Below are 266,918 nucleotides of genomic sequence, written 5' to 3'. Positions count from 1 at the left end.
TACAATTTAACGCAGCACGGTGGTCTTTACTGTTTGAGATTTCAGCGGCCGCAGCCTATTGGCTGAAATGGCTTAACCGTTAAAACGTTACCGCCCCTTAACGGTTAGACATTTAAACATTTAATCTAAAATTATTTTTATTCTTAATCTAATTATTATTATCATTATTATTATTATTATTATTATTATTATTATTATTATTATTTTGACATAGGAAATTGACTTTCTCCCTGCACGCAGGAAATCACTCAGCAGGGATTTGAGCGTCTATGGTTTGAACATGGCATTCTCTCAGTGAGGTCTTAAGTTCATTCACCCTGAAGTGAAGAACACTGTAAAAACAAAACAGCTGCAGTTAAAGAGCATTCATAACCTACAGAAGTCGTAATCATCTATTATAAGCCCCCTGGATACTTAGATCATAACCCAGGTCTTTTATCAAGAAGTTTCCTTGTACCCAAATGCAACCCCTGTTGGTGAAATTTGATTGCACTGATTTTGTTTCTCATTGGAGATAAAGAACAAAACAAAGAGTTAGTTGTTAAGAGGATAGAGCCACACATTTACCGCACACTACATTTATTCTGCTCCTCTGGCTCATTGGCAATAATTTGGACAGTTCAGTGCAGTTTCCATGGTAATACCCACATAGTGTTGTTTCAGAGAAAGCAGTGCACAGTGGCACCTCCCAGTCCCATAGAATACTGATGCTATTTCTGTTCCATGTCAGGGGTGGGGAGGGGAAGCTTCTGGCTGATGTGTGATGATTAGAGATAGACAAATGTTTGAACTGAGGCTATGGTCTATTTCTCCACTGTTTATTTAAGGAGGGACAAGAATGCACTATGCAAATGATGACACACACCAAAGCTTTAGAGTCATCTAACTGCAAATTAAGTCATTAAGGACCTTAAAAATAAATTTTACTAACAATAACATGAAAATGAAACACAAAACCTCAGAACTCATTAAGGATAAGCAGACTAAACAATAGGAAATGAGCCAAACTATAACACAACCAAACACTGTGGTGAAAAGAAACATATAAACAAAACCTGTTTCAAAAATTGTTTCAGATTTGATCGAGCTCACATGTTGATCTCCAAAATTTAAAAAGTTTAGTGTCCAAATGAGGATTTCCACGAGGGACACAGACAAGTCTTGAGAAATGTGCATTATGTTCACTTAAACTGCAATCACAACAAAATCAGGTTAAAACTTGTACAACATACTTTTATACATAGATACTGTACATAGAAAAACACATATCATTCTAATAAATTCCACATATTCATGCAGGGTTATTTTGATTGATACAATCATTATACATTCACAATAAAAGTAAATAAAGTGCATGAATTGATTAACAATGTGAAGATTATCTCAAAGACTGCGGAGATTTTTATCTGGAGCATGCATTTAGATTTTCAACACTACGTTAAGCAGTGTAAAACCCGATTCCTTATATTCAAATGTGGAATTTTATTTACAAATAAGGAGATTGGAACACGGAAAAACAGACTTTTTTGTAGATAAATATAAAGATAAATATAACCAGTTTAATTTAAAGTAAGCTGGGGCGAATGTTACAAATACTTTATATTCCCATTAACACTCAGTATTATGAGCACTTTATTAACTTAGAAGCGCTTCTGTGTCTGTCATCATGAGGAAAGCAGATATAAAACAATTATCACATATTTAATGCATGTTAACACAAACAAAGCTACATGCCTGAACTATGCAAACAGAAATAAAGTTAAAAAAGTAAATCAGGTGATTTTTGGTAATAGATTTAATAGCCTTTATCTATATTTAGAATAGATCAGTGTCATGTCCTGATGGTAATGTAACTATAATGTCATGAGGTCAAATCTAACAGCACTGTCTTAATTAAAACCAGCATACCCTCATGTCCTTTTTTGCACCTTTGTACGTATTTTTGCAATGTTAATACTGTATTTTATTTTTCTACTATATTTTTCTGCAATGATCTATTTAATATTTTTTATCAGCCTCTTATTTTTTCTTCTTCTTCTATATTATCTGTTTGTGCCAAAGCCAACTCAAATTCACTGTATGTGAAAATGTACTTGTCAATAAAAATTGATTTTAATTGTCAGTGATGCCAGATGTTTGCCTTAACAGCCTTCAATAACATCCAGACATGGACCATGAAAAATCAAAGACGTCCCCCTCTGGCTGCTTTTGTCACCAGAAATATAGTTACGTGTTTCTTTCTTTTTTTTTTTTTTTTTAATTAAAGGCACAGAGACATTTTTGGAAGTATCTACACATCATAAGACAGTATACAGAAGCATCAAAGTGTTACAAAATGTGTCCACTGTTAAATAACAATAAAGTTTTTTTTTTTTTTTTTTAAATTAAAGGTTCTCTTTAACAATGGGGGATATATAGGGGAAGCCAGAGGCAAATGTATCAAAAATAATATAATTAAAAGATAAAATCACCCCTGTAAGACTTAATGCTATTGGTTAAAACAGACTGCAGCACAGAGTACATCCATGTCTTTATGGGAATGCCAAATGGTCTTCCTATTATGGAAAAGATTGTAGAGTTGATCATGTCAACATCCCAACTTTAGGATAAAACTACTGTGAACTGTGAATATTAATAACTGGCTTGATAAAATCTGCTCATTTATTTCTATGATGTTAGAAAGAAACAAAAACCTATGCACTGACAATTTGAAAAGAAGAAATTTTGGCCTTAATTGAAGGTAAAAAGATCCTTGGAAAACTGAACTCGAAAAATGGAGTCATGGGACACTTCTAACCAAAATACACTGCAAGAAAACAACTGATTTTGTCAGTATGGTCTGTGTCTGTAATTATGTTTTTCATGTATTGATGAGGCCATATTCATTATTGTATCAAGTGTTGTTATACTATAATGTCTGCTATGTTTCCTGCTTGTTTTGTCTTTCTATATCCCTATAAACGATGATACCTGAGGACGGAGGCCATTCTTGGGAATGTGACATCTAAGAATGCTTTGATAAACTCTCTCCAAATTTTACACGAATGTCCACTCTGACACAAGGATAAGATTTTAAGGGTAAAAGGTCAAAGTCATCAGGCCTCATGCTCACCCCTTGTTTATCTGACGTCTATAAATAACACTGCCACAAAAACCACCCGAGTCCTTCTTCTTGACCAACCACTGAGCTTTCACTGTCTGGCAGTTGTATACCTGGCAGAGGCTTATAGGTGGTAGTTCTAGTTTGGTAGAGAAAAAAATGCCAGAACACAAGGTAAAGCCAGAAGATGATTGAACTGTAAATGGATTCAGATCTATGCTAGGGCCTGGGGCAATGTGGTGTGCATTGCAGCCTTATCAACTGAAAATGAATGGAAAAGCTGTACAGCAGACTCCAGTGTCATCATGTGACTGATACAGAGTGCACTACTGTGATTTATTCTTACACATATATAATGTTTACTCGTATAATGACAGAAAAATGGACTTTGCTGTCTTGAAATACTATAAGTTACAAGACATATGCTTTCATAGATTATGCTGATTATGCTGTTAAAACCATTTAAAGATAAAAAAGCAAAACTTTTAAAGTTAGAGCGAATAATGCACACTTTAATAGTTCATAAAATGATGAAAAACTGACATGAAGCTCTTTATTTCAGAGGAATTAGTTTTTAGTTTCTACACATGAAACTGTTACCTCCTGTTAAGAGATCCTCTGAATTCCCAAGAAAATATAAGAGCTAAATGTTTATATTTCTGCTTTTAAACAGCATAAGTTCAAGAGGAAAAGTTGTGCATCCTCAAACTGTATACAATGACTGACTGACCTTCCATTGATTTGCAAAAGCTTATGTAATGTAGTAGCTACTGGGATAAAACCCTCATCTCTCCTTTACAGGATCTAACTTCATAACATCTTTGAGAAACACAAACATGGAAATTCTCATCTTTTCCCTTAACCGGTTTTAATAGATCAGTGAACAGAGAGACGAAAAGAACAGGCCGCTCCTGTCCCTGAGGAAACTTACTCATGAGAGTCAAAGGTGGACTACATGTCCTCGCTTCACCTTCAGTTTACTGTGACTGCTGAAGGATGAGGATACAGCGACATCTAGTGGTGTGAGAGACAGACTACAACCTGCATACATTTTAACTGTTTCTACTTTTTGAACAATTAGTAAGGACTGCAACTGACAAGGAACAGATCAAAATCTAAAGACTCTTAGATCCAATGTGCAAAGAGACACTGACCCTACTTTCTTAAGAAGTTTTCCTGTTTATTTATGCCTCCATAAGAGTCTGAAAGTTCTGGGTATAAGAATTGTAGAGATAGATGTAGATGTAATTTTAGATATCAAAATTTGAATTGAATGCTACAATTTGAGCTCATATTAACAAAAGACTTGTAAAGGGGAAAATTTTTACAACATATTTTGTGTTAGAAAGCCACCATAGTAGAAAACTCAGACTTAAACATGGGAGTGTTATTTGCATTCAGCAATAAAGGTTGTAGAAACAAAAGGTTGTTGGGCTTATTTATTACATAAATTTGGTATTGTCTTAGTTTTTCTCAATACTGTTCTTAATGCTCTGTTCTTTGACTTTATGGAGAACCTTGGGCTACTTTATGTAGAGTTGGTGCTCCATGGACAAACTCAGAACAAAGCACAATTAAATTAACAAAAACTCTTTGGTGCTCGATCAAAAAAGACAAACAAGAACCAAAACAGTCACCACAAACTGGGCTTTTTATGTGTCTTAACCTGAGCAAAGCATACAGAACATCAACATGTTTGAGCAAAGTTTTAATGGTTTTTATTATGGTTTACAGAAAACATTTCATAAAGCTGAGTAAACAGTCTGCTTACAGGTAAAAAGTCTGTCCTCAAAACACTGTTACAAGTTGGACATAGCTATGGCTAAAGCTAATAAAGCTGTGTTAGCAGCATAGATACTAAGCAAACATAGGTAACAATCTAAAGCTAACAGAGCTAAGCTATGTAGATAACGTTGCCACATAGCTTAGATTAAGGCTAACAAAGCTAAGTTAGCTATGTAAACTACGTAGCTAAAAAAGCCAGAGCGACACACCATTTACATAACTACTTCTTAAACAGGAGAATGCATCATTTAACCAGGGATTTAACATCTAACCATTTTCTCTGTTTTATTTATGCAAGGTTGCTCAGGCTGCAATGTATGTAATGGGATTATTTCATGAATGTTATTGGTAGACTTTGTATAGAATAAAGTTGAATAAGAAAAAACTTCTAAATCTTACCTGCAAATTACATCCCTCCCATTTTAACAGAGGCAGTGTCTCACAGTAGTGGTCTGCAAGAGGGGGTGTCTGAGATATGCAGTCTGCAGCCAGACCCCTCTTAGTTTGCTTGTTTAGTTTTTTTTTTTTTGTGAAAATGTTTTTACTTGTTTGTGTTTGTTTTAGTATTGGTTTCTTTTTTTTTTCAGCTATATGGGATACAAGTCAGGGGCGAAACCCCAAAGGGCCAGAAAAAGTAAACCTCATTCAATTTTTAAAATGCACTGACAACAGGCTTGTCTTTACTTTTTAATTCATACAATTTTAATATTTGAATACAATTCCAGAGTTGAAATAACCATTGTGTGAAGGCTTGACTCATCAAATCAGGCCATTTCACAATCCCCATAATTGGGTGGTCAAACACATTAACTTCAGTGCTAAAGTGGGATCAATTACTGGAGCAAGGCTTTCAAAACTGTAAATACATACTACTCTAAGTGTTACTATTTGAACTCTCTTAGACACCCACGGCAAAGACAGCTGTCTGAAAATCAGTACACTGCCCTTTACTGCAGACTAGAGGTGGGAAGTGACAAACTCAGTTGACAACTTCACTCACGATGCAGAGGTTTCCAACACCTAAAACAACAATGACACAGTGATAACTGTATAACAGGCAAAACACTCTGCCCAGGGTCATGATGGGAAGACTCAACTCCCATTTGAATTGAGAGTGGGAAGAGTTTGAATCAGTTGACTCTCTACAGAGTTAGACTGAAACTGATGATTAACACTGTCAACACCATAAGCCATCTAACTCAGAATGGAGTTAAAAAGACACTTTTGGGGTTAAAATTATTTAAGACAAGCTGAGACTTCAGCTCTCTAGTTTCTGCTGTATAGTGAGTATGCTTTTGTCAAAGACTCAAATGAAGGATGTTTTGTCTATTACCTAGTTTTTCTTAGGCACTCAATATAGTTTCAGTTCTTTTTGTTAAGCCCTGTTTTTATTTTAGTTTCATTTAACTACATTGGTTTTCAGTTAGTTTTAGTTTTATTGTTAGTTTAACTGACAAGCAATATACAAATACTAATCACAATAACCTTGAGGGTTATAGACAAGGAGCAGATTTTTTTTTTTTGGTAAACATCAATGAGGTGCTATTTTACAAGAAAACGTATTCACAAAAGAAAGTGAATAAAAAAAAAACATATGCCTTAATATAGCTGTATTTATAATATGCTGTCTGTTGTCTATTTTTTTATATGCAATAAAACATTTTTTGTGCTGACTGTTCAGTTGTTCTGGAAATTAACTTGACATACCAAATGCATGTAATAAGATTGGTTTCAAAACATTTAATATGTTTGCAAATTCTCAACAAAACTAAAAATGACTCCACACACTAGTTAATAACAAATATGTAATTATTTTTCTGATAATTGCTGATAATTTATGATTTAAAGATGTTTATTTCAAATTGTGAATTTGATGGAGATGACTGAAACAAAAACACTAATTTCCCCACATATTCCAACAGAAGCACTACTTGTTATATAACACAAAGGCTGATAAATTATCATTTAACCAATCTGTTAGAAGGTAAAATGATAAGAAAAATATTTTCACCCTTATATTGTGCCACCCTTGGTAGAAGTGACCACTAGAGGGCCCTAAAATCACACAAATATAACAAGTACAATTAACCCCAGCCCTCTGTATGCTTGGTTTTATAAATGATATAACTCTTATCCTTAATAAAGGTATTTAAAGATACTAATCTCACCTCCTCTGACTTCCAATGAACTTTCTCTCTCTGCTCATTTATCTCCTGTAAAAGTAAGTTCAGGATTTTTAAACTAGGCCAAAACCAACTAAAAAGAATCATATTTCTACGCAAGATGACATTTATAACCGGTGACCTCGTCTGCCTCCTCCCACTCACGCTCCGAGCTGATTTTTCCTTCAAAATAGTGCTATTAGTAGCAGAGAATGTGGGCTCATGGTTTCCTCCTCTCCAAAGTGTCTTTTATGTCGGCTCCCTCTGGTGTCTTTTTCTTCAGTAAGCTGGAGTCAGTCAGTAAAAGACACTGCTGGGAACACAGAGAGAGGGAGAGAAAATTCCCCATGCTGCCTCTCACAGAAAATAGTCCCAAATCGCTGCCGATGGCCGGCATGGATTATCATGAATCATGTGTAGGTGTTGTCAAAGAAAGGAGGAGGTCAGAGGAGAGAAGTGAGGAGAGTGCAGGTGGGAAAGAAAGGGTGAGGGAGGGGTGAGATGGATGAATCAGTGCAGTGTAGTCCAACTGGCAGGGTATACAAACAGACTGAATTGCTTTCAGTGGCCGTGCTTTGCACAGTGATGCCTCTATGAGGTTATAGACACACATCTGTATGGATGGGATGTTGTCGGACTTTCAGCCAAACTAAAACTGCATGAATGTGAATCCTGGATGTTGTTTCAGAGGGCCAGGTAGACCATGTTCACAAGGAGCTAAAAACAATTGCTGCCTTCATGTGGGGCTTTGAAGGGATAAGCAAGCTGTGTGAACCACACAAAAAATTCGAGAGACAGTAAAAGTTTAATCCCATTTCACTTGGGCCAAATATCCAGCTGTGCTGCTCAAATATGTAAAGCTAAAGGCTTCCATGCTTCTGTTTCTGTCAGACCCTCTAATCCAGCTTATGCACACGGAGCCACAGTGTTGAAGGGTGCCGCATGCAGGGATGGGTTAAGGGCACCCTATCTGTTAATGCTTTTCAACTCTAAAGGAAGAACAACCTCTAAACCCTAAAAACTACACTATCTGCCTCCTTTTAGCAGTGGGATAGTACAGTATGAACCTGAAAAATGCATTTGCAGTAAACTTTTTTTGTTCTGCCCTTTCTGTGTGATCCCATCCTGATAAGAACTAAAGCTGTTTACCAGTTTTAGAGAGGGAAAGACAGGGAGAGAATAGGAAAAAAAAGCTGTAAGAGGGAGAGGCAGAAAAACTGAGGGTGAGAGGATTAAAAAAGAAAGATGGAAGGAGCAACAGATATTCCCGTCCCTGAACCGGTAGCGCAGAACAACTTAATCCCGGATTTTTATGGCTGTTGTTTTTCCTGAAAAGCTTTGGGATTATGAGTGGCTGTTGTATTATAACGCCTGTATCTCATTGTGTTCAGAAGATTACAAACACAACCCCTGTGGCCCTGCTGCTGCTCAGATGAGCAGAGCTGAGAGGTCAAGGCACCAGGAAAGAGTGTTTCCCTTTTCTTTATTCCTCTCCTCCTTACGCAGACACTTTTTCTACTGCTCTTACTTGAACACAGAAACTGTAAAAAAAAAAAAAAAAACCTTTTAGAAATAGAGTTGGTATTAAGACTGGCCTTGTGAGTCTGTGCCATCATCTTCACAACTTGACCACTGAATATTTTAAAAAGCCATGGAAACAAGTCTGCCTCTCTGGTTGCACTGGGAGAGCTTGCCAGCTGGTGTGTATATCATCAGTCTTGTTTGTCAGGACTGGGTCTCATCACACATGGATATTTGATCAATTTGAGTTTCATCCCTCAGGGTCTGACTCTTATTCTTTTCCTCGACCAAAATGCATTTTGTGTCTAAACGGCACATACAGCATTTTGTTGCCGGTTCGGCTAAGTTACTGCCATCATTACAAAAGGAAATCAAGATTTACAATGGTAAAATAGTCTTGTGGGAAGATCTCATGAGCTCAAGGCTTTGACTTGTGTGCAAACAAGGGCTCAGTCAGGAACTCTCTTGTCATACATTTTACTATTTTATTGCAAAATGGATGTATAATTTTACTTGGTGGAGAAGGCTCTGCTCAAAAGATGCATGCTTTGACTTTCCAGGGAGTGCATGGCTGGAAACCCCAATATGGATAGATACATTTATGACAATGAAAACAATTAAATTAGTTCAAACGCAATGAATCCATAGTAGCATGAATCTGAATATGACAAGCTTTATGCTATAAAGGAGAAGGCTGGGGTGGAGGAGGTCAAGCTTTGCCAGCAGCAGCGTGGTGCATCAGCATTAATGCAAGCAGGGATGAATGAGAAATATGTGATGTTTGAATACACCGCTGTGTTGAGAGAAAGAGCTGTGATTGGCTGTGGGAGCTGGGAGGCGGGCTGGAAAGCAATGTTAATTTTGGTGCCTATTTTAGTCTTAGTCTTTCAAAGAAATGCATTTCAGTTTTAGTCACATTTTAGTCATTTCTATCTGTTTTAGTTTTAGTCTAGTTTTAGGCAACGAAAACTCAAAACATTTTAGTCTAGTTTTAGTCCAGAAAAAGTCCTCACATTTTAGTCTTTGCTTTTAGTCCAAGCATTTATTTTCTTGCCTAAATCTGGTGCCAAATCATCGTAGTGTATTCTATCACCCTGCCAAACCTGGGGTCTCTTTCTACAGCTGAGAGACAAAATAGCTACAGCTGCATTGTTTATTTGACAGATTTACCCACAGTGGAGAAATATCATGGATTTTGAATGTCTGACAAAAACTGTATTACATTTTAGTCTAGTTTTTGTCATTACAGTTAGTTTTAGTTTAGTTTATGTCATGGAAATAAAGGCTGTCACGAATAGTTTTGGTCATAGTATTAGTCGACAAAATTAATGCTGCTGGGAAGCGATAATAAATCACAGATGGGCGTATGACGACTGTGTCAGGCATGAATTAATGTTAGGCTTCATTTAAGCCTATTAACACCATCCATCCATTTTCTATTCCATTTATCCCGTTCGAGGATGGAGGGGGGGGCTGAAGCCTATCCCAGCTGTCATTGGGCGAGAGGCTGGGTACACCCTTGACTAGTCGCCAGTCAATCGCAGGGCACCTATTAACACCTGTAACTTAAATATCAGCACATTTAGACCCTAAAAAATATAACAAGGTGACATTTTGTCTCTTGTCAGCTATTGCTGTGGCTGGAGGCAATGTGATTTCTGATTTTCATTGATTATTTGGGCCATTTCGTGAATGAAATATCCATGGTATGCTAAAGAGAGTCTTCTCCAAGTGTTACATAAAAGTTCACTGTGAATCAAGGATGAACTCACCACATGTTGGAGTTCATACAAATGCCAATCCCTAAAAAAATGTGAAAATGTGTGAAAAAATATAGAATTTTGCAAATCATAATACAGAGGTGCATTACAAAACAGAATATCATGAAAGTTTGTTTTTTTTTACAGTAATTTAACTGAAGAAGTGAGGATGAATGTTGTTGATTATGACTTACAGCTCAAAAAAATATCTAAAATTATCTATCTCAAAATTTTAGAATATCACAAACATTAGTCAAAAAATAGATTTATAACACAAAAATGTCTACCCTCTGGAAAATTCTGCTCATTTATGCATCCAGCAATGGGCTGGAGCTCCTTTTGCACAAATTACTGCATCATTCCAGCATGGCAATGGGTCAGTGGCACTGCTAGGGTGTTATGAAGTGCCGGTTGCTTTCATTTCAGCTTTCAGCTCATCTGTGTTGTTGAGTCTGGTGTCTCTTATATTCCTCTTGACAATTCCCCTGAAATTCTTCATGGGGTTTGGTTTAGGCAAGTTGGTTGGCCAATCAAACAGTAATATCATGGTCAGCAAACCAGTTTCTGCTAGTTTTGGCTTCACTGTGGCCAGGTGCCAAGACCTGCTGGAACAGGAAATCAGTATTTCCATAAAGCCTCTCAACAGATGGAAGCATGAAGTGCTCTAAAATCTCCAGACATATGTCTGACAGTGACTCTGGACTTGACAAAACACAGTGGAAAAACACCAGAAGATGATATTGCACCTTACACCATCACCAACTGTGGAAACTGAAAACACTGGACTTTAAGCACCTTGGATACTGTGCCTCTCTGATCTTCCTCCAGACTCTGAGATCTTGATTTCCAAACTAATTCAAAATTGACTTTCATCCGAAAACAGGACGTTATACCACTGAGCAACGGTCCACTTCTTTTTCTCCTTAGCCCAGGAGAGACGCTGATGACATCTGTGGTTCAGAAGTGGCTTGACACTAGGAACACAACACTTACAGCCCATTTCCTGGACCCACCTATTTGGTGGCTCTTGATCCACTGACTCCAGCCTCAGTCCACTCCTTGTGAAACTCCCCTAAATTCTTTGTTTGACATTCCTCTGAAGTCTGAGCTCATCATTTTTGCTTGTTACCACAACCTCTCTGACTCAAGGGTAAAGTTGTTAGATTTTGGAGGTCACCGGTCAATGGTCAAGGTCATTGAGCCTTATATTCATCCCTTGCTTTTGAACACAATATCTCCAGATAGTTTTGATGGATTTTCTTAAAACTTAATGAAAAAAACATCCACTTTTAACCATTTTAACCTAGTATGAAATTATTAGATCTTGGAGGTTAAGGTCTAAGGCCTCATGTTCATCCCCTTAATTATAAGATTTCTACAAATCACTCCAACACAGCCCCCCCAGTTCTTTCTTCCTCACCCACCCACCACCACTGTGGGCTGGCGACTATGTGGCGGTTGTAGACCTCGCTGAGGCATATTACTGCCGGGTGATAGTGAGTATTTTCTCTTCATTTCCTCATTGTTGTGTTCATGCCCTGCACTCCTGAGCTTGTCCAAACATTATTGCTGCATGAGAGAATGAAAGCTGAACCTGACATCAGTCTGACTTGACCCTGAAAGCCCCCCAGTACAAGGGCTTTGTAATGTCTTATTGAAGCAATCTGTGAAAGTAGGAAGCAATAATCTGACATTGTTGTCACAGCGTAGGAGAAATCAGCAAAGGTCTGCTGGACGTGGGTAGGCTAAATGTCTTCAAGTCTCAGAGGTGTGAGCCTTGCACCGTACAGCCTACATCTGGATGAGGATTTAGAGGCTGCTGCCGCTATGTAAGTAGTAATAAAACAGGATCAGCTTTGTTGGACATATATGTTAGGAAAAATGCCACAAATAGGTATCATGGCAAATTTTCGCCTGACGAAAGTGCCTTTCAGCTCTTTTAGCCCTTTCAGACACACTGTTATGTCTTAATAATCTGCAGCTGTTTGCAAAGAAATACCCTGCAAACTCACTCTACACTACCTGACCAGAATCACACAGTAAGCATCTACAGAGTCAGAGGTCAAACAGAGCTATAAAGAGAGTAAATATTGGACTTGGATTTTTCAGAGGGCGAAAACAAGACTCAATATGAATGCTAATACTACTATGTCTTTGCTGGATGCATAAACAGTAGGTATAGCGGGCCATTACAGCTTCACAGAGAGAGGAGGAAAGGTAGAAGAGAGGAAGGAATGAGTTATTTTATTTATGAAACAGCAACTGTGGTCATTCTTTCACCTAGTTTCTATCAGCTGCTTCAGTTGTCAGTTAATATTTTTAAGTGCAGTTAGAAAATACTGATAATTGTCTTTAGCCTAACTAAAAATAGGATTTTAAAATGTATGTAGACATGTAAGTCTTACTAAAATTTTACTCAATATGATTTCTTGAGGTCGGACTGACAAACCTGGATAACACGGTTTCAAAACGGGTTAACAGAGGCACAAAATAATAATATAAAATAATATAAAAATAAAAATAATAAATTGCACAAAATGAAGTTACTCATAAAGTTACTCACTACTTGAGTAGTCTTGTAATAAGGTACTTTTTTACTCTTACTCAAGTACTTATTTTATGAGTATTTTTACTTCTACTTGAGTAATTATTGTTAAGTAATAGTACTTTTACTACAGTATTATAACTGTGTGCTCTACCCACCGCTGGCTAGCCCCAATGCTACTGATCCAACGCACATGCATTGATATCATCAAGAAATCACAACTGGGGAGGGCCCATTCCCATTCCTTGGCTGGGACTTAGGGACCCAGCCAATACTGTGGACAGCCCTGTGCAGGAGAAACATTGACAATGTCTATGAGCGGAGCTCAACATTGAGGACCAGCTAATCTTTGGTTACATATTCTACACAGATATGTGGAATCTATGAATATCGTTGACAAATCCCCAAACTATACAAACAAATTCCTTGAAAACGTTTGAAAATTTCAAAGCCCCCCCTTTGATGAACCTGGCTCTCATGAGGACATACCCGGGAAAGGAAGACCAAGATTTACCTCTGCTACAGAGGAGTTCATAAGAGTTACCTGCCTCCAAAACTGTAAATCAACAGTCTCTCAGATCAGCCCACATAAATGCATCACAGAGTTCAAGTAAACACATCACAACATCAACTGTTCAGAGGAGACAGCGCGAATCAGGCGTTCATGGTCAAATTGCTGCAAAAAAACCATTACTGAGGAGGAACAAGAAGAAGAAGAGAATTGCTTGGGCAAAAAACGGAAACAACAAACAAACAAGGAATGGACATTAAACCAGTGGAAATCTGTACTTTGGTCTGATGAGTCCAAATTTGAGATTTTTGGTTCGTATGTCTTTGTGAGGCACAGAAAAGGTGAGCGGATGGTTTGTACATGTGTTGTTCCCACTGTGAAGCATGGGGGAGGAGCTGTGATGGTGTGGGGTTGCTTTACTGGCGACCCTGTTGGTGATTCACTCAAAACTCAAAGCACACTTAACCAGCATGGTTACCAAAGCATTCTGCAGCGACATGCTAGGGCTGAACGATTAGGAAAATAATCTAATTGCGATTTTCTTTCCCAATATTGTGATTGCAATTTGAAACGCAATTATTCCTTAAGTTACTCATGTATTTTCCAGCAACAAACTTTTAGATTAAACAAGGGCTGACCTATTTTGAAAAAATACCTTACTGTGATGATTATGGCTCGTATTGCAAACTGAATATGAATTGTTGTATTGAAGGGAGTGGTCATTTTTATGTCATTCTCATAAAATTCTCATAAGAAAATAGCAAAAAAGGAAGAAAATAGGATTTTTTTTGTAGACTATTTCAAAACAATGGCACTTGAATGATTGCATGGTTATGTAATGCATAATATCTCTGCTGCAAAAAAAAAGTTTTAGAGTGGTATTTCGAAACAAATTTCTGGATAAAGAAATATTGCACCTTTTGTGATGTAAAAATTGCAGCAGGCAATATTGTGATTTAATCTTATTTGCGATTAATTGCCCAACCCTACGACACGTCATCGCATCTGGTTTCCACTTAGTGGGATCATCATTTGTTTTTTAACAGGACAATGACCCCAAACATGCATCCAAACTATGTAAGGGCTATTTGATCAAGAAAGAGAATGATAGGGTGCTGTATCAGATGAATTGGCCTCCACAAACTCAACTGAGATGGTTTGGGATCAGTTGGGCCACAAACTGAAGGCGCTGAACAAGTGCTCAGCATCTCTGGGAACTCCTTCAAGACTGTTGGACAACCATTCCAGATGACTACCTCATGAGCCTGATTGATAGAGTGGCAGAAGTGTGCCAAGCAGTCATCAGAGCAAAAGGCTAACTTTCATTTTACTTTTCAGGATCTAACATAAAACATATCCTGGTTTATTTAAAATTTTTGTTCACAACAAATTTCCATAGGCTACATGTTCTTTTATTGTTTTGATGTCTTCAAAATTAATCTACATTGTAGAAAATAATAAAAATAAAGAAAAACTTTTGAATAATGAGGTGTGTCCAAACTTTTGACATACTGTATAAGGTATGTTATACTCATGTCTTTATCTCATCTTACTACTATAATTGGAGAGCTGTCTCCATGTATGTCTGTGTCGACTTGCAAACCTCCCCTGCTCAACTTGCCATTCACAACTCTCAGAGGAATTCTTGGGTAAACTGGTTCGAAACTGCAACCATGAAAAAATCATAAATATGTCTATATTTTGTATAAAACTCCAAAATTGCTGTATTTCTGCTTCAGTTTGTGCCCCCCTCACGTCCCCATCCACCAATACGGCTAACCTTGGGGTCATATTGAGACAAAAGCACTAATTCTAGTGACCAAAACAGAAAGATCTTTTGAAAAGAAGTAAAAGGAATTTCAGTCACTGAAGGTAACTGAGGCATTTTTTTGCTGTAAATACTAAGACAGTCTGTGCAAGAATAGGTTTTAGGCAACCCATTCACTTCTCGGTTTTATAGCTTCTTTTTGGAGAATATGTTTCCTGTAGAAACAATAAGTATCTATTCTGTATATTTTCCTATTAATAAGCTGCTGTAGTCCTCTAATGTTCCAAGTCATTAGATTAACCATTATCAGATGGAGCTTTAGATTTACCAACGACTCACAGAACTAAAACACACAAAGACAACCATGAAACTTTTACATTCACTTAAACATGCTCCTACCCCTCCACCTCAAACCCATGCTTTGAGAGAAAAACCTCATTATTTGGTGGTTGAGACTGATGCACAACACCAAAGACTTCCATCAGTTCCCTCTAGATTACTGCAAGGAACTGAGTTATAACTTTGGTTCTAACGAAAAAAAAATGAATATTTGTTAGGGGAGCCTAACAAATATACTTTTTTAAACTCATGATTTTGAAATTTACCTCACATTTTGACCTTTTCAACTTCTTACTCTGACCTTTGATCCCAGATTTTGTTCTTTAAAACTCATGATTTTTAATTTTATCTGACCTTTGATCTCAAGACTTCAAATTGTATCTAATATTTTGACCTTTTTAACTCAAGACTTCAAATTGTATCTAATATTTTGACCTTTTTAACTCAAGACTTCAAATTGTATCTAATATTTTGACCTTTTTAACTTAAAGCTGATCTCATATTTGACTATTACAACTCATGAGTTTGAATTTTTATCTCAGATTTTCAGCCTTTAAACTTATCATTTTGACTTTTTAAATCTCAAAATTGTTTATCATCATCATTGGTGAAAATGAGGTTGACAATTCATGGTTAAATGCTGACCCTGTAAGGCTCTCAGGTTAGACCTAAGATCAGAATCTGGCCCCTGTTGTGACTGAATTTGAAACCTCTGGCCTAAAGCTTGACTTTGCCATGCACCTTTATGTGCTGAGTCACTTTAGCTTGGGTTGTGGTTTGCCACTGTGCACACAAAGACAATGAGGAGATCTGGAGGTATCTTTCACAAATAAAATATATTTAATAACTGGATTAGACTTACATTGGTATAATTCGGTTCACTTCATGTACTGTAGCGTTTAAAGTGACAAAATTAGACGGAAAGGAAACGTGTGTAAGGTGTATCTGGGATATCTGTAATGTTGTTTTAATGGAGCTAACTGTAGTGTAGATACACTAACGAGACTCTCAAGCAAGGCTCATCAGGCTTTCATGCTGCAATGCGAGGCCATCAATTAGCAATGAGGGCCCAAAACCGGTCTTTCAAGCTCATCCAGCTTTGAAGGAATTAGTCCGTTTGAACACTCACATGTGAGTGAGAGAAAAGGAAGAAGCAGACAAGAGTAGAGAGAGAGAGCAGAGTTGGTGGGTTGCTCCCTGCTGCGATGTGAGATAAAATGTTCTTTGCTGAGGGCAGATCTGTCTTTCAAGTCAACTTACAGCCTGTGATAAGTCGTCTTCTGTAACTTCTTTAACAATGTAGCTTGCATTTTCCAACGAGGCACTTTTCAAGTTAAAACTGCCTTCTTCAGCACCTTTATAAATGAAGGAAACAATTTGTAGACACAGGGAAGTTTAAATGCATGTTTATACCTCTTCTGTCAAAGCTGTGTCCACTTTCTGTACATAAATGCATTTTATGTCACTGAAATTCCCACAAGGATGTGATTAGTTATACATAGAGTCCCACAAAACATGACTGACAGTCAGAAGGAGACGCACCAGAGGAAACGCATGAGCGCAAAGGCAAGGGTTAGCAACAACACAGGAGCTGCCATCCAAACGGATAACACAACACGCAACAAGCAACAACCATGGTGACAGCTACACCTTCCAGCTGCTGTCTTTCATATGCTAATGCTCGTATTACTGCCTGCCAACGCAGCACAGAAGACAATGAGTGTGTTTGTGTGTTTGTTTGTGTCTATTTGAAATGAAGCATCGCACTCAGCACTCTGTGCCACATGGTATCCGTAACAAGAGTCATCTGGCAACACATGTGCGCACATAATTCTGTGTAAAAGCTTTCATCTTCACTTTGATGTTTTAACATGAAATATAAATGTTGAACAGCATTGTTCAGGGCAGGTGTTGTGATGCCAGTTTGAATTTTCTGAGACAGTTGGTGGCCGAGGGAAATTATAATCCATATATTTTCCTCTACTGGGAAAGGTTCCCATGAAAAGCCTGTGTGACACAGTGTAGCTTATTCTATTGTTTAAATGTTCCTTCATTGCAATTAACATGGGCACTGATTTATTTTGAGTCTATCCCACATGCACCATTCTGCTGCTGTGAATACGTAAACACTTAATCCATTCCTCTACAAAACCCCCATACATCAATGTTTGAGGGAGGTTTCCTTAACAAATTACATAATATTTGGTGTTTATTTCTTTACAGTGGACCATTGTTTTTTTTTTTTGTTTGTTTGTTTGTTTGTTTTTTTGTTTTTTTTTCCAAAAATTGTTCGGCCTGATCGCAAATAGTCCCAATATTGAATCTCTTTAACCTCTGCTTTTGGTCTCTACCAGCTCCTTTAAAATATCAACTTTAAAATGAATAAAATGTTTTATTTGTTCTAATCAATATCTGAACCTGACTGATGTTTGGTGCTGGACCAGAGTGCTTGCTGGGTATTTGGAGCTTTTCAATGAAAATGGCTCAATAGGATATAGGGAAAGCTGTACTAAGGGTGTGGCTAGCTAAACCAGTCGGCCACCAGTCAGAGCTGATTCTTGTTATAAAACTTTTAAAGCTTAAAGAAGAGTGTCAGGTGGTGCAATGTAACACTTTACTGTAATATTACATTTGTCTGTAATGTGATGATGCGACAAGCTACAGTTGCTGACTTAACTCATCACGTAACAGCTGATCAAACAGTTATATCTTGTCGGTACACAAACAGCTTAAAGCAAAATCTGAGTTAACACTAAAAAGTCATAACTGGCTTCATGGTGCCCATCATCTTTTAGTCTGAAGGCTTTGTCGAGCAAACTTGTTCAAAGAAAGCCCGGGTATGTTTAGCTAGCTTCATTGTATACTCCAAGGATCCACAAAAGAGACTAATAGGCTTAAAGCAGCAAACATTGTGAGGGTAAAATGTTTCCAGTAAAATTTTTAATCATGATTTTATTTTGTTACATTTAAAACTTTTTTACACATAATCTAAAGTGCTGTTTGAGCTCTTGATCATGTCTTTACTGTTGCCTTTCATGTTTAATAGTCTAAAAGAGAGCCCTTGTGTGTGCCCTCTGTATAAGAATAAGGATTTGTGCTGGTTTGGGTAAGGTTCAACTTTATTTATTTAAGTGGATATAAACTGACAGCATACAGTGCAGTGAAAAAGTATTTGCCCCCTTTCTGATTCCTGATTTTTGCAGATTTGTCCCACTTAAATATTTCAGATCATCAAACCAGTTTTTATATTTCACAGAGACAACCCAAGTAAATACAAAACACAGTGTCTGAATGATTATTTAATTTCTTAAGGGGCGAAAAAAAATCCAAACCCATCCGGCCCTGTGTGAAAAAGTAATTTCCCCCTGAACCTAAGAACTGGTTGTGCCACCCTTGGCAGCAATAACTAAAATCAAGCATTTGCAGTAACTGGTGATGAGTCTTTTGCATCGCTGTAGAGGAATTTTGGCTCACTCTTGTTCACAGAATTGATTAACTCAGCCATATTGGAGGGTTGTGAGCATGAACTGCTTGTTTAAGGTCACACCAAAGCATCCCAATGGGATTTAAGTCCAGACTTTGACTTGGCTGCTCCAAACCCTTAATTTGTTTTTTTTTTTTTAGCCATTCAGAGGTGGACTTGCTGGTATATTTCTGGTCTTTGTCCTGCTGCATAACCCAAGAGTGCTTGAGCTTGAGGGCACACACTGATGGCCGGATGTCCACCTTTAGGATTTTCTGGTAGACCGCAGAATTCATTGTTCCATCAATCACAGCAAGTGGTCCAGGTCTTGAAGCAGCAAAGCAGCCCCAGACCATCACACTGACACCACCATGTTTGACTGTTGGCATGATGTTCTTTTTATCAAATGCTGTGTTATTTTTACGTCAGATGTAACAGGCCGCACACCTTCCAAAAAGTTCAACCTTTGTCTCGTCAGTCCACAGAATATTTCTCCAAAGGTCTTGGGGATCATCAAGATGTTTGTTGGCAAATGTGAGATGAGCCTTTGTGTTCTTTTTTGCCAGCAGTGGTTTAGGCCTTGGAACTCTCCCATGGATGCCATTTCTGCCCAGTGTCCTTCTTATGGTTGAGTCATGAACTCTGACCGTAACTGAGGCCAGTGAAGCCTGCAGTCCTTTGGATGTGGTTCTGGGTTCTTTTGTGACCTCCTGGATGAGTTGTCGCTGCAGTCTTGGAGTCATTTTGGTTGGCTGACCACTCCAGGGAAGGTTCACCACTGTTCCCAGTTTTCTCCATTTGTGGACAATGGCTCTGACCGTGGTTCGCTAGAGTCACAAAACCTTGGAAATGGCTGTGCAACAACTTTTATGAAATAAAGATTTCTTAATCTTAAAAGGCAATCCAAAGATTACAATCATTAGAATGTACATAGAAAAAAAATGCTGCAGTTATTCACCACAAAGTCAGTGGAGAAACCCAAATTAAATAATTACATTCATATTCAACATTGTTGTCAAATATTAAAGGTTCTCTGAGATACTTTTAGATTATGTGAATTTTTACATCTCCTCAGGAAAAGTGGAATTTGGCGATTTTGTTCTGTACATGTGGAAGTAGCTATCTTTAAACAGTCATATTCAGCCATCAACAAGTGTCTTTAATGTGAAAAATGTCACCAAAGTCTGTTTCAGTACCATGCAGTTGATTGCTTCATCTGACACCTACTCCAGGGATTTAAAATATCTAAGAATAATAAACCTCAAATTTCAGTTTGTTTTTATACGCAGCTATGAAGTGTCATAACATGTCACAACTTTTTGATGAGATTTGTGGAAAAAATAAGTCTTTATTTGCAGTGGCTTTCTTTAAGTCTTAAAATACACAATTTTCTCAATTAGATTTTGCATTAGAAGCTACCACAGAGTAACTGTCTTCACTAGTAGCTGTGATTATTATGAATATATGCAGAACCATGTGGAGACTCCTTGTAGTTTTATGGATTATCTCAAGGTCTTTCAGTCTGTCTGGATTTCTTTATTTTAGCTGATTTACCATTCCCATCAGTGATTGAAGGAAATGTGAAACTAATTAATGTGATTAGACTATTTCCAGCTGCTCTAATACACACTTGTGTGACTGCGCTTACGTATGTACTAACATTTATACACAACATGCCTCTCTGAGGCTGTCATGTGGTCTGCAAAGCCTCTCTCTCTAAGGGAATTGACTATCTATTCTCTGACAGAGATGCACAAATGTCTCTGATTGGCACATGCTCAGTCCCTCACTGTCATTGGGAGGCCACCAACTGGAGAGTGTGAGGGGGTAAGGATGTATGTGTGCAAATGTCACAGATCCCAGAGGAATTAGGTTGATTTTTGAGGCCTTACAAGCAGCTCTGAGATCTTGCATGCATGTGTGTCTCTGTTTGTTATCTTGCAGTCCACATGCTGAGTGTAACTGTGCTGCCAGAGAACGAACGAAGCAGAAGACAAATCCCATCGCTAGGTTACCCATGATTCACCGGGGTTGCTTTAGAAAGCAGTAGTAGAAACAAAGGAAGAGGGGGAGAATAGAGTGGGTTATTTAGAAGATGTTGTAAGGAGGAAAAAAAAGACAAAGGGTTAGAAAAGTTGCCTAAAGAAAAAGAGTGAAGGGAAAGAGTTTGTAAAGGAAAGAAGCGAGCTGTAATCTGAACTGTTTGTCAGTGTTACAGATTAGCTCACTGGGTGAAATGATATATGAGTGGCACTGGGCCTCCTCTCATGCACACGCACACAATCAAACCCCGACTATGGATCAATTACCCTGTCATCCATGTGTGCAACCATACATCATCACCTTGATTACATCACACACAAACTTTGGCACTTGTAGGACGACTTCAATATACACAAACACTGCTTGAACTTCAGCTGCACTTTCTTTTACTGATGTTAGTGTGTCTCATGTTTTACTACCAAGTTTCTGACATCTGTGGCCTTAAAACCTATTACTGTCTCTCTGTTTCTCCTGCAGCCAGGGGATGCACACACGCACAGATGCACATGTACAGTCACACACAGTTGCACCCCAGAGCCACTGAGACTGCCTCCTCAAATGAACTGCACCAGTCAGAGTGAGTGAGGCTGGACAAAGTCATTTGTTGTGAGTAAACTTCTTTGGGCAGCTCAGGTCATTTCAGGCAGTGGGAGACACTGAGACCACACACACATAAAGGCACACATGCAGGTCAGCTTGGTGGTGGTGTCGTGTCGATCAGTCCTCCACTCCTGTTGGTGTGGTCCGCTGGGAAATGCCCGTAGCTCAGCTAAAGTGGGTTCAATTTAATTTGAACTTCAGTGAAAGAGAGAGAGAGAGAGAGTGAGAGAGAGAAGGGGGTGGGGTGATCCAATATTGTTTTGTCCTTCTTGAAATGACACTAACATTTCAGACTTTGTTCAGCATCCAGCCCCCCGAGAGCCCTTGCTGATGCATCTGAAGTGTGCAGAAACACAAGTCCACACAATAAAAGGGTGATGATATTACAGAGTTAAACATTTAATAATTGATTTTATCTCTGAAAGTGTAATTTTTTCTATTCTGAGTTAAACAGTCTTCAGTGTTGGAGTTGTTTGATGGTAATCTACAAGTGTTGGTTCAACTCTGAGTCAATTAGTCTAAGCTCCGCCCTCTGTCATTACAAATCTGGGGGATATGTTGGCTGTGTTTTCATGTGTTTAGAAGTGTTCTGATGCTGCCTGTTACATCCCTGCTGGGATTCCTTTGCTCATGTTTCTGTTGGATTGTTGTTTTTGATGTGAGACACATTTGCACCATGAGTGAAGGTATCCACTAAGTTAGTAAGTTCCCACCTGTGAAAACAGATCGGCCTAGAGCAAAGGTGGTATGCATTCTTCATCAGAGTGTAGTTGCAGCTTTGAGGTTGTCTCTGTTAGTAATGGGAATTCAAACTCTTTCCAGTGATCTGGATCATGTGGCTTGGTTGAGCAAGAAGAGCCAGCTCTGGCGGGTCAGATGAAATCTGCTCACTGACTGGGCTGTATGACACACCTGATATAAAACATTAGTGACACCATCAAGCACAAGTCCTTAATGTATGGATTGCCTGTGCCTTGGGTAGCGTGGAGATAAGGTCATCCCTATTAATCAATCATATAACACACAGACACACAACCAATAGAGTGCATTCCAAAAGTATTCAGATCCCCTTCACCTTGCAGCCTGATACACTTAGTGTATCAGGCTGCAAGGTGCAATCATGACAAAGTAGTTTCTCCCAGTTTTTGCTGAGTCTACCTGTGATTCCACCTGATTTGGAAGGGGACACACTCTATAAAAAGCCATAGCTGACAATGCACATTGGAGCAAAAACCAAGCCATGGGGTCAAAGGAACTGCCCGCATGGCTCAGAGACAGGATTAGGGAAGCCTGCAAAAAAATCTGTAGCACTGAAGGTTCCCAAGAGCACGGTAGCCTCCATAATCCTCAAATGGAATGAGTTTTGCATGACCAGGACTCTACCGAGTGCTGGTTGCCCAGCCAAACTGAGCAGTCAGGGCCTTGATTGATAGGGTAGCCTCTCCTCAGAAAGGCTTTTTTTTTTTTTTTGAAGAGTGCAAGTTTTATTTTTTATACATTTACAAAAATGTCTAAAATTTTGTTTTCACTTTGTCATGATGGGGTTCTGAGTGTGGATTAATGAAAAAAAATGGGATTTTTTTTACTGTAGTATCTTGAAAAAAGTGACTGGGGTCTGAATGTTTTACAAATATACTATTTAAAAATATAAATATTAGTAGTAATAATGATACAAAAAATCTCTCAGACAGGATCTTATCATTCACATTAAAAATCCGCTCTTTGAAGCACCTTATTCACAAACCCATCCCTGCTTCATTCTTGCTAAAGAACATCCCGCCTTGCACAGGTGTTAAATGTGAGGTGGCAAACTCAAAGGATTCCCATAAATGATTAATACAGTAAATATTTAAAAATAACACCCAAAGTGACAGGAAGCAACACAGTGTTGTGAAAAAAAGTAAACTCCAATGTGTAAAAAACAAAACAAAACTGCGAGTGTTAAAATGTTATTTTTCTGTAGTATTAATGCCAGAAACACTTATGTTACACAGTGAAATGCTGGATGGTGCAAATGTTTACCACTACACACTAGTGGGGAGAAAAATGGAACATTTACCAGTCTTGGCTTGTGAGATGGTGCAGCACTGTCGTAGTGTTTAATTTGAAACACTGTCAAAAGTGTAGTTTCAAACTTTATGTATTGTGGAGTAATATAGACACTGTTCAATTGTTGAATCTATATGAGTTCAGTTAAACGGTCAGTTTTACTGTGCATGCCCCCCTCTGTTTGTCTAGCAACCAATACAGAGATGAGTCAACAAGTAGGCTATCAAATATCCAACACCCCATGTGTCCCCCTTCACATTACTGTACAGCGTCATTTGAGTTTATTGCATGCACCCCCAGAGTCAGGTGTTTCCTACTTACGCCGCTAGGGTGCGCTGCTCCACTTCCCAGCAGACCGCCAGGCAGCGCTTTCCATCTTCCAGGCAGGCAGACACAAGCGCAACAACAGTCTGCGTGACTCCCCGACCGCATCGCACCTCTGTCCCGCCACGCAGGGCTACTTTCTCTTCGCCCCCTGTAAAAGAGGATAAAAAGGGGGATCCTTTGCGCTGAACTAAATGCTGCATGGGCAGGTTTAAGTTGGATGTTTCTTTTGTGTTTTTATGGCTTAATAACTAAGTTTCCTGCCTCATCCGCTGCTCACAGGAGGAGGAAAGGAGCGGAACTTTCAGGGGACCCTTTTTTTTCTTGCTCCGGAGTAACCACAGGGGTTAACGCGCAGGCTTTAACCTAGGAGGTCACGCCTGCCACCGGCTCCGGATCTTCCCAAAGCTCGGCTGTGGAGGCGGATGGTATGGTATAACTTTTCCGCTGCAGAGAGAGAACCTGAGAGGAGCCGTTTTATGGTGTCGTGGAGAGGGGATGCGAGCCTCTCCTCCGTGTCGGATAGCGGAGCGGCTATGAGGAGAGAGGTTCACCTGCTGGGCTAACAGAACAAGAGCACACTGCACCAACAGGTAGGCTACGGATCTCTGTGTTAGGCTTTCACCTGTCCAGAGCAGCCTGGAGCACCCGGCTGTTTTAATGCGCTTTGTGTTAACTCTTAAAAGTGTGCGTAATGAAAAGTGGATTAATGGCACAGCTCTGACGCATCAACACGTCTGTTTGACAGTCCAGTGATTGTGTCATGTTTTTAATTTACGCACAGAACGGGTGACAATTCATCTTTAGAGAATAGGCAGTAATTTAGTTTCATGACTGTTACGCGCAAAGATTGCGTTTGGTAATGTCCCATCATGCTGTCTGCTCTGGTTTGGCTTCAGTTTCATTATCACCTTTGGGATTTTACAGCAAGACAAATGATTGCGGTTGTTTCAGGTGTTGCACAGCCTTTATCGGCCTGTCTCTCTCTCTTTCCCTCTAACACCCACGCACGTACATAGAGGGGCACGCAGGTCTTAGCAGTGCGTAAATGGGCATATGGCGCCGGGTAAGATGCGCTATATATCGCTGAGTTTGTATCAAATCTTAGTACATAGTGGGTGTATCTCTTGTTGTTTTATTGCATGAGTCTGCCATGTCCACAGGTGCAACATGATGAGTAAATGGTCACGCTGTTTTACGGAGATAAAACATCTTTTTGCGCATGTTACTTTCCATAGGCTCAACAATAATTGCATTCAGCTCTTAAAAATATGAAAATGTGTCTGGAGCATGTAGGGAAACCTCCTTGAAATCTGTCTTCTGCAGATCACCAAGGATCATCTGATAGAAAGCAGATGTTTATTCATAAGATGACCTTTTATTGGTGACAACACTGTGCATCAGTGTGGCATCAGAGTGGAGGCCTAAGCAGTTGAAGGTGTCACAGAGGTTGCATTTAGCACTTAAAATGTTAACACAGTTAGAAGTAACGAGGTGGCATCTGGGTCCCCAGCAATATTTAACTGCTGTTTTGAAGCTTTTTTTTCAAATCTTTGTGTGCATACAAGCTGGATTGATGTAAACAAAGATGGGTAACCCATATTTTTAAGTGCTTCTTCATTTCTCTCTCTGCATCTGAGAAGAAAACATAAGAGAGAAGGCAGAGAAGTGGAAGAAGGAAGATGGCAGGAAGAGCGCTGAGTGAGATATGATTGACAGGAGAGGAAGGTGCAGGAAGCACCTAGCAGAGAGGGAGATGGGATTGTTTCAGGGTTTATGGAGAGACAGAGGAAAACATAGACAGAAACAAGTGCACAGTGTCTGATTAGTTCTTGGAGTTTGTTGGGAAAAGCGGTCTTAATATGGCCATGGGCGTTTGCATAAAAACTCATAAAATGTTCACCATTATTCAGTATGCACTCTGCTCACATACGGGGAATGAAATTACTGTTGAGGTTCATTCCCTTTTAAGCATTAAATGCAAGATTATTACAATTTGTACTGTAGTGTCAGGTACGGATCACATTTATAAATCACTTTTGTATCATCTAAAACAAAGTGAAAAAAATACTGAAAGAACTGCACAGTAGAGGGCAAAGCTGTTGATTTTTGGCAATTTCCATCTTAATGTTTAGATTATAAAAACATTTCTGGGTGTAAAAGGGATATGTTCTAGTAAGAGTATAATAGGTTAAGTCTAAGCTAAAGGCTTCATTTTTTAAAATTCTTTCTGTTATGAATCATGCTATAAAATAGATAAAGCAGTAATGACAATGCATTAATAAGATTGGATTAAACATTGTGATGTTTGAAAATAAGTACTAACTGATATCAGCTGTATTAACAAATTTGCTCCACAACCAAATAATGTGGCATGCACTGATGTGATGGGAGTCTGTTGTGCTGCATCGATTTGCGACAAGCTAGCACACCTGATGGCTGATTCATTGAGGTTTTTATCAGGTTGAGAACCTGTTGTACCTGTTAGACAAACGATGATATGTTTCATGATCAAATGTGAAGGAAACTGTTGCCAGTTTGGTAGTGCTACAATTGCTTAAAGAGATATCAGCGACCTGCAGTTTGTAAGACGTGTTCTAGTTACATTTCAAGAGGAGGGGCCACAAAATTATAATATATCATGTTAACAGTCTCAAGAAGTCATTAGAAGTACTGCAAGAGCAAGTAATGAACAAAACTAAGTATTAGAAATTGGCATCAGTGAAACTGGCTCTATTGTTTCTTTAAAATTGGTATCCATTTGTGGCCTGATTTTCACAGTCGCTGCATCTTTATTAGTGATGTAGAAGTAAATCCTGGACAAGTAGCATTATTGCTAGCTAAAAGTTCATTTGAAGCTGGAAAGTGTGTCAAGCTATTATTTTGTTCTAATGTTAAAATTACTTATTCCTGTAATTTTAGGCCCTTTTCACCACTGTCTCCACACATTTTTATGTCATGTTGGACCAACATTTACACCCATTAGCCATTTTTTTTGCCACTTTTAAGCTATTTCTGTTACTTTTTAACTCCATTTCAAAACTTTATTCACCCTTTATGCCACTTTTCACCCATTTTGACACTTTTTGTCCCGATTAAACACCTTAAACCCAACTTTGCCACTTTTTAACCATTTTTTCACCATGTTGTGCCCATTTGTACCCTTTCTTGCCTTTCTTAATTAACTTTTGCCACTTTTATCCACTTTCGATTATTTAAGCCTATTTTACCCACTATAAAAGCATTTTTTCCTACTCTGTTACCACTGCTACATCTTTTTTCTATAAACTTTATTGTCTCTTTTTGCAATTACGAAATCATTTTCCCCTTAAAGTTATTTCAGGGCCTCTGACATATTAATGTTTGTCCACATCCTGGCCAATATGAAACCTGACATTGCTTTCCAAATGGTATCAAATGTTTACCTTGTAAACATTACCAGAAAAAAGGATGTTCTGTTTAAAGAAATGAGGTTTACATTTTCTAAAAGGCTATATTGTACTTCAGCACAAATAAATACAACAATTTTCTTTGATGAGAGTGGTTATCATTCAGGTTATTCAGTTTTCCCCTTTCTCCCCCTTTAACAGTTAGATTAAAACTCCCAAAACACTGCACTGCATTATCCCAGATCACCAACCTTCCAACCTAAATCCTCACAGAGGTTGACATAAATCAGATTATCTGAAAAAGTCTAATCACTAATTTCAGAGAAGAAATGTGTCAGGGATGCAACACAGTCCCACCGCTGGAATTGGTACTTTTTATTACAGGTCAAGAAAGATACTTAACCCCAGTGCAAAAGACACCGCCTGTGTTTAATATGAATGTGTTTTTGCTTTATTTGCCTTTGCCTTTATTACACAGTGATTATTAGAGAGAGGACAGGAAATTAAGCAGAGTGATGATGATGTAATAAAGGTCATGGTTAGCATCTTAATCCCTCTGCCACATGGATGCCTCAGTGTGTGTGGAAAATTAATGGCAGCAATCTAGTTTCATACCCTGCCTTACAATGAGGAGTCCGCTCAAATTACACTTTTGCAATTTGCTCCGAGTTTCTTGTCATTCCCTACCTAATTTTAAAGTCACTGTGACACACATACACACACACACACACACACACACAGATACATGCAGTGCAACCTGGCTACTTATTGAATAATTGAGTACACTGCAGAACAACGCCTTTTTTATTAAAGCTCTTGTGAGGAACCTGAATTTTGAGTTGATTTTGGTGCCCTCTTGTGGACAAAATGGTACGGCTTATCTCTTTGATAATTGATTTTGTCCTGTACACACTTAAAAAGTTACAAAACCCTCAGACCACTTTTTAAACTGGAAATTAATGTACATGGGTCTTACATAGTACTGTCCATCAGTTGGGGTTTAGATCTCCACATTTTTGCATAAAATATTTGAATTCTAGATTTTGTTACAAACATGCATAGTGGCTTGACAGGTTGAAACTTCAACTGACTATTTTTGAAAAATTTCTTTTAGCTGATCTGATGCTAACTCACGTATGTAGTTCCATCTGTTTCAACCAAAGAGCTCAACAATTACTGCCCACTTTTTATATGACTGTTAACTTTACTTGTAGCAACCCATGGCTGAATTTTTTTGACTCCATCAATCAGATGTTGCTCTTATAATCTAGGACTGGCATGTAGTGCTGTTGCTTGAGATCACAAGTAAATCATGTTTTTCTTTGAACTGAGTGGATAAAATATGAACTTATGTCTTCTACATGATTATTTACGTTCATTATCGCATTTAAACTGAAAACCGTTGAACTATTTTTGTCACTCACCCTGATGCAGCACTTTTTTAGGCATTACCAATAACGTTTTAAGGAATCAGGGACTGCAAGGTTTGCAGGAGTTGCATCGGGCAGATCTCTCCAGTCTTTAGCTCTAAATGGAGGCCGAAGAAGTGGTGAGTGTGGACCTTCATGTAAGCTGTGATCCACCAACTGTTGAGGAGAGTCAACAGGTGGTGAACGAGATGAAGGCCTGGAAGCCCCGGGTGTATGTGTGATCCAGGCTGAGATGCTCAAGGCAAGTGGTAACACCCCAGTGATGTCCAGATCACTGATCTCGACTTTGCTTATGATGCTGTGATCCTTGCGGAGACTGTGAATGTCCTTGTGGGGATTGGATTGAGTGAGGAGGCTGAAGCAATGCATGCCTCCTGGGTCAAAACATAGATCCAGACATTTGGGGATGCCTTGGATGCTGCCATCGAATCCGTGTCTGTGAATGGTAAGAGCGGAAAAGTTATGGAGTAGTTCACCCACCTTAGCAGCATAATCCATTGATAAATGCTAAATGCGAGGCTGAGATCAACCGCAGACTTCGACTTGGACATGGGGCAATGGGTTCGCTGAGCAAGACACTGTGGCATTACCGGCATCTGAGCATGTGGACGAAAATCAGAATCTTTCAGTCCTTGGTTCTCCCTGTCTTACTATACTCTTCTGATGCCAGGAAGTTGACTGATGGATGGATGCATTTTTGGTTATTGATGCCAGGACCAGGTGTCTTATGCTGACGTGCTCAGACAAGCTGGGATGGGAAGTGTCAGCTACTTGATATGAGATCCGCAGCTGCGCTTTTATGGGGACTTGGTGAGCTTTCCCGGCCTGATCCACCTCACCGTATACTGGGTGCTCAGGATACAGTGGGCTGGTCCAGATGTCGAGGGCGACCCCACACGTCTTGGAGGGGGCAGGTGGGAGAGATGGGATATGGGCCTGGAGGATGGTCATCAGGAGGCCAGAGGAGTGCAGGACCAAGGGACTTGCAGTTCAGTGAAGTGCAAAACCAGCATAAGCTCCCATACCTGACCCTGACCTGAGTGACATTATAAAAATGAGTAGTTTTGCTGCCAGTGGTCTCATTTACTTTCCTGTGTCACATTGAAACATCTGTTTATTTGTATTCTGTTTCATAGATAGTCAAAAGTTTTAATTGGATGATTTTAATCTGTTTCCTCTTGAAACATTAGCAAAATCAAACACACATTTATAAGGTTTCACACGTTCCTCTTCCAAAACTTTGAAATGTCTCTATACATGTACCTTTAACAAGCTTTTCCTGCATTTCTCTCACTCACTCCCTTTATCCTTCTCTTCTACCCATAAGCCCTCTGGGCTCTGGGAATAATGTCAAAGCTCCTGTCCACAGAGACGGAGAGAGAGACAGGAAAAGAAAGACAGAGCGAGAGAGTAAGACAAAGAGAGTAGCCAGGAAGAAATGAAAAATACAGTATGTGTCCTATTAAAGGTGATCTTTTTTTCATTTGTCGCCTTTCTCTCGCTGTGCATGATGAGCAGAGAGAAGGTGGGAATGAAAAAAGAAAGAACAAGAATGAGAAACTGTAACGAGACAGACAGAGAGAGAGAGAGAGAGGGACAGAGAGTGGAGGGAGGGAAAGCTACAGGGGATAAATAGAAATAAATAAAAAGCATGTGTCCTATAAAAGGTGTTGTGTATTTCATTGGCCATCTCCAGTAGCTGTGTGTGGTGAGCTGAGGCCCAGGGGGGATGAGTAGCCACTCTAAATGTGTGTAACCCACATAAAGAAATTGTTTCTGGGAGATCGGGCCCCGTAAATTCATTCCTAGCCGCCAGCCCTGTTCTTATCCCACCTCCCAAAGGTGAGCTACAACACCCAACACATATATTTTTTAGATTCTTTCTCTTTTTCCACACAAACACTTGGCATGCGCACACAACACCTACCCCACCCCCTGGAACAGACACACATCCTTTAACACAACCTCAATTTCTCTGTATAGGACTTTATTCTCTCACTTACTTTTTATTTTGACACACTTTTTCTGCAGAAGGTACACAACCACACAGGCATACACTCAGTGCTTTGCTTCCCAAATGGCTTGTGTGGGACAGTAACGGTGACAGCTACAACAACATCAGTCCCCGCTGTGGAACAGAACAGCGTCACACAGAAACAGCAGCAGATGCTGCGCTCACAGCTCTAGGATTACCTTAGCCTGAACAAACTCCATTACTGCCTCTATTACCCAGGTATACACAGGCTGGGAAAAAAGCACTTTGCAGAACCACTGTTTACCCAGCACCTCGGTGCCCTGCGTACTGTTTCCCTTTACTATGGAGCAAGGATGGGGTGAGGGCCAGAGGGAGAGGAGTGAGCAGGAGAGAAGAAGGGGAAAAGAAGAAGAAGCGGATCCATCAGTGACTGCATTTGTCACAGCCAGGGCAGTGTGTAGAGATGAAACATGTAGTGTGTCATATTGTGATAACCAGCATTCTCAAAACCCATTGGCTATCGTCTAATGACAAAACAGCCTGTGTGAATATTGTTTACAGGCTACAATCTTTACAGTCAGACTAGGAAAGTGAGAATGTTGTGGTCTAAGAGTGAACATTGCAAATATCAGTTTGAAGATAGGCTGTTAACTAAAGCTAATTCAAGGTTACCTGACCACAGATGGGATTTCAGGTGCATTACAGTTGATTGCATTCCCCTACTTTTGTTTTACATGTGAAATGCTTTTTGTGTCCTGCTGAAACACGTGGGATGATTCTACCTGGATACAAATAGAGGTCACAGAACTAACTTCACCAAAATCAAGCCAGATTCTGTATTTTAATGCAGCATTGTTATAAAGAGAGAAAAGAACAGCAGGTAAAAGACAAGCACTAATGACTGGATTCAATTATCAGTTATGCAAAGACTTTAGATACTAAAGGATTATTTGGAATCAAGACAGGATCCTTATTCAGGTGCATACATAAGGGATACATTTTTTATTTTTTCCTGGTGGCTATAGAGCTACATTTAACATTTAAGTAGATCAAAATGGTGTACAGTGCAGATTTAAGGTCCCTTATGAAGACAAAGCTTCTCTAATATAAGGATTTGGAGTTGTCTAAACATCCCTACACCCTGACCTATCGCTAAGTCATGCCCCCTCAGCTCACTCAGATAGACAGTCAACACAAAGCCAGAGTTAACGTTAATGGGTAACCTTTGGTTACACTAAACACTGATGTGAGATTGTCAAAGAACAAAAGTATTAAATTTAAAAGATGACATATTCGATACATTATTTTGGTGTCACCTCTACCCCTTGATCATTTCTCTAAGAAGTTATAATTAGATAAATGTAATATAAAAAACAAAAAAATCCACATTTCTAGTTCCTTTCCATGGGGTTCCATGTGCCAGATGTCTGGGTGTATATGTGGCTTCAAGAACTGTGACTGGTTTGTGGTGTTGGAGGGCGCTGCTTAGTGATAGGTGAATTGAACATCTGTATGTTCTGGATCATTAGGTAGATTTAAAAAGTAGTTTCAAACAGATGGTTTGTCATTGATAGCCACCAGCTTTGTATCAGTGGTACAGTTGGTTTTCTCCATCACATGGTTGGGGGTTCGATCCCCAGTTCTTGCAGCCACGGGTCAATATGACATTGGGTAAGACACTTAACCCCTAATTGCTCTGCCTGCAGAGTGGCGTGTGAAGACTGCTTCAACTGCTTCATTTGTGGTGTGTTTTGGGTATGACGGAACACAGACAGTTCTCAATTAAAACTTTTGCCATCAGTGTGTGAATGGGTGTCACCTGTGGTGTAAAAGCGCTTCAGGTGGTCAGACAACTGTAACATGCTCTACAAGCTTGAGGCCATTCAACCAGTTTTGAATATCCAGAAATCTGATTTATGATAGATGTTATTTTGGACTATAATAATGTTATTACAGCAACTATGAAAAAATAAATTGCAAACAAAACCACATAACACTATGGTAACAGCTTCTTAAATATAATAATTTCTTTATGTGGTTACAAATGTTGTATTGTGGGTTGAGGATTATTTGTTGGTGAAAGCAAGACTAAATGATGAAATCAGGCATCTAAAAATGTTAAGAGAAGCTGCATGTAATGAAGTCATCAAAAAATCAACTAACAATAAAAAATAATTAAAGCTGCAAGCAGCGATAACGGGCAATCCGTCGCATGTCGCGATGTGTCGCGACCGCGGATGTGTTGCAACCGTTGGGTGCCAGCCACAAGGTGCGCTGCTCCCATGGGATATGTGGGTTTTGCAACATTCACACTTTCACAGAAACAGAGGAGGATCCCCCTCATTAATTTCCAGAGTTTGCCATTACTTTGGCAGTAAAACCAAATGAGCAGGAGGTATGAGCCCTAAAAAATTGTAATACTTTCCAAAGAAATGGACAAATCACTGGATTGTCAGCTTCACAGCTCCTCTTTTTGCTCTGCTTGGCTCAGTTGCTCTCTCTCTCTCTTTCTCTTTTGCATTCATGCAGCCTCACTCCCTGTCTCTCTTGTTCACGCTCACTCCACAGGAGAAAAATTACTCAGTGGCTAAAAGCATTAACTGATTGTCTTCAGATCGTTGCAGTCATCAGTGTGGAAGTTAGAGGAGAAAATGCAGAGATACAGATGTGTACAGTTTTGTTTCAATATTTTATTCAGTGCTTTGATATCTCCCCCCTGTTATTTTATCTTATATTCATGGAGAAATCGACAGATGGAAACAGTACTTTACTGCAAACCAGGCACCCTCAGTATTTTATTTTCATGTCTGCGATACAAAACACCTCTCAAAGAAAGCCGAGACTCCTCAGATTCCAGCAGTTTCCTTTTTGTCACTCTAGGATCAAAACTCACAGAGTAAACAGCAGACAAACAGGCCAAGCAAAAATCCCATTTGCCAAGGAGAACAATAAATTTCATCCTAACTTTGCAATTTTTTTTATTGTTGTTTGTTTTTTTTTGTTTTTTTTAGGTAGTCCCAGTCAAATAAATCCACTTTTAAGTGATACTCAAATGTCTTCCCATCATTTTGAGCCTATCCAAGTCTATGTGCCTCCATTGTCACAGCATCAGGCACAGGTACAAAAATGTGGTCTTTGCTGCCATCTAGTGGTTCACTGAGTGTTTTGACCTGTATTTGAACCAGCCTGTAGCTGTCCAGAGAGGGGTTGGATTGACATGATGAACTGATTAAAACACGGGATGCAGAAGTGTCTCTGTATACATGGAACTCTTGATCACAGTCTAAAAGCTTCATGAGTACAAATACTTTATTATAGACCTAATTGGTTTACATCCAGGCTATTCCTCTCTCTAAATCATTATATATTTTTGCCATTCTTTTAGTTACCCCCACCTTGTTTATTTTTCATGACTTTAAATGTTTTGCCATGGTGACAGATGTGTAAAATAAACAGATATAGATACATAAAATACAGAGATACAGATTTTTACATGTTTGTGTCATTATTTTCTTCAGTGCTTTTATATCTCATCTAATTTTGTCGATTTACCTTGTATTCATGGATAAATAGACAGATATGAACTTTGTAATGTGTTGGTTGCTGTTTGGACCCTGTCCTTAATTGTGTTGCAATACTGTGTATCATCACAAGATGGCAGCATTGCCTTCATTTTGGTTCCATTAAAAGAGGACAAATTTTTGACATTCCAACATGGCATTTTTTTGCATCCTGAAATGACTCATCTGCCCACACATGCTTGAAATCTGAGGTTAAACCTTCATGGGGGGGGGGGGGGGGCTGAATTTTGGAAATGTTGTAGGGGGTGCCATTGAGCCAATAGGCCACACCCACCTACAAAATGAATATCAACCATCTCAGAATGCCAATGAGATTTTTTTTTTTGGTCAAGTTTCATTGCTCTACATGTCTTCTAACCATTTTAAATATCTACTTCCAGTTTCATGGCAAACAAAAAAAAATCACCATTGCCACGCCTTTTATATAGCATTTGACCATTGTATATGTGTAAGGCCAACTCCTTGGGAACTGCCTGAGTGAATTTCAGAACTATTTGACCCACCATGTAGGTACCACAATGTCAAATTCAGGAGTAATGACTTTCTGTTGCCAGAGGGTGGTGCTGTACAGTTTTTCGAAATTTCAAGTATAGATGTGTTCTGGCCTGGACTGTCAAGCTTGTAATTTGTTTCAGTTAAGACAATGTATACTAGAGTTATGACTGTTTAAACATTTTTTGCAAGATAAAATGGTAACTTTTGACTTTGTCGCCCCGCCGAGTCCACATCCTCTTTTTTTTTTTTTTTTTTTTTTTTGCACAAATCAAAATCCACTTCTTCTGTCCTTCATGACACAAATTTGAAGTGGATATCTCGGTTGGTCTTCAAACTGTAGCTTGCACCATAAACCTTAACATTTCCTGTTACCACTAGGTGGCGTTTTGATTTGTAAAGAATTTGACCATGTGAATGGGTGCAGGCCATGACCAGCAATATACCTGAGCAATATGAGTCCAATTGGACAATGGACAGCTGAGTTATAAACCACCTCCTGTTTACCAAAGAAATATGTAAATTTGAGGGCTCGCCATGGCCACACCTTTCGACTAATGAGAATACCCTGAATAACTTTACACCTGCCATGTCTCATCTAGCTCTGTGCCAAAGTACATGTCGATCATATGAAATCCCTCAAAGGAGTTTGTTCAGATATGACCCCTGGAAAAGGCTAAAAACAGCTCCCTTTTTTTTGCATATTTATTCAAAATGGCAGATATCCTGTTGGAAATAGAGTGTAGGCCTAAGAAGCTTTTTTCTAGATCTCCCCAAGCCGCACCGGCACACAAAATTTCTTGAATCTATGACAAAGTCAAAGGAGGGGGCTTTAACTTTGAAAACTGTTAGGGGGCGCTATTTTTGCATTTCTGAAAGATTGCACAGGAAACCCCTAAAATATCAAAATTTACATGAGAGCAGATGTACCTGCAAAGTTTCCCGCTAATTCAGAAATGTTAAGGGCCTCTCTATGCAATGACGGCAAATGATAATAAAAATAATCCTAGCGAATACAATCAGGTCCTCACACCACTTGGTACTCGGGCCCTAATGAGCAGCTGTAGCTTTAAATAAATCATCAATAATAAAGAAGAAACACCAAGCTTTACCAATTACAGCCTTGTTGTCAATATTAAAGAAATGTTTCTACAGTTGTCTGATTATGAGTATTTTCATCAGTGCTTACGTTTATCATGCTAAAAGATTGATCAATGTTCTGATAATTGGTGATAAATATTAGATAATGGTAATCATTTGTAGCAAAGAGACAGAGCTGACAGCAGAGTAAAGTGATGTTCTCTTTCTCTGACTAATGAGGCTCTGTGATAGGAGAGAGGCTCTGTGTGAATGTTTGTGTATACAAGACTGTCAAGGCTACACTGCAGCGCCAGCAACACAACACTGAAAGCACGTGGTAGCAATGTAAGTGGAAGGTCAATAAAGGAGAGAAAGGAGGAGTGCGTGAGTGATAATGTGATTGTGTTTGTGAAAATGCATCTGTAGTGCACTTGTGTGTGTTTATGTGTGAAGTGAGTGATGAACTGCCTCATATTTCAGTGGATCTCCATCCATCAGCCTCGTCAGTGACTCTGAGGTCCTGTCATTACATTTTTCCCTTCATTTAAACTGTTAATGACCAGTTCTGCTGTGCTTTTTCACTGTCCGTCTCCTAAAGAGCAAACTTTCAGTTTGTTTTTTAAGCATTATTTAGCCTTCATGGACAGGACAGCTGAAGAAAACAGGGAATATGGGGAGGAGAGAGAGGGATAGACATGCATCAAAGGCCTCAAGGCTGGGAGTTGTACCTGCGAAAGCTCCTTTTATTGATTTTTTTTCACGTCCAGTACCCTCAAATTTTCATTTTTTAAAGACTGACTGACACTGCAAACTTCTTTTTCACACATTGGCAAATTTGCTCACTACCTCTTAGGTACAATAGACACTTTCTTTTATTTAAGATTTATTTTTGGGCCTTTTCATGCCTTTATTTGATAGAGGAAGGACAGTGGATAGACTTGGAAACAGGGAAGAGAGTGGGGAGAGACATGCGGTAAAGGGCCTCAGGCCGGATTTGAACCCGGGCCACCCGCGCACATGGGTAGCACCTTAAACCACTCGACCATCTGTGCTCCTCAATAGACACTTTCTAACAAAATTTCAGTAATCCAGCATTTTGCTTAAATCCACAGTTTGCCAGAGGGCCCTCATCAAAACAATAACAAAGGTGTGGAAATGCACTGATAAGTCCTACCCCCTATGCAGCTTTCTTTAATTGAGGACTCTGTTAAATAAAACATGCACTTTATTATTTTTACATACCTGCAAACCACTGGACAAATTTCCCATAAGGGAGAAAAACAGTGAAAAAGTGAACTCCCTGGTTCAGGGATTACATGCGAAGCAAACCTGGAAGGCTGTTTTTAACAACCTTTGAAAAAAAAACTCTCCTCAATTTAAAACAAGAATTAAACAGCAGGATCAGGCAGATCTGAGCAGCTTGTTTCCACTTCACTTGGAAATATCTAGTGGGGCAACATCATGACAGGGGTTAAGGACATGTTTGTGGACACTTGGCCACAGAAAGTGCAACCAATGGCAGAAAATAATTGTGGTCCATCACAAATAGGCAGTAAGAACATGAATGTTAGAGCAGCAGAAAAGCAGCTTCCTGTAGCCTTTCCTTTAACATGTGGCATAGTCACAGCAATGCTAAATATACTGAATGTTTTCATGGTGGGTGCCTTGACAAGTTGAGAATTTTCTGGCTTAGAAAAGGGTTGGAAATATTTGAGGTAATGTACGTCCTGACTTAAGATATATGAACTGTAGAGGCTATCAGCATTAATACATTAATCGTATCACTGAGAAAAACACATCTGGGCAAACGTAAATGCAACTTTTTTAATCACTGATATCAACTGTAAAAATACAAGTTTCTCTATTTACATAAATACACCCCATTTTGAAGTCAATTTATTTTGACACTGACATTGTGATTTTTTTCCCTCTAACAAGAATAATTTATGTTATGTAGGCCATCCTCATCCCCCTGTGGTGCATTGTGGGTAATTCCACATGGCAATGAAGAACTTTTCAAACAAATATTCAGTATCTATCCAGGAAGAGCTGAACTGTTGACTGAGGACAGGGCAGTGATGGTTGATAAGATAGGTGGATTTCAAATTGATATGTAGGTAGAATTTTCCCCATGATGCCCTTGGGCAGAGTGTTTAAAAGTGTTCAGATGAGTTTAGATGTTGCCTGTTGTACAGAGATCCCTGCTGGGTTTCCGATGTCCATGGTGTTGACAGATTATTTTTGTTGTTAATCTGATGCTCTCAGTTAGCAGCAATGGAGTTTAAATGCTAAAGGCTCAATTACCTCATTTTACTTCATCATTTTAGTATAAAATACTCTTAATTCATGTGTAACATTTAACAACTTCTCAGAAAAGCATGCACATTCTTTTCAGTGTATAAAATAAAAGAAGAGCTCAGTCAGCCCCACAAAGTCCCTTAATAAAGACACGACACTGAGAGCTGAAAAACTTTATAATACTGAGTTGCTTTAAAATCTGCCTCCCTGTGTCTCTGTCTGGATCTGAGAGGAATCCCTCTGCTGCCTTAAAGTTTTTTTTTTTTTTTTTTTTTTTTTTTGAGGGTTTCCTCTCTCTGAATCAGGGCTCTAAAGATAGAGTGTCGCGTGTGCTGGATAAAGGCCCCTGAGGCAGATTGTGAGTTGTGACTTTGGGCTATATAAATAAAGAATGACTCGACCTGGCTTCACTGTCTCCTCAGGATCAGAGATATTTGTACACACTACTCATACTCCCTCCCAGAGTTATGCTGGCTAGATGTGAATGTGTTCTTTTTGACTCATTCCTCTTTCAAACACTTGTGCTTTTCTTCCTTAATGAGTCTCAGAATAATTGAAATCTACTGCTAAACTTGAAGGAAACGCTGTGTCTTTTTTTGGTTTACAGCAGAGAAAAGAATGTGCCTTAAAGCAGCTGCTTGATTGACATCAGAAGTTTGCAACCTGCAGGCTCATTCTGGTACTAATGGCATTATTATTCCCATCAGATTGCATTAGATGCTGCTGTAATCTTTTGGTTATTTGTGGAGGTTTACAACAACTATAGATGCAGCTAACCTTCTGTGCCACCTTCCAGCCTATTAAGAAAGCAGTTTGATTTGTTGAACTTGGTTTGGCTATAGCTTCTGCTAATGAGTCTGTGGTGACAGGACTGTCCACTAGTGTGTGGGCTGAGATGTGGTTTCACTTTCAGCCAGGGTTATAAATGCGCCAACTTACACTGCAGCCTTGGCGGGCTTACTCATTATGGGTGATAGCAGAGAGGAGCTGTTTCACCCGTAGTCAGACCTACAACTTACATACAGCCCTGCAGCTCCACAGGTTTTGTCATCATCAACAACAAGACAGCGATGACGGTGGTCATTAGGGTGGCATAATTAGGCCTGACCTTGTGTTTAAGCGTCTGCTCTACTGAGGCATGTTTATGTGAGTCTCACCTTGGTCATTCTGTTGGTGATAGTGGGAAAAAAAACATGGTTAGCAACATGTGGGCTATTGAGATGCTCATATCCGCTGTTGAGCTGAGCTTCTGTTGACAGAGTATAATGGCAGGCGCTGGTCTTTTCTTCTCTTTAATAACTTCTTCTGTGCTACAAAGTGTTGCTCTGCCTGCCTGTGTTTGTCTGTGTGTGCTCTTTTATCTTGCAGTCTTTGATTATGTTGTGCAAGTGTACCAGCTTTATGGCTGCCTCATTAGGTTGTCAGGCAAGCCCTGAGCACATGCAATTATATCTAATTATGCAATTATGAATTCAGTATGAAGATTATATACAGTGGATGGGTATGTTTAAGCTCCAACACAAACACAGCTGTAATTAGTGCAGTTTTGCAGGTGGTTTGTATATGAACGCCACTTATTTAGCAAGGCTATTTTGTTTTTCTCTTTTCAACCTACAGAAGAGAAGCTTTAGAGGAAAAAATAAACACTGAACTTGAGAAAAATAAAAGTCTTAATTCAGCATTCATCACCAACACCAGAAAATAAATGTTCTCCCAAGCTGTTCTTCTCTTGCAGACTGAAAACAATAGTCATCCAAGATTTTCCTATATTCTGCCCCATTCATTCTACCCTCTACCTTTGCAAGCCTTCCAGGGCCAGCTGCAAGAAGCATCCCCACAGCATAATGCTGCCATCGCTGTGCTTCACAGTGGTGATGGTGTGTTTGTGGTGTCCACTAAACACAGCATCCTGTCTGATGGACAAAAATCACTGTTTTGGTCTCCTCAGACCAAAGAACTTTCTTCCACTTGACCATGGAGTCTCCCACATGCCTTTTGCTGAACTCAAGTCAAGATTTAATATCTTCAACAGTGGCTTTCTCTTTGCTACTCTCCCATAAAGCTCTGACTGGTGAAGAAAGCTGGCAAAAGTTGTATGCAGAGCCTCTCCCATCTCAGCTGCTAAAGCTTGTAACTTCTTCGGAGTAGTCACAGGTGTCTTGGTGGCCTCGCTTACTAGTCTTCTTTTGCGGTCACTCAGTTTGTGAAGACGGCCTGATCTAAATATACACATGTGCCATATTCCATATTCCTCCCATTTCTGTTGGATGGATTTAACTCCACTCCAGGAGATGTTCAGTGCCTTGATTTTTTTGTATCCATCCCCCAACTTCTACTTTTCAGTAACATTTTCTCTGAGTTGCTTCAAGTGTTCTTTTGTCTTCATGGTGTAATGGTAGATAGGAATACTGATAAACTAGTGACTGGACCTTCCAGACACAGGTGTCTTTATACTACAGTCAATTGAGACAGGAGGTCCCCGTGGGGACTTGACCAATGTCCTTTGGACATTTGGACTTTGAGCGTCCAACAAAAAATGAATTACATTAAAGTCTCGTTGAAGACAAAATAACATTTATTTTGTCTATGGATTGTGCTGTATTAGTGTGTCAGAACAATCCGTCATTGGTTTGAAAATTAATGAATTAATCAAACAGAGCACAGTGCATGCAGGCTAAAGATTTTACTTTTAAATATCTTGAAACTAAAAATGGCATGCCTCAGGTTTCAGTATTGAGACCATTGTTATTTACACTTTATATTAACAGTATTGGTCTAAATCTACTCAGCACAAATTTTCATTTAAATACGGATGATATTGTCATTTATTGCTCCACTCTAATGCACTCACTCTTTAAAAGAAGCCTTTCTCCTGCTGTAGGACACTTTATGTCTTGGGGAGCTGGTCTCACTGTGGGCTAAAGACACTGGAAGGAGATGCATCAAGTTTTTCTGTGTTTTGACTAATAACTTTCTGCTCTTTGACCCAGGATCGGCTGATCTGTGTTTGTAATAGTTGCATGTCTGTCACTCTTTTCATTGTACTGCTGCCTGTTTTGGCCAGGACACTCTTGTAAATGAGATTCTTGGTCCCAATGTGGTTTTTCTGGTTAAATAAATGTAAATACATAAATGAATGAATAACCCTGCATCAAATGCATAGATACAGACTTACTGTTCCAATTAAAGTGTAGGTGAGCATATTGGTAAGTAGTTTATTTCTGAAACCAATTAGCAAAACTGCCGCAGAGAGAGGGTGAGACAAGGAGGATTCAGGATACTTTGTTGATATTTAGGGGACACTCAATCTCCCACACTTTGAAAAACCCTGATCTAGAGGATGCTGCTATAGCATTGAACAGAGGGCATCACAAAGATTACATAAGCTCGTCCATAACTTCTGACTGGAAAACTTTGCTTAAAGCCCTGTCATAATATTAGAAAAATGCTGACAATGTGCCACATTTAAGCCCTGCATTTTACTGAAAAATATAAGTCGTACTCTTAAGTCAATGAGAAGTTTGTCACTTTGGCTTCAAATGACAAAGTCTGTCCAACTGGAGGAAACTGGTCCTCTAAATTCATAGACTTCAACCCTCCAACACAGCCTGAACATTTCTGTTTTTCAACAAGACACGCTTCACACCAGCACTTCAATAGATGAGATTTTAAAAAACAGAGTGAAAGAAGGGAATGAGCTACGGTAGGTGGTGTGCTTCAGTGTGTCATGTCTCTCTACAGATCCTATTGAGGGAGGCAGGCGAGGCTGCAAGGCTCACAGTGTGTGTGCGAGACATGGCTGACAGTAATACAAGCAGCATGCTGCACCCCCTCGCAGGGATCACATCCTTAAGACGGTTTCTCTTACTAATCCGCTCCTAATATGACTAATATTGTGACACTGCCATTAGCCACAGCACAGTGAGGGCACACACAGGGAGAAGGCTGGGGCCATGAACAAGCGAGTACCAATGGCAGTTTGGTAGCTTTTAGCATCTGCAGTGTTTTCACAGAAATAAATAGCTGTTTTGGTGCTTGTGTATGAATGGCATTTATCCAGCTATCACATTTGCTGTTAGTCATCTTAAGCATCCAAAGATGATTTGTATATTTCAGGAGAAAAATATAAAGATGCTCCTGATATTCTTCTGAACTGACACTGTTTATCACTGCAGGAATGTGTTGCTTAGCCCCCAAGGCCGATGAGACAAAGATGTGTCAATGCCTCCAGAAAATACGACTTAATCAACAAATGTTGTGAGGTAAAAGCAACCCAGATGGAGGCGATCTCAAATGCAGCAAATATAGACATCAATGTCACAGACAGAAATAAGCACTTTGCTTATCATACAGCAACTCAAGGTTAATTTTACAATTGAAGAAGTAATACTTTTGTCTGATTAAAGTGCAAACAAATGAGTCCCTGCTCTGTCTTGTTGGTAGATAACACAACATTCCTTCAGTCAGAGTCAGGATGAGACTCAGGCTGTGTGGGAGAGACACTGACAAGCTCTGAATGCAGAACAAGAATTCTAATTTTAAAGCAATGAATTACCAAAAGACTGCTTTCAATTTGATTGAATCCAACTTTATTAGCATTCCGCCTGCCTTTATGTGATGAGGCTGAGCTGAGCCGGCCCTGTGTCCTCTCCCCCGAGGTGCAGCTGTGGCAGAGAGGCACACAAAGAGGAGCTTCATTTATGATGCACATGGCTTTAGGAGGTTTTGGTCACAATGAATCACATTGTCAATTATTTTTGTCAATATGTCCTCTGCGTGTGTTTTCTTTTTATCTCGTGTATTCATTAGCTTTCGCCTATTCAGAATGTCTGCACTATTATGTCAAAATAAGAGAGCAGCAAAGGTAAATTTATGCAGTGCTAGTATGGCTCAATAGAAGGCAACAGTGGTTCAACACTAAGGCAACAACTGGAATAACTTCTATGATATGCAACTTTTAGAGTTGATGCCTTGTAGACGTTGCACTTTCAAATCAGTCTCTGCACCAAAACAAAGTGCACCATTTCCTCTCCCTCTGTGCCCTACAAGTGTAGACAATCATTGGATTGTCACAAGTGATTGTAGTAAACCAGGAAGGTTTGCCACGTTTTAACAGTTTTTCTCTTTCCATGTGTGGAATTCCTCCATAAAACTACTGGTACCTTATGGAGGGCAGTTTTTTTTTTTAAATTAGACTCCTTAATTTAAAAAAAAGCATGTAATGAGTGAGATGGGTGGAGCACTTTTCATCCATCACTTCATAGCTTGTATCACTGGAGCTGCACCATCATTCCTCCAACACTGTTATCAGACAATAATGTCTATTCTGTGCATCAACAATATGACTATCAGCTTAGCTGTTCTAGGATAGCTGTTAGACTCAAGTCCCACCAGTTAGCTCCAAATGCATGTTCACACCTCTGCCCTCTCAAACAACACAGCTGTCACCTTCTTCAAACAACAAACCATGCAAAAGTTTTGTAAGACCTGCATGCAAAGTGCAAGAGTTTGCATAAATGATAAAGGAATATGATGCGTTCAGAAAAGGCCCTACACAAAAACCTTCGTCATCTTAAACCCAAATATTATTAACATTCAGCTACAAACAGGACAAACAATCAGATCATTCCACTTACTGACTGGGCCATTCGATCATAACTTGATATTGATACTGATATTGATAGCAAGAAAACAAAGAAAGAAAGAACAAAGGTTCATTTACCACATGAAAGCGAAAATGTGATGACGTTACTCCTTAGACAGTTCTCAATGAATTTCAAAGGAAGTTTGAACAGCTAACCTGGACTGAGATCTTTTCCTCAGATGATCTGGAGTCTGCTTCCAAATATTTTATGTCCAAGATCATTAAAGTTAAAGGTGAATTTAGTAAAAACATTACGAATTCTTGGAAGAAACAGAACTTGCCTTGGTTAACTGAACAACTGTGGAAACAGCACTTAAATCAGGATTAGCAAATGACAGAGGGTTTCTCCAGTGTCCTAGTAATAAACAATAAATAAACAAAGGAAGGTGAAAGATACACATTTATTGATATTAGATATGGAGCAAACAGGAGTAGATAGCAAAACTGGAAAATATTAAAGAGTGCCGAAGAAGGACAAACACAAATGATCTGAAGGACTTGAATTAGAAGTTTAAGGATTTCAACTAAGAGCAAAGGAAAAATACATATGTTCTGTGTTGAATAATTATTTTATAGATTAAGTCCAAGATTTAGCACAAATGGATGTTTTACTCTTTCATTGGTTTTATAAATCAATCATCGTCAAAATGAATTACCTTTTTGACAATTCACAGACTCAACTCAACAGAGGTCCAGTCAGTTGGTGCTAGTAGTCTCATAATTAGTGAAACGGGGACCTCCTGTCTCAATTGACTGTAGTATAAAGACACCTGTGTCTGGAAGGTCCAGTCACTAGTTCATCAGTATTCCTGGCTACCATTACATCATGAAGACAGAAGAACAGCCCAGGCAACTCAGAGAAAATGTTATTGAAAACATAAGTCAGGGGATGGATACAAAAAAAAATCCAAGACACTGAACATCTCCGGAGTTCAGTCAAATCCTTCATCAAGAAATGGGAGGAATATGGCACATGTGTACATCTTTCCGATCAGGCCGTCCTCACAAACCCTGTGACTGAACAAGAAGGAGACTAGTGAGAGAGGCTACCAAGACACCTACGACTAATCTGAAGGAGTTACAAGCTTTAGTGGTTAAGATGGGAGAGACTCTGCAAACAACGACTGTTGACTGGACCTCAGACCCATTTAGTTTGACTTGAATATTAAAGACCTGCCCCCAAGGTCTACATTCAGATGTATGCAGATGACACTATTATTTACACCCATGCTAAAAAAAGAAGGCAAGCTGCTTCCAAGCTCCTGCAGTATTAAAGAGTATCAGATCAGTACACTTATGAACATGGGCTAGACTGCAGGCATGTTTTTTTCCCCATCAAGAGAAATAATACCCATCAACCTGACATGACAGTTAAAGGAGAAGAAATTCATTTTTGCACATTTTAGGTTGATTCTAATTTTAACTTCAAGAACCAGGAAAAAAGATATCTGCAGAATAGCCTGATATATTTTGAACCTATTAGGCAACAGTACACTTTTGGCACTGCTGGACTCTTTATGTACTCAATCACTTTTCTTGCTTGTCCTATTGTGTCACGAGCTGGTCCTAGGCAGGACAAACAAACAATCTGTGAAAATTCTTGTTAAAAATCCAAGGAGCCACTACAAGTCTAACATCATTCAGAAGAATAATTTAGCAACTTCAACAGTTTTCTTTGTTTGGACATAAGTCTAATGTAGAAATTAGTTTATGATCAGGCAACATCACCACTTTAACAATGTGTGTCCCATAATGAAAGACAGACTAAGGCATCAGCAAGAGGAGACTGATCAGCTACATTTAAGAAAACTGCTTACAACAAGCATTTTCAGTCAGAGCTGATGAAACTTTTGTATTCACCTTAGAGAGATTATAATAGGATCTGAAATATGCTGTTTTATGTGATGTTCTGTTAGTGAAGTTTGTATTGAGTGTAGTCATGTACAAAATGTTTTTGATTGTTTATATTGTCTGTTTTAGATTTTCCTACTTAGGGACCACGGACGTAAAGCAGCGTTACAAGCTAATTCTGACTCAATAATTGTGTTTTAACAAAACTAAATAAAACTTCGCATTTATGATTACATTGAATATTAATTCTAAAGACAATGTGTTCTGCTTATGAAACATCCAGTGCCACTATAAGATTGAAACATTAGGTTTAAGTAAAAGGCTGCAACAGTTATTGGACAGGTGAAAAATAGTGTTCACATCGACAGCCTCAGATGTACTTGTCAAGCACCAACTTATTATATTGTACATTCTCCCACTGTCAGCTGATCTGCCTGACCTTATGTATCCTCTAACAGCATGGTTGCATGGTTGCAAGATCTTTGTCTTTGAAGAGGGGATTTCTAAGAAACCCTTTTGATGTAAATTTCCCTTATTTGACTTTGAATATTTATAAATATAAATCAGTAGATAAGCTAGAAAGCATCAATGGAAGGCATCAAAATGTGCTGATTTTTTCACTATCTTTTCTACCGTGACTTTACAGTATAAACTTTAATCTTTTCAGACTTTCATTAATCTTTCCTGAATTTTCTTCAGTGGAAAGGTTAATGAAGAAGGTAATAGTTTCCTTAAAAGGTGAGACATCCGAAAAGATCTCACTATTGATCTTGTGCGCTACAGAAATTAGTCTCAGGCTGAACTCTGAAAATTCAGCTGAATATTGCAGCCTTTATAACCCTGACTACACTAATGAGGTCCCTGAAGGCTCTAGAAGCTCTTTTTGAAAACTGCTGTCCTGTGTCACCCAGACTGCACCTTATACAGCAGGGAGCTGTCCGTGGTGCTGCCAGTGCAGCAGGATTTAAAAAGGGGAGCTGTCCGTGGTGCTAGCCACACATGCTGAAGACAGCGCTGCCCTTTTGTTGGCCGTCTGAAGCAGAGGAGTGTGTTTGTGTATTACGGACTTCACAGTATGATGAGGTGGGGGTCTTAAGGATCTCCTTGACACAGCCTTGTCCTTCATACCTTAAGAGTTGTTTGGAAAAGAGGGGATACAGTAATGCCATGAGGCATGGTGGGGAGAAAATCCATCTGACGAGGAGGTGTTTGCTCAAGGGGAGAAAGAGGAGGGGGGGGGCTACTGAACAAACAGAATCAGAAGCTTTGAAAGTTAGCACATCACAGGAATGATATGATAAAAATTTGTGAGAAAAAGCATTAAATACATTCCTTTTAATTACCTGTGGTTTGCTTTGGTTTTGAAGCACTTTTTTAAGTGCATCCTTGTGCCATTTTCATTCAATTTCAACTTTAAAGCATCCTGTTTAAATATTAAACAACGCCTGTTCAACTCTCTCTCTATTTGCTTGCTGGTGCAAGTAAGTGCATATGTGCATACATCCGCATGCATGTGTGAACCTGCAAAGCATGAATAGATGATAACCCTGGCTGGACTGAGCTGTGCTAATGCACTTGTAGTCCATCCTTTTTTCCTGTCTGTCCATGTCCATCTCTTGCAACTGTGATGGACTTGAAAAACTGTGAAGACTGAAATGGGAGTTGGGGATAGAGTTGATATGAGGATTCTGTGTGGGTAGTGTATGCGTGCAGGGTAAGCCAAGGGGTAAGCTTTTAGAGGTCTGAGCAGAAGGGTGTGAGTGAGAAGGAGAGGACAGATTTGAGCAGTTATCTCTCCCTGCAGACCTCCTGTCCCGCCTGCCCACACATCCACAAACGCACACACATTTATACACAAACAAACATGCGCACAGATACACTACACCCCTCTGTAATCATGTTTAGCATGGCTCTCTCCAGTCCAGTTTGAATGGACTTTGACTCTCTGTATGCCTGTGCTGCCTGGGTATGTTTTTGTTGTGCAGCTGCAGCAGAATCTCTTCACTGTATCTCCTATTGCTCACCAGAAACAAGTCCTGAGCTGCAGACAGGTTGTGAGGTTGATGCTATTTTTACAGCCAATGTAATGAGGGGTGTGCATATAAAAAATGAAAAGCTCTTCTCTCTCTCCCTCCTGGATACTTTAATTAGACTTCTTTGCTGTCTCACCTGTCTCTTTGTTCGCCCAAATGATTGCATATCAGGTAAACGGATAAATGGATAGATAAATTGTGTGAGAATACAATTTGCTCTTGTTTTGTTTCACACAAAGGCAAATTTGCAAAGGAAAATGCTCTTCCAGGGAGTCAGCTACTGTGTATGCATGGTTGGATGTGTATGTGAGTGGGACCGTTGCAGTCGGAGGGGAAATCAATGCAGAGAATATAGTGGCAATTACTACAGCAGCCTGCAAGTGAACCTAGTGGAACAAACTAACTAATACATGAATAAATAAGCACAGTGAAATGGAGATGTGTATGCACGGGCGTGAGTGTGGCAGCAGACTGGTCTGTAGATCTTGGACGCTTCTTTGCAGTGCCAGCCAATTAACGAAGTGTGTAAACCGAGCTCATTAAAGAAACAGCACTGGCCACACACTAACAAACACACACACAAAGTCTGAGTATCAAGCGTGACTCTTATTTCAAGCTTACCATGCAGAGGAAGTGCCAAACTTTCTTTTCCTTTCATAACAAAGGTCTACTGTAGTGCGTGTTATTATCTGCCTGTTTGCTTCCATGTGTGCGTCTCTTTTTGTGTGAGTCTGTTGGACAAGCTTGATTAAAGTTTGTTGCTTTGAAGCGGCTGCCAAGAGCTGCCTCACTTACTCTTCGTGTTCAGAAAAACTAAAGCTCTTCAAGGTCCCCACCTACTATCCATCCTCTCTCTCCCTCTTTCTCTCTATCAGCCTCTTGGCTTCTTTCTTTGTTTCATCTGTCTCAGTCTGCTTTCTCCATTTCTCCGGCTCTGCCCTTCTGTTTTTCGAGTGGCGGATGAGTGCAGCACAAATATAAGCCCTTCATTTGCAGAGCTGTGTTGTAATGTTGAGTCATATTTTGTTGGTATAGTGAGCAAGTGTCTGCTGTGTATGTGCGCAGCTCTTAAATTTCTCTCTGCTCAATGAGACTGTGAAAAACAAGCAGCCAGGAGACTTAGGTGTGAATTTCTCTCTCTTGATCTGCTTAATAACCATGATTCATGGAAGTGTATGGACTATTATTAGTCACCCAAATAAGGAAACTGAGTAGAGTGGGCAAACACAAGTGTGAGCAGATCCAAATGTGCAGTTTTTTTAATTCATTCTTGATTTGAATGTAAAGCCTAAATGTAAAGAGGACTGGCCTTAATTTCAAAGAAGACTTTTTCTCACAGCCCTAGAATTAGACTACATGTAAAGATATTTAACGACTATCATAGTTCTATTTAGAACAAAGCTTTTTTCCTAATATAAAGTTGGAACCAAAGTTCACAGACACTGAATTAAAAAACACATAACCTTTTTTCTCTTTCCGACATTAAATCAGACTACACATTTCCTGTTTTAGTTCAGTTAGGATTTCCAAAATTATTTCTATTTGCCAAATGCCAGAATAATGAGAGAGATCTTTTTTTTATTAATTTATTCAGTCAGAAGTGTACATACATTTCTTTAGTATTTGGTAGCATTGCCTTTAAACTTTATGACTTGGGTTAAATGTTTTGGGTATCCTTCCTCAAGCTTCTCACAAGAGTTTGCTGGAATTTTGGCCCCTTCCGCCAAAAAGAACTGGTGTAACTGAGACAGGTTTGTAGGCCGCCTTGCTTGCACACGCCTCTTCAGTTCTGCCCACAAATTTTCTATAAGACTAAGATCAGGGCCACTTCAAACACTGACTGTGTTGTCCTTCAGCCACTTTGTAACTACTCAGGTGGAATTCTCAGGTTCATTTTCCATATGAAGACAGATTTGCACCCAAGCTTTAACTTCTAACTATTGCTTGAATATTACTACATAATATTCTTTCCTCATGATGCCATCTATTTTGTGAAGTTCACCAGTCCCTCCTGCAGCAAAACATCCCCACAACATGATGCTGCCACCCCCGTACTGCACAGTTGGAACGGTGTTCTCAGGCTTGCAAGCTTCCCCTTTTTCCTCCAAAGTTAATGATGTCATTATGGCCAAACAGTTCAATTCTTTCTTCATCAGACCACAGGATATATCTTCACTAATTAAGGTCTTAGTATCTGTGTGCATTTGCCAAATGTAATCTGGCTTTTATATGTTGGTTTCGAGAAATGGCTTCTTCCCCACTGAGTGGCCTTTCAGCCCATGTTGATACAGGACTCATTTCACTGTGGCTAATGACCGTCTCTTAACCAGCTTCAGCCAGCATCTTCACAAGGTACTTTAGCTTTTGTTCTCGGGTTGATACGCACATTTTGCACAGTTCCATTTTTTAAAAATTGATGTCATATTCTTATGGCATCATATCCTTTAACGTTAGAAATATTCTGTTTTTTATTTTTTAAAGCACTTTGTATTGCTTCGTGTTTGAATGATGCTCTATAAATAAACCTCTCTTGCCTTTACTCATTAAACATGTCTCCAAGGTATTGTTAGGTTGATGAGGCATAATTAAGCCTATGCTGACTTAAGTCTCACATACATGTAAATCCCATGTCCACTCCTTTAAAAGGAAGACATAGTTAAAGGACCTCAAGCCCTTTTCACATGCACACAGAACTAATTAGCATTTTCCCAACATTGTCTGATTCTGGATTAAAACGATGAATCAGTTCACCCTGACTTTACAGTGAGAGCACTTTGAGTTGCGAGGGCAAACTCTGATGATACACTGATGATACCCAGCTACGGGATGCATATTGCAAAGGAAATTGCTGAAAATATCAGGAACTGAGTGTCCTGTAACTGTCTAAAATATGCATGTTTTTTCACTCATGTTACCAACATTATGCCTGGTCTAAGGTAACCTATGTAAGTAGCTCTACTTAAAGACATACTTACTGTGACCCAGGACACAATCTTTTTTCCTACAATGTGACTGGTCAGTTCTGGGTCTCAGCCTAATTAAACAGTTAAGCTTTTCTTCTTCTCCTATGTGCACTTTGCATTGGCACTGTTACCTTGGAACTGTCATGAAATTTTAACACACTAGCAGGTTTAAATTACATGGTGGTTCTGGTCCTTTCACGTTTTACTGTAGGACTAGTTTATGTAGAGGACTGAAAGGATATTTCAGTTACACACTGATGTGTCTCTGTGCACTTCTTTGCTTTATTTCTGTGTACAAAAGCTGGTAACATGCTGAGTTAAAGATTTGGAGGAAAGGAAATTGAAGCTGCTGTGTCCACATTTTGTCACAGACTCTTGTTAGTTATGTAATCCTGAGCAGACAGTTTTACCTTTTGATATAAAGTATGATCCTTTTATTATTCTTCAAAGCTGGAAAAAAGCATATCCTTTTTCTTTTTATCTGCCTATATGGAGCTTAACCATAAATGTTTGACCTCATTCTACTCTTGAGAGACATAAAAACACTTTTGCAGCACACATTTTCAACAAGGAAGTGGCCAGCCAAGCCAAAATGCTAAGTCCTCCACATGCAACAGATGGGAGATTTAACTGCAAGCTGCATGCGTTATTGCTGAAGGGAAATCTTTGAATTGTGCCATTTTGAAAAGCCTTACTACAAACTGGTAATCAAAGACCCACAAGCAAATCCTCCCCTGAGGCAAGCGTTCGTGTATTCACATACTCTTATGCAGCAGTGTAGCCTGCGGGTCGCCCATCGCTCTGACTGTATCCGGCACACAGCAGGACTGATGAGGGAATACAGTCAGTGAGGTTTTTCAGCTGTTTCCTTCAAGAGGTGGAGGTTCAAAAATGAAAAATGCATTTCCAGCTGCAAATATGCCCACAGAACCATCTGTGGATTTCAAGTGGAGTTCCTGTTGAACCCTCTTCAACATGGCAGTACGAGTAGCCAGATTGGAGGGCTTCAGGGCTTGGTGCGGTGCCATTAGAGCCAGGTGGTGGGAATCTGTTTGAGATTAAACTGCTTGGTGACCAGCTATCCAGCTCACCCTGGCTGGATCAGGCATGGCACCCCTGGCTGACTGACCTGTGTAGCAGGTGTCAGGGGTATAGGTGGCAGGTCAAAGCCAGGGATCAACTCCCTTCTCCTCATGTAAGCGGGAGGCCATTTGGTTTAACAGAACAGTGAATATCCTTTCCTTAATGCAACATCACAACAACTTAACCAGACTAAATTATTAGTGCAATCCTATTTCTAGACAGAGAGATTGTGGACAGTTTGGAATAATCCTGGATTAGATTCAATAATGGGATTTTAACTCGGTGTGCCATCATTTTTGCTTTATCTATTTCTACAGTTTTCATGTGTGGCAACAAGACGATGGTTGAAAGGAAGATCGGAAACAAGCTTATAAGCTTTCAAGTGTAGGTTAGATGAGAAAATTAAAACTACTCTCATATTTCTGTGGACAAAGCAGAAGGTTAGAAACCTGACATGCCAGATATACTGTTTCATAAATGCACTGCATGGATTTATTTCTTGGAAGGTCATTGGACAAATGTTTTTGTGACTAGATGAAATGAGGTAATAGGCATGCTTAGCTCTGGTTGTAACCTGAGCTTGACGGGCTGGTGCTGCCATAGTTTATGAAATGTGAAGCTTGTTGGTAGATATAAGTCATGCCGAGGCCATTCTGGAAAAGTGCGGAAGCACCTTTTCTGTCATGAAAAGCTTTCAGTGCTGTTTTTTTCTCTTTATTCTTTATAAGAAATGTGGCCCAGGTCTAATAAAACTGCCGCTACACTATAGCTTTATCTTAGTTAAACACTACACCGGTGGCAGCTATTGCTATAATACATCAAAACCTCACCTGTAGCTACTGCCTTGTTCTCCTCAAATGGTGCTAATTTGATTAGGTTCATTTTCAGACCTGGCACAATCTTTTCAGACCAAAGCTGTGCAAGCTGGAATTGCCTGATTACAGACATGGAATCTGGACAATCTATCTGCTTTACAAGGTTAAAGGGTTAGCTTAACTGACTTTAAAATGGTAAGCAAAGCATTATCCAGGCTAAAATGAAGTTAAAAGCTGTAATTGACTCGGTTTCTTGTCTCCGTGCAGTGGCTACAGAGTCTCAGCTGTTTTTTACAACTGCATAGCAACAGCTAGGATCAAGGATTACACTGAGCTGCTGAGATTTACCTTCATATTTAATGGACTGGCATGGTAGTGATTTTCAAATTCTTCTGGTTACCAGTCTCATTATTACACCTCACTGCAAGACAGAAAGAAAAAAGCTGATATTTCCTGCTCTTTCACACATCTGTCACATTTGATCCATTTTTATGCTGTTTAAATATTTCTTAAGCTCAATTTATTATAAATATTTACAGTTTCAGTGCCATCTTAGTGTAGTTATATGGTTGTATTGCTCTTAAGTGTATTGGCAATAAGCTTTGAATTGTATTCATATCTGTATTCTTTTTTCTTTTAAGATAGTGTTCTATCTTAAAATCTTCTGTACTACAGAACCTTAACAGACATTCCTCCATACATTCATGACTCAGTTTTCCTGTGATAATGGGTAATGCCCCATTGTTTTTCAAGATCTGACTTTTCTAGTATCCCCAGAGTTACAAAAGAACAAAACTAAACAGAAATAGTTACCTCATTAGTATCATTTTCATTGTGACTGGTAAATTGTTTTTTTTTCTAGATTGCTAAAAATTTTTTCCCATTATCAGGAGAAAACGTGCTTGTTATCTGAAAACACCAGAACAAAGTTGAGATATCAAGAAAACAGTGAAAGATAACTTGTAAATTGTGTTTTTATCTCAAGATCTCAAGATAAATAAGCCAACGTTTTTGAGAAATATGGAAAAACTTTACATGAATGGAACTTATGAAATGAGGTACAACGTACGTATAATTTAATAATAAATTGCACCAGTACACCAGTAGCTTATATCATATTTCTTATAGGGCTGTCAAAATTAAAGCGTTAATGCAAATTAATCCATCATCATGATTAATCTTATTGAAAGTTTTAATGCAATTAACCCATCTACAGTGCAGATTGAGAAATCCCTGAAACGTCTCTGGCAACGCATTTCGGGCAGTTTGTCCAAGTAGGGTTACTGTTGAGCATACCGCCGCACATGCGTACATGGGCCGTTGATCCGGTAGTGACCAACAGACTCAATATGGAAGATGTTAAACAGCACGTTGGCCCTCTCGATGGGAAATTTGGGTACAAAAAAACCCCAAGACAGAACAGCCGACCGACATAAAGTATTATGCACATTCTGCAGGAAGGAGTTTTCTTTTCGCCGAAGCACTTCCAGCTTAAAATACCACATTAATGCGAAGCATACGTTCATTGGGGATTCTGCTAGCACTTTGGCTAATGCGTCACCAAACTTGCAAAATTAAAAACGATTAACATAGATTAAAAATGAATGTTATTTAATCATGATTATCGAAATTAATCCACAGCAACCCTGTGATTAATCTGATTAAAAATTTTAATCGTTTGACAGCACTAATTTTTTATTTATTATATGCCATTTGACAACAGTAATCCCCCAATTTATTGTTTCATTATGACTTCAGGGATATACCAAACTATAATTTGCCAGATATGAAGACATTTAGGGGCTTCTAAAAGGAGCTTGGAACTTGCTCCTTACCAGGCATGTTTTAGAAAACCAAAATCACTTTTGATGCCTTTTTTATTCACTCTTGGCCCTTTATTAGTAATTTTAAATATATAACTCATGATTTGATGTAAAACATATCACTTAATCTTCAGGCTCTTGTAAGCACAAGACCCTGGGCAATAGCCTACCTCTGCCCAATGATAAAACCAGCTACTGTATATGGTTATGTCTGTACCCCATGTACAGAAGCTGCTCTTCTCTAAGCGGATGAACTGTGCTTCCTTTCCCACTCACCCTCCCCAGAGTCTTACTCTGCCCACTGTCCTATCTCTACAGTAAAGGCCTAACAAGCCCCAAGATTGCTCCAGTCTTTGAAAGTTTCACAGATACAAAAAGATTTTTTGGAACCAAATCAAGAATCTTAAGACAAATGGTCAAAAATTTTGCATTGCAACAATTTTTTTTTTTTTTACAAATTGACTAAAATTGCACAAATCTATATTGATTTATTTATACATTTTGAGATTATCACTACCAAGTAGCTTCAATCCAGTGGGCAACTTTTTTAAAGTGTACTGTAGCTTCAACTAACATGTGCTTCTTCAGAATTGCACCCTGGTGCCTGTTTAAAGATGATCTACAGTTGGAACAGTTGCACAGTTTAGTTACATCTCCAACATTGGATGTATCCCATGCAAATGTGCACAAAATGTAAACTGAATGAAAGTATTATTACTTCAGTGTACACGCTGATATTCAGACAGTGTCACACCATTTCAAGTTTTTGCTAATATCATCTCATGGGCACAAAGCTCTGCTGAGAGAAACAGGAATCTAAATGAGCAGTCTTTAAAAGACAGAGCACAGGAGCAACTTTTCTTTTTTCCCTTAATAGGCTTCTTTTCAAGGACTCTCCATTTGTGCCAGTGCTCTGTCTGTCTCTCTTCTCTTTCTCTCTGTCTTTGGCTCTTGTGTGAAGTATGAAATCCATGCGAGCCACTGGGGAGCTGTAGACCTTTACCTGCTCTGGTCTGGCTATGTTAAAGGTCAGATATGAGACGATCCCATACATGGTCTCAGATGTCGACTCCCCCTGCCCCCTACTGTCTAGATTAAGAGGGAAGAAGATGATGGCTGCCAGGAAATCACTTGTCCTTTAGCCTGTCAGTTACAGTCTGTATCTCTTTGTGTGTGTGTGTGTGTGTGTGTGTGTGTGTGACAGAGAGGGAGAAAGAACAGGTGTATGCAGGTGTGTTTATATCATCACTACCCCACTGATCCTCTTCTCCCTGCTGTGTGTTTCTACACACCTCTGATTGCCTGATGTGTTTATAGAGTGTGTTTGTGTTGTGTGGGTGTGTAGGACCAGGTGTATATCTGAGTCACTCTCTCACAGTGTGAGATCTCGGTGTTGACAGGGCTGATGCTGTTTATTTTGGCAATATGCTGTCAGGGGCGGTGGGACACTGGCTGTTAGTGTTTGTTTGTTTGTCGGTGTTTCTGAATCGCTGTCATACCAAGACGGCAGCGGTCTGTAATCAGGCGTAATCAGGTAATGTGAATCTGTGCACGTGCGCTGTGTCTATTAATGCTACTGTGAAAAAACACAACAAATTAAGGACAAATCAACGTCCGCTCCCACCAACACAAACACCTTCTCTGTAAATGGTTCCCAAACTTTTATTTTGTGCTCTGAACAACAGTCTGCTCGTGTAATTCTCATATCTCTGCAATCACTTAATTGTTTATCCACTGGTTTTTCTGATGAAGTCTTATCTGTGAGATAGCGCCCTACAGCTAACTGCAGCTGCTACATTGTAAAAGCAGTGAGGGGGAATGCAGCGCTATCATTTATTCCCACTACAGGGGATTCCCTTAGCTGTCTGCTATCTAATGTGGGTCCTTTGGCTCAAACACATTACACAAAACACATATGGTGCTGTGAAAAAAATCAAAACTCCCTTTAACCCTTTTCACACCTTTTTGGGAAGGTTTCCCTTACAGTGAGGTAACTGTGCTCTTTATGTCAGAATCACGACAATAATCTGCGGTGTAAATCTTTAGGCTTTGTGTACCTTCAGTGTGTATGCTCCATTTATCATCAGCCTTACAGAATGTCTAAAACTAGCACAGTCATACCAGAGAGGAAAATAAACCTCTGTTATTTCATACATTAACATCAGCCTCATGTGGCCTACAACCTGAAGGGAAATATAGCTTGAACTGCTTTACTGTTTTCATACTGCATGTAGCAAAAATTCTGCACAACACTGAAGATTGAAAATAACTGTTGAGAGGGTCAGGTTTTCAAATGCTTAATGCTGTATTTTGTTTCACACCTTGTTCCACTTTGGTATGTGTACCAAGACACGTCAACTACAAAACTGGCGTAACAATTTGGTGTTGCATTTGATGCAAGTACATCAAAAAAAAAAAAAAAAAGCTTAGCAAACAGGCTGCCTGCTAGCTAACAGGCAATCTCTGTTGCTTGAGTTGTCTTTGTTGATTTAAGTGAGTTTGTATAATTTTAGAAAATGTGTTCTTCTAGCTTTAACCCACTGTGAATCTCATATCTCCCCCTCTCGAATACTACTACTGTGAGACATCTCTATCAGAATGTAAATACATGCTGAAACAAAATAAAATCAGATTAAACCTCTGGTTAGACTTTGGGTAAGGGTTAAGGTTAGAGTTAGGATACCAAAAGTTAAAAGTCAAAAACCTAACCTGCAAAACCTAATTACAAAACATTTAATAATACTGTGTAAACAGTCTGCCTACAGGAAAAAAAATGGACCTTCATGAAAACACTCTAATGCAGCTAACTTAGCTAAGGCTAAAGCCAATAAAGCTAAATTAGTGGAGCTAGAGCTTAAGCTAATAAAGCTATGTTAACTTGGTCAAGTTATGCTTAATTGGCCAAAGCTGACTCAGCCTAGCTAATGTTAGCTACCTTTGCTTTAGCTATGTTTGCTTTAGCTGTTTTACCTTTAGCTAAGTATACTAAAGCTGGTGTAACTATGTGGCTAATGTTAAATAATAAGCCTTGTAGGCACATTAGCTTAAGCTATAGCTAAATTAAATCCGTAATTACATTGCCTTTGTAGCTAACAAAGCTACATGAGCTTTAACTACATTTGCTGATTCTATTGTTGCTAAAGATAAAGCTAACATAGCTACATTGCCTTCCCTAGTAATGTTAACTACATAGCAAGTGTACCTACATTAGCTTTAGCAAAAGCTAAAGTGAGCTACCTATTACTATTTCTAAAACATGTCTATGAATAATCTAATCCAAGATAAGACTCTGGCTTGGCAAACTTTGTGCGTAAAGTTGAATGGAAATGCATTGTTGACAAAGAGGGGTGGGGTTAGATGACACCTTTAAGAAGACAAACATACTGTTTTTACTGTACTATACTGTATTTGTGTATCCAAATGTTAACATGAATGATATGCTATCTTGCTATTAATACTTATGACAGTGACTCATCAGTTGCTTTTTCTCACAATCATTTCTCCTTTTGCAGTCCGTCAGGTCAGTTAATGATCACGCTGATAACATGTAGTCTGACCATGGCTGTAGTGGTAAAGTGCCAGCTTCTTAAGAGCTCCTCTGCAGCAAACATAGCTTAGCATCCATGAAGGAACTGTGGCTGGCTTCTCCTAACAGGTGCCGTGCTGATGTGAACTGTTAGTAGTACACTTTTCATAAGTACATGAAAAAGACCCATATAGAAGTAAATGATGGTAGATCAGACAATCACATGTAAGTCTGACTTTATGAAATGTTGAATAATGTCAAAAATATTGAAATGAAGTCAGCCAAGCATCGAGGTAAGTGTTTTGTTTCAGTACCATTAATTTAGTAGCGTATTGTATTTAAGGTAGCTTTAATCTATACGAGGAAATTCGCACCATAAGTTTGTTGAATGATTCAAATGACTCATTTGTACCAAAGTAATGAAAACTGCAAAAAATTTCACTCCACTTTAAGGAATTTTAAACACAGGAAAAATGATTCCCATCTAGGACTGATACAGGAATCCAGGTGCCCGTACCACATGTCAGACATTCACTGAACTAAATATCAGGTGTTATCATCCGTGTTGGCTCTAAATATGGCTTTGTTTTGTGAAAACTGACATCACTGATGTTGATCCTTTCTCTCTTTCCACCTCTCTTTCTCTCTAATCTCTATTTCAGTAACACACATCTGCATGCACCAGATAATTTTCAAAGGTTTTTTCAACCTGGCTCGAACAACGCCCCCGAGTAAAAACAGCTTATATGATTGACTAAAAATGAACTGTTTGAAGTCTGCCTCAGAATGTCGGCGCTCTTTGACTCTGAGGCTCACAGCTGCGAGTCTTTGATGCAACACAACTGTGACCTGCAACAAAAGCAGAGGAAATAACTAGTTGCTTCAAATACCGCTCATATCACACAATACAACTTTAAACTGGTGTTACGTTACATGTATCTCAGTCTTATGAGGCAGAAAAGTCAACGCTGTACATATTCTGAAAATGAATCCATGGGAATTTGATTAAGAGGAAATAAATATTTGAATTAAGGAGGGGTTGGGTATGCAAGGCCTGAATGCATCATGAACACACTTTTAATAGCTTGGGATGCTGTAGAATTACAGATTTAATTGTTCCTCCAATTTGCAGATTCATAGAGACATCAGAAGCACCTACAAGAGATGTCACACTAGTTGGTGCTAATATATTCTCTGGTTAAAGACAACCTCAGATTATAAAGAGAGAAATAGAGCAAGATTTTATCTAATTACTGTTTAATAAGTAGTTTTATCACCAGAGTTTGTCAGAAATGTGGGTGTAAGTCTTCCAGTATGAGTGACACATGTCAAACGTCTACACCCTGGAGACGAGAAAATGTCAGGAGAATACAGAAGGAGGAAGAGGAGGAGAGGAGTGAAGATAGAGTGAGAGAGAGGAAAAAAACATATAGGGTGAGAAATCCCAGGTGAGGAAGCAGGCTGTTCATTAGCAGCATGAGAATGTGTATCTGAGCACCGCTGTGCTTGTAAACCAAGCAGCAGGATGCTAACTGGGACACATTTCCCAGACGGATTTTTTGTACATCATTTTTCTTCTTATCTGAGTGTTTTTCTCATCACTTTTTTACCCCTCTGTGAACCGCTCTGTATGATGCATTCCTCAGCAGATCAGCATGCAGATCTACCTGCATCGCTTTCAAACTGAATACACAGCTTACACGCTTTGAGTTACTGCACTGAATCACTGGCTTGTCAATTAGACCGTTTCCGGAGTGTCAGAAAATAAAGAGGCTAAGTCAAGTATAACCTGGCAGCCATTTTCCTTTTTCCCCCCTCTCCCCCAACCCACCAATCCTCAAAATGTCGACCTCTTTACTTCTCCCACTGAATATTACATGTTTTCTCCTCCACACTACTTCATATTGGCTGGAGAATTTTTTCCTCCCTTTGTTTCCAATTTTTCTAAGCCAGCGATTGTTTCATCTGTCCCCAGGCTGAATGCCTCGGCTGGTTCAGAGCAGGAAAAAAGCTCTTATGTATTCATAAGACAAACATACTCACCTCACATTGCTCCAAATTGCATTCATGTTCTACGCTGCGTGTGCTTCAGCAATGGGTTATAAGTTGAAGATTGAATTATAGGCTAAAGGAATGGAATCATGAGCAGAGAAACACAGGGATGATTGTGTGTCTGTGAGTGTGCGTCTGTGCATCCCTGATACAGCGAGGGGAGGGATGTGTTCCATTTCAGGAGACCAGCTTCCTGTGATCACAAGTCTGATAAGAATTGCGGGAAACCACACTCACAACAAGCCACCCTGGAATACAAACTAGACCCACACAAACACTCTCTCTTGTCTTTCTCTCCATGCATACATACTCAGACTCACTCATGGGCCTGTATACAAACACACATGTCAAGACTGTGCATCCTTGTTTATTCTTTCTCTGCATGTAGTTCTGAATTTGATGAGGTGTTCTGCCTTGGTCATGCTAATGTGTTCCTGTTTTCATGTAATATATCCATGTAAACAAAGGTTTGCATGTTTTTGTTTGTATATGTGTTTGTGTCTTGCAGGTACATGGGTGGAAGAGACTATTAAGTATGAATAATTTACTCACCTTATAGTGAGTTACATTGCAGGAGAATGTTTTCTAAGATATCAGATTGTAGAAAATCAAATCACTGCATCAGCTTATTTCTGCTTCTGATGCACATTTTAGGAATGAGAGGATTTAAAGTGGCTTTAATGAATGTTTTTATAAGACCAAGTTACCAACTACAGTGAAAAAACACTGAAAAAATTTAGAGGTTAAACGATTTTTGACATGATGGATTATTAAGGCCAATATTTGGCATTTGGCTGTCATTCCCACTGGCTTTACTGTCACTCTCCACAGTCTCCACAGATGTCCTTTAAACAAGACAATCTGACTGGCTAGATGTGACATAAGTACTAGCCAATCAACACTTTTGCCTGGTCGCCACTGACACAGTAAACGGATGGCATTACATCCTGTTTTTCCAAGACAGTCTGGCTGCAGACCGTTCATCTCAGCCACTCTCTCAGATTGTCATCTGAGACGCAGCATCAGTGTTATTTTGACAGCTATTTTTAAAATTTTACTCTCAGTCTTAGTCTTTAGATTAAATGCCTTTAAGTTTTAGTCACATTTTAGTAATTTCTACCCTTTATAGTTTTAGTCTAGTTTTAATCGACAAAAACTCAAAAACATTTCAGTACAGTTTTAGTCTATAAGAAGATCTTACATTTTAGTCTTTACTTTTAGTCCAAGCCTTTATTCTCTTGCCTGAATCTGGTACCAAATCATGGTAGTATGTTCTATGCATCTTGCCAAACCTGGGCTCCCTGATTTCTACAGCCGAGAGGCAGGAGAGATACAGATGCATTGTTTTTTTTTTGTTTTTTTTTGACAGATTTACCCACAGTAGAGATATATCATGGATTTTACATTTTAGTCTCCTTTTAGTCATCTTGACAAAAGCTATACTTACCTTGGGCTAATTTTGGTCATCAATGATCTGTTTTTGGCTTGTCGCAGTCTAGTCTTTCTTATGGGAAAACGGCTGTAGATTAACTTTTTTAGGCATAGTCTTGGTAGACCAAAATAACACTGCGCAGCATATTTCAGAACGGAAATACAGGCCAGAAATTTTGAAATAAATTCCAATTAATTTCTAGTTAAGGTAATGGTTGGGAAACTAAAAGTTAAAAGTTCAAAACCTGACCTGCAAAAGCTGATGACAAAATGTTTAATAAAACCGAGTAACCAGTCTGCTGATAGGAAATAAAAAAACTGTCCAACATGAAAACATTCTAACCCAGCAAGTGTATCTTACAAAGCTTCATTAGCTATGTAGCTAACAGAGCTATGTAGCTAACAGAGCTATGTAGCAAATGGAGCTAAAGCTAAGCTCACAAAAAGCTAGCTTTAGCTATATTAGCTTTAGATTACTGAGCTACATAGCTAATGTAGCTAAAGCTAAGCTCACAAAGCAATTATGTTTGCTGTGTCGGTATGTTATCGACATAGCTATGTAGGAACATTATCTACATAGCTACGTTAACTTAAGCTACATCTGCTAAATCTCACATTGGTAACGCTAACTTTGTTACATTGGCCTATATGTCACATTAATAATGTAGCTAGCTTAGCTTTAGCTTAAGCTAATAAAGCTAAAGCAAACCACTGTTTGTGTAACCACTTCTAAAACAGGTCTATACATAATTTAATCCCAGATTAGACCTTCTGACCTTTTTCTGCACCTGAGGACATGAAAGAGGAATGACACAACCCCTGTAGTGTTCTGGAAGTTCTGCATATTACCAGGCACATGGAAAATTTCCACACCTTCAGGGTGGAGTAAAGGGTGGATGTGGCGAGTCCCTGGTAATGCTGTGGATGTCTCAAAGGCTGGAAAAATGTCAGTGGTCTCTGCATGTATCACCAGGGGTAAAAGGCCAGGAAAAAAGAGATGCCATTGAGCTTGACCTTGGCTGCTGAGCAGCATAACTATGTGTCAACATGTGTCGAGCTTCACCATGTTAATGTGCAGGAATGCCTTTCTAGTAGAGACAGATGAATTGTGCAGTAACTGAAGAAATAAATCCCTTCCAAATGAGCAACTGTAAGAGCTGATGCTTTGGAAATAGTACATCCTCTCCTCCAGGCTTTCAGAATGTTTCGAACGGCCCAATGCAAGCAGTTTTGGCTGCAAATCTTTGGTCTGAACTAGGCTTGACACTTCACCGACTGTGACTGAAATACTTAGAGATGCTTGTGTGTGTGTGTGCATGGGTGTGTGGGTTATAGCTCACAGGTTTTGATCATATCTAGAGTAAGAGTTGGCGTGTTGATGGCCAGGAGGCTAAGCTTTACTTAAGCTTGACCTTAAACTGTCAGCTTTCTTTGCGTTGTTTTAGTTTCTCAAACATGACAGCAACATGACAAGCTAGACCAGCTAGATGGATATATTTCAGCGGCCAAAATATTCATTTAGGCCACCCCAACTCCACCTTTATACTGCTTCTTTATTAGTCAGAAATACGGTTGAATTCTCCTTTTCATACTGCATTTAGATAAAGACACTGTGTTATCTGACAATATTTAAGTTCCTATCCATATTCCTGTCAACTTTGGAGACACAAACACAGTCATAGCCATGTCCTGTATTACACTAATCTAGAAACCCAGCCTCTGGTGTCATTCTTCTTTGTAGTGCAGTACAAAAAGTAGAGGTAGTACCAGTTACAAGCAGGTTGAGTACAGAAAAGTCAAGACTGAGTTTCAGCATTAGGTGCTGTTTTTAAATGAAAATGAACACCAACCAGCTTGCCCAGAACGCAACAGCAGATGGACACAGTTGCTGGTGAGCATGATGAGGATTTTTTGTTGCTTGAATGACAAATATTCCCCTTAAGAGACTAAAAACACAGCTAAAAGACAAAAGACATTTGTGCATAAGGTGGTCACAAACTCCTATGAATAATAACACTTCTCTCTATTATTTAGATAACAAAGTGTTTGCTAACATGATTGCCTTATATTGTAAAAACATGCTCACCTGGCAAAGCAGCTGGTGCAGAATTCATAAGGCTTGATACCAGTGGATTTAATCCTTATAATAGTCTGATTAGATATTGCTTAAAAGTTAAGTGAACCGGTTTTGAGAGTTTTCTGCTAGGCTGTAATCTTCCTCATCTCCATGAGTGAGATAGAAACAAAAAGAGACATAATTTTACCCAGCAGAAAAGGCAAACACTGTCAGTCCGTCTGTCTGCCTCTGATTGTTGCCAGCCCAGCTGCTGATCTGCCTGCCCCAGTGGCTGCAGCTCTACATTATCATGTCTGATGAAGGGCTGTACGCGTAAGTCAATAGCTCTTCCTGAAATGTTGGCAATAACTTGTGATGGGAGTTACTTAGTGTGTGTGTGTAATAATGTGTGCCAAAACGTCACATCTGGTGGAGTAGAGAGGGTCCTGCTGAGGGGAATTTGCACTGACAGAATGTAATGTGGCAGAATGTTTGGGTGCCTGTTTCTATATGAGATATATATATATATATATATATATATATACACAAATATTCTGAATTCACATTTTTGCCACTGTGGACGGTGATAAATGATGCCTAGGGAACAGTTTTGCATGCCTTTGTGTAGATTTGCATGTGTTTGTGTGTAACCGAAGCCCATCTGTTGTTGTGCATGCTGATATGGCAACTGTATCTGTTGGGAACTGACTCGCACATTAAGAGGAACACATACACCTACATTTACGCATACAGTTCGCTAACAGTTCATTTGACACTGTAATTACAGCAAGTGATCATAGATCTATTCATCAGCCAGCTTTCAGTCCTCTGGCCCCAAACGATACCATTAGACAAAGGAATAGAGGGATGCAGGAGAAGAAGAGGGATGTGGAGATGAAAAAGGACACGAGGTTATGAGAAAATGAACATGGAGTGATATAGAGATTGGCAACAGTCATGTTTATGGGTCTGGAGGAGTGTTTGTCTTAGATTGACTCATTCATGAGTCTCTCTATGAGCCTGTATCTTTTGTGCACGCATGTTTGTACGTGTTGTGTCTGGGCAGTTCACCTTCCGCTGCTGTATCTAGTGCTGACCTTACCTGCTGCTTCACTGTTGCATCATTAGAATGAGTTATACACCATTACTGCTCTGCTGCTATCGGTGGCTGCAGGTTGCAAATACAACACATTCACATGTGTGCACACACAAAATGAAAGTACACACAGGCACACACCAAATCATGGTAACCTGTTTTAAAAACAGCATGCATAAGTAATGTGCAGCTGGCTGTGAGGTGAAATAGAAAAGCAGAGGGATGTGGAGAAGAGGGGAGAGGACAAGGAAAGATGGTGAAGTTTGCAATGCAGCAGACATCTTGCTTTTTCTTACTTGTAAGTGTAGCAAACATCCTTCAAAGTCGTCTTTTAGTTAACCTGAATAGATGCCATGCACAAAAACACACTCACTAACAAGCATCTAACACCCTGAATTTGCAAAATGATTGCTTAATTATGAGCAACAGAGCTGCTGTTATTTTTTCCTTTCAGTGAATTAAAATGCTTGAAAATGCCAGCTGGATATTTTAATACAGTGTTTAGTGTTTACAATCATACAGAGCTGCTTTAGCCATGTTTTTCCTGCCCCAGAAGCACTTTTTTGTTTTGATATAGCTCCACTCTTCTCTGCTGCAATCAAATTTAACTCCTGTTGTCATACCGATACACCGAGGATTATGTTACTATAGAAACTGTGACTTCGTGCGTAAAGTGATGTTGTGCAAATAAATATTGACAACCAATTCTTTGCAGTATTCCCAGCTTATTATTTGTCTGACAGCTCACAGTCGTTTATCTGCGCAGCTCCAGCAGCACACTCGCACAGAACAATGCACTTCTGATAAAGGCTTGTCCTTTTTCAGGAAGATCCAAATGCACACTTTGTTTCAGTCCACACAGTGAACTCATTCTTTGGTAGCCTTAGTCACCGTCTACACTGGAATCAGCAGTTTATTACATTCTAAGATTACTGCAAAAAACCTTCAGCTCATAATATTTCCATATGAAGCTGCCATTTCCCTTAAAGACACTTCTTCAGTGCTGCTTATTTTTGAGACTGTTTGCAAGCAAACCATTTTTTTTGGGTGATGGTGTGCATGTGGCTTCCTGTGTGTGTCAGCCACAGCCTGTTACACATGGGCCCACTGGGACCACCCAAGCAGATGCTTCATTTACAAAATTATGCATTTAGGGCAGAGAAATAGGTCTGAAGCAGGGAGTTTATATGAGTTACAGAATGAGACTAGGGAGGACTGAAGCCATCAGTGAGATGCCCTGTTGTCATCTCGACACATGGCTGTTTATAAACTGGGGCTGTCAGCATTAATGCATTAATCTCAGTGTGGTTAAGGTCCATAACTGGTGCACTGATTTTTAAAATCCCATTACTTGCATGCTTTATCATCCTTTTAAGCAGCTTTATTTTCCTTTCACTTTGGTAACACCACTGCAGTGTCTCCCTGTAGCTACTGTAAAGTAAAATAAATACATCACTGCGCCTTTATGTCTCATTTCAATTAAAAAAAGAATGGACACATCTGCTGCCATTCTCTATCAATAAAGGCATAAATGCCCCCAAAAATATCCCAGTGAACAAGTCAAAATTCATATGTGCCTTGTGATATAAACCATTTCCCTTCTTTGTTCCCTTCTTTCCTTTTCAATCCATTGCAAGTTCCTTTTTTAAGGTTTAAATTCATTTCATAAACTTGGAGTTTAAGCTGTTTAAGACAATACAAACATCCCCCTTAGTTCAAGACAGTACAAAAATACAAAATGAAAAAATAAAACTGTTTTAAATGCAGAGGAGTGTCAGAAATTTTAAGATTAATCATGATTTTAAAAATTCATTGTTTGACATCCCTATAAATCCACTCTACGCCTGCGTTTAAACCAGAAAATGAGACAAAATAGCCATAGTGAAAATGCACTGTGCTCTTTTTACTATCTCTTAGGCTCCTTTCTCCCTCTTTAAGTATTCATTAAAGCTTCTAGGAGCAGCTTGGACACTAGTCATTAACTTCTGCTTCTCATATACTTATCATGGATCACCATTTTCCTTTCTCTCCCTCTGCTCTCACTTCCTTTTACACAGCAAAAACAACAGAGAAAAAGATTATTGGCACCTTTCTTTCTTGCTCTATCACTTTCTCGATTCCTCAGTCGCATTTTTTTCCTCATGAGCTTTAACAGCAGCCATGGAAGTTCTCCACCAACACACATGAATGAATCAAATTTTGGTTTGGCTTCCCAAAAGACAGCTGCTTCTCTTTCTTGTAACTCAACATGGCCAATTAAAAAAACGGAGGAAAGTTTGCTGTGTTAAGTGTCCACTGTGCTTTTAAGAGAGAGTGTGTGCTTTCCTCGGGGGCAGGTGTTAGTTACAGAGTGTCTGGAGTGTCGTCCTGTAGGGACAGTCTCTTAAAGTATGTGTGTGTGCGTGTTTAGTCTGTAAAGGCCGGTTCAGCTCATAATCTCCAGTAAGTAACACCAGAGGTTTCCTCTAAGCAGGCTGTGTGTTTGTGAGGTTTAAACCTTATTTAACATCCTTTAAAGAGTTCACTTAATGGAATATAAACAAAGATTAGAATATCTTATCTTGCTGACTGCACTGCAACATTACACCCTATCTCTGTACTATCCAAAAAACGTGATCAAAAACTACTCAGCAACCTCTGAAGTTGAGAATGAAGCCAATATGGAAGTTTAAAAAAAATGCAGTTCTCAAGTGTCCATGAGGCTGGCTTTAAAAGCCCTGAAAGTTCCACACCAGTGTTCAAAGGCCCTTTGTACAGCAGAAACAAACATGTTGAGTGGCTGATGGCTGACAGGAGGGCATGTTGCACCTGCTAGAAGGCCAACCTGCTCATCTCTTTGCTTGTTGCTAATGTTTAGTCCAGGTGGAATTCTAATATGATGACCGCCATCATTGGGCTTCATCATTTCTCTGTAGGTAAGAGTGGGTGACTTCACTGAGACAACATCTATGTTTTAGCCTAAAAGGTCTATGATAAAAATCTGCTAAAGTATATCTGTTATTCCACACTTTTGTTTATGGAAAATAAAATGAATAAATAGATAAATGGCTAAATAATTGACAGACCTAACTTGTTTGTTAACTTGTTTGGCAATTACTTGAACATTGACAACTTACAAAAAAAACTTAATAAAAAAATATTGAACATAATTCATGTGTCATGTGTACATGTGGAAGTTCATTATCATCAATCATGTTTTAAAATTATGTTTATGTCTTTGTGAGGAATGGTAAGAATGTGTCGCCGATGTCCTGGTGCAGTGGACAGTTGGTTATCTCATGCTGAGTGCTGTGGGTGAGAAAGTCTTTCCTCTTTAGGGAGCCAGGTGTGTCCATGGCATCCTCTCTGGAAGCCAAAGCCATGATCACTGAGTCAGTACACTGTCAATCATTTCCTCAGCTGTGGTATTCTGCAGATGTGTAGTCTCTAACGGGGGACAAATAGCATCAGCTCTGATTTTAGTTTGATTCCTGCCTTGTGTTAGGTTGACCAGCTTTATTCAAGTTACCTGTGGTGTTGATGTCAAGGCAGGGGTAGGATGGATGCTGCTAAAGCGTCTGTTTTATCAGAACTTGACAATATTTCTACAAAAGTCAAGTACTTACATGTCTATAGTCACCATGTTACGTGTTATTCCTCAGTAGCTTCACATGCGCAGCTCGATAGCAGCTATGTCACGTGTTTGTTGCTCTTATTGGCTCGTAGAGATGTGATAGACAGAATGTTCATCCAATCATACTCTGAGTTTTCTTCAAATCCTCTGCCTTTTCTCAAACGTTTCCTATTGAAGCTTTCCCAAATGAATGTGTGAAACACATCCATCTGGCGTGTCAGGTTAATTTTAAACTATTTCTATAAAGAATATGTAGTGGTGTTGCCTCTGTTTTGGAAAATCATAATTTTAGTGCATGATTCACTGCCAAGGCCCTGATGTGGAGAAACTGTGCAGAATATCCAGGTGCTGTTGTTGCTCCTTAATTCAGCAGAAGAGCACCAGATCATCTGTGTACAGGAGATACTCGACTTTAGTGACAACAGGGGGATGCCAGCTGCTACAGACTCTTCGAATGTTTTGCCAGTTAATGACATAAATGTTAAAGAGGGTTGGACTTAAACTGCATCTGTGTCACTGAGCATTGGCTGAAGTCTTTGTTGGTTTTTTTTTTACCAATCTTTACAGCACATTGAATTTATGGTGTGTTTTTATCCCCTATTTCCACTTCCCTACTATTTGTACTGCAGACCCTCATGGCAAATGGAGTTAAAGATATAACTTTAGCATTGCTTCCGCTTTACTAGAGCTTGACCAAGTTTCTGTATGAAATAAAGAATTTAAAAAACCCTAAAAGCTTTTCATGTCGGGAATTATGTTTTTGCTCTTCTGCCAACCTGATTTGGCATAAGTGTGTGAAAGTTAAGGGGGAAAGGGTTGTTTGTGGTGTGAATGCTTGTATACAAGGCCTGCTAGTGGAGTGATTAACTTAGACTTAGCCACAGCCACACTGCCAAAACAGGAGAATTATTCTCTTTTAAATTTGGATATTTGTTTGTTGTCAAGGACGCTCAGAGTGAAATTGTGGGTCTGTTGTACAATTTTGTGGTGTGGAGTTAAATAGCCAATTAGAATTTGAGGTCTGTGAATTGTATTGTTTGAAATAGCATGTAATAACTGAAACAGACCCTTTTAGTCTCTACAGACGTTGTTCCTGTATTTCTCTTGGAGTAGTTGGCAAATTGAGTGTGTTCTGGAAATCTGTAAGTGTTGACTCTAAAACAGGGGTTCTCAACTGAGCGTCAGGACCCAAAATTGTGACCCAAAATTCTTACATTTTGCAATCATAACTTAGTGTTTTTAATGAAAAATTGTGCAGTTTGGATTAGAGATAGAACAAAAGATGTAATGAAACAAAGAGACTAAGACATATCCCTCAAAATAAAAGCACATAATAGATTATATTGCTTCATAGTTTTCCTCCAGGCACATATCAGTGACCCAGTGAAAATGGCTTTGTGGCCCACGTTTGGGTCCCAACCCAAAAGATAAGAACCACTGCTTGACTGTGTAGTTTATCTATATGCTTTTATTTTTTTTTGTTTCTATTGGGCAAAAGAGATGGGAGAGGTTGGTTAATCACTTAAATGAAAAATACAACTTCTTGCAGGGGAAAAAGATTTTGAGGCATACAGAAACCACCCTGGGCTGTTACTGAAACATACTAGTTTTGTCCTGTTTCTTTGATTTGTTACATTGTGAACTATATGAGGTCCAAAAAGTTGTTAAAAACTCTCCATTTCCAGTGATAAAATCCTCTTCTGTTTTGTTTATCCCATCTTAGACCATTATGCAACATGGTGTTGAGCACTCTTCTTCTGCAGTGTTTTTCCATTATGACAAGTGCTGCCTACTGCTCGACCTGTCAACTCCTAATACTCACATAACAGTGGTGGATGCAAACATGCATGAATTAGCTTTCTCTTTTGCCAGATTTCTAAAACGCTGGTTTAATTTTGCCAAAGCTTTGAATGGAAACCCCACCACTTTACCTCTGCACAACTGTTTGCTTTAAATAAATATTCAACTTTTTGTATTTTTTGTTATTGCACTTAGTTTTGTTTTTATTTGCTTGCTTGCTTTTGCAATAGAAATCATATTTTCCAAGCCAGTGAAGCTATATGAACTGAAAAGAGAGAGAGGGAGAAAGAGAGAGAGAAAATTGAGGGAATCAAGAGAACTGACCAAAAACAACCAAAGCAAAGTGGAATGCTATTTGCCCCTTAATAGAGAATATTCAAATGCAGAATACATGAGCACTTTGACTGATCCTCAACTAAGGAAGTGTTTAACCATGTACAGACTCAGTTAGCACAACCTCACCATCAAGAGAGGACACCACAGACAATGCTGGATTTCTAAGAAGACAGACTGTGCACCCGCTGCAGCCAACATGAGGTGGAAACAGAGCTGCACTTTCTAATCCCCTGTCCTTCATACAAGGACATCCAAGACAAGTTCTTTCCACTTTTCACCAGCAAACAAAAGAATTCCCCTCTATGAACAGTGAACAGAACTCTGCTTGGTAGGATGCAAGAGTGTGCAAGTGTTACAGTGCATTAAAGGATCTGTTGTGGCCAAAAAAGAACCTCAAACACCACACTACCAACATGAAAATGATTTCCTATTTTTTTTTTTTTCATAAGAGAGATTTTTTTTTTTTTTTTGCCAGTATCTTGAAGTTAAACTCTATGTTTGGATACATGTATCATTATCAATACTTATTCACTGTTATTATTACTATAAACAGCAAACTGCATTGGCAATGCTAACTGGTGTTTTGCAAGCAAGAAAAGCTTGTTGAATTAAACTGAATTGAATTGAGAGAGACAGAGGGAGAGAGAGAGAGATGGTATTGCTGCATAATTTCCCCTGTCTGTTATCTAAAGGAAGAAATCAGACGCCCTTCTATTAAACTTTCCTTATAAAAATAAAACCCTTTGTCGTTTGGTAGTTTTTCCAAGTGGCTTCTTACTGTCCAATACTCTCTGCAGAGACTCTTGCCAAACTGCCTCAGTTCCTAATGATACTTGTTCAGAAATGTTGTTGTTTTTGGAGTAAAACTGTTTCAATTTGAAGCAGTAGCAGAACAACAGCTACATTTGTCAACAGAGTCTTATAGCAGTGGATGGATTTCCACTTTGCTCATCTAGCACTTAAATAATCCCAGCCAAGAGGCTACAAAAGTCAAAAATGCCTGGACTGAAATTGAATTAAAGAAGCCATTTCTTCCCCCTGGATTATTTTTTTTCCCTGCACTCCCCCATGCCTGACGCTATCCTCTCTCAGGGAGAGCACAGTAGAGGCCATTTGCATTTTGCTTTAATATATTTCCTATATTCCAAAGCTTCCAGAGATCCCTGCTTTGCATTTGTTTATTTAGTTCAAAGTGTTTTTTGTATTATTGCCCAGGAACCTAGCTGAAAATTGAAGTGTAGTCAAAATGTGATAGATAAATATGAAAGTGTTGTGCTGTGTATTCTATGGAGAGAGCGACTTTGATGTTATTTTTGCTGTGTTAAGCCAGCTTATGGTGTAGCCCTGCGCCTTTAGGTGAGGACCGTTTTCTCTTTTATTTTCTGATGCTGTCGGACTTGTGGGCGACAGAAAAGGCTCAGACGACATAACTGCGTTTACCACCTGGATGTGCACTGTCAGCACACAGACTCTGCTGCAGCCATGTGTTGTTTTTGTCCGTGCATGTGCGCGCGTCTTTATTTGTGTCTGACCTGGGGATGTTTTAAGGAGGGGGAGGGACTGTGTCGTGTGTGGACGATGGATTTGTAGTGACATCTGGATCGTACCTCGCGGTCCAACGAGTTCTCCAGGTTAGCACGGCGAGCGGAGGGCAGGGACAGACCAAAAGAAGGTAGGGAGAGAGAGAGAGAGAGAGAGAGATAAGACATGTAGGAGCAATGGCAGGCAAAAGCTGATGTGAAAGATGTGAATGTCAGGTCTGTGATGTTCAGGCTGTAGAATCGGTTAACAAGTCAACGAGTGATAAGAGGCCCAGGAAAGGAGGAGGGGAGAGCAAACAGCCTCCCACTCCTCATTTTCTCTCCTTTTTCTTTCAATCTTTCCTCCCATTTCCCTTACACACATGCAGCACTCAGTTTCCACAATGCTTGTTAAATTGGAGGCTTAATTTGGAGCCATGGGCTTTCTCCACAGGTCACATGGAGTGTATTTATCCACAAAGGCCAAACTTTGGATTTCATTAATGAAACACACTCATGTTTAAATACACACACGTGCTCCTGGCAGGATCAGGGAGGCCTAATCAAGCTGAAATCTCCCGAGGTTGCAATTAAGGTTTGGAGAGGCTCAGTCCAAACTCTGGCTACAAAACAAACCATTAAGACTCAAGAATACACAGATTGCCTCTGACAAATCAAGTTATTATTGTGCTCAATCCATTCATATTTGTCTGCTTCTGTGAGCTTACTTAGCCACTAAGGACGTTACATTCAGTGTACCACTGCAAGATTTACACACAGATCACACACACTTGCAACTCTCATGGATTATTTTCCTTCCTCTTGCTGGTTCAAGTTTAATACTAGTAACATATGCACTGTATGAGTTTTCTGGTGCCAAGGGTACTGGGAAATCCTCCAGCCCACACTGTGGTTTTCACCAACCAATGGTTCTTAATACTGTTAAAAATAAACTATTCAAATGTCATCTAAAAAGCATGTAAAAAAAAAAAAACCTGGAACCAAATTGGATGCTGCAAAAACATGCACATTTTTTTCCTGTAATTGGCTGAATTGTTATTAAAAATGTTCAAATTGTTGTTACCAAATGTTTCCTGTATAAAGCTGGATCCAGCATCATAATTGGCATGTGATGATCAGGACACAAATTACACAAAAAAGGATATAAATTCATCCACCAACATAATAATGCTATTTTCAGCAGGTTGTTGATGTGGATTACTCATGTCAAGTGTTGTTGGCCAATTTGAGTCACTGAGTGAGTAGACGTGTGAATCTCTCAGCAAATCTGTTCATTGATGCGCAATAAGGTTTTTATTCAGTGGAAAAGCAATGACTAAAAAGGGTCAAATAGAAGCTGATAAACCAGAGGCTTAATTTTAAAATGTGACTCATAAAGGCCTATTTATCAAACAGGAAATAAGGAACAAAAGCCTGCTTACAATAACAGCCTGCTCTAAACAAAGGCCTCCTATCCTATGTAGTTACTGTAAACAAAGGCTGCCATTAATATTGTTAGGACATACTGAACCCCATATGCATATTCTTATTTTTTTTTCATCTTGTTTGTAGTATCGATAGTTTTAAATTCCCTTTATAACCTGACAGTATGCGTGTTTTGATCATGTTTGCATTCAAGACTTGATTTTTCACAATCTTTGTCACTGTTTTTAGAAGGAGGGAGATAACTTTAACACACCAGCCAATTTTATATGCTTGAATGCCACTCAAGATTTTCTTGAACTGCAAAGATAACTCACCTCAGCTTGTTTTGCAAATACACTATAAGGACAAAATAATTTGGCCACATCTGTTAATTTTTGAATTTGGGTGTTTTAATCAGGTTTATGAAATGAATCACCTAGCAATGCAGTCAACATTGCAAACATTTGTGATACAAAATGGGTCATTCTGTAGATTTCATTGACTTCAAGCGTGGTACTGTGATGGATGCCACCTTTGCAGTAAGACAGTTAGGGAAATTTCATCCCTGCTGGATACTCAATAGTCAGCTGTAAGCGATATTATTAGAAAATGGAAGCCTTTAGGAACAACAGCAGAAAAAAAAAAAAAAATCACAGAGCAGGGCCAACGACTGCTAAGGCGCATGGTGTTTAAAAGTCACCAACACTCCACTGATTCCATACCTAAAGAGTTCTGAACTTCCACTGGCATTAATGTTATCAGAAAACTGTGTAGCAACTTCATAGAAAGGTTTTCTATGGCCGAGCAGCTGCATGCAAGCCTCACATCACCCAAGTCAAGTGCCAAGCGTCAGATGGAGTGGTGGGAAGCACACTGACACTGGACTGTGGAGCAGTGGAAACATATTCTGTGGGGTGACAAATGACACTTCTCTGTTTGGCAGTCAGAAAGGTGAGTCTAGGTTTGGTGGATGCCAGGAGAACGTTACCTGCCTGACTGCATTGTGCCAACTGTGTAAGCTCAGTGTTCAAGAGCCCTGACCTCAACCCCATCAAGAACCTTTGGGATGAACTGAAATGGAGATTGAGAGCCAGCCCCTTTTGCCCAGCATTAGTGCCTGATCTCATAAATGTTCTGCAGAATAATTGGTCACAAATTCTCACAGAAACACTCCAAAATCTTGTGGAAAGTCTTCTGAGAAGAGTGGAGGCTGTTATAGCGGTCAGTCCAAATACTTTTGTCCATATGGTGTAGCATGGATTTTTAATGTCTGAAAGCTCATCATTAAGATTATATACTTTCTTCCATAGATCATATAAGGCAATGGAGGAAGTTGTTGTGTTGGCTTGCAGTCATATGAGAAATGGTCCTAGTTGCATAGTTTGTGCCCATAAAAACACAATGCAGTCTGAACAAAATCATTACTTAAAACAGGCTGTGAACATGTTGATTTCTCCTGTAAAAATTGACATTTTTGCATGGGGTGTATGTGACTTCTGGTGCTTTTGGAGCCAGCTCCTAGTGGACACTCAAGGAATTGTAAGGATTTTGCACTTTCACAGTGGCTTCAGTTATCAACACTGGAAAAATACCTGCGAAAAATTCTAACATCCACCCAACATAAATGGGATATACATAAATATACCAGCAGATCTGCATTGCTGAAGTGTTCCTAAAATAATCCCCCATAAATTGAAAGTGTTTTCCTTTGGTTCGAGTTGCAGAGTTTTCCCAAGTACATCTATTAACAAGTAAAAGCTACAAAGTCAAGGCTAAACAGTTTTACATACTTTGAAAAGAAATGCTTTATGCCACTCTAAATATTCACCAAGTATTTTAAAGAACTACCGACCAATGTTTCAGCCAAATTATTCACAGAGTGATCCAAACTGGCTCCCTTCATAGACTTTCTAAGAACCTTTGTGTCCTTCCCTCTCACACATCCTTGTATTGCTTGCTTTTGTTCTCCCTTTGCTTCTCTGCTCTCGTCTCCTTACCTTTCATCCCTCTTTTCTATGATCTCGATGTCCTCTCCTTTCTTCTCTGCTGCCTGTTGACAAAATCACACAACATCTTCAGTTTTCTTTTGATACTGTGACTCTGAATAGTGCAGCAAGCTACTATGAGAACACAGATGACCTTAGCAGTGGTACCACTACTCAGGAGGCTGGGAATAGTACTCTTTGAATATGGTTTCTAAGATTAAACCCAACAAAATACTGAGACTAGTTTCTACAGTTAAGAGTAAACATATAGTTAAGGAGACAGAGAGGCAACTTATTGAATGGGGGGTTCGGGCAAATGTGGGGTAACAATATCTGGGGACTTGCAGGAATTCACACTGGACTTCAAAGCTTTTAATGTGTATTTTCATTTGGCTGGTGTTGGTGAGAATTTAAAAAGAAATAACCATGTAAAGTATTATTTTCAATTGATTGTTTCTTATAAATAGTGGTGCCCCAAAGAGACAGAATTACAACAAAGTGAGCTGTACAAACATATTCAAGCACTATGTTTTCTGTTGTATTTATACAAAAGGTCTTACTAACACAAAGGAATTTATTTGAATTATAACAATCAAGAAATTGACAATACTAATGATTGCAATAGTGGATTATAAGAGACGTACTAATGCTAAGCAATCACTGCCTAGCACAGTGATGGCTGAAGCATTTTTACTCTCACCACACTGGTGTTCTTACTGCTTTGCTTTCATTGTGTAATTGATCGGGGAAAAATCCCTGCAGTGTGTGCTGAAGAGCAAATACAAACATACATTATGCCGAACAAATCATTCAACATTGCTTACAATAAGCAGATGGATTTTACAGTGGTTTGTCTTTAGACGCATTGTTAAAATCATACATCTACTTACAGAAAAACTGTCTGTTTGCTTTCAGACATCAAACATTTATCATTTGGAGTCAGCTTTGTAGTGGTTTCAGTTCAGACAAGCTGTTTGTTTCTCAACAAAGTTAAATCGACAGCTTTCTATCCGCCCATAGATACCCACTCAACTTGAAAAGGACAGATTTTTTTAAACTGAAACAAACAGAATGGATGTAAACATTGATTCTTTGGTGGCACATCTTTTTTATCATGTTTTCATCTTACCATCTGAGACTGCTAATCAGCACTGACCTTGATTAATTTTTCTTTCATTTCCTTTTGTTATTGTTGGACCCAATAAACAACAAATAGGTCCAAACAGTGCCTATAGGAGGGCATTGATGGAGAGGTGTCAAAGGAGGCTGCGATTAGTTCCCCGAGCAATTGACAGCCACAAGTTCTGACATACATACTTAATTCATACTGGGGCTTGAACTAAGGACCTTAAAGTTCCCAACCCACTCTCTCTCATTGAGCCACTGCCACCAACTATTGCTCAGTTCAAAATACCCATGAGGAAAGCAGCTATAAGTACATGATCTAAATAGCAAGGATACATGTTTTCAGGATACATTGTGGTGGAGTGCTGTTCTTTTTGATTTCTTCAAAAGGCCCATGGGAAAAAAAAAAAAAAGAAAAAAACAGAGATATTGTGTTTAAGCTGTGAATTCACTGTAGCAATCTTTTTTAATGATTGCAGGATGCCATTTTGCAAGCAACTGGTGGCCTCTCCTTCCTGTTCAGTAATTCAGGTATTTGAATCACACCTGTTGCTACAGGTGTATACAAATCAATCACCTAGCCATGCAGTCTAAAAGTTTGTGATACAAAATTGGTCGTTCTGCTCATTGACTTAAAGTGTGGTACAGTGATGGATATCAGCTTTGCAATAAGACGGTTCATGAAATTTCATTTCTGCTGGATATTCAATAAACAGCTGTAAGTGATATGACTAGAAAGTAGAAGTGTTTAGGAACAACAGCAACTCAGCCACGAAGGGGAAGACTGCATAAAATCACAAAGCAGGGTCAACAATTGTTAAAGACCCTGCAATGTGAAATCCAAAATGTGTGTCTTAACACACTATATATGTTGGATATGGTTGCTGTAAACATGTGAAAACACTGAGATCTACATGTGACTGAATCTGGGTTTAATTTGGCTGATGTCACCATCCCATAGTGGGGAATGACTCTGCACCTCTCACAGAGCAATTCATCTAAGTACAGTCTGTTGTTAGCTGCCTTTACTGAAAGTTAAATCAGTTAAATGCTGTCTTTTTGTTCGTTGTGAGGTAGATTTGCCCTATGGATCATTTAAATTCAGAGATTTGAGCCAGAAATCTGACTTTGTCTCTTCTTTGACACAGAGCCAGGCAGCTGCAATCTGATTACAAAGGTCAAGGGACAGGCAAATGGCATGAGTGCTTTTCTCCATTCAGATTGTAGCGCTTTTAAATTTGAGAGGATTGTATTTCTCCTTAATGGGTGTGGTTTCAACTCATTCAACAGACACGCCCACACCATCCAAGAACAGCTTTTATTGCCTGACTTTTCATGATTTTGAAGCTTGATTTTACAAACCAAGCGATGTTTTATTTGAGTGAAATTTGATCTGGAGGTTCATAACACAACAAACCTAAATACAAATTTATTTTCACTTTACAGGGTCTTTAAGGTGCATGGTGAGTAAAAAGGTTTTCAATGGACGAGCAGCTGCATGCAAGCCTCACACCATCAAGTTGAATGCCAAGCATCTTTGATTGATTGATATTCCCAGAGAAACACTCTGAAATCTTGTGGAAAGCCTTCTGAGAAGAGTCAAGGCTGTTAGAGCTGCAAAAAGAGCGCCAACTATATTATAGTACATGTATTTGAAAACAGTGCTATTCATTCTTTCCCCATAGAATGAATGTCATAATGGCACGCACATTCTTGGCTTCTTAAAAAGTTAAATTCAGGTTAATTGCCGCTGTTGATGGTGAGATGACGAGCATTTAAGTCTTCAAGTGGCAGATATCTCAGGGAATGGAAACTCCTTGAATATTAATGCCTTTCCACTACATTTTTCTCCTCCACCGTAGGGATCCCTGTCTTCCTGAGAGATATCTGTCCGGCTTTAGCTGCAATGCACACAAAGACACACACACACACACACACACACCCTCTCCGTGCATGCTCACAAATACAGACTGGAAATATATAGAGGGGAAGCTGATCAGCCGGATGAAGCGGGGAGGACATTCCAATGGGACTAATTAAAGGGATGGAACAGACTGCAGAACCCATCGGAGACCACCACTCTTTCTTCAACTCCATCTCCCGCTATTTCTTTCCCTTTTGCTGCTCCTGTGTTTAATTAATGAAAGCTACATCATACAAGGTTAGAGGACACAATGCTACTTTCCTTTCTGTATATATACCAATGAGTATGATCGAGAAGAGACATCCCTGGCATACCTACAATGGCATTTTCCATTATAAACGAGCTGTAAAAGCAAGGAAACATATGTGGCGTAAACACAAAGAGTCAGCAGTCAATCTGAAAAAATCCTTCTTAATCTTAGCACTCTTTTTAAAGGAAAATAGTGTTTGTGAGTTTGCACATGTGACTGAGAGGTGAGCTGTTTAGAAGCTATTGATCAGAACCTTGTGTTCCTGAGCAATCAGACACTCAAACACTCACAGCTTCCTGCCCCTCCTCCTTCCTCTCATTCTCTCTCTCTTTATTTTTCCTTGCTCCTTTCTTAATCCATTTCTATATCACACACCCACTCGTTCTGCAGCAGACAGACCAAACAACAACGCAAAATGAAGTGGCGCTGCATCATCGCAAACACTGCTGTGAGTCTAAATGAGCCAGGGAGGCGTCTCTGCTTTGCTAATTATTCGCTATGATCGGGGCAAAGGTGTGGACGGGAGGACAGGATGAGGAGGGAGAGGATATAGGAAGATGCAGGAGAAGAGAGATGAATGACAAAAGGCGACAGTAACTTGGATATATGTATTTCTCTATGTGTGTGTGCATGTGTGTGTGTTTGATGCCCTCTAACCAGAAAAAGCCTTGGCTCAGCCTGTCTGGCTTTGCGGCTTCTCCCAGCTCTAGAAATGCCTGGCTGCATGGCCAGATGACTCACACAGCCAGCTAAGAAGTCAAGCCAGGGCTTAACACACATGCTCTTCCTCATGGCAAAGCTCACACACACCCACACACGGGCATGCACACACATACACACTCACACGCAGCTATATGCCCAAATGCATGTTCACAAATAAACACAACAGCACACTCTCAGTCAGACTCGATCAGGTGCGTGTATAATCTCATCTGCACTGAGCTAATCTGCACAGACTCTCAAACAAACCTGGAAAGTTTGGTTTGTTTTACTTACATCATCACATCCCTCCTCAAAAGTATTTCACAGCTTTTTTTCCTCCAAAGTCACTGCTGGAAAAGTACATCTGACTGCATGAAAACCGCTCATATCCACACACTGAGGAGTGTTACCCAGAGACCGCGTTATTTGAAAACAGTCTCAATATATTTCTCTATGAATAAACAACATGAAAAAGAATGATTCTTGATTAAAATCAATGTAGATCCCATTAATCTGGTTGAAGATGTTGAGTAGATTTACACGTGCAATTTGAAAAACAAGTGAATTAAGTTGGCTTAAATTTTAAATCCAACGTTATTTGCTCCAGAATCATCAAAATGTATCTTTCCTTAAACACAGCCTGGCTTTATATGCTCTAGGATAAACTGCTCAGGCTCTGTCAGGTTTCACAGGGATCAGGTGTAAACAGCATTTTTCAAGCCTTTCAGGGCCTGCTGCTGAGAAGCATCCTCACAACATGATGCTGCCACCACCATGCTTTACAGTGGGGATAGTGTGTTTGTGAAGGTGGCCAAAAAGCACCATTTTAGTCTCATCAGAAAAGGTAGTCATGTAACATGTTTAGTCATATTTTTTGTTAACTAAATTAACACTGGTTTAATGCTAGCTAAAAAGTTAACCAGACAGGTTTGGCAAACATGCTACACGTGCTGCTTATGCAAAAATAACAACACAATATGACCAAAAATATCACCCCCATTTTAACCCATAACTTTTGAATAACCGGTTAATATAAACTGAAAGACTTTAATCCCTCGAAGGGAAATTTAGTTTTCATACTTAGTTCTTGCATATGCTTCACACACAGACAGGATCCCATGGACATGCACTGATGGAGGGATGTCATAGTGGGGGCTGCATTCAGGAGCACTGCCTGAGCGGTCAGGGATTTGGTGCCTTGCACAAGTGCATCTCAGCAGTACACAGGAAGTAAACTCTCCAGACTTAGTCTGGCTGGAACTAGAATTGGTGACCCTCTGGTTCTCAGCTTTAGTTGTAACAGACATAACAGTTGCTATTCCAAGCTAACAGAGACGGTAGGTGCCATAAACCAAACTGGAAGCCAAATTATTGGTCAAAATTTTAAATTAAAAAACCAAGCAGAAGCCTCTGGTGTTGAAAAATACAGTTTTTCAACTGCCCAACTGAAGCCGGCTCCAAAAGAGAGAAAAGAAAGAAAAGAGGAAAAAAAGCCCTGTGGGAGTCCCATTAACACCAATCCTAAAATCCCCAATTTGAAGCAGAAATAAACACGTTTAAAGCCTTTTTGTTTGAGTCTGGATAACTAATTTCTTTATTCATACGCACTAAGCAGCAGACATGAATTCAATCTTTCATTTTAAACACATGAAGTGTAAGAGTTACGCATAATAAGGGGGTGACACTGATCTGACTGACAGGAGAGAGCGGCTCTGGCAGGAGAGTTGTAGCTGTTTGCCAGGAGGCTCAAGGCCTGCTTCTACTCCACCTCTTTGCCTGTTTCTAGGTTGACTAAAGTTAATTTGGGGCAGCATTATCGATGTGCTGACTGCCATGCTGAAACCAGTGGGTAAAGTCACTGAGACTATGTCCATATATTTGAAACGATCAGAAATAAACCAGCAGCAAAAACATGGAAGCAAGGGTACTTCAATGACTCAACTGTCTGTGTGTAATTCTAGCCAACAAGACCCACCATATCCCATAGCTTGAAGGAGTAATACAAACTAAACAGGTGAGTATTATTTAAAAAAAGCATATGACCCATGTGCAGGTGTTATAAATAAAGATACTATGTTAAATGTCAATCACAAGCTCTTTTTGGTCTTCAGTAGCTTTTTTTTTTTTTTTATAAAGTATTTTTCATTTTAAACTAATAAGAGAAACCATAGTTCAGTCAGGACCACTTTATCAAGAAACACACACGATTATTAATATTATCGTTATAAATATTTTTCTTATTTAGTTTTTAATTTGCACTTATTTTCATTATATTTCTTTAGCATTGTGGCTGTTCTGAGATCCCCCCTGCCCTTCTATGTGCCCATGTGGAAAGCATCAAGTATAAACAGTGCACGCTCCTGCCTTTCCTGAGAGAAGCAGCAAAAAACCCAGAGCCATGCAGAAACCAGTCACAACATAAAGTCAGAAGCAGACTAAAGGAGGAGCTGGGGTGGAGGAGGGTTGCAAAAGCAGATTGCAAGTGTATTCAGGCCAGAGCAGTTTATATATATACAGCAGAATTAGTGGAATTAGCTTGCCAAGAGTGAATCAGCTATGCGTGAGGTCAGCTGATCTCAGTTATATGGCGGCGCTTGACTCCCTGGCCTACCTGAACTAATGCTATACACTTGAGTTTTGCCTCTTGTGGACAGATAAGCACTTCTCATCTCTCTGCCGATCTGCATGTAAGTAGAATTTGTTACAAGACCACCATCATGCCTCTTCTTAGCCATCAAACATATTGTTTAATTTGAATCTTTTTTGTAGGAAATACTTTTTTCTTACTTTGAGCATCTTTCCTATCTCTTTTTCTGCATCTCCTTCTTTTCTCTTGCTGTATCTCTCTTTCCTCTGTCTCTGCAGTCCCCTCCTTTTTCTTACCGCTTAAGCTACAATATGCTAAATGTTGTATGCTAAATGCATAGTGCATTAATGTTGGATCTGCATGCTGTAAATCACATCTTCTGACACCCATTACCAGAATTAAATTAGCTTGTAGATAATAGAAATAATACATGTTTTTCCTAAAGCTTTTGCTTCATTTCTAGGCCATAAAAGGCATCACTTTAGTTTTCAGTAGGTTCTTTAACCATGACCTAACACAAAATACACTTTTTGAGTTTTCTACTGGTTAATTTTGGGCTCAGTTTGTAAGTATTTATTTTATTATGAGGACAGCTCTCATGCCTCCTGACTAAAGATTACTTCCGAGCCAAAAACATGCTCCAAAGTACAAGTTAACATCCTGTTCACTCCAATTGGGGTAAAAGCTTCCCCTGCCAGGATATATAAGGACAATTTGCTCATAGAGAACAAGCGTGTAGAGCAGTTAGTTAGAGTAGTTTGGTAAGTGTTCATCCATCCCTCGACACTTCAGATACATCCACAACCACTTTAATTTTTATACCAACATGGCATATTTACTGTTAAAACTGCTTTCTAAGTGCTCCTCATGTTGTATCTTAGTCTCGTGAGTTTGCTTTCGCTTTAGTTGTCTCCTGCAGTTATTTATTCACACACATGTATACAAGCTGATCTACTAAACAAAACACAGTTTCCCTGGTGGAAAAATACAGAGTGTTTGTCTGCTGTTAAAGTTTCCATCCTGCTGAGTGTTCAGAATATAAAGTACTTTAATCATATGCATCCCTGCTCACCACTTCAATGTAAACACCTGCCTGCATTTGGACAGAGAGGAACACACAGATCTTTACTCATCATTGCTGGCATCCAATTCAGACTTTTAAGATTAAATGCATTATTAAAATTATATTGGTCCTAAAAATGCATAACTTTTGAATGGACTGATTTAGTTGAATTTTATTGGATTTTTTATTATTATTATTATTAGTTGGTTTATTGCCTTGTTCTTGTTTGCATGTCCTCAGCAGGCATTTATCAGACTGGATCAGGCTGTAAAAGTGCTTAACTGCTTCAGTTTGCATTATAGTAACAGATGCCATCTATTTGCAATCATCAAAGTTTACACACACTGACTGAGTTCATCACTGGACAGCAGAGATGCACGGCTTGGATTGTCTCTGTTGTTGAAGTCGACTGCCAAGATTCAGAATTAAACAGAAAGCCTCCAGATCTAAAAGTAATGATAGACAACCCTTCCTTCCTCTCTACCCATCACTCTTCTCCTCTGTAGGAGTGGACTGTTGTTCAACTCATTTTTTAGGGACATTGCCATCTCTACAGCCTTGCTGCTTAAATTGATTTGTACAACTTTCAGTGGTAGTCAGTTAAATGTTTTTTTGTTGTTCAGTGTGTTGGATCCACTAGTTGAGCCACCAAAATGGAGATTTGGAGCAAATTTTTCTTGCATAGCTACAAGAAAATACAATCAAGTAGAAAGAGTAGGAAGATAACCAAATAAAAGTCAGCTACAAAGAAATTACTTTCAAAAACTTGGGCTTTCTTAAAGAAGAAATTACAAAGCTGCAGTTTTTTGTTACTCCTCATGCAGCAAGTTACCAATTTGCAAGTCTGAGAGGTTGATTCCCATGTTGTTCCTGAGGATCTCCAAAGCAGATTTTTAGCTTAGGATTTCTACCACAAATAATGAAAAGGCCAAACCAAAAACAGTGCAAAACAGGAGCCTGACAAAAATGCAGTCACCTGAGGTAAAAAGTAAGAAGTGATGATGGGTTTGTTTATGGTTAGAGTAAATATGATAGGTGGTGATGGCTTGTAAATGTTATACAATGCCTTTGGCTTTCATGTCATAAAGTGTCTTGCACCGGCTGCCCTTCACCTGAAGTCTCTGATCCTTTGTTTGCTTCCCCTTTCTCTCTTCCTGTTACCCTAAATCCCCCCCTCCTCTTTGAAGATATTATGAAGGATGATTTTACTTTTTGTCTTTGGTAATATAAACCTGTGCAGTACGTGTGTGAGAAAGTTTCTCTGTCTTAATATTCAACGTGGAAAACAACATTTTTAGGCCTGAGTCTGCATCCCCACTCTATACTTGATATTTTCTTACATTAAATGAAAAATAACTTGTAACTTTTACCACCTGTTGTGGTATCAGCAGCACCAGTAGACTGGGAATTTATCCTCAAAAAGAAAAGACAAGTCAGATTAGTATTTCCTCCACCACTGATAAAATAAATAATTGGGTTGGCCCCTTTTATTCAGTCTTAGATACTAACTGTGATAAAATTATTAACTGACTCGATCTTTTTTTTAACACTTTTTATAGTGACAACACAAAGCACTTTAACACTACATTCACTCTTTCACAGCATTCACACACTGATGGGGAGAATGCTATGTACTCTGTATTAACTAAACCCATTCATACACACTGGTGATGCAGCCCAGCAGTGTGGGTTCATCATTTACCTTAGGATGCTTTCACATATTACTGCAGGCGCTCAGGATTCTGGTTGACGGACCAGATTACCACAGCTCCATAGTCACTCTGAACCACTCAACGATAACAAAATACATTAAATTTGAGCAGATTTAACATCTGCTCTTCTGTCTCTACCTCATAACAAAGTAGCTGAAAATGAGCATTGTTAGCACGTTGTTAGGAAGTAAATAAGGGTGTCAAAAGGCCTTGTGGATCGATAATATTGGGCTCTTTGCTTTGCTCATTTATTTTCTCTGTTCTTAGATTGGATGTAATTTAGTATGATTGGAAAGATATGTGCTTTGTCTTGTGATGATGCCTGACATTACTATATTTAATGATTCTCCTGCTGTATTTCTGAGATTTTCCTGTCTGCTGACTCCTACGTGAGTTTCTGTAATGTCAAACACCCACAGCTTCCTCACAATGCTTTGTCTAAGTAAAGGATTATATTGGCAGAGTGGTGTCATATGTGATGATTTCAGATGGATGGTTCACCATTTGGTGATGTCAGCTCTAATAGTTGGTTCATGCATATTCTCTGTTTTCTTTTGCAGAATGCGGGAACGGGGTCCTTGCATTTGTGGAGTAGGTGTGTGGAGTCTGCTGCTGTCCCTCTGCCTGGCCTCTCTCACACATGCACACAGAAGCCACACAGGTAGGTCATGTTTGTGTCAGGCTCTTTCTGTGAGTGTGTAAGTGCACAGTATATATTCCTGTTACCCGGTCAGTGTCTGTGTACAACATTTACGGTTTTCGATTTATTGTGGATTACCACCGCAGGCAGCCTTTGCAGCCAATTTCTTTCCACCCGCTGTAAAGTTGCAGCGAATAGGCCGTGTGCCACCCAAGGGAACACAGAGGTTGGATTCACGACGAAATACGAGCGCACAGAGGCTGGATGCCAGGAAGAACACAAAAAAAAGTTCTTTAATAAAAGAAAGGGGAATACGAATAATCCAACAAGAAAGGTCCTCTCAGTTTAGGGGTTTTCATGTCTCTGCAGTTCTACCAGAATGGGTCAAATCTCCAAAATGCCTGTAGGTTACAGCACAGACAGCACGCTGGGCCTTATGGATTAGAAATCCCTGGTTGTGTGGTCCTCCTCCCATGTGGGCCAAGTGGCTGAGTCACTAGCATGATTGAGCCCAGAGGCCCCCTCACTACTTCTTATTTCTTTTCTCATGTGAAGGTTAGGTATCTTTTCCTCTGTGGATCACAACTGTGTGTGACACTGAAAATTACCTTCCTCTGGGAAAAAAAAGCTGTAAGAGAGCACCTGCTGCCTGTATATAAATAAGAGCTTTTTATATGCCTGAGGCTATGCTGTTCACTTATTCACATCCATGCAATGAAAATATGAATACCATACTGAGCTGCATCAATGTGAAGCTTTTTATGTTTAGATTCTGTTGAAGCTGCGGAGGTGAGGCATTATGATTATTTCACTGCTTGTGTTTTTTGAATCTATTTCATGACAGTATGCTAGCTATGAATAATATGACCCTGTATATGTATACCAAAGAAATGTTACCTTCATGAAGCTTACTTCAGCTTGCATGAAATCCAATGCAACAGCCCTGCCTTCGTGTTTTTTTTTTTTTTTTAACTAGGGTCAGGGTGATTTACTTTTACCGATGGATTCTATCATGATTCTTGTATGCCAGTTTGATTTCTATTGAATCGATTGATGTCATTTCTTTTCCTTTTTTAAACAAAAACAAATGTTGAGTCACAAAACAGGAGAGAGAGAATATCATGAGTAATATTTCCAAAGTCTTTGCACATCATTAGTCAGCCAGACTTTGCTTTTTCATCATCTTTGTGGTTTTCTTACAATCAATCAAACATTGAACTGTAATATCCAGGCCATGCTTGCACAAATTCACTTTCTCTGTGATCATCTGACAAATATCTGTTTTCTTTGTTGCCTGGATGACATGTCCCGCCCAATCTAGGATAAAATGGGCTTGCCTGGAGCAGTGACATTCAGCACCTTGCTGAAAAGTATGGGCTAAAATGTTTCAGCAGTAGCCCATAGAGAAGCTGAATAAACCCTGAACACTCTGAAAAGTCACTGAAATGCAGTGGTTGCCTTCCAAACATGCTGCTGACTGTCCCTTCCCTTTATTGAGATCAGCACTGAAGGACAATCAAAATCCACTTCAAGATCCCATAAAGTGAAATCAAAAATTTATGTCTTACACTAACCTTATAGCAACCTTATCTAAGTATGTTAGATAAGGTTGCTATAAACATGTGAAAACACTGAGATCTATGCATGACTGAATTTTGGATTTCACAGTTTGAGAGTTGTTCACCTCTTTCCTTGCTTGGTTAAACTTGGGCAAGGCAAATATAGCAGCCCACGATGTCACTGGTCGCTATGGAGAATTACCCTGTCCCCCTAACACAACATGATATAAAATAACAGAGCAGTTCAGCTCAATACAAACTGTTGTTAGCTGATATTATGGATTTCCAAAACCATCTGCCACAGTGACCTTACTGGCCATTAAAAGTATCAAAACAGAGAGATTTGTGCCAGAAAACTGTAAATTCAATCTCCAAATTCTGTCTCTCTGCTCTGGCACTGAGCCAGCAAGCTTCACACTGACCAGAGTTCATGATAAGGTCAGGAGTGGGGCTAATTGCTGGAGTATTTGTCTGTTTTTCACTTGAACCAGATACAGCAAGATCAAGCATCTTGCTTACTAAGGGGGGATGTTTTAATCCATATTTCACTTGTCTTTTGTCCCTGATGATTAAAGTGGCTTTCATACTCGGGGCCCGGTCCTGGATCTAAGTACACTTAAGCCCAAAGTACAGGTTTTATTTGGACAGTGTGAATGCAAACGAACTGCCGAGGCATCGTGCTCGTGCCCACAGCAGTTTGTTTACATTTTTCCTTGATAAAAGGTGGAAATCATCTGAATAGAGTCAGCGAGATGAGATGCAAAGGCAATGAAAGTCTCCCGTCACTTCACAAGAGAGAGCCCATTTAACCCGCTGAGCTGCTTGTAGGTGTGTAGATACAAAGAGCAATGTTGCTGGCATCTCTAAAAGGGATTTTTAAACATCCATGTTAGCAGGATGGACTTTTTTCTCAGATTCAAATGTAAACAAACGTTGCTCAGGCCATGACCCAAGTGATTGCTGTGGTAGCTTCTTCTTCTTTCTCCTCCTTGACGGGTCTGTAAACTAGCTACATGCATATCGCCACCTGCCGTATCAGACTGAGTACACATCCAAGTGGGTCTGGGTATGTATTGATGTTGCTAGTGTTAAAGGGAGCCAGCAGGGGTAAGGGGGAGAGTAAGGAATCATGCTGTGATGTGGTTTGAAACAGTCGGGCCTAATGTGAAAGCATCCTTAAAAAAGCAGACTGTGACTGTCTCTCTGCAAGCAGCCATAGTTCAATCCCTCATGTCATATTAGCGTAGCCATGCTAAAGTTTAGTAAAGTATCCAATGATAGACACAATCCATTCCTGCCAAGTCTGCCAAAATAAAAGTTTTCAATGTTAATCATTACTCATCACTGAAGACTTTTATTTAGAAGAGCAACATCAGGACATGGAGCGTTTTCATCAGCAACTTAACAACAAAGATGTCTAATAAAGGAGAGAGGGAAGCATAACTTCAGATAACTCAGAAAATGATGTATAAGGGCTACCTTAGGGCTACCTGTCAACAAACCTAAAATTATGATGTCACTTTACAGGGACTTTCATTAATATACCAGCTAACCACAGCATTAATCATGGACCACCTCACCAGCTCTCTGTTATAAGCACATTAATTAATCTGAAACTGATTCCTGCAGTTCATTGGGTCCAAACACAGTGCTACTTTTTGTGTAAGGTAACTGATGTTTTGAAGTCCATACCTCAGGCTTTAAGAGCAAATGAGCTGTAGGCTGAAAACATGCAGACATGACAACAAGTCACACGTTGTTATCTTATTTCAGTTGGGATGTAACAACAGATGGATAATATCCCCACTGATAAATATTTTTTTTTTATTTTTAAGCCAGTTAAATCTCAGACACTGATAGAGGACAACAAGGACTTACAGCTTCAATAATAATATGAAAGACAGGACATGTTTGTCTGCTATCTTTTTATTCTGTTTTGCTATTGGCTCATGTTGAAGTTTGTTTTTCTGTAAAGGGATATGACTTTACAACCCCTGGAAAAAATGAAAGGATCACAGTATTTCAGTGAATCGTTTTTTTTGCCATCCCAGTTTTCCTTATTGGACTGCAAATGTGGTGTTGATTAAAATGGACATATCATGAAAAACATCTTTTTAGAATTTCTACATGTACACTTCAGACGGGAGTTCAGACAGGAGCTTTGCAAGATGGATTTGCCAGTAAGAAACACAAAAACGGACAAGTCCATCTGCTTTGCAGGGTTAGGATAGCCCCTTTACCTCCAATGAAGGCCAGTATTAATGCTTCAGCATACCTAGACATTTTGGGCAATGCTATTCTTCCAACTTTGTGGCAATAGTTTGGGAAGGCCCTTTACTATTCCTGACGTTATTGTGCCCCACAAATCAAGAACTGTCAAGACATGGTTTGATGAGTTTAGTTTTGAAAAACTTGACTGGCCCGTACACAGGCCTTACCTCAACCCCACGAGCACCTTTGGGATGAACTGGAATGGAGATTCCCAAGCCAGGCCTTCTCGTCCAAAATGAGTGGATGAATGAACATGCTCAAATTCACTAAAGAACCCTCCAAAATCTTGTGGAAAGTCTTCCAAGAAAAGTGGAAGCTGTCATAGGGGGACAACTCCATATTAACGTACATGTATTTGAATATAATGTCATCACAGTCCTTGTTGGTGTAATGGCCAGGTGGGCAAATACTTTGTTGAGATAGTGCATAACTGGATATCCAGATATCATATGAGGTATTTGAGGAAGTCAGAGCCACAAAATGTGAAATAAGCCAACCCAGTCCTCTGTTAGTGGTCTTTCTATGACTGAAAACATCAAGCTTGACAATCTGTTCAAATTCTGTGCCCCTTGTGACATCACAGCTAGTCATTATAACACTTCCTACCCCTCACCTGGTTTCTCCTCCCACAGATCTCCACCTACAGCCATACAAGCACACAGCTGTGCTCATATTGGCACACACCACAGAGAGAGACAAGATGAGAAGGAATTCATTTACATTTCAGGAGACAGACCAGTATAAGAAGGCTGTTTGGAGCTGGTTTATAACTTCCTCTAGAGCTTGATCCATTTTATACTTTGACAAAAGCAAAGCACAGATTTTTATTTCGACCATGTTGTGGGCCATGTTGTAATATGGTCATTAAGCCAGCTTGTTTTAAGACTCCCTTAGAGAAGGACCAAAAAAGATGCGACTTAACATGATTAAAAACAACATACAAAAGTAAGTGAAAAAAATAAAAATAACCTTAGGATGGAAGCGAGACATGATGATAGTGGATTTTGTCTTCAGTTTTGACTAAATATGATAGACGGTGATGGCTTGAAAATGTTACACTCTCCCTTCGGCGTCCATGTCGTGATAAAGTGGCGTGCACCAGCTGCCCTTCATCTGAACCTGTGGTCTTTGCTTGTCATTGTTGTGAGTGTGTCTAACATCAGTGATGCTGCAGCAGTCAGTGTATCTCACGTCTCCACATCTGTCTTACACCGTTGTTCCATTACGGGATGACTGAAAGAGGAAATGATTGATGAGTTTTAGTGTTTAATTTTTAAAAACAATGAAGCATCTTAGAGTGATAGAACAGCGGGCCCTCTGTGTAGAAATTGAAACTCACCGTGTTATCATTTTTAGTAGACAGCAAGGTTCTTTGTGTGAGTAAATGTGCGTGTCCTTGCTGAATGCAGCTACCTATAACCATAACTTGATGTTTCTGTGTAAGTGTGTTTTTTCTGTTTGTGTGTCAGACTAGCTCTGCTCTTTGTAGCTGCCAGCTATTCTTGACAAGGCAAGGGCAAACATTTTCATGGATGGAAGGATGGCAAAAAGACATGGAAAGAGGAAAGAGATGCTTTCATACTGTGGCGTATCAATGGGCTTTCAGAGAGATGCTAACGTCTGCAGCCAGCAGTGAAAACACAACACAGAGTGAGAGAGCGGCTCAGCGAAGAAGTCACAAGATAATGTTTGATAGCTGTGTAGTGAAGATCTTGACATTATTTTACTGTTTACAGAGTAGTATGAGCAGTGTAAGTGCTGGTGTTTCAGCTGGACATGTTCTTATGAATGTGTCTGCTGAGTGTGGTTGTGTATCGTCTCCTGTTAATGGGTGATTGATTGTGGAGTAAGTTGTAATCAGGGAATTACAGCGTTATCCAGTTGCAGGGTGTCTGAGAGGGAGAAAAACAGACGAGTAATCAGATAATTACTGAATACAATCCCTTAGGTCATTTCAAGGTTGATGCACCAACACATACATTACACACACACCCACACACGCTGTTTCTTACTGTTACCAACTCAGTGACATTTCCAGACACATAAACAGTTCGAATGTAAACATGTCTAAAAAAATCCACTGCATCAGGCAGAGGGAGCCACTAAAGTTAAGTTCAGCTGTATGATGATATATAATTTTCATGTTTGTAAAGTGATGACACTAATGGAGGCAGGGCCACAAGCTGACCACCTGGGCGTTAGCTTTAAAAGGGTGGGATGATGTATGTCTTTTTTCAATCGCACAGTTGTGGCATTGCAAGGATGTGCGATGTTTGTCACATGACCTGAAGCACATCAAGCTGCCACTCTTGTGTTGTTGAATGAAAACCATTTCCGTAACTAACTTGCAATAGTCTGCCTGAAACCCCAATCACAGAGAGCTGAGCACTGTGCATGGATTGAAATGTTGTCAACAGGTCTACCCATCAGCTGCTCCCTTCCAAGGGTCAGGGGGCGACTGAGGTAGGGTACCTGAAATCATATATCCACAGTAATAATGAAGGGTCTTCCTGGGGGGATGAATAGACAAAAATAAAATAAAAGGAAGGAAACTTTAAAAAAATGGAAAATTAACTTATTTATAAAAACAAATGGAGACCAAAGACTAGATATAAAAGCAAGAATTGTAACAGTAACGAAAATAACCTAAAGTGTGGCATTACTCATAATATTTTAAATTATTATTATTTTATTTTATTCCCATTATTTATTTATTTATTTATTTATTTTGGTCCCTTTGTTCTGTTTCTTTTTTTCTTTTACCATACTTTCTTCAACATTAAGTATTAATTTTCTTTTTCTTTCTTCTGCATAAACTACACCTTTCCATACATACACCCTATAAGTATATGCTGCATTCTTACAGTGTCTCTCCTCCTGTCTATCATGAATTTATACAACTTAATCACAACTTAATTTGACAAACCATATCCTCACCTTTCTGTTATGTCTCCCTAAAACAAATACATGCACACACACACACACACACATATATATGTATGTATGTACGGCGCTTAACAAATTTATTAGACCACCCTAACCCTAATCAAAGTAAGGTTTATGCCACAGCTGCCCTAAATTAACAGCATTGGTTATTACCAAAATCATTTTTTATGTTTCTGCAGTGGTTAATACACCAATATGTAGAAGCTCTTTAACCAAAATGATGTTTTAATGCTAAATTATAATTATTATTTTTATCCATTAATTTTCAAATTTACTGATTTACAAAAAAAATGAAAAAATAGTAAATCACATTGTTATTTCTTGATTAATATGTCAAATTATAGTTATATACTCACATTCCTGAACAGAAAAATTAGTTTTAGTGGTTGAATGTTATGCTTGATTAATTTCTGACTTCTCAGAGAAGCCCAGTGAGCCGGCTCAAATTTGGGTGAATTCAGTTTGAAATCCCTCATTCCTGTTCAAAATGGTAAAACGTGGAGAGCTCACTGAAAATAAAAGAGTCCGCATTAAAGCACTTCATGATGCTGGATGGTCTTTGAGACAAATATGACAGGTGGTCTAATAAATTTGTTAAGCACTGTATATATACGTGCACACACACCCACACCCTCTCACACACAAACACACACACACAAAGACATACGCCTTCAACACCTTCAGACTGTTAAAATGTTGAGTCCCTGCTTGTCTCCGTCTTGTCTTGTCTCCACCATTTGTATGTAATGCTTGTATTTTGTCCTTCACCTGTCATGTTCTGTCTTGCATCATTTCATAAAAAAAAATTAAAAATAAATTTAAAAAAAGAAATCTGGTACCGGCATAGTGGTGGGCTGTAAACCAGTATCAGTGCAGTCACTGGTAAAATTTCTACCACTGAATGGATTTTTGCAAAACCATCACCAGATTAACCCTCTGAGGTCTGCGCATGTGCCGTCACAGTTTGTGATGTTTTCCCTATGTTTTTATCAATATCTTTATCATTTATGCATCATTCAAACACTTCCATGAATGGGAGAATCTCATCTCTCACTTCCGCCCTCACTTGCCATCCCATGTGATTCACAGCCAGAGTTACAGAGCCAAAAAGAGAGCAACGGTCACATGTCTTCACCTCTTACTGTGCATCATTGGAAGAGTCAACTTTTGCCAAGTAGATGACACTCTGGAATCCCTAAGGCCCTCCCTATCACAGTTTTTGCAGGAGAGGTACGGCGGGAGACCAGATTAAGAGGAGATCATAAGACTTGATGATCAGCCTCATTTATCTCATATTTTAGAAGTTTGGTGAAAACAGAATAACAGACAACATTTGTGCCCAAAAAACAACATGACAAAATGCAATTATAGACATGTTTTCTGCATTTACCTATTACTTTATTCATATATTTCACTACTTTTTTGAAGCTAAGACTTCTGAAAAACTTTTTCAAGCACCAAGACAATTTGTCCACATGAGTGACGGTGTGTTTTCACAAGAAATTAAAACAATTTTCAAAGATCGGATTTCACAATTTAGGATTTGGGCTATAATAATTCTTTACAAAGTCATCTAGGACAGAAATGGACCTCAGTACAATTAAACAAGTAAATATTAAATTCTTTAAAAAATAATGTAAAAATCAAGGCAATATCCTTAGACCTCAGAGGGTTAAATGTATGTATGATGGGGTGTGTCGGTGTCTGTATTCTAACCAAACAGGTTATAGCTCAGTGCATGTATTCCCGCCATGAATAGGTCTTTATTCTGTCTACAGTGTCTGAGTGAAGAAAAACAGCAATCTTACATGGGAGTATTACCGCTGTTGGCTAACTGCTTTTAAACAACCAAGGAAGAATGGAAAGAAGCAGGCAAAAGCAAAACACACAAAGAAGAAAAGTGAACTACTGTGCAGTAACACATATAGAAGTAACAGAAGAGCGGCAAGACCTGCGTCTTCTTCCTCTCAACAACTTCTCCACGCTGTTTCTGAAATGCCTCTGATGTGAAAGCAGTGAGGGTCAAAGACACTAGATTGTTTTACAGGCCAAAGTGTGTATTTGGGTGCTCTGCTGAGACCAAGACTCGTTTAAATGTCCCGTAATGTGATAACATAAGTTAAACTGCGGTCCCTCATTGACAAACAGGAGTCAGGATTTTGCACACGTTATGCAGGGGTGAATTACAACACTGATGTTGATGCTTCATTTCAGTACCACAACACCCCAACAAGGCCTCCTGATGCTCCAAATGAGAAGTATGTTATGGAATTTGTATCATTTATGTTTTCTCATTTTATCTTTTAATTGTTTTGCTGTCCTGAGCCATGTCTCTGCTCTGCCATCATTTTCCTACCAAGGACACACTGACTCACACATTTAGGCTACTTTATGTTTTGTCTCTGACACAACACCAGAATATGAATTTTGTCTGAGCCTCTTACATAAAGAAGTAACAGCTGTTTCCTTTTTTCATCCTGGGTGTTATAGGCATATTTTAGAGATCTTTCTCTGAATCATTTATGATAGTAAGACAGCTTTTATTCACCCACCAACTTTTAACACATTTTTTCCCTCTCAAAATTCAATTCAGGCAGAATTAAGGCACCAGCAGTGTTTAAAAAGTATTCATTTAGCATCAGAAATAACCTTAATGATACGTAACCTACAGGTGATGCTGCTGCCATTGTTGCTCTGGCATGCGTGCCAAGCAGATGCTCTTCATTGTGGAGCGGATCACTGCAATAAGTTACACGTTTCCCTGGAGATCATTAAGCTCCTGTTTGATAAGAAGTTACACTCATAGAGCAGATCACGTTGAATAAATGCATCTTTGAATTTCCTTCAAATATAGGGCGACGTTTAAGTAACAAAAAAGCAAGAAGTTTACTTATCATTTTAGGAACATAATGGCAAGTGTATTAGTAAAGTCATGACCTAACAAGTCTCTCTGTCTGCACAGGACTACACAGTGTGATAGTGAAGTCCAGAAGTGACTGAAAGGAAAAATTACAATGGTTGATTTAAATTAATGAATTTGCACAAGATGGTAATGCATTTTTCTGGTCTAGTTTCCTTTTTAAGTGAGAAATAAAACCTAATATATATCACAGAACTAAGAACTTCACATTTTCAGTTCCCTATTCTATGGAAGCCAATTTCTGCCAAATGAAAAAGAAAAAATGTGAAATTAAGGCCATTCTTGAAAAAAAACCATAGTTATAGGATAAAAAGTCTTAATTATGAGAAAACTAGTCATAATTGTGAGATAAAAAGTCAAATTGAAAAAATAGTCATAATTATGAGAAGAAAGTCCTAATTATGAGATTTAATGTCATAATTATAAGATAGTCATAATTATGAGGAAAAAGTCATAATTATGAGATAAACAGTCAAAATTATGAGATAAAAAGTCATTATTATGAGATAAGTAGTCATAATTTTGAGAAAAAAAACTTTTTTGAGATAATCATAATTATGAGGAAAAAATCATAGTTATGGGATAAAAACACATCATTATGAGATAGTCAAAATTATCAGATAAAAAGTCTTAATTTTGAGATAAAAAGTCAAAATTATGAGATAAAATATCAAAATTTTGACTTTATTATCATCTCATATTTTTGACTTTTATATCATAATCATGATTTTTTTAATCTTACAATTATGACTTAGGAGTCTTTTTTTTAATCGCCTAACTTCCACATTTTTCTTTTTTAAGTGGCAGAAATGGGCTTCCATACTATTTTCTAATCATTAACATGTTGAGCTAAAGTTTCCTCACTGTTGGGTCAGTAGGTCAACATCCTACAAAACGGAAAGAGTCAGAGTGGACAGAAATCTCTATACACCGTGATCCGGCATCTAGATGACAGAAAATCTCAAGGCCTTAAACCTGTCCAGGTCATTTCTGTAAATTTGTCGGTTGTTTTTTATGTTTTCAGATCAACATGCTGCCTAGTTTTAAAGTTTGGAGAGCACCACATATGACGGTGCCCAAATGTAATTTGATGAAGTAAGATTCCATCTGACTTTTCTGTTCAAACTGTATTAAATCAGTTCTGACTCTCATGTCAGATTCTTGTTTTGTTTTCTGGTAAGGAAATGGATCATTACATTAAGTGTCCATGCACAGTTTGGTTGAAGCTGATAGTCCAAACCGGTTTGCGTTGACTTGTATTTATCTTTCAGTCATAGTCTTGCAAGTGCCTTTCTCCTATTTAAAGGCCTTACAAAGCGTCAAGGTTTTTTTTCAACCTTATTTTATAGGGATGAGGTTCATCCAAAACCTGATTATTTTTGTGTTTTGAGAGTTTTTTTTGCCCCTTAATGAAAGGCCTTAATGTGTGTGTTTCATAGACTGTGTGTGTTTGCACCCTTGCCACCAGCTTAAGAGGCATAAGCTGACAGGACAGCTGTGGTGACCTCAGGAGGAAGGTTGAAGAGGCTGAGAAGTGGCAAAAGAAACCTCAGCTTGTGTGTTTGTTCTGTCTGGTGTATGCGTGCCTGCCTTGCTCCTGCTCACCTTTTATTCTCTAGATTTTTATCTCTCAGGCCAGAACAGAAAAAAAGATGTCTCTCCTTCGCTGTTCGTGCCTCTCCATCTGTTAAACCATCCATCCTTCTGTCTTTTCTCTTATTCGCATGCTTTGTTATACACATCACTGCACCACTGTGTGAAAACTTTATACCCAGACCACGGAGCTGCAGCGCTCTTTGTGGACTACAGATTGCCTGCAATGAAGTTATCTTGTTTGTAGACAAGGCCTTGGTTAAGTGTCTCAGTGGCTTTGCCAATAGTCTTGGAGAAAAGGCTTGGCTTGGATTTTGAAGTTAAGCGGAACAGCGATTATGCTGATCACTTCAGCACACACTGTCGAGTCATTGATTCTCAGTCCATGGGCTGCAATCTCCATACATCGCCACTGATTAGAGGCTACTAGGAATTTAACTTACTCTGAAAGGCATTTTGTCTGCCAGGAGCAGGGAATAGAGATGTAAGGACAAAGATGCATAAGGATGCTAAGATGCATGTGCTAAAGCCCTCTCACAAAAGCTCAGAGGGACGTGTGCATGCAGTCAGGCACGCACACAGGCCTGCAGTAAATGCACACACACTAACGCGGGCACACACACCTACATGGATGCACACTCAAAGAGGCTTTCTAATGTGATGTGTGGAGACAGGCTGTCTGCCCTCCTTAGAGCCTGCTCTACAGTAAAGCTGCACTCCACGCCTGGTCTACAACAAGCTCCATATGGCTTGTGAAAAATTCAAGCTGAAAATTACAAATGTGAAATTTTTCATGCAGACAAACATCACCAGACTTGCGTGCACTTTAAATTTGCTGGTCAAGAGATGAAGAGAATTCATTATTGTTCCTATACGCGCGGTTCTGTGATGGAAATAGAGGTCAAGTTAATGAAATCAATGAATCAGCAGAGCACAAGACAGGGGGAGCTTAGCCCTAAGGGTTGCAGGTAATGCTTGGCATATGGCACGTACCAAATTTTTTTGTACACACCTTAAAATGCTTCATTCATTAATATATTATTAGTTGTAGAGCCTTTATCAGGACCTATAATCTAGCTCACTCTCTTTTTCTTAGAAGACTGTCCTTTCCTGAGCCTTTAGGAGGTCTTCCTTTTTTCTAATAACAGCCTGAGTGAGTTTTTGAGCTGGTATTTGAAAGTCGATATGTTGGGGCGAGTTCATGGAAAAGATGTTGGAAAACATATCCATTAATGAATTTAGTAAAATACAAATGTGGTATATAATACCTAAAAATATATAGTTTCATAACTCCTCTCTTTCTTCTTTCTGGCTGTTCATGCTTTCAAAATAAAACTAGTTTATTTCTGCCTGCCACTGATATTTCTCTGTGTCTGAAGACAGTCTATACCAGTGGTACTAAACCTTATTCTACCCAAGAGCCTAATTGTCTTAAAATACTTTAGCAAGAGCTACATTTGAAAACCAGGGATGTAAGGAAGATCCATAGATCAACTGATCAATAGTTGAAATAAATTAAATGGTGATTTGTTGGATTATTATGTAATCAAATTGGATGCAGTAGGCTACATAAATGTCTATAATGGCAGAAGAAAGGATATGTTACTAACAATGAGCATATATTTTTAAATTATGCAAGTTCCACCTGGTCTATAACCTGACACGCCAGATGGATGTGTTTCACTCATCCATCTGGGAAAGCTTTAATAGGAAACGTTTGGAAAAAAGCAGAGGCTTTGAAAAAACTTGGAGTGTGACTGGATGAACGTTCTGTCTGTCACATCTCTACGGGCCAATAAGAACAACAAAACACGTGACGTAGCAGCTATTGAGCTGTGCGTGCGCAGCTACAGGGAATAATGCGAACCATGGCGACTATAGACATGTAAGTACTCGACTTTTGTAGTTTTTGAAAAGAAAACAACTCACTGCTGTTCTTTGTTCTTCTTTTAACGAAGAATTGTTGTGAAGTTCTGATAAAACTTACGCTTTAGCAGCATCCACGCAAAGCTCTTCTGCCATAATTGCGCCAGCCTCTTGCTGCTGCTTGTTCACGTCACAACTCTGCCGTGCCTGAAAGTACTGCCGCTGATTGGTCCTGTCATATTCTAACCGGGCCCAAACAGTTCAGATGGGAGCTTAACAAGATGGATTGGCCAGTGAAAAATAAGGAAATGGGCGTATCCATCTGCTTTGCAAGGTTACCTGGTCTAATGACGTGTTAAAGTATCAGTTTGAGCTCTGAGATGTTTTTCAAAGAGCTGATGAATTATTGTTGGCTATTTGGGTATTTGTATCTCATACTGGGACATTTACCGTAGTTCTGTGGCTTTACTTAAAAGATATGTTTTCTATTTTTTTCCTCTCATTTTTGATACTTTTAGCTAAAGGGGGAGGGGCCTCATATTGGTCTTTGCCCTGGGCCTTAAAATGACTAAAACCAGCCCTGCCTTTTACCTGCAGCTTTCTCAGACACATCGTTCCACCCCGCCTCATTCTGTAGCTTTGGTTTCCTGTTTTGGCTCTTTTGACAGTATTCCCTATCAGTAGTACATTAAAGACTTAATAAAACCCATGTTTGGACAAGTTTCACGTGAAACTTCTCAACGTCTCAACATGTGATCCGTGTGTGTGTGTGAGGCTCGCTAATGATGACACGTATCGTAATGATCATCATAAAATACGAGTGTGGAGGGGCATCGGCAGGAAGCTACTGAAGAAACTTGTCAAAACGAGGGCATAAGAAGCTTCTGTTTGAACACAAAATATAACACCTCACACATACATATACAAATACACACACCCCTCATCACCAGTGATGATCATTTAACTATCAATATGAACACTCCAACTCACCTTTACTTTACATGAACATGCAGATAAATATGGGAATTTATCTTATTTTATGATCAATTAGTGACTGTTACATTATAAATCCCCGTGGTAAATAAAACAATAATGACCGGGAAGAAAAGAAAAGAGATGGAATGATTGGCTCAACGATAAAGGACGGTTTGCTGTTTGCAAAAAGGGAGCCCCTACATGATGTAGGACTGATCCTCCACCTGTACAGAAAGGGTCTTGTGAAGTTCTCTTTTTTATGTTGATGTTGCCAGTACAGTTAAACTTACCTTAATCATGAAGCTTAATAACTATAGAGTAGTTTCCTGGAATGTAAATGGTTTGAATAATCCAGTGAAAAGGAGTAGAGTCATGTCAAAAATGAGAAGGGAAAAAAACCAAATCATATTTCTACAGGAAACGCACTTATCCCAAATGGAGCATGAAAAATTAAAAAGATTTGGATATGAGAACACATTTTATAGTTTCTTCAAGACAGGTCATAAAAGAGGGGTCGCTATATTAATTCATAATTCAGTTAATTTTGAACTTGTTAGGGAGATCAGGGACAGTGATGGCAGATATATTTTAGTACAGGGCAAGTTGGAGAATAAATTGATCACCTTGTTTTGTGTTTACCTGCCTCCACAAAGTGATCTCAAAGTTATGAAGAAGATTTTGGAACTGATGGCTTCAGAAACACAAGGAATATTATTATGTGCAGGAGACTTAAATACAATAATAAATAGAAAACTGGATACAACTAATAACAAGAGGACTGTGTCCCCTTTGACAAAATTACTGAGGAAGGGACTGAAGGAAAATGGACTATTTGATGTTTGGAGGGATTTACATCCTTTAGATAAAAGTTATACCTTTTACTCAGCCCCCCATGCAGTATATTCTAGAATAGATCATGTCTTCATGTTTCAAAATGACAGACACAGGATCCTCAGTTGTGATATTGGAACCAGGGACATTTCAGATCATTCACCAATTTTCCTAAAGTTACATTTAGATAACAGGCCAAAGAAAACCACTTGGAGATTAAATACCAGTCTATTGAACAATAAAACAGTTATACAGCAAATAAAAAAGGAAATTCAGACCTTTTGGAATTCAATGATAATGGTGAAACTAATCCAAACATACTGTGGGACACCCTAAAGGCAGTAATAAGAGGAAAATTTATTTCTCTTAGTACAGCAATGAAAAGATCAAAGGAAGAAAAACTTAAAGAACTCGAAAATAAACTAAAAGAATTAGAAAGACAACATAGTGAAGATAAGAACCCTGTAACAATGCTTAAAATTCAAGAAACAAGAACCCAAATTTTGGATATATATAAGGAAGATATCGAGAAAAAATATAGATTTCTTAAACAGTCTTATTATGAGGTAGGTCCAAAAGCTACTAAACTATTGGCTAAAAAAATTGTAAAAGCAGGTGTCACAGTCAGTGTTTAAAGTAGAGGATCCCAAAACAGGGAAACTATACAGTGACTTAGATGAGATAGACACTGCATTTCAAACATACTATCAGGCACTTTATTCACAACCAAAACAAGGATGTAAGGAAAGATAAAATTATTCTTGAATTCATTAGACATTCCTACAATTGGAGAACAGCAAAACAAATGCATTACAGCACAAATTACAATGAAAGAATTAGAGACAGCATTAAAAAAGTAAAAAATAATAAGACACCAGGAAGTGATGGTTTACCAGCTGAATGGTACAAGACATTTAGAGAAGAGCTGAATCCAGTACTCCTTAACTCATTTAACTGGACACTGGAAAATCTATCTACACCACCTTCCTGGGCTGAAGCTATTATTTCAGTTATACCTAAAGAGGGCAAGAGTAAAACACTGTGTAGTTCATATAGACCAATTTCAATTTTAAATCAGGATTATAAACTGTATGCTTCAATTATGTCTAAGAGGATGAATTCCTTTGTTTCTGATCTAATTGACACTGATCAGACTGGATTCATTCAAGGTCGCCAAGTACAAGATAATATTAGACGCTCTCTTCATGTAATACAAAATCTAAGAGAAACTAAAACAAGTGCTGTGCTAGCCAGTCTTGATGCTGAGAAAGCTTTTGACTGTGTTAGTTGGGATTATTTATTTCTGGTTTTGGAGCGATTTGGCTTCACCAAAAAATCTATCAATACTATTAAAATATTATATACTGCTCCTACAGCAAGAATTAAAATAAATGGCCGTCTCACCGATCGGATCAGATTAGAAAGATCCACTCGTCAGGGATGTCCCCTCTCACCAACTCTTTTTGCACTCTACATTGAACCTCTAGCACAAGCAATAAGAGAAGATTCTAATATTCAAGGAATTATGCATAATAACATAGAACACAAAATAGCGTTATACGCAGATGATATACTGCTTTATATTAATAATCCAAATGTCTGCCTACCTGTCCTTTTAGATCTCCTTGAGGTATTTGGTACATATTCAGGTTATAAACTCAACATTCAAAAAACACAGTTACTAACATTTTCCTACAGCCCATCGACTGAACTTAGACAGAGACTTCCCATTGACTGGTCTCAAACAGCAATCAAATATTTGGGAGTGTGGTTGACATATTGTCCCAATGACCTATATAGAAAAACTATGAAACTGTTAACAAGAAAATTAAGGAGGATCTTAGTAATTGGTCTACATCATTACTTAGCTTTAGTGCAAGAATTGAAGTTATAAAAATGTCCATTTTACCTAGACTGTTATATCTGTTTATGTCACTACCAATTAAAGTCCCGAACAAACAATTCAATGAATGGGATAAGCAAATTTCTAGATTTATTTGGAACGGCAGAAAACCAAGAATAAAATATAGCACATTAATGATCAGGAAAGAAAAAGGTGGGATGTCTCTCCCCAACCTGAGGGATTATTATCATGCTGCTCAGTTAAAAACTGTATTTTTTTGGTGTGAAAGTGGATATGAAGCAAAATGGAAGGAGATGGAGAATGAATTTAAAGGTATACCAATTCCAGCAATGATTGGAGACCATAAACTAATGTTAACCTACCAGAATCAATTGAATCAATATGTCTCCTTCACTCTACATGTTTGGTTTGATATTATAAAACAATTACATCTATGGACGCAAATAAAACAACTGAGATGGGTGGCCTACGATACAGAATTTAAACCAAATAGTATGGATTGTGGGTTTAAGTATTGGACAAATAGAGGCATCACCGCTTACTGTAAAATAATGGAAAAGAATACATTGCACAGTTTTCAAACACTTAAGAGAAAAATATGACTTGGAAAACTCAGACTTTTTTAGATTTTTGCAATTAAGAAATTATCTCTCCAAAATAGTTAAAGAAAATGAGACAAATAAAGAACTTAGTGATATAATACAGTTAACTATTAAAGCATATAAAGGTACTACTAATTCAATTATTTCCAAATTTTATCAAGGGATCACAAACGGTAAAGGACATACCACAAATTATATAAAAACAAGATGGGAGAAAGAATTAAATGAATCAATTACAAGACAACAGTGGGAAAATATGTGTGAAACTATATTCACAACCTCCTGTTCTATGTACTGGCGTGAGTTCGGTTGGAAAAACCATATCCGCTATTTTATTACTCCTAAATTACAGAGATATCGCAGAGCTGAGACATGTAAATGTTGGAGAAACTGTGGATGTGATGAGGCAGACCACCTACATATTTTCTGGAGATGCACTAGGGTACAACTGTTTTGGAAAGGTATTTGGACAATTATGCTACAGATTCTTGGACAGTTGTTCCCCTTGAATTTTACATCACTTTATTTAGGTGACGTACCTGAAGAAATAAAAGGATCTGATAGATACTTGTGGAAAATATTTACAGTAGCAGCAAAAAAGGCCATAACCCGTAAATGGTTACAGATAGATCCCCCCACAACAGACAATTGGATCGATATTATTAAGGAAATTCATGAGTTGGAAAGGCTGACTCTCTTATTGAGATTGAAAAAAGACTTATACATTAAAAGATGGGCTAAATGGAAGCTATACTTGGAAGAATAAATAGCATCCCCGGTGGTCTGCCTTAGACACTTGTATTGTTACAATGCATGTACCGCTCCCTTAACATAAACTCTGATTATTTACAGCTGATTGTGTTAAATCCTCATTAGACTTGTATTGAAATCTGTATTTTGATTTTATGTCTGGCAATGTCTTATTATGTTTTGGTGTTGTTTTTGATGTTATGTTTTTGTTGAAAAACAATAAAATATAAGTATAAAAAAAAAAAAAAAAAATATATAACACCTCAATGAATGAGTTTACTGAAGAGATGCACCACCAGCGGACTTCCTCTGCTCTGTCTTACAGACATTCCTCCGTTGCGTGCACTTGATGATAATAATACACAGATTAAAAGGAGATAAAAGTTTTCATTTAGACTTGGCACTAAAGAGCCACAGGCGACTGGAGAGCCATGGGTTGAGTATATCTGCTCTATACATTAAGCAGAAAGTAACATAATGCTGTGGTGTCCTTAATTAATTCCGTCACTGTTTTTACTGTTATTATTGTTAAGGGGGCCGAAGAACATTTTAGGGTGGCTTTAGAGCCCCATAAAGGGCCTAATGATGTACATGTGTAACATGCACTGTTAGAGGTATAATGCAACTTTCAGTAGCGCCCTGTCCACACTGAGATGAAAACGATATGGTGTCGTTTCGTTTTGAAAAAGTTGTCCATAAGACGGAATCATTACAGGAAATATCCGTGTAAGCACGGAACTACTGAAAATGACTGAAAATGCTATAGTGCATATGCCAAGCCTGCATGTGGCGCTGTAATGCTGCCATAGAAATGCACCAAAGGAGAGAAGAAGATGACAGACAACTGACACAAACTTTCTTCTAGTTGCCCTTCTGGTTGTTCTCTGCATTCGATTTAAGAACATATGGTGTGTGCGTTTCACTGTGGTGGTAAAGGAGCATCAGATTTGGCTGTAAAAGCCATAACAAGCTCAGTAGCTTCTGCAGCACGAACACAACCCTGTAATCAGACATTGTTGTTTTGGCCGGACCCACACAGGTGTCTTAAGAGAGCTACACTATGTGTGATGTAACCGTTTCAAGAAAGATGCAGTTGGCCGTCCACACAGAGATGAAACAGTAGTCGTTTATGGATTTGTGCACTCTGGGACCCATTTTCAAAAAGTATTGTTTACAATCACCCAAAACGCCGTTTCCGTGTAGATGAAACACCGATACAACAACAAACTTTTGTGTATACTCCTGAGTTTGTCTCCGTGTGGACGGGGCCTAGATGTTGCACTTTAGATCTCTCCCAGTGATCTGACAACACGTAGCTGATTCTGACATAGACCCCAAAGTTGATTTTATTTTTATTTCTTTAAAATTATTTAGACCATATTACGTATTTTCTTCTCTCCTGAAATTGCCCTCTTGTGACAGACCTCCACTATTATGTCATAACAAACTATGTCCATGTGCCTCTCTACCTTCACATAGTAGCTGGGTTATACAGTTGGAAAGGGAGAGGTTCAAAAATACACGTACATAAGTAACATGTTTGAACCTCTGAGTGACACACAAGCAAGCTGAGGGAGAACTGTCCTGCCAGTGAGTGTATTCACATGCACACTAATAAGATTTTATTTTTCTGAAGTTACCTGATTTTACAAGTAGTCATGTAAATCGAGAGCATAGCATTAGTTTGTACTGCCATAATTGAGATCAGCTGATCTCATGTGAGCCCTCATCAGCTGATGGCCAGCAGGCTATTGGCTAATTGCTCTCAAGCTTCCATTTTTAAACTGCTCTTGCTCCGCTATGCTCTGCCACTCTCTCTGCAAGCTGCTCTTGCAACCCTCCTCCACCCCAGCTCTTCCTTCATTCTGCTTCTGACTTAATCAGTGTCATTCTGTTTTCATTGCTGCCTGCTCTACTCTTGGTTTTCACTGCTTCTCTCCCTGTCTTACGCTTTCCTTATTGGCATAGAAAGAGTTGGAATGTGTGCTGTTTCTGCTTAATACTTTCCACATAGGCTTGTGGAAGGGCAGGAGATCCCAGAACAGCTGGACTACCAAACATGAATAAAAGCCCTGAGGGCTAATTAATGATAAAGAAATATTTATAGCTGCGAATCATGTGTGTTTCTTGTCAAAGTGCTAGTCAAGCATGTGTATGTCATGTGAGGCAGGCCCACAATGCAGCTCTTACTTACATTTGGACATAAAAACACACAAAAAAAGATTGCCATTTCCAAAAGAGAGCAATTCTGTCAAGAAATGGGCTACATTTAACTTAAGCAAGACCTAATAGAGTACGGAAATTTGCTGTCAGCCTCAGTGAGTGTTTTAGTTCATATATATGTATTTTTAATTGCTTATAATCAGGATTAACATGGTAATCACTGGACTCATGACCCACTTTTGGCAGCTGGGCCCCAGAAAGCTTTCCCCCTTTTCCTCCGTATGGGCGGCCCTGTTCTTTATTAGGCAAAGGCCAATTAAATTATGAAAAACTGGATTAACACACTTATCTTTCTGCCTGACAGTCTGATTATTAATACATGTAAAGAGTTTAATCTGGCCTCTAAACTCTATTGTTTTCATGTATGATAAATAATAAAGTGACAGGACGTGGAAGAGGAAGAAGCTAACATGGTGAGCAGCAACGTTTTTGGAGTGGAGTTGGACAGGAATTTCATGTTCATTAAGATTAAGAATGTGATTATTGTTCATCTCCATGATGGGAGGAATTACTGTATATAAAAAGCAAAATACTATAATGTCTATTAAAAATGGTCAAGAAAGGGTTTACAGCTGCTGTAAATCACTAAAAATAATTTGGAAATTCTTTTTCCATTCTGTGTTTGAGAATTCTTTAAAGAAAACTTTCACCTCTGCATCCAGAAAGCAAGTAATTTTGATGGAAGTGGATGAACAATGGAACTGAGCCGGAGCAGATGCTTGATTTTGTCCGTGTTTTCAGGTCATGAAAACAACGAGAGCTCTATCAAGCACGTGTTGCATAAAGCAACGCTGAAAGCAAGACAGAAGGTTTCTTAAATGTTTTCTTAAAAAAACAAACAAAAAAAACAACAACATACTTTCAGGTGCCAGTTTAGCCTGGTTGGTAGAGCAGGTGCCCATATGTTGAGGCTGACACTACGGTTGTTGGATCAATTCCTGGTCTTGGTGCTGTTTTGCATTTCTTCCCTCACTCTTCAGCTCTCTTGTCAAAATAAAGGCAAAAAGGCAAAAAAAGGAGGTACCTAAGGTACCTATTCTTTTGGATAACATTTTTTCTGTATCTGTTTATAAAAATCAATAAAAATACTATAGGGAAAAAAAGGCCAAAAATAATATTAAAAAAAAAACCAAACTTCATTTTCTTTCCTTTTTGGTGCTTTTTTACTGTGTTGACTTCTTAAAACAACAGGAACATGTTCTTTTGGAAAGAAATCAGATGATTGAAAAAAATCATGTAAATAAAGTTTTTACAGAAAAAGTATTATTGAAGTGCATGTAAACATGTAAAATCATGTTATTACCATTCCCTCATTATCCTCAGTTATCGTCATGTAACACACTAAATGTCCCTGCTAGGTGGGACTGCCTCTCTCCCTCATCATCAGGGCGAGCCTACTGGTTGGAAAGGAATAGGTTGATGTGGAAAAATAACTTGTTTGTAACATGTTTGAGCCTCTGAGTGACATAAGGCAAGCTGAAGGCTGTCCTGTCAGTGTAAGTTCAAATTAGGATGTATCTGATATCTGCCATTTTAATTTTTCATGCATTTAATTGCAAAGTTTAGAAAAATGAGGGTGGAGGTGACAGGCAGCAAGATCAACTTACATGTGAAAGTGCAGTCTCTCTCACCTTTTCATTCAGCAGCTCAATATAAAAATGAAATAATGGGTAAAAATTGGCATTGGATGCAAAAAAAAAACAAAAACAAATCATAAATGAAAAAATGCACTGATGCACTGGTTTAACATACATACATTAGTAAATAATGTGATGTAAGCACAATTTAGAAGCAAATGTCTATCTGTTGTAACATTAAGTCAATGCTAACATCTAGTTCACTGATGAATCAAATGAGAGATTTTAATGGGAAAGATGAAGAGGAAGTCATGTATGGGACGAACTCTGATCTGTTTTTATGGTCACACAAGAAAGAACAACTTAGGAGTGTTACACCAAAAGAGCTGATGAAATAACACATCAGTATTGTCAGTAAGATAAATTGTTATTGAAACATCAATATCAGTATTTTCAAAATAAATAGGATACAGTGTCAGTATGCTTTACTGTCACTGAAAAGTTGTTTCCCTTTTTGACATTTTGAACTACTCTGATTTTTGCCGGTTCATTGCTGTAACATTTGAACAACAACACACAACTCTCCATGTTTATGTGAGCAGAGAGAAACGTAGTCAGTCACTCAGTCTTGGATACTGAAGGAAAATCATTCTACTTTTGTGTTCGGCAACAGTGATGCACACAAAAGAAATGACCTTCACTGTGAATTTGAGAAAAGGAATATTTATATCATTGTGTGTTTAAAATGGACTGCAGCAGGTCCAAAAGTGTGTCATGGCAACCTTGGTCTGTCCTCGAGGCATCTCGGGGCTAGATTTGTTCATTTCATTGATAATTTATTTTGCACTTTTAATAGAATTTTACCACACACACACCCACACACACACCCACACACCACACACAGAGGAACATTTACCCTTAAATACATAAAATACACAATCACAGCTGTAATAGAAATCCTTTAAGACTGTTTTACAGTGATTCATATTGTAACAGATACACTGTGGTCTGATGCAGGATAAAAGAACATACAGACATTAAGACTGCGAGTAGTTTGACACCTTTTTTAAGCCAGGGAGATCATAGCATATTGAACATTGACCATTTACCAAAAGAAATATTTTAGCTCATAATAAAATTACAATTATGATACATTTTATCATGTTTTCCACTGAGCCAAGATACCGGTTAATTCTAATCAGTCCATTTGTTCATCATTACGGGTGTTTTTAGCCCCCGGCTCTCTCTCTTCTCCTCTCCCTTGCTCAACTTCAATTGCTGTTGACAAATTCCAAGGAACTGAATTTGCATAAATTCACCTTCACCAATCAGTGTGTCCTTGGCATCACACGTGTTGTGTTAACCATGATGTATTCACTTATTAAAGTACCAGAAGTGCATTTGATAAGAGGCAACAGGCACTCTGGCCTTTAGTTGTATATCAAAGGATAATCGTCTGTGTTTATTCCTACTCAGACATGATTCCATCACAAAATCGCGGCACTGGAGGAGCGAGATACATTTTTTAATGTCTCAGAAGAACGCTGTCTGATTGCTGAAATATTGAACAAGAGGGCCACAGAGCGGTCTCATGGCTTTTCTACCAGAGGGGAGGGGGTTGAAAGCTGTTATTTTTCCAAGTGCAAATAAAAAAAGAACGTCTATGAAAGCAGAGAGGTGATGCTAGACAGCGAGATGCACTCTGCTAGGAGGCAGTGTGATTCATGGCCTGTGCTTCAAGAACCAGGTCGACAGATACACAAATGCAGGCTGGGAGGGTGTGATTGGGTTACTAAAGACCAGCATTGTGCTCTGAATACATTTAACTATGCAGCCGATGAATTCTTCATCAGCTTTCATTGCATAACTGTTTAAGGGCAGTGATTATAGAATTCATATCCAAAAGAGGAAAAGTTGGCGTCCATTGGGGTTGCTACCAATCACAGTCCATTAAAAAACAACAACACTCGGGTGCCTCCTATTTCATATTTCTTATTTCTCTTGTCTGTTGCTGAGATGGTTCTACACCTTGATTTGAATCAAGCTGTGGTAAACTAAACTTGACCTCATTTCTAAACATTGGAGGATCCAGACACTGCTCACCCTCTCAATACCAAAGGGAGGGAAAGCTGAATGGAGCAAAGTACAGAGATAGTACAGAGGTACACATTTAAACATGACAATGACCCTAAGCGCACAGCCAAGACAACACAGGAGTGTCTCTAAAAATGGCTGTCCACTGACCATCCCCATCCATCCTGACTGAGCAAAGAAGAATAGCAGAAAATCTACCAGATGATCCAGCTGTGCAAAACCTGTTGCATCACATTCAGAAAGACTCAAGGCTGTAATAGCTGGCAAAGTGCTTCAACTAATTGCTGAGTTATACTTATGTCAATGTGATATATCAGTTTTTACCACTCAATTAATTTGCAAAAAATCTTAAAATTCTGTTTTCACTTTGTAATGATGGGGTACCCCTGGAATTTTTCCAGAAAATACACCATTTCTCCTAAGGTAGAGCTTCTTGGAAAAGCATGTCATTCTACTTTACAAGAAGCAGAATGAGGCCTACAAAGAAAAGAACACAAGGCCTACAGTCAAACATGGTGAAGGTTCAACGATGTTTTGGGATTGTTTTGTTGCCTCTGGCACTGGGTGCCTTGACTGTGTGCAGAGGAACCATGAAATCTGGAGACTATCAAAAAATTTTGGGCCGCAATGTAGGGCCTAGTGTCAGACAGCCAGGTCTGCGTCAGAGATCATGGGTGTTCCAGCAGGACAATGACCTGAAACATACCTCAGAAAGCACCAAGAAATGGTCAGAGACAAAGGGCTGGAGAGTTCTGAAGTGGCCAGCAATGAATCCGGATCTAAATCCCACTGAACACCTATGGAGAGATCTCAGAATTGCTGTTGCAAGAAGCTACCCTTCAAATCTGAGAGACCTGGAGCAGTTTGCAAAAGAAGAGTGGTCCAAAATTCCTGTTGAGAGGTGTAAGATGCTTGTTGATGGTTATAGGAAGCGACTGGTTTCAGTTATTTTTTCCCAAGGGTGTGCAACCAAAAATTAAGTTGAGGGTGCCAACAATTTTGTCCAGCTCTTTTTTGAGTTTTGTGTAAATTATGTCAATTTTGGCTTTTTTCTTCTGTTTTTTGTGTTGTTCCAATGCACATAAATGAAATAATCATGTGTATACCAAAAATATTTGTATTGCAACAATTTCTTGGAGAAATGGTGTATTTTCTGGACAAATTCCAGGGGTGCCAATACTTTCATCCATGACTGTATGTAGGCTTCAAGGCTACTCTGTTTTTTAAGATCAGATCACTGCCTGTAAATAGAGGTATGCCTCTTTTAGTCCAGTCTTTGTAGGGTTCTCTGTCTGAGAGCTCTTTTGAAGGGACTCACTTCATTTGACAGTCACCAACCTTCAAAGTAAGCAGGCTAATTCTATTGTATTACTTCCTCCTTCTTCATGGTACTCAAAAATACCTTAAGCCTTATTACAGAATAAATTTCAACAGTAGCCCAATGTCAACAATGGCACTACTGCAGTTCTGTGACATCACAGAAGTCACATGTCTGCAGATGGTCTATAAAGTTTGGGTTATTTACCTTAACACTGGTCGCCAATAAACAACAAGAAAAACTTTAACATTTTCTAATACAGTAAAGCATAAGTATGACACAGACATGACGGATGGGTTGTTGCATTATGGACAGGACTGGTCATTTGTCATCAAGTATTTACTGGTCAGCCCTGAGGCTAGACCACGTGAAAACTAAAGTTTCAAAGGCATCAACAGTTCACACAAGAATCCCAAGTGTTGAACCCTCAGAGTCGAGGATAAAGTCTTAACAGGTGGTGTCCATGGCCACCGTCTGACTTTGTACTTGCACTAATTGGTGTAAATGGAGAGTTTCCTCTGGCTGTAAAGTGAGATTACCTCATTGGGGCCTGTCTCATCGCTTTCATTAGTGCTAATCGTTACCTGTTAGTTCAAAAGCCAACCCAGCACAGACCCAGCCTGGCACATCTGTATGGTTTCTTCAGTCAAACTAAATCCTCTATTGACTCCCTGTTTTTGGTTAAGCCACTCCGTTCAACTAGGTTGTCAAGAACTGACATGTGGATTTGCATTTTGGCAAGAGAACGATTAGCCTTGATCACAGTATTTAGAAGTCATAAAGAACTTCACTTTGCATTAAATTGATGTATCTTTTAGTCTTGAGTCTCTAAGTCTCCCTCCCTCTTCTTCCTTGTTCCAGTCCTCTCTTTTGCCCTCTGTTTCATATCCTCTCCTTCCTTCTCTTCCCAACTTTTTTCTTTATTTCACAGCTATTAAACCAGGAAATTTCAATCAGGTAGCACAGCGTGAATTTCTGCAGGGCCAGGGGAGAGAGAGTGAACTTTTATTTAATGCAGCCGTCCTTTCTTTTCTCTTCTCCACCTCCATCTCGTCTCTCTTTTCTTCTGCAGCTGAACTCAACCTTGGCTCTTTATAGTTTATGATTCAATTTCCAATTTGTCCTCCAGAACTATTTGCCTGGTGGGTGGCACACTGGTTTTGTTCTTATGTGTTTGTACAATCCTCGCCTTTGGTATTCATAGAAACACAGTATTACGGATACATGCATTTGAATTTCCAATTCTGTGTGTGCATTTTTTTTTTCTTTATTTTACATGAAAGTCACATTGAGAAGGGAATCTCCCTTTCAGGTGAGCTCTTTGCTGAGAAGAGATGCTTTAAATATGTATCACCAATATGTACAATTTCCTTTTATTAGAGGAAAAGATGACCCAAGAAACTTACTTTAGGACTTGAAGGTTGTTCGTTGTTGCATCAAGGAGAAAATGCACATGTTATGGGTATAGCTTAAGTTCTTTTTTGTTTTATAGTTGTGTCCTTCTAAAATGTAGCCTGGCAGTGCTTAAGTTTCCGTTGAACACAAAACAGATAGATAAGTAATTCATCTATTAAGAAGAACAAGTATTTTCCTAGCTGTGGTGCAAATGAAAGCTGATTTTGACCCACAAAGAAGGCAGTTCAAACACACAAGACCTTGCAGTAAATTTTCAGCAAAAAGCAACTTTTAATCTCAGTGATAAAGTTTGTTACATGCTCAGTAAAGCTTCGAGCTACATCACCTCCTAGGTTTTAAGATGATTCATCTTGGCAAGCTCACAATCTGAATAATAAGACCATAGAAAAAGTAAAAAGGAGCAAAGATTTGCAGGTCTTTGATTGGCCCCCAAAGCAGGCATATCCCTGTAGAAAACCAATAGAAAATGCACCACTTGGATTCAAGGATGCTAGAAAATGAAAATTAATAAAACGGAGACAACTTTTATTTTAAATCATTGCATTATTGTGAAGAAGGAATTAAATATGCTAGAGCAGCAAAGATGAATTAAAACTGGTGAAAAAGGCAAAAGGGCCAAAAAGAGGTAAAAAGGGCAAGAAGACATGGTAAAAATGTCCAAAAAAGTAGCAGAAACAGATGATATGCTATGATATGCATATGCTCCCATACCTGACCTGACCTGACTCTTATACTCAGTAAAAAACATGACAAAGAGTGCATCCAGGCCTGACAAAAACATGACAGTCTTTCTCACCCTCACAAATCTAGACGTGACTTTATCTCATCTTGGTGGATACGGATTGGGAGAAGAAACAAGAGCTTTAACCATAAAACAATTGCTTTTCAGAATATTTTTTGAACAATTTCCAGATGTTTGAGCTCTTAGCACATCAAGGTGCTTCCCTCTGCCTCTGGGGTATGTTTGCCCCTGCTCCTCCCTCCTGTGTTCTTGCTCTCTGATAAACAGTCCGGGGAGACTCTGCCTTTGACCAGATGTTTGGCTGGGTAACAAATGGCTGCTTGTTACCTTTGAAACCGTTTAAAGTTTGAGACAGGCTTACAGGAAAGGCAGGAATCCCTCCAATGCTTTTCTTTTCACAGACATGCACATTGTGTGGACACAGAAATGATTTGGAAGGATTAAGGCTATTACATTTGAGACAGTGCTTTTTAACCAGTGAGGCTACATTTAAATGTAAAGTGTTGCTTGTCTTCAGTTGGCTGAGGCTGAAGCGGAGTTGCTTCTTCCAGAGTTTTCCCAGGAGATTTGGCATGCTTGGAGCCATCTAAATAATGAATTGAACACGTTTATCCTATATAGGTGCTTCTAGTAGATAAAGTGAATAGTAAAATCGCTGCCATTTGAGTTCACTCTTTCATTTTCTAACCCTTTATTGGAAGCAGTCAGAGTGTTTCCATTGGACTCATATAGAGATAATGGAGCAACACTGTAGAGGAAATATGTTGGAAAAAGTCAGTGTTTGCTGTGCTGAGAAAACAGCTGAACACAGCTCAATGTGTAGCTGGTGCCAGTTGAGACTGCTTCAATAAGAAAGCAATTGGGGGAAATGTTGTGATTTTGTTAAGCAGAGTGAGAAATCCCGGTGTCGCCTCAAATATACTAGCATTTTAGTGGATTAGCAGTGCTGATATTTTTTTTAGTGATCCTAAGTAAACAGTGCTCAAATAATTGCTTTTCTGTGTGCGTGCAATGTGCAGAACAGCTTTAGTATTCTTTACAGCAGCTCCACAGCCGTGCACTGATGGATGGGGTGCTCTTTACTTTACTGATGTACTGTGATCAATGCTGATGCAAGGAAAGAGAGTGTGGGAGACAGAGAGAGAGAGGTAATGTGCTGCCTCTGCAAATCTCTCCTCTCATTCTCTCCCTTTTACCATCTCCCAGTCTTTTTGTATTAATCCTCTCCTCTCCATGAGTTTCCCACTATGTTGATCCTGCCAGTATCTGCATATGCTACTCTCACAAACATCATCGCCTTAACAGATATGACACAGTGTTTCCTTGTGAAGCATATGCAGCAAAAGGGCAACTTTCAGCAGATTACTAGATGGGAGATTAAACAGAGAAAATTGAGTGTGAGTGAGAAAGTGTGTGTGCGTGTGTGGGTGTTTTCCAGCACAGGTCTTTAAAGAGAGACCCAAAAAACCTGTCTGTGCCACTGTTGGGCCTGGCCTCTCATGTTGCCTAAATGTGGTTAAGAGGCTTTTATTTTTAGCCTTTTGCTGTTGTGAGTTAAATAAAACAGCAGTAATGCAGCTTCACTAATCCTCTCACACAACTAATCCTTGCAGAACACCACTGTAAATACTCTGTGGGCTGCATTAAAGCACAAATCACTCAATCCCTCACTCAGTGTTTTTATGCTTATTTTGGTTCAGATTAATAAAATTCTTTTATATTTAATCTAGCAGAGAGAGGTTCCGGAAATAACCGAGCCTCCTCTCGTCCTCTCTTGGACATTCTTCTGTGTGGCTTCTTTCTGTGCGCTTCTTTAAAAAAGTGTCTTTGTGTTGAAGTGTTCTTGAGCGAGGACATGTTGTAACAATCCGCACAAGCTTCTGCTTGCTTGAGATGAATAAATGTAGAAATACTATAGCTCTGAAAGGACTTGTAAGGTGACCACTTCACTGAGGGGTCAAAACACTGTGGACTGTGTTGATCTGTGGATTATGTTGGCTGCTTTAAGCAGTTCGTCATCAGTGAACAGGGTTTTCCACAGCAGTCAGTGTCCTTATTCTCACCTCTCTGCCATGTGTGGTATACTTACACTTTATTAACCCGTACATTAGGGATCATCAACAGGTGGCCAGAGGGCCACATCAGGGCCCAACAGCTTTACAAAATGGGTCTAGGAAAAATAATCAAAAACTGAACAATTGATCAGCACAGAAATCCATCTGTCAGCCATTATTAGCAAATATCCAACCAGGAGTACAAGCTTTCACTCTCAATAAAGCTGTGTTTGCTGTGCTGGTTGTGCACTGAATAACAGACGCTCAGGATCGATGAAGCTGAAGCAAATCCTCCTTTTTTATGAATGAAATGTTGATTGTGCCTCAGCCTGTCTACAGCTAAGAATGAGGATAAACTGAAGTTTTTGTTTCAACATTTTGTTCACTGATTCTCATGCTGTTCTAATCTGAAACAGACTGATGTTAACATTGATTTTTTTCTCAAACTTCCCACCTTACCAACTTGTCTGTTAAAAAATAAATGAATAAATAAATAATAATAATAAACTTTATTTGTATAGCACCTGTAAAACAGAGGTTTGCAAAGTGCTTTGACAACAAGCAGAATCAGTTACAAAGCAAAACACAAACAGCAAAACATCACAAGAAAGACAAAACCCCCACAACAGAAGAACCCATGAAAAACTCAGCCAGCAATGTTACTCCAATATCATAAAAACTAGCAGAACATTGTAAACACGAAAATGGTGGCAGTTTAGAAAGACATCATAAAAACCCAGGTATGTAAGATTCAGTAATTAAAATGAAGACCAAGAATAAAAATAAAAATAAAAACCTGGAATAACCTAGACCAATCCAGGCAATGCAGAACCGACTAAGTAAAAGAGACCTAAGGACCAGAAATGTAAAAGCATTTTAAAATATTAGGAAGAGACAGAAAGGAATATAAATCAAAATCATAAGAGGGAGAATAAAAACAATTAAATTGTGTAGAGATTAATAAGTTAGCATACAAAATCAAAATTCTAGACAGTAAAAGATATTAATCATAATCATGATAATGATAATAGTCTGGTAAAACCGACATAGCAGCAAGAAGAGGGGGACACAATAAAAGCAGGGGCCCTAAAGAACAAGTAAGAGAGGTGGAGATATTGCATAAGAATCAATAAGCATAAAATACAAAGTTGTGAAGAGCAGATATAGAGGTTTTAAGGTTAAATTTGACAGAAGAGTAGAAGAACTAAGAGAAAAAAATGCTAAAGTGATGGAAGACAGTAAAAGCCATTAGACGACATCACATAAAAGCAAGTCTATAAAAATGAGTTTTAAGTAGTGATTTAATAGATGTCACTGATTCAGCATGCCTTTTCTCCTTGGGCAGGTCATTTCAAAGTAGAGGCGCCCTGACAGAGAAGGCCCTGTCACCTTTAGTTTTAAGCCTCGACCTTGGAACGACCAGGAGGCCCCCCGCCCGAGGATCTAAGGCTGCAGCCTGGCCCGAAGGGGGTTGAAAGTTCTGTTAAATAGCTTGGAGCCAGGCCCTTCAGTGCTTTAAAAGTAGTTAGTAAAATTTTAAAATCAGTTCTAAAACTGAGAGGGAGCCAGTGTAAGGATGCTAAAATAGGGGTAATGTGATGTCGTCTGTTAAAACCAGTTAGAAGCCTAGCTGCTGCATTCGGAACTAACTGTAGGCGAGAGAAGGATTTTTGAGTGATGCCAGAGAGGAGAGAGTTACAGTAATCGAGTCTGGAGAAGATGAAGGCATGGCTGACTTTTTCAAGGTCTGACTGGCTGAGTACTGATTTTATTTTAGCGATAGATCTGATGTGGAAAAAGCATGACTGGACAACTTTACTGATATGGGTGGTGAAGGTGAGATCTGAATCAAATATTACTCCTAGATCTCTAGCTGTGGGTCTGACATTTTCTGAGAGGGAACTGAGATTGGACTGTATGAGCTGGGTGGAGTTTTGAATGTTAAAAAGTATTATTTCTGATATTTCTGAAAAAAGAGCATAGCATGCCTGTAAGCTGGCATGGTAAACACATACTTATTTAAATAGATGCAACTAATGGCTTTCTTGTTGGAGTAAGCACTGTGGTTCTCACTGCTCCTCGCTCAAATTAGAGTGAGAGCTGTTTAGGTGGAAGGGGCAGAGTAAATGCTTTGCTGTATGGGAATGGTGGTTGCGCTCCATTTAACATGAATGATAAAATCAGAGGACAAAATGAGATCAACAGAGTATGCAGTGCAGTAAGTTCAAATATCTCATCTTGTTTTCATGATTGTGGTAAACTAAAAATATCAATTGAATTTGTTAATTCACCTGGCACTGTTGACAGCTATCTTAAAAATGTGACAACATGTCTTACTATAATTACTATAATTGGCAGTGTGTCTGTCTGTGTTGATTTGCACGCCACACCGTTTCTTCAATTGCCCTTGAAACGTTTCAGAAGACTACTTTGGTGTACTCATTTGAAACTGGCGCTGTGAAAAGTCCTCCAAGTTACCTACCAAAGATGGGCACTCGAGTCCGCGACTTGGACTTGAGTCGCACTTAAGTTGCACACATCAGTGACTTCAGACTTGACTTGAACTTGCAAAAAATGACTTGTGTGCATCTCTGTTACCTACTTTCAACCCTCTGTATGTTTTGAGGTGATGCTGAGGGTGTGAGAAACATCATTTTGAATTAAACATAATTCTGAGACACTGAGTCCCTGTTTGCTGTTGCCATCTGCCAGAAGGATGATCTATGACTGATGTCTGAAATAATGGTCTAATAAGTGAGAGAGAAAGAATAGTTATTTACTTATGAAAAGCAATAAATTAAACATTACTTTTTTGTTGCTTTTATTAACCTATATATTTTTCATTACAAACACCTTTCTACTATTATATAATAAAAATATTAGTTTTACCCACAAAAGAAGGGTCTTTATGAAAAAAAAAAACTATCAACTTGTGGTTTGTCCACACAGTGTTGCCGTAGTCAAAAGTGTCTGTGATGTCATTTAAAGGTGCAGGATGAAGGTGCAGGCCCCCGGGAAGATCCGTCAGCCTGGGGACATCTGGTACCTACACCGGAAAACAACTGGACCTTGTTGAAACAAGCCCACACATAAATGTATATGAATGAAATGATACACTTGCTCCCCAATCAAAGGAAGCTCTCTTTAAAGCACTCCTCCAAGCTCATATTAAAGAAGATAACACAGGAGATGTGTTACATGTTGCTGTTCATTCACTTAAAAATCACAGTTTAATTGCTGTTGGCTGTGGTCGCCAGTGCTGCGTAAACATGTTTGAATATTGGTCTGTCTCCGCGTAGCCAGCCGTGTGATGCTTTGTTAAAGCTCCACAATAAAGTGTGCGCTCTAAACCTTTGCAAATATGTCAAAAGGCACAGCTTGAATGCTCTCCTTACTATTTTGTTGGCCTATCACTGCACAAACACACCAGCACACAGGGATGCTGAGTTCATATGCAGTTATTTGGGGAAAAAAACCTTTCCATGCTAACTGGCATTATTGCACTAAACAACTAATGACGAGGATGGTAACAGCAACGTGTCAACAGAGCAGCGGTTTTCACACATTTTTGCCCAAGGCACACCTAAGAGCTAGCCTTAAGGCACGCCATCTCCATATTCATGCCAAATTTCCTCTTTAACATGCCTTTATTTGTATCTTTATTTAATTTGTAGTTGTAGTAAAAAAGTGTGGTGGTTCAAATCCACATCACACACCTAGAAAATCCTGGCATTTACCGATTTATATTAACTGGAGTACACAAATGCACTCAAAAATATATGTTTCTGCAGCGTACATTTCAGCTATATCAGCCTTATTCACAGTTGTTGGTAAAAGCAATCAGCTGTAGCAAATCCAAAACTTGCACGTGTTTTACTCCTAATTATCCAATATATGTGCATATGAAATAAGAAGCAAAGCTAGAAAACTTCAAGAAGTACCACAGAAAGATGACTCCTTTTGAAGAATATTTCACATTATTTGATACTTATCAAATTGCACGTTTTAAAATGATATTATCGTACTAGTGGTTACCTTAACCAGTGATAGGATCAAAAATTACGTGTGCAAACACATGTTAAAGTATCTTAAGTTAGTGTATAGTCAAAGTAATCACGTATGGTTGCACAAATTCCCAAGGCACACATAGACTTTCCTCAAGGTAGACCGGTATGCCTCGCCACACCATTTGAGAACCACTGCAAGAGAGTAAAGATGAGCCTACTGTCTGTGAGAGCTGATGGAAGTGCACTGCAGTTTTTATGACGCACAAAATTTCCAGAGATCAGGAAACAATCCATCCTCTGTGTAACTTTAAAATAAAGGATGATAAATGATGTGTAAACAAGGTCGATAAATTTGACTTTGACACATTGCTCTTACTAAGCCAGAACCAGAAGTAAAATCATTCTGGGGTCTCAGCTGTTTTTTTTTTTGGCTGAGCGCTGAGGTCAGCCCTACAGATACCTCTGTCTGTGTTTGAGTAAGTAAGTAAGTAAGTAAGTAAGTAACTGACTGAGTGAGTGATCCTAATTTATGAGCCATAGAATACAGAGTTGCATTTGCTTGTACTGAATGCTGGCGGTAATGGCTGCCTCCACTGTGTTAACTACAGCCATTCATCCATTCATGCACTATGGGTTTACTTTTGCTGAAAGCCCTCTAATGGCTGCCTCCACTGCTCTAAATACTCAGATATAGCTTTAGCATGGCCTCTGTTTCACCAGAACTGGACCACATTTCTGTATGACAAAGAATAAAACAACCCTATGAGCTTTTTATGTTGGGAAAGATGTTTTCACTCCTCTGCTGACCTGCTTTGGAATGACTATGTGATAGTTGAGAAGGAAAAGGTAACTTGTTGAGTGAATGCTTGTGTAAAGTGGCTGCTTGGAGTGATTAGCTCTGAATTAGTCACAGCAGCACTTTATCAAAACTGGACATTTCTTTTTTAAAACAAGCGAAGACTGCAACACTAAAAGCTGTCTTTGACAGAAAGGGTGTTTTTGCTCTTCTGCCAACCTGCTACAGCAAGAGTGAGTGATAGTTAAAGGGGGAAAGGATTGCTTGTTGTGTGAGTGATTGGATACTCTGCTAGCACACCGGTTAGCTTAGCCTTAGCCAAACCAGCTCTTTTGTCAGAAAGGCCCAGCATCTCATCCTTACAGTTAGCACTGAGACCATGATCTGGATCTCTGAACAGAGCAGGAATTACGATCCTTCCATTTGCAAATCACAGACAATAGGGACAGCACAATTATGCCCCAACAAAAAGTAACTGTGCCAGAACACACACTTCAGTCAGGCTTTTCAATAGACATCCCAGATAGTTAGCCATAAACTAGATTTTAACCTAGTCTTGTTAATCCATGTGTGGTACCATTGTGCATGACGAGGATGTGACCGTTGCGGCTATTTTCTTAGACCTTTCTTACACACAGGGAGGAATCTGTATGCACTGTGGGCTGGATTGGACCTGACAGACCTGTTGCAGGTATGAGCGGGATGGACGGTAATGGTAAAGCAGGATTGGGATTAAGGAAAGCATCTCGTACAGGCCTCTAGCATCATTAATAATAATAACTGAGGAGGGCCCATTCTCTGGGTTTTTTAGGGGCCCAGTCAGTTTTGTGGGTAGGCCTGTCATTGACCTTAAAGAGTAACTGTACATGTATATATTGATATAAATGTATTTAAACTTTGCACATGTCCTAAGATGTATTTGCAGACATTTAGAGGAACACATGACAAAAATGTGAATGTGTATGAGTTAACTGTTTTTTATATTTTGTTCTTTTCTTCCAAAAATGAAACTCTGCCACTGACTTCTTTAATACTTCCCCTGGTGAGTCTGAAGTGAATTATACAAGCTGCCTGGAGCAAATACAGAATCTGCTGCAACAGCTACGGTTTGATTTCCTCTAACAGAAAACAAAATGTTTTCATCCTCCATTGTTGTAAAGCTTTGAGAGCCAAAGGGAAACACAGAGAGGAAAACCACACGGGCTGTGGCGTGCTTCTTCTGAAGGCTGTGCACACCCACGCAGGTCTTTTTACCTTTTACGCAGCAATTGTTTAAACTGTCATAACACTAACAGGTGAGGCAAATTTAAAGACGAACTGAATTAACTAAATTTGATGCAGTTGTTTTTAATGTAAAAAAGACTAATTTAATGTAAAAAAGACTAATTTTCCTCATTAAGGCTTCAAAATATGTGAAAACACTGTAGGCGCTAAAACTAGAGAAAAGGGGTGATGTCAGTCAAGTTCAGTATGCACTTTCATTCTCCAGAAGAGATATTCTTAATGTGATTAAATAATTGCAAAAATGTGTAGTTGCCTCATGTGTTCAAGTGGGAATCCCTCTTTATGCAAGTGCTGAAAGGACCTTTAGGTTGAAATTTATTCTCTTCTTTTGTGAAGTATTGCAGTGCATCTGGTGCTAAAGGACACAATAAACAAAGCAATGACAGTGTTTTAGTTATTAAAAGGAGAATTTAAGGTTTTACTATGGCAGTCATTCAGACAAGCAACACAATAAACAATTCTCAAACTTAACTGATTTTTAAAAAGGTGAGAGACCACAGACAAGGACGGTTTCAACCAATTTTTAATATTATAATCCTCTGAATGCACCACCACCTCTCTAATGAGAATTATGACCTTAGCTTTTCTCAATTTTTAGATACTTAGATGAAAAGTGTTGCTCTTTGGTACTTTGGCTGAACAAAGATACAGCGAAATAAAAACATGGCTTCAAAGCAAATGAAAACAGGAGCCTTGCTAGACATGCATGCATGCAATTTATTTTCCACCTTTTCCAAGTGCAACTTTTAAATATCTCGCAGAATTACTTTATCATTGTGGAAAAACTCGCTTTTTATCCCAAGAAAAAGATCAATCAACCTAAATCTTGAATTTGGTGGTTATCACGGAAAAATATAGTTAAACTGTACTGATGTCAAGTATGTTCACTTAGGGTTACCATACATTATAGAGTTTTTGCCATGTTTTTTCCAGGTACACCATGGCAACTACTGAAAGCAGCTCTGTGACCTACTTGCAGGTGCCAACCAGACAGTTTGATGACTATTGATGGGCGGTAAACCGGTATTAACACCATCACTGGGAACATTTCTGGCACTGAGTGGATTTTTGCAACACTTTAATCACCTGTCAGGATGTATTTCCAGGCATTTAATGCCTTTAGTCTATGGAAGAGGGCAGTGCATACGTGGGGCGTGCCTTGTCATCACCTGTTTAAATGCATGTGTTAAGTTGCTGCACCCACATGAGACATAACTGATGCCACCGTTAGCATGGCAGAGGGATATGTGACAGAAAACACCTCAGGTAGTCACATATCACTCTGCCATGCTAACGGTGGCATCAGTTATGTCTCCGTTGGCATAGCAGAGTGATACGTGACAGAAAACAGCCAGGGTTGCCAACTCTCACGCTTTTGGCGTGTGACACACGCTTTCACCTCCTATCTCACGTTCACACGCCACTCAAACTATTCTCACGCTAGAATCAAACGCTTTGGCGCTCTCAGATTACTCCCTGATTGGTGTGTAATGTTTATCCCCGTGTTGATTGGATGGCTGCCCTAGGCCTGTGAATAACTAGCCAATCACAGCACAGTGAGGCGGGAGTTGACGTCCAGCCACTTCAGAACAGTGGCACAGCGCAGCACTTATACCAAGGTAGACAATTAGTCGGCGTCTTATGTCATGGTTTAATTATACAACGGAACCCAGGGCTTAACAAACTATATAATAATTGTTTTGAATAAATCAGTGATACTCAAGCAGTTGCAGCTCTTTTAAGGCTTCCTTTAAGAAAATCCTCCTGAAATCCTCTTTAAATATATAAACTGTCAGCAGTAAAGACTCAGTGCAATAAGTCATATCAATAAATCTAAGTCCACAGAAAGAAGACAGACTTTAACTTCCAAATTCAAATGAAAACTTGTGTTTTATTACCGTAGGGTGCGCCCAGGACGGCGGACCGTGCGTAAAAGAGCGCAGAGGAAGTCCGCCGGTGGCGCGTCTCTTCCGTAAGTTAATAGAGGTGTGCTGTCTTGTGTTCAAGGTAAAGCTTCTAATGCCCTCGTTTTAACACATTTCTGCATTCACTCCCTGCCGATGCTCTCCCATACTCGTATGTGATGATGACTTTTGCGATGCGCATCATCACCAACGAGCCAAACACACACGGATCACATCTTAAAACAATGTAAAATTGAGTAAAACTTTTCCAAACGTGGATGGTTTATTTGATCTTAAACGTACTAATGATGAATACTGTCAAAAGGGCAGACACAGAAAAATGAAAGCAACAAACTGGCCTCCATTTGGAGGCCCAGGGCAAAGACCAATATGGGAACCCTCCCCCTTTAGCTAAAAGCGATAATAATGAGAGGAAAAAAAATAGAAACTATAACTTTAAGTTAACAGAGTCACAGAACTACAGTAAATGTCAAAATATGGAATATAAATACCCAAACAGACACCCATGATTCATCAGCACGTTGAAAAGCTCCTTATAGCTCTAAGTCAGCACATTCTGATATTTTAAAAGACTTTAGTCCAGGTGGAGCTCATATAAATAAAAATATATGCTTATTATCAGTCAAATATCTTTTCTTCTGACACTATACAGACATTTTTATGTATTTCATCCCATTGAACAACACAATAATCCACCAATTCACTGTTTTATTTCAACTATGGACAGATTGATCATCAAATGCCCGGTTTTGGATTGTGGCTCTTGCAATAGTATTTTTAAGACAATGTGGCTCCTGGGTAGATTAAGGTTGAGTACCACTGGAATAAATGCTCTGTAAGGTATGAAGGATAATAGCTGAACGGGCTAACAGTTACCATTAGCTAGCTTACGTTAATGTGACCAAACATCCTCTTTTGGTCGGGTAGTAGTAAGTTTTTCTGCGCAATTGATAATGTTGCCACAATGTATGTTTTGAAGAAAGACTTACCAACTGTGTTACTGCAGATGAGCATACTTAAATACTTTAAGAAGGTGAGAGAGACGGAAAGAGATGAGGGAGTGGCGCTAGCAGAAGACAGAGGCAGCAGGAATGGGACATCATCAGAAGAGAGGGAAAATAAAGATGATAAAACTCAGGTACAGTCTTCAGAAATGAGACCATCGCAGTTGAACTAAGCTCACAATACCATCTAAGATTTCATAAGTGGCCGACCTAACAAGTTTTTTCCCCAGATTAAATTTATGGCATTATGAGCATGGCCTCTGTGGTCCATATCTATTTTATTCAAGGTTTGCTAGCAAATAACGAAGCACAGTAAATTTTTGTTTATCACATTCATATCCTTCAGTAGTTGTTGCTATTATGTGTGTGTGTGTGTTAGGGCCTGTGTAAGACACATACTTTTAAACCCTAATGGTGAAATGAGTCCGAATACGTCGCCATCATTGAGTGCTCACATGTATAATTAACAAAATCTCACTCCAGCCAGCCACTCAAAGTTGGCAACCCTGAAACAGCTCACGTAGTCATCAGCATGTTTTCTACCAGCAGCCAGGTAACTGACCAGATGTCACCCACTCATTTCATAATTAAGTACAGTGAACAGGTTAAAGGTGTGCTCTTTCCTCTCCAAGTTTAACGTTTGTTATAACAGCAACAAAAGCAATTGTGTTTACTTTGCAGAGTATCTCTATCGGCCTGTCTGGAGCTTCAACACACACTGTGTGCTGCATTAGACTGACTTGGTTCATCTTGAGCCCAGAGCTGCAGGATTCTGATTATAACCACTTAAACAGCTGTTTAAAGGTGTGTTTTAACTCATGACTCACTTGTTTACTAGTCTTGGCCAAGGAGAAACAGTGACGTCAACACAGTAATGAAGCCCAAAGCAGCTCACCCTCTTATGCCTTTAGGTTGACCTTAACCTTGATCATAACTTAAAATGTGATTACACAGGCTCCACTCATTGACGTCAAGTCTCAGACTGTCTCTGTTGAAGCTGTTGTGTAGAAACAACCTTGACTGTAGGAACAAACAGCATTTTATCTAACTTAGGCAAGTGAGTTTAGACTATCAACCCTGGACTAAATGGACTTGAGCTTGTGTAGAGCTTTTCTAGTCATCTGACTACTTGAAGTGTTTTTTTATTTGCAGGTCGCACCTACTCCCTCACACCCTTTCACTTCATTCACCCCACTTTCACACACTAAACTAAAGCTAAATTAGATTATTTCCGCTAAGTCCGCAGTTGCTATTTTTCTTGAGTACAGCAGGAGAGAAATGACACTTAAACCCCAGGTTGGGAACCAATGACTGAAATCACAGGTGTTGTTCCAAAGAGGTGACCACAGAGAGACTTCTAACACCATATTTCTGTGATCTCATACTGTGACATGAGCTCAGTTTTCTATCACAGGCTAGTTTTGGGGGAGAGTGGGGGTTGTTACACCTGAAATGCGAGTGAGTGAATTATCTCTATTATTTTTGTAATTCCGTGATATAATATGGTAACAGCAAAAAGCAAGGGAAAAAAAACATGATATTTCGGCCACATCTCTCCGGCCTCGACAAAAGTATAGCTGTGTTTGTGTTTGTGAGCAGTAAAAGTATGTAACATCCAGTTGGTAACACCATCAGGTCTGCTTGCTTTCATTGGCTGTTGCGGGTATTCTATCACATTAAAATCAAGCTGAAGTTCTCAGTAATGAAGCATTTTAGCATCTGTCAGTATCCTTGTCATATTTACTCTTCCAAACAAAAAAAATGTTACATTTAAGTTATTTATATTCATAGATATTTTAGTAGTATTTCAAATTTGTAGCACAGGGCACATTATTTACAGCCATAGTGTACTGACAATGGACTCTTGATATTAAAGGCTTAACTGAGACAGAATGCAGATGCAAAATGTACAACCTAAAACAGCACTGAGCATTTAGCTCCTGATTTCCTCCACTCATTGTTTTCAGTGTGATTTGGAGCTAAGCAGCAGACCGGCTAAGAGCTTAAATTTTCTCCTGCTGCGTACTAATAGCTCAACAATGGTGGGTTTTCAGTTTCCCTCCAGCAGAGTCCACACAGAGACCAATCATCCCCCCAACTTACTCTCTCCTCTCCCCTCACACCATTTACAGTCAGAGCGGAGCAGTGCTTTTCTCATTCCTCCCGTCTGCCTTCATCTGGCCTCCCTCTCCCTTCTCATCTTTCCACCTCTGGCTCTGCTGCCAGCCAGCCTCACACACACCAGGGTTTCCCTTTCATTTGGAAGTGAGGGATGGGGTGAGAGACAGAGAGAAGCGAGAAGGGAGAGTGGAAGGATGTAATGATCTGTCCTGATGAATGCAGCTATAGAGAAAGTGCTGACGCAATGGAAGAGAGGCTTTGAGAAGTGATGAGCTTAAGGCACCAATCACATCATCTGATCACCTGTCAACCTGCAACTGTCAATGACTATGTTTGAAATATGACCTTAGCATATTTTTTATTATAAATTCTGTAATTATAATTAGAGATGAGCATTGAGTTTTAAAGCATCATTGTCTTCTGTTGCTACTGTACTCTGGGCTTATCGTAAACAATGATGTCTTTAATTCCAAAAAAGCATAGCTTGAATTAGTTTGACTAGTGTCTGTGTCTTCAGTTTCGGGCGCGGCAGAGTCTTGACGTAAGCAAGCAGCAACAAGAGGCCGGTAAAATCACGGCGGAAGACATTAGCATGGATGCTGTTAATGCACCAGTTTTATCAGAACTTGACGACATTTATTCGTTAAAGGAAGAACAAAGAACAGCATTGAGTTGTTTTCTTTTCAAAATTGACAAAAGTCGTGTACTGACATGTCTACAGTCACAATGGTTCGCATTATGCAGTTCTGTATGGAGTTTATTCCTCTTCAGCGACGACGTTAATCCAATCACCATACAAGTTGTTGTTTTTTTTTTTTTTTCAAAGGCTCTGCTCTTTCCCAAACGCTGTCTATGAGTGGTTTACCAGATGGATGTGTGAAACAAATCCATCTGGTGTGCCAGGTTAGTGCATGTGCGGAAACCCAAAGACTGGTGCAATGTGCCTCAGAGTGCACAGCATGGACAGCAATCTGCACAGACAGACATGTGGAACATGAGTGTCAGTAAATATTTGGTACAAGAAATGGTGGTTTGAGAGTACTCTTTTCAACCTTATTCATATGGCGTAGAGGCAAAACAGAATTCATATACAGTGCTTAACAAATTTATTAGACCACCACCTAAGTAAGGTTTATGCCACAGCTGTCCTAAATTAACAGCACTGGTAATTACTAAAATCATTTTTTATGTTTCTGCAATGGTTATTAGACCAATATGTAGAAGCTCTTTAACCCAGATGATATTTTTAATGCTAAAATAGAATCTTTATTGTTATCCATGAATTTTCAAATTTGCTGATTTACAAAAAGACTGAAATAACAGTAAAGCACGTTATTATTTCTTGATTCATATGTCAAATTATAGTTATTTATTTGCATTCCTGAACAGAAAAATAAGTTGCAGTGGTTGAATGTTATGTTTCATTAATTTCTGACTTCTCAGAGAAGCCCAGTGAGCCGGCTCAAATTTGGGTATAAAAAGGTGAATTCAGTTTGAAATTCCTCATTCCTATGGTAAAATGTGGAGGGCTCACTGAAAATGAAAGAGTCCGCATTAAAGCACTTCATGATGCTGGATGGTCTCTGAGACAAATATGACAGGTGGTCTAATAAATTTGTTAAGCACTGTATATCTGCTATTTTTAATTCTACAAAGTCCCTAAGCAGTTATATATGTCATTTGAGTCATTTCTGGGTTATTTTTTCCTCAAGACCAGGACCATTATCTATTAACTTTAGGGAGCAAGGTATACTTATTTTAGTAGTTAAAATGACCTCGCTATTCCATTCAGATTTGTATCAAATGGGATTAAGTTATTAAGCTTCAACAGGAAACGACAAAATACAAATCAGTAGTAAATGAGAAATCAATGACAAATTAATCATTGTAGGAAACTGTGCAGGCTGAAGGGCTAAGTTGAGGACTATGGACTGCAATATCAGCGTCTGGAATCCTGCCAAAGAAAAAGAGAGACAGCAAGAAAGAATAAAAACAGTCTTTTTTCATCACTGATACACGCTTTCTTCCTTGAGGCTGTTGTCAGCAGCTGGCTAGATAAAGGTTTTCATCTAGATACTGATCTCTTAACCATTTCTTTATGGCAGCAACATCTGTGCCAAAAGTGATTTTATAAATTTTTGTATTAAGTCACAGCCTGGTCATACCAGACAGTGGTAGTGTGAAGATCACATTTGCACATATTACAGCATTTAAATCTGACTACTCTCTTAATGGTGAAAGTCTTTTTTCACTCAAAAATATGCTACATTTTAAGCTTTTATTCAGTGAGGGAGCTTCTGCTGGAGGCAGCTTTGTGTACAGTTTCAGGCCCTGCCAAACAGTGTTAGAGAAACAGATTGTCAATGTGAAACCACTAAATCCATTAACCCCCCCCCCTTTTTTTTTTTTTAGCAGTATTTAGAGAAATTTGTTTATTAACAAGATGGGCAATCCTGTGACTAATTCAGCTCCTGATAAAGCCCTGTGAATGATGTACAATGAAAGATCCTAAATGGCCCTTTCACACATGCACTAAACTATTTTCAGGTGTGAGCTTCACATAAAAATTGCTGTATTTTTCACAGTGGATCCATCTGGATTTTTCCCTACTAGCCTTCTGTTACATTCAGCAAGAAGTCAGGTTGAGCTGATATGTGAAAGTTGCAGGGAATATTCAGAAAAATGTGACATGATCCAGTGGGTATGGTGATGAAGCTTTTATAATGCAACTGCTGCACAGCTGGATCAATCTTTGTGTGCATAATGATGCTGCTTAATATTTTTTCTGCTTTCCCACATGTTTTATACTCTTTCATGTATACTGTGAATAAGTCCATACACTCTAGTATTGATATAAAGGCAAATTCAAAATGCCATTTAAAGCCTTGTTATTTACACCCCTGTGCCCCTTGCCTTCACTGTAATGTTGCAGAAGTGTACCTTTGGTGTATCTTCAGAGGTTGTACAGATTTAGTAACAGGGGCCTAATCAGGATCAGCTGAGCCAGTAGGAGAGCATGTCTCACTGTCTATCTTACAACAGATTGGGTTTGTGTTTCTTTGTTAAATGTGTATTGAGGACATCAGAGGCAGTGAAGCTGGTCAAAAGGACACAATCCAACATGGGGTTAAAACAATTCTTATCATTTATTATAGTCTAAAGTACACTTCAACCATAAAAAGCCTGGTTAAACAGTCATTTTTTTTATATCATACATGGCCAAAACAGTAGTCACAATACTGCTGAGTTGAGAGGCTAACAGGAAAACAGAAGCTTAGTTACAGGCACGCATCCACAGTGGGAGTGCCACCCTAACTGACTTCAGGGATAAACAAAGTACCCTCCTGTGACATGCTCCCCTGGTAAATTAGCAAAGCAGTATGTCTTGAAGGTACGATACACAATTTCAACTATTACAATGTGGAGCTCGACACTCACAATGAACCAAAAGACAGGGACACATAATGTCCTGCTGTTGTAATGATGCAAAGCTGTTCGGGATCCATCCATCCTTCTTCATCCGCCTACACAGGGCCGGGTTGTGGTGGCAGCAGGCTGAGCTAGGCAACCCAAACATTCTACTCCCCGGTGACACTATCCAACTCCTTCTGTGGGGTACTGAGGGTTTCCAGACCAGACAGGATATATAATCCAGCAAATTCTGGTTCTTCCCCAATGTTTCCTCCCAGCTGGACCTGCAAAAGGAGGCATCCAGGAGGCATCCTGATCAGACGCCCAAACCACCTCAACTGGTTCCTTTCAATGCGAAGGAGCAGCAGGTCCACTCCTGGTTCCCTCCAGATGTCTGAACTCTTCATGTCATCTCTAAGGCTGAGCTCAGCCCCCCTCTGGAGAGAACTTATTTGGGCTGCTTGTGGCTGCAGTCTTATTCTTTCAGTCATTACCCAGAGTTCATGGTCATAGGTGAGAGGGTTGGAAGGATTGACCGGTGAATTGAAAGCTTTGCCTTCCAGCTCAGCTCCCTCTTCACCACAATGGACAGGAACAATATACACAGATTCTGCACCAATCCGCCTGTCAATCTCACGCTCCCTTTTACCCTCACTCATGAACAAGTGAGGGTAAAAGGGATACTTGAACTCCTTCACTTGAGACAGAGACTCACTCTCCACCCGGAGACTGCAATCCACTGTTTCCAGCAGAGAACTTTAACCTTAGACTTAGAGTTGCTGACCCTCATCCTGACCGCTTTGCGCTCAGATGCAAACTACCCCAGTACCCGCTGGAGGTCTCCAGCTGAGGGGCCAACAAAACTGCATCATCTGCGAAAAATAGAAAACAGTAAACCCTCCTCCACTGATGGTGCCATAAGATCCTGTCCACAAAACTAACAAACTGAATCAAAAACAGAGTCTTGGTACCCCATATCGCAGTACCCCCACATGACCCCTGAAGGACATAATCATAAGCCTTCTCCAAGACTGGATGAGCAAACTGCAAGACTCAAGAGCTTGTCCACTATCCCATAGCCAGGATGGAATCTGCATTGTTTCTCCTATATCTGAGGTAGGACAATCATCTGGAGACTCTGTTCCATCACCCTTGGGTAAACTGCACACACGCAGACTTCTGCTGCCACCTTTTATGTCGTATTGTCCCTTCTGAAAACCCTCACCCTTCTGGCAGGGAACATCTCCAGTTGTAAAGGACATGTCTGAAAGAAAACTTTCAGGAGCAGCCTGTTCTTAAATTCTTAGGATATCTTCTATGAGTGCATGTGTGAAAAGGGTCTTAAAAGCACCTTGTAAAAGCTGCTAAATGAAGAGCTGGGAGAATACATGGAGAATTAAACACGAATAGAGGCATCAAGAGGCTTGTTTTGTAAAGTTTACAGTGTTGCTCATGTATTCTTCTGTTTATGCTGCAGGGACATGGCAAGAGAACATGCGAGGCCTGGTTTTTGTCACTTTGAGTTAGTTAGCTTAAATGAAAATCATTTAAAGGAACTGTTTCCTTCTCTTTCATAATGAGGTGCAAAAAAGCAATGAGACTCTCTGGTATAGGACTTGAGGTTTTGCAGTATCGTGCTGTTGTGTGCTGTAACATATGGGACTGCCCAGTGTTTCACAGCGAGTAAACAGGTTGATAGCGAGCCATTTATCTAGATCTGCGATACGACAACTCTACAACAGAGTGACATAAAAAACAACCATAACTCACACGCACACAGACACATGGACACAAACACAAGGCGACATTTTAAAGTGAAATACGCAGAGCTTGACGTTTATGAGTGTCCGTCCTTATTCCTCTGACAGGAAGAGTATTCAGACAGAATGAAATCATCATCAACATGGCCGCCGCACTATAGATCTCTCCTCTGCGTTCACTGACTGACAAAGAGGAAACCAGAGGAGGGAGGGGGGTGTTTGGACGGAACACAATCATTGTATTTCTGTCTCTGTACTGCTCTGCCAGGATGACACAGAGAAGCAAAAAAAGAGAGACAGAGAGGCAGCGGAAAGAGAGGAAGACACCAGCTTCAGTTAAAGAAATGAAAAGAGGCTGGCATGGCTCTGAGCTCCCCAACAACAATGCACATTAGAAAATCGCTGCAGGAGGGTGAAAAAAAGACACAGATACTCTTCAGGGTTGGAAAGATGGAGAGAAAGGAAAGGGGGAGGAGAGATAGAAACAGAGATGAGTAAGGCGACCTGGACGTTCCCTGAGGGCTTATGAAAAGTCACCTCCAGTCAGCAGTTAACAATTAACACAGGTTTAAAACACAAGGGTCTCATACTCACACACTGCCACAGGTTAATAGCTGAGTGGTAATGCTGTGGTAATACATCTGAGCATATTAACAATTTATACCCAATTCACCACCCTGATATCTTGCCTCAAGCACAAATTAGCACAAATTGTCTGAAGCAGGGTGGTGGTAGCGATAGTGGTGGGAGCTTAGGGAGGGCTTTAATTATTCCAGGACACCAGGCCCACCCTGCCACATGAGCTAATGTCATGTGTGGTGTAGCAGGGGGGACAGTGGTGGGGGTATCGAGATGTTCCTGTTGTTTGTCCTGGACTAAAGTGACAGAGATCCATGAGGAGAGAATCAAAAACTTTTTTTTTCTTTTTTTTTTTGTGTTTTTTAGGAGTGCTGTAGGAGACGATCTGGCACAAGCTGTTCTCATGTCAGTGTGGATTATCATAATATGGTACAGTGGTTCAACAGGCTCCTTGTCGTGCACTTAACAACTATTGTCACCAGGCCTGCCTACAGAGTTGGCTGGGCCCCTGAAAAACCAGAGAACGGGCCCTCCCAGCTGTGATATATTGGTATCTATGCATGTGTGTTGGATCAGTAGCATTGGTGTTAACGCCCTGGCAAACAGTTACTTCATTTTGGAGCTGAAAGTGTGCGAATCTATTATTGAGTTCTGATGTTCAAATCATTTATTTGTGCCACTTAAAACCCATTTTCATCTCAATTCTGCCCATTTTCTAATATTTCTTTCCACATTTAATCATTTTTTGCCGCTTTTTAACTGCATTTCATAGTACAATGTTACCACTCTGTGCCTTTCTTAGCCCTTATTTAAAGCTTTATTCCATGTTTTGTGTTTTTAACCTATTTTTGCCACTCTATTAATGCTTTTCACCACTCATTTCTGCCAATGTTGGCCAGTTTTAACCATTTGTTGCCAATTTTTGCCGCTATTTCGCTACTGTTAAACATCTCTTTACTACTTTGCTGCACATTCTTGTCACTTTTTGGCACTTGTAACCCATTTTTGCCAATTTTCAACAGCTTTTCACCATTATTACTGTCCATTTGTGCAACTTTTTTCCTTTCTTAATCCATATTAGGTGTTTGATCTCCTTTTTGCCTTTTTGAACCTATGCTTGACACTTTCAACCACTTTTTGCCATTGTTTTACCACTTTTTGCCATTGTTTTACCACTTTCACCACTTTGTTCTGCTAATTTTTTTTCACTTTTAAGATACTCTTGCCAATTTTTACCTATTTTTGCCACACTTTCACCACTTTCCACCACTTCTGCCTTTTCTTTTTTTTTTTTACAGCTTTTAAACATTTTTTGCCTACTTTGCCCCTTTTTGGGACTTTTAACCCATATTTGCCACTTTCTTAACCAATATTTGGTGCATGATCCCGTTTTTTACCTCTTTTGACCTATTCTTGCCACTTGTGACCCATTTTTGCCACTTCTTTACCACATTTCTCCACATGTTTCTGACAATTTTCACTTTATTTTGCAATTATTTAATTATTTTTCGCAAAAGTTAAGTATTTTTCTTAAAGTTGTTACAGTTTTTTTCTACCTATTCTCTGGTATCCTGATGTTTGTGCACATCATGGCATCTGATACTACTTTCCAAAGGTTATTTTGGTAATTCTGCTTTAAGAAAATGGGTTTACCTTTTGAAAAGGCTTTATTGTACTACAGCATAAATAAAATTCATCATTTGTTGCTTTGATATGAGTAGTTATTATTCAGGTTAAATACAAAATCTGATTATCACAGATTAACTGACAATAGACCATGATTTTCCTGACCTCCTTGGGCCTCCTAACTGGTTGAACCCAATAAAGATTTTGTCTTTATTCCCCCTTATGGGGGGCCTAGATTGTTACCTTATAGGGGTAAATATGGAGCCTCACAAATAAATGCACTCAAAAATAAGAGTGTTTGATAATGTGGAGGCTGTTTTTGTTTTAGGTGCAGGAAGTATATCCAAACTGGCTGGGAGATTTCTGGTGACGCATGCTTCCATACAGAGATGATCATCCCCTGTGTGCGTACATCCACAGTATTTTGTTTTCCCTTTTAAATTCACATCCCAAGGAGAAAGATCTCGGTGCTTTCTTCCTCTTGCTTTCATTCTTTATTTTTGTCACATCGTGAGCAGGAACCGCCACTGTGAGCAAACTCTTTTCAATAGTGCTCACTCACTCTCTCAATAAGGGACGCTGAGCTGGAGGATGGTGTGTGGGTGCCGTGCAGAGCAGCCAGGGTCTGCAGTCAGAGCTCAGTCTGCTTCTTTTTAAAAGCAGAGCATGTTTTGTGGCTAAATGCCATGATTTAGCTAAGTGCAACAGGTTTTATCAGATCAACTTTCAACCTTTTTATTGTCTGTGAGACTAGAAAAAAAATGCACTGCTTATTTTGGTGGCATAAATGGATGCAGGGGCCACTCCACTTCCAGCTAATGGAACTAATGTTCCCAGTATTTGGCCCAGAGTGGAAGGATTTCTTCAGCTGATAGCTTGTATGTGGACGAATGAGAACAAAGTTGAATTGCCAAATATCTTAACCTTTCAAATGGTCATTCATGTCATGTTTAGATTGCTGTCCCAGGACCAAGGTCGGATGTTTTAAACTCCTAAAATCCTGCATGTACAGATGAGGACATTACATTTTGGCTTTTCTACAACAAAGTAATAATTTTAGCTGTAAGAATGTTTTGGTTTCTTGTCCAGAGTTTTCCTCCATTTTCATGGAATTTGGGAAAATGTATTTGTAGATATTGGGGAATTTGTATAAAAGACTAAAGGAAGAGGAAATGCTGTGCTCATTTTGCTGTATTTGTTTGCAACAGGATTGAAAGGCTCTCACAACTAACAAGGGAACATTTTTTGTTTTTTCTTCTGGAGTGGACTTGTTACTCATGCCCACTGGGAAGAAAGCCAGAAAAAACTGCTGACCAACAAGACATTAAGTTTAAGTGGCACGGCATTATAAGAAATTAAAAACCCATCACGTCAGGTTTAAATTTCAGCTGCAGCACGTACATGTTTTCCTAATTATTTCATTTGACAAATTGTGGAAAATCAGGCATGCAGTGCAAATCTGCAGTGCTGCTGGGACTTTGTTGGTTGTGTGTTATGTAATTAAGACATTACGAGAGGGGTAGAGGGTCAAGCTACTTTCAGTTTCATGTTCTGTAGTTATTGTTCTGTTCTTTTATTGACTTGTAGTTTGCTGCATTGGAAGAAGGCAATGTTAGGTCTGGAAAAAAGCTGCTACTACAGCTACATCACTACACATAATCATTTTTAATGGCTTGCAACTAAACCTAACTCAAAGCTATGGCCTTGTTCTCCTCTAATGATGCTGATTGGTTTATATGTTCTCAAACCTGGCACAGTTGTTTCAGACTGGGGTTGTGCAGGATGGATCTGACTGATGACAGACATGGAATCTGGCCAGTCCATCGGTTTTAATAACAGATCAGAGCTCTGTGAGAGCAGCGAAAAGGCACCTGTGAATGCATCACAGACTGGTCACGCTGTGTCACTGGATCACTAAATATTGACTGTGAAGATGAGTCAGCAGTTTTTAAAGCTTGTCTCTACAGATTAAAAAAAAATACCTCTACATATGAGTGAATATGGTTTTGTTTGTTACGTAAGCATTGGAGGAGGCAGTGGGTGGTTTGCCAGGCTTAAACCACAAATATTTTCCCACAACCTCAAGTCTTTCAAGTTATTAAGTGAACTAAAACATTGTGTCATCCACTGTCAGTCTCTCCTTGGCTGCACACCAAAAATTCCAGGGAAATTTTATAAATGAGGTAATATTGCCATCTGTTGTCCTGTCACGTGCAGGAATAAGAGTGTGAGGAGTTTTTTCCAATTGTCTCACCTTGGTGAGCAAACAAGACAGCTAGCTGTCTAATTAGCTTATCTAGCTTACTGTAATGAACACTCAGTTTCTCCAAATGAAGCCCTCACGACATCAGCTGACATCCAGAGTGAATCAGCAGAATCATTAGCTGGTGAAACAGAGGCGTGGATTTCATGTCAGTGATTGTTTGTTAGAGATGTTAGCTTGCTATTGTTAGCCATGGTTAGCCTGCATGCTTTGCTAGAGAAAGTGAAGTCAGCAGCGTTTTAAAGGCAAAGCAAATCTGCAGCACCCAGCATGATTTAGAACATTTCAGGTGTATGTTTAGCTGCTTTGGTCCATAATCTTGAAGCATCCCGGTCTGTACCATTTAAAGAACTGCAGGTATTACTGCTGCAGGGAACCAATCACATAAACCATTTGTTGGAAATTATTATCCAGGTAACCTATCAAATGCTAGATGGGGTAGGACTTATCATCAAGGTAACCAGTTCTAAACTAAATTCTCACCTAAATTACAAAAGAATTAGATGTCAGTTAGAAAATCACAGCAGAGACAGAGTAAAGGAAAAAAGGAATGCACTGTATTTGATATGTGTTGATATCCAATGTATCGATATTTACACATTAATTGTATCAGGTATTGATATCGATACTGATATTTAATTGTAGTTCAGACCTAAGACACTCAATTCAAAGTTTGAAAATGAACAAATTTCAATCCTTAAAACACACTTAAGTGTAAGGAATGATGAAGAATGAAAACAAAGACTTCAGCTGGCATAGGTCTGTTGGTCCAGCCTTAAAAATGCTAATTTATTTGTTTATACAGACAATATTTACAGCTGATAAAGGCAGACTTTTATTGCCAAGTTACCAGTTGCAAATTTAGACTGAATTTTTCATACATGCTGATACCAATACTCGTGGGCGTAGCACAGGTGGGAAAAAAGGTACTGATTACCTGGGCCCACCGTAGGGAGGGGCCCTTGAGAAGCCTGCAATGAAAGTGTGATTTTATTTTATTTTTTTAGTTATTAGTGTCATTATTGAATCCAAAGAGACTAATGAATCAGTCAACAAAATGAAATATCTATCAAATAGAGTAAAATACAACACTGGGGAACCCTGCTCCTCTCTAAAAATGTCCAAATGGTGTAGTCCAGTGCAGCAAAACAATGCAAGTAGATTTAATTTAACCATAGTGAAAAAATTTCTTATAAATTGGGAAATGGTTCAAAAATACATTAAAATGCAAAGATATTTGTAAAAATGACACTACATCTGTTGCCTGGCTTGCAGGTTAAGGGGAGCCCTGTGTAATATTCTTTCTGGGGGCCCAAAATCCCTAGGTATGAGCCTGCAAATAATTAATTTTTAAAGCTAATATCTGCTTATAATATCATGCCAATAATATTGTGCATCTTAACAAAAACCTTCAAATCAGCTGTGTGTTGCTGCTGAGTGATGTGACAAAAAATAATAAGATGATGACAAACAGGGGACATTGAACTCATTTTGTAGCCAACTTGAAAAAATCAAACTTTTCTTTAATTTTAAAGTTTGTTTACTTTCCTCAGTACACTCAAAGACCAAACTGTATAGTTTGTTAAAAAAATAGTTGTGTTAATCCAAATTCCCCCCAAAAACTATTTCCACTCTATATTTCTACATTAATGTTCATATTTTTAGTTTTACATAAACAGTACTCATTCATTTGATGTATTTTTGGCTGACTGCTGAGGTCAGCCCTACACATGGCAATGTCTGCATCTGAGTAAGTAAGTAACTCAGTAAGTAACTGACTGAGTGAGTGACACTAATTTCTAAGCCTTAGAATACAGAGTTGCGTTTGCTTGTACTGAATGTTGGCAGTAATGTCTGCCTCCACTGTGTTCACTAGAGCCATAAATACAGAGTTGCGCTATGGGCGGGGTTTACTTTTGCTGAAAGCCGTCTAATGGATGCCTCCACTGCTCTAAATACTCAGATATAGCTTTAGCACAGCCTCTGTTTCACCAGAACTGGGCCACATTTCTGTATGACAAAGAATAAAACAACTGTATGAGCTTTTCATGTTGGTAAAGATGTTTCCACTCCTCTGCTGACCTGCTTTGGCATGACTATGTGATAGTTGAGGGTAAAAGGTAACTTGTTGTGTGAATGCTTGTGTACACTGGCTGCTCGAGGGGTGAATAGCTTTGAAGTAATCACAGCAGCACTTTATCAAAACTGGATGTTTCTTTATTAAAACAAGTGAAGACAGCAACACTAAAAGCTTTCTGTGACAGAAAGGGTGTTTCTGCTCTTAGTGGGGGAAAGAGTTACTTGTTTTGTGAATGCTTGTATTTACGGCCTGCTAGCCAAACACTAGCTCTGTCTTAGCCAGACCAGCACATTTCTTCATCATAGTTAGCGCTGAGAGCAACATGTAAAGCTTTCTGCGACAGAAAACGATGTCGCTCTTCTGCCAACCCGCTTATGAATGACTATGTGATAGTCATGGGGAAAGGGTTAGTTGTTGTATACAGTTAATGAGTTGTTGTGTCCCAGCTAATGACTCTAGCAGGCCTGTCATTAGCTGGGACTAGGCTGCAGTGGCATTTTTGTCTGAACCAGACAACATGTCTAAATCCAAACAAGGGCAGAGAGCAACACTTAAAGCTTTTTTGTGATGTAAAAAATGTTCCCTCTCTACTCCTGGTCTGTTGGCATGGCTTTCCGATCATGGCGGTGGGCTTGTCCACCATTAGCAGTTAGCTTGGATGTCGCAGTAGGGCCACTGCAGTTTACTCCGACCTGGACTGCTGTTCTTGTTAAAACCAGAGCAGAGAGCCACTGACAGATTGTCTTGTGCAGAAGAGCGGTTTTTGCCCTGTTCTTGTAATGTTGTGTCCCCAGGCTGGGACTGAACCGCAGCGGCATTTTTGTCTGAACCAGAAAACGTGTCTAAATCCAAACAAGCACAGAGAGCAACACTGAAAGCTGTGACAGAAAAAAATATTCTCGCTCCACTCCCAGTCTGTTTCAGCATGGCTTTTTGATCACGGCGGTGGGATTGTCCCCTTTAGTCCACTGTTAGCTGTTAGCTTGGATGTCGCAGTAGGACCGCTGCAGTGTACTCTGACCTGGACCACTGTTCTTGTTAAAACCAGGGCACAGAGCCACACCGACAGCTTGTCTAGTGCAAAGGAGAGGTTTTTCCCCTTTTCTTGTAGTGTTGTCTTCCCTTCGCTAAGTAATAGCAAAGAAAACAGAGAACATCAGCTGAGTCGTTGTGTGTCGGCGGAGAGAGAGTGCAACATGTAGCTTTATTTCAGTAACCACTTACTACACCTTTGGCTAAAAATAATGAACTGCTAACAATCATGACAACACCACTCTGCCAGAACACACATTTCAGTCAGGCATTTCAACAGGCATCCCAGATAGTTGCAGTCAGCTATATAATAGGTTTTAACCTAGTCTTGTTTTTTTTTTCATTGCACTCAAATTATTTGAAAATAATTCCTTCATCTGCCAAACTTCCCCAGAATGCCTTTGGTCACTCCTTTGCACCTTGAGTGAAGTTACTGACTCAGAGAAGTCCTTGGGAGCAATTACACTATACTGGGGATGGTATACTGTACTGGACATGATAGAGTTGGACTCCCTGGTTCAATGTTTATCTTTCAGTTATTGTCACTTGTGGTCACTTACATTGGGCTAGATTGAGTGGCATAAAAGTTAAAGTATCTGATAGAAATAAGGGAAAATGTCAGTCAATTAAGAACATGTAGCTTTACAAAAAATGCTAAAACATGTTGTTTTTAGTTGGATATAAATAGTAGGAAAACTGTGTAGGTAACTGAAAAAGTAAAGTTAGCCTAACATAAATGCATAAATAAAACTGAGTTTATATAACTTAAAATGGCTGAGTGCCTGCTTCAAAACAAATTCATTTTTTTCAGAGAGTACAACATAAAGTTTTTATCAGTTGCCGCTAATATTTTAAGTTCTATCAACTCATCAGGAATTGTGTAAATTATATCTTTTACCTTGAGTCTAGTAAAAAATGTTTCTCTACAACTTAAAAACTTTGATGCAATCAGTTTAAACAAATATTTTGAGTATGTTGAACTTATTTGGTTTTACAGTGAAAATATACAACTTTAAATTTGCTTCGAAATTGAAGGGTTATTCCACAAAAATATATATCTGTTCCTGGTTTCAGTGGTACATTAGTTTCCTACGCAATTTTGGGGAAACTTTTTTTTTTTTTTTTTAATTTTGAGGAGGAGGATGGATGTGTTATAGTGGTTTAACTGGTGATTATTATAAGTTTACAGCTTCTCATGTCTCTTTAGATTAGGCCAGTAGAAACTTCACTACAACTTTATTTGTTGTGTTAGTTTTGTTTGGATGTATGGCTTGATCTCAAACATGCACAAGTTCGTTCTTGCCCTTTCCTCTCTTTCCTTCTCATGTTTCCTTTTTGCCTGAGTCAGTAACAGGGAGGGACATTAGGGTGTGAGAAGAGTCAAGCTCCCTATGCGGTATCATTTATCAGTCGAAACATTCACACATCAATAACACACTTACACACAATATGAACACAGAAAAAATATGACAAAAAGAAGACTTGAGCAAACTGTAGATAAATCTTTGTGTTTTTTACTTGTTATATACATTTACTTAACCTTCGACTAGTATTGTATGTATACTGGTGTAGCAGTAGAAGAGAACAAGGGATAGGATGTTGTTGTTGACATGCAGAAAGCACTCAGAGATGGAAGAGAATAGAAAAGAGGGTCGAGGGAGAAGAAGACAGTACTGTTGGAGTGTGCGTGCCTCCCTTTCTCTCCATGCTAATTTTCTTGGCAGGCTCTTAAACAGAATTTTAATTTGCTCTGTGTTTACGATTCATAACGAATGGTGCCATCTCAGAGGCCAATGTAATCTAATTATTAACACGAATGCATGGACGCACATGCACCGCACGCACACACATGCTCTGAGAAACGTACATTGTCATCTAATTAACTTGGCAAGCGTTCGGAACTCTTTTTCCATTTAAAAGTGTGCTCTTTGTGAATAGGCCACCAAAAGCCTTGGGGAAATCCTTAAATATTTATAGATACTAAATATGTGATTTATACAGTGGATCTATAAGCAGTATTGTGGATACATGGGCTGATCTGAAAGATAATTTACAGTCTCACTTAGGTCTGGAGGTAGGCCAAAAGGTCAGATCAATTATTTAAAAGTACATTGCTTCCATATTTTTTAAATAAACAACTGAAAAAAATCAATCTCACTGGTAAACGTCTGTGTTTATGTATCATGACAGTGCTTTAATCAGACTTGATGAGGGATGACAGCTCCTGCAGCTTCCTGCCAACACACGCTTTTGGCATTGAATGTATTGAATCTTCACAGGTTTAAATGTGTTTTTTAAAAAGAGCCAGCTGAACGGCACTGCTTTGAAACTCTACAGACAATGAACACAATCAGTGCAAAATGTATTCATTGTCTACAACTCATTACACTGTCACAACACCAATGGCTGCTTTTGTTTCCAGAGGTAATTGTAGGTAATGCTTCTTCTCTGAACAAAAAAGAGGAACACATCAAAAAAAATGTCTGAGTCCAATCATGGTGACTAATTTTTTTTTCAACACTTATTTATTTATAGATGTATTTTACACAGAAGCAGCATCTGGAAGAAAAGCTCCATTATTCTTAGCAAAACTGCTCAGGCTCTGTCAGGTTGCACTGAAATTGGGCATGAACAGCCCTTTTCAAGTCCAGCCACAAATTCTCTAATGGATTGAGGTCTAGGCTTTTGAGTCAGCCACTCCAGAACATTCACCTTGTTGTCTTTAAAACATTTCTGTGTAGCTTTCGCTGTATGCTTTGGATCATTGTCTTGATGAAAAAGAAATCTTCTCTCAAGTTGTCTTGCAGACCATGAATTCATAGGGGCTTGCTAACAAACTCAAATTAGTTTTAAGTGACTTGGCATTCATTTAACATTGCTTATATAATATGAAAACACCATCTCATACTTGTAGTGTTACTTGTGCAGTGTAAAAGCTTGAATAAATCCCTATTCCACTGGCACCAATGTTTTTAAAGATACATTAGCTGCGGCTCTATACATAATTTTACACCCCATTAATGTTTAGTTAGTATGCTGCAGGCTAACCTGCAGGCTAAATGCCAGAATAAGTTCATTATTGGGACATTTTCTGTGTAACTGGGAAACAGGGCAGGCTTGTCATAGAAATAGCTATAGAAAGGATTGTGGTATTTTTCCATCTTCACTGTGGATGCTTGTAATGTTTTAGTTCTGGAAATACCTGCTGCTTTATCTTCAAGACTTTTGCCTCAAATTCAACCAGGGCCTTCTCTCTCCATGTTGCTCTGTCTTTGTGCATGTCAGTTACACCCAGACTTCAGCCAGAAAATGTCAAGGTTTATGGCACCAGCTGCTGTTTGAAGTCTTGTCAGGAAGACCTTAAGAAGTTGTTTCATTTGGTGCAAAAATCTTTTATGACTTTTCATTACAGGGCGTGGCCTTGGCGGGGTGACAAACAAAAAAGTCGCCATGATGTCTCGCCATATATCTTTAAACACTCTGGTGTACATCATCAAATCTGAAACAAATTTCCTGTTGTTGATTACATTTCTGGTCAGAACACATTTTTATTTTTTTTTTGATAAAGTATGCACCACAACCCTCTGGCAACAGGAAGTCGTTGCTTTTGAATTTTCCTAGAGTTCGTAATAGTTGGCTTAATCCTTATTAATAGTGCCGAGTCAAACTGCGTGGCCATGGAGATTCTTGATCACCATGAAACAGGGAGTAGATTTTTCAGGGGCATAAAACTTTTATAGAGCCATGAAACCTGGCACAAAATTCCTAGTGGAAAACTGAGATGATTGAGATTACTGTTGTTCAGGGTTGTGACCTATTAGCTTAGTGGCGCCTGCAGTTTTTCAAAAATTCAGCACCAGCAGCAGGCTTACATTAGGGATCTGAAAATTGTTGGGCATATGTAGAAGGTCAGAGCCTTTAAAAAACCACTTGGACTCTTCTATAAGACCAACAGGAAGTCCTCGATTTTTAATTTTTGTAAAAAAAAAAAAAAAAAAAAAAAGTATAATTGGGCAATTCCAAGCCTTTTCTAGGTTTAACTCCTCTAAGTAAAGACAACTCAATTAAAATTTTGCTTATCTAGAAAATATCTTGTTGACAGACATTTCTTCAGGTTTTTTACAAAACCTTAAGGGTGTGGCTGTGATGATTTGTCTTTTTTTTAAGTTTAGCCATTGGACTGGAAGTTTTCTATTACTCTGATCCTAAATCTCTCAAACTGTAATGGTTTGATTCCAGAAGTCCTCTGAGCATTTATAAATGCCAGCATTAGTTGTATTTCAAAAGGCCACCTACTCTCAAGACCTTGTATCTGCATGAGAAACTTCAGCTGCTTCTCTTATTTCAGACATGAGAGGTCAAGGAATGCTGACATTTCTGTATCTGATAGACATCTCTGAAGCAGTCCATGTAGCTGCTGTGTCACAAGCATGAAGCTACAAGGGCCTGTTGTGTGCTGCCTGCCCTTAGTTGATTTATTAGTATACATATAGTTTTTAAGAATGTCAAACTAAGCCTGAAACAAATTTTTATTAAGGCCAGTTACTGCTGCTATATAACTATATTCTATTTTTTCTGGTTGCTCATACTATATGCACTGAGTGTGTCAGGAGTGAGTATGAGTGAGCAGAGAGAGAGAGGCCCCCAGTGGTAGGAATGACATTTGAAAGCAGTACCCCACTGGGACCAAGGGAGCTATCTCAGTGATTTGTGTGGCAGCAAAACCACACACACTCACATAAATTGTTCAGAGTCGGCGCAATCCGTCCATCTGTTAGTCTGTCAGGATCACGTCATCCTTAGTAAACGGGGTTAACAGCCACTGCTGTGTTAAAAGAGGCAGGGATAACAAGTCTTACATACCACGGGGGGGGGGGGGGGAGTCGACAGGGATAGAGAGAGAGAGACAAGGTGAGACAGGGAGGACACATTACAGAAGGTGAAAAAATTCTGAGATTTAGGGGCCTGTGATTGAGGATAATGGTTTGCTAGCCTGCTGAGTTTGCTGTGCAGGTCTAAGAGGAGGAGAGAGTGGGGAGAAAAAGGGCTGGAGTGGCAAAGAGAGATTGAGAAAAGGATGGGCCATTTGTGAAATAGCGGTAAAACGGTGGAATAGATGGAGAACATGAGGAGGAGGACAAGAAGGGATAGATGAAGTGTGAAAGAGAGATTGTAAGGAAAGTAGGCACCATTTATGAAACAGAAATAAGGGTTGGATTCTCATTTTATATGACTGAACTGGATGCTTTGTAGTGTGGTTATGCTTTATGAGTTATAAACACACACAAACTTGCACACAAACAGAGGGAGGTTTTGATGTCTCTGGAGACTGTAACATCCCTGAGTGTTTACATCTTTTTTATTCAAGCAGTGCATAAACAAATGTGTTTTCACAGATTAAATAACTTCATTGTGTGTATTTTTGTGTATTTGTGTGTGTGTCATGCTGTGAAAATTTCCAAACTTAGCTGGTTGTTTATCAGAGTTTATCTGGGCACTTTCTGACTCACTACTCAGTTGATAATTATTTACATCTCAGCAGAAAACAATCTTAAACTTCCGACCTCCAAGACACAAAGAGCAGGTGAACACACCCATCACTGTACACACATTTGCCTTTGCAGTTCTTTTTTCCTTTTAAGTACTGATCAAGCATTAGTCGATTTAAAGATGGTTGTTTACCATTATGTAATGGGAATGCTTTGTGAAAGGGTCACAGACTGGTCGGTTTTGAAAACAAAACTGCTTGGTTGGGTGTAAGAGAAGCAGGAAGAACTGTAGGGCTGAACCATACTGGAAAAAATGGCCTTTGATTTCTTTTCTTCACAAGATATAGTGTGCAGAACTCTTAGTCAAGTTTGGGCCAAAAATCAGGCTGGAGTATGGCATAGATGAAGCAGGTAAGCCGCCTGAGGGTGCCATCCGGTTAGAGGGAGAGTGACGGATCCCTGGTCAAGCTCTGGATGTCCTTGCATATTACCAGAAGCTTGAACAAGTTCACTCCTTTAGGGCAGAGTAAGGGGTAGATGTGGCAAGTATACATTGGCGGGTAGAAGAGCTGGACTGGGAGGAAAATTCGGCCCTGGCATTTTTTGCTCAAACCGGCCCCACTCAACAGGTGGAATGGCATAAATGTAGACACCATTCCTTTGCTGTCCCTCATATGCAGCGCTATCAAAATTTCCCCCCAAACTATCACATAGCTCAGAAGGAGGGGCATCTAATGGTGTGTTGTCCCCTGCTCTGAATGGCTAGCTTGTGGTTAGAGGTGAGTATGGTGGACACATCATCCCTACTCAAGTAGAAGTACATAATAAGCAAGCAATTACTTCAAAATAATCTTTGCTTTTATTTATTATATCTTTATTATTTATTATATGTTATGATTGCCACGAGACCCTGGTTGTGTTGTGGATGCACTAAGGGCCTAAAACCGCCAGTGGTCTCTTAGCATATTACTAGGGGTGAAAAGGTCCAGACTAAAGAGAAGCAGGGCATTTCTTGCTATAGGCGGACTATACAAATGCCTAGGGCCCCACAAGCCACTGAGGGGTCCCAAAGCTGAAAGTTCATTCTCATCTGAAGAGAATTAAAATGGCCTATCTTTATCCCTTATATGCTTAAAAAATAAATGTAGGCTATCAGAATAAAAAAAGCCACTATGATTGTTGTACAGATGTCTGCTATGTCATTGTCCTGTGGATGTTATTTCTCCAATATTTGTTACTTAAAATTACTTTAGGATTACTTATGATGAATTTATTAGGTTTAGTGTGTACTTTATTGGCCTAAAAAATAACACTAGTTATTTATTATTTGCTTAGAATAATTTACCAATGAATATTTAGCCTGTGGATTATTTTGGACTATTGTGGCAGTAGATTATTGCTCTGAGTGGATTGTTGCATGTTCGTGGATTACCTAATTTGGAATCTCTCCATTGTAGTTTCACAAACTAGGGGCCCCCAAACAGCAACTTGCATAGGGCCCCGACAAAGCTGGAAACGGCCCTGAAGAGATGCCATGGAGCTTGACCTTGGCTTCCGAGCTACAAATGTGTGTCGACATGTGTCGAACCTGACTTTGTCCTTGTTTATCTGTAAAGCCTGTATCAGACACCACTCACACTACTTTATCTATAACGAGGGGAGAGTGAGTATGTTATGACTGTTAGCTGACTCATTGGGAACGTGCTGCAGGGTGGAATCTGTCTATGGGCACACAGGAAGAATTTCCAAATAAAAGCACACCTTAATGGTGAAGGTGTAGATGTATTAGCTTGGTCTATTCAATCAAATGTGAAATCAGCAATGTTAACAGTGTGTTTGAATCATTAAGAAATCATTAGTCCAGTAAACAAGTTGTCTTCAGAATGTTTTTTTTTTTAAATAGGGCTATTTTGGAGATGAAAACCTCAAACAGGCTGACTTTCATGATTTGCATACGGAAAAAATAATAAAACCGTTGTAATCAACTTCTTGTAACTCAGTTAATAGCAATGATTTCAAATTCAACATCACCAGCAACACAGTTTTGGTTTAAAAGATGGCAAATAGATTCAGCTGTTTTGTACTTTGAACAGGCTGTGGTTTAGCTACAAATCAGAGCCTGCACAAAACAATATAAGACAGTGTGTTGTAGTCATTTATTTTATGCCTTTATTAAAGTTATTTCTCAGGCATTCAGTCACAAGTCTGCTACTCACATTCATTAAAGGAGCCAGACTGAAGAAACTTAAAGCCATCTGTTGAATTAAAAGCCTTAATCGAGCCTAAATGCACTTTCACATCCCACCAGTAAAACCTTCAGCCAAACTCTCAACCCCCTGGCCCCTCATTAAATCTCTATACTCAGTTTAGTGAACTGCCACTTCTACTAATGCTGAGCCAAACACTTTTGCAGGTACTTTGCCAGAAATTGGGCCAAGGGGTGTCTGTAGGCTGGGTTAAGGTGTTAAAGGGGGGTGAATTGGGGAGCTGCACTGAGAGTGTTAGGGAAAGTGCCATACCCTAGTGCAGTGGTAAGCAACTGGCGGCCCGTGGGCCAAAATTGGCCCACTGCCAATAATACCTGGCCCACCAGATGATATTGATTAAAAACATAAAAAATATATATATTTATAAATATATATATATATATATATATATATATATATATATATATATATATATATATATAAAACAAATTTATTAGACCATAGTCATATTTGTCTCAAAGACCATCTAGCATCAGTGCTTTAATGCGGACTCTTTAATTTTCAATGAGCTCTCCACGTTTTACCATTTTGAACAGGAATATGATTTCAAACTGAATTCACCCAAATTTGAGCCGGCTCACTGGGCTTCTCTGAGTCAGAAAAGTCAGAAATTAATCAAGCATAACATTCAAGCACTAAAACTCATTTTTCTGTTCAGGAATGCAAGTAAATAACTATGATTTGACATATTAATCAAGAAATAATAATGTGCTTTACTATTTTTTCAGTTTTTTAGTAAATAAGTAAATTTGAAAATTCATGGATAACAATAATAATTATATTTTAGCATTAAAAATATCATTTTGGTTAAAGAGCTTCTACATATTGGTGTATTAACATTGCAGAAACATAAAAAATGATTTTGGTAATTACCACTGCTGTTAATTTAGGGCAGCTGTGGCATAAACCTTACTTTGGTTAGGGTTAGGGTGGTCTAATACATTTTTTAAGCACTATATATATATATATATTTGCTGTCACAAAAATGACAATTCCACACAGATTTCAGAACATTAATTCAAAAGTGATAAAATATGATAAAATAAAATAAAGCAGCATCTGCTTGACTTCAGATGCACACTGGCTTGAGGTAGGAACTTAATTGGTACATGTGCGCTCTGAGAAAAAGGAGAAAAAAAGAAAAATCGTTCTCTGTGTGCCACTGTAACAAAGTGCAAAATCTGTTTTGTTGAATTAAAACAAATAACAAGCTTGGCTCAAAGATCAAATGAATAAATAACAGCCTGTAGCAAATTCACTGATTATAGATAAATAACTTTATTAAATTACATTTTTGTACAATTATTATAGTATAGATGAGAAAAATTTTTTTTTAGTAGGAAAGACAGGTTTTGCCTGATGCAGATGTAATTTTGGCCTGCCATTGACTTGGTCAGAAAAAAATTTGGCCTGAGGCCGACCCCTGCCCTAGTGTGTCCTATTATAATGTAACATATCGTAACTTATCATACCCTACTGAAATGTATCATATCATATTTCATTGCAATGTATTGAATCGAATACATTGTATTGTATCATATGGTATGGTACCATAACACAATACATCATGTATCTTTTTCATAATGATCCAACAATGCTCGTGTAATTCACACCAGAGTAGGATATTTCTAGTCAACAGTTTGATTCAGTTCAGGATTTTGATGTTGAACCAGAGAGCCAGGGGAAACCAGATTCACTGTGAATCATTCTGTTGGACTCCAAAGTATAGAAAAATCTTAACATGTTTTGCAAGTGATGAGACATTTCGTTGGAAACCAAAGAGTTGGATTGAAATACAGACCAAAGGACAGATCAGTCAACCATCAACACTATACTTTAATTACACTATAAGTGTGTTAATCAGGGGAACCAGAGAAATGGCAGAACAATGAGAGAGAAAGTGAAAGTGCTTTTCCCTGAGACTGTAATTGAACTGGGCTTTGCCAGATCACTGCTTTGTCTTTTTCTCATTAGTGGAGCAAATGACGAACTTTTGAAACATGTTATTCTGTTAAACATATTCATATCGGCTCATTCAGCTCATCTTGATTCGATTTTAAATACTATTTAAACAGAGCAGAGTCATTGTTTGCTGCTTTGGTTTCCATCCCCACGCAGTGTGCTTGCTTTGTTGCATTGTGGGTTGACTCTTTTGTTATGGAAATAGCAGGAACTTTCAACCACTGTGTTAAAAGCAGCAGACTTTGACTTTTGCATGCAGAAAATTACACTTATACACCAACACATGACCACATGCAGAGTCAGGCATGCCTAAAGGCATGGACAGTGTACAATGAGGTTATGACATGTATGTGTACTGTCTAGTATTCTTGCACACAATGCTCCTGACAGGGATTATTATTTGTCCTTGACATTTCCATGTACTTGATGAAAGGCGCTTATGAAAGGACTATGCGTTGACATCGAAATCTTCAAATGTAGAGTGTTTTCTTTGTTCCCTCTCCCTCTGCTGACTCCAGGGACTTCAGTGCTCAGGGTGGACTTGTTGTTAATTAACCACATGGCTGTCTGATTGAAGTATGCGCTCATAAATGTGCACACAAAGTGGTAGCTATAGAAGTGAAGCAACTTCCCACATTCATTAGTATTGTGGCTTATACAGTCATTTGGGATTCTATACTATACACTGATATCTGTACGCTGAAATACAAACATTAGTGTTTTAAACATTTCTCTGGTAACTGTTTTATCCCCTGTGTATTGCAGAGAAGCTACAAGAGAACAAACAGTCCGTATACAGATCCTCTTATTGAGAGAGAGAAAGTTGTGGCTCAGCTCTCCTGCAATAAAAACTCTGACTCAGTCACTGTATTTATTATTCTCTATGTGCATCTTTAAGTCAAAGCAGTGTTATGCTTTTCCATATTTTTGTTTGTGTGTACAGCACTGCATAAATAGGACAGGATCTTAATTTGATTCTAAACTGCTCTGTTTAGCTCATGGCAAAACTGCTCACTATCTCATAATTACACTAATTTTTCTTACATATAATTATAACATTAAGTCTAACACTATGTTGTTTTTCAGGAAAGGGGTGTATATTTCATTCTAGCATTTCTATGGAATAACACAGCGGTTAAAAGTTGTATTACTTAAGAACATTCAAATAAAACCTTATCAGCTCTATTGATCTGATCTATGTTTGCCACCATTTTTGTGTCAGTTTTTTTGTTGTCTAACTGGACCAGTTAGATAACATCATTGTTTTACTCCAAAACAACAAACCTCCCATTATTTCATTAATGTTTTTCAGTAGTTAAAAGCAACCCGTTAAATGATTAAATGCCTGTCCCTCAGTAGTTGGCACCAAAATAACTAGTCGGTTATCCTTAGTCTTAGCATTTTCTGTCAGGCTGACAATTCAACTCAAGTGCCTTGTCTAGCCCCCCACTTGTACCCACTGTAGCTCTAGTTTAAGACTACTAGGTCTCCACAACACCCATTAATCCCTGAAAGTTGGACACCCTGTCAGGCAGGAATGAGGATGTTAACCTGTGAAGATGATGGAAGGATGGGGATGCTAGCAGTGCTAACTTTAGCCACATTCTGCAAACCACTCTCAGGTAATTTACCCACTGCTGCTGTGATCCCATTTTTGATAAACAGTTTTCAGTTTTCACTTTTCTGAGTGTTCTCTTAACTGTACACTAGTCAACTAAATGCAATTATAATTTGCATTTAACTGGATTTTAAATTGTTCACACAGGAACATCACTGGTGTAAACATCCACCAGTGAGCACAACATCAGACCTTGTTAAGATTTTTAAAAGAATCTGAGACCTGATGATTAAATGGTTTGGAAATATGCAATAACAAAATGCATCTCTGTTGGGTGCTGGTTTAGCTCAGTTGGTGGAGCAGGCGCCCATACAGTGGCCCTCTAGTAGTCCCTTGCCCCATACTTACTTACTGTCTCTCCGCAACTGTCCTATTAAAATAATAGGTAAGAAGCCCCAAAAAATAATCTTTAAAAATGCACCTCTGTCTCTACATCTACTCATTTGCTTCTTTAATATTTGATCACATATTGGATTAAATGTGAAGACTATTGTGTTATCATAAAAGCATGAGGTATACTGAAAACTTTGTGTATGTGTGTCTCTCTCTGTCTCAGTGCATGTGAAGGCAGGGACATGTGAGGTGATCGCTGCCCATCGCTGCTGCAACAAGAACAAGATCGAGGAGCGATCTCAGACCGTCAAATGCTCTTGTTTCCCGGGGCAAGTTGCGGGCACCACTCGGGCCATGCCCTCCTGTGTTGATGGTATGTACCACTGTTTGCAACTGCATGCTTCCTCTGCCAGTCTGTCTGATATAATAGGGTAGAATACACCCAAGCTGTGCTTGCATTAGATTTAGGTGTCATAGGAGTGTGAGGAATAAGAGTAACTGCTTACTGATACCAGTGAAAACAATAAAAGCTGAAGACACTCTCTAATTTGATACAAAACCATACCTGTCAGCCTACACTGACCTGCCCCTCTTTGGCTGCATTGTTATGTTATGTTCACAGTCACTCAAGTGTTCAAAGCTATCCATAACATTCCCACTTTAAGAGAAGTACATGGAGTACAGTATAGCACAATCTGATATAAGCACTGCCTTAGCAGTCCTCAAAATGCCCAAAAGTATTATATGTAATATCAGGAGTACACATTTCCACTCCCTTGGCCCATACTCTAGTTTGGGAGCACTCTCTACTCCTCAAAAGTAGATTAGTACTGAAAAACAGCTTTATCTTGGTAACTGGACATCACTTTTTATGATTTGTTTTTCAGCTTTTCTTCTACATACATTATGGAACTAGGCTTTTCCAACTGTAGTGAAAGTAAATTTTTGGGTCAAGAAGGTATTGTTCTTTGGAAGCTACAAAAACTGTTAAGTTCTGACTATGTAAATTGCATCATTTGCATTTTGCATTTATATTAAATTAATGTAGCGCAATCAGTTTTTACAATAATCTGAAAAGCCACAAGGCATCATTCAGGTACCAGTAATCATGTTCTATTCTTTACTGCTTCATTCTGCAAAGTCTTGTGGGAATTTTCTGGATTGGTCATCAGAAAAGACTCCACTTAGGGGAGTGTTTGGAGGGCTAAATAGGAGAGTTGGGATGCAGTGGAGGTGTGCACTGAGGGGCTGCTGAGGCAACACAAGATGACTGCTCATGGTTTCAGATTATTTTTATTGAGAGCTAGGCTCATGGATTGTTTATTGATGTATTTTTCAAGGAGAACAGCAACAAGTGCTCTTAAAAGCCATGATGGGCTCTTAAACTCCTTATTGACACTGAAGGTGTACTGAGCTGATTATGTACCCAGTTTACCATTGGAAGCATTTTTGTCTAGAGACTAAAATCTCAGTCTTTACATTACCATGGCATCCTAAATTTCTGTGGTATATTCTATGACTATTTTGAGTAGAGGTTACTTTTATAATAAAACTGTTGTCAAAAATTAGAAAGAGCATCATTATTTTATCTGGCTGAAAAGAAAAGTATCACCATACTCCCTCCGCCATTTCCTTCCCCTATGTGTTATACGTATACCTGGCAGTCCTTATGAATAGATGCTGATCTAAAGATCTTTATTAAATGTGTGTCTGTCTTGGGAGAAGCATGGTGATGGTCTCTCAGTTTGGGTGTTCATTTAAGCATTTTTTTTTTTTTTTTTTTTAAAGTAAATTTTTTTCTACCTAAACTGACAGTTTAACTAATTGCTATAAACGGCATATTCCTTCACATAACTATCAATAACTAAAATGTAATTAATACTCTCTGGCTGGACCTGACAGTTATCTTCACAAATTTAGCACTCGAAAAAATAGCTAAGTCTTTCTGTAAGATTCAACAACTCTACCCAACATGCATTTGTCCATCTGTAATCAAGGTTAAATGATTACTTCATCATATTTGAAAAGCAAGGACTCTGAAGGAGACGACAGAAAGGCAACCATTGGTTAACAAAACCGAGAAATTAGATGTTCTCCATACTAGCTTCCTGTTTGTTAAAGGACAGATTTTAAAGACATACATGCTATCCATCCATTTTCTCCCACTTATCTAGGGCTGAGTTGGAGTTATAGCAGGCTAAGCAAGTCAACCCAGACATCCCTCTCCCCAGCAACACTTTCCAACTCCTTCTGATGATAACCCCTTCAGCATATTCTAGATCTTCCCCAAGGTCCCCAAGTCAATCACAGATCTTTGGCCTAGGCTACTCTGTACCAAGTACACTTATAGGCAACCCTATGCATGGCCACTGTTAGATAAAACACTAAATTATTATGGCCCAAAATACCTATCAGATCTTCTAATTCCTTATTAGGTTTTCAGACCCCTTAGTTCCCCTGGGACAGGTTTAGTCACTGTTCCCAGAATCAGAACCAAGCTCAGACTGGCAGTTTGTAGTTTCTAAGCCCCTGACCTCTGGAACAACCTCCCAGAAAATCTAAGGATGTTCACATTTGTTGGCTCTTAAAAACTGGTCTGGAAAGCATTTCCAAAATTCAGTGTCCTTTTTTCTACTCAAAGTTTATTCTTCAAGTTTAATTTATACATTTTACAGGATATTTTGGAAATGTTGGAAATTTTGTATCCATGGAGAAAGTAGACTAATTTTTTAGGTACTTCTGTGTGGTGTAACACCGAAAGGCCAGAGATAAACTTTTATAATTTTATTAATTAGTGCTACTGGTCACATCTGTCGTGGGTTTTTATCAAACTAAGAAGTAAAAGTGTCAAAAAGAATCGCACTAGTGTCTGCACTTCATCCAACATTTTTCTCTGTGCATGGATGTAACACTCCCCATGTATTGGTTTGATTAGTGACCGTGTTAACAGGTGACTTTATGCTGACTGTTCGTAGACGTGGTCGTTACAGCAGCTGATAAAAAGAGAAGTAGTCCTCATGAATGCCTCTGTTGAAGTGTTACTTAAATTCAGATGTATATAGAGATCAGTGGAAAGCTTAACTGTCATCTGGTGAGAGCCAAAAAGGTCCAGGATAGTATTATAGCCAATATGTTTCACCTCTTTTGCTTGTAATTAGAAAATTTTACTACAACAGAAAGAACAGTACTTGCTTTAAGGTTGGATATTGCATACAGATTTAGCCCTATTAATCAGATATCTTTTAATAGAAATGAATTCATCATGAGAACATTTTTGGCATGCACTGCCATCTTTTAAAGACTAAGATAAAATTGAAATAATTGAAAGTGAACAAATACTTTGTTGGCAGTGTTTGTGTGTGCTGGCATAAGAAACAGCGTAGGTGTCCTTGTAGCCAGTGAAGAGAAGTGACTGGAGCAGAATCAGACAAAGTAAAGCCTGACTCCCTCCGTCCCCGCTTTTCTGTAAAAAGCTGTTTCCTGCTGCTAACTTCAGGAGCCTGATCAATTATAAACACAGCCTCTTTCAATTAATTTTTTGAGATGAATTCAGAGGAATTCAAAAAGTGGAGGGACGTCATAAGGTTACACAGCAATTAAAATGAAATGAAATGCCTGCTCTGGCTATTACCCAGATAAACTGTAGAGTTAAAAGCAACACAAATAGGAGTTTTTCTTACTGTGAAGGTAATCTCTGGTTCCCAAGTAAGCAAATAATTCCAATGATGCAGATGAAACTAAATACAATAAATTCTAATATAACATAATAGTCTTTTAATTGAGAGGAGAGTAGGGAAAATGCTCATTGAAGTAGAATTCACACATCCCTGCTGTTTTATTCAGCACTTCAGTCCATGTGTTGTGAGCATAAAAGGGATCCCAACATGTATTGTTACTTAAATACTATAATCTGCAGAAAATACCATTTTTTTTAAAATAAATGAAATGTTGATTATGTTGGCCCATATGTTAATCCAGGCTTTTCACATAAATGAGCTTTTGTGTCTTAAAAATGGTCATCACAGTCTCTTCTATGGGCTTGTTTGTGTTTGGTTTTGAGAAGCAAATATCAGAGTCACTGAAAACACACCTTTTTAAAAACTCCTTCCGGGGTTAAGATTTTCAGCAACACTGCTTACAGAGTCGATGGGGAAAACAGAGATTTGGGCTTAAAACATAACAATGCGCACAGGATTCTCCTGTTTAATATAAAGCTGCCTGATTGTGACAAAAATCATAATCATTATTATTTGGTTGATATTGAGATGACACTTATTCAACATGATTCTAGTTGAGAGATGGTGAGAGTGTGGAAGTTGTCGATCTGCTGACTGCAAGGCTGAGATCAACCACAGACTTGGACTTGTGCATGGGCCAATGGGTGCTGTCTGAGCAAGACAGTGAGGCACTCCAGGAATCTGAGCATGCAGACAAAAGTCACAGTCTTTTGGTCCTTGATCCTCCTGGTCTTACTATACTCTTGTGAGGCCTGGATGGCCGATGGCCAGATGTGCTGGCTGGACTCCTTTGAGGCATTTTTGGGTATCCTTGGCAAGACCGTGTGTCTAATGCTGATGGGCTCAGGAGATGGGATGGGAAGTGTTAGCTGCTTGATACAGGAAAGGCAGCTGTGCTTTTGTGGGCACCTGGCATGATCCAATTCACCTCATACTGGTTGCCCAGGACCCGGTGGGCTGTTCCTGGGCAACCAGGGCTGGGGATGACTGTGTGCATCACAGAGGGGGTAGCTGGGTAGATAATTGGCCTGGCACAGACCTGGATGATGGCCATCAGGGGGCCAGAGCAGTACAGGACCAAAGTTGATGCAGTGAAAAGCAAAATGCTCCCATACCTGAGCAAAAAGTGTCACACAGCACTCATCCAATCCAATCCACTTTATTTATATAGCACATTTTACAAAACATTATGTTTACCAAAGTGCTGCACAGTGATTAAAACAAGTGAAAACATAAAAACATACGACATGCAACAACAGAGAACTCTTGATCACCATGGGTTTTTAACCTAGACTCTGGGACAACAAGACAGAGTTGATCGGCTGATCGCAGAGATCTAGACAGGGTGTAAACCTCTAAAAGGTCAGTGATGTAATCGGGAGCGGATCCATTTAATGACCAAACAATAAAATTTAACAAACAATAAAATTTTAAAATGAATTCTAAAATGAAAAGGGAGCCAGTGGAGAGAACTGAGAATGTCGGTGATGTGTTCATGTTTTCGAGTGCCTGTTAAAAGACGAGCAGCTGCTTTTTCAACTTACTGTAAACATGCAAGGGAAGCTTGGTTTAATCCGGTATGAAGTGCATTGCATTAGTCCAATCATGTAGAAATAAAAGCATGAATCACTCGTTCAAGATCGTTAAAAGATAAAAGTGATTTTATCTTAAATAAAAGCCTCAAATGATAAAAACTGGATTTAACCACGAAATTAATCTGTTGATCCAATTTAAAATCACTGTTGATCTTCACACCAAGATTACACACTGTGGGCTTCACATAGGGTAGAAAGGGGCCTAGAGGAGGATCAGTGATTCCACTGAAAGCAAACACAACAATTTCAGTTTTAACATAATTAAAACGTAAAAAGCTAAGGCCATCCAGGCTTTAATTTCATTGAGATAGTCTAGCAGATGATTTATTGTGCTGCCATCTCTTCTTTTTAAAGGCAGGTAAATTTGTGCATCATCTGCATACAGGTGGTACAATATAGAGAACAGGATTGGTCCTAGGATGGAACCCTGTGGGACTCCACATGAAAGGGGGGCAAAAGAAGAAGTGGAGTCTCCAAGTCTGACCTGAAAGGATCTATTAGACAAATAGGACCTGAACCAATTTAGGATGGTACCCTTTAAACCAGCTCATGTATGATCTGTTTCCACAAAGAAGTCAGGTTTGGTTCAGTACAGTTTTGTCATGGTTTAGCACATTAAAGTCATTATCTTACCTGTGTTTCCTCAGCTGATATCCATCTCATCAACCTCCCGCCTCCCGTCTCTTTTACGAGATCCAGATCATTTGGCTCAGCTCATTAGAGTTTGGCTCCCAAATTGGTCACAGTTTGGCTTTATAAATGTGGATTAAATGACTGCAAAAGATGGAGGAAAGGAAAATGGCACTTAAACGAGAGTTAGATACCACAGCTAACATAAAGAGCTGGTTCTTAGCACAGACTCATTCATGAAAGGCTCTTCATCTCTTGGTCACTTAACCCTCAAGGTTTTTTTTTTTTTTTTTTTGGTTAATAGTCTGTCACTATTTCAATGAATAGCAAGGCAAGTGTGTTCAGTTTAAATATTTTTAATATGTTAAAGGGGCTCACCTAGCCTTTTAGCTCAGTACAAGACTCCTACACTCTTGTCTACCCTTATCTGACTAGAAGGCCTGCAGGACTGTGTATTTGTGATATTGATCACCTCCACGCCAGGTCAAGTGTAGTGATCGAATTCAATATATGTAGAAATTTTTTGATAATAATTGCAGCATAAAGGTCCAGTTAGAGCTGTAAAATACTAAATTTCCTTCAATCCTATTCATTCCTAATGGCTCTCTCCCACTTTCTGACCTCCAAAGGACATTTGGGATCATGTGATTGCAAACAACCTATAGTCATTCTACCTTAAATAGATGGGGATCCGGCCCAAAATTAGCACTATTACCTTGTTGGTGTATGCTGTTTTAAAGTTAAGAAGGTACTACACGGTGATGTCTTGTAAACAATAGCATCTTGGCATCTTCTTCTGTGGTATCTATTCAACTCTAGCCACCTCCACAGGTGTAGATCATGAAGGCTGATCAGTCAGAGCCTGATCCTGTTTCTCTCTGCCTTCCCACTCCCGGATGAATCCCCCTCCAGCCTCATCATAACAGTGTTGTTTTGTATATTTGGTATAACCGCAGAAGCCCATCCTTATCAAGACAAGGTAGCTGAAAACATTGGATTTAAAAAGCATGGGGCATTAAAGCAGAGTTGAAGTTGCTGTCATTTCTAGTGTGAACATTTTTGGAGTCCCTCTTATAATTCAGACAGTAAACATGCATTTAAATAAACTGTTTTATGAAGGAGTCTGTTTGCATTGGACTGTTTATGCACATGTTCAATTTATCTAAACTAAGTGATAATGCATTTAAACTAAAAAACAGATAATCACATTCAAGTGTGTGCAATGATGAATGAAATACATAAAGTAAAATGTAGATAAGACTCATCAAACAAGATGAATATGGCGTGTCAGACAAAACTGACAGCTGAATCTTTTATGAAAGGAGTAAAAATCAGATGCATGTAAGCCTAGTGATAGGCTGCCTTTTTTCCATCACTTTTTCAGAGTTCTGACATTGCTCTATACCTCTCTTTGCATTGGCACCCAAATAGGGTGTAAGTGCTGCAATGTTTATCTTAATGAGCCAAACTCTTAACTTTTGCAAAACGGCAGCGGAAATCCATTAAAGCAGCATTTTCTTTTGCAGGTTTTGAGGCTATTTATTTCAAACTTGAGTCAAAATTGATAAGTAAACAAAAACACCTACAAACACTGAGTCACATCTTCTCCATACTGAACATTTGCTGTCTCTTTTCTCTCCACCCAGCTTCCATTGTAGCTCAGAAATGGTGGTGTCAGATGCAGCCGTGTATGGACGGTGAGGAGTGTAAGGTTCTGCCAGACCTCACAGGTTGGAGCTGCAGCACGGGGAACAAAGTCAAGACCACAAAGGTTTGAGCAAACACAATCTTTCCCCCTCTTTTCTATCTGTTGTCTCTCTAAACACAAACACTCCACTCATCCCTCTTGCACAATCACGGTCAGACCCACTGCAGAGTGACCCACTTACATCTCCATCCTGTTACATCTCTGTCCTCTTTCTATTTCCACCCTGGCTTATTTGTCTCTATCCTCTACTTATTTCTATTTTCCCCCTTTCATATTATTCTTTTTCTCCTCTCTTTACTTTCCCCATCCGCCCATTTTGGTTCTAACATCAAACAATTCTCGGAAGAAAAACAAGGTCAACAAGAATGAGGCGAATAACACACAAACGGAGGCAATTCCCTTCACTCACACTTGCCCTGTTTTGCTGCATTTGACTGCTATGCCATCTGACTTGATTCAAAAACCTCTCACCACATCTGAAACACTACATTATACATTCTTGATCATCTTTGAGTACCTATGCTCTGATTTTTCCACAAAACAGTATATGTGATTTAGAATCAGAATCAGCTTTATTGGTGAAGTATGCTCACGCAAAAAGATATTTGACTCCGGTTAGCTTTTATCTCAGTGTACAGGAATTAAACAAATAATGTAAAAAAAAAACTGAGTAAAGTATAAAACATATGTACAAGCTCTTGTAGGTATTTTTTCTATGAGATAAGATCATTTAAGCCAGTTGATGTGTTTACACGGTGTTCCAAATTATTATGCAAATTAGATTTTATTGTCACAAACATCCAATTTTTTGTTTTTCAATTAAACTCATGGATGGTATTGTGTCTCAAGGCTCACTGGATCACTGAAATCAATTTTAGACACCTTTGATAAGTAGTTGGCCAGGTGAGCCCAATTAAAGGAAAACTTCTTAAGAAGGATGTTCCACATTATTAAGCAGGCCACAGGTTTTAAGCAATATGGGAAAGAAAAAGGATCTCTCTGCTGCTGAAAAGTGCCAAATAGTGCCATGCCTTGCACAAGGTATGAAAACATTAGATATTTCATGAAAACTTAAGCGTGATCATCGTACTGTGAAGAAATTTGTGCCTGATTCAGAGCACAGATGGGTTCGTGCAGATAAAGGCATAATGAGAAAGGTTTCTGCCAGACAAATTCATCAGATTAAAGAGTGCAGCTGTTAAAATGCCGTTACAAAGCAGAAAATAGGTATTTGGAGCTGCTGGTGCCTCTGGTGTCCCACGAACCTTAAGGTATAGGATCCTCCAGAGGCTTGCAGTCGTGTATAAACCTACTATTTGGCCACCCTCAACCAATGCTCACAAGCGGAAACGGTTGCAGTGGGCCCAGAAATACATGAAGACTCATTTTCAAACAGTCTTCTTTACTGAAGAGTGCTGTGCAACCCTGGATGGTCCAGATGGAGAAGTGGTGGATGGTTGGTGGATGGCCACCATGTCCCAACAAGGCTGCAACGTCAGCAAGAAGGGGGCGGAGTCATGTTTTGGGCTGGAATCATGGGGAGAGAGCAGGTAGGACCCTTTAGGGTCCCTGAATGTGTGAAAATGACCCTGACAAATTATATGGAGTTTCTGACTTAACACTTTCTTCCATGGTACAAAAAAAAAAGAACTGTGCCTTCTGTAGAAAGTTCATCTTCATGCATGACAAATCACCATCTCATGCTGCAAAGAATACCTCTGTGTCATTGGCTGCTATGGGCATAAAAGGAGAGAAACTCATGGTGTGGCCCCCATCCTCCCCTGACCTCAACCCTACTGAGAACCTTTGGAGCATCCTCAAGCTAAAGATCTATAAGGGTGGGAGGCAGATCACATCAAAACAGCAGCTGTGGGAGGCTATTCTGACATCTTGCAAAGATGTTCAAGAAGAAACTCCAAAAACTCACAAGTTCAATGGATGCAAGAATTGTGAAGATTATATCAAAGAAGGGGCCCTATGTTAACATATAACTTGGCCTGTTAAGATGTTTTTGATTGAAATAGCTTTTGATTTCAGTAAACATGACATCCTAATACTGCAAATTCAACAAATGACCATTTTCAGTTCTTTTGAACCTACAGCATGTTCTGAAACTCTGTTGTGCATAATAATTTGAAACAGAGCATTTTGAGGTTTTCATTTTTGAAAAAAATTTTTATAATCAGGAGGCTTGTTTAATAAAATCTGAATTGTGCTCTAATGGTTGATGATGATACTGACTGTCATTTGCACTGAATATCTAGGAAAATCAGAAAAATTATGCAAATATCATTTGCATAATAATTTGGAACGTGGTGTATATAAGTTGAGGCATTTTACCACAGAGAGCCTTCTAGCAGCATTTGAGCTACAGTGACTAGATTAAATATGCAAGTGTAGCTGTTTTCCTTCTGCATATATGTCAGTGTGTAGGTGTGGATGTACGTTATATATGTTTCTGCTCAACCTCCATTGGCACCTGTTAAGTCCTCTTCAGTGGCTTGACCCTAGCAGGCCTCTTAGCTGTCTGTCATAGAGGGGAATTTGTGCGAGACTCACCTCATGTCACAATATGTTTCTGTTTCTAACCTCCATCCCTCTCTCTCGGCCTTCTCACCTTCCATTATTCATGGCTGGGTGCAGACCTTTGTTTTCTGCCTAAATAATTGATCGAAGGCGTGTCGGGGGAAGGAGGGAGAGTGCATCTTCTTGGGTAAAAAGAGAGGGATGACAAAAGCTTCAATCACATGCAGGCTCCTCTTTCCCTCTGCCCTCTCTCTTTTGCTTTCTCTAAAACACTCAGAGACTGTATCTTCTACGCTGAGCTGATTAAAATTCCTTCCTCCACTTTTCCTTCTGCTCACCTCTCACCTAGCAAAGTGGATCTCACCCCCTCAAGTAACACTTCTCCCTTCCCAACAGCCCCTCCTCTTATTCTCACCCGGTGTATAGTTTTCTGCTGTTCTCAGTTTTTTGTTAGACTGTTCAGAAGTGGAACAGAAGTTGCACAGGCATCATCACAGAGAGATAAATAAAGAAAACGACAGGAGTGTTCTTTGTGTATTTAACTGCAGAATGAGACAAGGGGTTCATCAGATATGAAGATGATGTAATTTTCAAAGTTGCTTCATAAATCTGATCTCACGCATTCAGTTTTATCAACCCAAAGTGTGAATTTATAATTCCCCCACGAGATCAAAGCCAACCAGCTTCATCCAGGCATCGCTTTATCATTGATTCTGTCGTAGTTTGAAAGAGCGCAAATATTTTCTGTCTCTTGCATTCAGGTCTTTGATCAATGATGTGTGTGTGTGTGTGTGTGTGTGTGTGTGTGTGTGTGTGTATGTGGGGGTGTGTTAGTGTGTGTGCGTATATGACATGAGCCTGTTAGCTGATGTGTTTGCCTGATGATGAAAAGAGTGACTTTTTTCCTCCTCTAGTGTGGTATGCCTGGGTCAAGATGCGCAGGCATCCAGATCAATAGCATCGAACGTTCTCTTATAGTCCCATTAAGACCGACTCGTAAATTGAAATTGACGACAGAGAAAGAAAGAGGGATGAGAGAGTGGGAGAGGTGGATTGGAAAGATTTCATAAGAAAAGGAAAGTAGAGAGAAACAGCTGCGAAGGGTGATAGGCGGATAAAAGGGATGAATAAAACACTTGAGAAACAAGAGCACTGGTTGGGTCAACCAACAGGGAGCCTATGCTAGCGTCTGGCTAAACGAAAAGACAAAAGAGGGTTTGGCACTCTCCATCCTTCGCTGGCTGGAAGCAGAGGGGAGGTGGAGAGGAGGAGGGCAGAGGGAGGAGAGAGGGCGGGGGTGGGAGACAGCCCGATCAATGCCAAATAATATCATATGGATGAGCAGACAGACACGGCCGGGCTGCCAAGCCACTGAGCTGTCATAGACTGCAAGGCAAGTGTGCGTGTGTTTGTGTTGATGCACACGCAATCATATACGCACACTAACAAACAAATGACAAGGTGTCGGCAGTGTGTGCATTTTTCACGCCAGCTTACATCAACACTAAACAGAAGTGGCGGTCGGCAAGAAGCATCAATATCTTTAGGCAAGTGTTTCTTCTACTCTGAGAGCACTACTCTCTTTTATAAAAACAATAAGAACAGCCATTCAATACCTCTTTAGTATGACCCCATGCCGGTTTAGGTCTATGGCAGAAGAAGAAAAAACGGACCAAGAATAAACAAGAACTCTGTAGGCATGATTCACGAAGAATGGACTGTGGCTGCAAATCTGCATCATATGATCCTGCTATCTGTGTTAAGGACAAATTATTCACAGTATACTAAGCATTTGATATACAGTACAGGTGAAAGCATGTCCGAAAAGTGGAAAGTTTCCCCCTGTTTTGCAACTCTACTAGAAGAGAAGCTATTTGCACCATTACTGTGCGATTTGTTCACATATAGATGAACTTTATCAAGTTTCTCTCACTGAGGCCAGCCTTCAAAAGTTTAATACATAATTTATTTATAGTTATTTTTAAAAAATGCCTTTCTACATGAAGAATGATGCAAAATGTGAATAATTTGGAGGTTAATTTGAGCCGCTTTTCATGCTTATCAGGAGCGATGCAACTTTCTGAAAAAAATCTGCACATTCTGAAAACACTGGTACAGGGAGAGTCTGCAGTGTGTTTTGCACTGTTCTCCAGTAAACTGAGATACATTAGCCTGGAGATAAACTGAGGTTTCTGCCTCTTTCAATGCAGGAGGACAGTGCCATTTTTTTCCACTGTCATTCATAGCTGTACTCCCTTTTTCAGCCAAATTGGCTGGAAGAAGGAACTCAACTTTTTATTCACTCTGTAGGTTAAATAATATCAATGTAATTGTTAAGGTGAACCATCTGACCTTAACAGCCAGATATCTAAATTGTGTACCCTGGCTAAAGTTTTCGAGAGATTAGTCAGGTCAACTTTATCTTTATTGTCTCAGTCTGGTTTTAGTAAGCAGCATAGCAACCGTCACAGCAGCTCAACAGGTTTTGAATGATTTTATCAAAGCTCTAGACAGTAAAAAAACCCACTGTGTAGCCCTTTTCATTGGTTTGTTAAAGTCCTTTGACACTGTGGATGGCAGTTTGTTCCTAAATGTCCTCCATCACTTTGGCATCTCTAAACAAGCAGCATCCTGGTTTTCTAATGATCTGTCTGATAGAACAGTGTTTCTCAAACAGTCAAGCCTTGGGACCCACTGTAACCTCCTCAATGACAAATGTTACCCTGTGGACCGAATCTGACACAAAATGTGACAAATCAAAGAGAAGGAAACAATAGGAGTGTTTTAAAAGAGTTTCATGGATTTTGCACATTTCGCGACCCACTGAAAAGGTTTCCGCAACCCACCTTTGGGTCCTGACCTACCAGTTGAGAACCTATGTGATAAACCACAATGTGTTCAGATGGCTGGTACCAACTCCTCTCTTTTGGAGGGCTCTAAAGGTGTGCCGCAAGGTTTGGTATTAGGACCTATCTTATTCTCTATTTATTTTAACAATCTTTTTGATAACCTGTCAAATGCCTCTTATCATTTTTATGCAAATGACACTATTTATTGCTGTTCATCATAAATTCCACAAGCCTTTGAGTTTTTACAGTCTGCTTTTAACTTGGTCCAATCTTGTCTGTAGAGAGACCCTGCAAAGTGAAATCCAAAGTTTTTGTCTTAGCACACTAGGTATGTTGGAATATGGTTGCTGTAAACATGTGAAAACACTGAGATCTACATGTGACTGAATTCTGGAACCGTTTTTCACTGCTTTCCTGGCTTGGTTTAATGTGGGCGGGGCAAATATGTGGGCTCATGATGTCATGAGCCCAAAGTAGGGAATGACCCCGCCCCTCTAACACTACAATATAAAATCACAGAGCAGTTCATCTCAGTACAGTCTGTTGCTAGCTGTTGTCACTTCCTTTATTGTAAGTTAATAGTCATTTAAATGCTTTTTTTTTTTGTTCATCGTGAGGTAAATTTGCCAAATCTATCAGCTTCAGTGGTCTATTGATCATTTAAAGCATCCTAACTGAGATTTGAGCCAGAAAACGGACTTTGTCTCTTCTTCTAAGGCCAACTAAAGGTCAAGAGGCAGGCTAATGGTGTGAGTGCTTTCCTCAATTGAGATTGTAATATTTTTTTAATTTGAGAGGATTATATTTCTCCTGAGTCGGTGTGGCTTCAGCTCATTCAACAGACATGCCCACACCATCCTGGAGCAGATTTTACTACCTCATTTTTCATGATTTTGAAGCTTAATTTTATAAACTTAGAGATGTTTTATATGACTGAAATTTGACCTAGGGGTTCATAACACAGTGGCTGATAAAACCAAACTCATGGTATTTTCTAATACAAGTGAGTTACTGGGAATATCCCTTTAATCTTATGGTAGACATATTGAAATAAGCCCTAACTTTGACACTTTTAGCTTGAATCTAGCTAAAAATTGTGTAGTCTTATTAAGTCTTAACGGCACTTACCTCTTACCAATGGAATTTGTTAATGGGAAATTTATTTAAAATTTGCTAATTTGCATCAAGTAGGCCTATACTTCCCCAGGTGACTACATTATGGCTCGTTTGAATACGCACAAACTGCAACTGTGCACAGAAACTGCTCTAGTGTGTAATTAGGGCTGCATTCCTTTATTACACAAAATTGTTACATACTTTGTATTAATTGGCTGAGTTTTGGTTGTTTTTTCAACACAGCAGACCCTTTGTGTATTACAGATCAGAGCTGGGGAAACAGCTGTTATGATTAACCCTGGAGGATCACATGTAGTTACTTTAATCCACAGAGAGGAGCACAATCAAGTTAACACTAGTCCAGACAAAAAATAACAGAGAAAAAAGCTTCAAGACGCATCAAACACAAAGAGACCTATATATTAAGACAGTGAAATCTATGTGACTGAAGAGGGCACATGCAGTAAAGTGTTTAAAGACTGCTCAACATAAAGGAAAATTTCACAGGTTATGACCATGATAAGGCAGAAACCTTAATGCTTTTTAAAAATTAATTCCAATGGAAATGTTCTGCTTAACGCTTAGAGTTAACAGCTGATAGATGGATTTTAGGGAGGCCCCAATGTCATGGAACAAGTTCTGGAGGGACTGTTTTTTTAACATAAGAAACATAATCTTTAAGCAAACAGTCAAGAAATCAGTGAAATAATTTTCAAATCAGAATTCTAGGTCATATTAAAGATTTCTTAAGTACAATGACCATTCACATCCGTGACGTTCATCCTCCTGCTGGGGTTTTCTTATTAGCTACAATTGCAGACAGTTTGCAAGACAGCAATAGAAAATGTGAGAATCATGGGCCTTAAAAGACCTCTAGAGATGACACTTGGAGCACTTGTGTTCTTTGTAAGCTGACATCTAACTACATAAATCCACTTCCTAATGGGGCACAGAATCTGCCACCTACAGGCATATTTAAACAGGCCAGGGGACGAACACCTAAAGGGACTTTGAAGCACCTTCGAGCACCAGGCACTGAGATATAGCGGTGAGCGTGCATAGTGAACTGGCGTGACTACAAACGCCTGCAGACTCTTTGATCAGGCACAGGAGTAGATGCCTGGAGGCAATGGGAGCATGCCCAGGAAGGGTGGCCTGGAGCCATGGAGAGCAGATACAGTAGAGGAGTTTAAGCTGCCAGCTTGGAGGAAACACTCCTCTGAGCTCTCACAGTGATGGCTGGCCACAGTCTGTTAGCAGGCACCTGGGTAAGACAAAAGATAACTCCCTGAAGAGGATATACATGAATGCGTTGTTGGTGAGAGGGGATGCACCTGGGAAACCCAGTGAGAGAGAAAGACAGACAGAAAAAGAGCGCTCTAGCAGATCTACAGCATTTTAAGTCATTTTAAGTCCTTTGGTGGTTAAAATTGTATCTAGTAACGTGGAATAAGCCAAGAAAAGAAAGAGGGAAGATAAACAGAGGAGATAAGAAAAAGACCATGTGATAGGAGCAGCAATTTGGACAGACAAAATGACATGGCAGAGGGCCAGACACCATGAGTGAGGTATTGTGGGCTGACTGCCATGATTGAAACTGTGTCTTGTTTAGTCTTTTGCCAGAAGAGATAGAGGCTATGCAAACCACTGTGTTGTTGAGCCACAAGGGTGCTGCCTAAGTTTACCCAAAACTGGACCAAAGTTTCAAGAATTTCTTTTGACTTTAAAAGAACACTTCTTTAAAAACCACAGTTAAAGCATGGTGGCATGGTGAGAAGGCATACAAGACAGCACACTAGATTAAAAATAATTTGTTTAGATATTCTATATTTTTTTTAGATATAATTATGGATAAGATCAGATCGGATGAGATATGACACATTTAGATATAGTACAATACGATGCCAAGCAATGCAATACAATATGATAAAGTATGATATGATGCACAATGCTAAACCATAGTTTGATAGGATACACGACATTTTGAAAATAAGGATATGAAAGGACTAGATTAGGTAGGTCAGAATAAAACACAATACACTAAGATTCACTAGGCTACAGCATCATTTGATTAGATGAACTGCATTTGAAGTAAATGTCAGAATAACATATGATAAGATTTGATATGATAACATACCATATATAATGATATTGTATGATATGAAACAGTATAATATGATATGGTATGAAACACCATGCCACACTACTGTATGATGCAATACATAACTAGGATAACTAGGATAGGACATGGCAGGACAGGATAGGATAGACTAGGATAGGACATGGCAGGACAGGACAGGACAGGACAGGACAGGACAGGACAGGACAGGGCAGGGCAGGGCAGGGCAGGGCAGGACAGGACAGGACAGGATAGGACAGGACAGAAAAGGACAGAATAGGATTGGACAGGAAAGGAAAGGAAAGGAAAGGAAAGGAAAGGACAGGACAGGGCAGGACAGGATGGGATAGGACAGGAAAGGAAAGGTAAGGACAGGACAGGACAGGACAGGACAGGATAGGATAGGACAGGACAGGACAGGACAGGATAGGATAGGATAGGACAGGACAGGACAGGATAGGATAGCATAGGGCAGGATAGAGTCGGGCAAGACAGGACAGGATAGGCAGCTAGGCTAGGTTGGGCAGCTAATAAGGTCAAGTGCAATGATAATTCATAAATTTACTACAATTTTCAAATTGACAGGGAAATTATATTGAAAGAAGTAGTATATCATTTTAAACTACAGTATTGGATTTTAGTACCAAACATTCTATTGCTACTGTAAAAGCCAATACACAGATGTATATCACCTTTTGAATGTTTTTCTTCCACCCTAAGTAGGAATCATACATACTATAGTAGGGGAGGTGTCAGCAGCAGCATCTGTTGGTATAAAATACTATAGTTGGAGGGGTCAGCAACAGCGTCTGTTGGTTTAACCTGAGTGCAATTTTGGAAGACAGCATGCCTAAGTGTCAGAACACACTAACCACTGGGACTAACACCTTTTCAGGGACAAACCCTTCTCCACTAACAACAATCAGTTCCCATTATTTCCTCCCTGAAGCCTATTCGGCACAGCACTGCATCTTTTCACACTTTCAGATGACATGTTCCACGTACACAGCTGTGTGACCTTTACTGTTTTAGGCTGCATCCTAACCTTTTTAGCGACTGCTCTCGATGACCCACTTCTTCTCTCTGTTCCAGGTGACCCGATAGTCCTGCTTGTCAAAAGAAGAGCAGAATGAGATGTCGGTGGAGTTACTTTACACAGCACAATGGACCTATCAGCAGTGAGGATGACATACTCAGAAAGACTCTAACAAGGAACCAGTCATTGTCTCATTTCTCTGAGGAGATGGAGGATGAAGAGACAGGACTCTGATGCTGTCTTCCTGAAACACAACTGAGTATCCTTGGTCCTTCACTGTAGAGGACTGCATCACCCACAATCCTTTACTTCTGCTTCAAACAACAAAACCGAAAAAAGTGAACCATGAACTTAACAGCACTGGGTTAGAAGACAAAAATGACTTTCTTTACAGAATCTGTATTCTTCATCTCTCTTCTATGGCTTAGTTGTGGTCTTTATGCATTTTGGGAATTAAGGGGATTTGACAGAGGCTACTACAAAAAGAAAAGAAAGAAGGAGAAAGCATTGAAAATGGCTGCCTGGTATTGTGCGGATGACAAGTTCAAATTTAACTGTGCCACACGACACACTTGATGCTGTCAAAAATGTTTCTCAGATAGGGAACTGAACCTTTCTTTTTTCAGATTTCACCTTCATTATATTTTACCTTGAATAGTTTGTGGCTTACCACATGCCATTTTTTAAACAGAGAGACAGTTTCTCTGTCTTCTTTTTCTTTTGTTTGTTTGACAAAGGACAAAATCCTTTCAGGGGTGAGATTAGACTAATACCAAGTAGATGTTACGGTAAATTGAAAAATGTAAACGTGTAAAAATGGTCCATGGAATCACTGGGGCTAAAGATAAATTGATGCTCTAATGGTTTTAATATCTGTGTTTTTAAACGCCTGTTAACCGCTATTGAGTACATGTGTCAGTATTATATGAAATGAATAAAACCTTTCAAAAGAAAAGCTCAATGTTGTCATTTTGCTTAAGCACTACAATTAGTTTTAGGAGAATGAACAAAGAGAGAGTTATTAAGGTCATTTATAAATCGCTGCAGGTCAGGACTCGTCATATCATATCAGAAACAGAACACAAAACCATTATTAAAATGAAGCTTTTTATTTGACAAAGGATGCATGGAGCTCCTATTAGTGGTGATTACAGTGTAAATTGATTACAAAAAACCTCTAAGTGGTAGGAAACTTACATAATGAATTTTTAACTTTTGGTGCCATTTTGTTGGCTACAAAAATATCAACAATAATTACAAGTAATTGCTTTCCTGAAATTTTTAAATATATTGCATTTTCATTCCCTGCTTCAATTAACACCCCTGATCTTATTCAACTGTTTTCTTACAGATATAAAAATCTCCAACCATGGAAAAAGTTCACTCTTTGCTGCGCTAGGTAATTATAAAGATGGTTAGACTTAGAGACAATAGTCTGACCTTTGTGTAGTCAGCAATACAGACATTATTACTGGAGAAAACTGCACAGTTGTTGGGTTTTCACAGCAGAAATCCAAAGCAGTCAAGGAAGAGAGGATATTTGTATGCAGCACATTTCAACCAGGACTCGGCAGACAAACAAGACGAGTAAACAAGATTAAGTGCAAGATGTTTGGGCTCAGTTTTTGGCATTTGGTGGAACTCTATAACACAGGTGAGTTATTTAACAATGATTATGGCAGCAGTTAATACTATGTTCATTATCAACACACACGGTGCTGTTAGAGCAGAAGATTTATCCAACTGTGTTAGTGTTAAAAATCTGTTTTATCAACAAGTCTACTTGTCCGTCTTTTCCTTTTCCTTGAAAGGAACTCTGCATGATCAGACAAATACACCATATTTGATAGATGTGTATCTCTTACATGTCAGTTGAACAATAAAACTTGCTAAATGTTTGCATTTTGAGAAAATGTTATAAAGAAATTTAAAATAACTCACCATCACTATGTTTTGGTCCGCACTGCACTGTGGTTAGTGGGACATCATCCAGCAAAGACATTCATAACCTGTACTATTTCTATCAGTGGCCCTTTAAATCTTTTTATTATGAATATGCTTGTACCTTTAGTGAAGAGAAGAATCCTGAAAATGTTACTCTAAGCGTAAATCAAAGTGAATGTAGTCATATAGGCAAAAAAATGAGAGTGGAGCTGATTTTATACAGTAGTATCTGTATTTGTGCCTGCAGAGTTACAGAGAGCGAGAGAGTCTGCCTTGGTGAGCACTAAGTCCTGGCTGTTGACACCTACAGCTCCGAGGACCAATATTCAAACCTGATCTGATCCTCATCATATCCTAATGTCTCAGTGATCACCTGAACGCATTCTGTCTTCATATACAAATAAACACGGAGCCCGATTCACCTTCAATAGTCTTTAAAAATTAGGAAATGATGATGACATACCACGAACATGATCTGTTCGCGGATTATTTAAATTTTTCTCTTGTTTTGTTCTCTCTATGTATATAGAGACTCATCTTATAAAACAGTGTTAAACATGAAGAGATGGTATTGAAAATAATTTGGACTGGTGTGATTAATGCTTTAAGAGATATTATTAACAACTCACTAGATAAATCATTGCTGTTAATATTTCTGGATGGTGTGAATCACAATATGCAAATATACTGTTTCTGTTTAGGCTCCATGTCACATGGATCATCTCTTAATATTAGAATTTAGCTAAAGTTGCCCGGTCCAACTTTTTAAATGATGTCTCTTCATTCATGACACAAGGTATTAAAGAGATCTATAAAAATATACTTTGTAATCTCGGTGAGTATTCTTGTTTTGCATAACCATAATGTATATTAACAAATAAAAATAGGCCACCCAATAATTTATAATAGAGAACTTTATTTGAATGTGTTTTTACACTTTAGATTGTTATTTATCCATGGGAACATCCTGCTTCCGATTTATTAGGTATTGAGTATTGAAGTATCGTTTCAAGTGTCAAGTAACATTTTAGTATCATGCAATAAACAGTATCTGCAAAAACATGAACCTTTAAATCACCTTATATACTCAACCATAGTAGAAACGAAAAAGAATCAGAAGAAGTGAACAGCAAGTCAACCTAAGGTGTATAACATGTTTAGATATTGATCTTGCTTTATACATGGTGTAAAATGAGTGATTTTTACAACTCCCAAGTCAACTTGTAGTTCTTCTGCAATGTTGTAGTTTTCATGTGATCCTGTGATCTTGGGTCTCCAGCTGCTGTGGGCTGCACTTCACTTCAGAAATGGATCAAGGGCACCAGCCATTGGTCGGAACAAAACTGAGGCATGGACAGAACTGTATGGGCATGGATTATGTGGAAATTATGGGTAAGTTTCCCTGAGAACAAGGCTGAAGAAGATGGTAAGCCAAATATTTTATCAACTAAAATACAAGGCTGTCCATATCAAAATCCATTAATCAATTAATCCTCTACCATCCCTTAATGGCCATTTCATGTTATCCTTTATTAATTGGTGGTGCTTCCTCTTAATTGGCAAATCATAAAACAAATTGTGTGTCATCTGCACAACTACAGTAAAAGATGTGTCTTAATGGTTTAAAAAGAAGTAGATTATTGTTGACAGTTTTAAATGGTCCCTAGATTAATTTCCATAAAAAACAGATTATTTTCAAAGTTTTGTGTACATTCTTACTCTAACAAGGAGTACCAGTCTTTTAAAAAATCCCTACAATTCTATGTGATCCCTCTATTCACTTGAAGAGTTAGAAAATGCAACAAAAGCAGATTGACCACTGCCACAATAAAGTTTCCCTTCTATCTAAATGCAACCTGTTTTTTGCAAAGAATATCTACACTATTAATAACTTGAGAAATTAATTTGACTTATATTTAACTTGTTTGAATTGAAAAATGATTTAAGTGAATGTACAGCACTATGTCCACAACAAATCTTAAAATTGTCAGACTGAAAACTGTCCAAATACTGGGGGTTATCAAAGGATCATGGCTACTCTTTCAAAAAAGAGTCTTCACAAGTGTGTAGCCTTGAACTCTGAGAAGTTCCCTTCATCGCAGAGTGGTTAAAAATATGGACACTGAATACTGAATGGAAATCCTTTTAAAACAAGGGGTAGGATCAGGTCAAGGGTCCATGTGGAGGACTCCAGCTGTGTTTACACTTCATGGTCAGGAGGGTTCAAGCTGTCCAGCAGGCCCTCACACTGTATGTGGAGGGTGTTTTTTTTTAGTCAAAGAGGCCAACACATTTAAAACCGGATATTGGCTGTTGTCTCAAGGTACTGGTGGTCTGTAAAAGGGTTTATACTTGATTCTTGTTGGGATTTATTAACTTGGAAAATTAAAATTGCAAAACAGTTTAAATGTACCTTATTAAAAGCTTTAATCTGGTTCTAAAACCAATTTCTGCACATGATAGGCCATCTGCACTAAATTTGGTGGCTTCTAATTCTTATTCAAAGCCTTTGTCAAGAACTTTTGTTTTTTGTTGGACAAAGTGGTACTTCTTATTTCTTTACTGAACGTTTCATAAACATATGTAAGTAGCATTTTATTCTTTTTGGAAAAAAACAGTCTTATTTTTTCTTTTTACATTTGACAGAAATACCATCTGACAGCCTTTACTGTTGATAATGTCAACAATAGAAGCTGACATTTTTAGAGATTCCATTGGGTTTCCTGCTGGAAGAGGAATGAATTTCACATCTCACCAGGGCAGGCAAAAAGTCAAAAGGAGTGAGCAGGAGCAGAAGTCATGAGAACAATAGACCAGTTTTACATGTCCAGGCAATTCAGATATGAATAAAGACGGACACTTCTATCAGTTTTGATGTCTTTGTGCTGGTTGGGTGCAGACAGACACTTTACCTGAGTATAAATGCTTGTGTGTGAGGTCTCATTGTCCTGCATACTGCAGCCGTCGCCAAAATCAAACAAAAATGCATTCAGAGCATGCAGGTGTGGCTGATAAGGGTAAGTCAGCACTGCAGCACAAGCTTAGGAACAATAATCTGTCTATGCAAATGACAGAGCTCTGGGGCAAGTTGGATGTACTTAAATATACATACCGAAAATGTCTGACTGTGCTAGCTCCAAGTTAATTTGTTTAATGTTCACCCTTGGGTACAAATGGGATGTTGCCATGGTAATTTGAAAAAGTAAAATTTTCTGCCACACAACTTCAGTTGAAAAGTGAGAAGAATTATTGATCATGAGTTGTTTTTTTTTTTCTTACATTTCATGTGCCCTTCAGTGAAGGCATTTCTGGGGTTTTGGATCCTGATGGCTTATGATTACTGTGATTAACACTCCTAAACTTGATTAATAACCCACCTGGTCAAAGAAACAAAAATGAATTTTATTCATTTATGCTATATTAAAATATAGCCTTTTAAAAAATGAAAAGCCACCTGAGAATTAACTTTTTTTGGCTAATGTTAACAATCAAAACCTCATGGAAGAGTATCCAATTAAGATAGGCAGCAGCACAGTTAACAAACGTTCTAACCAAAAAATGAATTGCTGTAAATTAGTTTTAATATAAGATACATGACCATAATATATTATTAATAGCACATTAACTTCAACTAATAGTCCATCAGCCCAAACCATGACTATACCTGAGACAGACACATCTGGCTGTAGATGTTCTGCCTCAAAGTCTGTTAACATCCTCTTAAAAACGTGATTAGAGCAGCTTATTAAGTTTCAGGTCTTTTTGTAATTTTTTTCCAGGTAAAGGAGGAAGCAAACCTAAATGCCTTTTCCTCTGCTCAGCTCTGACATCTGGAACAGGCAGTGACAAAAGGTTCAAGAATTGTAAGTTCCAGTAGTCTAGGAAGGTAGGCAGGAAGATGTAGCCCTAGGAAGGAAGATGTAGCCCTAAAACAGACTTTCTGAACATTCATTCCTAGCTCAAAAACACAGGAGATATTCAAGGAGGAGTAGACAGAGTTTTGGTGGTCTCCAAATTTTCACTGTAAACAATTGCGGCTGACACCCACATGAGAACCACAACTTGGTCACATTACATCAAATAAATATGGTTCCTTGTCAGAACAAATTTCTCTACATTCTCTTCAACCAGACCAAGTACAGCACTGGGAACAAGACACCCACGTGAGGTCTCTACAACTTGGTCACATAACATCAAATAAATATGGTCTCTTGTCAGAACAGATTTCCTCTTGTTCACTCCTGGCCAAAAAGCTGCTAAAGCTGCTAAAGCTGCTGCACCACAGCTACCAGTCTATGATGGATCAACATAAAATCATCCCATTAATACTGCACACGGTGACGTGTCAAATTCACTATATAATATTGTACCTATCTGCTATCAAGTCAGGTAAACATCCTGCCTTTTCAGTTTCTCATCTGTGTAAACCTACGAGCATGACAAGCAGATGAGGAACCACTCAAACCCACTCCCACAGAGCCAAGCACTGTCATATTAAAAATAAGTGTAAGATGAGGTTAGATCCAAATATAGGACTGTTCAGACACAGGATGGTGTGTTGTGAAAAAGAGGAGTCACAAGGGCAAAAGGTTCTCTACGCACGACACTGCCACTGATGCATTTTGATGTGGAGAGGCAGGAGGCCTCTGTTGGAAAGCTTTGGATGGAGAAAGAAAAAACTGCTGAGTTTGAGTCTGTGGACATCTCCTCTTTCCATGACACACACAAATACACACTATTTCTGTGTTGCGTTAAAGCTGTCTTTCTCTAAAACGCTTTTCTGATTTGGCTAATCTCCCAGTGGATCCTCTCAGGGGCTGCGGCCTTCCACTGAGCCTCACTCCACATGTGTGGTTGTGTGTGTGAATGTCGGTATGCGTGCTGTTTGGCCTGGGCTCACTCTGAGCCTAAACGCATCGTTAGTGCATGTCATTAAAAGATTACTGAGTATAAACACACATACAGTGTCTCATACATACATATACAGCTAACACGCATACTAACACTTAAAATGGCTCAGGGCATCAGGTGTGGCTCGCATCTTTCTGACATTTCTGATCAGCACTGGTGCTGAGCATTAATCTCATCATCTGTGACTCTACTCTGGATATCCAGATGATGCTGAGATTAGTCATCATGCACTCTGGTTAGCCTTAGCAAGGAGCGGTCGTTGCTAACAGATGCCAGAGCAGATGCTCCTGCCGGCTGAAATGCTGAGATAGACTAGCGCTGATACTACTGTGTCACTGCTTGGATGATTATTACAGGAAGGTGGCATCTAGGGTTGATGGGCATGTTTAACCCTCCATGTGTATTTTACATGTTTGTTTTGTGTGTAGAAAAGTTACACGCTAGATACTCAGGGTTCTTTTGCAAATGTAAAGTAAAAGTCTACCTCAAAAACCCATGGACAAAATCAAACACAAATGGCCTTAAATCTTTTTTAAAGTACTTGATCATAAGCTGTCCCAGTCTTCATGTAAGCAGAGACATTAGAATCAGAAACCTGAGGCATTCAAAGATACTGTCTGAAAAATCATGCAAACTAAAACAAAACTTAATAGGATGTGTTAGTAATTTTCAGATTGTTCTTAATAAGAAAATCCTTTTTTATCTTAACTTTAAATTCATTGAATGGATCAAATCAATTTTTCTTCTTATCATTATTATTGTTATTGTTAATTCAAAGAGGTAATAGTAGTAGTAGAAGTAGTGGTAGCATTAGTGGAAATATTTCAGGTGATATTCACCTCAGTACAAAAGGTCAACTATGAGTGATCATGACATTATAGGTGGGTGATGCAGACTCAAATTTCTATCATTATTTATTTAGGATGTTTGCAGAGTTGGTTTTACATCCTGGCATTACAAAAGTGAAGAGGATCAGGAGGTTTCACACATGCCTGTGATGTGATACTCAGCTCAGGTGTGCCTAACAACCGAGGAAGATTTATTTGAAGTCAGTGTTTTTTTATATTGTAGCATTTGTAGCAATTGCAGTTTTAACATATTTTCAGACAAAAGTTACACTGCTTTGGTTGTGAGAGTATGATAGAGGATAAGGGCCATGTGAAGGAGAAAAAAGATGTGATATTAGGCATTGAGATAAAAAAAAAATAGGAGAATAAAATCTTACATTTCTAGATTAAAGTAGTTAATTTGCAAGATGAAAGTGATAAATTACACAAGTGTAATTTCAGTGTAGATATAGTACACTAGTCTGTTAGTTTATTTAGGCTGTGGTGTAGGCTTTACTTAGGCTATTGCTTGCATGTTGGCTAAATAAAGTGCACACAGTATGAACATGTTCTATTAATAATTATTGTTGCAAACACTGTAATGTGTTTATTACAGCTTATAATGATAAGTTGTTCAGAATACAGACACTGGACACTGAGAATGATCTATCTTAATGAAAAGAGAGTTAAAACTGCCAAAGAAAATAATTGTCTATTCTTTAATCTCATGAATTCCAACTTTAATTCTAAAGTATAAATTCACGACTTTAATTAGGTAAATTCTCAATCTTTATCTCATAAAATTACAACTTTTATTTAAGCCCTTGAATTCCTATTTAACCACGTCTTAAATACATTATGCTGCTTGATTCATGAGTAAATCAGATCATTTAGAAAGTCTTTATAAACACACAGGATGCTGAAATGGTAGGCCTTCTGAGCCTAACTTTTTTCCATCTGGGTAGCTTTACATGGGAGTAAACTGAACTTAGAGCATAATTTAGTTGAAACATGTAAAGCTTGGGCATACCAGGCTCACCTCACATTCATCAGATCTGACATATCAAACAAAGTAAAGATCATTCAGTTGCTTTGTGCTTTGGCCCTTCTCTTTAGGATAATGCTGGTTTCCAACACATACATATTCTATAACCTATGTCCTTTCACTTATTTATTCAAGTCATTGAAATGAACATTTACTGATGTATTCTAAATGCACCTGCGGAGTGATGCAGCCCAGTCAATACACTCTGTCAAAAGCATGACATGTTCAATAAAAAGTAGCCTAATATGTAGGGTGCTGTGTGGAGATGGAGAGAAACGTCAGGTTCATTGAAGACACCCCACTCCTGACCAGGTTAGGTTAACAGACAGTCAACTGAGTCAAAGCTGAAGTGTCCTCTGCTTCCAGAACAGGCTTGGCTCACCCCTCATTCTTGGGTTGAAGTTATCTTCCTTTCTGAAATGGAAATCTCAGTGTTTTCCTCATTTCAGGGTTAACATACTCAGGGTTTGCAACGGACCTGCTTTATGAAATGGTTCTCTAGACTTGAGGCAAGCCCACTATTAGTTAAACATACCTTTTAGCAGGTAGACCCACTGCACGTGAGCACACTGGTGCTGTTGTTGGCTCAAACTTGGAGGAGAGAACACACTGATGACTGTGTCTTTAATTATTTTAACATCGACACCTGCTTTGACACAAGGTGGAGGCTATGCTATTCAAAGGGTGTGCTGGTCCACCTGTCTCAGCTCTCTTACAAGTCAGAGTGAAAAATGCAGAAAACCGAGGTACAATCTGAGCTGTTGTCTGTTACTTTACTATTTTATAGTGATGCATGTATTTTTGAACCGATACCGATAACCGATAATTTCCTAATCCTGATGGCCGATAACCAATTGTAACCGATAGTTTTTTAAATAGTTGATTTGAAAAAATAAGTTTCTTGGATGTGTTTATGCACATCTGGGGGTAAGAAGAGGTTTATATGTGGTGAGAAAGATACTTATAAGTAATTCTAACTGACATCACTCATGGATACATCAAAAAACAATTCTGACAGCTGTTATTTTTTTTAGTTAAACATTTATGAACCAAAGTACAACATACACAAACAACTGACATAGGTTTTTCCCCTTTTCCCTTGAAATAAATTTAAGTATCTTGAAAAGTGGTCAAATCTGACATTTAAATAAACTAAACAAGGATTTAGCTGACTCATGTCAAATCAGACATAAAACAAAATGATAACAGGCTGTCATGCTTAACAAATGGAGATGTTTGGGGGTCTCTTTTTTGTTTTTGCTGTGTAAGTCAGAATTAAAGAGAGATGATGTTTTACATAAAGATTAAAAATATGCACTGACATTAGTCATATAAGAAATAGGTTAAGAATGTAACGTCCACCGTGGTCTGTAGGGTAAACTTCTTTCCCAATGTCGATTAGACTGAATGAAACCACATCAAACAGAGCAGGCAGGGATACGTCTATGAAAGCAGCGGTGGATCAGGAGACTGTCAGACTGATTTTGTCATTATTAGCGTTGCCTTTTGGCTCTGATGAACTTTCTGCAGTTTCCAGTGCCTGCTGAATCAGCGCTCTGCCTGGTATTAGCCGTTGGCTAGGTCCTAATGCCCGTGGCTATCGCTAGTTTTAACGTTGTTAGGATGAAGACTTTTAAGTGACTTATAAGATCCGTTGTGTTAAAACTTGAGGACTGTTTTCCACTCTTTGGGATCTTTGCGGGGCAAATTTTGCAAACACTGTCGTGTTATCCTCCCCGTAAATACTGAATTACTCCGCCAGTCCCTCTGTGTTGCTAGCCTTTGATAACCTCTTAGCACTGAGGCTGTTCCTCTTCTTCTCTGGTCCTTAACAGTGGGTCTCGTACTGCGGTGCCACCTACTGTTTCATTATGGGGATAATTAAAATATGTAAAATAAATGCTATATCAGCTGATAATTTATCGGTACCAATAATTATCGTGCATCCCTACTATTTTATATACTATTTTAATCTATCTAGCACTGTGGCTAGTAGGCTAAGCTGTTGGTGGCATTGGTTTTGCCTAATGCATGACCCCCCATGACATTTTGAGAGAATAGGCCAGGTATAGCAACCGTTCTATATGTTGGCAAACTTGTTATTTGCACCTGGTCAATCATAGATGATTTCTTGTTTTCATCCAAAGATACGGCAGTAACCCGTCCATTCTCTATGATTATGAATATAAAAACTTTAATGCGACTTTCTTTTAAAAACAAGTTGGGTTATGTTCTAACTCTATACACCAACTCTTCATGCATCATCTCTGCTGCCCTACAAACTGCCTTTAACCACATTCTCTGCATCTCTCCAATGGTCTGTTTTAGTTCCTGGCTTCTCATGATATTAATAACCAATTTTATTTTTTTCCTCGAAAGTTTATTCACTAGACTTATCTTATGTGCTTATTATATTGGAGCCCCTAGATCAATATTGAGCTTAATCCTATAATCCTATTGTTGAACTGTGTATATCTATTCATAGAACTTACTCATGGCTGACATTTGGCTTGTCAAACACTTGGGAATCTACTGTGATAACATTAACACAGGCTGCATTTATTCAAAGAGTGCAAGGGATCAGACTCTTCTGCAGAATCGTGTGTGCACTCTAAAACAGTCAGATAAAGCTATAATTTTTTCTTTCAGGTTTTTAAAATGACAAATCTATGTTTCATCACATCACTTTACAACATTCACAGCAGATACTCACCAAGCAGAACACACAAAAGTAAGGTTGCAGAAGGGATGTGAAATGCTTACAGACCTTTTTTTCCAGCTCCTTTTAAAAAGAATGTAAACATTACATGCAACAAATTGACGTAATTTTGCTCCAGTATCAATTATCCTCAATTTGCATCAATAAGCCCTCTGTTACAACTTGTTATAATGTTGCTTCCTGATCTACTAGGGGTATGACTCTCTCTCAAGATGATACATTTCGAATCTTGATTCACAGGCTTCGATTTGATTCACTGACGATTCATTAAAATACAAAAAGATTCAGTTCGATCTACTTCGATTCGGTTTGGTCCAATTCGATCTGGTACAAATGGATTATGGAATCAAAGTAACTTTATGCTTTAACAAAAAATTTTAAAGAGGGGGTAAACAAAACAATTTCATAAAAGTCTAAGTGTCTTTGAGCTTATTTTTAAAAGAGACATGAATTTGAAATTATGTTTGACCGTTTTCATCACAAATATGCCCAGGTGTTATTCTTGGGTTTCTTTTTTTTAGACAACTAATTGTAGGAGATGTTTCTTAACCTTGACTGTCATCTGCAGTCTTCCTCAGAAGTGTCAGCTGACCGCTGTGACGTGTCCTTATATGCCATTCTTCCCAGGCGTGGTCAACCTGACGGACCTGACAGGTCTATCAGGCTGACCACGCCACCCCAACACCCGATGGTCTTTGGAGGGCATGGGAGAGCGAATGCTCCCTCGTCCCGGTTGATAGTGGTGTTTCCCTGCTTCCTGATTTCAATGGCCTCTTTAATCCAGCATTGATGTTCATTGTTCTCCGACCCACTTATTCTTGCGTTGTCCCAGTCCATAATGTGATTTTGTGTTTTGCAATGGCCTGATATGGCCGAATTGAGATTTTCCTGTTCTTTTTCTGTTCTTTTGAGTCGTCCTGCTGTCTCCTTTTCGCACTCCCTCTGATGTTCCTTCTTTCTTGAGTTGATCATTCTTCCCGTTTCTCGAATGTATGCGTATTCACATGATTTGCATAGTATTTTGTATATTACGTTTCATTTTTGGCCTGTTCTACTTTGTCTTTGGGATGTACTACAAGCTGTCTGAGTTTAGTGTGCCACACCTGAAAGCACTGTCCCTCGTCACTGATTGGTCCTGCCACGTTCTGACCTGGCCAAAACAGTTCAGACGGAAGCTTTGCAAGATGGATTCGCTGGTGAGAAACATGGAAATGGGTGTATCCATCTGCTTTGCAAGGTTATATTTAGTCTGCATGTCACCAAAATATTGTTATCTCCTCCCTCTGTGTCTGACCATTCTTGATTGTTTTTGTTCTTAAATTAATTCCCTGGAGATCAATTGATCTCTAACTCTGTGAAGTCCTCTATGTTTAATAGCAATCAGTGGGCTCAGACATATTGATTTTGCACGAAATCAATCACCTAACCCAACAACACGTTACGGTTGTAAAAACCCTGTGAATAAATGGGCTTTTGTTTTGGTGATAACCGAAGATGTCCCCCAGTTTTTAACTAAGAAAAGTGTTTATGTTGTCTGTTTGTGCTACGTTTAGTCTTAGAATCTCAGCCAAACTTTAGCTCTGCTGTCTCAACAGGTGAGATTTACGTGCTGCCGTTGTCCTTAATTCCTCTTCTCCCAAGCGAACAGACGGGCAGAAATTTCAAAAGTTATCTTTCCTTAATATTAAGTCCATATGATGCGATTTCTGAGGTGCAGAACTGTAACTGAAAGACGTTTTGGCGATGACCGGTGAAACACATCCAGCTACCTAGCAAGCACACGTCTACCGTAACTCTTGTTTAAAGGTAAAAGGTCACTGTGGGTCATGCAAGATTTCAGACACTGAGCCAGAGCATGGCGGAACGGGCTATGATAACAAGCTACAGGGGCTCAGTGAACCAGTCTCTAAACTTAAAACTGGTCCAAAGACCGATTCATGCTTCATTTTTACTGATCCAAGGCTCCATAGACCGATGCACTTGGACCTTTGACATTAAGCTCAGGTAACTGATTGATATCGGCTTACTTTTACACCACACTGATCTACCCCAATCAAATAAGAGCTGTGTGAATCTGAATGACAGTCAGAGAATGGACATGTTGCATCAACACCGTACCAGAGGCAAAAGCGTCAGATCAGGAAGTAGAGGGAACTGACCCTTTGCTAAAATGGCCCCTGGCCAATCCTACATTAGCAACCATAACTATACACAGGAGGCCTGTCAAGCTTTAAGAAGAAGATAATATGCTGAAGTGGTGGGATTAAGGTACCTGCAAATCTGACTGACGATATTCCATATCGTCGTTTAGAGTCAGTGGTGGGTAGAGTACACAGTTACAGTACTCAAGTAAAAGTTCTGTTACTTAACAATAATAACTACTTAAGTAGAAGTACTCATAAAAATAAGTACCTGAGTAAGAGTAAATTAGTATCTTATTAAAAGACTACTCAAGTAGTGAGTAACTTTATAAGTAACTTCATTTTGTGCAATTTATTAAAACGTGTTGCATTACGACCTATTATTCAGGGGTAGTAATGTAAACTGCACATTGTAATAAATAAAGTAGCATGGCTTGCCAAAAGTAAAAGAAATAAAAAAACTTAACCTAATACATAAAGCAGCAGTCAAATTATGTTTGTTAATCGCAATTATGAGATGAAAATTTCAATATAATGAGAAAAAACAGACTTTTTCTCTGATTATACTTATCTTATTTCTACATGATGATTTTAATCTCACATACATGAATTTGTACCTTGCAGTTCTTATTTTTTAATCACATTTTTTCATTTTACATGTATTCATGATTTTTGGCTCATTTTTAGGAAATTAATCTTATGAACTAGCCTCATTTCTGACTTTTCGCCCTTTCTAATCAAATTTTTACTTTTAGCTCCAGTTTATGAATTTTTATCCTGATTATCACTCAACAAATTTGGCAAGCCAAACTAAAACTTATTAAAACTAAAGACAACTTTGGCCCACTAGCCCCACGTTATAACCATGTTAGGTATATCACTGATATCAGAGATATGCAACACACATGATAATAGTATCACCTACGACGTAACGTTAAATAATGCTGTGTAAAATCACATTTGTGGCAGAGCCGCAAAAGTGGTTGGACACGTGACATCATTTATAGTTGACACAACTGTGTCTGTGCAGTCTGCAAGTTAAAATGGAGATTTGAACTTATACGTTTAGCTAACTAGCTGTGCAGTCATTAGCTTCTTTAGCTTACTTATCATAATGTGCTTTCTTAGATTTGACGTGCTCCATCTGTTGATAGTTAAGGGGGAGGGGTCACTCCTCCATTTACTCTGTGGTGCTGAGGATTTTACTTCACGCTGCTGTGAGAACTCAGCTGAGTGTGAAAAAATACTCAACAGACGATAAATTATGGACAAGTAAACGTAGTGACCAGTGTATTGCCCAGTGTAATGGAGCAGAAGTATAGTTTTTTCATCACAAATGTAATGGAGTAGGAGTAAAAAGTACTCTGCTTAAAAACTACTCTCAGAAGTACGATTAAAAAAAGAAACTACTCAAGTACATGTAACGGAATAAATGTAACACGTTACTCCCCACCTCTGTTTAGAGTGGGGTGTTAAATTTTTATTTTTACAGAGTGATGGTCACTTGCACATCAACAACTACCATACAACAGTCTCCTTCATGAGTGCTTTAGTCGATGGGTCTTCAACTGAAGTTCGGCTCATGTCTGCTGCATCATGTTTATACTAAGCAGTCCTCCAGGTTTCAGCTTCATTATATCCTGCATTGATGGTTACATCAAAATCCTTCCATACCGTCATTTTCCTGCATTTTCAGTAGTTTTAAACTTCAACAGACATATTTTGCATGACGTCTTCAGTCTCATTTACGTGAATATTTGCTGCCTAAATTAGCCATGTGGTACCTTGCGTGTATAAACCATAGGTAAATACCTAACGCAACCATATCTGCTTACACTACTCCAAATAATCAACAAATGATATCATGAAGTCAGCTTTCACAAGCACATTGTGGATAGCCTATTTCTGTCTTCTCTGATATTTTTCTACAAATTGATAGAGTTTCATCAGAATACCCCCAACTTACACAGTGGAAAACTAAATTTGCCGTGTGAAGGCTTGTCAGGAGAAGTGGGCCAAAGAAAGAAGATGCCCTCCACTAAAGTAAAAGGCTTCATATCACCCATAGATCTGACTCTTTAGGCTGCTTAACTGCATTTGATGCTAACCCTGCCAAACTACATAGAATTAAGGTAGCAGGTATGTCTATTTTAATCTAATAAACTGTCAATAAGAACCACCCACAATTCAATAAAATCTTGACAACAGCTCTGTTGCATCACATCTAAACAGAACCAGTACAGGTGCTCCACTTAGATCCTAGAATCTTTTTTGGGGGAATATTTTTCATACCCACAATAATTCACTGCTAACATCAAGTTTGTGTAGTACGCTGTAATTCAGCCACGTAATTCAGCCAAGTGAAAAGACAAAAATGAAGGTAGGAGTCCAGTGATGCCGGTAAGTGTTGGTCTAAACCTAACATGGCTGCTTGGAGAACAGAGAAGATCCGAGGAGTGAATGAACTCAACAGATCATTGTGTCATATAATTCAGCTGAGAGTGTGTCTTTGTGTGTGTAAGGTGGATAGCATGATAAAAAGAAAGAGTGTGTGTTTGACTGATAAGCAGCACAGACCCAAAGGCTTCTTTACATGGCCGTCTCAGCCTGTCACTTTCCTCAAACAAACTTCCTGATATCCCCTCACACACGCACACAGGAAGATAACCTGAACCCTGATCGTGCCATTCAAGTCAAGGGAAGCATGAAAGGAGGTGTGTGCTTCCTTTTCTATTCCCTATGAGCCGCTCCTGAATGAGCTTTAAATATGAGTCACAGTGATTAAACTTATACTGATGACTCACACAGATAAGATGACCTCTCATCTACACAGGCTGCATAATGTGTGTGCCCGCTCTTCTGAATGTGTGGTCTTGTGGTATTAATTTCCATGACACTGAGACTCCCTGGCAGCCTGTTGACACATTCTGTCCACCAAGACACAAACACAGCCTCGCCAAGCCGGCCCACGCGGTCTGCTTTTTGTGGTCCGGCAATGCTCGGGAGGCATTGTTGATGGACAGGCAAATGTTCCTGTGGATTTGCAACACAGACATCAATATGACATCTTCCCACTGCTGCAGACTACTACTCAAACTTATGGTCATTGTCAAACATTCATTTCATGTGGAATGCATGTCCTAACATTCAGCTAATTTTGTTTCCATGTGCAGAATTCAAGGGAATCAGGCTTAAAGCTTGGTAGAATCTAAAGAAAATCATGAGATTCAGACACTGCTCAAAGTTTTGGTTGGACATGAAAGGCACACACTTCCTCACTAAAAGACCTCAAGCAATGAGGTTAAAGGAACTGCCTGCAGAGCTTAGAGACTGGATTGTTGCAAGGCACAGATCTGGGGAAGGACGCTACAAAAAATACACAGAAGTTTCCAGAACCACAGTGGCCTCCATGATTCTCAAATGGAAGAAGTTTTGCAAACCAGGAAGACTCCTGGGGTGGTTGCCTGGCCAAACTGAGCAATCAGAGGAGAAGAACCTTAGTGAGAGAGGTGACCAAGAACCTGATGGTTACTCTGAAAGAGCTTCAGAGATCATGTGTGGCGATGGGACAAATGTCCAAAAGGATAACAATCACTGCAGCCCTCTATTGATCTGGGCTTTATGACAGAGTGGCTAAATGGAAGCCTTTCCTCAGTGCAAAACACGTAAAAGCCTGCTTGGAGTTTGCAAAAAACTTCAAAGGAAAGCCAACAAAGTTGTAGAGACATCTCAGCAACCAACCAGAGAAATGGGAAGCACCTGAGCTAAATTTCAAAATGTTAATGTGACATTACAGTTTTTTATTTTTCATGAATTTGCAAACATTGTTAAAACTGTTTTAACTTTGTTGCTATGGGTTACTGAATGTAGAGTGAGGCTCTAACATAAAAAACAGAAAAACGTGAAGGGGTCTGAATACATTCTGAACGTATTGAATATTCCTCACTGTGATGATGAGACTGAGCGAGATCAGGTTTTCCAAACTTAAATAAATACATATAATCTAACTCAATTTCAGTGCAGGAATTTGGGAATCATGGACAAGATATTCTGTCCTCACAAGTCTTGCCCTATAATGCAGGGTAATCACACATACATGTATAGATTGGCAATGATTTTCCTATTGCTCATGTATGCCACATAGCACACATTTGCAAGGTTAAGGAAAGGAAAATACCTTGCAGAATGTACAAGTGTAGATCATTTTTCACACTGGCTCGCTTTCTCTCTCTCCTCACACATGAATACACTCGAGCATTTAGGCAGGTGTGAGTGAATAATGAAGATGACTGTGACAATGCAGTGTTTCCCTCATAGATGGTGAGCTGGTGCTCAGGAAATTCAGGTGTAGTTGCTGACATAAGAGTGCCTTCCATGATTAATAAAGTTGTGCATAATCTCATTGCATAATCACTGGGAAGTTCAGCCCATGTTTGCAGTAAAGACAGCAGTTATTTGCTTTGTTTTGTTGTATATATAAAATACTGGGAAGCCCTTTTTCTTTCTCTGCTCTGCATTGTGTCATACAGGCCATTGAATTCCTACCCTATGTATGCCTATGTTAAGCATATATATAGTATTAAAGGCACGCTACAGTGAGCTTGATAAATAATTGGTACTGGTAAAAGGCTTTCTTTTCTTCTTTTCTTTACTCATACATCATTATGTGCAATATGCGGTGTAACCAGGCAATAATCCAACTTTACAAAGCTATAAAGCAGATGCCTGCTCCCTGCTTGCATTTTTTTGTTGTAGTCAGAATGAATCACATTAGCTGTAAACTTTGAAACAACTGAGATCAAGAAAAATATGCTTTGCTCCTTAAAATTAGGCAAACAGGGAGAAAAAGCTCTAAGCTCTTTGAATCACTAGGAGGGTGGAGAAGCAGATTACAGCAGGAAATTACAATTCCATTATTGGTAATTGGTAATATTCAAATCTGTTGCTAATCAGCCTTCGGAGTGTTAGACACAAAGGAAAAAAAAATCTTCTGTCTGGGATGAGATTTAGGGAGACAGGGGGGAGGGATGTCAGCGTTGTGATGAATATTCAGTTGTTGACATTTAGTGTGGAGCACTACGGATGTGACGATGGGAGGGTGCCAAGTTAAATAAGAGCATTACAGAACATGGGAAAGACAGGAGGATGAGAGGAGGGGGAGAGGCTGGGGAGAGGGCCGATATCACACACACTGGGGGGGTTGTGGGTCACTTTCAGAAAGGAGACCACGAGTTTCGACTCAGTAATTAACAAGAGGAGCCACTGATGATTGTTGTTGTCAGTTTGTTGGTTGGTTGTTGTTTTTTTTCTCAGCTTAGTGACAGAGTACAAACTTGATCTGGGTCACAGTGCCATAGACTTCTCATTAAACCTATTCTGCTCCTTCACTGCAGCATCAGCTGTTTATTCTGCTATTGAGATAATGCCCATGTTTTCTTCGCTTTGATTTCAGCCACTTTCCTCAGACACTCATCACCAGAACTGAAAGACCTCTGTATTTCTGGAGAGGGACAAAGGAAGAGCAGTAACAGTCAGAGAAACAGAGAAAATGAACAGAGAGAGAAGAAAGAGGGCAAGCAGGAAAAACAGTGTCTATGTGCACTTGTTTACAGACACTGTTTATTAAGTTAATGACCTCTTTTGCATAATTACAGTCGCTTGCAGTTTGTGGCAGATCCAAAACTCTGGAGAATTCCTGCTCTAAACATAGACTCAACCAAAAAAAAAAATGTGTCACTGAGAAAACTGAAGTTTTATGGCGTGAAGGAGACAGACGGCTGCACAGAGCTGATTTAATGTTCATGCTGGAAGGTTATGGCACGATATTACTGAAGTAGGCTGAGTGGCTTTATGGTGGGGGAAACTAAAGCTTACTTGTACTTTCAAAATATGGTATCAGTTGCTAAAGAGATAGCCTGCATAGCAGTCTTGGACCAGCTGTGAATTCTTAGGTCATAAAGCCTAATTTATACTTCTGCATCAAATCTAAGCAATAGTATAGACCACGGGTTTGCACAGCCCTGAAACCTACGCAAAGATCTAAGCATGTAGTCCTTCATGCTCCTCCTAAAATATAACAATGAATTGAAACAAAGTAGACTGCAAGCCCTATGATTGGTCCGCTAGGTGGCATCAGTGACTGCCATCCTCCCTTACGGGTACTTGCACTCTGAAATTAGATAAGTGACAAATCAGTTTGCAAAATTTACTTGCCAGCATCCAAAAATACCATAGGGGAATTTCCTTAACCTTTTTTCTCAGTGGCTGAACAATTGCAAATATTCCCGTCTTCTGCCTCGAAAGATTAAACAACATGGAGAATGCAAAGAGTGATAGATGTGCATTTTGTAGTCCATTGAAGTTAAATTGTAGTTTTTACACAGTAAACGTACGTCACATCTGTAACATCTGCCTACGGTAAGAGTAGTCGTCATATTGCCTTATCATCAGTTCCCCTTTCCTATCCTCTTAATCCCATCTTTCCTTGACCATGGGACATTTTTCCCCGGGGTTAAGGAAAAGTGTATAGAAAAGGTTTTAGGAAGTAATTTTTTCAGAAAGTTTCAGCTGTCTTATTTCCTGTATACAAACAAGCAGAGAACACAATAGGACTAGAGCTGTCATTTTGACAAGCATAGAAATCACACTGCAGTCTAGTATTTTGGAGAGGTATTGCAAGGCGGTATAGTTAACTAAGGAGTTGCTGCGGTATAGACTCGACACATAAGTATAACCCAGCTTTAAGGCTGGTGAAGTATTAGCATAAGGGTGACTAATCAATCAATTTGGCTGCATCAAATCTCAACAAGTTATGGGATAAACATTAATTAATACTTTACATAAGTAACATGACCGGATAAAACTGTGTTATATTATTTTTAAAGAGTCAGCATCCCACAGGGGTGGGAAACTGCTGACCCAGACTGGGGACGTCGTGGAGCGGTGGAAAGAGCACTTTGGGGAACTCCTGAACCTGTCAAACATGTTCTCCAAGGAGGAGACAGAGTGTGAGGATCTGGGGGGAAGGCTCAGCTACTGTATATCATTCGTGGAGGTCATGGAGGTGGTCAAAAAGTTCCGCAGTGGCAAGACGCCAGGTATACACGAGGTCCAACATGAGATGCTGAAGGCTCTGGATGTTGTTGGGCTGTCATGGCTGACCAGCCTTTGCAATATCACATGGAGGTCTGGGGCAGACCAGGGTAGTGGTTCCCATTTTTAAAAAAGGGGACCAGAGGGTATGCTCCACTTATCGGGGTATCACACTACTCAGCCTCCCGGAGAAAGTTTACTCAAGGGTGCTGGAAAGGAGGCTCTGTCCGATTGCCGAACCTCAGATTCAGGAGGAACAATGCGGATTCCGTCCTGGACGTGGGACAGTGGACAACTCTTTACTTTCGAGGGGCTCCTTAAGGGAGCATGGGAGTTTGCTCATCCAGTGTATATGTGTTTAGTTGGACTTGGAGAAGGCTTACGACTGTGTTCCCCAGTGGGTCATGTGGGAGTTACTGCAGGAATATGGGGTACCAGGGCAGCTGCCGCGAGCCATCAGGTCCCTGTATAACCAAAGTGAGAGTTGTGTCCACATTGTTAACACAAAGTCGGACATGTTCCTGGAGTGTGTTGGCCTCCACCAGGGCTGCCCCTTATCTCCAATGCTGTTTGTGATTTTCATGGACAGGATCTCAAGGTGCAGTCGGGGGGAGGAGAGTTTCCAGTTAGGAGAGCTCAGAGTTTCATCACTACTGTTTGCAGATGATGTTGTCCTGTTGGCTTCCTCAGCTGGGGACCTTCAGCAGGCTCTGGAGCAATTTGCGGTGGAGTGTGAAGCGGCTGGTATGAGAATGAGCACCTCCAAATCTGAGGCCATGGTCCTCTGCTGGAAAATGGTGGGTTGGCCCCTCCTAGTAGGGAGAGAGTCTTTGCCCCATGTGAAGGACTTCAAGTATCTTGGGGTCTTGTTCACGAGTGAGGGTAGAATGTACTGTGAGATAAACAGGCGGATTGGTGCAGCATCAGCAGTTTTGCAGGCACTGTAACGTACAGTTGTGGTGAAGAGGGAGCTGAGCTGGAAGGCAAAGCTTTCAATTTACCGGTTGATCCATGTCCCAACCCTCAACTATGGTCATGAATCATGGATACAAGCAGTCAAAATAAGATTCCTTAGAAGGGTGGCGGGGTTCAGCCATAGAAATAGGATGAGGAGCTCTGATATCCGTACGGATCTCAGAGTAGTGCCACTGCTCCTTCATGTCAAAAGGAGCCAGCTGAGGTGGTTCAGACATCTGATCAGGATGCCTCTTGGATGCCTTCTGGATACCTTCCTGTGGAGGTCTTCCAGGCACGTCCTACAGAGGGGAGACCACAAGGCAGACCTAGAACTCACTGGAGGGATTACATATCCCATCTGGCCTGGGAGTGCCTTGGAATCCCTCAGGAGGAACTGGAAAGTGTTGCAGGGGAGAGGGACATCTGGGTTGACCTGCTTCTCCTGTTGCCACTGCGACCTAACCGTGGATAAGTGGAAGAAGATGGATGGATGGAGGTAGCATTAATCCACCAGAACATCAGTATTTGGCATTGTCCTTCTATCGGCACAAATCTAAAGTAAAACCATACTCATAAGCTGCATAGAAAAGGAGAGAAAGAGAGAGAGATAAAGAAAAACTGGTCCGTGCATTTGTTTCTTCAGGTTGGATTGTTGCAGTTCCTTATGATCAGGCTGCTTTAACAAGTCTTCAGCTGGTCCAAAACGCTGCAAAATATGTTCTGACATGGACAAGGAGAAGAAATTAAACCTCTCTTACATGACCTACCCTGCTCTGTCTCCCAGGGGTCTAGCACATAGTCTGAAACTCTCCTTTTCAAAAAGCTCTAAATTGTTTGGCACCATCGCATTTTAAAGAGGTCACAGTGGCCTAGTATGGGAGGTAGATCCTTGTATTATCTGGGCCCCAAAATCTAGGAAGCAGACACTCTCTCTTTCTGTAAGTTGGCTTAAAATGTTCCTTTTTGATAAAGTTCACGTTCAGATTAACTCAGCAGCAGCTACATAAACCATAAATATGCTTGCTGTTCAACTTTGTGTTTGTGAGTATCGGTGTATTACACATCGGCAAAAATCCAATATCATGCAGCCCTATTGACTTTAACTTCTAGCATTATTTTCAATCATGCTTCTTGTTACTTTTGCAGTTATTTGAAGCCATTAAACTGTGTTTTTTATTATTTTACTGTAGCTGTAAGCCTTAGGTTGTTTTAATCTATTGTTGCCACATAATGTGCTGCCTACTGTGTCTACCTAAATTGGTGGAAATCTCAAGCTTCAAAAATAGCACATCAAATCTAAGAAAGCATGTTATGATAAGTAAGTAAACAGCTCTAAGTAAACAAGCTAATGACTCCACGGCTAGTTAGCTAAACGTATAAGTTCAAATCTCTACTTTAACTTGCAGACTGCACAGACACAGTTGTGTCAGTGATAAATGATGTCACATGTCCAACCACCCTTGCAACTCTGCCAAGTCCTACGTCGTAGGTAATACTAGGATGGCTGTATGTCCGGCTTTTGGCCAGACAGTCCTGAATTTAAATGCCTTTCCAGCACAGCCTCAAGCCAGACACTTATTTGCCTTCCTTTTGGAGTCACACCTGAACATAGCGCAGCATTGTCCATTGCTTTCTTTCTCTGCACATCAGTACGATGTCTGTATGCTAAGATCCAGGTAATGTATATACAACGTTGACCAGACATAAACTTTACCTTCACAAATTAGTAAATTAACCCTAAAGATATCTATATTTGGAGATCAGTGCCATCCTTGATCAATGAAGTGCATGCAGTGTCCCCTTGCTCTCCCTCTCTTCTTATAGGCCTATTTGCTGCACAGAAAGTTTCATCAGGTCTGTCCCATAAATTCACCCGTTATTCTGAAACCTCTCTTGTCAAACGTCAACTTCTACCATTGTTTAGTTTGTGAATGTATGATAAAACTCTGTGAAGTTCCCGCTGGTTCTGATCTGGAATTAATTGACGTTGTCAAACTTCTACTTGAGTAATTATTATTGTTAAGTAACAGTACTTTTACTTGAGTACTGTAACTGTGCACTCTACCCACCACTGCTCTAACCTCTCTCTCTTTCTGCTCTCCATCTATCCCACGTTCTCTGCCCACATTGTTGCAGCAGATGGCTGTTCACCTTAAACCTTGTTCTTCTTCAGGTTTCTGCCTCTTTAAATAAAGGTTTTTCTTGCAACTTTTTTCAAAAGTTGCCAAGCGCATGGTGGATTTATCGTAACTCTCTTGTAAACAATAAAACTAAATCAAATTTTCAAGATTTATTTGATACTCCATGTTAATTTAATTCCCTCAATATAACTATTACCTGATAAATACTCTTTATTAAATTTGGAAACCTAAAAAGTATCTAAATATTTCAGAGCAACATTAATAGTTTACTTAGAACAATAGAGAACAAATTAGTATTATGGGTGCTCTTAAATACAACCACGCCCTCCCTGTTGAAGACATTGTTGCATACACGCATAAAAACAAAGGTAACATGCTAAACTGAACACACTTGAGTACCTCTCAATGAACACTTTCAGCCCAGCATGCAGGCTAATGAATGCATCCAAAACCCTTTCTACTCACCGCTGATAATGAAGTCTATTTGCATAATTAAAAGGGATGAATCAAAAGGTAATTTACAGTACCCTCTTGTCCCCTTCTGAAATGTTGGTTGAAAAGGGTGGGTGGGGAACAAGGATGGGAGGTGATGCGTACACTCATATCCTCACCCTGGGGAGCCTTTTTGAAGTGGTGTGAAAGGTGGGTTTTTTTAAAACAGGCATTAGAAGAAAATGATCTTTGCACCTCGACATGTCGCACACATTATCAATGGAGTAATAACACACACATGAACAAAATACACACATGCGAAGGGGCGCAATACGTCAAACACATGAACACAGAATACAGTCCACCATTTCTTCCTCCAATCAATTTTTTCCACCTTTGCACCTTCCCCTCTCTATCCATCCTCCCATTTCTCCATCCATCCCGCTCCAAAGCCTCCAGTCAGCAGTCAGCTATAGAATTCCATTACAGTCTAGTGATGCAGCACTTCAAAGGAGGCAGAGCTGCATGTGTGAGTGTGTAACCGTGCCAGTGTACACGTGCAATACACTGTAAGTGAAGTTTTATTTATTTATTTATTTACTTCTTTGCAGGGAATCTCATCATCAGGCACACAGCAGTGATGTCCCCAGCCAATATTTATCCTGCAGAGTGTGCAAACTGTTTTCTTTTTTTCTCTGGATCTGAAATGTGCTCTAAGCAACTTCGGTTTGGCTCAAAAGTGTGTTTCTTGCAGGGATTTTGGCAGGTGTGGGACTTCTTGTTTGCAGCAGTAGATACATGGTATTTCAATCCAAATATCTGCCACCAAATTATAGGGCTTTATTAAGGGATTTGATTCTGATTCATAAAGTCTAGATTTGATTGAATTCAATAAGAATTCACACTGACATATTTTCTTTAAAAGAAAATATTTTGTGGGGGGCAGATGGTCTAGCAGTTCGGTTGCACCCCATGTTGTGCAGGCAGCCTTGTTTCAAATCCAGCCTGCAGCTCTTTAACCGCATGTCTCTCCCTGAATCTCTCATCCCTGAATCCAACTTCTTCATTGTCCTAGTGTCTAAAACAATAAAGGCAGAAAAGCCCCAAAATATATCATAAAACATAATCATCTATTTTGCTTTAATATGAAAAAGTAGAACTAATGGTTATCTCATTAGTATTAGTATACTGATTCTCACAACACATGACTGCAGTTCATGCAGCAACTGCTGCAACATTCATCTAATGAAAACTGTATTTCTACTCTACCTGTCTCCCCATCATACATCACTGTCTATTTTTCTGTGTCATACAGAGGGTGCATGCTATATGCAAATGTGTATTTGCTTGTTAACGACCCTTTAAAATTAAAATGAATCTGTATTTAGGTTTGTTGTATGACAGGTCACTGTGTTACCCCTAAACCCCTGAACCCCTAAATCAAATTTCAGTCTACTAAAACATCTTTAAGTTTATGAAATTAAGCTTCAAAATCGTGAAAAAATGAGGCAGTAAAATCTACTCTAGAATGGTGTGAGTGTATCTGTTGAATGAGCTGAAGCCATGCCCACTCAGGAGAAATACGATCCTCTGAAATTAAAAAAATGTTACAATCTGAGTGTGAATATCCAGAATTAATTCAACTGAGATCTCAGTGTTATCACGTTCACAGCAGCCATAATCCAACATATCTAGTGTATTAAGACACAAATTTTGGATTTCACTTTACAAGGTCTCTAATCAAATATCAGAATCTTCATAGTGAGGCCACATAGCAAAGTTTTGGGAGCAGAACCACACTTCAACCACGCCTCGTGGTTAGTGCCCAGGAGCTACGGCGGATTCTCTAAAACTCTCTAAACCATCACCAAACATCTCAAATCACTGGTGAAAAGAATCATTCCAAAATCATTAATAAGTAATTGTCTAAATGCATCCTGTTGATGGTGTGGTCCTTGCTAGTTAAATGGGTTAACAGAAATGTGCTTCATGTTAAACTACTGAGAAAAGCTACAGCAGATGCTGATTTATTACTCATCTTTTACTAAGTCTTTGAAAGTATTAAATATTTTACAGTATTACAGAGCTGTAGTAAATCTTGAAAATCTGTGGTGTACGGTTGGTCTCCTCTGACAAGAACAATGCAGAGAATCAACCTCATAGCAAGCATGCATACTGATGAAGAATATGCGCTATGCATCCTTTACGAGCACCTAAAGTCACAGACGGGAACTCTTACTTGGTGGAAAACTTCACTAATGATGCAAATGAGAAATGATGAGAAAATATAAGCAAAAGAACTGCAGCAGGGATTACTGTACAAAGGCAACAACACAACTAAACACATATAAACACATTTAAACACTCTGCCCAAGGCTGAGTTTCCGTTAGCCGGCATTTGCAGGTCATTGGCCGGTTTCAAGAGCTGATGTCTGGCAGATAAAAATACAACATGCCAGAAAACATGCCAATGAACATATAAGTAAATACTGAATACTTGCATATTATATTTCGTGTAACCTAGAAGATATGTTGCGAGAATCCTTCAATATAAACTAAAAGTAGCCTAATCTTACTACACCTATACTGTCCTGCGGTGCAGGGGTTGTTTATCTCCTCAGACAGCAAACACATGGCTGATTATGTTGTGTATGTCTACAAGATGATGCAAATGAAGCCTATCTCTGAGCGTGCTCAGCACTCCTGGAAACTATGCAGGAAAAGTTTGACCAGAACCTGGTTAACCAAAGGCTTAATATCATCAGCGTTACGGAAGGATATTGAGTTAGTCATCATTGCATGAAAGGGCCAAAACAAAAGGAACTGTATAGCTGAGCGGCTAAAACACCAATGCAGCTGCAGAGAGAGAGGCCTACGCCGAGCAGAGTTGTAGTGGACTTCAATAAATCTACCTATGACCAATCCTCAGATAAAGTTGGATTGTATTCAACACAGAATCACAGCGTGCAGAACAGCATGGACTGCTTGGAGCTGATGGCGAGGCTCTCCCCCGTAGCTGGTTGTTAAGGCTTGGGATGTCCTGGCTAATTAGCAGAAGCAATCTTGGATAAGCCATCAATGAGAGGAGGACTGGACTGGACTATCTGCTGTGAAGCTTTTGTCTTTTTGGGACTAGTCCAAATAAACCACGATGGTTGGATTTACTGCTTTAGCAGAGGTTACAGTAATATCGTCATGAGGACTGATATTAGACAACTGATGGTAAGACTCAGCTTTTATTGGAAATGTAGAGTTTAAATGCGGTGTCCAGTTAACAGAGCACTGGGAAGTTATGTTTGGATGCTTCGTTGTTGTCAGTGGAGGATGGTATTTGGCTGTTGTTAGCTGCTAAGTTATGGTAGCAGCCAATGTGCTAACAGGCTAACAGTGCTAATAGAGCTAACTGTTGTTGTTTATGAGTTTAACATAAGCGTATATTGTGTAACTAACAGCGTGTGTAAAGCCCTTTTCACACCGCTGCGCGGCAACTCACCGCCTCCACAGATTTTGCCCTGCCGCTTGGAGTTTGGCGTGTTGAACTTTCTGGTGGCAGCCGCCTGCCAGCAGACAATCACTTTGAAGGAGGGAGAGAACCCAGAAAAAGCAGTCTTCGTGGGTCCAAGCAAACAATGGAGGAGCTCATAATGTTGGTGTATCCTGAATATCCTGAGCTCTACAACACGGCTCTACCTTCGTGTAAAGACAACTAGAAGAAAAATTGTGGAACCAACCACTGAAACATATTCTCTAGGTGGAATTATTTTGATGACAGAACCGTATTTTTCCCTTTGTTTTATAGTACATTATACATGATAATATACAGAGATTGTGAGGTACTCGACTGTGTTTTTGGGGAGGGGTGTGTGATGGACTTGTGGGTGAGCTTTGCTGTGACATTCACCGAAGCACCTCTATGTCATTGCTGCCTCGTACCGCGGTGGCAGCAGCCGCTTTAAAAAACGCTAGGCATTTCGGGGGACTCCTCCAGCAGGGAGGCAGTTTTCAGGGTAGTTACCGCGCGGCGGTGTGAAAAGGGCTTACTTTAAACCACTTACATAAAGAAAAATAAGAGAAGGTCTTTGTGCAGTCATTTCCAGAGTCTAATCATGTGTACATGTCTACCAGTCTGTAATAACAGGGTAATAATTACTCAGGTTTACTGTCGGCGGAGACTTGTATGAATCAATGTATCACAGAATTTCAGATCTATGTGTTTTGCTGCTGTTAATGCAGCAAAATAATGTTCAAGCAAATGTCCGGTAATTGTTCTTAATGACCGGAATTCTTGAGGACTGCCAGTCATTTTGACCGGGGACAAAGAAGTCTAGTGGAAACTCTGGCCCAAGGACATGATGAGGAACTCCACCTACACATCCCAACAGATTTGAAATCGCAGTGGGATGAGGTTAGATCAGTTGACTCTACAGAATTGAACTGACACTGGTGGATCAACACCGTCAAACAGCTCAAACACTAAAGACCATTTCACTCAGAAATCAGCTTGGAAACATTCAACCCTGAGATATAGTCATTTGTTTTTGCTGTGTATGACAGCTCTTTTGGTATGTGATGTGGAATCATTCACTCTCTATGTGCTACTGAACAGAGGTGGAAAAAGTATAAGAGTGTTATTCAAGTAAAAATACAGTTAGTCTGGTTAAAACTTACTTAAGTAGAAGTAAAAGTACTGATTCCAAACTGTACTTCAACATCGGCCTACACTTCATGTTCATAAACATTTACTTCAATAAATATTCTGTTTTTTCATATCCAGAAATTTGGTTTGATAAGACCACATTTGTTGAAGATATGGAGCTACTTGCTTTTCAGTCAGGAAGAGAAGAAATAGAAAAAGTTGTCGGAATCTCAACATTTATATGAAAACCTGAAAAATTACAGTAGGACACAATAACAGCATTTTAGCTCCCTATCCTGATTTCGATGACACAGAAACAGAGCAGTCTTTGTGTATTGTGAGGCCCTGCTGATACAAGGAATAAAATAAAGAGGTAGGTCAAGGTAATTTGCTCAAAGGATGCAACTGCTCTAAAAAAATCTTTGCTTTTGTTTGAATTTCTGCAACATTCTTTAACTGAAAAAAAAAAAAAAAAACCTAAACCAATGCGGCACAATGAGGAATTATCCCTGCAGAATTACTGTATTCCAATTTGTAAGTTAAGTTTTAAATAAAATTCTCTTTCCTTTTGGGCAGAAAAGAACCTTTTGTGAAAAAAAATGAACCAAAGAAATGAAAAAAAAAAAAGATTTTTGTACTCTTTTTGACTATCTGACTATTTATCATTCTTTTTCCGAGCTTAATCTCTACCTTTAGATAACAACACCTAAAAGTCATCCTGTGAAACTTAAATCAATGTATTGCCTACGTTCTGCTTTAAAGGACACCAGTGTTAATTGGCCAGATGTTTACTGTGAGCTGGAAAACATTTGCTTCATATAGCTTCAGACTGCAGTAGTGACACAAACAGCCAATGAAGCAGACGCATACTTTGTGAAAGTATAAATTTAAGGCTAGCGCTCTGTTATGTTACTCACAGGGGACGAGTCATTAACGTTGTGTTAATTGCTGACAGCTGCAGACGGCAAGCTGTGTGAATACAAAACAACAGAGACAGGAGAAGCAGAGTCTGACCACGTCAACTGTAAAGCATTCATCTTTGAAGAAAAACAGACTTTCGTCTCCACTGGAGTTCTCCTCACTTCAATTAGATTGTTCCTGCATTTCCAGTGGTGAATAATTCAAAAGCAGGACCATCAGCAGACAGGCATGGGGGTATAAATGTTTTAGCGTGTACGTGGGGAGGGCAGTGAGTGACGTTGGAGAAGATGGTGGAGGGTCCAGACCATGGAAATAGTTTTTATTGGTGTTTCCTGAGCTTCCAAACATTTCCACCTCCGTCTCTCCCTCTCTCCTTGTGATGGACTAGATGAGTTAGATGAGGTTCTCCTTTCATGTTTTTTCTGAATGTAAATGGAAAAAGTCAGCTCCGATGCATGTCAACTAAGAGAAGCAGAAAACAGGAGGTCAAAAATAGCTGCGTCTTGGATTAGACAGCTGTAAGACAAGAAGGACCTGCAAGACACCCAGCATTTTCCTCTACTGCTTTACTACTTTATGCCAGAAGCACATCTGTTAAATGAGTGTGTGTGCCTGTTCCTGTGTGAACAATAGTTCCTCAATTTATATATGCATATCCAGTATTTTACTTATGTTTCACAATAAAAGCACTTAAACAAAATAACATCAGACTTATATTGTGAAGAACTTGTCAGAACAAGCCTGTTTGTTATAGATTTAGCTTAGCTTTAGCTCAGCAGGCAAAGTACAGAGGAGTCTATGGAGCTGCAGCTGCTTCTCTGACCTTGTTTAACAAGAAAACCTGCCTCTTTGAATCATCATGGATTTAGAACGTGTGACCTCATTACTCTACGGACACATGCAGTATTGTGCATGTGAATACACTCTCAAACAAATAAACACTGTGGGGTGAGCTACCGAGTAATGATGTGCCATTCAAGAACAAGCCTGTGCTACGAGACGACTCTGTAATGGGATCCACTGTAGCTAGCTCCCGTTTAAGTGCCACTTTCTTTTCCTCTATCCCTTGTTGTTATTTAATCCACATTGAAAAAGCCAAACTGGTACCAAATGAAGAGCCATTTGGGAGCCAAACAACCAGCTCTGCTGAGCTGAGCAAAATGATCTGGATCTCTTAAAAGAGATTACCCTTCACATCGAGGCAAGGCTGGAGGTTGGTGAAATGGACATCAGCATCACAAGTAAGATCAGACTTAAATTTGCTAAACCATGGCAAAAGTGTACTGAAGCAAATCGGACTACTTTTTGTAAACATGCCAGACATGAGAGTTGTGTGTCGCTTGTCCAGGCTTTCAGGGGAGTTTTTTATAATTCCTGCCTGCTGCCGATTCTTTTGGAGTTTTTTACTTTAAAAAAAAATCTGCCTGAATATTTTCCTACTTTCAGGACAAAAAAAGCAGCTTGAAAATTAAGAACGTTTTTATTTTGGCACTTCGCACGCTTGACATAAGTCACGGCTTGTTTATTGTATTTCTATATGCAGAAATCACTTCTTGTCCCCCGAGGGGTCTTCTCCTCTGCTGCGTGATGTCATCTGCAAAGAACCTATTAGAAATGTCAGACACTATACATTTTTTGAATGCATTTCATAGTAAAAGCCAATGAGATCTTCAGTGATTAAAAAAAGAAGAGCATATTTTTTAGAATGTTTTGGGAAATTATCTGTTTCTAAAGTCACTTTACAAAGTTTTACACACCTTCCTTCAGGCCCCTGTCAAACTTTCTTCAGTCATAAATCACAAAGGCTATCTACAAACCCTGTTTTAATGGTCTTAATCATCAGGTCACATTAATCAAATTAAGATCTCACTCTCTATCTCTCCCTCTTCTTTAATTTAAAAATGATTTATTTTCCTGAGATCTTCACAATAATTTAAACAAGCACTGCAAGGTATGACAAAAAACAATATAATGAAGAATGATTGATATGCTTTACTGAAGTGCAACATTATGAATTACTTGAGTACATACCTCTTCAACCTTTTCTGTATGGAGTCACTCCTGATGAAATTTATAAAAACCAGGAAAGTTAACACTATAGTGCAAATCTACTGAAGAATAGCACAACTTTTTGCACGTTATTTAGCTCTAAAAACGGCAATAAAGATTACACCAGACCCACGGAGCACATGCAAAGGGGAGATCCATGCTAACTTAAAAAAATAAAAGCACACAAACAGCTCATTTGAGCAAGCAGCGCCACACTCCATTTACATGTACTATACAGTATGTAAATGAGGAGTAGCGGGAAGAGTATTCAAAATTCAGCGCAAAATTGCTCCTCTGACATGCAAATCAGCATCATTGCAAATAGCACCTAATCCACAACTCTAGTGCTAACTGCAGCAGGCACTAAAAGTGGTGCAAATGACACTAAATGAAAGTAAAATCTGCACTTTCTCTCTCCCCCTTTCGTTTTTCATCTTTTCACCTCAGTCAGTTGTTACTGTGTATCTAAAAGTACACTTTAACAACAATGAGCTATGGAACCAGTAGGAACTTGACCCTCCTGCCATTTGTGCCTCTTATCTTCTATCTGAAAGAAATAAATTATTTTGTTTAGGAAAAAAAAAAAAAAAAAACTTTCAGACAGAAAATGAGCTGAAGTTGTTGAGTGGCAGTCGTGACTTTGAAATGTCATTGATTTTTACAGTAAATGTTTAAATATCCAGGTGGTGTAGGTTAATACGGAACACCTTTAAATAAATTAGCTCATAGAGAAAGTCTACAGACATACTCTCCTCTTAACAATGTACTTAGAGTTTATCTGTATGTGATATAACTATTTCCACACCTGTTTGACTGTAAATTGTTTATGCCTCTGTAGCATGAAAGACTCTGCTGCAACGCGTGCACAGAGCATTGAAATTTTTTGATTTCTGCAAGATCCTCGATCTTTGCAAACTCTGTTGAGCATGTTTCTGACACACTAAAGGCAGCCTTACACCTAATGACTTTTCATCCGATTTCAAAGTCGCTGACAAAATTCAAAAGTCAGAGTAAAATCATGGGAGTCTTGCAGAAGTTGTAGCTTGCTCCTGTTGTCTCAGTTGTTAGGTGTAAGGTGGTCTTAAGACTTGATTTTAGCAGTTTAAAGGCAGTCTTTCTACAGTTTTGGCATTACCATAAAATCAAGTCATAAGTCTTTAGTCTGGCTAAGACTAATTATGTTTCTCAGTGACGCGACCGTCTTCCATGACCAATGGGAGCTGGTTTTGTGTGTAAGCACATTAATTCACTTCATTCTTCAAAATACAAAGGTGAGCATAGATCATTCTAGAGCCGCTGAATGACTGCTCAAAACTCAAGAGATAGAAAAACTTTTCTGCTCAGAGCTGCAGTCAGATCACCTGTGTGTTTGCGTGCCTTGTCTGTCAATTCATTTCAGGCTGACATGACAAGTTAGCTAAGCTGCCACTGGGATTGTCGAAGTAAAAGCCCGATCAGTTTGTTTCCCTGGTGAGACTACTCGCATATTCATACAGTGTTTTTATTCTGAATTGTTTCCGGGATAGTTCCTTGGTTGTTGCAGTAACATGCAAAGTTGCTTTGGTGTTTAACTTTCCTTTTATTTCTTCCCAATGTCAATGATTTAAAAACATCAGATTATAAGAGATATTAACTCAAATGTGATCTCCATCTCCTACATGTTGTTCTCTGCTCAGAAATTGTTGTTGTGAATTTCCACCAGATGCATGATGGGAAATAATCTGAAAAGGGATCATATTCTAGTCTTGTAGTTAGTGACCAACAGTCTTTGCAAAGAGCTCAGTCTGAGACTAAAAACTCAACGGCTTGCCGGCAAATTGTCTTTCAATGTGAGAGGATCTCAGATGTTAGTCTTTTTAGAGTCTTTTAAGAGTTATAGAAAAGTCCTCTGGTGTAAGGCCGGCATTAGATGTAAATGGAGACCATACATTTATTTTTGTAGTCTTCTAGTGTATGTGAGAATTCACCTGCAAGTGTTTTGTCAATCAGCAAGCCCAAAATCTCTTATGTACTTTAAATAAATTGAGTTTTGATTAATGTTGTGCACTTAGATTAGTCATGAGAATGTCAGTGAAACATTTAATCAAAAATAATGGTTATGAAAACAATGATTCATTACTTTTAAATGATTAAAAACTCATAAACAACACCTTAATTGTTCAAGTCATCTATCACCAAGTAATGCTCAGCATGCACTGGTTGCAGCTTCTCAAGCAGAATATGGCATATGTTGAACTTCTTCAAACAATAATGAGTAAAATGCCTCATCCAGTCAGTTTAAAGTGTTTACCCTAACTTGTTTAAATCTTAAGATAACGACATTAACTAGGCATGGACTCAGAACTTATGACAAATTGAACAGAAAAAAATAATTTAAAAAAAATCCCTAAACCAAACTCATGGCTGTTAAAGCATTCAGAATTTTTTTTCGTTTTACTCATAGATATTTAGCTGTATGTTTTTTTCCCCACTATTAAGAGTATATACTCAGCTAAGCAACGCAAGACTCACAGATTGTCTAAGGTAGACACGTTCACCGGCAAATGTGTCAAGTACATTAAGTATTAGAAATACACTTGTATTACAATACACAGTTTTATGTGGAAATGCTTATATTAACCTCACTGTAATGAGAACTTCTTTTACATTAAGTGGGTATGTATTTATGTAAAACATCCCTCTTTAGGTTGATCAGGTGAGATTTTTATGTCAATCCTCTATCTTCTCTTTGTAATAAGTCTTCTGCATTGATTTAAATGTTGTTCTGTGCATGGTTCCTAAGAAAAAAAATCCACAATCTGTGGATTCCTGCTTATTTTGTCCATTAAAAAATGACTTGTGGCTTTAGAATATCATACTCAATCAGACAAAACCATCATCAGTGTTGTTTGATTCTTTAAAGCAGCACTAAACACAGAGCCTTATGAGACAGTGATATGATGAAACTGCAAAGAAAAGATGGCTGACTGAAAATTGCTGAACTTGTGAAGCCAGAAGGCAGAGATAGCCAGACCGGCGTTTGGCTGTGAATGGGGGTCTGATTCACGCCTCAGCAGGAACAACTGTGCCAACACTGAACTTGATGGCTGTAGCCAAAAAAAGAATGTCATAGAAGAAAGTTTTCTGAGCTTTATGAGTAAAGGGCAAGGATGTCAGCAAAACAAATACTGAACTATCAAGTGTGTAAGATGCACTTTTAATACCTATGTTTCTTAATTAAAAAGTTGCCCTTTTACTTGTGCAACCATTATGCCATCTACATTGCATACCACTACGTTTCTGAAATCCAAAGTAGAAGTTAAAAATACTAATGATGAAAACAGATTATATGAAAAGAGCTACATGGTTTCATAAAATGCAGTGGAATGGTCACATAAGAAGACAGCTGAGACCTTTTATGTCTGGCTGACACCAAAAATTAGACTGTTTAATGGTCATTTTTGGTAAATGATAAGGTACACAGACACTACAGTTCAGAAAGGGATTAAAAAAAAATCATCTTGTGTACACAGTACTCTTAAGCTTCACTTAGGAAATCAATAAATGGGCCGCTTGCAGCCTATGTTGACTTCCAGATGGTGTTTGACTCGGTTCGACTCTGACTTCTGTCAGTTGATCTTGGGGTAAGACAGGGGTGTATCTCACCACCTGCACTCTTCAGCACCTGTACAGGCCACATAATGGGGCAGGTAACAGAGCAGCGAACCATGGTGTTTCATTTGGCAATGTCCAGATCAACAATGTGGACTTTGCTGATGATGCTGTAATCCTTGCAGAGACTGTAGATGTCCTCAGTGGGGCTCTTAAATTGCTGACTAAGGAGGCTGAACTGTTGTGACTACACATCTCCTGGGCCAAAACAAAGATCCAGCTATTTGGGGACACCTTGGATGCTGCCATCAAATCTGTATCTATGGATAGTAAGAGCATGGAACTTGTGGAGCAGTTTCCCTATCTTGGCCTCACACATGGAGCAATGGGATGCAGATGGAAGGGAGTCTTTCAGTCCTTGGTCCTCCGAGTCCTGCTGTACTCTTGTGAGGCTTGGATGCTGCCTGATGGCCACAAATGCCGGCTGGACTTCTTGTTGATGGTTTCCTTTCAACACATTTTTTGGTATTGCTGATAAGACCATGTGTCTAATGCTGATGTAGCCAGGAGAGCAGGGATGGGAAGAGTCAGCTGCTGGATACAGGAGTGGCAACTGTGCTTTATCTGGCACCTGGTGCGCTTTCCCGTGCCTGATCCAGCTCCCTGCATACAGGGTGCCTGAGACCTGGTGGGTTTGACCATGCCCTGGGGGCAGGTGTGTGCATCATGGAAGGGTCGGCTGGAAGGATACCTGTAGTGATGGTGCATGGGTCTGACAAAGTCCTGGACGATGGCAGTCAGGAGGCCGGAGCAGTACAGGGCCAAGGTTGACACAGTGAAGTGCCAAACCACATACGCTTCCATACCTGACCTGACTCATTTGCTTTACTTTAGAGTTGATTTTCATTTAAGATCCAGATTTTGTACTCTACCATTGTAACTTCCAATTACCACTGTGACATAAAGAAGCACCCCCTGTCCCATACGAACACAGAGCAGAAAGAGCAAACCCAGTGGGAGGTGGACCTAAATCTTCTTTAGAGACCTTACTGACAAATATATTTAGTTAGAATGTATTCTATCTGCTACATTAATGTTTAAAATGTTCAGTGATCATGGATACTTACAACAAATATTGCTGCAACAAAGCATAGCATTTTGTCCTAATGGATAATCCAGGGAAGAAAAAACTGTGCAACCAATATCCTGTATGAGCATTTAATGCCTAAATACTGTATTCCAGGAAAAAAAAAAAAAAAAGAGCTTGTTATTTTGGTTTGTATTGACTTTGTAGCTGACCATGATCAATTTCTGCGCTCTGCATCCAGACTGACACCTGCCCACTGCTCTGGTTGTTTTGGACACAGCTATTTGTTTCAGTTGACAGGAGCCCAGGGTAACAGAGACAGAGATTAAAAACGAGAGAGAGAAAATAGCACAGAAAGCGACAAGGGAGAGGAGAAATAGAGAGGGAAAAAAGGGTTGTGATTTTACATTCACATTGATGCAGTTACCTGAAACTTAAGCAAAGGCATCTGACTGAAAAACAAAAGTGTTGTAGCGTGCTATAGACGTACCTGGCAGTTGTCAATACCCCTCCCTATCACTGCTTGTAACAGGCACACGCAGGCTGGAGTATAGTAAAGTCCGTCTGTGAATCAATGCAGCATAATTAGAACAGACAGTTAACTGGTTTCACTTTGATTAGTCAGAGGAGGAGCCACATATGCTGTAATTTGCCATTTTCTCTCCATGGATACAAAACTTAATAGCTACCATTGAAACACTGACACTAATAAAGGCTATAAATATGATTTATGACGATTTGAATAGCAATGTCATAAGTTATCATTATGGCTACCTACCACAGCTCTCAAGAATAATAGGTTGTATTAAGACTGAGAGCTGAGCTGAGTAACTATAGCAGACGGCTTTAATTGTGTTTTTTTCTTCATGTAAAAAAACCCTACAGTAAATAATGAAGGACAGCTGTGTGAGTGTAAGTAACTGCCGGTGTGTGTCGATCGAAGACATTGATCAGAGCTGCTATCTCTCCTCGCTGCTCGTCAGCTGCCTGTCAAATGGAGATGGAGGGGATCTGATACACTTCTGAATGATGAGAGACCAGTTTAACTCAAACATACACTTACATGTTAAAGTGGAAGAGCTCAGTCATCAGCATTCACACGAACATTTTCACAGTCGTCTCCAGTGCCGTTAGCACCTATGTGTCATCATATCTGGCATGTAATTATTTTCTATAGAGGACATAGAGAACAGTGCTGTTTACCTCCGGTGTATTCATCTCTAGCATCTTTGTTCCATACTGGCCGCCTCCTCCTCAGCTTGACATCTCATTTTCACCCTTCAGTTTTTCCCCCTCGCTGATTGAACACAGCTGTCACACATGCCGCTCAACAATTTACAAACATTTGTCCTTTCGTATATATCGCCTATGGAAGTGCGACAACCTTGAGATGGGCTGAATGTGTCCCTGTCTGCTGACAGGCGAGGAACTTTGTGTCCTTTTTCTCCCACTCACACAAGCTGGGGAGCATGTGTCTGCCTGATCTGTGCTAAAGCCCTGGAGTTGGTGTCAGCAGTGATCTGATAGCACAAAGGTGGTCCAAAATGCATGATTCCTCTTAACCTTGATCCTCTCTCTGCATACAGCTTTAAATCCTGCACTGTGCTGTTCTTGCAGCTATGTAGGATGAGCTTAAAGTCCCCAAGCCAGGGGTTTAAATGCATTGTTTTCTTCTTATTTTAAGGCAATTTAGCCATTTCTGGTTAGCATAACTTAAAACTTTACTTAAACTACAGGGCCTTGTGGACATAAGTTTGAAAAACTTCATTTATTTCTCATTATCATTCTTCTTGGGAAGTTATTGCCGAGCTTGGCCGGAGCCTGCAGGCACGCTCTGTTAGGCCTGAAAAATGCTTAGGATGTTTGAGTTGGGTACAGGGAAGTAGCCTGTCAGGTGGACTCTGAGATTCTGCTCCTGCAAGTTTTAATGAAGAGGTAATCATGCGGAAATTACAGATGAGCAGCCATTGATTAATAACTCTGTGTTCTACAAGGAGGTCAGGGATTGGCGAGGCTACAGTGAATCCCTCAGATTAAATGCTTTGATTGGTTCGGTGAAAACCCAGCCGGTCGAGTGTGCAATGACTGGAGTTAGATAAATGAGCTCATAAGTTCCCTAAAGTTCCTTTTTTTCTCCACCCTCCCTCCAACCCCTTTTTTCTTCATTTGTATGCAAAGCCCAATCCCTTAGGCTCCTTCCCTTCTCTTTAATTTTCAGCCATCTTTTTTTAATCAATTTTCTTTTATCTCGGGGAAGTTATTTTAATACTCCTACATCTTATTTCATTCTCAGCAAGACTGTGTGGGGATATCAATTATTCAATGGAGAGGGAGCTGAGGAATATGTTAATATTGATTAAGCTTTCGCCACACCTAAGAAGATTACACTCTCTTATCACTATGCTAGAGTGCTGCATTAGCCAGGCAAATTAAAGGACACATAGATACACTGTGGAAGATATACAGTGGTGCTACAACACTGGTACAACTTCCATGTTTGGATCAGAGATTAAAACCTATTTACACCACATGACATGCTAAGAGAAAAAAAGACATGCCCAGTGTTCACAATGACTCATACGCTTAACCCCTTAAATGCACATTAGATTTTAATTTATAGATTAGCCTTGAGGAAATGAACTACATTATAACAGGTTTAACATGTTGGCTTTTAACTAAATGGTTGTAATTTATGGCTGCATTGGCTGATAAATGAACTTTTCCTGCGGCTCATGCCTTGTGCTTGCCATTTGTATTCTACCATAACATCATTAATCATCAAATAAAGAAGGCCTGCATCATGTAACAAACTGCAAACTACATAGATGATTCAAGCTCAGTTTCAGGCTTGATCTGTTCTTTTGTGTACTTTCACATCTTACGGACAACAAGTCAATGCATTCCGCTGTATGTTTTGTTTGGAGACGACGGATCAAATTTGTAGCGTGAACTGCTGCTGCTACCCCTTGAAATGGTCATTTAACAGATGCTGCAAGTGGCAACTGGACTGTTTTCACTCTCACGTTCGAAGTTTTTCCACACCACTGACATGTTAAACACTTGAATGCCAATGTTGCTACTGCTGCTTTGTTGTGTTACTGATGCGTTTATGGCCTGCTGTAAATTGTGCTCCATTTACAACAGCTGACGTAAATAATCGGCTGGGCTGATCAGATCAAGTTGCAGATCTTCGATCAATTAAAAATGCTTATATCTGCTCCAATCTGATACATGTGATCGGGATTGGGGCATCCCTGGTTATCATTATAGATTAATTGCACATTGTAGTAATTTAGCAAGCTAGGCAACAACCAATCTACTTAGACAATAGAGACAAGAAATCAAGTTCTTTTAGCTAGCTCTAACTTATTAACTAGGGCCCGAGCACTGACCTGGGGTCAGTTAGGACCAAATTGTAGATGTTAGATGTTATATTTCTGTGAAAAGATTTGCTCATTTTGGAGCTTTAACAAACTCACCAAACTGGCAACTGGAAGTGACACAAATGGGTCATATCTTCATTCTTCTCATTGTGCTTAACCTGCTGAGCCCTGATTTTGAAAGAAAGGCCTCAATAATTAGCCAGAGCACACAGTGATAAAAATATTCAGCCCAATCTACTTAGAAAAACCTAGGCAACTTTTTGTATCATTTTTTTTGTAGATTAGCCAGATTAATCTTTGTAAGAACTCCCTCCCTGTTTTAGTTCAAGAACAGAAAAATCAAAGTGAAATTTACTTACATTTTCAAGTAGATTTAACAAGTCTAAACTTTGTTAAACTTAATTTTTTTTTTAATACATGTAATTTCAATTAAACTCAGCTTTAAAAAATGACTCACGCTTTCAGTGCAGTTTAGCACATTAATTTCATTTATATTTTTTATTATTCCCTCTGATTGGTGGTATTCATTATAAACACCTGTAACAATACTTGCTAAGGAAGTATCTGCCTTTTTTCCACTCTTTCTTGATTTTCCTTCATCACTGAAATTAACAGAGAATGGTTAAATTTTTGAGTCAGTCAAACTCATTTTCAGGAAGAACTCTTCACTCATGGTGCAAAAGTGTTGACCATCAAAAACAACAATAATCCATCAAAGAGATGAACAAAGGAATCCCAGCAATGTTCTCTGTACAACATTCAACATCTAAACTCAGTTGATCACATTTAAACATATCTAAACACATAAAAACACTCTGCCCCAGGGCATCATGGGAAAATTCTGCCTACATATACCCAGATTTGTTTCCCACCAATCTGATCTACCATCCATCCTGCCATGCCTTCAGTTAACAGTTCATCTATTCCTGACTGTTAGAAAAGTCATTTATCACTAATTTGAAATACCCACAATGCATCACAGGGGGCATTTATTCATGGATAATGTAGTTTTTGTAGTTTTGAAACACAAAATGAAACTGAGTTAAGGTTACAAAGTCAAGCTTAGTTATGTGGATAAACTTTGGAAGATTGGCTTACATTACCTAAATTATTCTTGTTTAGGAAAAAAATTACAGTGTCTTGTATTTTTAACAAAAGAAACTAACAAATTAGATTTACTTATGTCAAGCTAGAAACTTGGATTTTTATTGTTGATATCGAAGATTAAATTAAGTTAAATTTACTTTTGCCCAGATTCATTTTCCTCAGCGCAGATATGTTTCACTGGAGGATGTCTCAGTGTCAATGGTGAATAATTCAATATCTCACCAGTTTGAAGTTCTGGCCCATATTTAGAGGTTAATTTCATTGTTTTGATGTAAAAGCCCTACTGGCAACAGGAAGTGACACAGTTGGGCCATTTCTCTATTGGCGGGCAATTGTAACTCTTATATGAAACTTCTGATTTGCATTAATTCTCACATGATTAGGGTCTGCCCCTTAATTTAATGTGTATGTAAATGTGTCTTACATGTTTTTGCTAATGTACCACATACTGCAAGAAAGCAGACACATCTTTGACTTATAATGTCCATTTTTTCTCATTTTAAATGATAAATAACAGTCCTACCCATTGTATGTGTAGTTTTTAATCAATTATTCCCACACTCCTGTGGCTGTGACAAACCCTGACGTTAAGGCCCTTTAGCGCTGCTTGCAGCTCTAGATTTCATTTGTTTTGTTAGCTTCATAGGTTTTGAGGCTTATCTTCCAGGGGTCCACAGTTTACATTTGGATGATTTTTCTTTAATTTAATTTGCCATTGCTGAAGATGGTCAAAAAATAATTGAAGGTCCTGGGCGGTTTTAAAAAGCTGGCATTTATCATAATGGAATTACCAATGCTGTAAAAAGGATGATTAATGTTGTTTTTCAGCACAAAGACAACGCAAGAATAGTCTGTTATTTGGACTAATTTTCCAAATGAGGACATAACTGAAAAAGATGACTAAGACATGGACTTTTGTTGCTGCAATAGTTGTGGAAAAGTTGTGGCAGAGGAAGACAGGATTGTCCTACACACATTACAGGAGCAGGCAGTAATCAGAAATCTAGCAGGTGTGGAATTAAGAAAATAGACCTGCACAGGGCTTTATGGATTAGATGTTTTATTTTGTTGCCACGTTGTTCCTGTAAGATGCAATCATTGTTATCCATCCATCGTTGTTTACTTCCACGTTAAAGAGCATTATGACAGCAAGACAGTTACAATTACTGGAGTATGTGACTGTGGGCCTGAACTGACAAAAGCTTAATTTTTTTCAGTAATTCTGGTGCCAATTAAGGGACTGGATGTTTATTTGTTTAGCTGACTGATTGAAAACAGTTGTGCCTAAATGCATGACCCCTTTAATTTAGTTATACTGCTGTAATAAAAAGAAGCTTCAAATGCAACAGTTAGAATGAAGGTGATCCTCTATAATATCCACTTCTGCAGTGTGTGAGGAATGGTCTTGCTTTGTCATGTATTGTGTTGTGCTGTGAAGCCGGTGTCCCAGCTGCTGTTTTATTGCCACGGGCTACAGCATTGGTTGGGAGCAGTGATACGGCAGATACTGTGGCATTTGTATCTCATTTCCCCAGAGCCCTGTAGGGCAGCCAAGAGCTATATATCTGTCAGGGTACAAAGCAGCCAGTCAGAGGGCCGAGGGAGAAGGGGACGGAACAGAGGTGGGCGTTAAGGGGACAGTATGCCATTGTGTGTTCCAACAGGCCTGTGAGATATGCAAGTGTTTAAGACACAGCTGAAGGAGGCTTTAGAAGTCAAAGAGCTATTTGTGATTCATGAATACATACATGTACACAGGTTTCCATACACGATGCATACACACATGCCAACACGAATACAAATAGGTTTACCCTTCAGCACTGTACATCAACACCGTCTGCACAACCTTTTCTCACTTTCCTCCTTCACAAATGTATTTATTTAGCCAAACATGTGTTCTATGTACACACCTCTATTTCATCTGTTCACTCATACACAAACACACACAACAGCATTACTGTCAAATCCAGATTAAAGGTCACGCTGGTGTATATTTTTGAAGTGTCTCCTTCCTGTGTGATCATTTCTTCTGCATTCATAAAAACTCACATCGTGCTGTTTATGCAAATGTGTAGCTCTTTATATGTTCTTATTTAGCTGTGATTGCTGTGAAGACAGTTTGCTGTGTCCCAAGGAACTTTTCATTATCCATGTCTCATCTAGCTCTGTGCTAAAGTGCAAGTCAATCTGATCAAAACACCTCATTTTGGGCTAATTTATTAAAAATGGCAGATTTCCTGTTGGTGTTATAGATCTGCTCCAGGAGACTTGAGCTCCCTGAGCAGAATCTACACACCAAAATTCATAACTCTAAGTTAAAGTTCCTTTTGGGGCTGTTTTATAGAAGCATGAAAGGTGGTGCTATTGAGGCAATTCCTGAGGGTCATCTGTGAAACCTATACCAACCTCGCATTTTTCAGACCCCACATATGTATGCTGATTTTCTTTTGTTTTTGATGATAATAAAGGGCCAAGAAAGGCTCGTAACACATAAAAAACAAGGAAAAAAAAGCAAAGAATGACAAACTTTTTAAATTTCAATAGAGCTCTCGCACCATTGGTGCTCAGGCCCAAATTAAGAAAATAATCAATGATACACAGAGGTAGAACCTCTTCATCCAGGGCTCTGGCTTTAGCACAGCGAGACAGATTACATCAACAACAACTGCTTTACGATAGCTCTCAAAAAACATATGATTCAAAAAAAGACCTTGTAGCATCGGTTAGCATCTGTTATGATTACACAATGGAGATGATTAGCCAGCTTACAAGTGACTGGAGATATGTGAACATTAAGTTTTGTTGGCTGTAGTAATGGCGTTTGTCCAGCTGGCGTAAAAATGTTGTTGCAGCTGTCTCAGGTGATTGTAGGAAAAGGACACTTGTGTCTGGAAGGTCCAGTCACTGGTTAATCATATTCCTGGCTACCATTACACCATGAAGACAAAAGAACACTCCAGGCAACTCAGAGAAAAGGTTATTGAAAAGTATAAGCTAGGAGATGGCTACAAAAAATTCAAGGCACTGAGCATCCTCTGGGGTTCAGTTAAACCCACTATGGGGAAATGAAAGGGATAAGGTACTTGTGTGAGTCTGCCAACATCAGGCTGTCCTCAAAAACTGAATGACTGTGCAGAAAAGAGACTAGTATGAGAGGCCACCAAGACACCTAGGACTGCTCTGAAACAGTTGCAAGCTTCAGCAGCTGAGATGGGAGAGAATCTGCATACAACTATTGTCTTGGTTTTTCATCAGTCAAAGCTTTATTGAAGGGTGTCAGAGAGAAAGCCACTGTTGAAGAAAACTTATATTAACCCTTTATAACCTACCATTGAACAAGTCCGCCAGATCATATCTTTATGTTTTTACATGTTATAGTGCCAATTTTTGGAGTATTTGAATTGGCTATACATCAATACAACCCTTAGAACCTAAATTTTAATGACATGTATGTGATAAGTCCATAGTAACAAATTAAATCGCTCAAAAGTGCAAAAAAAAAAAAAAAAAAAAAAACACAAGAAAAATGAAAAGTCTTGTCGTTTTTTTTCTTTTTTTTCTTTTTACCTTTTTTCCTTAATATAGAGCTGTATCCCTCAAAATTGTGATTGTTAAAAAGTTACAAAAGATCATTTCAAACCACAAAAATAATATTTTGAGTATGTCCATAACTTCTTTTTTGAAATACACTCATCTGCATGAACTGTGGCAAAAACGAAATAAAATAATATTGTGCTCAATTTGCAAAACAGACAGCATCTTTTTAAAAAAATAAACCATTTACAGTAGTGAAATCAAATCTTTAAGTGTGCCTGATACTTTTGAGCATACATATGTTTGCAGAAGACCATGTTGAAACAATAACAAGTGTGACCCATGACCTGCAAGAAAACAACCCATTTATTGCCTGAATTATATCATATTATATTGTTTTTTGATGTGTGTGCTTTGTACTACATTTATGCAAAAGAAGGAAGGATATTTCTAAAAGAAAACATTACTTTGGAACACAATGAATGTCTGATATGTTAGTGTTACTCTTCTGGATTCATATGCAAAAAGAATGATTGCTTTACCTCATTTGGTTACATGGTTACAATTCTATCTGCTGTTAAAAATAGATATGCAAATGTGAGCGCCGGCGATGCCATAGGTTTTAAAGGGTAAAATCTTGACTAGAGTTTGCACAGACTTAGTGTTGTGATTAAAAAAAAATGTGTATTTACTAACTACTGACTTGAAGGGGGTGGATATTTATGCAGTAATTTATTTCACATTGCATATTTTGTCAACCATAATTAACTCATTAAACCAATAAAAGCATAAAACATGGGGGGGGGGGGGGCATCACTTAATGCTTTGATTACATGTGAAGATAACCTGACACAGCCTTGATGACTTTAGCCCCATTTTCTAGAGGAAAAAGTCATTAAGAAGTTGCCCTAAATTTAAAAGAAAAAAAAAGTTAATTTAACTGGACCTTACTTCTGATGCCAACTACAAAGTGATCCATCTTTAACCATTTAGTTGCCTTATTATGCAAATCCAGAGTAATTATGATTTGTGAGTACTCCAAATAGCTGTTTATAAGATTCTAGGAACACCAGAGTCCTGCAACTACTAATTCCCATTAAGTTCAATAACATAAGGCCCTGAACAATGGGTGATGGAGACAGCTACACTTGGGATGATGTCAGCATATGTCTCAACACTTTATGGTAAACTTGTCATACTGGTATAAAGGATGAAGCCAACTTTTTAGATTAAAAAAGGTTTTAAATGTGTCTAATACACCACATTTTATGCTAAGCCTTATGCATTGTGGCTGTTGGAATTTTCTGGTGCAGTGAAGCCTCTCCTTGAACGTGTTTCTCAAGCTATTAGTTTGCAATGTCACTAAATGTGTGTGTATTCACGCGTCTGTGTGTGTGCTGAATGATGGATCACCTATGTCTTTATCCTGATGTTATTACACGAGATGTGAGAGATGTGTGCCATCCCATAAAAATTCATAAAAAAAATCCAAGGATTGACGTTGAGACCATCAAATCTGCCGGCCCTCTTTCAGCAGCCTGTCTGCAGACAATGTTTTGTTGTTTTCCGCTAAAAGAAACAAGACAGAGAGAGAGAGAGAGAGAGAGAGAGAGAGAGAGAGAGAGAAGGAGGGAGAGGAGTTTGTAGACGTGAGGGGAGGAGAAGGACATGAGAGAGATGGATAAGTAAAGACTGAGACAGGAGGAGGGAGAGGGAATGAGAGCCCCCTGCTCTGCATTAATTCTCTGTTTGCCAGTCAGAGCATGCTCTTTCCTATGAGATTAGACCGATAAAATTCATGTGTGTATGGGCGTGTGCGTGTCCAAACACACTCTTTTTGTATGTTGGGGTGTGTATGTTGTGTGTGTATGCACACCCACACTCTCCCCGGTGAGATTAGGCTGATTTGTCAGTGATGCAGGAGTTCATCCATGATTAATAGCCCGGCGTGCTGAAAACAATGTTATTCTGCATTAGCTACCTGTGGGACGCCCTGCACAACTGCATGTGTGTTTCAGTCCATGTGTATGAAACAGCATGAGTATCAGTGCTGACATCTTGTTCCAGAAGTGTGTGTTTGTACACAAGGCGACTGTGTGTCACTACAGCTGTGTATTGTGTACAACCTTCCTGATGTGTTTTATTCATGAGTACCCACTTCCAGGTATTTTTCACACACTGCACTGACAGACTTCATAGAAAACTAGAATGTATCAAAGCCATGCCCAAGTGTGCCAACAAGAGTGGGTATTTAGGGTTAAGTGACGTGGGACTCCATGGGACTACCATCAGCTGGAGTCTTTTATATCACTGTTATCACACAAACGGGGTCTTTCAGAGACCGGTAGTTTGATGTGTTTCCTCGACTTCTTTCTCCTCTTCTTTACTCCCTGTAGCAAGCCTGCTTGTTTTTTTTTTATTTCTTGACAATGCAATGACACACTGGACTTCTGGTAAAAAATGTAGCACAATCTCCCCTATAACATGCGTCTTAAGCCTCAGAAGGGATTAGTTCAGCATGTGGGGAAACAGATGTGGTATATTCAAAAACTTCAGACAAATTCTCATGAATTATAAAAAGGTGAGATGAAATAATATCTTTCTAACATTAAGCTGCAGAACAAGAAAAATTTGAAGTGTCATAGTCCTGGAATAATGAAACTAAAATTTCTACACAATATATTGATTTAATGCATTGTAATCACCCATTAACTGATTAATTAGAACCCTCTTCAAAATGAGATGATGCATCTAAAAGGGCTATCCTTCAATAAAATCAAACAGTTAATCACAGGAAAAAAAGGGGATTTAAAAACATGCAAATCAGTGGTATTTTGTCATCATACTAGACAGATCATTGAACAGTACACAGCAATTTTGTTATCAAAACAAAACGCTCTGTGAAAGAAGCTTTAGGGCACATCCACAAAGTAAAAAAAATGACTTCCTAAGTCCAATATGGACTGGCAATTCTTTACAAAGACCTTGAGGTATAAATGCACTTTCTCTTTGACATGTTTTAGCAGAGAACCATACAGCAAATACTATCTTAATGGTCAGCATCAACACACATTGTTGGCAGCAGGTTAGGACTTCAAACTAGCTGGACATGCAAGAAAAAAATCTGTCTAGTTAAATCGGGGTTGTTGGTGCCCAGGAGGAATTGTGATTATGTCACACTACAAGAGTGTTTGTCATTTCTGATGATCATATTCAAGCCCAACATTTGGCTAAACAGTGACAGTGCAATAACGTAAAGATCTGGCAAAATATGCTCAGTGGAAATGTTCCAATACAGTCTTTTCCTTCCCAATACCAATTCTGATACCAGAGCATTGGTTACCAGCCGATGTGAGTACCAATCTGATATTAGTGTAAACCTTCTGGACCAAGCACATATTAGACCAAGAGTGAACTCAGAATACGACTTAACACAGACAGCAGTAATGTATAGCCTCTCTATGATAGTTAAAGTTGTTTTTTTCTGCTAATTGTTGTGAGCTATACTGCTAAATATTGAAATAACAATCTCACAGTGCACCACGTCACAGGCTCTCTATCTATCTTTCTCTCCATCATGAGCTACAGAGGCTGTCTATGTAATGAGCTGTATGTATAAGCATGCACAGTTTGGCACAGCATGATGGGATGATTGAACATCCTACCACTGGCTGAAAGTCCCTCACAAAGCATTCTGGGAGGACCTAATGGGGGTTAGAGTCAATCAATTATCGAAAATGGATTAAAAAAACATTAAAAGACATTCAATATCAAAACTACCAGAGTGGATCACCTTTAAAGTCCCTGAAAGCCACCCAAGTTCCAGGCTCACTAGTAGCTTCTGTAAGGGCTATGATCTCATAGATTGCATCCTAGGAACAGCACAATGGCTAGCTTCAAGAGGAAAAAAAAGTAAGAGGCTAGAATTTATGGTTTACAAGTTCTTTAACTGTTAATAACCTGTGTCACTTCTTGTCATATATGGCAATGCCAGCCTGGAAGGTTGACATTAAATCAGACTCAACTTTTCCTGTTTTAGTCAGTTAGGATTACCAAAATAATGCCTATTTGCTTAATGCCAGAATTATGAGAGAGTTTGCATTTACTAAGATTACAATGCCTTTAAACAATTGGGAAAGCCTAGGTGATGACATCATGTCTTTGGAAGTTTCTGATTGGTTAATCATGGGGATATCCAAAGAAATCAGCCATGATATCAGGAGGAGAATTGTGGATGTCCACAAGTCTGGTTCATCCTTGGGTACAATTTCCAGATGCCTGAAAGTGCCACATTCATCTGTTCAAACAAATATACACAAGTATAAACACCATGGGAATGTCCAGCCATCATACTGTTCAGGAAGGAGATGGGTTCTGAGTGTGAAATGCACGGGCAATGCCATCAAATACTTAAAAAATGTATGTAAACTTCTGACTTTGAAGAAAATAATAAAGAATTCTCTAAAAATTCCCTCCCATTATTCTGGAAATAATTTTGGTAATTCTCAACACCTTTCCTACATCAATCTCATCCCAGCAGTGACTTAAACTATGTCTGCCATGAGAGTTGCAACAGATTTCCTAACTGGAATAACATTTCTTAATTCATTGAGTACCAGCCCTTTTATAAAATGGAAAGTGGCTTGTGCCAGAGATTTTGGCCATTTTGAGTCATTTTTCAAGACCCACAGAATATTTTGTACTATGACTCTGAAAACACTGAATAGCTCAAATGAAAGAAGAAACTCTCTATTTTATCAAGCAAAAAAAGTTTGTTCCATTCTTGATTTATTTGAAGTTGAACAGAGGTTAGTTTCACCAAAAAGACCACTTTTTTTCTAGAAAGCTGAGAAAAATGCATTTTTGTGAAAGAGAGTCTGTCAAGCAAAACGATGATTTGAATGTTATAATTTTGCCTTCAATGGCACATAGGACAACTGAAAATTGTATTACAAATGTTATTTTATTGTAGAATAAATAAAACAAATACAAAATACAGCACAATACAACTGGACGGCTGGGGACCCCAGATATGCCCATGTCCTCTCCTGCGTGTGTGTCCCCTGGCACTGCCTGTAAATTATAGAAGTAATATAATATACAATATGTTAGATAGATTATATATATAATCTATAATATAAAGATTTTTTTGTTCTTACCTCTTTTTCTGCCAACAGACAGTGTTGCTGTATGGGGCTTGCTATTCTCTCAAGTCTGCTTCTGAAATCACAGGAACGCATGAGTGATGGTTTCATTCGATACATGTGGCTGAATAATCAGTGGGTTCCTGACGTTAACTTACCTCCACTGCTCTGGGACGGAGAATAAGAGCTGTTCTGCTCACTTGGCAGCCATTCCTCAGAGTCTGGGTCGGAAAAGTCCGTCTCTGAAGTGTTGTCGCTGTATCCATCCAGCTGGACAGCGGGTGCCTTTTCTCTCCGACTCACGGGGGAAACCTCGTGGCATTCTTTAGCCTCTTGGCCAGCCGAAGCAAATGAATGAATGCGCTGATCGCTGGAGCTTTAAGTGAGTAACCAATTTCTCACGCAAAAGTTTAGAGTTTCTTCCAGCATCCGCTGGCGAAACTGGCCACTTGACTCCCTCCGTTTTTTGGGGGGCATTCTGTGCCGATACTGAATATTTTGGAACTTTTAGCTTAGATTACCTCCATCCCGACATCTCCACTTCCTGCTCTGATCTATCGTCTCTTCAGTGTTCTGACTACGTATCCCAGAAGCCCCAAAATTACTCACAGGGAGCGTGAGAGCGCCCCCTTGTGCCAGCCGCCGAAAAAAACTTTGACGTATATATGTTAATGGCAGTCAATGAGTTAATGAAACTACAAAAACTGACAAAACAAAAAAGGAAAGACAGCAGGTGGTGCTGAATGTTCTTGTCAGATCTTATTGTCTTTACATCACCTTCAAAGCAAAAATCTATCTATATTTGGTGATGGCCTGTAAGATCAGACAGCACTGTGTGCTGTTCTTTTCCCATCGACACACACTCCCTCCCTCCCTCACACACTCTCTGTTTCTCAGCTATCAGCATAAACAAATAACCATTCATCTGAATCACAATCTTATAGCTCAGCTATAAGAGCTGCATACTCACATCTTTAAATAAATTGATATATGACTCAGGAGTTGGCCATACGTTAACAAAAGGCTTTCTCTATTGCAGGCTTGATATTTCCAACATCTCAAGCATTTTCTAAATAATAAATAAATAAATAAAATAAATAGAAAATAGCAATCTAGACAGAATGTAATGTTGGAAATGCTGTCTTAACTTTACTCTTGGCTAGGGCTGAATGATTAACTGCACATTTATTGTCATCATAATATGAAAATGTGAGATGAATTTATTCCAAAGGATGCCTAAGGGGCAATGAATTCAAAACAAACACATATTTTATATACAGAGCCATGCACTGTGTAAGTACGCTGTTTTGATCTAGCAACAAACAAACTCTTTCAAGTAACTGGGTGTAACTTTATAGTGACAAAAACAATAACTTGCATGACCAACATAAGCTGCAACAAACTGAGTTAAATGATTTTAAAATTGAACGTCCTCAAGCTGCTGAGTGCAGGGAACAGTTGCCTTTGAATGTGTGTGTTGATATCCAGTCAATTGTAATTATTAATCACAAAGCCTGTGAACAATTTGATTGTTTTATAACCACTTACACCTCTAACTGTAATATAGGATATAGGAAATTGCCCATTGACAAACTAATTGAGTGCTGAAGATTTTTTCAAAAAGCAATGACTGTTTTTTGTTGAAACATTTTGCTAGTTTTGCAGTTTAGTTATTGCATAGCAGAGTGATCAGTAAAATGAGGTTTATAGATCTATATATGTGAAAGTGACTGTGATTGCACGCATGTGCATGACTGTGTGGTTTTGGATGTGTGTGCAGCTCACTGATAGAGATGCCCGCAGTGGAGTAGATGGGATAACTATGGGAAGCAAAGTCTGCAAAGCCAAGGAAAGAGGATCAATACAAAATGTACTTTGTGGAGACTGAGAGCTGAGAAACTATGCAGCCAATTAAACAGAAAGATCAGCTGGAAAAGAGAGAGAGGGACAGAGACAGAGAGAGTAGTAATAAAGAGAGCATGATGATGAAGTTTATTTTATTTTCACTGTTTTTGTTGCTCTGTGCAGATGTCTAATGAATGTAAGGAATCCTGAGTCAAATACGACCCCTATTGTCCTCCAATTAAAGGAATACAAACTCAGCAACTTTTCAAAGCTTCTCCATCTTTCATTTATTTTCAAGACTCAGACCCCCCTGATCAACTTAAATTTTCTTAAGACCCCCTCTAACTTAGACTGGCATACTGCTACCTTGATTTTCTCACACCATCACACACGTACTCTCAACGTACACTCACATACATACTCGCACAATCTCTACCACCTCGTGCTGTCACGTCATCCACATTTCCTGAAGCAACGGCTTGACTCAAAGCCCTCCGTTGCTTTCATCATGAGAGAGTATCTTGCGAAACGGCTAACTTCTCTCTTCAACTTCTGCTCCTTTCGGCAGATGCATTCATTTTTCAGAGCTGGCCATGAATATTTCAGGGCTGAGTGACAGATCCAGTGAAGAATGAAAAGAGAGAAGGAGTGGGGGGAGAGTGTGGGAAGGAGGTCCAGGGAGGTATGGGTAATCACATTTGGTTTTGCAGATCTCATAAATGACTCAAGCCCTGCAGATTTCAATCAGAGTAACGTAGCCTTCGTCATCTTCATCGATTTCCTACCATGATTGGTCTCTCTCTCTGAATTTCTTTTTCCTGTCTTATCGGTTTTGTATCTCACAATAATGAACCATGAAAACTTTAATAGTGACTTGGCCCCCTGAGGAGATGTGTGGGCCTTAATCGGGACATGCAAAGTTTGCGCCATCAAGGATCTTTTATGCCACAGCTCTCATTTTATCAGCAAACTGGGATTAGTATTTTCAAACTTTCTGCGACAAGATAAAGCATGCAAAATTGAACTTAATTCAGTCAGCGTAGTCAATAGATTGATCTGAATATCCTCCAGTAACTTATCCGTCTAAATGCAAATCATGTACTGAATTCCTTAAGTGACTTTGTGGAGATACGGTTCAAAGAAAGATAACCAATCGCATAAAGATCTGGGAACAAACTTGAAAAAAAAAAAATCTATTTTCTCAAAGTGGTAGGAGACATGGTGTCTTCATGTTTCTTTCTCCTGCTTTTGCACTTTAATTGATTTTTCCACTGGAAATCCAGTGGCTGTGGCAGGAAAATGCATGTTTCCAAGGCAGGCAGGTGAGAAATCTGAGAAGTTGTAACCTATATTGTTGAGCTTTAACAAATACAGTCAGGGAGATAAGAGTAATACCCCCTGCTTTTCTTGGAAATGGATGTCTGATTTACAAACACACAACTGATATAAAATCCATTTCCCTGGAAATAGAGGAAATAATCTCTCCCCTTTAATGCTGCAACCAAGGAAGCTGTGTCTGAGGGAAGGCAAATAGTATTGTATTTTGGCTGTCGTGGTGCTTCTGTGTGGATGCGATGGTGTGGCCCCAGAGAGTTTTACACGTTTTTGACTCCAAAGATTTCTTTAGTAGAAACACTGCTGGCTGACATAAACACCAGCCAACAATGATACATATGTATTAAGCCATTACTCCAGCCTTATGACTCTGTCAACCACAGGTACAGCTTTACATAACTGTACTTAAAACGGACTGAACTTCTGGGATCAACTGGATAAAGAGTCAATTTATTGGTTGGTCAAACAATTGGTTCAGCTCTAAATATCCTGACAAAAGGTTTATGATCGGCCATGGATTTTTTTGACTTTTCTTAATCAACGCAGCAGTTTGATACTTTAAGGATTCGAGTCCTCTTACTTGACATTGGCTTTCAGGTGAAAGGCATTTGAATTTTTTAGCTATTATCGTCTCAGTTGTCTAATAATAATAATAATAATTATAATAATTATTATTATTATTGTTATTATTATTGTTATTATAATAATAATAATAATAATAATAATAAACCTTCAGCTAAAGAGCTTAGCTTACTTGGAAAAAAAAAACATGACAGATTCCTAAGTGAATTTGTTGCAAACATCCAAGGTGCCTGCTGTCCCTTTCAATCTTGTGGTATCAAAAGGTATGAAACATCATTGGAATACTTCTTTGATTTATGTTAAAAAACAGCAGAAAAAATGAGATAATATCCCCCTTGTACATAATATAAGGTGCTTTAAGTTATCACAACAAAGATTATGCATTCTGTAAATCAGCCTTGTTCCAGTGCAGGGATAAACAATACTGCTAAAAACTGGCATGGTGATCATTTTTTTTTCTCTCTGTAACATATCTGGATGCAAAAAGTTCCAAAAACAGGAGGTGAGTTTTTGTATCCGTAAGCATGGTAGAGTTAGGTCCCACCCACACGGAGAAGCAAAAGGTTTTTTGTTGTATTAGCGTTTCATCCATGGGAAATGGCATTTTGGAAGGCCTTAAATGCTACTTTTTGAAACCGGGTCCTAGAGTGAACAAATCTGTATGCGCCTATCATTTCTTCTCCGTGTGGACAGCCAATCACATCTTTCTTGAAACAATTACGTCATACTTAGCATAGTTGACTTAAGCCAAAACAATGATGGCGGATTACAGAGTTGTGTTTGATTCTTGCTCGCTTGCATGCTCCGTAATCTTCTTCTTTCTTTTTGGTGCATTTCTATGGCAACCTTACAACGCCACTTACAGGCTTGGCATATATGCATACTTCAGTGTTTTCAGTAGTTCCATGCTTACGTGGACATTTCCTGAAACGATCCTGTATTTATGGAAAACTTTTTCAAATTGAAATGGAAATCTATCGTTTTCGTCTCCGTGTGGACAAGGCCTCAGTCATCTCTCATTCAGAGAGTAGGGGGTTTAATGCTGTTCCCAGCACACGTCAGTGGTGTCTTAGGCAAGATGTTTAAATTTGTTATCCCACGACTGTGCCAGTGGTGTGTGAAAGTGTATGAATGTGAATGAAAGGATTGGCTGACAGTGAGAATCAAATTATGCACTGATGATTTCATTGCCAGATGTACTTAATGTAAACAGACCTTCAAGATTAATAAACTGGATTATGATGAATAACTTGATATGTCCCTGACATTACAAGACTGTATTTTATGATATTATTGACTGCATAGGCTGCGTTTTTTATTTTCTGTTGTAAGATGTGTCAGTAGAGTAGTTGCAGCAGTTGAATTTTATCTAGGGATAATTGTTGTAATAGCAGAACAGACCTCACTGATCAGGTCATAACTGATAATTAGAGGCTCTTCCAGTATTCGTGCCTGTCAGCTGATCTATAAGAACATTGCAGGAAAAAAGCACAATGCCTGCACAAACTTTTAAAGATGATGTTTTATCTACAAAAGTAATCTTTTGTCCTCACAGCATCAGAATTATCACTTCTTTTCTGCACTTTTCTTGAGATATATATTGAAGATGTGTGAAAAATACAGCTTACGAATCAAATTAAATATGAAATGAAAGGCGCTGAGTGTGCCATTTCACAGCTCTTATATTATCTTAAAGCCAGTCTTGCTGAGCTTTGAGTGCTTTAATTTAGATAAGAAAATATTTTTTGTGGTTTTGATAGCTCTTATAGTCTACTCAATAAAAAAGGCTGCTGTTCCAATGTCCACTTTTAATGAGTTTCTTGTCTAGTCAATACAAGGATCTCATTACTTTTAGTAAGAGAGAAAAATAATATAAAAAGTGAGCCATGCCCTAAGTCCATCTTTTGAAACTTATTCCAGAGATGTATGTGTACACTTATGAAAATGAAGTTGCAGAAAGCTCAGTGTACCTCAGGTCATATGTGTGTGGGTGCTAACTGCGTAATGTAAACACATATCCAGTAAATGTTGAAGACAGCAGATTGTATTCTAAACTTATGCCGGTGGTGACTATGAAACTGTATGAGGCAATTTTGTTAAAGAGGGAAAATTTCATAGTTGAAATGAAATACTTGAGAGAAAAACAGCTTATAGTAACCTTTTGGCAAAGATGTCAAGGCTGATATAGCAGAGGCCAGCTGAACTTTGATAGTGTGGGGCAAAAGTGTACAACAATTTTCACATACTTTTACTGAAAATGACTGTGGCCAGATACTGTTTTATAGTTTGAAGCATAGACTGTCACATTTAGAACTACTCCTACTGGCTGGATGCAGAACAGGCCAAGACCTCTGCCTCCTCCATGCTAACAGAATGGACATGGGGAAAACTAACATTCATAAAACCCATCAAGTAAATAGTTTCAGTCTTTAAAATGGCTTCTCTTCATGCTGAGTCATGCCTAAATGACTCTGTGTTTCTGAAAAGTTTAGTTTACTTCAATAATTAGATAGACCTTAGGGATGTTTGCTCTTTTCAGCAACTGAACTCAACTGTGCAGATTCTGACTCCAAATATGCAAAATGTCAGCTCCTGTCGTCAGGGGTATTTTGGCTTCACTTTTGTACAAAGAAGGGAGATGGAGCTGTGTTGTCCATTGTAAAAAAGGATAAGCTCTAAGACAAAACAGGAAAGGATAAAGCGGGGTGCAGACAAGATAATCAGACTCCAGTTTTTGGTAAATGCATCTGTTACCAAGAGCTTCCACATACCTGACTTTGCTGAGTTTCAGGCATGCAATGGTTTAATCCAACCAACGGCACATGCCCTTATCCACTGGATGTGTTTCTGAAGCGATATGCAGCGGAGTGCAGCCCTGACCAGCTGGAGACAAGATCATGGAAGAACTATGAGTTCATGTAGGTAAAGTATGCAGACAACAGATTATTCTGCTTTGAATTCACCGTTCATTACAATATAATATAAATAAAAAGTCTTATAATAAAAAATAAAAATAAAGTCTTTGCAATTAAGCCTGGGATGGTTGCACATAGATGCAATTCTTAGTTATAATTAAGTCTTTATCAAGGATAACATACCACAAACTACCCCAGACCTGTGTCTTAGAGCAAAACTAACTTTTATCTGAAAGAAAATCACAAAAATGATCATTGCTTTTAATAATCATATTCCTTGTTGCAATACAAAAAGATTATTTCTTTTTAACTTTTGTCCTAAAATAATGGTCATCACTGTAAGCTCACTTATTTTCATCATAAAATTAATCCTACTTTTTTAGCTAACTGATCTTGATCTTACCCCTTCATCCCCCCTCACATACACCCCTGCACCCCCCCTCCCTCACAGACAGCAGCTCATACATTTTGCTTCCTTCTCTTCTTCACTGTCTCTGCTTCAGTGTTAGCACCAGTAGCCTTTCTTTTATTGAATCACCATAAATTATACTTCTTCAGTATTTGTTTTCACCCACGATCTGATTTCAAAACAGCTGATCTGCGCGTGGAAGTTTGACAACGTCAATTAATTAAGTTTATGATTGGTCAGCCTTGTATATACATACCTTGATCACATTTATTATACACAGACCAGCCTGATGTACAGAGAGAGAGAAGAAAAAACTGCTCAAAGTGAGGCCCCCCTGGGTGATAAGGCCCTATGCACTGTGTGTAGTCTGCATATAGGCAGGGGCGGGCCTGGATGTGAGACACCAGATCCAACAACGCAGAAGAGCCAAAGGCCACTATCAGAGCAACCTGGGCTTCCATTATATCTCTGCAGTGCCAGAGACTGATCACCTCCATGTCACACTGCATTGCTGCAGTAATTCATGCAAAAAGTATTGAGAACTAAACATGTTCATACTTTTCAGTAGTCCAACATTTCAATGTTAAAGATCTTTCTTTTTATTTTAAGTAATATTTGGGTTTTTTTTTAAGCTGTAAGCAAAGAAATATTAAATAAATACATGGTTCTGTGTGTAATGAACCTATATAATACATGAGTTTCAATATTTGGAATAATTACTAAAATAAATTAACTTTTTGATGATCTTTGAGATAAAATAATGAAGAAGATTCCAGTGGCAGGTTGTGGCAACATTAAAGATCAAATAAGAACAATCTAAAAGAGCATCAAAGATAAGTAAATAAAAACTGTATCATTACATGTATGAGTTTGAAGTGGATACAAATTAAATCAAAGGGGGAAATGCCCACAAAAGATACACAAAAATAAAAGTTAAGCAAAAGAGTAAGCTATGTGTCACTAAAAGGCCATTATAGGCTGTAGTATTGGCAGTTTAAACACTTCATGCATACAGTCAAAAGTTTGAAAGTTACATTTACATGTTTAATTGAAAACCAGTGATACACAGACAAAAAAGCACAATCTAGTTTGGGTTGTAAATCCTAAATTACATCATTCTCTGACCCTTTGGCACTCTAGCTCAAGGTTTATTATTAATATTAGACAACTGAGACGATAATAGCTAAAAAATTCAAATGCCTTTCACCTGAAAGCCAATTTGCAAACAGAACCAAATCAATGGTGAGAGCATCAATAACAGAGACAGAGCTGTTGAGGAATAGACAAGAATTAACAGTGCTGTCTCCATGGTAACAGCTGAGTGGAGCTGGCAGTGTTTTCACCTACCAAGACCTGCCTTTGACACCATGCCCTATGTAGTTAACCCTTGATCTCAGTAACACACACACACAGACAAATTCAGATGTGTAATCACACACACACACGCACACACATAAGTGTGAGCGTGCACGCTCAGCCCGTGCACGCTTACACTGGTGGAGCCAAGTGGAGCTGGAATTGACTGTGAGCCATCATTAAGCCTCTGACATGTAGCATGCAGCACTCTAGTATCCTCCAAGGCCTTGACTGAGGTTAACCAGGCTTTTCACACTCTGCCTTTTACTCACAGAGTGGGGTGAAAGGAAACTGTAGCGGTGCAGGGGCATATGCTTTGGTAAATATGCCCAAATTCAATGTAAAGATGATAAAAATAAAGTCTGGGAGATTTCCAGAGGAGATAGATTGAGGATCATCTTGTTATCTTATTAAAATGCACAAAGCTATAAAACCAGATCCTACACGCACGCTAAAATCTCAGAGAGGATTTTCCCACTTTCACCCATTTAGAGGGTGCGGTTGAAGAAAATCAAGCGTGCACAGCGGGAGCTGTTTTGAAGGCAGGCTGTGTCTCGGTGCACATCTCCTTGTTTGAAAAGACTTTTATCCCTGAGCTGCAGAGGCTGAGTGACGAGAGAAAGGTTACCTCCAGCCCTTTGTTCTAGCTGAGCTCATTGGCTAAAAGTGGCATGTAAATTCAGATAGGATTAGCATATATTAGCATGAGGTTAGGGACTCGCCCAGGGATTGGTTCAAACTTTGATCGTAGAGGGAGACGGTACAACTTTGTGAAGTGGCAGGCAGGTGTGACAGGTGACAAACATTATGCATTTCTACACTGTGGTTTATTTCGCGTTTAGAGCCAACTACACTAGAGTATACATCCTCCAGTGCTGCAGTTATGACAATGAATAATTTTGGGCTTCAGTTGTGTACAAATTCATAACTGTCACAAGCCCAAAACAGATTGTGATGTCATGGTAATCTGATTTCTGTGTTGTTTTGTTGTCTTCCAGCTGTCCCAGTGTTCATGTGCTGTCGGAATAAATGTGATGACTGCCACGTCGGATTTTCACGTTGTAAATCTGATGACTTCATGGTAAACTTTTTAAAACTAGGGATGGATTTTTTAAAGAGAGATTAAGAGAGAGTGGTCGTATTTAAGATATGTAGAGCACAATGAATGTTTCAAGATAGAATTCTATCAACTAAAATTATACAGATGATGGTAATTGATCTTCTACATGATATCACAAATTGCACCCCTGCAAAGTCCCTGAACTCTCTCCAAATATCTGCCTCATCGTCCACCTTTCTTACTCAGGAAAAAAACCTCTCTTAAAGATTTTAATAGCCTCTCTCTCTCCACTCCCACCCTCTCTAACCATCTCTCACATATTTAGACACGCTGTCAGGGAAAATTTCAGTCAAAGTCCATCTTGCCGTCAACACTATTAGGTGTTAGAAGGCTGAAGACCCATTAAAAATGTCTCCCCGCTGCACTGAAAGCTATGCTGGACTTAGCTGTTTCATACTCAAGGCCTTGAAGGGACATCAGGTGAGGGAGACTTTGAGCTGCCAGTCAGGCCAGCTGCAGCTTTTGGGCTAATCTGCAGGGAATTCGTCTGGAGCTTCATTTAGCTTAAAGAGAAAAAAACACAGCGAAGCAAGTCAAGTGCCTCCAAGTCCCAGCATTCCTTGAGGTGTTTAGAAGATTATGGTGAAAGAGACAAGGATCTCTGGGGAAGTCTGGCAGACCTTGCATCTTCTTTATTCTGTTGGGTCTCAGTTTTCTAATGGGTATTCAGAGAAAGGTCAGACATGTGCTTTGAAATGATACTATCTCAATTATTTTTCCTTTCAACAGTATTGGAACGGTCTAAAACTAAGGGAAAATACGCCCTCATTATATCAATCCAAAGCTGCCGTGAGAGAAAGAGAGAGCAAGGGTGACATTTCTGACATCCTGACATTTCACAAGGTCAGTAAAGACACCAAAGTTACACGTGTATCATCAACAAACAAGGAGCTGAGGTGAAACTGCCTACAACGTTTCAGCTATAACTACTGCTCCATGAAGGAGAGGAATGAGATACAACACATAAGGTGTGCCATGATATCCCATACTATTAGGGCTCTCGTTGACCAAAAAACTTGGTCAACTGAAATTACACCCACACATCGACCAACTGATTGGTTGTTAAAAACAAACAAGCGAACAAAGCTGTACATTATTTTCTCGGTCAACCAATTTAGTGACAGTGCTCTAATTTCACCCCCTGGTAGTCCAAATTAACTCAAAATAAAAGCAACAAGCTTTTAGGTGCATTATCAAATACTAAATGAAAACGGGATTCGATAAAACATATTTGCCAACAGGTGAAGAAAACAGGCAGCAAGGCTGAATGCTGTGAAGAAGCAGATACACTTGTGGTGGTTTTCTTCTGTGGTTTTATTTTGGTTATTTCCGGTTCCTGTTTGTGGTTTTGTTCGCTAACTTCACTGTGCTCCCTCTGAGGCTCAGCTCCCCCTTCCTGGCGCTGAGGATAATTGATCACACCTGCCGCTGCTTTTCAATCAAGCTCCCCTTTAAGACACCTGTTCACCCCCGCCTCAGCACCTGAGTATTGTCTGCCTTCCGCCGTTGGTACAAGGGCTCCTCTTTGCTCTCCACATACGAGTAACAGAGTAACTTCCAGTGTTTTTCTTGCGATTTCATGACGAACCCTGCCTGTTCTCTGTTTTTTTCCAGTGCCTCACTCCCTGCTTCACGTCAGCCCAATACACAGCGCACTCTCTCTCCTGGAGCCCCTCACAAGCATGGACCCTTGCCTTTCCCCCTCCCTCCTGCACAATCGCCTTTGTCAAAATAAATCTGTTAAACCTTCATCAGTCTGGGTTGTATTCTGGGTCCAACATCCACCACATGTCACAACACTCACAACACCACCTCAATACAAACAAAATCCTGCAGTTTCCTGTACACATATGCTGAGTTGTTGATGTGTTTCCAAGTTCTTCAGAGCCTTACCACTGTAAAACAGGAAATAACATCTTATTTCTCCCCTTCACTGCCTTGTTTGCAACTACTGGCACTCTCACCCATAATTTCCACAAACACAGATCGCGTAATGCTCCACGGAGCTGCCCTGACAGAAGGCGAGGGACATCGCACACTGGAGGTGTGTCTAGAGTGATTTGTAATGGAGCAAGCCCTGATCAGCTTGAGGAAAGAGGGCAGAGATCACAGGGGAACGGCAAGTGGACGTAGGAATAGTTTGCCAACAGTGGATATTCTTGACTTTCTGGGGTTGATCTGCCATTCATTTTGACATGATTCCATTCTATTGTCAAGGGATTTTCGATTTCAGGTAAAATGATGTGGTTTTTCATTTCAAAACTTAACTTTTCTTCAAAAATGGTGCTGTTGTAGCTCTGTGACCCACTGACCTCCTGATGACCTTTGGCTTGTGCTGCAGGATGAGACGTGATGTTGATATATTGACGATTTACGTTTGGAAGTCCATGCATTGTGTTCTATTTTGAAGATGACCTGATACTTTTCACATTGTTTTGGCTGTTTGGATCGATCTGCTCTATGTGGACTGATGAAGTTTGGCAGCAAAACAGCAGAGAAGACCGTCCATGCAGGGCATGAAAACAAACTGGGAGTTGGACGATGTTCTTTGAAACCACATTCTAGAGAACATACACAAACACTGTCAACACAAGACATTGTCTTATTCAGTTTAAGACTTTATTACACTAAAATAACACAAATATTTCCTGATGTTTCCCCACTGTGTGATGGATGTTATGGAAAAGAGGCAAATTTTCTTTGCAGCTTTTTTAGCTGTCCTAAGTTTACTCCATTCTGGGCTTGCATAATCCAAATACTTTCAGATATCTTGAACAGGTCATTGAAACCTGACCCTCTTCTTACATTGTTTGGAGTGTCAGATAAGTCTTTTCAACATGATAACTGTCTGTAGCAACTTTTATCCTACATGCTCATCACAGCAAAAACAAAACAAAACAAAACAAAACAAAAAAAGAATGTTAATGTTTTGGAGAAAAAAAGAAGCTCCACCAGTTAAGTGGAAGGAACATTAAAACTCTCTCACTTAAAGCAAAGTTTGGCGACCCCTTCTTCAGCATACTGGAAACACAAATCAAACTACTAATGGCACTGGGGGCCCCAGTTGGAGTGACACAAAACTAAAAATGTCCCAGGGAGTTAGAAAGGAATATAGGGGTAGTTTGATACCTTCTGGTGGTACCAGCACCTTTTTTAATTTTTTTTTCTTCTGATTGTTCACTTGTGAAGCAGTTGTATGTGAAAATTGGAGGTTAGTGTCTCTCTCTCTTTTGATCTGCCACCACTGCTCAGCCCGCCCTCTCTATCTCTACTTGATCGCCCACCACTGCCCGCTCCTAACTCTCTCTCTCTAACTGTCCTACCAAACGAGATATTGGTTGGACAAGATCTTATTGACCAACATATCGACCACCTTACTGTAGTGTGTCACCCTATATAGTATGTGTTGTAATGAGTGGACTGACTGTAAGGGAACTGCACAAATACACCAATGTATTTGTACATTTAGGGCAGTTTGTGGAGTTTGCTGCCAATTTGTGTTACTTTAAAACAAGAAATGACACAAAACTGACTGCCTTGGAAAACTATTGTTGTTGCTGTGGCATCAACAGAAAAATACGGATGCCATTCAACTTTTACTGCTTTAAAATTCTAGTATCATAATAATCCTCATCGCTACCTCCCAGCAGCACACGTCTCTGTTACAGTAAAATTGCATGATTATTCATGCTACTGTTGATTGGATAATAGCGGGTCACAGTGTTATTAAGTGCCACTATGTATCTACAGGAATAGGTCTAGTAAAACAAACGTTTTGTCCACCTCTAATTTTAAGAATTGTCCAAGAGCACAGCAGATTCCCAGAACGTCCAAAATGGCCTCACTTGTGGAAGAATTATTGAATAGATAAAAGATAGCTTTTGATGTACACACACTCGTTCAGCCTGTTTACTGCACATATCTAATATATGCATTGACTGTGACTGTTATATCATTGCAGTTATAAACTCTCATCCACACGCATGAAAAGACTCAGCCTGTGGTGGACAAACTCCGCCTAGATGGTTCCCTTAAGAGTTCATCTGTGGGCCCACATTCTCATACACACACACACACACACACACACACACACACAGAAACCGCTTTTACGCAGTCAGCATTTATTGTTAATAGATTGACAACCATTGAGAACAAAAGGGTTAAACGTGAAACTTCAACCCCTGAGAGAGCAAGTGTCTGGGGCCGGATGAAGGAAATGTGAGGTTAGAACATGTGTCATGGAAGGGGCATCAGTGTGAATTAGGGTGTGTGTGTGTGGGGTGTGTGTGGGTGTGTGTGTGTGTGTGGGGGGGGGGGGGGACTTCCATAGTATCAGCAGAATAAAGATAGTTCTGAAATTAATTAATAAACAAAAACAAAAAAACAATTAACACTCCTCAATCAACCGACTCTTATGTGGAAAATACATCCAATGTAAATATTATTGCCAAACCACAAGGCTGAGCAAACACACACACTTATAAGACGGAGTAAATCCTGTCAGTGTTAGTAATATTTAGCTGACAACTTTATCGCTGCACATCTCTGAGGACGTGCTTATATCGCTGGAGAACAGCCAAGACCGCAAAAACTCCCACAATGCCGTCTTATTAAAGGTTGTAAGTCAAAGGCCTTTTAGGAGCAGTGGACACCAGCATGACTGTGGACAGTCAGGGCCACAAATACACAAGGAGGAAATATATAAAATGTACTTAGAAAGATACTATTGCAAGATAATTAAAGGTAGGGAGTCTGAGGACAAAATGAATAAAGTAAACATTTTGGTTCTGCATTGATTCTTGCTAAATCAAACTTCATGACCCATGTTTGAAAAAGGATACAGAATCCCGTCTCTGTTTTGGTCTCAAGTGGATAAGTAGTGTGTTTTGAGAGATCTTAACTGACTTCAGCCGCTGTGCTTTTTTTAGACAACTTTGCTGTCAGAGTTCAAATGAGTGTGTATGAGTGTAGTTGTTATTCACAGTCTTTAGCTTCGTATTTACAAGTCATCTAGGGGCCTTGGGCGGGGTGACATAAAACAAGACCACTGGGCCAACTTTGGGCAAGACTCCACCTGATTTGAAATCATAAATATTAAACATGTTCAATATTTATGATCAGAAAACCTACCGGCCAAACACGCTCTCTGTGGATTGCCAAGTGGAATGGAACATTAGCCAATCAGGAGGCAAGCTGACTGATGTAGTAGCACAACGAACACAGCCAGGGCAACAACAGCAAACTCAGAGCATTAAGTGAGATAGGCATCAGAAACGGAGGACAAACTTTTTAAATTTGTAGAAACAACCAGGGGTGGAAAGTAACTTATTACATTTACTCACATTACAGTGGATGAGTTGCTTTGTTGTTTGTGTGTGTTTTAAACAGTAATTTTACTTTTACTTAAATTTAAATTGAGGAAAAAGGGACTTCACTACAGTTCAAAAGCATCTATTTCTACGTTGAAATATGAAAACTTAAATTTCCAAACAAGGAGTCAAAGCTTTCTGGACAACTACTGGAAACTGACCAGTAGATTGGCCAGTAGTACATAAAAAATCTATGTATGTATAGATGCACTTTATTATAAAGGTATGCCATATAAATTTGATATAAACAGTTGTGTCTAAATCAGCCTGTGCAGTAGTATAATTCAGGACTGATTTTGAGTCGTCAGGTCATTCGACCTAAGAGCTATTGAGCTAAAATGCAAATTTTTAAAATTAGATTTACATGGTCCATATACTTTATTTTGATATTTTAATTAAAAATAAGCATTTTAGCTCAATGGGTCCTAGGTCATGTGATCTGATAACTCAAAACCATGCAGATCAATCTCTTGCTGTTGAATTTTAATTGTGTAGACTTTATTTTGAAAAAGGGAAACTGACACACTCTGTAGTATCTCCCTGAGTTGTTTATGTCTATTTACCATAACGGATGCAAAACAGGCACATGTAAAATATCATGGCGGGTGGCTTGACTAGCAGGTGTCAAGATTCCGATCAAAGAACAGGCAGTTCCCAAGGTAAGAGTTAAGCCTCTACAGCAATGGCCATCCATTTGGATTTAGCTACAAATCCAGTCCATGCATCTGTTAGCGAGTTAGCAGGCTAGCATTTAATGGATGACCATGGCTGTGGAGGCTGGACTCTTATCTCGGGAACTGCCTGTTCTTTGATCGGGTACTGGTATCAATAGAGAGGCAGGTGAAGGCTGGACTGGCGGAGGCTGTTGCTGACGTTGCTGCTGCTGCTCACGGGCAGCGGCAGCCTCCCTGAGAAGTTCTGCCACCAACTTTGCCATTTCTTTCAGCGCGATCCTGTGTGGGCGGGACACCTCATCTGGAAAACTTGGTGGCAGGCTAGCAGCAGGGTTCAAATAAGATGCACACCGCCACCTACCGTACTCAACGCGAAACACAGCCGGACTGGAATTAAAAATGTGACATCACTCTCTGGGGAAAGGAAAAAGCAAAATCATCTTGACTTTTCCTTTGAACAATGATAAGGAATGCGCGAAATGTATACACAAAGGGCAAAATTGCCTTTTGATTTTATAAACAGCCATTTCCGTTTAAATACTGGGGGCAGTTATGCAGAGTATTTTTAGACAATTTAAAATTAAATGTCTATTTTGTTTTCATTTTAATGTCAAACATTGAACAAAGTGAAGATGAAAATGAGAATTGAATAAATGAAGTTTCATTTTATTTATGAGTCACAAAATGCACACACATATTGAAAATGAAAAAGCATTTTTGTTATTGCCTTTTAATCTTTAAATGAGACTTTTCATCTAAATGAGTGCTAAATGACAGCATTTTCTGAAAATTAAAAAAGCTAATGTATTTTTCTATTTTATTTTAATAATGTCAAACATTTTGCAAATTGAATATGAAAATGAATTGACAAATTAAACAGTTAAATATTTTTTTCATTTTTAAGTAAAAAAATGCACACACATTGTTAAAATGAAAAAGCATTTACTATTTGAGTTATGAGAGCTATTAAACTGATCCTTTTCTGAAAATTAAAAATAAAACGTCCTTTTCTTTTCAATTGAATTATGCTAGGAAAATTGCATGTTTGAAGATGAAAATTAAAATTAAATGCATCCATTTTTGAAAAATTAAAAGGCATTGCTGTTAATGCATTTTAATTTTCAAATTAGACTTTTCATTTTAATTTTGATTCTGAACTTATGTTATTGTATTCATTTTGCATTGTCATAAATGCATACTGCTTGACTAACCCATGAAGCATCTTTTGAGCAGAGCCTTCTCCACCAACTAAAATTGTATATTTGCAATAAGATAGTTAAATGTATGACGAGAGTGTTGCTGAATAAAAATTAAAAGTGTTTGAAGTTTGAACTTCAGTGCAGTAGTCTTGTACTCTTTCCACCTCTGAAAACAACACGTGTTTTTGTCTTGTATAACATAACACATTGGAGCTGACAATGAGAGGACTTAGACCAACAGTACAACTGCAGTATATGTACCAGCTACCTAACAGCTAGCTACAGTTGGCATGTTTACTTTGAAGTCAAAGACTTGTTTTGGCCGGACCAGCACAGGCGTCTTCAGAGAGCTACGTTATGTGTGACATAATCGTTTCAAGAAAGATGTAGTTAGCCGTCCACACGGAGATGAACGGTAGTCGTTTATGGATTTATGCACTCTGGGTCCCGTTTTCAAAAAGTATCGTTGACAGTCACCCAAAACGCCGTTTCTGTGTGGATGAAATACCGATACGACATGCCATGTTGGTTATCTTGCTGCACACCACACAATGTAAGGATAAAACTGTTATATCAGCCATATTTGTTGTCATATGTGGGGTCCCTGACATTTTCAAAAATCAACCTAAAAATCTTTTTAGTGAATCAATTCAAAATGCCCCAAATGGATAGTTTTTAAACATACTTTATTAAATCCTAAATACATTTTCATCAGGCAGCTGCTGATGTGTTTCTCCCTGCCCTTTCTCCCACTTCCCCGGCACACACAGCTGCTGGAGGAAGTGTGTCAATGCTGACTGTTGGCATTAGCGGTGCTAACCCTCAGAGTCAGCAGTGTTTACATGACAATGCCTAGCATATGGATTCCTGTTTCACAAATTGTGGAATATTGTGACTAGCGGAATTGGCTGGACCTTTGTTGGATTAGGTCACTGTAAAGGGGGTGAATATTTATGCAATCACATTATACATTTTCATTTAATTGACATTACTTAGCAGCAATCTGTTTCTACCTTGTCATAAAAGAGATATTTCATGCTTTTTTTGTAAAAATAATCCAAATTATAATTGATTTATACAGTCAATTAAAGGGTGCAGCATTCAAGGGGGTGAATACTTTTTACAGGCACTGTATACCTAAAAAGGGTATTAAGATTCATGGGTGTTTTCTCTTTTACCTAAACAATTGTAAAAAGCTGTCTAATTGGGCAAAGAAGTAGACTAACCTCAGCTATTTGATAGAACTTTTTTGATGTTCTGGTTAGTTGAAATTTATGACAAGAAATGTTTCAAAAGCAACAAACAGAAAAGCTTTCTTATGCATATGTCAAACATCTATTTTGTTGTTCCTGTACCTGATGATCCTCTTTTCTTCAGGCTCAGAAAAGTTCAAACAGCGTACCAACTAAGTCATGCCTCTATTCAGCAAACTGTCAAAACAAATCCTTTTTTGTCTGCAGATTCGTTGTCAATTTCACTTTCAGAAACAGACCAAATACTGTGTGAGAACTGAACCCTTGAAGATTGAACTCTGCAGATCTGATAAACACTTTAAAGACTACAGAAGAGAGTTTGAAATTGCATCAGTGCAGACTTGATCTTAATGTTTACACCACTGGGACTGGTAAAGAAGTAAATGATAAACTGAAGCTTCTGGTGCTTTATACAGTGGTTCTGAATTCCCCCTCTGTCAGGAATCAGGCCATGCACTGCTGAGTCACAGCTCTGGGACACATATGAAGTACAGCAGAAGGTAAAATATGTATGCACGCATTCTGTGGCAGACAGACCGCACTCGACAGGAAGTATTCAAAGAGCATCTGGCCCTGAGGCTGACGGCAAAGAGAGGTGACAAAGTCGCACTCTTCTCCTGCCCTGAACATCAGTTTTCTGTGAGGGAACTGACTTGATACTTTCAACGGTAATGCCATGTTCTTCCATCTGTTCATTTCGAGACAAAAGCGGCACACACTGTACCCTTCTTCAAACAAGCACTGGATTAGAGGTTCTGCAATATCTATATAAAATGTGATGTATTTCCAGGACAGCAATTAGTTTCAGAACAGTCTCAGTAATTAAATCATATGGAAGCAAAGATTGCATAAGCACTGCTCTAAAAATAGGAGAATGAAGAACTGCATGTGAGTGCAGATCTGTCAAAGTTATGAGGAAACAAATACAGATATGCTGTTTGTGCTTTGTGGCTTCCAACCTTTAATTAAGTTTGACCGTGCAGGGATCTGGAGAGCTGAGAAATTAAGCAAACCTAGAAGAAAAAACAGCAGATCCTTAAGTGTCCACTGGAGGCCTCCTCCAACAGTGAGTACATTTCCATCTGACCCCATTTTAAAATCTCAAACCTCAATGATTTCAACATGTTTATTGCTCATTTTTACATGATTTTTTTACAGCATTTATCACTAAAATTATGTTAAGCCTGATGTAAGTGTGTCCATGTGGGTGTCACTAGCTGTCAGACAACAACAACAAGCTAACAAAGCTAACACAGCTAACCTCGGACATGTTTGTATTGTTGCTGCCTTTCTGGAATTTGTTCATGCAAATATTTCACAATAACTTGACTTTCCAGCCTTCCAACGAGGGTAAATTATTGCCAGCTGGTTATGTGTTTATCATGCCTTGGTTTATTTGATGTGGTAAATGCATGACATTGTTTTGTGTTTTCCTCACAGGGAAGACAGCTGACATTTGAGATGAAAAAAAAAAAATTCAGTTTCGAATCAGTCACCAAACTAAGTCCACTATTACAACAACCTCACAATTGAAAAATAACCTTTCATAGCTGTAGAACATTGTCTTTTTATAATTTTGCATGTTGATGGGGAGTTTGCAATCATCTAAACTGAAAGAGAAGGAAACAGGCTGGCGCAAGGAACACAACAGCTGGACCTCTTAGTAATAAAAGCATCACACTCTAATGAGCCTTTTACTTTTATGAACCAAAAGCCCGCAATCTGGAATACCAGTTTCTAATAATATGGTGTGTACTGAGTCCTTCCATTTTTTGATTTCTCTGTTATCATCTCCAGACAGGAGATATGTAAGACTCACTCTAGATTTAACTTTCCACTAAGTTTCACAATTTCACAAAAGAGCCAAAGAAACACTGTTAGAAAGTAAAATGTGTCAAAGCTACCACAACATTCAATGCATTAGCTCACCCTTATGCAATGTTGAGAACCTTAACATGTTAAACACTGACCTGCAGCCCTTTCTTTTCTAACAATAAGCCAAAAGATTTTACACATGAAAATCCAGAACATAAATAGTGTTTGGGAACAGTATGAGCTAAGAGCAACAGGAAGTGTAAACTTATGAAATGATGCATGCCTTGTTTTCTAAAGAGCCCTGAGTCTGTCAAGTTATTAATATAGTTACAACTCAGTATCATCTCCCATCAGTCCCACTGGCTGAACTGGCAAATAAATGAACTATTCCATTTTTTAAGGAATTAACTGCCATCATGTTGTTGTCATGTATGTATTCACTGTAACTGTCTCGTAACCTCTCGAGTACTTTGTTGATAGCTAAATGAGTGCTAAATGACAGCATTTTCTGAAAATTAAAAAAGCTAATGTATTTTTCTATTTTATTTTAATAATGTCAAACATTTTGCAAATTGAATATGAAAATGAATTGACAAATTAAACAGTTAAATATTTTTTTCATTTTTAAGTAAAAAAATGCACACACATTGTTAAAATGAAAAAGCATTTACTATTTGAGTTATGAGAGCTATTAAACTGATCCTTTTCTGAAAATTAAAAAAAAAACGTCCTTTTCTTTTCAATTGAATTATGCTAGGAAAATTGCATGTTTGAAGATGAAAATTAAAATTAAATGCATCCATTTTTGAAAAATTAAAAGGCATTGCTGTTAATGCATTTTAATTTTCAAATTAGACTTTTCATTTTAATTTTGATTCTGAACTTATGTTATTGTATTCATTTTGCATTGTCATAAATGCATACTGCTTGACTAACCCATGAAGCATCTTTTGAGCAGAGCCTTCTCCACCAACTAAAATTGTATATTTGCAATAAGATAGTTAAATGTATGACGAGAGTGTTGCTGAATAAAATTAGTGTTTGAAGTTTGAACTTCAGTGCAGTAGTCTTGTACTCTTTCCACCTCTGAAAACAACATGTGTTTTTTTCTTGTATAACATAACACATTGGAGCTGACAATGAGAGGACTTAGACCAACAGTACAACTGCAGTATATGTACCAGCTACCTAACAGCTAGCTACAGTTGGCATGTTTACTTTGAAGTCAAAGACTTGTTTTGGCCGGACCAGTGCAGGCGTCTTCAGAGAGCTACGTTATGTGTGACATAATCGTTTCAAGAAAGATGTAGTTAGCCGTCCACACGGAGATGAACGGTAGTCGTTTGTGGATTTATGCACTCTGGGTCCCGTTTTCAAAAAGTATCGTTGACAGTCACCCAAAACGCCGTTTCTGTGTGGATGAAATACCGATACGACATGCCATGTTGGTTATCTTGCTGCACACCACACAATGTAAGGATAAAACTGTTATATCAGCCATATTTGTTGTCATATGTGGGGTCTCTGACATTTTCAAAAATCAACCTAAAAATCTTTTTAGTGAATTAATTCAAAATGCCCCAAATGGATAGTTTTTAAACATACTTTATTAAATCCTAAATACATTTTCATCAGGCAGCTGCTGATGTGTTTCTCCCTGCCCTTTCTCCCACTTCTCCGGCACACACAGCTGCTGGAGGAAGTGAAGTTAGCTAGCTAGCTTATGAGCTTAAGGATGTTAAATTAAAGATGTTCCCAGGCATCTATTTCCCTATTTAGCCGAATGACCATTTAAAATATGTTTAACTGACTAGTCTAAAGAGGAGAAAATGCTGGTCATTTTGTCAGCAGGTTTGATGTGTACAGCATGGCTAACGTTAGCAGCTAGCTCCGCCAGCCGTCGTTCCTCTTTGCAGATTAATATCATGCTGATTATTTCGGTTGAGTAGTTATTAGGGACGTAACTGTATCAAAATCTAATGCAGTCACAGATCAATTAATTAACACACTTTGGAGCTCACTTAATGACTCCTTGTAAGTGAACGTCATGGTTGGCTGTTTTCTAGTAAAAGCAGCTGTTATTAAACAGTGTCATTTGGCAACTTTTTCATTGGTTTAGGTCATTTTGATATGAGACAGTGAGTAGCATAAAGCCTTCTCATTACATGATTATATTTATCAATTTAATTTGATGAGTAACTAAACCCTCAAACATTTTTTTCAGATAAAAACTGGATACACTGGGATTAAGTAGTACTGGTAATCAGTAAAGGTCAAAACCTTGACATTATAGCATAAAGTATTTAATTTTACATTTTGTGGTAAAAACATGCATGACGACTCTTTCAGTTGAAATTGTCCACTGCAACTGAATTCTTTGGAAAAAATTCTACTAATAGATCTGATGGTAGTTGACACTCGTGGTGGCATCTTTCATCACTACAGAGCTCAGCATTAACCTCATACTTTTTCCTTGACCTTTAACTTTGCAGCGCACAGTCCAAATTCATGCGTTGCCAATCAGAGATGTAGCTATGACACCAGAGGATTGTTGGGAATGTATTGTTGTGGCCTGGGATCACAAATAAACAATGTCTTTCTTAAAACAACATCATTATACATTAGTTATTCCCAAATTGGGAGTTGCGAGACACTAAAGGGGGGCTGTGGGATGCTTTCCACAAACACAAAGTCAAATTTAAAATGATTTATAGTGGCATAGTATATCCATTATTGTAAAAATATGTTCATTCCAACTGAAATAAAACAATAGTGATTAAGTAAGATTTGTGCTTAAATTTAAGTAATCTGTACTAAAACCTTGGGGTGGGACAAAAAATCGATACACTGAAATATCGCGATACTTCATGGCGTGATATTGTATCGATATTTTAAAATGCAGTATCGATATTTAATTAATTAGCTAATTATTCACTTTGTTGGTGCAGTAGTTTGTGGTGTTATTTCACCCCCTGACCGCTAGTTGGCGGGAGGCATCGCTAGCTGGCAGTTGACTCTTGCCTCTTCTCTCTTGAGACAACGAGATCACACGAGACTTCCAGTCTGCGTGAGCCGGTTGCTTGTACCTACCCAGCAGAGCGACTTCTGCTGCATTTATAGTGGATGTGTAGACTTATTTTGGCTTCCAAAACATTTAAGACAGCACAAACTTAGACAGGAGTTAGACAGTCGTTTGCAAGATATGCCACGCCAGAGTAAAATACTGAGACAACACGACAAATCTACTAGTTAGGCATCATCGCTACAGCTAACGGCTAACGTCAACAAACAAGCCTGTTGAAGCTACCGCTGGTCTCTACTCATGCAACCATAATCAGAGTCATTTTATTTGTAAGGACCTGTCCCGTGTAGTGTCATTTAGAGAGACAGCTTCGGTAACACAAGAAAGAAATACTGGCCTGTCACGTCATGCCCTCCGCAAAACACAGTCCATCAGTCTTAAAGCTGGACGTGACAATCAGCTCGTTTCCCATAATCTCCCTCCACAAACACATTATGTGATGACATAAAAAACTGATAAAATATGAAATATAAAGTACATTCAGTGCAACAAATGGGGAAAATCCTCATCTTCAGATTGAACAAAGATAGGTAAAATGCAAGATGATGCAGGACTTCATATTTTTTAAATAGCTTAATTCTACATTGTTAAATTCGATATTAACCTAAAATTACATAATAAGTTATACATATATATACTACACACATATGTATAGACTTCATGCACTTCATATTCAGTATATAGCTCAGTCTGTGTCAAATTCTGTGAAATTGATACTAAATTGTTGTGAATAAACTGAGAAATCCTGCACTTGACCATTTTATAACTATTTCGTATTCTCTAGTTAGACATAGTTTGTGATGTATCGTTATACAAATGTGATGTGTATTTTTCCTGATATAGTCTGTAGGCATCATTATCATTCATCTTTTTCACTGGTGTTTAAAAAGCTAACTAAAGATTGCAAAAATCGGCAATATCGTAGAATCGCAATTTAAATAGAATCGGTACCTAAAAAAATCATAAAAAATCGAATCAGGAGAAAAGTGAATCGTCCTAGCCCTACTAAAACCCATTAAAATGATGCACTGCATGTGCAACATCATATCCTTTAAACAACTCCTAGCTCAGTGGAGGTCCCTGGTCTCAGGTACTGTTATTTTGGGGGCCACGCACTGAAAGTTTGGGAAGCCCTGTTGTACATGAGTATGCATCTTCATTTCCCCATTCAAACAGTCTTCTGTTGAAAAACAACTGTTAAATTTGCTACTAGGGGCCCTATCGGATTGAATGCAGAGGTTTTGTAGGTAAAGGCTGGATCAGCCAATCAGAGATGTAGCTGTGACACTCTAGGATTGTGGATAACTTAGTGCTGTTGACCAGGATCGTGAATAAACCAGGTACTAAAACAGCCCAAGGTAATAATAACATTAACTTTCCTGTTTGTAGAAGCCTGATTGATCTATATTTTTAGGTATTTGTGACCAATAAACATACTGTGTGATCAGGTTAAAGGAATTAAAACACACAGAGAGGTAACAGAAAAATGAAAGAGTAATGTGAATACTGAGCATCAGTTCTACAAGATGACTTGGAGATAATTGAGCACTGCTTGTCCGTCTGAATGAATAAGTGGTGCAAGCTTCATTAACCACATCACCACTGACAGATGTGCATGTGTGTGCATCTGAGTGAGAATCCATCCATATCTCTGCATGTGTGAGAACATTTAGGACCAGACTCTGCATCAAAGTGTGTGTGAAAAAAACACTTAAAGGCTGCTTAGAACATTAGCTTCTGCTTTAGTAACTTTAGGTAGGTGAGACATTGATTACTGAGCTGGAAAGCTGCTCTGGCTGCACATGAGAGGATGTTGCTAGGAGAAGAAATTTCTGGGCGCTTTAAGATTGTGATGAATCTCAGCACACCACATGTATGCTCAGAACTTAGAAAACAAAAATTAAGAAATATTATGTCATGTTACTTAACACTTAATTATTGGTATGTGTTGGTTTAACTATAAATATCTTCTTTGAACACTCCAAACCATCTCGGTACATGATGTTCTCTATGAAGTCTGCTGCTCTTCATGTCACACTGTGAATACTCTCCTTATCAATCACATGTGGCTGCAGGCACGCACACAGAGGAGGAGAGGCTGATGAAAGGTGGAGAAAGATGAGGAAGTGATGAAGAGAAAGTGTTGAGCAGAGACGATTATCATTCCTTCCCTTTGCTGTTAACTCATTGAGTGCCATTAACGTATATGTACCTCATTTAAAAGCCAACGCTTGAGTGCCATTGACGTATATATACGTCAAAGTGTTTTTTCGGCGGCTGGCACAAGGGGGCGCTCTCACACTCCCTGTGAGTAATTTTGGGGCTTCTGGGATACGTAGTCAGAACAAGGAAAAGACGGTAGATCAAAGCTACAGACATCAGAGGTGGAGACCCTGGGGTCAAAGAGCAGAGCGATCGTTACGGAGGTAATCTAAGCTAAAAGTTCTAAATAGACGCTGGAAGAAACTCTAAACTTTTGCCTGAGAAGTCGCTTACTCACTGAAACGACACTGAACTTAACAACAGCGAATCCAGGGATCAGCGCATCATTCATCTGCCTCAGCCAGCCAAGAGGCTAAAGAATGCCGCAAGGTCTCCTGGACTTTTCCGACCCAGCCTCTGAGGAATGGCAGCCGAGTGAGCTGAGCGGATCTTGTGCTACGTCCCAGAGCAATGGAGGTAAGTTAACGTTAGGAACCCACTGATTATTCAGCCAAATTTATCGAATGAAACCATCACTCATTCGTTCCTGTGTTTTCAGAAGCAGACTTGAGAGAAGAGCAAGCCCCATGCAGTTCTACAACACCGTCTGTTGGCAGAAAAAGAGGTAAGAACAAAGATAATTCTATATTATAGATTATATATTATATATATAAAACATATCATATATTATATTACTTCTATAATTTACAGGCAGTGCCAGGGAACACGCAAGCAGGAGAGGATGTGGGCATATCGGGGGTCACGTGGAGGCCGTCCAGTTTCAGAGTGTGAATGGCATGACAGTGACTGGATGCATTGTTAATTATTTTACAATAAAATAACATTTGTAATACAATTTTCAGACGTCTTTTATGCCATCGAAGGCAAAATTATAACATTCAAATCACTGTTTTGCTTGACAGACTCTCTTTCACAAAAATGCACTTTTCTCAGCTGTCTAGAAAAAAAGTGGTCTTTTTGGTGAAACTAGCCTCTATTCAACTTAAGATAAATCAAAAAGCTGAACAAGGTGCAAACATTTTTTTTTCCATTATGAAATAGAGAGTTTCTTCTTTCATTTGAGCTATTTGGTGTTTTCAGAGTCATAGTACTAAATATTTTGTGGGTCTTGAAAGATGACTCAAATGGCCAAAAACGCTGGCACAAGCCACTTTCCATTTTATAAAAGGGATGGCACTCAGTGAGTTAATGAAACAGTGTGAAACAGCTTTTTTTCCTGCCATACTTACATCACCCTAATGTAAAATGAGAATCAGCACAGAGGAAGCTAAAACATGTTGGTTATCTTTAAGCTAATGTGAGGAATTTCCTATTTGAGTTGATGTTGGCATGCTCTGTGGACAAAGTTATCTCATTTTGCTTATCTTGTCCTGTGCTGTACATATTTAAGTTAACTTGACATGCCAGATGGACTGTTTCATATGTATCCACTGCATCGGTTGCATGTAGTTATCATCTATCAGGCAACAGCCAATAGTCTGTGTTTGGGAAGAGCAGAACCTCTGAGAGACAATCTTGGAGGGTGATTTGACAAATACTTAGTCTCATTCATTATGGGCCAATTAGAATGACAAAACATACATGTGCAGCTCTGAAGAGTGAACTAAACACAGCTGCCGCTATCACTGTGAACTATTAGTGGAGCCAGTAGGTGACAGAAACTTATGCCAGGAGAAGGGCAGCAAGTTTTTATCAGCCAAGAAAAGCTTGCAGTGTTTCTGCAGCTCTGCCATATGGGAAAATATTTAACATATTCAAAAATGTAGTTTAGCTATATCGCTGCTATAGGGCCAAAACCACGTATCTATATTTTTCATGAGTTTCATGTTTTTTTTATAAATCAGTGCTATTGTTCACTCTTACATCTTTTAGTGGAAAATTACAGTTTTCAAACCAAAACAGTCTCACAAAGATGCCGACTATGACCATTAAGTGTTTAATTATCTGAAGAATATATTTTTTTTTCTTCGTGTACTTTTTCAACCTCTGCTGCAAACTCATACTGAAGTCAGTAAGGAAAAGAGCAAAAATATTGATTCCAACAAGATACGCTTTCAGTGCGCTTCCTTGTTCTTGGAACTGTTGCCCACTTTGGGTAAAAAATAAATGCCTCTATGGCTACATCTGAGCTAACTGCTACACTGGTTGCCATTGTTTACTGGCTTGCAGCACAATTAAACCCCATCCATAGCTACTTAACCTGACATGCCAGATCTGGAAAACCTGTCATATACAGCATTTGGGAAAGGGAAGAGGCTTTGAAAAAAGATTCAGAGGTTGACTGGATGAACGATCTGTCTGTCACATCTTTACAGGCCAATCAGAGCAACAAAACACGTGACGTGGCTGCTGCTGACTGCGCCCCTACCGAAGGAGTAAACTCCATAGAGACAGAACTGCATAACGGGAACCATGGTGACTGTAGACATGTCAGTAAACAACTTTTGTTGTTTTTGAGAAGAAAACAACTCAATGCTGTTCTTTGTTCTTCTTTTAACAAAGAAATGTCGTCAAGTTCTGATAAAACTCCGGCGCTTTAGCAGCATCCATGCTAATGTCTTCCGCCATTACGCCACCGGCCTCTTGTTGCTGCTTGCTTATGTCACAACTCCGCCGCGCCCGAAAGTACTGTCCCTCATCGTGATTGGTCCTGTCACTTTCTAACAGGGCCCAAATGGTTCAGACGAGGGCTTTGCAAGATGGATTTGCCAGTGAGAAACACAGAAATGGGCGTATCCATCTGCTTTGCAAGGTTAATAGCTATTACCTCCTTCTCCTCAAATGATGCTGATTGGTCAGCCCATTCTCAGACCAGGCACAGTCATTTCAGATTAAAGCATTGCAAGATTAATACACCTGATGACAGACATGGGACCTGGGCAATCCATCAGCTCTCCAAGGTTATCTAGAAGTTGTGCTTTCTGATAATCCCATGCGGCTGTCTTTTTAACAGATAATTTTATGACTCTTGTGTGGAAAAAGCACACTCTGACTCACTTGTCTAGTACCAACGGGCGACCACTGAGGACTCTGTTTTTGGATGCCTGCTCTACCAGCTGAACTACGCTGGCACCCAAGAGTACTCCAGTGTTGTTTTCTGAAACACTCTGCGTCCTCTTAGGATTTGAACCTGGGTGAAATGACTACAGTTAGCTGCCTAACTGACTGAGCTATTGAAGGACTAGACCTTTAAATAGATATGTGAGTCTGCTTTTAAAAGATTAACAAAGTTCTCTAAATAATACTACAAATACACCAACACTCACATGCAGCAATCATTCCTGGATACATAGCAGGGCTAGAGTGCACAGATTTGACCACCCAGTGAAGCAAGAGAAGGGATGAGACAAGAATGACCTTTTTTATAACAAGAGAAATGGAAGACTTGGCAGACTATGTGTATGTGTTTGTTTTGCGAGTATGCCCTCTTACCATCAGTTAGTCCTGGTGCTGACAGAGCTCTGCAGCTGAGCCACCGCAGAGCGATCAGGGACCTGCTTTGACATTTTCAACTTGATTCATTAATTTATCGCTGGCAGGCCGGGTGACACACACACATAAACGAGCTATATGCCCTATGCATCCACTTGAAATGCAAAGTGGATGCCTTACAAACTCATTCACAAAAGCTGCAAATGAATGCAAACTCATCTGGTCCACGATGCCAAGCTTGAACGTCAAAGCATGGACCTAAAAATGAGCAGTCTCCTTCTCTTTTTATCTCTCTTCAAAGGAAATTACTCATGTTGAGACCCTGTTATTGAGATTCTCAGACAATCTTTCATAATCTTAAATGAAAAAATAAATCCTCCTGCATTTGAATGTGATTGAGACGAGCATGTGTGTGCTTCCTGTCTTGTGAATATTCCTCGGGCAGCTGTGTTGACACTAAATCCAGATTTCATTTGGGCCCTGGGGGCTCCTCTTTCTAAATCCTTGGAGTGACGTTGGTGGGATTGAGGGGGGCTCCTAAGGATAAGTCATAATGCTCTGTGTACAATACTATTGTGGAAGTCTGTATACAGGCCAGGATCAACGTCTGCCATTAACAAAGGGAAAGCTGCTTATTTGTAAGTTGATGATATGGTAAAGATATGTCATCATCAGTCTTTCTTCTGTCTCCCCATCTCCTGGAAATTACATCCCTTTAAGACTCCTAAAATACATCAAATACTGGGGTATGACACATACTTAAGTGTTACATGTAGATGCTCAAAGTACCCGCCCCTGTCTGCACCATGAATGTATTGTAAATGTTGGAATATAAGATGCTCAGATAAACTGTTTATTGTGAAATGTAAAAAAGTCCTTCCAGGATGACTTTTTGGAGGATCAGAACAGCAAAGGATGCTCTCAAACAAAACTGGGGTTTGTCTCATAATTGCAAAAAAAAAAAAAAAAAAAAGTGTGTTATTCTTATAAAGTACCCATGATGCTTTCCCAAACCCTGAAACATACAGTTTTAAGCCTTTGTAATACATTGTACAAGGAAAAAGTTCCTACTATTTAAGTGTATATGACATCAATTGGAGCAACCTTGATCGGCTGATTAAAACAAAGGGGGTTGCAACACAGCATCAGTACTGTACATATCACCCTACTGTAAACATACATTGGAAATCTGTTTATGTACAACTATACTGTGAACTGCAAGCAAATTTGAAAGACCTTAAATGCATTCCTTTAAAGATATTTTAAAAAATATAGAAAATATCAAGGAACGCAAAGGCACTTATCTTTTCCAAAAAGTAAACTGGCTTTTATTAAACTGGTATGTTCTTAAAGTAAAGCACGATACTCTGTACATTCATCCACACATAAAGTGCACTGTAGAGCAAATTGATCTCTGTCTACTCAATGTATACATTTTTTTTTTAATCAATGCCATTTTTTGTTTTTGTTCTAGTCAGAAAGTAATGTGAAAATTAAAAAAGACTACTTTGTTCATATCAAAACATAAAAAACTAGCAAAATACAAGAAAATCAACAAAAATTCTGACTTAATATTTTTCTTAAAAAAAGGGATTTGAACCAAATCGTGGGTTAAGTGTATACTTACATCCCTATTATTTGGGATTATGCACTGTCATAGAAAAATAGAAAAAGTAGACTGGCATACCATAAATACCTCTACAAACAATGAGCCTTATGCAGTCAAAAAAGGGCCCTAAGCATGTGACAATTGTCATTTTTGGGAGACAGGGTTCTTTCATGTAAAGCATGGGTTCCAAGAAGACATAACTATCATTACATAAATGGACGTTCTGAGTGGAGGGCTGGGCAGACAGTAGTTACTGAATGTGAACTACATCAATCACACAGCAGAGGAGAATGCGTTCAAATATCTTTGCATGGCCTCCAGTTCAACCATGGTTTAGTATTCATACAGTCTTTCCTGAAGTGATCTCAGTTTTGGTGCAGCTCAGTATGATATGTGCATGTATCATCCTGATGTGATGGCATGAGGACACATACAGCCTCCCTGCCCACTGTGCCACTTGCACACATAGTGTGTTTGTGCAGGGCTTGACTGAGTTTTGAATCTAAAAGTGATTGTGGAGACAAGAGTCATAAATCTCTGTCCCCTGGGTCCACATCAAAGAGTGATAAACTACCACAGGCCATTACATTATGTGTGTGTGTGTGTGTGTCTGTGAGTCGGAGCTCATACAGTAAGTGCAAGAAAATGTGTTTTTTCATGCTTGTGTGTGTATATATGTCTGTGTGTAACTGGCTGGAAAATATACAGCTCAGTTTTATCTCGATGTGCTCTCACTTATCCAGACAGCTCCATAATAACAATGAAGGGAAGTTCTCACTGCCTGAGTGCGTCTCATCTCTATTCTAGCCGCAGGAGGCTACCCAGTTTCTCTATGATTGTTGAGAAGACAGGCCATGATGATTACATAAATTATAGTCTGTATACCAAGAGAGTGGACAGGTAAAAAACGAAGCAAGAACCTTACAGACAACATGTGTTGCATGCATAAATATACAGAATTAAGCTCATCTTCTAGTCAGGTAAGAGGTGACTAAGTGACTAATGCATTGCCTTCTCTCCCGTTCATTCCTGTTCACTTGGTGGACTAATTGACTAAGAGGATAGACATGATGTAGCCAAATGTCAACTTGCTGCTGCTTCCAATCCCATCAAATGAAGGAAGTAATTAAGCAATGCTCTCTCCACACATTAGCCAATTACCTCACTGGTCTTCAGTCATCCGGATGTTTCCATCCAGCAGTCTATAAGGGCGAGAGGCATCAGACACATGTACATGCTCTGATATACCGAGTGTTTATAACGCTAATGATAGCTTCCAGTTTTAGATATGAATTCATGTGTTAGTGTGGGTCATCTGACAGGGCTGGTGTTGAAAAATTCATCTGGATGAACATAGATATTTTAGTCCATAACAGTTAAAAACTGCAGACAGACACTTCTCTAAAGCAGAGCCAAGTCAGCACCACAGATAGAGAACATTTATGGCATTTCAGGACCAGGGAGAGAGCTTCACCTCTGAGTTTGCTATACAACTGAGATGTCTAAGTTCTCAAAGGATCCCCAGTGTAAGAATATGATGTTAAAAAGATAAAGAATTTACCAGGATTTTTTTTGTTTTGCAAACTATGAACTGTTTACAACTCTTGTATCATACTGAATCTTTTTAATGCAGTAGATTCTTTTTATTTTATGTCGAGCTGAATTTCACACTGTGTTTGGCTTTTATAAAATATGTTTCAGGGAGAATTTAAGATCTGAAAGTGGTTTATCTGCTGCTGTTTGCTACAAAGCAATAAATTCTTAACTACTGACTGTTTTTGACCTACATGGCAGAGAAATATTGGCTTTGGATAAGGCTAAATTCACAGCTATGTTAAATACTTGATTCTGATTGGCCATTACTCATAACAGCAGTCTACTACTCCTTGATAGTTGCCTGTCATTAAGAAGAACACATCAGAAAATATTCTACTTGGCCATGGAGATCAATTTTTACCTCTACACCTCAAAATAAAATTCACATGATGACAGTTGCAACAAACTAACATGTAAAAAACTGCAATTTATGAGACATTTTTAAATTATCTTTCAAATATTAACTCTAAGTATGTCAACCATTCAAACTATAAAATCGTGAAAAGTTCCTTAATTCAAACTTCTTATAATTGAAATGCTTATTTTTCAGTTGTGTCAGTACTCTGCTCACTGGCTCATACAATTGCGCTGACCTGACATTTTTAGGGTTTGCATTGCTGAAATACACAACTATACTACATAAATGTCTTTAAAATTGTTTTTTTTAAGAAGTAGACTTTATAAAAGAAAGCATTAATCTCATAAAAATACACTCACAGGTGCATCCCAAAAAATAAGAATGTCATGAAAAAGTTCATTTTTTTCCTGTGATTTCATTCGAGAAGTGAAACTTCCATTTTCATAGATTCATGATTACAAGTGTGTGTTGGCTATTGATACACTGACTCCAGCCTCAGTCCACTCTTTATGAAGCTCTCCTAAGTTCTTGAATCTGCTTTGTTTGACAATCCTCTGCAGGCTGAGCTCATTCCTGTTGCTTGTGCACCTTTTCTTACTACACTTGATATGATATTGCTTGCTTATATTGTTATATGTTGCTTATATCTGCCTTGTGGAGGATTACAATGATTGTCTTCTGGACAGTTGTCAAGTCATCAGTCTTGTGGTTGTGTGTACTGAACCAGAGTGAGAGAATAAAGGTTCAGGAAACCCAAATTGGACTTTTCCACAGTATTCTAATATTTTGAGATGGTGGATTTTTGATATTCATGAGCTATATGCTGCAATCATCAAGATTATATAAAAAAACTTCCTGATTTTTTTTTCTTTGCATGTATCTAGAATTTATTGAAGTTTTACTTTTTGAAGTAAATCATGGGGGGGGGGGGGGACTTTTTCATAATATTCAATTTGTCTTAAATGTACCTGTATAAAAGAAAATAATAAATTCAGACACAAAAAGCATGTCATGCCACAAAGAAAAGTGAAAATTGCTAGGTTGGGCTGCTCAGACACTCTGGAGAACTAACTGCAATCATATCAATGTGCAGAAAGAAGTCAGGATAATGTGATGTGGGTCTAGTTACTGAGGGGAAAAGAGGGAGGAGATGTCAGCAGTAGTTAAGGGAGAATAAAAGACATAAAAACCACCCATACTTTAACAAGTTAGCTTTTATTATTAAGGTTTTAATCTACATTTCTGAGTTATTTTAATGGCAGAAATTTGTTTAAATGAGATTGTAATAAGCGCAACATAGGAACATGTATTACAGACGTGGCTCATTTTAGTTATGATGCTAGAGCAGTAAGGATCACACGCAGACATCCCATGTGCACTGAACACAGGGATTTCTAGACATGAGCGGTCTGTTACACAAACGGCTTTAGTTGCATTAGAACAGATGATCAATTGAAGCATTTGCTTTGTTTCCCTCCACCTATACATTATGGGTGCCAAGCTCCCTCTCCCTCACTCAACCCCTGCTGCACTACTGCACTATTGCACTGTGTGCTCACAGAGTAGAGCACTTTCTCACTTATTATATCAGAAACAGACATTTGAAGGAATAGGGTAGCTAGGGTAGATTCGATTGGATTTAATTCAATAAACAAGACGAGCAGTACTGGGCAAAGTGACTCAAAATTTGTGAAATGAGTCTGCGCTGAGAGAAGCTGTTCTGAAAAGGAAAACAAAGAAAAACAGACCAAAAACACAAAAATCTTGGCTAAAAGTTACCCTGTTTCCAGGCCTGAGTGTAGGGGTGGGAATCCTGGCCCAACACGGATCACATCGGCTCAGTCTCAGGTTTGGACATAAAATCTATGCATGTGATACATTAGTTAATAAATGAAATGAAAAAAAAAATGTCATAAGACTTAAAAATGTGCATTTTTATCTTAATGTAAAGTTCATTCTAATGAATTTAAAGTGATAGATGGTAGTTACCTCCTTTTATGAGGCCTAACTGTAACTGTGTATTACTCTAACTGTAGGGTCCAATAGAGAATTTTTTAGTGGAAGAAATTAGCCTTTTCTTCTTCAAATCCATAGAATAATTTCATATCGAGTTTCCAGTTTCTCCCTCTTTTCTTTCAAATGATTGAAAACTGAGTTATCCCAACAATTTTGCCAAATAAATTCTTTTTCAACTCAAATGTAAAACAATATGAGCAGTTACATAAAGAGGACCTATCAGGGAACGTGAGGACTGACTGTATAAAGAGTGGAGACCAGTTTTACAGCCCAGAATGCAGGATCAAAATCCAACAAGAAATGACTCCAAATACAGTAAAAAATAAGAAAAGCCAACTTTAAACAGTAAGTTAAACTGTCATGAGAGTGTCTTTAAACCTTGAGGAATATTTCTTCTTTTATATTTCATATCCCTCTCACATTTCTGGCAGCTACGGGTTATCAATCCTCCTCTTTTTCACTTTGAGTGAGACGCTGGAACTCTCGCTCTGTAATAATTTACTTCCATCTTCATCTCGGGAAACTGAAGTGAGCGAAAGTGTCAGTCAGAAGAGTTCTTCAATAACGCTGTGGAAGTCGAGTGCAGCATCTAATCATCCCGATGTAATTTCAGTGTGTTTGCCATCCCTGTCTATCTTTAACCAGACCTCCAGGCTGCTCTCTTGATCCACACACAAAGCTGAGCTGGGAACAGAGAAATCAAGGCCCTACCATTTGCTAGAAATGTGTGTATTAGGCAGGGGGGAGGGGCTTATTTTCATAATCTGAGCCATTTTCTTTATCATGCAGGCTGAGGGTGTGGGCGAATGTCTGCCCTTTGGATCACATTATGAGATCAGAGTAAGTTTAAGAATCGCCCTGCTCGCACACAGACACACCCACTGATGCATGCATCATACACACATCAAGTCTTACCAAAGAAACCCCATACTAAGCTTTTTTACACACAGAAGGCACTGAAATGCTTTGGTCACCTGGAATAAAAAAAGGCCTTGGCATTTGCAAAAGACCAGCCCCAACCTTCAAACCCAAGCCAACTGTCTACAAAAAAAAAACAAAAACAAAAAAACATTATAGACTGAGAAGAACACAGAGCATATAAACAACAACAACATAAACACAACAGTCGCTGACATGCTGACAATGATTTAACACTATCTGAGAGAGTTAGAGCCCAAGGAGCTGAAACATGTTATACTCCACCAAAGAAAATATTCAGCACGAACACTCTAGTTTTGTACAGATGTTGAGCTTTTTTAAAATTTCACACCTATATATAGCCATACAAGAGTTCGACAAAACAGGAAATGGAAAAACAAAGCACAGCCATGCACATGCTCTCTCCGTTTGGCTCAGGTACTCTTTAAGCTAGCTTTACCAGCAGTCAGAATAGTCAAAATATGTTCAAAAATAAATCTGTCATATTTGTTTTCACCTTGTATGATGCTTTGTGAACAAAAGGTTTCAATTTAAGATCATGAAAGGATTACAGGAGAAATACCTTTATTAAAACATATGTAAAGGCTAATCCAAAATGTTTTTCGGCTTTGTCAATAACCTTTTGTACAGAAGAGCATGAATGAGAACATGATCAGCTCTCTATTATATTTTTTCATGCTCTTTTTTTAATCAGTGGAATGAAGAACCATTCTGATTGGCCAAAATGGTTCATAGTTGGTCAGCCCCTTTTGTATCTGCCAATAACAGATGACCAGCCAACCGCTGGTCATTTCTATTGCTGTTAATTTAGTTTATCTGTTTGAGAGCAGCTGCTGCCCCCGCGTTCGAGTTTATACAACACCAGATTTTATCACAATTTGCCTTACTGCCCTTTTCCAATCACAGAAGGAGCAATAATTCTTTGACCTGAAATGTGTGTCAAAATACCAGTGTTACACTTTTCTTTAAGCAGCAGCAGAGATGTTATGCTCTACACATTTATGAAAATATTCAAGTGGCATTTTTTTCCATAATAGTTCACAAAAAATCCTCATGTATTTTTTTTTTGTATAATGCTTTTCTTATTTAGTTTGGTTTAGTTATTAGTTTATGAGAATGACATAAAGATAGCTATTCCCTTCAATACAACAATTAATACTGCATTTCCAATACAAGTCAAAATGATCTCCTTTAGATACTTTTAGAAAACTGTTCTGGGTTTGTTGCCTGATGAATGCTTATAAGCTGTAAGTTAAACACATCTGTAAATTTACAACTGTGCCTGAAGTAAGTTTATAAAAATATGTCATTATTGTTTCATGCATCATCTAATTTCATTCAAAAATAAAGGCCTGGCCTACAGGAACATCAGATTATATTTTATCTATCTAACACTGCATGGCTATAATGTAGTGTGTGTGGGTGTGGGTGGGGGTGTGTATGTGTGTGTGTGGGGGGGTGGGTGTGTGTGTGTGTGTGTGTGTGTTGTCTGTGTTTGTTGAGAAATACTTAATATTAGGAACATTAAAAAATGCATATTAATGTGTAATTGCATGATTACTTTCTCATGATTAGATTATTTTTCACAAATTGTTCAGGCCTAAAACCTACTTTAAACGGACACAGAAAAAAGGCTTCTGTCCTCAGAGCACACTAACACAGTGGACCTCAGCTGGTCATTCAGGACCAAAAAGTGTGTCGCAGAGCTGGTTTCAGCTGATCACAAAGGTGTGCCTGAAAAAAAAAAAAGTACTGTATAGGGAAAATCTAAGCAGAGAGATACATTTTATTTCACTCATAGTTTCCATGACAACAAGTATATTGCGGTCATTTTCTCAAGATCTAAACTTAATTACTTCTCTTCAGGAGGAACAAAACTGTTTTTCTCATTTTAATGTATTATTTGCTCAAAATATCAAGAACCTAAATTTACACCTTACCAGATTACAGAATGAAATACAATGTATTCATGCATGCTGGTTTAGGGTTTCTTTAACACTTGTCCTATATCTTTAAGTCATGTTTTTTTCCATATATGGTACACACTTCAATATTTTTTGTTAAATAAATCTAACTAGTGAAAATTCTCAGTAATTTGGGTCACGACTGCTCATTCAAGAGGTGGTGGTGGGCTCTGGGGCTAGACCAGTTAAGAACGACTGCACTAACACACTTAAAGTTTGAGGAATAAGGATAACAAGGAAACAGACTCCAGCTGACATAGGTCTGTTGATCCTGCCTTATACTCCACAAACTAGTTTGTACATACAGCTGACATTTACAGCTGATATAGGCTGATTTTTTAAATTAACTTTTTTACATTAAAACACATACTACTCAAGCAAATGGGCTGCAAACACTAGCAGAGTCCCATTTACAGAAATTATATTGATAGCATTGTGCCTCCTTAGTCCACATGATCTGTTGACTACTTACAACACATTTGCCGACCTCACCACCATCTGTCTGTTAACAAACGCATGTCGCCTGTGAGTAGGAGGTGTCTGCAAGCGTTTCACTCGGAGACATTCAGTGGGCACCAAAGCCCACCTAACCAAATTCCTACATACAGAACATGACGCTCACTCTTTTAAGGTTGTTCTACTATTATAGTACACTCTCCATCCCTCACACACACATACAAACACCCTGTTAGAGACACGATAGGATAGAGCCAAAAGATGGGGAAATATTTGCCCACTGAGGGAAAAAATGACGAGTCAAATAATGCAGTTTACAGGGTGGGTGTTGCTTTGGCTAGCAGAGAGAGTGTTGGACCTCATTAATAGAGCATTGGTATAAAAACACATCTTTACATAAAAGCTGCCACACATGCATTAAGTCTACCACTTCAATGGAAGGTCTTCTTGTTTTATGAAACAGCAGGACAAAGGGCAAAGAAATTACTAAAAAAAAACAACAAGAGTTTATATCTACTCCAAGTTACTATGTAAGACTTAGATTTGAAGGCTAAGGTCACGGCTAGCTACACTTTCTGTCTACCTGCATTTAATAAAAAAGTTAAAAATGTGATAAGGAAAAGAGCAAACAGAGAGAGGCGAAGAGAGGAGATAGAAGTTCTTTTCAGGTCAGCTCTAGGTTGCCAGCAAGGTCCTGCATTAATTAGACAGGGTGGTGTGTGTGTGTGTGTGTGTGTGTGCAAAGCAGAAACGAGGCAGCTGAGAAAGAGTGTTTCTTTTTGCATGTGTGGGCTGGTGTTAGAGCGTGTGAGGGCATTCTGTGTAAATGTGTCATTGAGTGGTCATGGATAGAGCATATGTGGGAAGGTGTGAATCTTCTCATCATGTATCCACCCCGCCAGACCTCTGTCATAATTCCAAAAGAGCTGGGCAACATGACTGAGAATTTACACCACAGAGATTTATTTTGCTCCTTGCAATAACGGTATTATATGGCAGTACAATACAATTAAAAGGGATCACACCTTTGAATGCATGTTCAAGCGCTACAGTCCTTTTGTTGCCCCCAAAACCAAGCCTGTGTGTGATTATGTTTAACCCTTAAGAGTTCCTAGACATTTTGTGCCATTCAGTTTTATTTTCAAGCCATTTGGCTGTGTTGAATGAAGATAGCTCAAATTTGTCAGAGGATATTAATTTTTTGTTTTTTAGGATTGGCGTCTCAGTTCCTTAAATTAGCCTAAAATGGCTAAGCTACAAAAAAACTGACACATTTGTTCCTAATGACAAAACATGTCCCATTGTAAACAATTGAAAGATCCATATTTTATCTCACATTTATCTTAAACTAATGCTTTCTTTTATGTTACAATTTCATTTTGGACTTTAATTTTTAATTTTTTATATTAGTCCAACAGATAGAGCTAGTTTTCACTATTCAAAGCATGCTGCAAAATTTCACACTTTTTCAAATAGTTTTCCTCAAGGGTGCCTTGACACTGAAATGATAAGGGGATAAAAACAGTGGAGTTGTGCAAACATACTGGCCTCTAAAGGGTTAAAAACCCCAAAATACAATTTATATTTGATATATGGTTGTCAGGCTAGAGTAGTTTAAAAGACTGACTCATTTAAAGCGGAAAAAATATATATATTGATCATTTTTAAAGCTGATTTCAGACTTCCTTTGATATTCTGACGCATTTGTCCCTCGGGACATAGAAATATCTGCTTCCCAAAACCTGCTCCAAAATTAATATATGATGTTTTTTTTCCACTTTAAATGCAAAAATATTTTAAAACTACTTAAGCCTGAAATATACATATCAAATATAAGACATATTTTGGGGATTGGAACCCTTTAACCTCCTAAGACATGGACTTTTGTTTTAAATGTACTTCTAGTTTCTCCCACTTATTTGGGAGGCTGGTCTTTGAACAGGAATTTCTTGGAAATTTCCCCTTCCAAAATCCACACAAACTCCCTAAGTTTTAAAGGGAATGACACACAATTTCTGTAAAAGTAAATTATTAAACATATTTCTAAAGTATTCCATAAAAAATAACCCCAACATTTCCTTGAAATGACCCTAAATGTTTCAGCAAAACTTTATCATAAAGCCTTAACATCCCAGTAAGAACTTCCCCAAAAAGCCAGGTAAATTCCTGAAAATTCCCCCAAATTTAAAGCAAATTCACCCTAAAATTTCAAAGCAAATTCCCCCAAATTTACAAAAAACATTCTCCAAAATTTCATGAAGATGATGAAACATGCAAATATTCACACAAATTCTTTGAAATTTCCATGAAAACTCTTCAGCATTCCAAAATTTCCCTCCAAAAACAACTAATACATTTCCCCAGTTTCAAAACAAATTTCCCGAACATCCCCAGTTTTTTCCCATATTTCCAAGAAAACTCCAAAAGGAAAAATTCAAAGCAAATAATGATAAGGATTAATCCGTGGATTTAAGTTTCATTTTTTCCCCCTGCTGGGTTGTGTAGAGCTGCTACTCAAAACCTAATTTCCTGATATGACGTATCTGAATAAATGTGTTCAAACAGTTAAACAAGTAGTGACTTTAATTTTGAGGAACTTGTTAGACATAACGCATTTATCATTGAATAAGCTGAGCTTTAGCATTGTAGCGATTAGCAGCCCATAGATCTACAGCTTTAATGCTACTAATGCATTTATGCCACAAGTCGCAGCCACAGCACACTTATGTGCTGGACTTAAAACAAGCGAGTCATGAATTAAAACACACCTTTAAGCCAGCGCTTTAACTGTTATAATAGAGATTTAAATCAATGCAGTGCTTGTTTCAAGACAATCCAAGTCATTCCAGCACACAGCCTGTGGTAAAGCCTAAGGGAACAGTGGAGAGAGAACACGGGTTTACTGTATTTCTGTGCTGCATGTTAACTGTAAACACGGACAAAAGCTCTGACCCAAGGGCGGCGGTGCCGTTTGTTCAGTCAATGTGTTGATCTGCATGGTTATGTCCATGTCATATCACATTACATGCTAGCTTTATTTACCTGCCAGAATGAAGAAAAGGTAAAACATTCAGGATCATGTGATTGCAAACAACCTATAGACACAGCACTGCTCCAGAATCATTTTGGAAGTATACTGGCAGTAACACAAAAGCTTTTTTTTTTTTCAACCCTACTGTCCTGCAATGGGATTTGAGATTGGTTCATGTTTCACAGGCAAATTGTTCATCTTATTTGTTTTCAAATACTTCTAAATAAATAGGATAAGAGGGAATAAGACCATTTTGTCCAAATGAAAGTATTACAGTCTGGTCTTGTTTAGTCATGTATGAGAAACAGAGCCCTGCTGACAGGATAAATAGTCTCTTCAAGCCTCTTTCCATCCCACACTGTTACAGTTTTGTCTTTTTTATTTCTGACACATTCTGGCAAAAAACATTCCCCTTAAAAACATTTAGTTTCTCCCCTACTGAAATAAAATGTCACAGAAAGTGGTGAGAGTAGTGGAGGAAAAATTGGTGCCCATGACACTGTCATGCAATTTACACTTGGCTCTCTGCACACTGGGTACCCGAGTTTGAGATGCTTACAGAGATGTGCATAAAAAACATGGACCAGCAGCACAACTAGTACAGAAACAGGTCAAACTAGTCTTTTTATGTTCCTCCATGAAAGTACACCAGTGAGTTTGACTTTACAAAATGAATAATAGAAAATACACACAGGTGATTAAATAAAACATGAAATCAAAGAGTTTAATTTGGAAGAAATGTGAGCATCTTGTACAAACTTAGTCAAACAGATCAACTGTGTTATGTTTAAGCAGTGTTTCTGGGGTGGGAGAGTTTGAGTGTCTGCAGACAGAGAGGAAGTATTGATCCAGCTACAGAGATAAAGCTGTGTTTACCCTCACAAGAGCTGACGCAGATATGCATATACACTGGAGATGTACTGAGACAAAGGACCACAGATCCTCCCATTTCTGCTCTCAGCATTAGTGTGTGAGTGTGTGCCCGTTAAAGAGAGAGAGAGGGAGAGGGAGGAGCTGGCGGGGAGCATCTGGCACTGGTTTCTCGCCCAGCCTCAAATTAATCTGATTTTATGGCACCTCATTACACTGCCTATCATTGATAATCAAAACCAGTGTGATGGCTTATACATGTGCACAAGCTTGCACATGTATGAGCACACAAACATAAACGTGCACAGGCTATGGCAAAAGTGCACGGAAAAGGTTCATGAAATGAGAAACAAACTCGAAAATGAAACACCTGTATTTCCACAATGTTTGCAGCATCATTAATCTCAGTCATTTATGCTTGTCAGCAGTGTGTGTGTGTGTGTATGCACAATTGTGTGTGTCCAGTCCCAGACACTGCTGCCATTACTGACTCCCATCAGTGCTTGAATGCTTCCCAATATTCCGTCCCAATTCTGCATCGTGATAATATTCAAAACATGCATTATTCCATCTATCTGCTCTCCCTGAGGATCATCTCTCTCTCTACTGCCAACACACACACAAAAGTCACACTCACATCTCCCTCTGAGCAGTAAATAGGATGGTATGGAGACATTAGTTAGAGTTATGGGGGGCACCTGGTCGCTGCAGCACCATGTGAAATGTTAAAGGGCCTATACGCTGATGATACCACTGTCTACCTGATACACACAAAGAGAGACACAGCAACACACACACACAAATAGGACCATTAGCCCTTGCTGCATCACCTCACTAAGCAAAGAGCGGAAACGAATGGCAGACCATTAGGGTTTCATTACGGGGAGTTGGCTCGAGTGGAAGGTGGAATAGAGAGAGGGGAGGGAGCGACAGACTGAACACAAGGGGGAAGTGATACAGAAAGAGAAGCTCGATAAAAAGAAAGGGATGGTGAGTGCGTTTATTTGGGATAAAAGAGAGAAAAAAAGAGGTAAAGTGACAAGTTTTAGAGCTTTTCAACAGGCTACGGCACAGATCTGAGGATATGTGATTTGTTGTCCATGACCTCCCCTCATTATTTGCACAGCAACAGTTAATTCAATGCCTGCGGAGGTTTTAATATGTCCCACCTGTTCACACACACAAGCAGATATGGAGTCATTATTGTTGCAAAACTCATGAGCACATTTTAACATTTTGAGAGCATGATATTGATTTTAGGCTCGGATTTTATATCTGTAATCACTAATGCACAATGTGGTTATAACCTTATGCTTTTTGCCACTGTTTTGGCATTGTTATGTGTAAATCCTGTGTAGTTGAAGATATTTATATGTCAGAGGTGGAGCAATCGGGTGGCTTGTAGGACTTAAGCCCTTTGTATTTTCTCAAAAGCCTAGAATCTTTCACATACTGCAGTGTAAATACATATCTTAATAATACTATTTCTGCATTTTCATACATACATCTGTAACCACACATTTTTCTTTTTTAAAGTTTTTAAATAATAATCTATATGGCAAAATTTTACACACTCTACCCAATGTCACACAGCCTTAAAAATAAAAATCAGATTTTTTTTTTCTTTAAAGATTTATTTTTGGGTTTTTTATTGCCTTTATTTGACAGCGGAGGACAGTGAATAGAGTTGGAAATGTGACTGGTTTGGGGACACATAAATAAAAGGTTCTGATCTTTAATATGTTGTCGGGAGTAATATATTTGTTTGCATTTTTAATCCAAATTTTGATTTAGACAGTCTTAAAACAACACATTATGCAAATATTAAAAATAAATAATTCAGGGGTTGCATGCTTTTTTTTGCCCCTGGACCCTCCAAAGCTGGGCTAAGTCCAGAATATCTGACACATTTGGCTCTGCCCCTGCTATAGTACTTGTACAGCATGAATCCTGTATGATGGAGGCTATCTACAGGCTTTGATTTCATCCTTTTTTCGTGATCATTGTCTGCATGTGTAACATCCTGAATAAGCTACAGGTGTTTCCAACTAATAGCAGTACATACTGCAAAACATTGATTGCATGCATGTGTGTGGTGGCAGTGGGGGGGCCCTCCAAGATCTTGTGCTCAGGGGACTCCATACAAAACTTTTTTCCTGTGTGCACTCATAAATTTCTCAGCATGCATACTGTTACGGCCTCTCAGATAAATGAATTAACAACACGCAAAGACTCCTGTAACAGAAAAAAAACAGACACCGAGCACAAATTAAAGTTTCAAAAGAAAATTCAAGCTTTATTTATTAAATCAGTAAATTCAATCAGATTAAATAAAATAAATGAAACAAAAGAGGCTGTAGGTGCAGGCCAAAAAGAACACAAACAAGCCTCTCACAAACAAAAGAAGGGTGGTGGTCGTGGCTAACCTGTAATGGGCCACTGGACCACAACTCAAACTACAACTGCCCTACCAAAAATAAACTAACTATTTAGGATTGTAAAGAAAACTACGAGAACTACTGGCGAACTACAGCCCAAACTAAAACAACAAAACCCAGCAATCTAAACATGGGGAAGACTGAAGGAAAAGAAAAAGTGCTTGGAAATAATAACGAATCAATCAACTAATTTAAAAAGGCACGGGAAATTAAACAAACCTCCTTATATGTTGTCCAGGAGTGTGTGCTGCAGCACACGGATAGAAGAAGGAGACAGACCAGAAAGCCAGGGAGAGAGAGGGCATGAAGCACTCCAGGGCTAACGTTACACATACAAAGCTTCCTCTGTGCCCAAAACTTTCTGAGCAAGAAAATTTCATCTGGTTAGCACCACAACAACATGAGCAAACATGATTGGTCAATTCTGTACCTGTTTCCAATTGGCTGGTTTCATAAAAAAAAAATCCAGGAGCAGAAATACCTTTGGAGAGACAAGATTTTGAATGAGCACAGATCAAACTTTAAGCACATGCATGGGGAAAAATCAGAGAGGCAGTTTCACAAACAAGTAGAAATGATCTGAATGAGAGGAGGATGGTGTGAGAGCAGGAAGAAAGTTTGAGCACATGCACTGGGAAAAATCTAAGCACAGGGAGGCAGTTTTGAGCACAAACACCGGTTTTAATGCAAAGTTTGAAGAAAAGTTTGAACTCAAATCGATGTCATGCTCTCAAAATGTGTCCAGTTTTGCAACAATAACGACTCCATATACAGAAGTATATACAGAAATACTTCTCTGAACCAGCTGTATAACTCTTGTCTTCTTCTGTTCATATGTCTCTCCCTTTCTCTCTCACACACACAGAAAAGAAGGAAGTAAACCGATGTATATGCACTCACTGTCTCACTCTCTCCCCAGCACACACACACTGAGAAACACACAAAAACACGCATACACCTCCAAGGTTAATAGTAGCTGTCATGGGCAGGGTGAGCAGTAATGGAACACACAAATGCCCCGGGGAAAAAGCAGTCTGCAGATAGACAGAATGATGAGGACGAAGACTAAAAGGAGGAAGAGGATGGAAGTGGGGAGGTGTAGAAAGTATGGAGGGGGGCAAACTATTCCCATGAATCAATTACTACCACCACCCCACCTCCCAAAAATGCAAATGAGGAGATTATTTATCTCTCCATTAGCACTAAATTATTCACACTCTCCCCGCGTTTGTGTGTGTGTGTTTTCTTGTGCTTGCAGGCTGTTGATTGCAGTGGGAGGAGGGGATAAACCTGCTTGGGAAAAAAAAAATGTTGGCAAATTGAACAACAAGCTATTTACATCTTTCATCAGCCATGCTTGTTCCTCATTAGTTAACACTTTTAAATCAATATGCCACCCCCTCTCGCACTCCTTAGGCAGTGATCTTCGTTTGTCTTGCACCTTTATTTTTGTGCGCTGTCACTGTCAGCTGGGATTTTTGCATTTGGTCACGAAACGGATAAAACTAGAGTGTCATATACAGAAGGCCAAGACTAAATATAAAGATATGAAGAAGCAGTGGCAGTGAGAAATTAATTATTTATGCTTCAGGTTTCTGGAAAATTAAAGGATGAGAGGCATGAGAAGGCAAAGGAAAATCTAAACACTGTTAATAAAAGTGCTGTAAAAGTTGTCAAGTATTAAAGAAAGATAATGTGCCATTCAGTACATACGGTGGACAAATCTGTTGTGACATACGATATGCTACAGTGACAGGTAGCTGCACATGTGCAAGACAACACACCACACACATTCATGTCAGTGATGGCAGTGCTGTGTGCCTTTGTTTACCACACTTTTCTTTTCCAGTCATCTTTACATAAGTATGCTTTGATACAGAACTCTGAGAACAGTCTGCCCTTTCAGAAATGACCTTCTAGTGGTGTCAAAAATTGTCTTCTGGACTGGTCAAGTCAGCAGTCTTCCCCATGATTATTGTTGTGTCCACTGACCAAGAGTGAGAGAATGAAGGCTCAGGAATCCTTGGCAAATAGGACTTTTCCACAATATTCTAATATTTTGAAATTGTAGGTTTTTGATTTTCATGAGCTGTAAACCATAATCATCAAGATTAAAGGGGACTTAAAACAAAAAGTAAGGAAATTTGTGTTTGGTACATTATTTCTTTGTTGTAACAATGCTTCTTGGCAATAAATCTTATACCGTTGGAAAGCCTGTTTATTACCCTATTAAATGGTGCCACATTTATAAGGATCAGCATTTGTGGGATGAGCAGCAGAGCTGAGTACGTGGGTTGCGCCCATGAAAAATGTGCAAAAGCATCTCTGCCAGTGCCAAACACCTTATTTTGCCATTTCTATTGACTCTTGTTTTGAGCTTCTGGTACCCCCAGGTGCTGCCAATCAGGTGCCTGATTGGCAGCACCTGTGAGCATGGGCCCTGCTACAGTGGTCAGTAGATGTCTGCTTCAAGAATCGGCATGCCACGTTTGACTGATCTGGATAGGGCCTGTCGGTTGGGCAACTTCAAGCTGGTGTTCCGCAAAACCAAGTTGGAGTGAACCCTACCATCTCCAAACTGAAGGCCAAGTTCCATATAACGGGGGATGTCAGAGACAGATCGCGAAGTGGCCGTCCCAAGAAGACAACACCCCAAGAATAATGTTTTGTCACCCTGTCAGCAAGAGCTCTATCCTCCAAGATGACAACACCTGCACCCACAGAGCGGGGTTTATCAGAGACTACCTCCAGAATTTGGGAGTGGAGAGGATGGAATGGCCTGCCAGCAGTCCTGACCTCAACCCTATTGAACACTTGTGGGATCAGCTTGGGTGTGCTGTTTGTGCCAGAGTGATCAACACAACCACGTTGGCTGACTTGCGACAAATGCTGGTTGAAGAATGGGATGCCATCCCACAGCAGTGTGTGACCAGGATGGTGACCAGCATGAGGAGGAGGTGCCAGTCTGTTGTGGCTGTGTATGGTTCTTCCACAGGCTACTGAGGCTCCTCTTTGTTAAATGAATAAATTGTTAAATTGTCAATATGTCTTGTTTCTTCAAATTTCAATCATCCAACCCACCAAACACCAAAAAGGAGTCAATGAGAGAATCAGTTGTTTGGCATTGGCAGAGAAGATTTCGCACATTTTTCATGGGCACAACCCACATACTCAGCTCTGCTGCTCATCCCACAAATGCATGTTCCTTACAAATGTGGCACCATTTAAAAGGGTAATAAACAGGCTTTCCAACGGTATAAGATTTATTGCCAAGAAGCATTGTTACAAACAAGAAATAATGTACCAAACACAAATTTTCTTTTGTTTTATGTTTGTTTTACCCTTTTAAGACAGGTTTACATTGGTCTCAGAGGTACCCCAAACATGCCTGTGAAGTTTGTTGCTGAAAAAAACGCTCCAGTATAGGATTTTTGCATGTCTAAAAACCCCTCTGTTTCAGCCCTGCTCAGAATGAGCCATTTCTGTGTCTGTGGTATTAAATGGTAATTAGCTGTCTGACTCCACCTCTGACCACACCCCTCTCAGGAAATGAATGTGGCACTGCTGATGTTACAATAGCTGAATCTCAAACTCCTCCCTAAACCCTGAGCCCTCATTGACTTAACTGACTGTGTGAGTGAGTGAGGCTGCAAGGGCTCGAAGTGGTAGAAACAGGACTGGGACAGTCCTTAGTTTTTTTGTTGACAGTCTGCATCTTGCAGAGCTTAAAACAAAGACAAAAAGAAGCATGCCTCAACTATAGACCTGTTTTCTCAGTGGATGAAGGCTGTTTTATATAATATACTTACAGGAAAAATACTTCTTTTTAGCAGTGTCCACCCCTTTTTGCACCCTCCGTGTTTTTTGTTTACAATCGTTCTTTTCATTTCACTTTTGTAGCATTTACCGACAAGCATCCCCTGAGAATCCCTGTCATATGTCACAATGCAATGAACTATGGGTAATTCCCTCACGCTAAGTCTGCAGAGATGCCCGCTCATGGAAAGGCTCATTGGGAGCACGCCTCAAAGTCAGTGAGTGTGTGAGTGTGGACACTGGGATTGGGCCAGTGTTACAGATACTTTTATCTAAAGTTTAAGACCTGACTGGGATTCGTACCATCAGTCTCACTAGCAGCTAAGAGGAAGATCAAGAGACGAGCGTGGAACTTCCAAACCTGGGGGTGGGTGCTTACTCCCCATGTGACATCATAAGGGTAAAATCTGAGAAAGGCTTGTTTTAGCACACATTTTCTGAAAGGTGGAGAAAAAGAGGGTGGAAGGGAATGGATTTTGCTGGCATTTGAGGGGATCGTGGACAGGCCAGGGGCACATATTTTTGTTAGAAAAGCCTGAAAAGTGATTCTTGCGTAATATGTCCCCCCAAAAAAGTTTCACTTTGTATGAGATGAATGTAGAATTTATGAAAGTTTAACTTTTTTAAAATCAAATTAGGGCTGGAAAATTAATTGAAATTTGATCATGATTTAAATTTTGGCTTCTCACGATCATAAAAACATTATAATTAAAGAAAAACGATTACTGTGCCGCATGGTGCGGCGTGTTTGCAAGTTCCTACACTGTAAAAGCACCGTGAATGCACCTGTGTTGTGTGCGCAGTTGCAGCAAGTGTGTGACGTATGTGGATCAATAATACAAGGAGTGAGCGATTAAAAACATGACAGAATGGCAGCCTTTGGTTGAGAAGAAGGGTAGGACACGGTAGGACAATTTGCATGTTGCAAATTTTGCAAGTTTTACGGGAGTGCATGTAGATTGGGTATTTATTTTTATTTATTATTTTTTTATTGCTATTATTTAATATATTATTATTATTTTACTTGTTACTAATTCATTTTTCATTGTTCTTTTAAGTTGTGGTTCAATACTCAAGTTTTGAAATCAGTGATTAATCGTGTTTATTGATCGTGTTTTCAATATCAATCAAAATAATCATGATTATTATTTTTGCCATAATCGTCCAGCCCTAAATCAAAGTCCAAGAAAAATCTCGTCTGCAAGCAGCACTGAAGAGCCCTCGCACCCTGGCGTATGTGGGGATGTGTCGTAACCACGGGAGTGTGGATTAATTGGGTGTCAGCAACCAATGCAGTGTGTTGCAGGAGAGCACAGAGAGCATGCTGATCCTTCAAAGACTTTTATTTATCATATAAAATGAGAAACAACAGGACATTATATGTTATATATGCTTCTGCTCTCTTACAGTAGGTGGCACATTGGCAAAAACATGTAATACACATTAAAATACACATTTATTATGATGTATGAATGTATCAGGATCAATGTGTGATCATCCCTGTGAAGTTAGGGGATGATCAAAAAAAGTAATTAAAAGTTACAAGACACTATTGGTGTGTGTTCACTGCAAAAAAATGTACAAAAAAGTACTTAAAGTTTGGTCTCCAGCCACAGCCCAACCCTATGGTGAACACTTACAGTTCACACAACTTGAGATCTCCAAGTTGTCTAATATAGGCCAAAAAAAATTCAAGTGTATATCAGCTAAGATCTCTTGGACTAGTTCATTAAAATATAAAATTATTGAATTGCCCAAAAAATGCCAACATTTGACCTCATACTGCTTGTAGTGTGCTCCTTGTACATTAA

At 39.1% G+C, this 266,918-nt stretch overlaps 1 protein-coding gene across 1 annotated transcript; it reads left to right on the top strand.

The window, feature by feature from the left end:
- Positions 1-24,073: 24,073 nt before the first annotated feature.
- LOC121517682 (chemokine-like protein TAFA-2) lies at positions 24,074-168,636 on the top strand. The gene is made up of 5 exons (XM_041799646.1): positions 24,074-24,563; positions 85,191-85,291; positions 150,652-150,801; positions 158,037-158,161; positions 167,801-168,636. Exons 2-5 carry the CDS (start codon positions 85,192-85,194, stop codon positions 167,810-167,812), a joined length of 387 nt encoding a protein of 128 aa, XP_041655580.1. The 5' UTR covers positions 24,074-24,563; position 85,191; the 3' UTR covers positions 167,813-168,636.
- The last annotated feature ends 98,282 nt before the right edge of the window (positions 168,637-266,918 follow it).

Source organism: Cheilinus undulatus, linkage group 11 (assembly GCF_018320785.1).
Source record: "Cheilinus undulatus linkage group 11, ASM1832078v1, whole genome shotgun sequence".
NCBI lineage: Eukaryota > Metazoa > Chordata > Actinopteri > Labriformes > Labridae > Cheilinus > Cheilinus undulatus.
This window is presented reverse-complemented; position numbering and strand designations above follow the sequence as displayed.

What these genes read in the sequence shown, in the direction of transcription:
- LOC121517682 (XM_041799646.1), top strand. Translation starts at nt 85,192, where the DNA reads ATGCGGGAACGGGGTCCTTGCATTTGTGGAGTAGGTGTGTGGAGTCTG. An exon ending in TGCACACAGAAGCCACACAG is followed by an intron (nt 85,292 to 150,651) that starts GTAGGTCATGTT and finishes TCTCTGTCTCAG; the next exon opens with TGCATGTGAAGGCAGGGACA. An exon ending in CATGCCCTCCTGTGTTGATG is followed by an intron (nt 150,802 to 158,036) that starts GTATGTACCACT and finishes CTCTCCACCCAG; the next exon opens with CTTCCATTGTAGCTCAGAAA.